Source organism: Saimiri boliviensis, chromosome 3, assembly GCF_048565385.1.
Source record: "Saimiri boliviensis isolate mSaiBol1 chromosome 3, mSaiBol1.pri, whole genome shotgun sequence".
In the NCBI taxonomy this organism is placed as follows: Eukaryota; Metazoa; Chordata; class Mammalia; order Primates; family Cebidae; genus Saimiri; species Saimiri boliviensis.
In genome coordinates, this window is record NC_133451.1 from 73,061,062 (window position 1) to 73,333,453 (window position 272,392).

The 272,392-nt window shown below is 35.3% G+C and overlaps 1 protein-coding gene and 1 pseudogene across 1 annotated transcript; one reads left to right on the plus strand and one right to left on the minus strand.

The window, feature by feature from the left end:
• Window positions 1-50,549: 50,549 nt before the first annotated feature.
• On the minus strand, window positions 50,550-203,325 carry ANTXR2 (ANTXR cell adhesion molecule 2). The gene is made up of 17 exons (XM_010334724.2): window positions 202,295-203,325; window positions 201,492-201,563; window positions 199,357-199,428; window positions 185,665-185,746; window positions 185,092-185,199; window positions 184,876-184,944; window positions 183,973-184,053; window positions 166,222-166,282; window positions 163,704-163,802; window positions 161,875-161,944; window positions 146,782-146,860; window positions 139,811-139,906; window positions 119,276-119,320; window positions 118,346-118,438; window positions 112,408-112,575; window positions 111,684-111,764; window positions 50,550-52,450 (listed from the first exon to the last, which is right to left on the minus strand). The coding sequence occupies exons 1-17, from the start codon at window positions 202,444-202,446 to the stop codon at window positions 52,412-52,414; spliced, it is 1,467 nt and encodes a 488-aa protein (XP_010333026.1). The 5' UTR covers window positions 202,447-203,325; the 3' UTR covers window positions 50,550-52,411.
• A 3,306-nt stretch (window positions 203,326-206,631) lies between these two features.
• LOC101037228 (importin subunit alpha-1 pseudogene) lies at window positions 206,632-210,455 on the plus strand (annotated as a pseudogene).
• The last annotated feature ends 61,937 nt before the right edge of the window (window positions 210,456-272,392 follow it).

A 272,392-nucleotide genomic window follows, 5' to 3' on the forward strand; every position in this document is an offset into this window, starting at 1 on the left:
ATCTAAAGAATTCAACACATGATGTATCCAAGTCTGGAAAGATTTCAACCTGACCCTCCCATTTATGTCATTGGGATGCACGCATGAAGAACCAAAGACAATGCTTGGCTGCCCTTTACACAAAGGGAAGTCTCCCTGCTATGGCAAATAGACACTGACACATTCATTTCTGATTTCAAAATACTTTCCAATCATCTCTGAGCATTTCTCAAAAAGCTTCAGAATCTGGTGGCCTAAAACATAGCAAACAAGATGAATTTGGAGTTCACAAACATTGTTTTTAACTTCCTCTGCTCGGTACATTTTTCTGAGCCTTTCACATTGGCATACACATTTCCAGATTTTTTTGAACAAACAAATTTTAAAACCTCAAAACTATGTTGACATACTACTTTTAAAGATTAGGTGAAGTATGTGATTGCAAATATAATTATTGACAAACTTTCATTATTGAGATTTTCAGATTTGTCGCATTCAAATAGTATCATACCTGAAAGTTAAACCTGAAAATTTTTAGAGTTTGAAATAAGTTTTCCAAAAACTCTCCATTATCTAGAATTCACTTATTAACTAAATTTGGAGCATGCTGACTTTTTTTGTGTTTTTGAATTAGATAGTAGTGAAAACTGTGAAATTTATAACAGAAATTAGATGCTATCATAAACATAAAACTTATTTTTAAATTAGTGTATTCTTGACCCACTGAAAGAGAGCTATCATTATTTAAATGATATTCATTTGAATGAATTACGATGATGAGAACAATTATTATAGCTAGTACTTACAAAGGACTTTCTATGTCATAAGCACTTTGCTAAGTATTTTACATATATTATTCTATTTAATTCTTAAACAATTGTATGAAGTAGATTCTGATATCATCTCCATTTTGTAGGTGCAATGACTCAAGCACAGAGATTAAAAATTTTCACAGTAATACCCAGCTTGTCAATTATAAAGCAGCAATGAAATTCATTTAAATAACCAAAAGAGAGGTTAAAAATTGTTTCATATATCTTTGAGATATGCATTAGTAATCGTGTCTTTCAATGTAGAGGAATAAGATAAAATTAAATAACTAAAACATATTTTTCTTTTGTATTATGGATATATCAACAGTTCTAAAGTGTCTTTTTTTAAAAAGTGAGATTTTTAAAATATGAGTCACAATGTGCAGAGTGACACTGAACCACTGCAAGAACCCTTAAAATATGGAATTTGATTATTAAAACACAATAGGAATTTATGTATTTTCTGCAGGACTCTATGCCCTATTGTATCAAGAGCATCTGTTCTTAGGCTTTAGTAAACATGTGTGTCATCATATTACCAAACGCTAAAAAATATACAAAACTTTAAACCTTGTTTACAAAAGTCTTTTGCCTTGCAATGTGGTCACACCACTCAAACTTGCATTTTTTTTTCCCCCTTTCTCCTTGTACTACCATTGTGTTTGGTAAAAGTAACCTCAGGATCCTTAAGGTTATTTAGTATAAAAAGGCTTTCTGGACCCTCTGTAGAATGCTTGGGGATTTTTTCAGTCATCCCTTCCCAGCTGTTCCCTCTCCACATGGCTGTGTTCCGAGAAGATGATGCAAGGCTGTGAAATGGGGCTATGCTTGGGATCCAGCTGACAGGAAAGCATGCCGGGGAGGTCACAGCAACTTCCACATAAACAGAGCTGTGATTTGCCTGTCTCTAAGTTAACAGGATAAGATATTCTCCAGAGAAGAGGGCACACAGACACACAGCACCCAGAATGTTCTGTTCCAGATGTTCTTCCTGTCATTTATGGCACATGAGGAGCTGCCTTTGATGTTTCCCTTCTTTCTTGTTGGTGTGATTCCATGAGCTTCATTATAAACTATTTTACCAAGTGATGAATCGTATTGTATTATAATCAGAGCAGGCCCTGAGCACAATTACAAACCAAGCCAGATTCATCTACTAAAGCCTCTTCCCTTTTGACACCTTCAATCATCAACTTTTTCTTTTCTATTGGATTTTGAATATCCTTAAGTGGCACTCACCTGATAATTAAAGTATCAGGCCTTATGCCATGCTTCAGCCTGATGTTCCTCATGACAGTGTTCTAAATCTTATCCCAACCAAAATTCATTAGTGTATTGCCCCTTCCTCCGTGTTCTATCATCACAAAATTTGTGGTATTTAATTGGTAGGTAGTTTTCAATAAGAACTGATGAGCTAATTAAATTCAAATGTTAGGAAGGCCATCTAGAAATAATTGGTTATGCCAATAAGCAAAACTAAGAGAGAGACTTCAAAGCCATACTTGACAATGGAGGAGATCATATTTGCAACTACGTCAAGTTTCTGGTATTCCTTGGCTAATGCCTTCTTCACAGTGCGGTTACGTAATTACATATTTTCACTCCTGTTAGAGAAACCTAAAAACATTTTTTGAAATTCTTAATAAGTTATTTTCTCTATTATACAGCAATTTTATCTGTAGCTTAGAATTTGTGATGGAAAGAAATTCCCAGAGCATCGTATTGTAATCTAGGTCTTAGTCTTTCTAGTCTATTCAGTTTGCTCAGTTAAACCTCAGCTATAAGCTTATCTCCAACTTTTTCTTTACCAAAATAAAAAACTAAGTTAGGGTAGGTAAGGGGGAAGGGATCACTTAGCAGAGAAATAAATCCTATTCCCTTCAAAATTTTTGGATATTTTTAAAGTATGATTTTAATTAATAATCTGACTGGCTCTAAGGTAGTGTTCTACATTAGCCAGAGATGATGAATTATTCTTATGGAAAAAAAAATTGTTAGGCTCAGTATCTTAGCCCAGGGGAAAATGATAGAACCTAGAGTCAGAAAAAAATGTATATTTACTTCTCAGCTCTGCCACTTTTAGCTATATGGACTTGATCCTGTTAGTTACCTCTATAGGTCTCAGTTTTCCTGCTGGTAAAATAGGCAAAATAAAATCTACTTATCAGGATTGCTACAAAATTAAATCAAATTCTATGATATGTCATATATAATGATCTTTTTTTATTAGCATATACTTAAAAAATACAGAAAAGAGAAAATAAACAATAAACAACAAGACTGAAACAAATATATGACCTTAAATGTTCTCTGGGGAATGGCATGTTTTACAGTGTGCATCCCCTTTAGGGCTGTATGATTCACCAACCCAAATGCCCATCAATGATAGACTGGACAAAGAAAATGCGGCATATATACACCATGGAATACTATGCAGCTATAAAAAACGATGAGTTTGTGTCCTTTGTAGGGATTTGGATGAATCTAGAAACCATCATTCTCAGCAAACTGACACAAGAACAGAAAACCAAACATCACAAGTTCTCACTCATAGGCAGGTGTTAAATAATGAGAACACGTGGACTCAGGCAGAGGAGCATCACACACTGGGGTTAGTTGGGGGTCCAGGGGAGGGACAGTGGGGAGTGGGGAGGGATCATGTGGAGAGAAATGCTGGCTATAGATGAAGGGGAATGGAGTCAGCAAACCACCTAGTTATATATGCACCTATGCAACAACCCTGCATGATCTGCACATGTACCCCAGAACCTAAAGTAAAATTAAAAAAAAAAGGAAACTAAAGATAAAAATAAAAAGACCATCACTCTGATGTAACATACAAAAACTTCTGTGATCCAGTCTCTAGCCTCCTTCCAGCCTCTTCTTCCAAAGCTTTATTCTTCCACTCTAAAGTTGTGTCATTCACACCAAACTGCCTTGATTTGCTGAATTCCCTGGCCAAATCACATCTCATTACTTTTGCATAAGCCATTTCTTCCGCCTAGAAACTATTTTTCCATCTTAATCTCCTGAAGACGAAGCTAAGACTTAACTTATGTGTGAAGCTTTATCTTCCTTCCCAACTTACACATGCACACACACACTCCCTAAATACATATACACTGGCTCAATCTTTCATTTGTGCCCATGCTATACCACAAAGATTCTAAAAATGAGGTTAAGCCTGTATGGATTCCATGCATGACCTGCAGGAAATCTAAATCCTCTTGAAATTGTATGTAACATTTTCTTGGTAAATGCCAGTGCACATTTTTTTTTCCTGGAAATAGGGATGGCAGAGTTGATCATATTCTCAGTAGGGTCTCTGATCCAAGACAATGTAAAGGACACTGTCACACCTTTACAGTGGAAATCATTACTGCATGGCAATAATGTTTGCAGAGATCAAGTGTTATTAATTTCTGTTTTCTAAGCTTCTAACATTTACTAAATACTGAAAAGATATTTGATAGATGATTAATTGCATTTGCAAGAGAACATTCTCAGGGTACTGCAAATTATAGTCACAATGTAATATACAACATTAAAGCTTGGATGATGCAGTTTACAATTTGCTAATAATTAGTGCTTTTTCTACAAACAAAATTAATTATAGCATAATAAAATCCAATAGCATTTGTTCTTAATTCTCCTCTGATCTGCATTCTGTTGTTTATTCTCATTTGTTCTGATAAGGTCCCTTGTCTCTAATGTTGCTTTCTAAAGGGTAAGAAATAAATCAATGGTACTTAGCTTTTCTAACCATCTGGTCTGGCAAACATCCCAAAATTAATGTTTAAATCTGGGTGCAGTTCATATGTTTTTGTCTTGTCTTAGGGAATATCTCTGGAGGTAGGGAATGAAGAGTAGAACTTCCTCTCTAATTTCACTGAGCAATTTGGCCCTTTTATACATATCCCTCTGTAAATATTGTAGATTTCCATTACATCTTATGTGGTTTAGTTACTCAGCAAAGGTCACGGTCAGTTCAAAAACTTCCACTTAGGACACTTTCTTTTATGTTTTTGAGCAGAAGTTAGCAAACTTTTTATCATAAAAGGCCAGATAGTAAATATTTTAGGCTTTGTAGGCCACAAAGTTACTGTTGCAATTATTCAACACTGCTGTTGAAGTGTAAAAGCAGCCATAGAATATATGTAAACAAATAGGAGTGGCTGTGTGCTGTTAAAAATTATTTATAAAAACAGGCAATAGGCTGGAGTTTGCTGATCCCTCTTTAGAGTAAAGCTTTTTGCAAAACCATTAATGGATTCCTTGATAATTTTCAAGTTTCCACTGTGTAAGTTTACTAGTTATGTAATATAGAGGGAGTTGTGTAATGCTTTCGAGGCTCAGTTTCCTCATTTGTAAATCAACAACAAAAACACAATCCTGAAGGATTATTTGGAAGACTGGATAATTTGAAATAATTTTGAAGGATAATTTGAAAGATTATTTGGAAGATTAATATGTTTTAGCATGCATGGAATCCTTACTCAGTGCTTAATAAATAATGATGATAACATTCCATTAGAACCTCTCTACTTGAATCTGCTTGACCATGCTCATCAAAAACTAGCAGCTCATATATACGAGGGCTTACCATAAGAAGAATTAAGGACTTTATAAAGACTATTTCATTTAATCCTCACAACAATATTATGAGGTAGGCACTACTATATTTCAATTTTCCAGAGAAGAAAATTGAGATATAGATATATCGTAAAATTATTCCAAATTCACACACCTAGTAATTCACAGAGCCAAGATTTAAGGTTTTCATGGTGGAATTATTAATTAGGCATAATTAATTAATTAATAGTCACTTGGGGGAAAGATAGCAAAATGGACAAGTATAGTAAGCTATTCCCATTTTACTATAGGAGGTATATTTCTTTTTAATGACCAAAAGTTCTTTGATACTTCTCCCAAGAATATGGTGGTCTATAATCCCCTCCCCTTGAATCTAGGAGGGCTTACAACTGGTTTGACCAATGAAATATGATGGAAATGAGGCTGTATGACTTCTGAGCCTAGGTCAGAAAAGGCTTTGAAACCTCTTCCTGGTTCTCTTGGGGCATTCACTCTGGGGAAGCATGCTGCCATGGAAAAAGTCCACCTGTAAAGGCAACCATCCTGAGGTCCCAGCAGCAGCCAGCAGCCAGCAGCTAGCATGTGGTTGAACTATCTTTTATGTCTATCCTAATTTTGTCTTCGGGTGACTGCAGCCCCAGTCCTCATCTGACTGCAGTTGGATGAGAGACTCCAAGCAACTGTCTAGCTAAGCCCTTTCAAAATTCCTGACCAGGAATTCATGAGCAAAGTATAGCAATCATGCAGAGAGACAGTTTTAACCTCCTCCCTCTCCCTGATACTCACCTTCAGCTGTCATGACTCTTACTTCTCTAGAATATCTTTTCATCTCCATTTTCATGCTATTTCCAGCTAGTATTATCTCCTCTCTTGAACAAATACAAAAGCCTTCTCATTTTATCCATACCTCTAATCTCTCCCCAGTATCATTTAATTTGAAAATTAATTCTTCTAAAGCATGTGTGATACTAAGATTCATTTTATTGAAAGAGTGTATTAGTTTTCATGCTGCTAATAAAGACATTTATAAAGGAGAGAGGTTTAATGGACTCACAGTTCCACATGGCTGGGGAGACCTCTCAATCACAGTGGAAGGCAGTGGAGAATCAAAGGCGCATCTTACATCGTGGCAGGCAAGAAAGCTTATGCAGGGGAACTCCAATTTAAAAAACCATCAGACCTCACGAGACTTATTCACTATCACGAGAACAGTATGGGGGAAAACTGCCCCCATGATTCAATTATCTCCACCTGGCCCCACCCTTGACAAATGAGGATTGTTACAATTCAAGGTAAGATTCAGGTGGGGACACAGCCAAACCATATCAAAGAGAATCAATGCTGCCTTGTGTAATTAAGAATATTACTCTAACCCAGAGTTCTTTGGTTAGATCATAAAAGGCTATGTTCCTTCCTCCTGGTTTTCTAGCGATGCTCACTTTGGGAAGACTGTTACCATGTAAGAAGTCCCTGGGCTCCCTGATTTAATTAAAAATTCCATTCTTGAACCCAGATTTCCAGAACCCTCATATTGTGACCCTAGACTGCTTTTTTCATCTTACCCTGCAGTGTTCCCTCCATGCATTGTCAGGTCCTATATTTACCTTCTGTGGCAGTGAAATTGATGAAGACGGGAATGACATATGGATGCTGCTTGGTGATTGAGCATATCTGAATAATAAGAAAGAAAATATACAAAAAGGATTCTGGGATTTCATAGTTGAGTAAGATGCGATACTTCTCATGGAAATTTTAACATCAGATGAGAGAATTCATTTGAACAAAAACATGTATCTATCTAATATAAAACCACTATTATCATGAAAAGCACTCTTGTGTACAACTCAGTTCTCTTGTACCTCTCTCATGTTATCATATTAGGCTCCAAAACCTTAACCTGATTACATTCAACTCTGATTACATCTACACTCAGCTGGACATGGCTGGAAAAAAGCACCCAACTTAAGTATATTTGCCCCACTGCCAAATGGGTCCCTAAGAGTGCTCAGAATTATTGATGTTTCTCTATACCCCAATCTGCCAGTTTGTTATGCCTCAGAAAGGTGACCTTTCCTGTGAAGAAGCAAGAACATAAATAATTTTGGTAGCATGTTCAGTTATGCCTTTGTTGGAATGTCTTAACAAATGAATTTTAAAACCCTATTTTAACAACTTGGTATAACCAAGTAAATAACAACAAAAACAAAAATATCTCTCTCAAAAAGTGCATTTGCCTATTTATATGTCTTCAAAAATAAAGAGAAAATACATAATATTTAGGAATATGATATAAAAATCATTTTTACAAGTTACAGCTGCCTGATAACTCATAAGTAATGAAGCTATATAAGGCCATCTCTAATGAGTAAAAACATTTGTGATTTTACACTTCCCACATTATTTACTCTGTTTATAAGAATTGCTTAAGATGTTTTAACATTTAAGAACAATTTTAATGGTACTTTATTTAAGTATCAAAATTAAATAGATATATCTGTACGGCTTGGAAATGCTAAGCTTTTATTTAACACAAAGATCCTTTGGAATCTTTTTTAAATTCGTAGCTGAAAAACAATTTGTGTAACTCAGAGCATGCATCATAAATTGTGTTTTGTTTTCTAATAGTCATAAATAACTCTGCCTTAAATCTTTCCACATTACAGAAATTTTTTGTGGGTGTAATATAATTGATCCCTGAATTTAAATATATATACTCATAAATGTATTCAACATTTAGGCCATTTTAGGGACAGAAATCAACAGTAGAAGCATCATAATTTCAAAAATAGATTTCTCCAACTTGCAAAATTCCAAAAAACACTAGGAAGTTTCAAATTTTAAGCTCACAGCATTAATATTAATTATGTACACAATTTAATCAATCTCACTTTCCATATCAATATGTTTACCTCCTTTAAAACTTTTTAATAAGGTTTTTCTAATGAAAAGAGAGAACTTATATTTGTTCAACAATCTACTAGGAAACAGTACTTAGTTAATTCTTATAGTAATTCCTTGGTATCAGTATTGTTATCTCACTTTATAGTTGTTGAACTAAGTTTTAGAAAAGTTAAGACACAATTACTCATTTTTTGGTAAGAATCATAATACAAGAAAAAGATAAAGAAAAGTGAACTGCTGGAATGTAAAAGAAGCCAAGGCAGCATTACAGCATTTAGATGGGGGCAGAAGAGAACAAAAGGGCTGGAGAGACCAGAGAAGAAGCCAGTTACTGGGACCTGGGTACAAACTTGGGCATGTGATTCTGACTTCATCAATCATGGTATCACATCCTATGGCCATGGTATATATATATGTGTGATTTTTTTATGCAAGGGCTTACAGAAACTTTTCCATTCCCATAAGGTCACTGAAATGGGAATGATATGAACTCAAGGAGGCTATTTATGATCATATCATTCACAGCATGAAGAAACATTACCTGGAGTGGGAGTAATGAGACCAACAGAGATAAGAGACCCAGAGAAATCTTGCTTACATTGCTTAAATCCTGTCAGTCTTGTACTAGAGTCCTGTTAATACAAAATAATAATAATCCCTTTATTAATTATGTTTGTGTCAACTTCAACAAAAAGAAACTTGACTAAGAGACAATATAATAATTAATATGTGATTAAGAAAGAACTCTCCACCACGGGGAATGTGGAAAGATATGAGTCCCTTTTAATGATGCGATGCCACATCTTTTAAATAAGCCACACTTTATGTTCAACAAAAAGAGAATAAGGAGGATTCACAAGAGAACACAATGTATTTTTGATTGCTGGAGATACTTTGTCATTAATGACTGACTGAACAATTGGGGACACATCCATGGATATTGGCCAGTTTGTGTGATAACATTTTCCCTGTATGTAGTGAGTGGCAAGTGTATTTATAAAACTGGCCATCGCAGCTGCTAAATTTCTGAGTCTAGATGTGTGCCTCTCAAAGAAGTCTTTGAGGGGTTATGATGAAGTAAAACAAAATTAATATCATTGTGCTGAGCTCTCAAAGGCAGAACTATTGAATTAAAGTTATAGAAAGGGAGGCTTAAACTCAACAATAAGAATGCCTCTCTTGCATTCTGCATCACTAGAAGTTTCCAATAAGATTTTTCAGGAAAATTTAGAGAGTATTCTTGAACTGAGCAGGAGGATAACACAGAGATGATTCAAATGTGGTTTGATGAACTTTTACAATGGTTCCAACTCTAAACTTCAATTATTCTAGCCTCCAAGACCTACACATAACTGTGCAAAGTGCAAATTATTCAATAGTAATCTAGAATTCTGAATACTTAGCATTTCCCCACTGTTTGATATTTTTATAAAGCACTCTTAGCAGTATGAATAACTAGAATACTTCAAAGCAATATGTTTTATTGCTTTATTTTTAAAGAAACCATGTCAGACATTTAAAATGAATGGTTGCTATCAGGAAAATGGATCTCGAGACACAAGAAATAAATCACAATGACTTCCTTATTTGGGATAAGTCTCCTTGTACTAGAAAGAAAAAGTAAGAGTATAGGAAAATGTCTTCCCGAAAATTACATTTTTCCAAAGGTTATTTTAAATTTTAATAATTTAATCAACCATCTGACTCTGATTTCAAGTCAAATGTCACAGGGATTCATTTTATTATAAACAACAACAAAAAAACTTTGTATTCATGTAAACACTGGTGAGACAGAATAACACTACTAATTACGCTGAGTAGAAAACAGGAGCCAAGTAAGGGAGAAAGACTCTTTATGTCACTCATCAATTTAAAAGTGTTTTTCACCCCAGGACCATCCTGAAGCCAAAACTGGGGAAAACATTTACAACTCTCACAAACAAAAATATCTATTTCATTTCTTGCGTGCTGTGTGTGTCTCTGATATTTGGTTTCTGCCTAAGTTTCTAAAGAAAGGCCTTATTTAGAGCAAAATACATTTTTGGTGGGCAGGTCTGGGTTATCAATGACCTAAATTGAGAGAATAGAGGTGCTGTATGGACAAGGAGAGAAAAGAGAGCATACAGCTGTCCTATGCAGTTGCTCTGTTCACAGTGAGGATTGAGCCATTCTAATCCCCTTGGATTTTTTATCTACCAAAACAGCTTGGGCCCATCAGCAAATTGCAGTGGCATATGGTCCAGGTTTACGAGTAATCTGGCACATGATTAAGGCAAGAGGGATGTCATCTTTCAGCAAATACTGAAAATATTGTAGAAGAATTTGGTAGGGTTTTAGAATTCAAACTGATAAAATTATAATTATTAAATACTTCCTTAAATCAACAATTTCTATTTTAAAATGAAAACTTGGTTAGAAGTTACCATGGGGGAAAAATAATGTCCAAGATATTAAGAAATAGGAGTTTTGTTTCTCAAATTTAGAATCAATAGCTTGTAAGCTACTGATTCAGGATCTTATGTGGCTACACACCATGTTTGTCTTTCAGGGTGGACCAAGTTTACATTTCTCTGCAATCAGATTGCCATTGTGCTAACAACTGTTCTAAGGTCCCAGTGAAATAATTTGGACATTTCAAAAAGAGATAAGATGTGAAGACAAGTACAATAATAGCTAGTGCCTAATTTAACCTCATCTATGTTTCTCAAACTAAAGTAAGTACCCAGCTACAGAAGTGGTTTTCATTCCTGGATGCACATTAGAATCATCTGAGAAGATTATAAAAGTATTAATGCTACCCACAGAGATTCAGATTAATTTGTCTTCAGTGAGGACTAGGCATTAGCATTTTTAAAAGGAACCCTAGTATTTCCACTGTTCACCTAGAGTTACAACTCACTGAATTGGGGTAACACTCCAGTGTGCCAGGTGGTACACAAAACGACTGGATAAAAACTGAACACATCTTTCTGGAAAATCCATCTTTCTCAAAAATTTGAAGAAAAAAATATTTTGTTACTTTTTGTTTCACTTAGATTATTATACATGTAAGACATAAAATATACTTTATGTCTTATACATGTAAGTTTAAGATAGATGTAAAATATACATATAGTAAAATATGAGAAATGGGAATAAGAAGAAATGATGAATAGGTAAGAATAAAAAGGTGAGTAAATTCTAAGTCTCACTGACGTTAGGAAAGAAGGATATTAAAAGTAGAAATGAGATAGCTAGAGGTGTATGGTTTTCAAGCAAAACCATGTCCCAGTACTCTAAGAGGAATAAGTGCATTCATTCATTCATCTTTTTCTTCCTTCATTAGACATTTTAAAAAACTAAAATAATACCTAGGGATATTACACTTTCATTGAGACTAATTTTGTGTTTTAAATTTCTCCCATATGTTTATTCATACATAGAAATCTAGTAACTACATACTGAAATATTTACCTACTCATCAATTTAGGCATATGTATGTGTATTCATTTATTTGAGCTTATCTTCTAATCATTGGGAAAACATTTTTTTTTTAAAGGACGTGTAATGCTAGACTGCATTTATGTCTAAATAAGCATAGCAGTTGCAGGTATGATCACAGAGGCCTGGCTTGGATTCTATTTTTTTTCACTGATTATTTAATATTTATGACTATGAGGACCCTGAATAAACAATCCAAGTGGCAGAAAGAAAAATAGGTAAAATTTTCCTTCTGGTTTTGCTTAATATCACAGTGGTCTTTAGAACAACAACACAGCACCAACACTTTTTCAAGTTTTCAGGTTGATCTGGGCATTATACGCTTACTTTATCAAGCTCTTCCTTATTTGATTAAAGCTGACTAGAACCAAACAAAGCCACCACCACATAATTCAATATAGATATGACAGGATTAAATTTCCCTGAACCTGTACTCTCAGCATCTATCATGTGACAGACAAGCCAAGTTTAACTTTATTGTCTTCTAGTCTTTTGTCTTTGCAAGTAATGTCAGTACTCCCTTCAGAAGGATTCCCGAAATGACTTCTGCCAACAACCTTCCTCACTTTTCTCCCACTTTCTCTTCAGGGTTAATTAATTTAAAAGTATTTACTAATCCATCTTAACTGCAGCTTTCAGGGGAGGAAAAAATAGGAGTTTGATTTCACTCTCATCGAAGTAATTTTTGCAAAAACTCTTGCTGGGTAAAATCAACCAGTGACTATTTGGACAGCTGCAAAATCACCATAGCAACATTGTCACCTCATCATGTCAAGACCTGTGCACTGCCTGGGCTTTTAGGAGAGCTACTGTATTCAGTGCTACAAACTGATGCAGATGAGTAGATGTGAGACGTTCATGACTATGCTCAGTTAGGAAAAATGTCTCATGTCTTAATTTAAAATATTCATGTGGAATATTTATATTATTTGGAAATCCTCATAACCATAAATCCTATGCATTGGAGCAATGCTTTGAGTAAGCTAAAAAGTTCACTGACGGATGGGAGGAAAAATTAGAGAACTAGTGGCATCAAGGCAATTTCCCACAGTGAACGAATCCAAGTTTCTTGCTCCATTTGGCAAAATCGAAGTGGATTTTGACGATTTGCATGGAAAGTTATTTAGGTGGGCAAGAGCTGTTTGGAAGTCTGGATTTTTAAAGTGAGAAAGCAAAAAGATCACAGCAGGAGGAAATTGCAGGCTGGGAGAGAATTCGTGGTAAAAGGTTTGGGAGTGATTTTCCTGACTTCCCCATGAGTCATGCACATTCTAACGGTATTAGAGCAAGTCTTGGAGAAGTGAGCTACTTGTCCCCAACAAAGATGTTTCCAGGGCTAATAGAGAACTTAGAGTCAAACCACGTAGTCAAGAAAGGCAAGAGGAGACTAAGACAGGATCCCACAGCAAGACCATGGAAAGAATAAAATATCAGATGGAGGTAAGATAAATGGGTTTGCTGACAGAGATCACATCCATAGCTAACAAAACTTTGAAATCTTAAAGTCTTATCCACTATTTGAATACAGATTCCTGTACTTCTAGCTATCTCATTGCTACTGTTAACATCCTGCTTTCCTAACTTCAGTGAGACTTAGAAATTTACTCACCTTTCTATTCTTACCCATTCATCAGTTTCTTCTTGCTCCCATTTCTTATGTGGACAATAATCCAGCACTGAATCGTCCGTTTGACTATTCTTCAAATCGTATGCCTCCTCCTGCTGCATCTGCCTACCATAATCTCAATCTGGCCAATACCACAATCACTGCCACCTAAAATGGAAGAGGTGGGAATAAAATGTAGAACTGTGCAGATCTGTGTCACTGAAAATTCCAGTAAATTTTGTCCTAGAAGCTGGCTTAGGCTTGAGACTGAGCTTTGGTGTCCTTCCCATCAAATGGAAAGAGCCAGGCTCACAAAAATCCTGATTCACTTGTTAATATCTGGTAGAGAGATGAAGAGTGGCCCCACTCTGTTGTTTTTCATGTAGAGAGATAAGAAGCACAATTAGGCCGGACGCGGTGGCTCACATGTGTAATCCCAGCACTTGGGGAGGCCAAGGTGGGCAGATCATGAGGTCAGGAGATTGAGACCATCCTGGCTAACATGGTGAAACCCTGTCTCTACTAAAAATACAAAAAATTAGCTGGGCATTGTGGCACATGACTGTAGTCCCAGCTACTAGGGTGGCTGAGGCAGAAGAATTGCTTGAACCTGGGAGCCAAAGGTTGCAGTGAGCCGAGATCACGCTATTGCACTCCAGCCTGGGCAACAAGAGCAAAATTCTGTCTCAAAAAAACAAACAAACAAACAAACAAAAAACCGATAATGTTGCTACAGGTTTATCCTTTGGCCAATCTTCCTGAATAATATAATAATGCTAATGGTGTCAATTGCTACTAAGTATGCAATAATTCCTAAATATGCATATCTAGCCAAGGTTTTTCTCCTCATCTCTAGACCTTTAAATAAAACTACCTGTGAGAATTTCCACTTGAATGCCTAAGAAGACACTGTAAATGGAATGCATCTCAAACTGAACCCATTAGTTTTCCTCCCGATCTTTTTCTCTTTCCACACTATGCTATCTAGGTGGATGGCAGCACCCATATGCATCATTGAAATCGGGGACCTAAATGTCATCTTTGACCTATACCTTCCTTTACTCTCCTACCTTTTATCAAATTTTTCATCAATCTCAATTAATTCTACTGTTAAAATATTTCTTAAATTACTGACACTTACAGAATGTCCACTCTGATTACCTTCAGAAATTTATTAGTTCTTACTTTGTTTACCATGAAAAACTTTTAACTGCTCTTCTTATCTGTACTTGTAATCTCCTTTAACCTGCTTGCCACACTGCTACCACTTTGATTTTTCTAAACCCTACAATGGCTTCATTCACAGTGACTTCAGGTAAGGTTCTTCATAATAATTATCTGTCTGCCCAGTTTTTGCACTTGTTATATACCAGTTATACTCAACTAAAAAGTACTGGTTGAGCCAAGCCTCTCACACTTTTGCACGTGCTTCTTCCTCTCCCTAGAAGGACTCTTCTACCCACTCTATTTTTCAAATTAGTCTCATGTGGCCTCAATATTGGCTCCCTCTGAGAGTCTTCCAGATGGGTTTAGGTGGCCCTTCTTACAAACCATCTCTTTTTTCTTCCGAAACAGCTTGTCATCCCATACTGCAATTGCAAAATTACTCTCCATCTCCACTTCTAGACTATGCTGTGAGACCTCTTTGCATCCTTGGTGCCTAGCATGAGGTTTTACACAGAGTAGGCACTTGGTGAAGGTTTGTTAAAAATAATTAAATGGACAATTATTAACCAACTAGAAATAATGTCTAATATAACAGGTAAAATACAAATGAATAATATATTTTTTAAAAATAACATTTCTTTTTCATAGAAAGGTTTGAATTCATTTGAGAGATTTAAAAATCCTGCAGAAGGGCTAAAATTACTTGGCTAAACTCTGCTCCATGGTTCAGGGCTTCACCATGTAACACCTGTAGCTTAATTTTTTTGTCGTTATTTATTATTTGATCATTAAGTCATACCCTGCTGTTTGTTATGGCCATATTAAGGATGTGTTTATGCAGTAACTCAAGTGTTCAGAAACACATACCATCGATTATAAAGTTCTTTTTCTTGTACGACCACCTGCCTGCTTGTTGTGACATTTTTTCTCTCCTAACCTTTGTGTTTCTGAAATACTTTTAAACTAGATACTATTATGCAGAATCTCAATACTACATTTTTTCTGTTCTTTTTTACTGAAAGGATAGGCAATAGTTTCTATCTTTCTTAGCCCATTTGTGAAAGATAATATTTTACATTTTGTTTAAAAGAAAAACAGTAAAAGAGAAATTTGATAGGGATCTATGATTGAGGTGAAGAACAAAAACTTCCTGCTTTAGCCATGTCATCCCAATGGAAAGTATAAAATGGCCAGTTACTAAGAAAAAGCCTAAATAAACCTCAAAGAGGAGATTTGATATAACATTGAACAAATGCATGTCTGGTGATTATACTCTTCCAACAATGAGGAAACCTACTCAAATATTGCACATTCATATTCAGAATAAGAGAAGCTCTCATTTATTATTATAGATTGCACATATTGTTATGGATTGAAAAAATTTATGTATCAAAGTCCTAAACCAAATGTAATGGCATTTGGAGGGGGACCCTTTGGGAGGTAATTAGATTTAGATGAGGCCATGAGGGTGGGGACCTGTGATGGGATTAGTGTCCTTATAAGAAGAGAAAGCTAGACCAGAGCTCGCTCTCTCTCACCATATGAGGATACAATCAGCATCTAAAAGGCAGTCATCCTAAAGCCAGGAAGAGAGGCCTCACCGGAAACTAATCATGCTAGTTCCCTAATCTCAGACGTCCAGCCTCAAACTACAAGAAATAAAATTTTGTGGTTGAAGCCACCAAGTCTAGAATACTTTGTTATGCCAACCTAAGCTGACTAATACATTTATACAAAACTAACTCAATTTACCACTACAAAAAGTTTAACACAGGAGGAAAATAAAAGAATTATTTAAAAGAATTATTTGTCTTTTTACTCGGTTTCTGCTAATAAGTGGCAGAAAGCTTTTTTTTTTCTGCCAACAGACTAAGAGTCTCCAAAATTCTATTCAACAAGAATTCTTCTGATAATCCATAATCTTCACTCCATCCATCTGCTTCTCAAAAGTACACAATGGTATAATTTTGGAGAAAACATTATATACTATAAAGTCAAATTTAAGACAGTGTGAAATGAGATAAAATATTTTAAAGGTATATCCAAAGACATCTTAAAAATCTCACAACAAAGATTGCTTGCAAGAAATTTTGAAATAAATTATAATCATATAAGCAGCTTTTAAAACTTCAGTGAGAACAGGAAAAAACATCTTCCCAAGTGTGATCCCAAATGTAACTCAAACAATGGGTCTTATGCCCCAAATTCATTAAGTTATCCTGTTAGTCTTTGCAGAGTCAATTAGTCTTTGCAGAGTCAAATGTCAACTATTTCATCATGGAGATGTGGTTTATGTCAGTCAACACAGCATCCACTAAAGAGGTGAAAGTCAGCACTTATATCTGATGTCTGGTACCATCTGGTGAATTCCCAGGAATGTGAGAACATTTCATCTCCACTAAAAGAGGCTAGCCTGCAGTAACCATTCATACAAGCTCAAAAAAGAAAGCATATCTATGCCCAAGCAAGGACAATGCCAGAATGCAAATAGCTTACTCCTCCCAAAGCAAGCTATTCTTGTGCCTGAGAAGAGTTCCAAGCTCATTATCAATTTAAAAGATTCAAACAATTTAGCTTGATATAAAAGTGAATTGTTACCCAATTAACTGACATAGGGGGTTGCTTTTTCTGTCAAACAAGCCCTCAGTGCTGTTGATATAAATGACATTGTAACTAGATCATGGCTAGGAAAACACAGGTATGTTGAGAGATGGTTCATCTGACCAATTAGAAAGTGAATGGAAGGGGAAAAAATGAAGACACCAAAAGAACTAGAAAGTCTCCCAACTTGATCTATAGCTTCAATGCGATCCCAATCAAAATTCTAGCAAGTTGTTTGCAGATATCAACAAACTGATTCCAAAGTTTATATGAAGAGGTAAAAGATTCAGAATAGTCAATCAATATTGAAGGAGAAAAACAAAGTTGAAGGACTGACACTACCAGACTTTATTAATTAATGTAAAGCTACAGTAATCAATAGTGTGATATTGATGAATGAATAGACAAATAGATCAAAGATATAAAATACAGAGACTAGAAACTGACTCACATAAATACAATTAACTGATCTTTGACAAAGGAGCAAAGTTAATATAATAAAGTAAAGATAGTGTTTTGAACAAACAGTGCTGGCACAACTAGATACCCACATACAAAAAGTGAATATAAACATAGACTTTATATCCTTCACAAAAAATTAACTCAAACTGGACATAGACTTAAATGTAAAATACAAAATTATAAAATTCTTAGAAGATAACAGGAGAAAACCTAGACAACTTTGAACATGACAATGACTTTATAGATGAAACAGCATGGCTACATCTATGAAAGAAATAATTGATAAGCTGAACTTTATTAACTTTTTAAAAATCTACTTTGTGAAAGACAATGTAAAAGAATGAGAATATAAGCCATGGAAAGAAAATATTTGTAAAAGACACAGCTAACAAAAAACTGTTGTCTGAAATATACAAAGAAATCTTAAAACTCAACAATAAGAAAACAATTTGATTCAAAATGGGCCTGTGGTCTTAGAAGACACCTCATCAAAGAAGAGAGCAAATAACATATGTAAAGGTGATCCACATTATGTGTTACCAGAGAATTGCAAAAGAGAACAGCAGTGAGACACCACTATATACTTATTCGAGTGGACAGAATCCAGAACACCACCACCAAACGCTGGTGAGGATGTGGAGCAACAAGGACTCTCATTTATTGTTGGTGGGAAGGCAAAATGGTTCAGCCACTTTGGAAGATAGTTTGGCCGCTTCTTACAAGACTAAACATACTCTTACCAAATACTCCAGCTACTGTGCTCCTTTGTATTTACCTAAAACAGTTGAAAATTTATGTCCACGCAGAAACCTGCACAAGGATGCCTATAGCAGCTTTATTCATAATGGCCAAAACTTAGAAGCAACCAAGATATCCTTCAGAAGGTGAACGGAAAAACAAACTTCGGTATATTCAGACAACAGAATATTGTTGAGTGATAAAATGAAATGAGTTATCAAGCCATGAAAAGCCATGGAGAAAAATGCACATTACTAATGAAAAAAGTCAGTCTGAAGGTTACATATTATATAATTCTGATGTTATATATTCCAATATACAATATTATATATTATATAATTCCAACTATATGACATTCTGAAAAAGACAAAACTGTGGAAACACTAGCAATATCAGTGGTTTCCAGGGGTTAGGGGAGTAAATAGGCAGAGCATAGTGGATTTTCCGGCAGGGCCAAAATACTCCGTGATACTATAGTGATGGATACATATCACAATACATTTGTTAAGACCCACAGAATGTACAACACCAAGAGTGAACCCTGGTGTAAATTATAGACCTCGTGTGTCAATGTAGGTTCATCACTTGTAACATATGTACCACTCTAGTGAGGCTGTTGACAGAGGGGAAGGCCATGCTTGTTTTGGGACAGGAAATATATGAGAAATCTCTTTACTTTTCTCTTCATTTTGTAGTGAACTTAAAATGCCCTAAAAATATAAATTCTTTTAAAAATATTTTTTAAGAGAGTCCAAATCGATGATGTTTTTACAGAGAGAGTTTCATATGAATTCGTGACCAGACAAAAACTCCCAAACTGACTATTAACTTTCCATGATTCATGGCAAAATAAGTTGGAAGCACCACTAGGCTGGAAGCTAAAATTTTTCCCATAACATTGCAAGAACAACACAACTGATTACTTGATTTTTAACCATATTTTTGTATTGATTTATGCTTTTTCGAGTTAAGGGGTAGAAAGGTAAGTTGCTCAAAATAGGTGAATTATTCTTAGAAAAATATCCCAAAGATAATGATAAAACAAGCCACGTTTAGTGTTTGAAGCCCCAACGTAACAATGACAGTAAGAAATATTGTCTCTAATGAATCATGTTATGATGATGCTGAACTCACAAGCTTCTCTCGTGATTTCTGAACCCTCAACTTAGCATGTAGTAGATATTTACTGAATAAATGAATGAATGAATCTATGGAGGTGTTTGAGTAGACTTTGGTCGTGAGTAACAACATAAGGATTCTTACTGTCAACATTTCAACCTTAGGAGGTTTGATTTTAGGTAAAGATAGCAGGTAATAATCTTACCAATGCTAGACCAGATGGCAATTCTGAGCACATTTTCGCCTTACTCACCTCTGAAGAACAGTGGACCTAAGGTCAAAGGAAACTCTGAGAAATGACCAATTTTCAAAAAGTAATTAGAGATTTTTCACTCTCCTTTATACATTCACTGGCACCTGTGACTAACAAGTTGCTCCAAAGCAAAATTCAGCATAAGGCAGGTCCATCTTGAACCCTATCCAAAGGGGTTTAATTACTGAATCACCAAAAAAAAAAATCTTGTTATAAAATGGATTTACCCAAAAGGCAGCCAGATGGCCTAGTTCCAATGTATTAGTAAGGATAAAAAGAACAAGAAACATGTTGTCCACTCCCCCGCCCCCACCTCACCCAAGATGTTAGTTGTGTTGCTTACAGTCAAAACCCAGGTAACAGGGAGAAGTTGATGCCTGGGAAAGGAGATAAAGCCAGCTTTATGACATTCCTTCAGCAACTGAACAGAATCCCTGAGGTCTCAACTGGTATTAGGGGAAGAAAATTTCCTCTAGACCAAGATCATTGTTTCCAAAAATGTGGGTGCAACTTGCCTCCATAAGCAACTGTATCTTAGGAACAGAAATTTTAATTGACTGAAACCCACTGTGTGAAACTTAGAATGGAAATTGGGTTCTCCACCTCCGCAGCACCTTTATTTTGGGCTATGAAGCTTTGGAAGGACAGCAGGGAATACAAACTGGCTATGGGTTGTCTCCTGTATTATTCATCTATGTACCCAAAAAAAAAAAAGGCAGAAGAAGAAAAAAAGAAAATTAAAAACCTTCTTGGTTCCAAGGGAGTCACACAAAAGGTAAGAGCACTGCTGGAGAGGAGACTTGTACTTGTTGGCTTGTGAAGTAAAGTCAACTTTTGTATATTTTGTAATAAAAGCAAAAGCAGTTGTGATCTGTCATCTCCAGGAAGTTTGTCACCATGAGATTTTTGTAAGATATCTTTACAGTGTTATTCAATTCTATGTACAGATCTCTTTGACGGCAGGGAATGTGTCTTCTTCATTCCCCAAACCAGCGTAGTGTCTGTCACTTAGTAGGTTCTCAATAAATATTTATGAAATGAATATCAGATGAATGAATGAAATGGTGAAACCACAGTTCTATATATTTCAAAATCTCAAAGTATGTAGGCACAGTATATTAGAGTATAGAAAGGAAAAAATATCTTGCAGGAAAATACTAAGAAATAAACAGGCTTATTGTCTTGATTTTTAAAAATAAGAAAAAGGAGGCCCCAAAAGTTACAATTGACTAGAAAAGGAGTAATGCAATCTCAAGATTTTGAAATATATATACAAAGTATGTGTGAATTCCACACTGTTTCAATGATATCTGCACTACCTGGCTCTCTCTTGACTTCCAACTCACTTCTGGGTTCTCTTCTTGTACATTTATTTTCTCAAAGTATTTTTGTAAAACCTAATTAGGTAAATCATATTCTGGAATGGATTCCAAAAATACATTTAAAAACTCCTTCCCTGCAGCAATTTCTTAAGACTAATGGTATTGTAGTCAATGAGCCACCTTATTCGAACTGTCTAGGTCAAATTGAAGAAGAACCAAATTTAGAGGATTTCAAAATGAATTTAGTGGTGATGCAGCGATGTTATAAATTAGCCAGGCAATTAGATGTAAAACGCTTAGTTTAGATAGCCATCACCATATGTCAAGCAGACAGTGATGACTGGGCAATGTGCATAGGAGAAAGCAGAGGTAGTGGTTGGCCCAATTCCTCATTGCTTAGACTCCATATGCCCAGCACCAGCCTCACAAGAAGAGGAACAGTGGCCTCTTTGTAGTGTCACTTGATGCGTCTTCACCCCAAACCATTTTTCCAAATAACTTCCTCAGATGCCTGAAATTTTATTTCAACACAAACAGCCCTGGAAGAAATTCTATGCAGATTGTCTTTTAGATAGAAAGACTCATAGCTGTGGTGGTAGATAAGGGTTCGAATATAGGCATCATTACCACTTTCTAGCTGCGCAGTTCAGGGCAAGTTAACCAACATTTTCAACTTTAGTGCTTTGGATGTTTTTAAATCTGTAAAATAGAGATTTAAAGTGCTACCTCTCAAAGTCATTGCAAGGCTTACACTAAATACCAGATATAAAGCCTTACAAAGTTGGTGCTTAATGAAAAGAAAGAAAACAGCAGGATCAGGGAGATGACAATTAGCATAACTTGATAGTTAAGCCTCCCATCTCTATTAGATTATCAAATTCAAACCTTGACTGCTGTGTAATTTTGAACAAGCAACTTACCTTTTCTGTGCCTTTGTTTCTTCATCTGTAATTAAGGAATAATAATTGTATATATACCATGATTTATTATATAAGTTCAGTGATATCATGGCAGTATCATGTTAGTATTTGGGCTCAGTAAACTGAGCTCTTAACAGCAGAAATGCAGCAGGTATGAGCATTTCAGGAGACAAAGTGAAGGGGAAGCATGCCCAAAACACACAGAGATAAAAAGGAGCCTTAAAAAGAAATGAAAATGGATATCAAGAAGATAGTGCTTATTGTAATATTGATACAGGTCTGTGTAGGCTTCATCTTTCTTTATTTCCCTGCATCCCCCTAAAAAAGCTACAAACTGTTTAATCTGCTGTCTTGGATTTATTCATTGTAATTTGTTTCATTTGCTTTTGAATTTATAACTAGTACTCAGCCACTGACCTGTATTTACAATTAACAAGTCAAAGCATAAAAAAAAATTGCATCTCCACCCTTCCCAGAGAGACTATAAAGCGGAACCGCCCTTCCCTTAATAATGAGGCTAAACAGATGAGGCTTGCCCTGTGGTCTAAAGTTTAGCATTCTCAGGCTGCAACAGAAAACAACAGAAATGAGCTCCAGAATTAAAGATTCTTCACCCTTCTAGCAGATTTCAAACTTTAGGCCTAATGAAGGCAATGTGTTCTACCAATGGGGGGAGTCATGCCTCATCACAAATTTCAGTCTTAAGGTCAGAATTTTCTGAGTTATTGGGTAATTGTTTGGACTGAAAAAGTACGACATATCCAGTCATTGAGCTAGGTCTATGCTCCTGGTAGAGTGAAATACTATTGCCATTTGAGTTCAATACTCTGTGTCTGGGCCCAACATGGGGCCCCAAGTGAGTCAGATTAAATTACAGACTTCAATTTTGATCCCTTTATATTTCAGTCGGACCATAAGGCACAATTACTCCTTTTGTTTTTCGCATTTCTCCCTTTATGCTCCTCATCATATTTCACTAGTAAATGTATTTTTTATTTGTATATCTTAAAAATAGTAAAATGTACAGAGCTTACATGTAGAGTTTTAAGAATTCTAACAAATGGCATATCTGTATAACCAACACTAAATCAATAGATTTCCTTTACCCCTGAAAGATCTCTTTCCAATCAATACTTCCTAACCCTCATCACTCTCTAAAATTTTTTTTTCAGTTTTTATCCTTATAGATTAGTTTTGATTATACTTGAGCATCTTATAAATACAAGGATACCATCTGTATCTTTTATGCCTATTTTCATCTGTTCAGCATATTTTTGTTATTCATCTATGATGTTGAATGTATCAGGATTTTTATTACTATTTTTCCATCAAGTGAATATAATACAACTTGGTGTATACGCTTCAGTTGATGGCGATTTGATTGCTTCCTGTTATTGGCCACTGTGAATAAAGCTACTGTGGGCATGTGTGCACAAGTTTTTAGTGGACTCTTGTTTTCAATGTTGGGTAAAAACCTAGGAGTGAAATTGATGGACTATAGAATAAGTATATGTTTAACTTTATTAGGATCGACCGAACTGTTTTTCAAAGCTATTTAGATACCTCATATAAGCCAGTCATTTTTATTTTAACAATTCTAGTGGGTGCATGGTGGTACCTCCTTTTTGGTTTTAAATCATATTTCTCTGATGACTAATGAGTTGACTATCTTCTCATGTGCTTATGGACCATTCCTATATATGGTTTGTGAAGTATTCATTTACTTGTTTTTGTGGATTGTATTGCATTATATTGTATCATAATTGTAATGCACATTGTACTGTATTGTATTAGATTGGTGCAAAATTAATTGCTGTTTTTGTCATTACTTTCAATGGCAAAAAAACAAAATTAATTTGTACTAACTTAATGTATTATATTATATTTAATTAACAATTAATGCATTATATTAAACATGTTTGTCCTTTCTAAAATCTCTGTGCCCACCCTCAGGCCATGACGATATTCCCCTGTGGTTACTTCTATAAGCTTTATAGTTTTAGATTTTACAGTTAGGTCTATGATTATCTCCAATTCATTTATTGTGTATGCTGTGAGGCGGGAGTCAAAGTTGCTCCAACACGCTTCGTCAAAAATATTGACTTCCCTTGTAAGTATATTTTTCAATTCCATGCTTCCTCAATTGTGAGCTCCTCTGTGCTAAAGTGTATGATTGATTTATCCTTATAATCTTAGAGTAGAGCACAGTGTCTCTCTTGCATGGGAGCTTCATAAGTGGACACTGAATGAATATATTTTCTATGAGCTGAAAGAAAGCTAGGTTAACACTTGAGATTTTTCTATTTTTATACATATTTTTATCTTTTACCTCTAAATAAAATCCAAATTCCTTATCAGGTGCTGCATGATACATCCCACTCTTTTTTCTAACCTTATCTTTTCATATACCCCTCCTATAAAATTCATATATTGAAATCTTCAGCCCCAGTGTGACTATATATGGAGTGAGGGTTTTTAGGAGATAATTAAGGCTAAATGAGGTTCATAAGGGTGGGGCCCTGATCCCATAAAATTGGTTCCTTTATATAAAGCAGAAGAGAGGGAGATCTCCCTTTTCTTTCTCCACAGACACATATCAACAAAAGGCCACATGAGGACACAGTGAGAAATTGGAAGTCTGCAACCCAGAAGACAGCCCTCAACAGAACCTAACCATGATCTCAGACATCCAGCCTCCAGAAGAGTGAAAAGATGTAATTCTTATTTGTAAGCAACCTGGTTTATGGTATTTGATTACAGCAGCCCAAGCTAAGACAGCTCCCTATCCTATTTGCCATGCTGCAGCTACATGAGCCTCCCTTTTGTTCTTCAAGCTCATCAAATCCCTCCTAGCCTTAGAACTCGCTGTTTCCTCTGCCCAGAATTCTCTTCCAGTTCTTTTCATCCTGTAAGTCTTGTCCTTTAGATCTAAATTCACATGTGTCATCCCCTGAGAACTGTCCTCTGAGAACTTATCTCAAAGAGTTTTTCCAGTTACTCTCTACCTTACCTTCTAGTTTATAATCTTCACACCACTTTTCCACATTTGTAACCATTTGCTTTTCTATATGTGTGATATGGTTAGGCTTAGTGTACCTACCCAAATCTCATGTTAAATTGTAATACCCAGGGAGATGACAGTTTAGGGAGAGACCTGGTGGGAAGTGACTGGATTGTGGGGGTGGTTTCCCACATGCTGTTCTCGTGATAGTGAGTGAATTCTCATTAGATCTAATGGTAGATTTTACAAATGGTAGTATTTCCTGTGCTGACTCATTCTCTCTCCTGCCACCCTCTGAAGAGGAGCCTTCTGCCATGATTATAAGTTTCCTGAGGTTTCCCTAGCCATGGGGAACTGTGAGTCAATTAAACCTCTTTTCTTTATAAATTACCCTGTCTCAGGTGTTTCTTAGCAGTGTGAGAATGGACTAATACAATGTGTATTTATTTATTTAATATTTGTCACCACCCCCCAAGTAGATTCACACAATCAGCCCCTTCAGATCAGAGATCCATACATTTACCATTTTGAAAAAATAACATAAAAAGCTAGGGAAACACACAGGTAAAGAAGGATGGAAGAAGAATCAGAATCTGACAGGTGAGTTTTAAAAGATGCCCTGGAAGATGAAAAGCTTGAAATGTCTCTTTAAGGAGGTAAAGCTGTTAAATGATAGATGGATTTCAGAGCAAAGAGGGAGAAGACATGCCAGGAAGAGACATATCAACAGAGACATACCATACCATACTAACCTAACAAGAGGTTAGTACATCTGACATGTCAATTTCTAAATCTGGAGACTAATGGGTATTTATTTTCAGGTACTGGTGCTAACTGGTGGAATGTAAGGTTAACAGATATTTACTATATGGTTTCTGTTTGTATACTATAAGGAAGAGAAACAGACAGGCAAAAAGGTATTTAGGCCAGTAAGTGCCACACAATTTTAACAGAGGCTCTCAGGAGTTCTGCACTTTGAAATCAGGGAAGTATTCATGAATGTGGGCCAAATAAACTGTACTTTGAAGAGGAAGTAAGATCTGGATAAATGTGGGTGCTTCAAGGTAAACTGGTAGAGAGAAGAAGGACAGTGAGGCAAGGTTCATGAAGCCATGGACAGTCCAGCTGGATGGAGACAAAGTGCATAGATGGTAGAACTCAGAGAAATCTGGAAAATATAGGTGTGCAGCATAGTGGCTAGAAGGACACAATTCTGACCTTTATGTCAGACAAGTACCCAGGAATCTCAATGCAGTATGGCACGTTCCCTGATGAAGCAGGTGTTTTGGAAGCACATAGGTGGGATTATCTGGCCAAGACTTGGGGGCCACTGAAGGCTACATTTGGGAGGAATTTTGAGGTATGATAGCAAAAGATAAGTAGAAATTAGCCAGGGAAAAGGTGGAACATATTCAAGCAAGGCCAAAAACCCGTGCAGAGATGCAAAAAGAGAGAGGTGTTGCATTGAAGCACAGTAGTTTAGTTCGTTTGGAGCTTTCGGTTTAAGGCTAAAAGTTCTGAGAGATGCTTCTGAGGAGGAAAGAACTAGTTCATGAGAGCCACTACAATCCACTTTCAGTTGTTTAGACTCAGAAAATACTTAAAGGTGTGTATGAAGGATGAGTCTAAATCTGTTTCATTTAGTTTCACTCCCTGACTCTGCCTTACTGCAAAGTGGATTGGAGAGGAAGAAGAAAACCAGGAGGTCAGACAGAAGACTACTATAGCATATTTGGGTGAGAGATGATAGTGGTTTGAAAGCAGGGAGGCACTGTGGGATTGAAAGAAGTGAAATCAATGAAGATATGTTTAAAGAGTAGACTGACACAATTTAGTTATTGATTGAATTTAGAGTTTGAAGAGAAGTTTCCCTGGTTTTCTGGCTTGAGCAAAGTTTTCGAGGTTCAGTTTTGGATATGTTGAAGAGGGGGTAACTGTGAGTCACCCAAATGATTGGTTCAGGGGCAATTGGATGAACTATCCTGGAGTGAGAAGAGAGACCACACTGGAGGTAAAGATTTAAAACTCTTTAGCACCTGGGAGATAGTGTAAGAAGATTCAGGAAGAGTGTGCTTCAAGTTCTTGAATAAACTTTTTCTTCACTCTCTAATTGGATTAGTTTTTTAAAGATGGATTAATTCAAGTGTTTGATATTCTGGCAATTGCCATGCCATTGCTTGAGGCAGTGCTGTAACTTTTTGTCTTCTAACTGCCACCTATAGAAAAAAACCCTAAAATCTTCTACATTAAAATTTCAAAATGTCTGTTGCAACTTCAATCCTTCCACTTAACTGTTTAATTTCTCTCTGAATGTGCCCAGAGACCTGCTGATATTTCCATATTGAAGGACCTTGATCTTAGCTTTGTGAAATAACCAGGCTTACAACTGAGGAGAAAAATTGTCAAAGAACTGCTCTCTGAAATAACCTTTTCAAATATTTTGTGTGATTTAAATTATTTTTGTGTGTGCGAGAAGAGTTAGTTGATAATGCTTCAACATAGATTAGGATTCCACAAACAGCCATGCTGAAAACTTGTATTCACTACAAAGTAGTATCTGAACAAGAAAAAATGGGAGGAAGCATTCCAAAATAATAGCATTAAGGCCTCTAAGACTATGAGGGACTTATTTCTTCTTTACATTTTTTGTACTTTTATGACTTGTATTATTTTACAACATAAATAAGGAAATATTGATATAGTGGTTTTACTATCATATTGCATTACATTTGTACAAAATAATATTAGCATTGGCATTGTTTTTAGTACTTTGAATTGTATTATCCAATATTCCTTTAAATGTCTTTATTACTGAAGGATTCATTTTAATTTTATTGTAAGCAAAATGTAGTCCAGATACAGATGGTTTAAAGATGACTTAATAAGCAGGGAACAAATCTTTCCGCAATCTGCTTCTATATTCATCATGAGATTGTAGCATTAAAAATGGCCTTTATCAAACAGATAAAGCTAAGAGAATTCATGGCTTTACAAGCTTCCAGTTAGTGGCAGAAATGAGACTAAAACTTTAGTTTTTTGGGTAAAGGGCTGGAAAAATCATTTTTTATATTTTAATAGATCAGTTTAATTGACCATCCTATTTTCAGACTCAGTATAACTAGCAAGTCAATATTATCAACAGTAATAAAAACTCCCAGCAATTTGAAATAAATCAGTCTGATAAACTGTACACAATTAAATTCTTATTTAAATGATTTTCTAAAATTATCAAAAATCATAGAAAAAAGTATGGGAACATGATCTGAACGGGTAACACATGCTCTTCACTGGTAAGACTAAATGTAAATTCTGAGAACTCTTTTCTTTGTTCCTTCCCAATCAAATGTAATCATGTTTGCCCTTAATACAGAATTAAAATTGGCTGGCCATAGAGGCTCATGCATATAATCCTAGGAATTTGGGAGGCTAAGGTTGGCGGATCACCTAAGGTCAGGAGTTCAAGAAAAGCCTGACCCACACCGCAAAACCCTATCTCTCCTAAAGATACAAAAAGTAGCCAGGCATGGTGGTGCACCACTGTAGTCCCAGCTACTTGGGAGGCTGAGGCTTGAGAATCTCTCTTTTTTTTTTTTTTTTTTTTGAGACGGAGTTTCGCTCTTGTTACCCAGGCTGGAGTGCAATGGCACAATCTCAGCTCACTGCAACCTCCGCCTCCTGGGTTCAAGCAATTCTCCTGCCTCAGCCTGCTGAGTAGCTGGTACTACAGGTGCATGCCACCATGCTCAACTAATTTTTTTTTTTTGTATGTTTAGTAGAGACAGGGTTTCACCGTGTTGACCAAGATGGTCTCAATCTCTTGACTTCGTGATCCACCCGCCTCGACCTCCCAAAGTGCTGAGATTACAGGTGTGAGCCACCACGCCGGGCCGAGAATCTCTTGAACCAGGAAGGCAGAGGTTGCAGTGAGCCAAGATCATGCCACTGCACTCCAGCCTGGGTGACAGAGTGAGACTTGTGTCTCAAAAAACCAACCAACAAACAAAAAAATTAAAACTAAAACTATGGGACTATGGGTCCCCTACTTTGTACTTCATGGGAGTTTAAGAAAATGATCAAAAAGATAGAAAGAAATATCCTTTGGACTAGCCAATACTGTCGAGAGAATAGTGATCAAAATCTTATTTTTTAAAATAGTCAAAGTCTTGTTAAATTTTTTTGTACATAAACCAAATTAAATATTCCCTAAGAGTTACCTAATAACTGTTATAGAAGGGCAAATGAAAAATCAGATTGGAAAAGGGCATAAAAGCATTTAAGTAATTTTTTAGTAAAAATGGTTTATGTTTCTGTTTATGCTCTAAAACAGTGGGAAGAAATGGTATAACTGTAGTATGTGATACCAAAAACAATCTCATTTATTTCATTTTATTCTTAGTAGCCTAATTTTTTGTTTTGTTTTAATCTGTAATGTAATGTAGTATCAAATAACATAATTTCCTGTACATTAGTCATAGTCTTCCATTTTTTCTGCATCAAATGTTTGTGGTGAGATACATAATCTACCCAACTCATTAATATCTTCACCTTGGAACACTTCAGAGACAGATGTGTTGGCTGGTTTCCTGCTAACTTTAGTACTTCCTTACAGAGAAAATTATTCATTTAAAAATGAGTTGCAAATAGTCTATCACAATGAAAAACAAAAAAGTCATTTTATCTCAATCACCTCTCTAACTGTGAATCAATATATGGGAAAATAAATTTTTCATGTGCGAATGCATCTAATGTACTTAATAATTCTATCTCCAGCTTTAGAATTTGTGGCTTATACAGTATTTCTCTCATGAAATATGTAATTCTTTGCATTTTCATTTTTCATTTTAAAAGTCTAATAAGGAGTAAATGATAGGTTAGAGCTGGAAAACCTGTTAAGAAGGCTGAGTATAGAAACCTCTAATGGGAAAGGGAAACAAGCGCTCTGTTAAGATGTCCTTTCTGACAGGAGCATGAGATGGAACACTCTTGAATTGCTACTTCCTCTTGAAAACGTGATTAATGTTGTTAGTAGAAAGACATGATCACAACATATAGTGCAGCAACTCAGTCTACTATACTAGATTTATGAAGCCTGGGTCAATATAAATTGTTGTAGGAGACTCACAACCTTGTAATTCACTAGGGAACAATGATCGAAATGAAAACATGGCCTTGATGTTGTCTTTGCTCACTATTTTCATTGGCAGATGTATAATTGAGTAAAAAACTATCTTGGCATTTAATGAGCAGGTAAAGTATGAGAAATAGCCCTCCTTGAATGTGGTCTTTAATCTTCTGTGATGGCTCAGGCATTAGAAACAAAGGTGAGTTTTACAGGGGCAGAGTTGACTAGTTATTCCGTTAACAGACTCCTCAGCCAGTTCTCCTGGATCAGTTAAGTTATTTATTTTCATGTTTTTATATTTTGAGTAAGAAGAATTTGTAATATGTCAGAAAAACATTTTGCATATGAAAACCACATCTTTAAAAATACATAATTCAACAATCCAACATAATACAAAAAGTTATTTGACTTTGAAGTTTATTTTAAAGCCAATGAAAACAATCATCTACTTTATTATTCTCATATAATTTACATCTACTTAGGTGATTTAAAGGACCTTCCAGGCCATTAGGTTAAAATAACGAAATAACTCATAAGCATGGCATCAAGTGCTGATTATCAGCTCATTGTCATCTAAAGGGCTTGTTCCTTTTATTGCATCTATTTCTTAGGTTATCCTATTTTTAAAAGCTTTTATGCTTTAGCAAAATTGTTCTCATCAACAAAAGCATTGTCTGAATTACATGAATCTTCTTTGAATAGGGTGTTCATTCTTTTTAGTTGCTCTATGGAATCAACACCAGAAGATCGGGCACTCATTAGGTTTTTTTGGAGGCACATACTAAATCCTGAATAGAATGAATAACATTTAGTTTCAGCTGCAAGTATGGAGGAGAAAGAAGTAAGTTAGTTCAGACTCATAATATAACACTTCCAAATAAAAAACAAACTGGAAATTTAGCAGATGATTGTGGTCATATCAACTTAGATTGATTTACAACATTTCACATGATTTTTAATTTTTATTTACCATATTCACTTCTGAAAGTTGGTTTAATTTTCTTTTGTTTTGTTTTTTTTTGTTTATTTGTTTCTGGTTTGTTTGTTTTTTGTTTTTTTGAGACAGAGTCCCTCTCTGTTGCCCAGGCTGGAGTGCAGTGGTGCAATCTTGGCTCACTGTAACCTTCACTTCCCAGGTTCAAGCAATTCTCCTGCCACAGCATCCTGAGTAGCTGGGATTATGGGTGGCTGCCACCAGGCCAGGGTAATTTTTGTATTTTTAGTAGAGATAGGGTTTCACCACGTTGGTCAGGTTGGTCTGGAATTCCTGACCTCAAGTGATCCACCCGCCTTGGCCTCCCAAAGTGCTGGGATTACGGGCTTGAGCCACCATGCCCGAACTGAAAGTTGGTTTAATTTTCTAATAACTGTGTTTGTACAATCTAAAAGTAAATAATGCAAAACAAATATATGCATTGTCTTATCTGTTAGATGAAAAAGCTAGATATTTGGAAACAAATGACTGGATGAATTTATTTTTCACTTGCCATTTGAAATGAGTAGCAAGAGTATATAAACATGCTATAATTTAAGTAGGATCAAAAGGATCCCTGTTTAACTGTATTTCCAAAACAAGTATGTCTTAAATTCAAACTGTGAATAATGTTTTCAGAGGAAAGTATCAAAAATACTGATTAAAGTAAGAAAGTAGTTCATTGAGCTACTAACCACTCATTATAAATTAGCATATGAGATTAGCTAAATAGTAATCTGATAGTAATATTAGTTAATAGAGTATAAACTGTATATCAGTCATGTGCCTAAAAGCTATATGTATATAAACTTAAATGATCTTCCCAATACACCTCTGAGGTAGACACCCAGAGAATAATTATTATTATCCCCAGTTTATAGATGAGGAAACTGAAAGATAGTATTAAGCAATTTGCCCAAAGTGGCACAATTAGGAACTAGTAAAGCTGGGATTTTAAATCCAGGGAACATAAATCCAGAGTCCGTGCTCTCAATCACTATGGCACAAATAGGGCACTACAGTGTGGATTGTGATACAAAGTAGAGGGGATTCCTCCCTTCCCACATATACAAATGTAAATAGTAAACATAGTGTCTCACTGACTTGCCTAGGATCAGTGACATATTGAGGTGGATTAAACATATATTTGTGCATATACTAATATGTGTATACATATATATGTGGACATGTATATGTATACACACATATATATATACCCACACAGACACACAGGTATATACGTATATGTATATATACATATATGTACCCACATATGTGTAATGCAATTTTATATAAATATATGTGAATATGACTGAGATACTGGCGAAAATATGAGCTAAAAGAGTAAGTGGGCATGTGTGTACCTATGCAACAATCCTGCAAGATCTGCACATGTATCCTAGAACTTAAAGTACAATTAAAATAAAAAGAAGTGTCCTAAAATCTAAGGCATTAAATACCTTATCAAGTTCACAGAGCTCAAGTTCTAAGTTCATCTTCCACAAAATTGCATTTAATTTGGTACAAACATTTGAGTAAATTGATGACTATTTATTAAGGGACTGAATTAATTATTATTTATTGAGTGCTCACAATGTGCCAGAAATGGCTGGCAGAGCATAAGGGACACTGTCCTTGCCCTTGAAGAATTCACCAGATAAAAAGAAAAGACAGATGCACTCAGCCTTAGTCTTTAGGAGGTTATTGGTGTTTATGTTACACAGACAGGAGGCTTTTGTGTGTGCATCTGTGTGTGTGCGTGTGTGTGTGTGTGTGTGTGTGTGGTCAGCCAAATAATGTGCGACTTACTTGACTATTTCACTTGGTCATCAGTTCATAGGATTTGGTCTCAGAAAGTTGAAATGAAAGCCATGCATCAGGCCTCTTCCCCCACCACACAAAAAGAAATCAAAATGTCCATGTCCTACTCATGACAGGACATCTATCTGCTCTCAGGTCTTATTCTAGCATTGCATGCTTTCCCTCTCTACTAGCTTTTCTCCTCTTTAGTATATAAATAATAATTTAAGTCATTTTGTTTTGAAAGGAAATAATAACAAAGCATAATAAGTATTTTTTATCCTACAAAGTTCCATTGCTGACCTTCTTAGCCAAACTTCCATTTAACTTCTTAGTCGACTGCAATCCAGCTTCTATCAATCTAGCTTCAGTTCACCGAAACTATTTCTGTTAGGTCCCTAGAGACCACTCTATTACTAAATCACATGGACATTTTTCAGCATTTACCCTACTTGACCTTCTGCAGGATTTCACAAGGTTGATCAGTTCCTTTGAATTATATTAATAAGTATTTCAAATAAATACAAATATACAAGTATTTTAGAAGACACTCTTTAGCTACTATTCAGATAAGTGTTGACATTTCATCAAGTTTGCTTGAACTTTAGCTTATTAAAAATACATAAGAAATACCTAAAAAAGATCCCCATTATTTCATCATTTGTTTCCTCTCCAGAAGTAATGTATAACCTGACATCAACATTATTGATGGCTTTTTCAAGATATTCTAATCTTTTGGCTTGTATACGTAATTTTCTCTTGTTCCTTCTCATTGTGACATATAATTTTGAAAATATTTCATTAATATCCTATTAAGATAGATATCTCCCCAGGTCCTGTCTTTGGTGCTCTTTGTCTACCCTCCAAATTTTCTTCCAGTGGATTTCATTCATTCTTATGACTTCAAGCAACAACTCTCTTGAGGTATAAAACTACGCATATAAGAACCTACTGAAAATTGCCACTTATATATTTCACAGGCAAACTAGTGGGACCAGAACTAAGCACCTTTTTTTCTTATGTTAGTCAGAGCAAAGTTTACTGCTGTAGTAGACAGGCTCACATTTCTCCTATATTTGTGCAGTAGTTCCAAAATATGCCCACAAATTCTTTGATCCTCTCCTTCAAAAGATGGAGCCTAATTTTCTCTCCTTGAGTATAAGCTAGAGTTAGTGACGCCCCTCTAACAAATATGATATGGTGAAAGTGATGATGCATAACTTCCAAGCCTAAGGTAGTAAAAAGCATTCTCTTTCCCTTTCTCTCTCTTGCTTTGGGGACATAAACCTCCTATGTCATAAAGACACTCAAAGAACTCTATCAAGAGACTCTTGTATCAAGAGACTCTTGTGTCAAGAAACTAAGGCCTTCTGCCAATAGCCATGTGAGCGAATCATCCCAAAAGAGATTTTATAGCCCCTGTAAAAGCTTCACACGACTGCAACCTTATGAGATATCCTGAGCCAGTGCCACCCAACCAAGTCACTTCCAAATATCTGACTCTATAGATGCTACGAGGCAATAAGTATTTATTGTAGTAAGCCAATAACTTTTCAGGTAATTTGTTATCATATGGAGTAATTTTACTATAACAATAGAACATTAACAAATAAGTTAGAACAAATTAGCTGCTATAATAGATAAGCCCACAATTTTTAGTCATTGAACACAATAGAAGTTGAAGTGTAACACTTTCTGTTTCCTACCAACAACTTCATACTACGGAAATGAAAACATGAATTTTCTAGATATTGATTTTCTCAGACATACTCTTTAATTTTCCACATTAATGAATGGCATTTCCAGTCCTTTGCAAGATAAATTTGCCAAAGTCAGAAATCTATGAAATGTCTTGGTTTTCTGACTCTCTTAATCTTATGCAGGTAATCAATCACCAAATACTGTTGATTCTAACTTTACAATATATATTTTTCCAATCCATTTTACTTTCTATCTCTGCTGTCATTTTAGGATAAGATCACTGCAATAATTGACTTTCCTAAAAATTTTGCCTCCTTCAACATATTGTCCATACTGCATGTTATAATCTTTCTTACATTAATATCCAGTTATATCTCTTTCATGTGAGACATAAATAAATACAAAACAATGCAATCTTATTAGCCAATTATCTAATAAATATGTTCTATATACCTTAGAACGGGGGAAAATGTTAGCCATGACATTGGAATTTTTGACTGACTTTCTAAGCTAATCTCATGACATTTTCCTTACTTCAAATTTCAGATTTCAGCTACTCCGAACCTCCATTTCTTCCTAAATGAACAATGTTCTCTTTTCCTCATTAATATTACATATGCCTCTTCATATGCTCTTTCTTTCATCTTTATTCTTTACCCATAAAGCCTCATTTCAAGCACTATCTTTCTCAAGAAGTCTTTTCTCAGCACCTAGCTGGTACATGTTACTTGTTCATTCTCATGTAACATCCTGTGCAAACCTCTCACTTCCGTACCTCTACCATGAGACTCTTTGGGAATTTGAATCTTCATGATCTATGCCTGGGAACACTATAGGTTTCCCCTAAATTATAGTTTTACTGACTAAGTGTAAGAATGAAGTGAGTTTATGGACCTTTATACCTGTGCTGTCTAATACAGTAGACACTAGTCACAGGATGTGGCTATTTAAATTAGAATAAATTTAATTAAAATTAAATAAAATTGAAAATTTAGTTTATCAGCCCCTGTGGCTGTATCTCAAGGGCTCAGTAGATATTAATAGAGGAATAGAATACACTGATTAAATTCAGCCTTCCAACTAGCTTACAAATGCAAACAAAACCTTGGGAAAAGAGTAATTTCTTATGTGATTAGCTAAAGGTAACTTTGTATGAATGGGGAGGTTGGACCCTTCCAATGTAATGCTTGATCTCATTTTATTTGATTAGGCAAATTATAGAACAATGACATGAAATATATTACCATACCAATGTAAACTCCAAAATGTGAATCTCATTATAGCTGTGGCCTTGAGGCCTTTTAATGTTGAATCAAACTAACAAGTTCAAGTATTTCAAAAAAATATTCTCTCTCTCTCTCTCTCTCTCTCTCTCTCTCTCTCTCTCTCTGTCTCTCTGTCTCTCTCTGTCACACACACACACACACACACACACACACACACACACACACATTAATTAACTCTTTTGCAAAGGAAAGCTTAACCCCTTGTGCTATAATTCAGGGAAAAAAAATAGACATACTACATCAATTTGTGAAAATGATAAAAATAATCAAATGACTTGAATGTTGCAGTAATTTCAAACACACTTAATTGTGTGATTTGGATGCAGATAACAAGTGGCCAGGTTGACAGCTAAATTCTAGACCACAAAAAAATTATACATTTCAGCAAATATTTCATCACACTTTTGGTTGTACAACATTTGTGTTCCAATCGTATAATTCAGGAATTTCATCTCCTTATAAATCTAGGTGGAAGTCAAAGCCTATGTATTTGCTGTCAACAGCAGTGTCTGTTTCAGACTGGTCTACTTAGAGAATTTTTAGTTATAGGTCTGCCTTCAAATATTTCCAACATATATGTTTGCTTCCTCACTTGCTATTTTATACCCCACGCTCTGATCTTTCCTCCATATATTTGCCTTGCATATCCTTTCATATGATTTTGCTAGGCATAGTCACCCAAGTCAGAAAAGCAGGCTCAGAAAGTGATGTCTTATGGACTACTCATGCAATTCATTTGTATCAAATGCCACGAAGAACTTGACTGACACACCTGCCATGGTAAAGTCTTTGAATTTCATAACCTATGGACAAACTGGAGCTACTAAAGGGCTACACGTCAGAAACAAACAAAAATGTTTGAAATACAAAATGCTACAATCCCTTTGGAAGACAGTGTGGCAGTTGTTAAAAAGTTAAAATGCACCTATCATTGTCCCATTCCTAAGTATCGACCCAAGCAAGATGCATATGTTCATACAACATAAACATACAAAGGCTTGTATATAAATGTTCACAGTAGTTCTATTCATAATTGCTAAAAACGGAAAACAACACAAATGTCCATCAACAGGTGAACAGATAAACAAACTGTGGCATATCCCTACCGTGGAATACTACTTGGTAATAAATAGATACCAACTATTTACATATGCTGCAACTTGGATGAGTAAAAGAAACTAGTCTCAAAAGTTTCCATACTATTAATATATAATTCCATGTATTTTTCATTTCCACAAAGGTAAAGGTATAATAATGGAGAGCCTGTCAGGTTTGGAGAGGGGTTTGTGGCTAAAAGGGCATGGTTTGAAGAGGTCTTTTGGGGGATGGAACTAATTCTGTATTCTGATTGTGGTAGTGGTTACACAAATCTATAAATGTATTATGGTTCATAGACATTCACAGATGCATACATACATGCTCACCAAAAATGTCAAAATTATTCTATAATACATATTAAAACAATATTTAAAAGTAAAAATAGTACAAAATTGAAAAAAAATTATTCAATGAAATTTAATCTTCTAAGCAATATATCATTAAAATTTTTTAGTAGACTGTTTACTTAACATTAGAAATATCATTTTTGAGTTTCTCTTACCCTTTTGAGATAATTGTATATTCATACATAAATAATAGAGGGAGTCGGTATATCCTATATCAGGCATCTAGTGGTAACATCCTCTAAAACCATAGTTTTTTAATAGTACAATATCACAACTAGGATATTGGCACTAGGACAGTCACAATAGAGAGAAAATATTATTGTTTCAAGGATCTGTTCTTTTGACATTTTATAGCTTCACCTGTCTTCCTTTCTTTACCTGGCCCCTTACCCTTAGCAACTACTTTTTCATTTCTATCATTTTCTTGTGCAGTATATAACATTTTGGGATTGACATTTTTCACTCAATATAATTCACTGGAGATTCATCCAAGTTACTGTGTATACCAATAGTTCATTCCTTTATTATTACTGAGATGTATTCCAAGTATGACTATACTATAGATTGCTTAATAATTTACCAACTGAAGAATATCTAGGATGTTTTCAAATTTTGGCAACTACAAATCAAGCTGCTATGAACATTTATTAGGATTTATCTGGGATAAATGCTCAGTTGTGTAGTTTGGGGGTCTTATAGTAATTACATGTTTTCTTTCATAAGACTGCCAAAATGTTTCCCAGAGTAGCTTTAGCATTTTACATTTACACCACACAATGTATGAGTAATCTAGTTTTTCTATATCCTCATCAGCATTTGATGTTATTACTATTTTTTAGTTTAGCCATTCTGATGGGCGTGTAATAACATCTCATAGTAATTCTAATTTGCATTTCCATAATGAATAATGAGGTTGCATGTCTTTTTATTTGTTATTTGCCCTCTACCCTCTTTACTAAAATGACTATTTTTTTGCCCATTTTATAATTGGATAGTTTCTTTGTTGAGGGGATTTTGTTGCTGTTGTTTTACTGTTAAGTTTTGAGAGTTCTTCATATATTCTAGATAATAATTCTTTGTTATATGTGGATTTTGGAAATATTTTCTGCCAGTGTGTAGCTTGTCTTTTCATCTTCTTAACAGGGTTTTTCACAAAGCAAAATGGTCAGCTGTTCTGTCACCATTTATTGAAAATAATAGCCTTTCTATATTTCATTCCTTTTGTACCTTTGTCAAAAATCAGCCAGGCATGGTTTTAGGTCTACTTCTGAGTTCTTTACTCTGTTTTATTTATTTGTGTATCTGTCTTTCTTTTAATACCACATTATCTTGATTACTGAAGCTAATCAGGCTTAATATTGGAAAGACTTTACCCTTCTTTTTAAGAATTGTTTTAGTTATTCTAGGGCTTGTGTTTTTGCATATAATTTTAGATAAGCTTTTGTATATATACAAAAAAGCCTTTCTGGAATTTTGTAGGAATAGTATTAAGCCCATAGATTAGTGTGTGGAGAATTGATAACCTTACTATATTGAATCTTTCAATTCAGTAACATGTCTCTCCATTTTTTAGAACTTCTTTCATTAGTATTATGTAAATTTTAATGCATGTGTTCTGTGCATATTTTGTTAATTTTATACCTAAGTATATCATTTTACTGAAGTAATTGTAAATTTTTTTTTTGTTCTTTTTTTTTTAATTGCATTTTAGGTTTGGGGGTACATGTGATGAACATGCAAGATTGTTGCATAGGTACACACATGGCAGTGTGCTTTGCTGCCTTCTGTCCCCTCACCTGTATCTGTCATTTCTCCCCATGCTATCTCTTCCCACCTCCCCACCCCCCCGCCCCTCCCCCATTTCCCCCCAATGGACCCCAGTGTGTAGTGCTCCCCTCCCTGTGTCCATGTGTTCTCATTGTTCAACACCCGCCTATGAGCGAGAATATACGGTGTTTGATTTTCTGCTCTTGTGTCAGTTTGCTGAGAATGATGGTTTCCAGGTTCATCCATGTCCCTACAAAGGACGTGAACTCATCGTTTTTGATGGCTGCATAATATTCCATGGTGTATATGTACCACATTTTCCCTATCTTAAATAGTGTTTCAAATTCCTGTTTCCACATTTTTATTGTTAATATATACAAATGCAATTGATATTTGTATTGTAATCTACAAATCTACTTATCCTGTGAATTTACTTATCAGCTTTAGGAAGATTTTTGTAGATTCTTTAAGATTTTCTAAATTGACAATTGTGTGTTCTGTAAGTATGGACAGTTTTATTTCTGCCTTTCCAATGTGTTTGCCTTTTATTTCTTTTTCCTGCTAAGTATGGTGAATAATAAGAATTCCTGACTGTAGACATTCTTTCCTTGTCTCTGGTTTTAAGTAGAGATTCAGTCTCTCACCATTAAGTATGATATTAGCTATAGCTTTTTGTGATTCTCTTTTAAGAAGTTCAGAAAGTTACCCTTTATTCCCAATTTGCTGAGAGTTTTCATCAGTAATAAATATTGGATTTGGCTAAATACTTGATTTGCATCAATTGACATGAGCATATAATTTTCCTTCTTTAGCTAATTGATATGGTAGATTTTTAAAAATGTTTATTGTCCCTTGCATATCTGAAACTACCAGTACTTTGTATAGTATATAGTTACTTTTATACATTGCTGGGTTCAACATGTGTTATTTTGCTAAAAATGTATTACCTAAGTTTATGAGAGATAATGGTATAGTTTACTTTTTCAGTTTTTTTAAATACATTTTTGGTCTGGTTGTGTAGCCTCATAAAATGAATTGGAAAGTACTTCTTTTTTCATGGAATAGATTGTGAAAACTGGTGTCAATTCTTTATTAAACATTTAATAGAATTCACCAGTGATATGGTGTAGAATAGGATTCTGAAGGTTTGGGTAATTAAAATTAAATATCTTTAATGGTTATTGATTATTCAGATTGTCTATTTTATCTTAGTTGAGTTTTGGTAGTTTCTGGTTTTTGAAGAATTGGTCCATTGCTTGTCATTAAGAAATTTATAAGGAAAGCAGTTTATTATGTCCTCAGATTATCCTTTCAATGGCTGAAGAATCTCCAGTGACATCATCTATCGTTTCCAACATTGTTGATTATCGTCTTTTAAAAAAATCTTTGCCAGTCTTGCCAGAGGTTTACCAATTTTGTTGATTCTTTTGAAGAATCAGCTTTTTGCTTCATTGATTTTTTTTTCTGTTTTCAATCCATTGCTTTGTTACTATTTTGACTACTTTCTCTCTTCTACTTGTTTTCAGTTTATTTTACTTTTTTTTCCCGTTTCCAGAAGTAAGAATTTATTGATTTGAGGCCATTCCTTTTATCTAATGTAAGCATTTAGTGTTACATATTTCCCTCTCTGCATATCAAAATATGTGGGTAACGCAGCCTCTTAGGAAATGAACTGCTTCAATGAATGTTCCAGGGGCATGTGAAAAAAAAATGCATATTCTGTTGCTTTGGTAGTTAGTGCTATATATATATATATGTCGATTAAATACCATTAGTTGATTGTGTTGTTCAGTTCTATATTCTTATGACTTTTGTATCTAGTAGTTCTATCAATTGGGAGGATATATGTGTTTGAGTGTTTAGCTATAATTGTGGATTATTTATTTATCCTCTATCAGCTCTGTCACTTTTTGCTTCATGTATTTTGAGGCTCTACATTTTTGTTGTTTTGTTTGTGGCATGCGTATGTTTAGGATGTTATGTCTTTTTGCAAGATTGATTCTTTTATCATTATACAATATCTCTTTTTCTCTATAGTAATATTTTTTGTCCTGAAGACAATTTTATCTGATTATTAGTATAGTCACTCTTTTTTTTTAAAAAAAATCATATTTGCATAGTATATCTTTTTCATCTTTTATTTGAAATCTATGTTATTCTATTTGAAGTGAGTTTCTTGTGGATAGCATATTGTTACAGAATCTTTTTTTAATCCATTCTACCAATCTCTGTTGTTTGTGTTTCAAGGTGCACACTAAGTGACAAGATACACCTACTTGTGCTTTTACTCATCAAGATAGGTTCTGTCTAAAGGGAGATGCTATTGTCTGTGCCTGTGGACATTGCCTGTTGGAGGTCCCTGCATCACTGCCTGAAATATGTGGAACAATAAAGAAACCCAGGATTCACCTTTGTATTGTTCCTCAAGTCTGACGGCCTTAAGCAGTCTTGATACATTTCAGAGACTTCTTTTGTCGTTGTTGTTGGGTTATGTCCAAGATTTTCTCACTGTAAGAGGGAGTACCTAGTAAGAGTGGGACTACTTTCTCCTGAAGAAACTAGAAGTCTGAATAATCATTTTCCAACTCATCAATATATTTATTAAGAACCTATTATTTGTCAGGCATTCTTCCAGGTGTGTTGCTAAGTAAGTAGGACTGAAGAAAAGGGAGGAAGGACAGAAAGAAGAAAGGAAGAAAGGAAGGAAGGAAGGAAGAAAGGAAGAAAGGAAGGGAGGGAGGGACAGAGGGAAGGAGGGAAGGAAGGGAAACATGTACTCCTCATTTTCCCAGTTTCAGCAAACATTTCACTGCCTTCTCTAATGACTCCAGCTAGGCTAGCCCTTTCCCGTTATGTTTTCATTGCACTTCTAATTTCCCCTTTACAGAACTCATGACACTTGCATCTTATCAGTGTCTGTCTCATCTGCAGACAAGATTGCTGAGAACAGTTATCTTTCTTTTTTTGAGACGGAGTTTCGTTCTCGTTACCCAGGCTGGAGTGCAATGGCGCGATTTTGGCTCACCGCAACCTCCGCCTCCTGGGTTCAGGCAATTCTCCTGCCTCAGCCTCCTGAGTAGCTGGGATTACAGGCACGCGCCACCACGCCCAGCTAGTTTTTTGTATTTTTAGTAGAGACGGGGTTTCACTATGTTGACCAGGATGGTCTCGAACTTTCGACCTTGTGATCCACCCGCCTCGGCCTCCCAAAGTGCTGGGATTACAGGCTTGAGCTACCGCGCCCGGCTAGAGAACAGTTATCTTTCTTGCTGCAGTATCCCATTGTCTACTGCAGAGACTGGCACAAAATTTGCCAATATTCATTAATTAAGCTGATAAATGCTCAAATTCAAGGAGTTTCCTTTCTCTCTGCTTTGTTCTCACTGTTGGTCTTCGTTCCTGGTTGTAATTGCTGCATGACTGCTGACCTTCTTGGTCAGTTTTTGGCTCCTTTCTATCAGCAATAAAACCAGACTCCCTGACCTATGTTCTTTTGCTTATTTGGAAGAGTTTTTCCCTTCTGGCTGTTGAGCACAACTAACTTCCAGATTTCCACCCCAGACACATCACTGGTGCCATTCTCCAGGGGATATCAGAAAATTAGAGAGTTGTGGAGGGTTGTAAAGTTGAAGTGCCTGGTTTCATCCAAAGCAACATTCTTCTTTACCTGCTTTGTGTGGGTCAATTGGTAAAATGAGGAGCACATGTTGATGTTAAAATAGAATTAGTATCTGCAACAGTTGATTATCGCAAGATAAAACAGTAAAATATATATCTATCTGTTCAGTTTTCCATTGTGAAATAATCACTTTGCCATATAATCCTTGGAAATTAAAACTAAGACTCTGAGTTAATTATCCTTTCACTGTCTTGGGTCTTCTTTCCTTTCTTGTCCAACATTAACTGCTTCTGAATTATGTTAAAGCAATGATCTCTATCAAAAGGTCCTTCAGCTAGCCCTGAAAACAAATTTCTTAGGAAAGCCCCCTTTCTGATAGGAATCATGTCAACCTTCTTAACCTCATCATTTTTTATGGTATTTATTTTGTTTTGTTTTGTTTATCCTTAGGGGATATTAAATTTTTATGTGGTTTAACTTCTCTGTGCATAGACCAAAGTAATGTTTTGCAACAAACAGAATGATTTAAAAGCATTTTGATTTCTTGGGAAGGCTGTTAATGTACACTGAAAATTGTGTGGCAGCAAAATGAGATACTCAGCTCACAGAGTTTATCTAGAAGCGCCTGTATAACACAGGCCTCATTTAGCATTAAATCTTATTTTATGTGATCAGGGTTTATTTTTAAATGGGCCACTCAGGATTCATGCTGTAAGACTTTTTTACTGAGTATCATGAAAAGGTTTTTCCACCCTCCACCTATACCCTTATAATGCAATTTATCAAAATATTTGCCAAGATTTTCGCCAAATTAACACTGTATACATCATGTGCATCTGGTATACATATGTTAAATAAAACAAAATATATGTGAAAACATTTTGGAAAATTATGTTATTAATATTAATAATGTATGTTATTAATGATTTGCCTGGTTTTCTCTAAACATGTTAGGAACTCATTATTTACAGATGTCAAATTACTTCACATGAATAATCAGGGATAGCCTTAGGATCAGAAACTGCATGCAAGTTCATATTGTAGGTCATTCATAGCATTTTCAAATGTAATTGTACTTAGGAGTGTCTGTGGGTGCATGTGTAGCTATATAAGGTATGAAAATATGAGAGATGTAGAAACTACTCTTAATGTATGTATACAATAATTTTTTTCTAAGAACTCAAGGTGCATGACACATAATGTTATATTTTAGAGAAAATGTAACAGGGAATCTGATCCCTTTTACTTCTTTCATTTTAGAATTTCTCAATTTTATTGATGTCTTCTTTGAGACTACTGCTTGAAAAATATTTAAAATGGGTGTTAGTTTTATCGATTTTGTTTTGTTTTGTTTTTTGAGACAGAGTCTGGCTCTGTCACCCAGGCTAGAGTGCAGTGGTATCATCTGGACTTACTGCAACCTCCACCTCCCGGGTTCAAGTGATTCTCCCACCTCAGCCTCCTGAGTAGCTTGGATTACAGATACCCACCACCACACCCAGCTAACTTTTGTAGTTTTAGTAGAGATGGGGTTTCACCATGTTGGCCAGGTTGGTCTCGAACTCCTGACCTCAGGTGATACACCTGACTCAGGTTTCCAAAGTGCTGGAATTACAGGTATGAGACATTACACCAGGCCTAGTTTTATTGACTTTAAAATCAGTCTCCTTTCTTTAATTTTTTGTTTTTAATTATGGGAGAAAAAAACCCAGCAGGTGGAGAAAACTTTCTAACACCTGATGTTAGCATTAGAATATCAACTTATTTTTGTTCTTTGTTCCTGGTGATATTTCAATACCTTCTAAGTAGATTTTCAGTATGACAGCAGAAAATATTACAGGGACTGACTCTAGGTTAACTTCTAGGCATGTGCAGACAGGCCAAGTAAATGCTCCAGAGGCAACAATAACCTGTCATTTGTTTCTCAGTTTTGGATGAAGGTTTTCATCTGGCAAAAATCTTCCAAGAATTTATTATCTGGAATTTTTCCTTTTCTGAGAAAAATCTCAAGTAAAATATAAAGCAGTAGAAAGGAGACTAATGGAGTTAATAAATAAATAAATAAATAAATAGCACCAGTGTAACAAGAGCTAAAAAATTTGGGCAGGTAAAGTTCTAAAGTAGAAAACTGAACTTATCTTGTGTATCTTCTCATGGTGTTAGATGCAGGTAAATATTCAATAAAAAGAAAATGATTATAAGCTTTACTGTAGGCTAAACAATGGACCCTCAAGATGTTCACACCCAAATTCCCAAAACCTGTGATTGCTACCTTCTATGGCAAAAGGGACTCAGCAGGCATGATTATGTTAAGGTTTTTGACACAAAAAGTTTACCTAGGATAATCTGAGTGGGTCCAATGTGATCACAGTGGTCCTTATAAGAGGGAGGCAGAAAAGCAGCCACAACAGGAGATATAATGACTGAAGCAGAGGACGGAGTGATAGGCTTTGAGGATGAAGGAAGGGGCCACAGCCTAAGGAATTCTGGCAGCTACTAGAAGCTACTTCAGCCAAGGGAACAAGTCATTCTCTCTGAGCCTCTAGGAAGAGCTATTCCTGCTGAAATCTTATCTAATTGAAACAAATTTTGGACCTCTGATCTCCAGAACTGTAAGAGAATACATTTGTGTTGTGTTAAGTCACTGTTTGTGGTAATTTGTTACAGCAGCAAGAGGAAACTAATACAAGCCTTATTTTCTAAATTTAATTGATATTTAAAGTGTTTTGAAAAAGTTAGAAATGATAAACATATGCAGTAATGACCCTGAATTGAGATTTATCAGACTGATTTTTGAAGGGAAATATTTTTAAGGCAAATAAAACAGATATCTTCTGCTTTATTTATGATCTTAAAGGAATAATTTGAGGAGTAAGCTATTTTTACTCTACTAGCTCAATAAAAGTTATAACTTAAAATAAATTTTAGGTTGGCCTTTCTCTATTATTTTGAATTAGAATTATAAAAATCACTGATTTAACTGTATAAATTCACCACCTCAGAGCTTTTTGGGTGTTGACAGGAATACAGAGATGCTGAGCAACCAATAATGTCACTGTAATTTTCTTTTCTTTTTTAGTGTTCTGTAATTGTAACCTTATCACACCTCTCAAAATGAGAAAAAGCACACAAATATTCCATGTCATAGTTTAGTCTATGATATCCTTTAAAACAATTATTTAAAATCATTTCAAACTTTCTGAAGTACTTAGCTTACTATGAAGACTCCAAAGACATTAAGTTAAAACTACTAAAATTTTTCCCCATTTTTTAAAACATTAGGAATTTGTTGAAGAATTTTTACACTTGAACATATTGTTTAAAATATGATCTTTTTTTCCATGTGACAGCCTCACACAAAGTATTTACGGAAGATGCAGGTCTGTCATTGCTCTGTTTAATTAACAGAGACTTTCAGAATTAGAGGATATTAAAAAAAGAACTAAAAAGAACACTTTATTGTGAAAATAATAATGGTTTCATTTCACATCAGAATTTCAACTAGTAACAATTCTATTTACAGGTGTCATCTGCTAGAACTAGTCAATCTTGTTTTATATTGTGAGTTTTTCTTTCCCCAATTACTTATACAAATCAGATGGTGGAGTACATAAGTATGCTAAGAAGTTTAGATTTGCTTCTAATTTGGCACATGAAGCAACAATTTCCTTTCCCATCGTTTATGATTTTGGAAGCTTTCTGTTCCTTTGTTTGGCATCTAAATTGTTTTAAAATCACCTTGCCTTTTAGTTCATGAAGGCAATGCATATTTTTTTCATAGTCTACACCCTAGAACAACAATATCCAACATTTCTGGCACCAGGGACCAGTTTCGTGGAAGACAATTTTTCCACAGACTGGGGCATGGGGGATGGGGATGGTTTCAGGATAATTCAAGTGCATTACATTTATTGTGTGCTTTATTTCTATTATTATTACATTGTAATATATAATGAAATAATTATACAACTCACTATAATGTAGAATCAGTGGGATCCTGAGCTTGTTTTCCTGCAACTAGATGATTCCATCTGGGGGGGGGTGGGAGACAACAACAGATCATCAGGCATTAGATTCTTATAAGAAATGCGCAACCTAGATCCCTTGCACACATAGTTCCAATAGTGTTTATGCTCCTTGAGAATCTAATGCTGCTGCTGCTATCAATGGGGACAGCGCTCAGGTGGTAATGGAGTGATGTGGAGTGGCTGTAAATACACATGAAGTTTCACTTGCTTGCTACTCATCTCCTGCTGTGTGGCCTGGTTCCTAACAGGCCATGGGCCAGTATCAGTCCATGGCCTGGGGGATGGGGCCCCTGCTCTAGAAGATTAGTTCTTGCCTTCTTGCCAATTATTTCTAGTCAAATTGAAACCTATTCAAATGTATATTTTAATAATTTTTACAATTTATTTTGGATCACCCACTGACATTTTCAATGTTGTAAATATAATTCATCTAAGATACAAATAACTTCATGCGATTAGGAAACCTTATTTAGGGTCCACTTTTTAAAACTGAATTCTTAGTTCACAGTATCCTTCTACATTAAGACAATGCAAGCTTTTTGAAAGGCTAGCAATTCTAACATACTGTGGGTTCTAAGCTGTGTTCAAATTACTCAATAAAGTATTTCCCACTGAATACTTGCTATGGGCAGTAAAGGCATAGCTACTGTCAATTAAGATTTTTTTCCAATTTTGACTAACAAAAAAGGAGTTTAGTTAATTTTTCTTTCTGCAGTATACAAAGTATCCCAATTATTAAAAATGATAGCATAAATATCTTGTAACAATTCTGTCCTTCTTTATATATGCCTTTGAGGCACTTCCTAAACCTAAGAAGCAAGGTGAAATGCAATAGATAAATTTCCCAATGTTTTACTCATCTTTTTAGAGATTTAATCAGCTATAAACTATAAGTTGACTCTTTGACAAATTTTAGTTAAAAGAAATTAACTAAGAAATTATTATGGCTAATTATCAACCTTGACAAATTTTAGTTAGAAGAAATGAACTAAGAAAGTATTATGGCTAATTATCAACATATACTAAAGTTCAAGGTGTTTTTTTTTTTTTTTTGTAACTGACAGTTTACAGAGCTAATATTACCACATACTACATATATAGAAGTCAGTCATACTGATAGAAATATGAGATACATAAATACTAAAACCTCCAACCTAACCATATTAATAGAAACGTAGTCAGAGACCTGGTGCCTGGTGCTCATGCCTGTAATCCTGGCAAATGGGAGGCTGAGGCAGGAGGATCACTTGAGGCCAGGGGTTTGAGATCAGCCTGGACAATATAGTGAAACCCCATTTCTACTGAAAATACAAAAGTCAGCTGGGCATGGTGGTGTATGCCTATAATCCCAGCTACTCATGAGGCTGAGGCATGAGAATCACTTGAACCCAGGAGGCAGAGGTTATAGTAAGCCGATTGCATGCCATTGAACTCCAGCCTGGGTGACGACGTGAGACTCTGTTTCAGAAAAAAAAAAAAAAAAAAAAAAACCTAGTCAGAGCTGAAAGGAACTTTTGATATCTTCATTCCATCTTCAGTCTATGTTTGGGAAGTTGATCTGTTCAAAATTAGCAAGCTAGCTGATGGCTGGGTCTATGGTCTAGAACCTCTCTGTCACCTGATTCCTAAGCTAAAGCTCTTTGTATGAAACACAGTGAGTCAATTCTCTCTCTCTCTCTCTCTTTCTCTCACACACGCACACACACACACAATTTACCTTAATATAGTTAATGTAGAGCCATCTAAACAAGCACATTTTTATATAAATTTACATGTTGTACTGTGTACTTACTTATCAGCCTTTTCTTTTGGCAAGAAAACACAAAAATAAAATACATTTTAAAAACCAGCACAGGACTTGCTACATTACGGATTTAAAAAAAAAAAAAAAAAAAGTCTTTCTTTTATCCAATCAACTGAATTAGATTCTAGTAAGTGTAGAAATATACTAGTGTTCTCAGAAATATGACAGAAATTCACTAAGGACAAGATTAATCTAACTCTGCAACTAGAATATGCATCTACACTGACTTCATTTCCTACAAATAGACAACATTCTCCAGCCTCACCTGCCTGTTTCTTTCCTTAACTACGTAACAGATGTACCTGAGTTATTCTGTTTTTAGATTAAAACAATGCATTTATTTCTCTCCTGTGTACATATACTCACCAAAATTTCCCAGTAGTAATGAAACTCTCAAAAAGTTTCTAAAGTAATGTGATGCTGTAGAAAACGCTAGTTAAAGCTAACCAAATAAAATATATGCATGGAGGAAGAAGTTATAATTCTTTACACTTGTAAATGTGACCTACTTATATTCTGCCTTCTTAAATTTCAAAAATAATATACATAAGCTGGTCTATCAAAATGTTTTAAACACTTAATTATCCACAATATATAATTTGTTTCAATTTTAAAATAAACAAATATATCTGCCTCTGAGCAGTAAACTATGGTTAGTGATATTTAGATAATAAAGTTAAGTTCACAGAGACACCCAAATCTTATACCTAGTAAGGATTTATTATAGCAAATATTGAATAATTTATTATTTAAATGGTTAAAGTTCAAGGGAAATATAAGCAAACTACTTATTTTTCTAACAATTTGAAATACAGAGGGGGTTAAATCTTCTATATTTTTGTCAAAATAGTAATTAACCATAGATGACAGATGCTGCTCCTTAGTCAATGGAGGGTCTCAAATTTTACTCTGCATCTCATTGGGAAGGAAATATAAATTTTTAAAATAGAATTAACTTGGGGAAAGGCATCAATGCTGCAACTCTTAGCACCAAATGTTTTTTCTTGGAGCACCAAATGCTCTAAGGAAAACATTCCAAGTATCAAAGTTTTCAGATAGATAAATATTTATGGATCAAATCCATAAAGAACAGACATTGTTATGAAATATATATAGATGCCTTCAAAACTTTCTTTCTAGGCAGAGTAGACACATAAGTTAGGAGTCATTTCCCACTTAATTGTTTTTGCAACCTTATGCAACACGAATGGATTATGTGCAAGACTTACTCATTTTTACACAGAAAGTAGATCTTGACTGACATCATGTCCAGAAAATCAAACAGAAGCTATTTCTCTATATAAAATACAAAATGTCATTAACTTTATAGAAATGGCTTTAATCTTTTTTTGGTTAAAAATTATAGGGATTTTTGATCTGGTCTTTTGGTAAGAAAATAACACTCTTTAAAATGAATTCTTTTCAACTGCTAGTTAGTTGACAAGAATTGGAGAAAAGCATAAAGCAGATCTGGTTCTTATCTTTATGGGCAATGAAATTCCATCAGTCTTTGAACTTTATGAATGGTATTTTTTTAGTATACATATAGACCATTGCCACTTCCTCTTCACTGAGAACTCTTGGTAGTAGCTATATAATAATCTATAGAAATCTTTCCATTTAAAGGCAGAGGTTAATTTACATTGTTAATACAGCAAAATCCAAGTATACTACATAATTCTAGATAAATTTAAAGTAGTTATGAAAGAAACATAGCTTTAGCTTCTGTAATATTCTCAATGCTATTAAAATAGCAATAATGGGCGTGCACTCATCAGAAATGAAGTGCACATTTAAGGAGGAGCATTAGGTCTTGTTCCAGATGCAAATGCAGAACAAAGGGATGTAAGAACTCACTGCAGAAAGGGTTGGGTATACTATATCAGGCTTCCAAGTTACACTTGCATACGCAGATACTGCCAATAGTATCATCTGTGAACATGAGGGACATTTTGGAACTGAATAGAATTCCATTCCTGAAACCAAGCAGAACAACTGCATATTCAACCCAAGAAGGCTTTATGTGGGCTTAAAGAAATGGTAGCACAGGCACAGGTAAAATTTTTATTTTGAATGTGTGAACACATGACTTTGGATCCAGCCAGCCAGTGACATAAATAAACTTGAGCAAAAGTTTCAAGCTAGATGATACATATGTATAGATAATTATATATTTGTTTGTGTGCGTAAGGCTTCTTGGAAGAGTGCCACAAACCTGGACACCAACCAACAGAATCACTCTCATCCTTTGAAATTTCCATTAAGAGCACAATGTGGGTAATTATACCAGGATGCTCCAATCACTCCTTCCATCTTGTGCACTCACATGCCCGCCAAACATGAAATGTTCGCCTTCTCCCTTCCAATGTGATGGTTGTTGAACTTATTTTTAGTGTCATTTGATAAGCCTTTGTGCTCGCAGAGAGACATCCCACTGACCCAGCCACTGGTCATTGTCTATACCAGTTCACATCAAAGCAGGCACGCTTTGTCAGGTTTCCAGTCGAATATCCATTTCGCATCTGAAGTACAGTATCAAAAGTGACTAGATCATTTGAGCTTTTTTCTTTGGCTGCTGCCTTCCTCCCCCACAGTGTTTCTGCTCACGCTAACATAATTTGGCATCATCAACGTGACACGATGGTGGTTTTTCTAAAAAATTATAATACATACATCGTCAATGTTTTGTGATGGTGACCCTCCTGAAGATTTAATTTGTAAATTGAAGAAAGGAGGTCTTTTTCCTCTACCGAATCATAACCAAGGTAGAGTGCCCCTCAAAATCCAAGTAATGCACATACAGTAATAGGTCATTCAATGTCAAAAGGCATAAAAAAGATGAGCAAAATCTTCACAGGCTGCTGCTTGCTGTTGCTTTTAATTATATTAATTAAACTTTGAAATTTTCATGCAAAGAGAGTTGCTGGCTTGTGACGCTGAAGAGCCCTTGGAGACTTGAAGAAAGAAAAAACCCTGAGCGGAAGCTTTGTGGTTACTGCTTCCTTTAAATTAAAAGCAAAACAAACTTCTAGGTATGTTTATGGATATTAATGCTTTATGCACTACTACATCCTAAACATAGGAAAAGGGGGAATCTACCAGTCACAGGGACAAGTTCACAAAGCATGAGTCCCTTGTACTCCACTCAAGATCTTTGGCTAGAGGCTGTCTTTCTGTGGAATAACGCTCTATTAATTTTCTTGTCTCAAGTGCATAATGAAAGAAAGGTGTCTTCGAAAACTAAAGGGCAAAATCTTGCTTGCTACCAATACCTTGAGGCATCTTGTCTACATTTTGTCATGCGTGTGCACTTTTCAGTGTTAGAATGACAAGATTTTCCAGTCAGAAACTTCCCGTAAGGCACACTGTGATAGGGGACTTGGAAGGATTCTGTGATCTGACATAGCTATAAGGCAATGTACTTCTTTATTTGCTTAGCCTGGTGGGAAATTTCATACTCTGCCTATGGATAAAGATCTTGGCACATAAAAACACAAGTGCCATGTTTCCATGTAAAAAACTCCTGTCTCCCATCATGGCTAGTTGTTTTGCAGTCCCTATTTTGATATCATCTTCATGTTGTTGCTCTTGCAGCTTTTCCTTCTTCTATACATTCAAACAAACTTTCTTTTACAAACCATAGTGTGCAGGTCAATGTTCCTCTTTATCTTCAATGTCATAAATCATGAGTTACCACTGAGTTTCATCATCTCCCATGTAGATGGCAGAACAAGTGTTTGAAAATGTTTGGGGCAAGCAAAGCAGAAGGCAGAGAAAACATTTCCTGACTGAGAGGAATTAAGCTGCTCTTCCAAAAGCTTCTGAAATGCACTTGATTTTTTTCATTTGGTTGAAAATCAGCAATGTGAAAATGTGCCATCTTCGTACCTTCTTGGTCTTCCTACTTCCCTTTTACTGAGATGGAACTCGGGAGAAGTTTATGCACCGGCCCTGAGGAAAAAAATAAACCCATATTGATATATTGAAGCAATTATTTAAAAAGCATGAGAACATCTAGTCTTCCTACCATGATACGATAAACAATTACCCAAGGAAAGTACAATGTTAACATGATAAATGAAAGTCATAATATTTTTTCCTTGGGTTAAGGCATGATGGTTCATTCAGATCTTTTCCACAGTAAGTTCACTTATAAGATAGTGTGGTAGAATTAATATGGAAAAACAATTATGGAAATATAATTTTTGTTACTGTTATTTAAAATACAGCACTACTATCATAACCATAAAAATATTAAAGCCACAACCCAATATGCTTCTTTGTGTAATGAATTAAAATGAAAATTTTCTTTTACATAATCTGGTGCTCCTAAAATGCATACATGATGATCACAATTAGTAAGTAGTAGGAGACTGAGGATGAGGAATCCCAAGAAAGGGATCGTCATCTCTTTGTAATTCCATTTTATAAAGGATTTTTGCAAAATCATGTCCATTTTTATTAACCATTTCTCTCCACTGCACTCCACCATGATGTGTTCATTTCAAATGGTGACTATTCGCGCTTACACATTTCCAAAGAGGATTTACCATTCTAATTTCTTAACACTTCTATGAAGGCTGTGCAGACACACTGTTCCATGTGTAATTGTAAATAATCCAAGAAATATTTGAAAAAACAAAGTATCCAATTAGAAATAAGATGCATTCCTTTCCTCTCTTTGGTACCATACTACTGATCCACTGTACTACCTAAATCATCTCCAGATTCTTCAACCAGCCAAAAGCTAGCATAGTGCTTTCTAAGATAGGATCAAGATTATCACCCTATTGAGATTTCTATATTTCTTATAATAAGTACTCTCAAAATGTTTTAGATTTTATAACTAAAGCATAATAAAAATCAAAAGTAACAAAACATAATGTTGAAGAATGGCTGGAATATAAAAGCAGAATTTTTGTCCATTTTACTCTCAAAAATGACTGTTCAATAAATTTTAAATTTTACCAATAAATGAAGAAACAGAAAAGCATAAAAACAAAACAGAGCTAGGAGTTTCCATTAGTTTTCGCTAAAAGGCAAACATTCATCAAATTATCTGTTTTTAAAATATTTTTGGAGACAACATTATTACTACAATTTCCAATTTTTATTACTTACTTGTGTTAATGTCTACAAATCGTATCAGTGCAAAAGAAAGTAAGAAAAAGAAGACAGATGATCAAACTAAAATGAGGTTAAAATTCCTTACTGATACAAGTCATAGGTCATGTATTCGGACTGTATTTTTGTGTTACCTAGAACTTTCAAACAAGATTTTTAGAGTGCATACTAAGTGAAGAGGTGCTCTTCTCTAGATTAGCTAAGGAAGCTAAGTATGTTCCCACAACACAATAAAACAATAAAAATGTTGTTTTCACAACATGTCATGTTTCAAAATGGTTAAAAATACTTTTTTAAGAGGGACAGATAGGAAGGTGACATCATACACAAATAATTGAGCAGAATAAAAGTAGTGCTCCTAAAGCACAATAGTATAGGTATTCAATGAGAAATAGATTGGAACTATGCAACTTCAACAGTGATGAACATTTAAAATATTATCTCTGTCAATATTCCAGAATCAAACAAATACATGAGGAATGATATTATGACAGCAAAGATATAAATTAATGACATCTTTTTCTTGTGTATTTGTAGATCAAAAAGTAAAACTTTTCTCTCTTCTGTAAAATTTTAAAAATAATTGATTATGAATCTCTATTTTCATTTGTGCTTTATCACTTATTAATGATATAGATACAAGGACTCTTCTGTGATCACTTCTGTTCTGTACACCCTATGTAGTGTGTAATGACTAGTAATGATTAGATTATTAATTTACTTTAAGCAATTGGATAGTTTAACAAGTGAGATTCATAGTCTACCCAAATTCTCAAATTTACTCCAATACCTCAATTATTCCATACCTAAATTATTTATTTCATTTGATGTGGTTTAATTAAAGATATGGAAACTTGAGTGAAGAAAACTCTGCTGATTTTGACTCTGAGGTCCTTATTACAATTCTTCCAAAGCTTGGTATTAAGTATTAACTATTAGCTGCCAAATGTCTCTAGATTTAAGCACCAAAAAAAACAACAACAACAACAACAAAAAAAAAAAACACCTTATTAAATGCGATGTATGTATACCTATATGTTTTAAAAAACACTCATTAACAAAAATAAGCAAATGTTCTTCTCCTCTCCTGATCATGGACTCAGTGGTTTTTACTTTTATCAACAGCTGATAATATCTGGGTATAATTTTATTGTTTAAAAATTTTAAAGTAGGTGATTTCGGGAAACCTGTTGAAGAGTTACTGTTGGTGGGACACAGTGGATCAGACCTGTAATCCCAGCACTTTGGGAGGCCGAGGTGAGTGGATCACAAGGTCAAGAGATCGAGACCATCCTTGCCAACATGGTGAAACCCCGTCTCTACTAAAAATACAAAAATTAGCTGGGTGTGGCAGCATGTGCCCGTAATCTCAGGTACTCGAAAGGCTGAGGTAGGAGAATCGCATGAACCCAGGAGACAGAGGTTGCAGTGAGCCAAGATCACACTACTGCACTCCAGCCTGGAGACAGAGCTAGACTTCGTTACCAAAAAAAAACAAAAACAAACAAAACAAAACAAACAAACAAACACACACACACACACACACACACACACACACACACACACACACACACACACACACACAAAGTTACTGTTAAGCATTTCCCAGTTTTCCCAGTCATGGGGCTCCTTTTCCCAAAGATCCCTACTGCACCTCCACTATAGCTGTACTACATAGTGCCATGATTGTGTGCTCAAATATCTAAAAGGAAAGATAACAGTCTTTAAATCTGAGCACTCTAATGACAGAGTATGTCTTCCAGCCTCTGCCACTTCTTAACTGTGTGACCATGGGCAACTTAATGACTGTATACCTCAGTTCCTTTATTCAGCAAAATGAAGATTAAAAAATGGACCTATTCTTAAGGCTTTTGTAAGGATTAAATTTGTTAGTATATATATGAAGTACTGAAAATAGTGCCTGACATATAGCAAACTCTCAATAAAGAACAGATACTGTTATTAGCCAGATCTCAAAATGAGAAGATAGAATAAGTATAGATCTGAGGAAGAGAAAGAGGATTAGCAAGGAGAAAAACAGTGGAAAAGGAGAGAAGAAAATATGGAGAAAACAGATGAGAGTAGCAAAATAGAAGAAAAGGTATGAAAGAAGAATCAAGAAAAATGGAAAGTTCTGGGTAGAGGAAAATGTTTTATTCAGTATTCCATCAGGCATCTTACTTCCAGGCAATTATTTCATATTGGCTGCTGCCATCCACTTAACAGAAAATTCTAAAATCAAGGCAACACATCCGGTTGTAAGTGACCATGATTAGATAGCAACATCCTTCAACTACACCCAATACTAGCTTACAAAACACATATTAGTAATTATGTTTAAGGTCATGGATGTTTGGGCTGCCATTTATGTTACAGCAAGAAGTCTATGCCCGAACACTGCAGAGCAATATTTATTTGTAAGGAATGGAATACGACAAGGCTTACAGGTCTGTCATACCCTCATGCTTAAAATGCCTACACAATAAAAGTATGTTACCAAAGTAGCAAGTAATGCAATATAAAATAACTTGAACATATCATTCATTTAAAAACTGTACAGAATGAAAAGTAGTATTAGTTAATCATGTTTCTTTTTCTGAGACTATTTCACTTTTATAACAAATAATACAAGTACTAAAAATGACAAAAGTAGTTTAATAAGAAACTATTAAATGTAGGCAAAATATATAGAAGAATATGTATAGACCCGTATTTGTAAGTTTAATACTTTATTCTCTGTATAGAGGCTAATATTAGTATCAGGTGACAAGATTATATAGTCTCTAAAATAAACCATTCTAAAATTTTAATATGCCAAAATAGAGGAACATAAGATTTCCATGAGCAAGAGTTAAAATGAATGAATGTGTAATATTATGCCTCTATTTCACAAAGTAATTCAATAAACTGGAACTAAGGCAGCATAAGTGTTTGGTGAATAACATGTAATATGTAATCATAATTATGAAGAAAATCTTAATTTTCTCTATTTTTCTGAATAAATAATATTTCTAAATAATTTTCTTGATTTAAAATCATGCCCTAATTATACATGTAACTCATGAGTAAAATCTAAACATACTGTTGTTGCAATGCTTTTGGTAGCACCCACACTACTTACTTAATTAGGCAATCAATACAACCAACTTGAATTTGATATCATGCCTTATAAATCACTGAAGCATAAACTTTAACAATAACAACATTTAGTCAATATAAAATGGAATTAAATTAGTGCCTGCATTAGTTTAAAAATGAACTATAAATATATTACCTTATTTTGGTTTGGGACTATAATACTCTTTGTATTCAATAAAAACATTGCTAAATTTATTAATTTTGCATGACATAAAAATTGAGCAGTAGAATTTATGAAATATAAAAATTAAGATTAGTCAGAATAAAGATAACTTTATCACTGACTTTATGCTATAGCAAAATACATTTAAAGTACATTAATTTAGAAATCATAATTTTTCAGATACTGATTGACTATGTTGTAGTTGACCTTTCTCCATATATTAAGGAATTAGGCAAATTAATCTAAGTAAGATTATTCTGGGTATGTTTACCAACTTAAACATTATATTTAGTTTAGCATATTTTATATATTAATCACTGAATCATTAAATTATGATCTTGTTAAGGGAACATTAGCCCAATAAAAATTATGGCTTTAAAGGAATAAAACTGTCTCCCTTCTAAAAAATACTGTTTTATGCAAACTTATAGTGAAAGCATTGCCTAATTAGTGAATTTCTGTGGCAAGAAAAGAACTTTTGTGCATTGCTAGTGAAAGTAAAATTGTCAAAAACTATATGGTAAGCAAAGTATATAAAAATGGTCTTTAAAAGCTTACATATTCTTTGACTCAGTAATTTCACTTTAGGAATCTAACCTAATAAAATAGCTAGACAGAGATTTTTAAATATTTACTATAGGATTTTTATAAAAGTCAAAAATATACTCAATTTGTATTTACTTCTGACCAACAATCAGAGGCTAGTTGAATAAATTCGGATTCATCGATTTTACTCTATTACATAGCAATTAAAAATAAAGAAACTTTCTGAAGACGAAAGACAATGGTAACTAAAAACAAACAACGAATTTTACATAGATGTGATTGTAATTATACAATATATGCCCCCAAAGTAAAAGACTTTAACAGACAATACACAGACATGCTGCAGGTTAATGGGATATCACATGACTTCTTGCATTCTATTTTTTGCCTTTTCTGCATATTCATATATTTGCTAATTTAAAAAGTAACATTAGTTTTCAAAGAGTGAATTCATTCAGCAAACATGCAATCATTTTTAAACATCGTTATTTATGTTTTTAAAAGTCATCCCAAGAGCTTATTAACTACTCACTTTCTGGAATCACCACTAACTTCCAACTATGCCAAAACTTTTCAGTACTGAATGGGCCCACAAGTTAGCTCTTTTACTCATCTTTGGGTTGTATTTTACAGTTAATATCCTGGTGTACCCACTGTAATGCAGTTCAACTCAAGAGCACATTTATATGGTAGAAGATTTATTAATAAATCTTATAATCTATGATCAGCATTTTCCTCTTATCATACGAAATTCTAAGAGTTTCAGTAAAATGCCTGTGCAAGCATTTGGCAAGGTCACAACTGGCTATCTAATTTTTAAAAATGTGTTTGTGTGTATGTGTATAAGTATATGTCAGTACACCCATAAAACCTGCCTTATGCCCTATGGCATGCTGGAGTTCATTACATTTAAATAAATATAAGGGGGGGCTTTATAATTTTCATATTACAGCAAACTTTTAATCACATTTCCAATATCTAGGGCATGTAATTTCTCTGTGCAATTAACAATATAGAATATTTATACCTCAGGTATTTATCTGTAACAATGTTAGAATCCTTTCTGTCGCAGTCAATTGGCAAAACAGCTCTCAGTTGACTCTAAGTGGAATGATAGCCATTTATTTCTCTAGGTCAATTGTTTATTCATGGTGTAAGCCATGAAGTCCTGTGGCATTGGCAAGGTACCTCATAGGTCACTGTGGCTGGTGAAGTACATGAGAAGGGAACAAGTAGGAACAACTGCAGGCCTCTCAAACCTAATGCTCCACTTTCAACTATCTTTTAAAATTGCAATTTGGTATAAGATTTTTGTCTGTGCTAAAAATATAGTTTGATAACTACTAATCCAGATCGTGTCTGTATCAAGTCAGATCACTAGTAAACTCTCTGTATATATAGATTTGATTTCTTCACTTTTCTTTAGATCTTCTCATAGATCTAAATAAACAATACAACAGTCTCTCTTTTTTTTCCCTTGGTTTTATAAAGAGCCCTACAAATTTTGGTCATATGAAGAGAATTATGCATTCTGGAAAACTGCTATTGAGGACACTAATATTAAAGGACCAAGTCTCCTTGATGTTCAAGGCTAGGAAAAAGTTAGTCAATTCTGGTAAGCTCATGTTTTCCTTTTATTACATAATGGCAATCATATAACTTAACCTCTTTCTCTTTATGCGTTGGCTTTTAGGAAGCTCAGATTTAAAAGATTTCCTAAAAGCAACTGCTAACCTTAGTATAGATTTTCTGTTATAACTATATCTTGACTTTGGCCCATCATTATTTACCTATTTTTATTCTTCTGAGGTTTGACTGTATTTTTTTTTTCTCAATACTTCTTTAAAAGTAGACTAGGTATAAGCAAACATAAACTAATACAGGTTTCTTTCTTTATTCTTAACTTTTTCAGTCATGGAGAATATTCAGACTCCTCTTAATCTCTACAAGCCTCCAACAAAGAATTGCTTAAAACTGTGCTTTATGCAATAAGACCATACGCTTCCTATATTGTTTTTTCTTATTCTCTTAGGGGCTGAACGAGGTGCTCTGTAGACAGACAATGTCAAATTATTATTAATTTGAATGTAAACTGAACTAAGTTGAAAAAATTAATATGAACTTGCAGTTTATACATGCAAGTATGGTGAAACCATACTATTCTTCATATAATCCCAAAGTTCTTCTGAAAATAAATCTGTCTGAAGACTGAAAACTTCATTTTTTTTTGCCTGCTAGGCAAAAGTAAGCACAATATAATTCTTTACAAATTGGAATGTATTAACAGTTTCGATTCATCACTTAGAGCACAGCTCTGTGTGGAAGCGTTATTTTATTACAAACTTTTCTTTGGTATAAGAATAATCAGAATGTATCAAGGATACAACACAAACAAAAAATCTGGTCATAACAAAGGCTAAACTCACAATCAGAATCTTTAACTTCACTCAAGTAATTTTCAGGCAATAAATTACTGTATCTTAGAGTGAGAAGTTTATTGACATTTTCCCAGAAATCGTTGGGGGCAAAAGCTTCTCATGAGCCTCACAAAAAGTAAGAAGGGAAAGGAGATACCTGAAGAAAAATGTCTGATATTACATTACTACTCCACAGTTAAATAGACCAAGAGGTGAAAATATGACAACAGTAGGAATTGACATATTTGCCATTGCCTAGGTATACAGACCCCAACTCCTCGGTGATATTTAAAACTGACTTCACTGTCTCATTTTCACTGTGGCCAGTAATAGCAGCATTAACCAGAGCAAGTGCCATGTCTCCCATCTCTTGAGCATTAAAATTCCACTGGCATTAACACCTGTGAGCTCCTTTACTAGCTATCTGCACAGGATGTATTTCACTGCTATAACTGTTACAGTATTATGCTCACCTCATAAATATCCATTGACAAGCTGAAGCAAACAACTGCACTTTAGTTTAGACTTTTCAAACACAGATAGCTGATTTATTTATAAATCACTTCTTAAAAAAGTTTACTAAACCTTCATGTTCTGTACAACAGTAAAAAGTGTTTCGAATTTAAAATTGTATACAAAGCACCCATACACATAGACATAGAGACAAATCAAGAGTTCCAAGAAATCACTCATATAAGGAGAGACTTGAGAACACAATAGGCATTTTGAGTGGAGATTTTCTGTAGCAAATGGAGATTCAGGACTGAAGAAAGGCATATAGTATCACATCTCTCTCTGTCTCTCCGTATATATGTATATAAAGAATCTATGCTATCCTTTGCTCTAAATAAAACTGCAAAATTTTAAGCTGAAATATAAATTCCACATACTGTTTTCTAATGGAAGCTCAACCTATAAATGTCCAATTTTACAGTAAAGACCACGCACCATATGGATATTCAGGAGATGTCATGAAGAGAAGTTCTGAGTTTGGCTGAAAAATTTACCTTTAAATGTTTTTTCTTCAGTCTCTCTAATCTGCCATAGGACCTGCAAAATTTTAGTGACTCTCTACACATGGTTAATGTTTATTTTGCAAATACCTAGGTTTTTAAATATCAGTTGAAATTCAGGCATATAGTTGGCAGTTAATGATACACCTAAACCATATCTCATAATAGTAAGATGAAACTGATGCTTCCAAATTATTAATTTCAAGTAAGATGCATATCTGGATGTAGATACAGATATCTACAAAAATCGTTTTGGAAATACCTTCTTTTGTGTCTCCTAATAAGTCAAAATGGCAAGTAGGTGCCCCAAAGTTATTAACAGATAGCTATAGACAATAGATACAATCAGGACAGAATTTTGTATACCTTTTTAGTTGCTTAACATTTATTTTGTGAGGCATATCATAGATCATGCAGAAATTATTTTCTGCTTTCTAATCTCAATTAGAATACAGATTATTTCATAGATCTTAAATCAATAGTAGAAGATTGTTCATAATATAACCTTAAAGCAACAGAAAAACAGAAAGTAATCTAGGCATATTATAGCATTACTGGTATTAACAAAAGACTGAAAATGATCCAAATGTCCACCAGTAAGAAACAAGTTGAATAAACTAAGATACAGATAGAAAATGTAATACTATAAATAATGTACATCTGTTAGAAAGAATGAGGAAAATTTCTATCCGCCATTGTGGAATGATGAACAGGATTTATGAAGGGGGTTAAAATGAAGGGGCATACAGTATACACACTATAGCAACTTCTATATTGCAAAGAAGGAAAATACACTGGCATCAATATATGCCAGCGTATTTTAATTTAATTCTCTTAATTTTTAAAGAGAAAGAAAAAAATAATTTATTTGAAAATAGAATTGGTTAGTATTAGGTGGGCGGCACAGAGTAGAGTGAATAAGAATGTAAATGAGATAACTTTCAATGTATCTTGTTATATGCTATTAAATGCAAACATGTAAACGTTTGACTGAAAAAACAGTTACGGGCCGGGCGCAGTGGCTCAAGCCTGTAATCCCAGCACTTTGGGAGGCCGAGGCGGGTGGATCACGAGGTCGAGAGATCGAGACCATCCTGGTCAACATGGTGAAACCCCATCTCTACTAAAAACACAAAAAAGTAGCTGGGCATGTTGGCGCGTGCCTGTAATCCCAGCTACTCAGGAGGCTGAGGCAGGAGAATTGCATGAACCCAGGAGGCGGAGGTTGCGGTGAGCTGAGATCGCGCCATTGCACTCCAGCCTGGGTAACAAGAGCGAAACTCCGTCTCAAAAAACAAACAAACAAACAAACAAACAAACAAAAAAAACAGTTACATAATAAAAACGAATTTCCCAGAATTAAAATAACTTTCACTAAGTGCAAGGAAGAAGCCTGCCAAACGTGTAGGACATGGCAGGAAAACTGGTGTGGACAGGTCCTAACACAGTATCTGAGGCTTTCTTTGAGAGCAAAGAAGTAGTTAACTGAAGGCTGGGAGAAAGGCAGGAGGGTAGAGAAATATTTTCCTTCTTCAAAGGCACATGGAGCTTTCTCCAAGGGAATAGAAGCAGCTCATGGAAGGTTTGGGACATGGCAAGATGAAAGAGAAAGAAAAGCCCTGCAGAACCCAGATCCTTCCCCAACCACAGGGTAACCATCTGCTGAAACCTGGAAGCAGAACTAAGAAATATTCCCCCAAATCTCATGGGACCTCTCAGATTGCAGATGAACTATAATGGAAAGAGAGACAGAGAGAGAGAGAGAGAAAGAGAGATACTGAAGGGAAATCCTTAATCCTATCCTCAAAATCATGAAAGCTAGTAGTGAACTAAAAACAAGTAAGAGTAAAACTTAACTACAGATTAGCAACATGGCAAAGAAAGTGATACATACTTTTTAAAGGGTAAATGATATCTAGGTCAGCCTCTTGTTAAAATTCTCAGGATCTAGCATAAAATCACAAATTATGGTAAACACAAAGAAGCATAAAAATATGACTTATAAATCAGTGAAAACACAGATAATACAGGCAACTCTACACATGGATTATTGTAGTTAATAGACATGGATTTGAAATAGCTATGATAAAAATGTTAAAGATCTTGCAAAAAAGGTAGATAACATGCATAAAGGTATTGGGACTATCAGAAGAAATGGAAACTATAAATAAGAAGCTATAATAAGATACAAAAACTAAAGAGAAAACATACAATATCAGAAATAAAGAATATTTGATCGGTTTTAAAGTAGAATGGACACAGCAGAAGAAACACTCACTGAATTTAAAGGTAGGAAAACAGAAATTGTTTAAATTTAAAAATAGAGAAAAAATAACCAAGGAGAATTCGAGCCATATGGGACAATATTCAATTGCCTATCATGTAAGTAATAAGTATCCCATAAGGAGAGGACGTAAAATAGAGCTAAAAAAATTACTTGAAAAATAAATGCTCAGAACTTCCTAGAATTGATGGAAGGCAGAAACTTACAGATCAAAGAAACTCAGTTAACTCTGAGAAGGATAAATACATAGAGGCCCAGGGAACACAAAGTTCTGAAAACCAAGAATATCATAAAAGCATATCTCTTTCCCCTTACCCTTCCCTGCAATAAGGTATAATGAGGGAATGGGGATAAGCATGGCAGTTGACTTTTTATCAGAAACAATGGAGGACATGAGACTATGGAACTCTCTAAAATAGTAAATGGGGAAAAACATCAATTAAGATGTCTACATTCAGAGACAATATTCTTCAAAAATGTGGGCAAAATAAAGACGTTTTCAGACAGCCTTTAACAAGTGCGAAACGTTCTTGAGACTGAAGGAAAAAAGACACTATGTGGATGGAAGCTGAGATCTGCAGGAAGAAATAGAGAAATGGAATAGTAAATACATGACTAAATATACAAGTAATATAAACAAAAAATGAAATTTTATGACACTACTAAAGGAATAAATAATAGCATATTGAAATCATAACATATGTAGAAGTAGAATACGTTGACAACAAGAACATAAGGAGCAGAAAGAAAAAATGGAAATTACACCACTGCAATGTTTGCATATTGTTCTTGAACTACTTTAATATTATTTGATAGTATATTGAAAGTTAAAGCATATTGTTATTTCTAGAGCAACCACTGAAAAACAAGATAGATAAAAAGATAACAGAGGAGATAGAACATAGAACAAAAAAAAATTAATGTTAACCTAAAAAAGGAAAAAAAACAGGAGGAACAGAAGAAAAAAGAATGGATGTGGCAAATAGAAATCAAATACAGTAAACTTAAGAACTGGAACAGATAAACTGGATATAGGAATACATATAGAAAATACATATTTTAGGTGACAACACAGTATTTTGTCTGTATAGTAGCATTAGAATATGAACTAAAGATAAACAGAGAACCAAAGAAATGTTTCACTTAATTAATCAGTCTTAACTTTACTGATATTATTTTATTTATTCATAGTTACATAATGTGATGGTTAATAGTGTCAACTTGATTAGATTGAAGGATGCAAAGTATTTGTTCCTGGGTGTGTCTTGGAATGTGTTGCCAAAGAAGATTAACATTTGAGTCAATGGACCTGGAAAGACAGACCCATCCTCAATCTGGGTGGACAACATCTAATCAGCTGCCAGCATGGCCACAGTAAAAGCAGGGAGAAGGACACAGAAAGACTAGACTGGCTTAGTCTTCTGGCCTACATCTTTCTCCCATGCTGGATGCTTCCTGCCTTCAAACATCAGAGGATAGCTTTTGGACTCTTGGACCTTCGATCACAGACTGAAGGCTGCACTGTCAGCTTCCCACTTTTGTGGTTTTGGGACTTGGACTGGTATCCTTGCTCCTCAGTTTGCAGATGGCCTATTGCGGGACTTCACCTTGTGATCATGTGAGTTAATACTCCTTAATAAACTCCCCTTTATATATACATCTATCCTATTAGTTCTGTCCCTCTAGAGAACCCTAATACATATAACTTATATAAATGATAGGGAAGATAAGTAATTATATTAAAATTTTTAAGACTAAGATTTTTCATGTTGGAGAAAACAGGTGTACATATAAATGCAAAAGTATTCAGTAAAATCCTTTAATGCTAAGTTGGAACTGTAAATATACTATTAGCTCACTGTTCCCCCCCCCCCCCCCACCAAACTACTGTATTTCCCAGCTCTGCCTGCTGAAAAGGCCTAAAGCAATGACAGTAAAAATTAGCACCCGTAGTACTCAAGATGTTTTCTCTAAATACCACTAACTAGTAAAAACAAATCTAGGACTCCTTGGAATTGAATCATTGATTCCAGTTTGGGGATAGAAAATGTAAAAGATGAGTCTGGGACATTTTATGCCAAATGAAAGAAATTAATCTAAGACTAATGGCTTCATGTCACAAATATACAGCATTCAATATGAGGGATCAGACTTTTACTACCTGCCTCCTCTGATCCATCTTGGTATCATTAAACATGTAACAACTCATGTGATGCAGCATAAAGTACACGGCATCACCTATGAATAATCTATGCAAAAATTAAAAGATGAATCTGAATCAGAGTAAAAGGGTACAGAATATTAGTAAATATGTGTGTTGGGGATGAGTGCTGGTGAAGTTGTGATTTTATAAAAAGTATATAGGAGGTAGAGAAACCAGCAAGCACAAAGGCTGTGGGGAAATCATCTTTGCCATATCTGTGGAAAAGCCAAACAGGTAACACGGCAGGAACAAAGCTAGCAATGGACAAAGTGGAAGATGAGGTCAAAGAGGAGACCTTACCACCAAAGCCTGGTAGCGGTCACTTAGAAAACTTCTTTTTCTAAACCAGAGTTCCTAATTATACAAAATTAACATCTGGATCCCTTCTCATCTCTTTTACTGCAGATGGAGTTAAGATAAATGAATTACATTTCAAATTCTTAAGAGTCACATGTACAAAGCACAAAACAAGCAAAAAACATCCAATGGACAATATCAGACTAAAAAATCCAAACTACAAACTTTACGTCAAATAATAGCTAACTGCAAAAAAAAAAAAAAAATCTGTATTTGAATCATGAATTTGGAAAAATATCCAAATGAAAGGCATATTTCATCACTATCAGGTGGAAAATAGAATAAATTAGTTTTCTCAGAGTGCAAGAATGCTAGCATGAAACTAGCAATTTTTTGCTAGAGCATTTCTAGACTGAAAATTTTTACCCTCACTGGTTAACTCCACATAGCAAAAAGTTTACATGCAATTCATATATTTCTTCTTGGAAAATTAGAGATTAAGATAATTCATTTGCATTACCAAGTTGCTTTTGGCACATTTAAAGAGAAAACCTTAATGTTTATGTATCAACACTGAAAAATATTTCTTAAGAGATTTTCCTAATGTATATGGCTCTAGTGATGCAATGATTTATTTTTAGCTAAGATAGGTTTCTAAGAATTAAACCCTCACTTTCAGAACTCTGAAACAATGTGTATTGTCTTAGTAAAAAATTAATAGCTCAAAGATTAATAACTAAAAGCCTCCACTGGATTTATGTAGATTTTCATTAGTTGTCTCTACTTAAAAATGTCCATAGCTCTTTGAGTCATTTGCCAAACAGCTAAATTCCCATACAGTTTGAGATTAACTGATTTAGCATAAATATTAAAAACTTCACTTTAAGTTTCTAAATTGATGCTTTAGGGATAAGACTTTGTAGAAATGCATAGTTTTTTAAAGCTTTATTTTGAAGGGCAATTATGGATTATTTTCTGAAAGCTTACAAATGAAAATTTTTATGAAAAATCTGCCTAAATCTTTGGGCATGGGCAAGGACTTCATGACTAAAACACCAAAAGCAATGGCAACAGAAGCCAAAATAGACAAATGGGTTCTAATTAAACTTAAGAGCTTCTGTGCAGCAAAAGTACTATCAATAGAGTGAACCAGCAACCAACATAATAGGAAATTATTTCTGCAATCTACCCATCTGACAAAGGGCTAATATCCCAAATCTATAAAACTTTAAAAAATTCACAAAAGAAAAACAACCCTATCAAAAGTGGGCAAGGAATATGAACAGACACTTTTCAAAAGAAGACATTTATGCAGCCAATAAATATATGAAAAAATGCTCATCATCACTGGTCATTAGCAAAACGCAAATCAAAACCACACTGAGATACCATCTCATGCCAGTTAGAATGACGATCATTAAAAAATCAGGAGACAACAGATGCTGGAGAGGATGTGGAGAAAAAGGAACACTTTTACACTGTTGGTGGGAGTGCAAATTAATTCAACCATTGTAGAAGACAGTGTAGTGATTTCTCAAGGATCTAGAAATAGAAATACCATTTGACCCAGCAATCCCATTACTGGGTATATACCCAAAGGATTATAAATCATTCTATTATAAAGACACATGCACAAGTATGTTTATTGTGGCACTGTTCACAATAGCAAAGACTTGCAACCAACCCAAATGCCCATCAATGATAGACTGGGTAAAGAAAATGTGGCACATATACACCATGGAATACTATGCAGCCATAAAAAAGGATGAGTTCATGTCTTTTGCAGGACATGGATGAAGCGGGAAACCATCATTCTCAGCAAACTGACACAAGAACAGAAAACCAAACACCACATGTTCTCACTCATAAGTGGGTGTTGAGCAATAAGAATGCATGGACACAGGGAGGGGGACATCACACACAGGGGCCTGGGGGATGGGGCGGGTAGGAGAGGAATATAAGGGGGTGGGGGAATTGGGGAGGGATAGCATTAGGAGAAATACCTAATGTAGATGATGGGGCAATGGCTACAGCAAACCACCACCATGGCACGTGTATACCCATGTAACAGACCTGCACAATTTGCACATGTACCCCAGAACTTAAAGTATAATAAAGAAACAAACAAATAAATAAATAAACTTAGTTACTGTGATACTTGTTTTTGCTTTTGTTTTTATATCACCACAGCAAATGTTTGGTGAACATGTTCCAGATATTCAGTTCTAATGAAATAGGTGTGTATATATTCAATGTTTGGACAATCGATTTCTGTCTTAGGTATTTTTATTATATTTGAGAAAAACGATTTTAAACAATCACTGAGGTGATTTATTACATTAATAATAAGATGCATCCTGATTTCCCCAATCATTATTTAATTTTGAATATTTATTACTGATGTATGATATAAATGATGTATATGTTTTAATAACACATAAATAATGTGGATTAAAACTCTGCACATTATACTTCCTCATTCTAAACTGTTAGAACAGCAGACAAATGACTATATTTCTTGCTAAACTTATACCATGGAGAAAAAAACTTCTAGCAGACTTGAAATTGCATATGCTAAAATTAGGCTGATAACAACATAAAATCCCTGCTCTTATGTGAAGATGCAAGTCTAAGCAAGCCTTTCATTCATAGCCACAGAGATTTATATTGTAAACATAAATGCCACCATGACCCAAATGTCATTTCACTGATCAGTGAATATATAATGGCATTTAATGGTGATTCCCTGCTCACAGTTTATAAAGAAACTAAACGCACATCAATTTTGTCTTTAATGAATGCAGGCATTCCTAGTCGAAATAACTTATATCAACTAACATGAGTAAGTCTTAAAATAATTATGGAAATATTAAACCATCTCTAGAGATATAATTAATCCCATTCAAATGAAAAACATAAACTTTCAAAGTTTAAACATTTAACACATACAATTATACAGATACATAGTGTTTCAAAATACTAATTGACTAAAAACTAATATGTATTGTTACCCTTATGTACAAAGAATAGTTTGCTTCTTGATCCAGAGAACTAAAAAAATGCTGAAGACATATACACTTAAAAATCAAATAGCAAAAAGTGATTGTCTTTAATTATTTATCCCTATTTGATCATATTATAACGTTTCTATGTAATAACTCAACAAAAATCCAAGAACATGAAACTGAAATTTAGGTCTGCCTACAAGTAGGGCTCCAGATCTCATGTATAATAGGTGATAGATGGTAGGCAGGTAGGTTTGTAGGTAGATACATAGATAACACAGACATATAGAGACAGAGATACAAATATAAGGTTAGATGAGAAAAATGATATTCTAAGCCATAACGGTTTTCTAAAACAAAAAGAATTAACCTGTTACCTTATATAAAAATAATATAATTAGACTTTAAATAATAGCAAATTGGTTCAGTGTTAATAACACTTCTAATTTTTTTAATAAATAATCTAATTTGTTTAACATCCATCTCCTTTCTTAGACTGTAAGCTCTATGTTTCTTTTTCACTATCATTTTACAAATGCTTAAAACAGTACTTATCCTATAGGATGAGTGCTTAAAAATATTAGCTGAATGAATGATAACTACTGGGCTTGAAATATTAAATTTAATCTAGGTGGTCAATGGTTATCTGAAGCATATAACTGACATTGCATTTGTATGAATATTGAGTTTCAATGCAATAACACAATGACTAGGAAGCCATAAAACAAAATACAATGGTTGACTTATCTGAAAATACAAACACAAAGCTATAAAACTATATTTCAGTTTTTGCTAACTGACTTGTAACGAAACAATAGTGGTAAACATTCCACAGGCAACAGTCTTCCTGGTTTATTTAGTCACATGAATATTCAAGTAGGCCTAGATGTCCTGCTTCCTGTATGTGTGGCCCAGTAATTAATAAGGAAGTGGCTGAACTGCAGGATGGAAATGTTCTAAACCGGGAAACAAGTAGGCCTTGGAGAGGAGCTGACCTTGGTGTCAGTTCCAGAGAGAAAGCAGATGGTAGGAAGCGAGGTCTACTTCATGCTGAAATTACCGAGACAGAAAAGATGGGGATGAAAATATATATTCCAACACCTCTGTGAGTATTAGATCTAAATACAAAACACACTTTGATAAGCAAAAGTGGTCATTATGACAGTACACATACCATGAAGTGGTGAAAGTGTTTAAATCAGTGCACGGTTAACTGATTTCATAGGTATTTCCTTTATGTTTCTGTTATTTCCTGTCAAATAAATAAATATTCGAAGAAGCATGGTTTTTCTTCACACAAGTGGCAGAGCACATGTGCTCTCTCTGTGTTGATACAATTCCAGACATTAAGTTACGCATCAAGGAGAAATCATTTATTGATTATTAACATTATTAAATTTGGAAAAGAAAATAAAGCACAATTCATGAAGATTTCCCAACACACACACACACACACACACACACACACACACACACATATTGTATTAATTGTAGATTTGGGGAGTACATGTGTAGGTTCGTTACATGGGTGCACTGCATAATGCTGGGATTTGAGCTTCTAGTGAAGTCATCACCAAATAGTGAGCATAGTACCAAATGGGTAGTCTTTTCAACCTTTTCCCTCCTCTCTCCCTCTCTTCTTTTGGAGTCCTCAGTGTCTATTATTTCCATCTTTATGTCCATGCCAAAACACATATTTTTTAAATGCTCTCAAAATTGATAGCATCTGCGAACAAGTATAAAAGTTTAAGTACTGGCTACTTCATCAACAAGTAAAGATTTGGAATTTTTAAAAGGTTAAAAACATTCTTTAAAATAATGAAAGAGGCCAAGTGCGGTGACTCGAGCCTGTAATTCCAGAACTTTGGGAGGCCTAGGCAGTAGGACTGCTTGAAACTGGAAGTTTGAGGCTGCAGTGAGCTATGATCACACCAGTCCACTACAGCCTGAGTGACAGAGAGAGACCGTGTCTAAAATAAATAAGTAAATGGAAATGAAACATAACTTGAAAAACCAATTTCAATTACTATAGCACTTTTAAAATTAATGAAAAAGTTCTTAATCTCTATTGCATTGCCAGATTTGTTCTTCTTTTGGCAAAAGAGTAGAAAAATTACTAATTCCATGGCAGGTCTAGAACACAGAGATTCTTTAGCATTAGGAACATAAAAGTATAGAAACTACAAAAATTCTAGTGTTCACAATGCTTACTTCCTTTAAAATTTAACCTCTGCTATAGTTTTTAAGTGATACAACTAAAATCTATTTCAAAAATCTTTTCACTTGAAAATATATCTTTGGTGATTGAAACAAACAAAAAAAGTCCTAGTTGTCATGTATCAGTACAATGCCATAATAAAAATTGTGCTGAACTGTGATACTCTCACCTAACATCCTATCATTACAGATAGAAGAGCTATATGAGATGACAATGTAACATTTTGTTTGAATGGCATCCCTGAGAAAAATTCAACTGCAGCAGCACATTTTTTAGATTTAAACGTGAAAGATCGGTCATTCTAAATATGTATCATTGTATTTTTTCATCAAAGTCAACACCAATCTTCTGAACTTAGAGAAGGCTATATGAATAAAATATTCTTGTGCTGGCAAATCCAAAACCTGGATAACTGTATCAGCATTTTTATTTAGTTTCTTCTGACAACATCAATGCACCCTGCAAAAAGCAAGCCAGCTGTTCATTCTGTTTGGTGCTATTAAAATTCTGTTTTACAGACTGAAATTACAGTCACTCTTTCTTGCTTTTTTTTCTTTTTTTGAATGATGATGGTATTAAAGCCTTTGATAATTTAAAAAAAAACATTTTTATGTGTATTTCTTGTGTACTTCTATTTTTAAATATATAATTTAACATATGTTTAAAAGAGTATATGGAAATAAAAAGCAAATTTGAATTCCAGGCACAAATATTGGTTTAAATGCTAACACCATGTAAATATATTACTTTATAGTAACCTTAAATCAGGAAGGTTATTGAGACTCAAAATTAACAAAAACATAATCTCTTTGTTATAATAATACTAATTTTCAGGACCTACATTTTCCACAGTTGGTTTGTAATTGTTCAGGTTCTACAAAATTTATTTCCAGTTTTAAAAAGATTATATCAAGAGAGTCATTCTCTTTGTATGACTGGGGTCACTTCTTATTGAGTGACATTAAAAATAACACCTTTACAAATCAGCCTGTGAATAAATCAATTAGCAGTAACCACCGAGTATTACCAGTGTAGCAACGTTCATCTATCTACTTAATTGCATTATCACAGAGGTGCGGTCTATGAACAAGGTAAGTTTTAAGCAACCAAAATCTGACAAAGAAAATTTTTAACATCATTCAGCTGTTCTTCAGACATGAAAAAATTTTAAAGCATTTTTTTTTGGTTGTGTTTCACATTTATGAGAAAAGGACAAACTATACCTGACAAAGTGGACTTGGAACATATCTACCATCAATCAGTGTATCCTTAAACAATGACTTCAATGTCCCATGCTCTTTACCTTGGGAGATTGTACATCAAAATTGATATTCAAAATAATGGTTATGACAAACTTTCTGGATTATTAAGTTTCTGCTGAATTAAGTGATGAGTTTATGTTCAATAAATCAATAAATAATTTAAAATAAACATTTGTATCCAATATCTTTAAGAATTAAAATGGCATATTTGATTCATATGTTCTTGTGTAGGTTTATGAGGAAATTTAGTTAACCAGGATATTCAATTTACCAAAATATAGCAATACCAACTATTTCTATAAAAAGTTTGTTATACCATATTATCGATGAGATAGGAAATGTGCCTAACTTGATGTCAGAAGGTTCTAGCTCTAATCTTACCATTTCATAAGTCACACTTGGTCAAAGTTTCCACCTAGAAGGTTGTGTTAGCTTACATGGGTAGGATGAGGAGGAAAATGATTGCTATATCAAAGCAAATAAAGAAACCTGATTTTAAGCTTAGAAAGAAAAATGAAAACTTATAAAGATTTATAAAGACTTGCATATTAAAGTATTATTAAAAAATCTACTTCATCAAATGTGGAAATAGCTGAACATATCACATCTGTAGGTATTTCTGAATAAACTAAGAAGTCTAACTACATTGCTTATATAGGAAATCTGCTATGAAGTTACTACAACTTATTATCTAAGTCTTTTATCTTTGTATACCTATGCCAAGCAAAATACCTAAGCTGGAAATGCACAGTAACTGTACAGGTATCTGCAGTTCCATGTTGATTACAGCCTTATTCACAGGAGCCAAGAAACAATGTAAATATCCATCAGTGGATAAATGGATAAAGAAATTGTGAGAGAGATATATATATGTTGGAACAACATTATTCAGCCTGAAAAAAAGAAGGAAGTACTGCCATTTACAACAGATGAATCTGAAGGACATTGTGGTAAGTGAACAAAAACAGACATAGAAAAACATACTGTACTATTTATTTCACTTACATACAAATCTAAACAACAAAAAGAGTAACAAAAATACTGCATTATATAATGGAAATTAACAAAGAGAGTAGATTTTAGGAGTTCTTACCGCACATACATACATACACAGGCACTCACGTGTGCATGGTAACTATGGAGGATGATGGATATGTTGATATGTTTTGCTATATTAATAATTTCATTATGTACAGTTGTCCCTCAGTATCCACAAGGGACTGGTTCCAAGACCGACCTGGCAAATATCAAAATCTGCAGATGCTCAAGTCTCTCATATAAAAATTGCATAGTATTTGCATATAACCTACATACTTACTCCTATATACTTTAAATAATTTCTACATTACTTGTAGTATCTAATACAATGTAAATGCTATGCAAATAGTTTATTCTACATTTTAGAAATTTGTATTATTTTTATTGTTATAGTGTTATTTTTCCCAAATATTTTCAATTCATGGTTGATAGAATCTGAGAATGTAGAACCCACAGATAAGGACTGTCTGTATGTGTATATTAAAACCTTAAATATATGCAATAAAATACAATTTTTAAAAATGTATATTATCTGTTTACAGATAGAGAACAGTAGAAGTTGAAAATAACTGCTATTATCATACTTTGCACCCATTAGGGTGGCTATTATCAAAAAGAACAAGAAAAAAAATAACAAGTGTTGTCAAAAACGTGGAAAGTTTGAAATCCTCGTGCATTGCTGGTGGAAATGTAAAATGGTATAGCCATTGTGTAACACAGAATGGTAGCTCCTCAAAAAATTAAACATAGAATTACTACATGATCCAGTAATCCCACTTCTGGATATGTACCTAAAATAACTGGAAGTGGAAACTCACACAAATATTTGTACACCCATATTCACAGAAGCATTATTCACAACTGTCAAAAAGTGGAAACAATTCAAATGTCTATCCATGGAATAATAGACAAAATGTGGCATATACCTACAATGAAGTATATTATTCAGTCTGAAAAAGAAATGAAATTTAGATACATGTTACAACATGAATGAAACATAAGCCACTATGGCAGGTGAAAAAAGCCAGACACAAAAGGACAAATATTGTATGATCTCACTTACGTGTTGCCTAAAATATTCAAATTCATAGAGACAGAATAAAATAGTGATTACTAGGAATTAGGGAAAGGAGAGAATTGGGAATTATTGTTTAATGGATAAGAAGTTTCAGTCTGGGATAATGAAAAAGAGAGACGGGCCGGGCACAGTGGCTCATGCCTGTAATCTCAGCACTTTGGGAGGCCAAGGCAGTTGGATCACGAGGTCAAGAGATTGAGACCATCCTGGTCAACATGGTGAAACCCCGTCTCTACTAAAAATACAAAAAATTAGCTGGGCATGGTGGCATGCACCTGTAGTCCCAGCTACTCAGGAGGCTGAGGCAGGAGAATTGCCTGAACCCAGGAGGCGGAGGTTGTGGTGAGCCGAGATGGCACCATTGCACTCCATCCAGCCTGGGTAACAAGAGCGAAACTCCATCTCAAAAAAAAGAAATGGAGGCCGGGCGCGGTGGCTCAAGCCTGTAATCCCAGCACTTTGGGAGGCTGAGGCGGGTGGATCACGAGGTCAAGAGATCGAGACCATCCTGGTCAACATGGCGAAACCCCGTCTCTACTAAAAATACAAAAAGAAATTAGCTGGGCGTGGTGGTGCATGCCTGTAATCCCAGCTACTCAGGAGGCTGAGGCAGGAGGATTGCCTGAACCCAGGAGGCGGAGGTTGTGGTGAGCCGAGATCGCGCCATTGCACTCCAGCCTGGGTAACAAGAGCGAAACTCCGTCTCAAAAAAAAAAAAAAAAAAAAAAAAAAAAAAAGAAACGAAAAGGAAAAAGAAAAAGAGAGATGGATAGTGGTGACAGATGTACAACAATTTGAATGTACTTAATGCTACTGAATAGTATATTTAAAAATTATTAAACTGTAGGGTCTTATGTTTTACATATTTTACCACAATAAAAATATTGTCATTATTTATAGTATTTTTAAATCAACTAAAACTTATCATAATTCATAAAATGGAGTGTTAAGGTACATTCCAGTTATACACAAATTTTTTAAAAACTACGCCAGTAATAAAAATGATATAAAAGATTTGTGTTTAAATTTAAAAAATTGACTAAATTCTTTTAAAATTTATGATAATCTTTTTTATAATTACGAATACATGGCTATCTATAAATATGTATATTATGGTTATTTTATTTATCATGCAGTCAATTCATTTTAAAGTAACAAAACTAATTATGGCATGTACAGAGAAATAATTGCTCTACATATATATATATATATATACATATTTAGCAATATATCTCCTAATCCCAAGAGAATGCTTAATGGGGTCCAACAAAATCTTAACTCTACGTAATAATCAGAGAATAAGAATAAGTAATTCAGACTACATTCATGCTAATAATTGAGAGTGGGAGGCAAAACAACTGCTATTTTCTCACCAGCCCTCTTCTTTCAGTCGTTTCAGTTGGCCCTAGTAGGGGTCTTCCTCCCTATTGCCTACAATCTGGTGGAACTAGAAGACCACTACTGGGCTCACAGACTTGGCCAACAAAAAATAAAAATAAACAAGTAAAGATTCTGAGTGTTGTCAGTGAAAGAAGAGAAAGAATAAAGTTGTGATTAGCTGTTCTTACTGTTGCTGCAAGGACAAGATTCTCAGTTGAGCTAGGTCCCTAGGCATTTTACATTATGGCATCTTTCCCTGTATAGCTAACAAAACAATACCACTGTGATTCTGAAGACATTTCCAAACTGATATATATGTAAATATATAAAAAACAGTAAAGCAGGGAAACCAGTTCCACACAGTTTTTAAAGTATAATTTGAACTATAACTATCTAAGTTCTACATGTGTATGTTTTCTGACAATAGCAATAATAATAATGACTATCATAATACACCATAGTCCTTTTTATACCCCATATGCTTCTCTAAACGCTTTATAAGCTCTTGAACCATTTAATCATTACAATGATCCTGTGATAAGTACTATTATACTGAATTTATAGATGAGGAAACTGATGCTTAGAGTGGGCAAGACATTTACTCAAATTTTCCTAGCAAGTAAATGGCAGGTCCAGGATTTGCACCCAGAAGAATCAACTTTCAACACCCATAATCATAAACACTATAGAACTAAAACTTCTATATCTAGGATAATTGTATAGATCTTTTAAAATTACATTAGAGATAATAAAATATTATCAAATGCAAACAGGAAAAAAAGCCTAACTTTATTAAACTTACATCCAGTGGCAATAAAGAAATTAAATACATTATCATTTAAATATTAAATGTATTATGAAGATGAATATAAAATATATTAGGAGAACTTATAAAAGAGTGGCCTTAACTATTTGAGACTATAGAAAGTGAACTCTGATTCCCAAAACCTACAGTGCAACACAAGCTAGTACACAAGGAGAGCTGTGGATTAACTACATTAAGCTCTAAAACTATATATTTTTCATTTTGGATGGAATTCTTCAAGAATATATTCACATTTCCATCTTCCTAAAATGAGTTGCATGCACATGCTTCCATACTCCAGATAGTTTTATAATTACGAACACTGATTATCAGGATGTAGTCCATCAGGGGAATAAGAAGCTGTTTCTTCTTGCACTAAATGATCCCATATTGCCGTGTTCTCTGAGTCACATGTCTGTCCTCTCATTCTCTCCTTCTTTTCCTTGTAACTATTACCTCTCAGTAATATGTAGTACCTAGCTTTAGCAGCTCCTTTGCCCCAATTCTATTTCACTGCTTCTAATTTGGAAGCAGTATGAAAACCAAATAATCAAACATACTAAAAGTAGGTATAAGATAAAAATAGATACAGTGTAAACAAGCTAAAACTTTTCAACATCTATTTTTACTGATCAGAGAATTATTTTTCTATTTACTTCCACTTATAACTCCAGAGTGTATTATAGATATGAGAGCTGTTGATCTATTTTGCAATGCAATTTAAAATAATATAATCCCAGAAGATTCTACAGAATAACTCAGTATCCTGATAATATGTTGAATATAGCCACAATTTTCCTAAATAGAATTGTACTATTAAGTCTACATTTCAGCACATGTATCAAAGCAAAGGGCAATTCAAGTGGTCTACCAAATCTAATCAACTAAACCAAACTTCACATTATGTATATTTGTCATATAAGTGCACATGTAGTCAAATTCTATACATAATTTTGCTCAACTTGAAAATCTTGCAAATGTGCTTTGATGTACTTCCTTACTTAAATGTTTGGTTTTAACTTCTTTTGCATACCACTGCCTAAAAATAAGTAGGTATTATATTTTATTTTTTTGAGAGACAGCAAACAAATAGAGTCAGCTTTATAAGGGTGTAAGTCAGGGACACCAGCTGCAAATACTTTGTGCTTACCAATGTGTCTTTCCTAAATTCCACTTGTGCCAACAGTGAGTAAAATGTTCTAGGATTTCCTCTCTTCTCTCTCTCTCTCTCTCTCTCTCTCTCTCTCTCTCTCTCTCTCTCTCTCTCTTCTCCCTAAACACCGCACCCCGCCCCCAGCCAACTTCCAGATAAATGCCAGTCATTTGGCCAGGGCTAACTCACAGAAGGTGCAGCAGGCACAGATGGCACTAATGCATAAATGTAATCTAGCAAAAGAATGCCAACGCCAACCCCGAAAAGGTTCCAAATAACGCAGTGCACTTACAGGAAGTCTGTGATTGGCAAGGTTAAAGCTGCAACTGTGAGAGCTCACTGTCTGTTCCCAGATCAACAATAGAAATTCTCAAGCAAATGAGCATATTTAATTTATTTGCCACAAATGCATTAATTTAGATGGTATTTAGATAAATGATAAATCCTTAGAAATAATACTAAATGTGGATAATTTAATTTGTGCAACTGTCAGAACACACTAAATTATTCATGTATATCTGAATAGCTACAAACTCTGTCCAACAATTCATTTCCTTATTTTTTTTCTATATAGCACTTGCTACCTGATGTCATTATTTGCCAGTTCATGCACCAAAATATGCCTCCTACAGATACTCTCATTCATATCATTCTTAAAATTACTTCAAATTCCATGGGTATTCTGAATTTTTTTTTATCTGTCTCTTGAGCTAGAGGTAAACCCAACAAAAAGAGAGACTTGATACATCTTCTTCACTGATTCCTCCCAGTGACTGGTAATAAATTGTCAATTAAATGAATATTAAAGAAAATGAAGGGATGAATACAGGCACTCATACATAATATATGCTTACATGTTAAATAACACTACTCTAATATACATTTGAATTTATTATATACTGCTATGTTATCCTGAGGACACCAAGTCATGTTACCATACTTTAATTGGAATGCCCACCACATGTACACTATATAGGTAAACAAACTAAGGCCTTAAATATGCATGTTTTGTTAAATTTTAAATACAAGCAAAATATTAATAAAATTGATTCATGTTCATAATCTTGCCTGCATCTATCCCATAGTAAAGTTTGTTTCTTGAAGAGTGGCAGCAAGAAGAGAAAAGAGTTAAAAATTTAGCATGTGATTCAGTCTACAGAGAACAGGAAGATTAGTGAAGGAGGCATTGCAGGAGAGTGGCAACCACACTGCAGAAATGATTCCCTTGCATAATTAATTAAGTGGCTCATCACTCCTTAGTGGCATAAAGGAGTGATACAATTTTCTTGGAAAAAGATATTCCTTCCAATTCTCCATCATAAACCTATTTATTTTCTCCTTAACAATACTCTCACTTAAATAAAGTAATCATTGCTGCATTAGTTATAATGACACCCTCCCACTATGAAAAACTACTAAATATCCTAACACAGGGGACTGTTAAGTGACTATAGTAAATCTGCTTGGTAAGATGCTAGGTGACTGCTGTCATGAAAACTACATAATATAAAAACCAATAATGACATAATTTAAAAGTAGGACAGAAATCAGTATTTACATTGTATGGGTTCAACTATGTTTTTAAAAATGGGTTCAGAAAAAAGATCAGGTACCAATTATTTTTTTCTCTGTTTTTCGAAAACTTTTGCAATTTTTATTTAATACATATTATTTGTTTTGTAATTTTTCTAAAAAACACCTTAGTTATTTGCATGTTTTACTCCATCTCATTCCACACAAAAAAATCTGAAGTTACCTTTTATCCATTGTAATCTCACCATCTAATCATATTGTTGGAAGAAAGACATTGTTGGAAGAGATTGTTTCTATTGTGAGATATTATAAATAGCCATTCATAATTCTGAACTTTTTCCTCAGATATAAGCTGTGGTATATAAAAATGTATATGTACAAAGCAATAAAATAGAGTTCCTGTGACAAGAGTATCAGTAAATGATCATCAATGCTGTTAAATAGGATGACAGAAATTGTCAAGAACGTAGCTTGTCTTTTAAAACCAAATCTGGCCCTGTGCAGTGGCTCATGCCTGTAATCTCAGGACTTTGTGGAGCCAATGTGGGCAAATCACTTGAGGCTAGGAGTTCAAGACCAGCCTGCCCAGCACGGTGAAACCATGAGTCTACTAAAAGTAAAAAAATTAGCTGGGCATGGTGGCACATGCCTGTAATACCAGCTACTTGGGAGGCTGAGGCATGGGAATTGTTTGAACCCAGAGGCAAAGGTTGCAATGAGCTAAGATCACGCTACTGTACTCTAGCCTGGGCAACTGAGCAAGACTGTCTGAAAAGAAAATTTAAAAAAACATAAACTATCATTTAAGACTCATTTGACTTTGAAGCAATACATCTTTTTCACCTATTTTCCTCATTTATAAAATGTTTAAAGTAATAGCAGCTTACCAGAGAGTTACTAGAATTTTGAGAATGTGCATGAAGCATAATGCCTGATATATGATAAACACTAAATAAATACCATTCATTACTATTTCTGTCTAACCGATAGGAACTGGCAAATAGTTTAATACATGGACTTGTTTTAAATAAAACTTTAAAATATATGTTAGGACATAAAACTCCTCCAAGTAGTCAACTTTCAAAAAAAACAAAAATCTGTCTACTCAGCAGTTCTTTCATGAAGGATACACACTAGGCATTGGAAAAAGATCTTGTCAGCTTTCAGGAACTGACTTTGGGCCTTTTGTTAAGAAAACAACTGAGTAGTGCTGGCCTTCGCTAGGAAATTTTAGATAGGTTTGTAACATGCCCTTATATTAAAGTACATGCCCTCTAACAAGGTGGATCATTTAAAAATCACGTTACTGCCCCCCCATTCATTCATTAATTCATTCATTTATTTGAGACAGACTTGCTCTGTAGCCCAGGCTGGAGTGCCATGGCTCCATCTCAGCTACTGCAAACTCCACCTCCCAGGTTCAAGTGATTCTTCTGTCTCAGCCTCCTGAGTAGCTGGGATTACAGGTGACTGTCACCAGCCTGGCTGATTTTTGTGTTTTTAGTAGAGACAGGGTTTCACCATGTTGGTCAGGCTGGTCTCCAACTCCTGACCTCGTGATCTGCCTGCCTCGGCCTCCGAAAGTGCTGGGATTACAAGCATGAGCCGCCATGCCTGGCCCAATTTTTTTAAAAAGCACTACCATTGGCCAATTAGAAAAAGCACCCTTTCCTCCAGGTTGGATTTCAGCAGTCCCCCACCTCCACTTTCTCCATTACTCCCTCAGTTTCCACTTTAAGGCAGGTCATATTTTGCTCAACTATAAACAGCATTCTTCAAATTACATAAAGCCTGAGGGGGTATATTATGGATCACAAATATGAAAATAAATTAGTGACAAAGAATTGGGGGAAGACTGTCTAGAGAAAAATACTGAACATCAAAAGAGAAGTTCAAAGGCTGGCTGAACTGGATAAAAAGGGGCCATAAAACTAGAAAAAATACCAGAGGGAATAGTAACTAGGGTGAAGCCTGAGTCAAAACATTAATAAGAGGAAGCAAAGTGCAAGATAGTACACTGACATTTATTAACATAATTGCATGGCTAAGGCATGTGGGATAGTGAGAAGAAAGTCTCATTCATTTTGGCTACAGATATTGTAATGTGAAGAAATTTTAAAACACTTTTATATTTAAATCAAAGGACTTGGAAATCTAAGATGAATTAGCCATGTTTAGCTGTGCCCATTTGTGTGCCCATTTGTGTGTATGTTGGCTACTTGTGCTTGGAAGGAACACTGATATTTCACATCAATTGCACATTTCTATTGTGGTCCAGCTGTTGAACAGCTATATTAAAGAGTGACACTTGGACTAATGTACTCTCAGGAGATGACTTCGCTCCCAGTAGATTCTGTCTTCTGAAACAATAAATGCCTGTTCCAAAAAATAAAGAGCTCCTTGAACTATGATCCCATTCCAAAGTTGTAAGGAAATGGAATTAATTAGGATTTAGCATGTGTACGACCTCTAGCCAGGGGTCATATATTCTAATTGTGAGATATTATTCATAGTTCTCAATGCAGAGAGTAACTACACATCATTTTTACTATCACTACAATAACACTTTTTAAAAGGGTTCAAATATTTTAAACATCATTATTAAACAAGTACTACAAATAATATAATTAGTTGCAGGGCCATTCTTATTTGCAGAATATTTAATTGATCCTGATTCAGATAAATTTTAAATGACATAATGCTATTCAACCGTCTTATTTTCAGACCTTCTGTCATCAGAGCTTAGCTACTCTCTTTCAAAACCATTACTATTCTCTTTCACGACCTAGCATTAAAACTGGTTGCACTGCTTTAGAACTCTTCTTAGATACTTTCTACACAAGATGTTTTCTCCTTCATCTCACAACCAAAACCTAAATGAACAATCAAAATATTCTAATTCTATGAAAGTTTTTCTAATTCTAGAAAATTTTCTAATTCTATAAAAGGTTTTTTTTTTAAAAAAAAAAGAACACATTTTTCTAATTCTATAAAAGTTTTCTTTTCTTTTAAGATAATTCATGTTCTCATAAAAACTCAGGTATAATTGCTGATGGGAGGAATTAGTGAAATATTTCAACAGTATTCAAGTTGATCTCAGGGACTGGGAAATGATGCAAAGGAAATAAAAAATCCTTTATTAAACCTAAAAGATAGGGAAGAAGAAAAGACTAACACATGAAATAATTAGAAAGCAATTGACTTAAAAATTATTGCACAATATTTAATTCACTGAAATTCTAATTATTAATTGCACTATGAGTTATAATCACCTTTTTGTGCTTATAATCATTCCTACCTGGTACTATACAATGGTAAAACCTACACTTATATTTTCTATTTTTTCTATCATTTGCATAATGCTAGGCAGAAAGTCATCAAACAATGGATAATTGATTAGACATTCAATCAAAATAAATAAATGAATTAGCCTTAATTTATAGTTTAAAAACACTCATAAACTTAAATTAAGCTTTTAATTCACTTATAAATAGGAATCAATCACTGTATTCTCAGCAGTAGCATTAAGAAAACCAGGTGCCCATTTCACATTCTTAACGAGGCAACTGTTAGTAACAGAAAAAACCCTTAAAAGATTCCTATTTGGCTCAACTAAGTCCCTTGAAAATCAATTACATATAATCATCTAAAACAGCACAAAATTGAGCAGAAGAAAATTTTTTTGAAAGAATGCTTGCAATATCCATAAATATTTAAGGGCTAGTTCAGCTAGTTTCTGATTAACTGCATTTAGACCTATGTTCATTGAAAGTTTCACTGTAACATACTCACAGAAAATGTTTTGCCTGCCAAGTGACTTTTTCTGCCACTTGCTTGGGCCACTTTTTCCCAACCCTAATTTGCAACTTGTATCTACCCTGAGAGAGGTACTGACTATCAGGGTATAGTGCCATACTCAAACAGACTTGTTCCATTATCTAAACTAGAAATAAATAAATCAGAAAATGTTGTCACTAACAAGGTAACATCTTGAATGCTTATGTATATATTAAGCATCAATTATGTACCCAGGACTGTGCTAGTGTTTTTTAAATCCTCTAAGAGTATAAATAATACATTGCTTTTAAGCAGAAACAATAAATGATATTTTGATGTCTTGTTACTGCTTTATCTAGTTTTTAATCATAAATGACTGCCCTATCTACTCCTCAATTCTAAGAATTTGATATTTCAGCTCTTTGCAAAAGTTACGAGTTTGACGATAAACATAATTATTGACCATTTAGATAAAGATGGTCAAAAGGAAAGGAGAACACTGAACAAAACGGCAAGTTCTCTTGCTAAGTCTGAAGGTGGAGTGTCATTCATTTCTGAGTTTGAATCAAGCTAATTAAAACCTGCCAGAGGCTTTACAAAGCCTAATGTCATTGGTAGTGCTGCTCATACAAATTACAAAATATTTTACTCTAGAGGATATCTTTGTGAAGCACAGAACAGTGACAGAAAGGCAGAAAAGTGGAGAGAGCTCTAGAATTCAAGCCCATTAAATGTACTCTCAATGCTTCTGCATTTTCATGCCAAGCTCTCTATAACTAATTCAGCCCCTACAGAAAAATTTAAATAATGCTGAAAAAGTAGCACATTACCTTAAGTATTGCTACTTTGTTATCCATGGTGAGTAATATATTATATTATATATAGGAATAATTACTATGTTATACTCATTAAAAACCATTAAATTACAAGACCATTTTAAACTGCTGCAGTAGGAGAAAAATGTTCCGATTTTCACAGTAATATTCTGGCACAACACCAAAAACATGATGTACTGCACTGCTGGGGGGGAATGTGAACACGAGTTCTTGTACTTAAGTGCATATTTCTAATTTGTGTGACAAATAAAAGGTATTTTTTTTCAGCCTTTACAATTAAAAAAAAATATTGCCTATACTATGCCTGGCACAATATAAAGGTAAGCCATTGGCCTAAGCTGTAGCACATATGGTTGGTACACATACATTTGTGAGTTTGGTACTACATGCTTTGTGTTGGCAATTTTAATTTCAATAAACCATTAATCTTTTAAATACATTAAGCATGTCCACCACTGCTGGCAGACTCTTCGGCCCTTTTGAATCTCCATTCTAGCCTAATGTTTTCTCCCTACAGTTTGAGCTTTCATCATACAAAGTGACTCCTGCGAACAAGAAGATAAAGAAATTTAATTAAAATTACAGAGTTGTTTTGTAATTGCCTAATGACACCACAGTTTTCTACTCAAAGTTTTCTAAAATCAAGCATAAATGTATTTGAAACAGAAAAGTTCATATTTTTAAAAATATTACCCAAATTATTTAACTTATGAATCTGGGGTTGATTTTAAACAGCTTTATTGGAGATAGACTCTTCTGTACCAGAGCTATTTAAATAATGAGTATGATGTTCCTTTTCCTTTCTGCCACATTTCTTGTACAGAAAATTGTTCACTGAAGGCAATGGTGAGAAAGCAAATATGCAGCAATTTCTTCCACAATAGAAGAACACTAGGCAGGTTAAGCAGTATGTACAAAAGTCTAATATGGAAATCTCTTTTTTTAGAAAGATGTCCCAAGTTTCAATATATAACAATAATTAACCTAACTCTGGAATAAACTTATCCTTTAAAATTCCCCTTTCAATTTCAGCTTTCAGATACTCATTTCAACCATCATTCATCTTACATCATTTTATTAGAAGAAATTCACTGATTGTTTATGTATTGTTATTAATAGCTGAACTAGTTCTTATGCATTTGCTCCATGCCACAGGCACTCTTTTAAGTGATTCACAGGTATTAACTTATCTAAACCTCACAAAAAATAAAGCAGAGCTTTTATACAACATAAAATCAAGCTTAGAAAGAAATTTTATGTTTTCTAACTTGAGAGATCCAATACAAGTTAAAACCAAAATACCCAGTTTTTGTTAGATATCTTGGTATCACAGCCAGTTAGAATTCTTTTACAGTATTAATTTGACATTTTTCTCTAGAAGAGTTAGTAATCCTACCTCTGTATGATGAGAATAGATGAAGGAGCCCCACCGAGTCAAAAAGCTCTAACTTAAACCAACTAGAATCTAAATCAAATGTATTTTAGCCATCACAGTAGCTATCGCAATCGTTCCTCCACATAAATATATGCCCCGGATATGCTCACTGCATAATAATCCTAATTTTTTTTTTTTAAAAAAGCTGAAAGCAGAGAGATTTTTTTCAAAGTAGAAGATATAAAATGGCAAAATGTAAGATGAAGGTGAAAATGATAACTAGAGACACAAATTTTGAAATAATAATTGTAAGCATGGTAAAACTAATAATAACAAATATTTATTAAAAATCTAGCAACTTTGGCTGGGCGTGGTGGCTCAAGCCTGTAATCCCAGCACTTTGGGAGGCCGAGGTGGGTGGATCACGAGGTCAAGAGATCGAGACCATCCTGGTCAACCAGATGAAACCCCGTCTCTACTAAAAATACAAAAAATTAGCTGGGCATGGTGGCACGTGCCTGTAATCCCAGCTACTCAGGAGGCTGAGGCAGGAGAATTGCTTGAACCCAGGAGGCAGAGGTTGCGGTGAGCCGAGATCGTGCCATTGCACTCCAGCCTGGGTAACAAGAGCGAAACTGTCTCAAAAAAAAAAAAAAAAAAAAATCTAGCAACTTTTAGTCACTGAACTTTATGCTTTATTATCTCATTTAATCTTCAAACAACCATGCAAGGTAAGTGTTATTATATAACAGTCAACATTTTAAATATTTAAAAAAAGAAAAGGAAGTTTAGAAAGTTTGAACATTTGCTTCAAGGCATGAGGTTAGTAAAAAGTACAATCAGGAATTGGAATCTAAGCATGGCAAGATAGTAACACGGGTTACTAAGTTAGGTTATCTGCCTCTTCAAACAAACTCTAAGAGGAAGATTTGTGTGTGAGAGGTTTAATGGGGTAAGTTTTCAGACACAACCCATTTCTGTGAAGGCAGCAGGATTTGGCAAAAGAAGAATTTGTAATGTGTCACATTTGTAACAGAGGTCTCAGCCAATCCCAGGTGAGCTTTGAAGCTGGAATGGCCTTTCAAGGTATTCTTAATTAAGGCAGGAGGCCAACCATTGCAATCTCACATCAATCAGTCGTTTAATATGAGCAGCCCCAGGCAGGAGTTATAATCTTGGGTGGAAGGGCATTTCCTGAAGAGGGACTCAACTGCAAAGTGTCAGTAGCCAACCCTTCCAGCAGGTGAGGGAATGAATGTCTCCATCCGAGTATCTGGTAGCACATCATAGTACCCACTACAGTTATATTGTATCAAATTGAGAAAACCAAAACACTTTCAACAAAATACATTTATAAGAAAAAAAAGAATAGGTGATGAATCAACAAATTCTTCATTTTTTTTTTTAATTGGAGACATGTATTGGTTTAGGATGGTTTCTGTTACCTAAAGATAGAGAAATATACATACTATATAGTTTATATCCTATGAGCTAGGGGTACAAATACTAAAACCTTAGGGTCTAGACATCATACAAAACAAAAGGAAACCATGCTCTATCTTTTCTTACTTAAGATTTAAATGTCCATGTAGATAATAATCCAAATTGCTCTCAGTCTCTTCTGTGTATAAGCTACCTGCTTCTTTTGGCCAGAAGCAAATAGTAACCTAGCTGTATGAAATGACTCAAAGTCCTCACTTCCCAGTCAGATAAAGCTATTTTACCATTGAGAGAAGCTACTCCCAGTTCTTCAGTTCTTCCCATTAGAATAGTTCTTCCTTCAAATTTCAGGCTAAATGAACCATTTATCCTTTTTAAAACTAGCTCATGTCAACAGGAAAGAAAGTTTTCATAAGCAAAATATGAAATTGAAAGAAAAAAGTAATTACGCTGCTCTGTATTGCTAACTCCTCTCATAACTGAATCTGTTCTTGCATGTTAGTTCACGAGGTAAATCTGATTATTTGGGTAGAAAGGTCCTATTCACAACAAAGATTGGTTTGGCATGAACATCATTCATGTTTTAAGTGCTACAAGGGTGAAACAGCAAGATAAATTCATAATGTTAAAAACATTAAAAAGTTTTTCATTTTAGCCTCGCAGAACATTTTCTGACCTATAGCTTCCAATCACCCTTTACTGTGGGTAATGTCAAAAACACTTACTGCATAAGCAGAGACCTGTGTTTCCTTTGCCACAGACAATAAATCTTTAGTGTCTTCTCCTGATACACATCACTCCACTTGCTCTCAAGAGGCACTATACATCTCTCTTGCCTAGGTCCCCCTTACCTAAGAAGGTCACTTTTGAGTGATAATACAACTTACTGCAAAAATGTACAGACATGCACAATAATTAGTATCTACTTTTAAGTCCTTTGTCAGTAAATATTGTAAAACTCTAGAAAAGACTTCTCAAACATGATGTATTCATAAACTTAATTTCACAAATATAGATTTGAATAAGCCCATGTAAAAACACACTTTGGCCCTCCCTTTTCATTACTGTTATAAAATTATACTTTATCCAGAAGTTCTGTATTTGAGAAAATAATTTTAGCTTTATAGAAATCTCCTTTTCACTGAGTAATATAGTAAATTGCTAGTTGACTGTACTCATTTCTAGCTTTCAAAACCAAAACTTTTTCTCAATTAATGATAGAAATAGTGGCAAAAATATGCAAGTTAGAATTATTTTTTTAAACTCACTCACCTGTCTTAACCAGGATTCCATGAGTACATTAGGACCAAGTGCTCAAAGGCATCTGCTATATTTTAAAAACTAACTTCCCACCGAAGGTTTGTGCTAGTTATGTGGCATCCTTCAGAGGACTTGGAAAATAGTCCCTCAAATTATCTTCTCTCTTCTGTGGTTCAGATAAGACTTGGTTGAAGAACGTTTAAAAAAAAAAAGCCTCAGATAGGTTACAGAACACAATCTAAACCAATAAGCAGGTAAATGAAAAAGGTGACATTTGAATCTGAACTTCTGAAAGTAAGGCTGAAGTTGCATAACAAATACAACACATGTGTTACTCCAAATTTCAGGCATCACTTATTTTGTTTTCTTAAAGTGTCAAATTAAGACACACAGAAATTCAGAAGCACATTTTAGATTAACTCTCCTAAGTAAAATAAACCATAACAGATGCCTATGAATAGAGTTTTAAGCAAAACAAAGATTATACAAATCTAAAAAAGACTCAACCTTCAATCTCTGAAACAAAGAATTTCTAAACCCATTCAATAAATATACTCCACTATAATGACTTAAATTCATGATTAAAATCATGATGGAGGTTTCTTCCATTTCCACTTTAGTAACTTAGTGAATTCCCTGCCTGTCTGTCTCCTGTCTCTTTCAAACTAAATGCAAAGGAAAGGGAAGGAGAAAGGAAAGGAGGAGGAGGAGGAGGAGGAGGAGAAACAGAAACAGAGAAACAAAGAAAAGACTCTGTAGGTAACCTAGATCTTTGACTTAAAGCAAAGTTTTTAATGTAGACTTTATAATACACTCTGTATATGATTTATACACATTGGATTTCATCATCATCATTTATTCGAGTCAGCACTATTATTCCTTTGTCTGATTTCTCCTTTAGCTCTCCAATATTTTTTAACAAGATAAAGAGACTCTAAATCCAGTGGCCATGCTTTATGTTCAGAAAATATTGCCTCTTAATAAATGTCTGGCTATTATTATAAAACTAAGAAGAAGAATCCTTATGAGTGGCAGAACAAAAATCCATCAATTTAGATATAAAATGTATTTGAACATAATAAAGGAAAGATAGAGGACACAAGTACCCACAAACACAGAGACAACATGGGTTTGGCATGTTATGACATGACACATGTCTGGGATGACTAAATATCTGTTAAATACAGTGTTACAGGTAATAATTATTGTAATGCAAGACATTGTACACTAAACAAGGGTGGCTAGGATAAAGTGTCAAATGCAGGTCATTAATGATGACAAGGACTGGATTCAGCTGCAGCAGTTGTCACTGACCCAGGTGGGTGACTATACTGTCATAATCCTTATCACTATGGAGGTCTTCCTGGAAAAGTACAGGCTAACAGGGCAGGTTAAAAAAGTATAAATGTAAGTATTGCTTACAGAAATGTATTCACAAAATCTCAGTGTCTTCAATGCCCCAATAATTTATTTCTTGATAGATTATCTTTTTAAGTTTCTAACTCCAATGTAAGTGAAGCTTTGATGTCAGGAAGCTCTGAAAATCAATGTCACAAGTTACCAGCTGTTTAACCTTTTTTAACCTCCAATGTACATAATGGAAAGCCTACTTCATATTAAGATTAAATAAGAAAAGGAATGTAAAATAGCTGCATATAGAAGATATGGAATAAATTTTAGTTTTCTCCTAAGCCAAGTTCTGCCCTGAACAAGTTGATCAAATTTAGACTAAAATTATTTCTGTTAGTAAATTCATTTCATTCTTGCAAACGTTTGCTGCAAATACATCTGCTTACAAAGACTATCATTTATTAATTATCATCCAATATTTTAAAAATAAAGTATATAACTGATGATTAAATTTGAAATTTTATGATTAAGAAGGGACAAGAACAGCTATCATATCAGTGTTGTCTTTGGATAATAAAGTCTATAAAACTAATAGACGACTTCCATTTCTAAAAGATTTTGACTCAATATTTATTATTTTGTTCAATATCTGTTCACTTCTTTTAAACTAAATAGTCATCCTAAAACCACTGAATCATCAATCCTGAAAACGTTGAATACAGCTCAAAACTCCTTTATCATCTCTACTCATACTCTTCCTGCAGTCTACTTAAGAATTTAAGTTACTATTTGTGCTATTCTTGACAAATGTCATTATTTAACACCCATTTTTTCAGATACAATGGCCCTTAAGACCCTGTAGATTTTCATCTCTTAGTTATTACCCTTGTCGATTTACAAAACCCTCCAACATTTTAGGAAGAAAAAAGGCCACATCTCCAGTGGCTACAAAAGTACATCTCTTGGAAGAAGGAAGCTATGAAAATAGCTGTTGCAAGTTAACAGCTTCAAAATATTCCAAACCAAAGCTACTATTTCTTCTTTCCCCTCTCCACTCCCATTGTGGATTATTCCAATACTTCAATTCTTACACATTCCATGCTATCAAAATGGCAAAGAATTGGAAAATAACGACATTATGCCAAGAAAAGGTCAAGATGCTATTTCAAAGTTTAAACAAAATTAAAGTAGATCCATAAGAGAGAAAATATCCACTATTAAAGTAGACAAGACTGATCCCCAGTTTCTTAAACACTACAGTTCCAATGATCAAAAGAGCCTCTTCAGTCTGCATGTCCAAGCCTGACTTTCTTGCCAAATTCAGTATTTCTAAATTTCTACTGAGTATTTCTAACATTTTCTTTCAAGCTCAATTCCATGGCACCAGCTTCAGGTTCTCTCTCCTTTCCCTCTATTCTGTCACACACCTAGCTCCACATAGTAATCAAGTCCTGTTAGCAGCCTCCTTTCAACTCAGATTGTCCCATTCTTTTGGAGTCCTCTGTCTCATGGGGGCCCTAACAGGGTGGTTCCTGCATTAGCCCAGTAGCCTTCTGCTCTTACCTTCAATCCTTTCAAGAGTACACTGCCTGTCACCAAGATAATACTTAAAGGAAAACAAAATAAACAAAAAACGCAACCTGTTTTCATGAAGTCTTAATACAAAATTAGAAAACAAAATTCAATAAAATATTTTTGCCTGATGGGACACAGGTTTTTAATTTTAAAGGTGAGAATCAGTGCAAACAGTATTTGTTGGACATAAATTGCTAAGTGCTAGTCTAATATACTAGATTCTCCAGAACTGAACAGGACTTTGCTGGGCCTGGTTGGCTCATGCCCATAATCTCAGCACTTTGGGAGGCCGAGGGAGGCAGATTACTTGCAGTCAGGAATTTGAGACCAGCCTGACTAACATGGTGAAACCTTGTCTCTACTAAAAATACAAAAATTATCCAAGTGTGGTGGCAGGTGCCTGTAATTCCAGCTACTCAGGAGGCTGAAGCAGGAGAATCACTTGAATCTGGGAGGCAGAGGTTGCAGTGAGCTGAGATAGCACCACTGCATTCCAGCCTGGGCGACATAGAGAGACTCCACCTCAAAAAACAACAAAAACTGAACAGGACTTAGATTTATTCCCTATTATTTCGCCACATATAGCTCAAAAGTTGCTAAAGAAAATAATTGAATCACTCTCCCAGAACCAATTAAAATGTTCCTACTTTCTGTACCTCTACAAACCTTCAGGATTAACTCAAGTCCTTCTTCTATAAGCCATCACCTTACCTCTGAATAATTCTTCCTTAATAATTCAAATAGCAATTGATATCTAGATAATTTATTTAGAAATTAATTAGGCAATACTTTTGTGTAATCTCTTCTGTTACTGCCTTGAATTGATGTTTAAATATTTCATATATTGTATATGTGAATTCTTACCCTTTTGGGTAGATTACAAACTTTTTGGTAACTATGTATTAAATATTTTGGGGTTTCAAAGACTGCCTGAAAATAATGAGTGCTAAAGAAGAAATGGCTAATTTTATTTTATTTTATGCCTCTCATGCCCTAATTCCAGCAAATTTTTTTAAACCACCAAAATTATTTGATGTGGAATTATAATTGTGGAGTTTTCAAACAGATATATATATATATATATTAGGTATTTTACATATAAACCATTAGCTGTATAATACATATCATAAATTATCTGTAATACATTAATATATGTATTACTAAGAATGTAAAGAAAAATTATTATTTTATTTCTTCTAAACACAGCACTTGTCACTAGTGGTACTATCATAGATCTCATAGAGTGGTAGCGAATTGAATTAGAAATTAGAATCCATCTTAACTATACAACTGGCTTCATCTTCTGTTTTTATTTGTTAATTCCATTTTGCTTGTTCTGCTTTGGATTATAATTTTTGATGTTTTACTTTATCCCCTGCTCCATCTAGACCACAATAAATTCCTAGCAGGTAGAGATTATCTAGTACTCACTAGACGTTTTAAAGAAAAATTATTTCTCTTAAGAGTCTGTTGATAACTTGTAGCAATTTTCCTTTGTCTAATCTTACCAGAAAATACTTTCACCAAAAATTTAGAAAAGTCAGAAATGTGTTTAAATGCTCATGTTTTCCAATATTCCAACATACTATTAATTAATCCAAATTTTTACTTATTTCTAAAATTTCAGAAACAAACCATGTTTATAAACTATTAGAAAACTGCTATAAACAGCATAAAAAGCCTTAAAAAATGTAGTTTATGTGGATATTTTACTTATGCCTTCAGTTATAAAAACTGTCTTATCATGACTCTTAATAATAGTTATATTACTATTTTATACAACAGGGAGTGCAAAGAATGATGGCCTGAAAATAAAGGAGACCTACTATTTCTTATAATATGATAAAACATTTTTTTTCTCAGCAAAGTATCATATAATATGATGATGCCACAACATGAAAGTCTTTCAAGATGCCTCATTAAAATAACAAGTTCTATGATAGCTGTATCATGGGGAACCGTTGTCCTCTCCATGTGAAACAAGGAACATTAAGGACTGAGGTGTCTACCACAAGACCTAATGTTAAAGGTAGGCAGACTGAAGAGGAGGCCAACCTTCAGGTGCTCAACTCTCAGTTCCCAGAACTCACACACTAAGGATTTCTCTTAAAAATAAAAAATGGCTGAGCCCATCTGCCTCAATGTTCACTAATGTACCTGAGGAGATATTAATACTTTAGAAACGATTTCAGGGTTGAAGTTTTGTAAGATGACTTTGGGCACACTATTTTCAAATAGATCAAAGGATAAATTTGAAAAGTGAAATCAGTTGCTCCATAGATCAAAATAAGAGCTCAAACTCTCAGAGAGAATGATCTGAGAAATAAACAGTAAATTCAAAATAAATTTAAGAGAAGTCTAAAATGATGAAATATTTTGAAAAGTAGATTTTAAGAGGGAATTATAAACAATAAATTATGACTGCTCCAACAGTATCCTAAACCAAAAATGATGGCTTTTCCATAGTAAATCTGAGAGCTTTGATATTTGAAAAATGTAATTTGGGATTCTGTCATAATCTTAGCCTCCAGATAGAACTTCTTTTGCTTTGGTTTTACAGGTTAGGAACAACAGTCTATTTTAATATTTTAATATTAAGACTAACATATTGATTTATTTTCTACCACTAATTATATTTTCATTTTTGTAAGTATATAACCTTATAATTATTCTTAAGTATTGGCCTCTGCATAGTATCTGTAGGTGCTTAAAAATCAATCCACAAATAATTTTCTGACTCCACTATTTACAACAATATGACTGATTGAAATACTTATATTTATCTTTTGTATATTTTATATTTAAATATTCACTAGTTATTCCTATGTTATATAAATAGTCCGCTAGTACTTCCCATTTATATGTTGGCCTTTTCAATTTAATTTTATTGTTAAATTTTTCTTAATTCAACATCTGGGCCTATAATTTATTAACATAACTAAAACACTAAATTCTAAACTGCTCTGCATTTTCTGTAAAACTGATCGATAAACTTTGAAACTTAAGGCAGAATTTACATAAGCTAAATTTTTCAATAATCTATTTAAAGTCAGAGTTAATATCACTTATTACCTATCTACCTGCATGAATCTAGCAACTTGATATCTCTCTATACATATACATATAGTTGTTGTTGTTGTTGTTGTTTGTTTTTGAGACAAGGTCTTGCTCTGTTGCCCAAGCTGAAGTGCAGGGTCACTGCAACCTCAATCTCTTGGTCTCAAGTGGTCCTCCCACCTTGGCCTCCTAAAGTGCTGGGATTACAGGTGTGAGCCACCATGATTTACTTGACATTTTAAAGCTTCAGTTTCATTATATTTAAAATGGCAATAAAAATTATTTTGCTGTGAGTTATTTTGAGAATTAGAGTGACATGATAGATGTTTGCAATATTTGAAATACTAAGGGCCTAAAAATGTGTAATTAAAAACTGGGCCAAGTGACAGGCATCTGTAGTGTAGCTACTCAGGAGTCTAAGGTGGGAGAGTCACTTGAGCCCAGGAATTCAAGGCTGCACTGAGCCAAGATTGTGCCACTGGACTCCAGCCTGGACTAGAGCAAGACCCTAGTTTAAAAAAAAAAAAGAAAAGAAAAGAAAAAAGAAATTTGGGATTGAAACAACATTAATTCAGGACTTTGTTCTATTTATTTAAAAATATCAGAAATATACTTTCATCTAATTAATAAAGAATATGTCATATAAAATAAAATCATGATCCATACTGAGAGGTTTTTAAATGCATTCAGAGGCCAGAGGCTGGAGGTCAGAGGCTAGACAAGTATTATTTGTCACCTGGTTAGCTATAGGTAAAAAGGCCACTTAATAAAATGAGTGTATTTAGTTGATTTAAGTAAAAGTGATTGATTTTCATTTAACATTTGTCTATAATTGTTAGGTCAACTTGGAAAATCAATTTCAATGTGACCCAATGGGAGAACAGTTCCATGTGTCCATATATATTTAATGACAGGAACACATTAGTACTCCTTTGCTTATAACAATATTAAATAAAATGATAGCTTGTATTTAAATTATTTGAGTCGTGACACAAGCCAGCAAAATGCAGCATATCAAAATGACAATGGAGATAATCTAATATCACACATTGATCTCTTTTTATTTTGGAAGAGGAAAATCAGTGAGAAATAGAGAAATTTTATAAAGACAAGAAACTGACATGAAATTCAAATACATATCCAGATTTCTTAAGATCTGTATTCCCCTTACTCTGTTTCACAAGCAGTTATTTTCAAATTATTTTAAAGTGTAACAGTAGCAAGATATCCATTATGGATCTAGAATCATAGTATTTTTATATTCACTTGAACATATTTTTGAGTACTGTGCAGAATATATGCCATTTTTTAGTCTCACAGTAACTTTTAAAATGTTTATATATTTATTTATTATTGCTGGTCTCATGAAATGCCTATTTATTTAAAAAGTATGAATTAATTTAAACATATTTGAAATAATAAGCTAGAATTTCCACCCATATGAATTATTCTGTTCAAATATTGTTAAGGCCTACTCTCTGAGGGGAATGTACAGGGTTTTGGGGATACCTTTATGAGCACAGAAAACATCCCATATTCATAGAGCTGTGTTGGTTGAAATCAGAATTTAAAAAAAAAAAACCTGCTAGAACTCAATGGTATCTTTGTGACCATTTATTTCTCTATGACCAAAAGAGAAAACTGAACACCAGAGAAATTAGAAAATTTGCACCAGGTTGAAACTGATAAATGACAGTATCAAGATCACAAGTCTCCTGACTCCCAATGCAGTGTTTCTTCCAATATGCCACCAAAGGCTATAGGAATGGTTCTAATTTTTCCTCCCTCCTACAACTCATTTTCCCAAACCCTAGTCTCTTGCATAATTCACTTTCTCAGCTCCCAATCTCTTGCTACAGCCCAAAAAGCAACTTGCAATTCCTGCAATATATAAGCTAGTTCATCCCTCTTGTGCTTGTGAACATGCTTGTTCCTCCTGGGGAGAACTGAAGTAGAAATGGCATTTGCAGTATAGGAAGGGACTGAATTATACAACTTCTAAGGTCCCTTGTGATGCAAAAATTCCTTATTCTGTATAAACTTGCTGTGGAATTTATTGCCACTTCTAAATATTAAATATTAAATATTAAATATTCATAGATGTACACTCTATATATGTGTATTATAGAGTAATGTGTATGCATTCTGAATCCATGCCAAATTGCTTATCAGTAAAAACACAGATACAAAGTTGATAACCCAGGCACCAGAAGAATCAGGTTCCAAACTGAAATTTTAACAGTGCTTCCCTATCTGTGTAATGGCCCTAAGTCAGTCAGTTACTGCCTGAATAGGTAGAAGAACAAAGTGTTGCACTGTAAAATGACAGCACGGAATAATGAGCACTCACTGGATTTTAAAACCTCACTCTGAATCTAGATTCTGTTACTTTCAGCAATGTACCCTGGGAAATTCACCAAACATCTCAAGATCTCATATTCTTCATCTGTAAAATGAGAATAATATGACACTGAACTCAGCATTGATAGGACAAAGATGTAATAACAGAATTCAACATACATAAGACATAGTGTGTGCTCAGTGACTGTTAGCTGAATTGGAGTTCTGACTCTTCCCCATAAAGTGTACTCCACTTTCCTGAAATTATGAGTTCCCTCAACAACTACAGTACCTTCCCACCTCCCACTAGACACATAAACATCTTCACACACACACATTCTCTCTCATACAAGCATTGGAAGTATTGGAAACCCAAGCTTCTATTCCCAAGAAGCAAGGAAAAAGACCCCTGGCAAATCAAGAAAAATAGCTGAAGCCATGAATCCCTGTTTTTAGCTAATGAACCTAAATTGTTGTTCTAAAAAATAGAGTGGATTTATATTAGGAAAAAAGTGTTCTTTCACCAAAGAATTCACTTGACCACTTAGCAATCCACCAAATCCACCAATTTGACCTGTTATACCACATATAATATGAGCTGTTGTGTCATAATTTTTATGTGATTCCTTTTGTAGCCCATAATGAAAGGTTATCTACAAAGGCAGAGCTAAGCTAATATAGGGCTAAGCTACTCAGAAAAAAATACATATTATTTCCATTCCTTTTACAAATTTGAGAACTCTCCAAGACTCTAAATCTAACTTCCTTTGGATCTTATTACCCAATTCAAAGTTGTTATTATCCACAGCCTATAAATTAAAATCTAAATCCTTAACAGCTGCAGATTTTTGCATCTCCAATAATTAATTAATAGGTGCAAAAACAAATGGGTTGATAAATGAAACAAATGAACTTTATTTCATTTTTATGTTTTCCTGCTTACACTTAAAGATAATCATTAAAAGAAGAAAACACTATTGCAAAAGGTAAAGTATAATATGTCTTAAAGCCAAATTTGTGATTTTAAATTTGTAAAAAACTTACTAATATCCAAGCCACTGATTATAATTTACTACTGAAATTTATGTCACTGTCATTCAGAAGTAAGATATATGTGTAAAAACTAAAAAATTCAGTGTGCTGTATATTTTCATTACAGAGCTTTTCTTTTTATTTTGTCCAAATAAATGGAGAACATGAGATATAATCCGGAAATCATATTTTTGAAGTACTGAGCCTCATCTGTTTTTTAAAGATTTCCTCTTGAGTGATTACAAGCCATTTTTTATAGCCACAATTCTCATAAACAATATGGTTAGTTGCAATTTCACATTAAAAAATATCACAGAATAATTATATACACTTAATGGTAAAAAGGTATCAAGTAGACAAACATTAGTGGAACAGCAACAGGGGAGGAAGGGGAAGAAAAAAAAATTTAAGAAAAGACTTCTTAGTCATTTCAAGTTTCAATCTGTTTACTTCCAAGTGATTAGGGCTGCAATAGTGAAATATGTAACTTTAAAAACATAATTTATAGTTTTTTTTTAAATAACACTTCATTTTCCTATTGCCTGCAAATTACTCACTGAAATACTGTCTCTTCCCTATTCTTTATCTTTTTTCTTTTTCTTCTCTTTCTCCTTTTCTAGCTCTTGATTCTCTCTCCTTCTATATCACCTCATAATCTGATGTTTCCTCTTCAGTGAAGTATTTTGTATGCTGGTAAACATAAAAGTAATATTATTCAGATTTACTGCTGTTGCTATACCTAGGGATTTTATTTGAATTTATTGATACTTGTCTATCATTCCTAACTGCCCTACAGTAACTGTCAAATGGTGAAGTTCTGAATATCAACCCAAGGAAATATTTGAAATATGTAAATGAAAATATTTTATAACACACACACATCCCCCTCCTTCCTAAACTTCTTATTTCATAAAAGAGTATCTGATGCCAGAGCATGAAAAGTGTATTAAGGGCTTAACAACAGTATTAATAACTCAGATTTAAAACTCTTGGCAATTAATTAAGATTAATGACAGAAATCATCCCCTTTTCTCCAGTGTAACACTTCCTCACAAATTTTCAATCTGCTGTTCATTGGCCCCTCCATGCTCATTTCAGGCTGTGAAAAAGGAAGGTCCTGAAACTTTGATCCTGTTATTTGCTGCTTTTTGTATCTGAGATTAAGGATGTAGACATTGGCAAATTTACAACCAACAGCTCAGACAGCTGTCTTACTTTAAGCGGTTAATGGAAAAGGAACTAATCTAGTTAAGAGCATAAGACTAGTTCATAAATCTGGATTCAGAGGACAGTTAAAACCATCCCACCTCTTCTGGAGAGTAGTAACTGAATTAAATTCTCTTCTCACTGTTGAGAAGAGCCAGCATTCCTGTAAACTTAACTAATGAGGCACCCAGAGCTAACATAAGCCACCTATAGGCCAGTACCATAGATGATTAGGCAAGAGATTAATTAACATTAAATATATATGATTTGGCTAGGACAAATACAGCTCTCACAAGAATTCCAACCACTAAAAACTTTTCTTGAATGGAATATGAAATAAAGATCAAATCTGTTTTTAAAATATGACAACAACGCTACTGAAAGCAAAAAAAAAAATCTGAAAAAGACAATAAAAATTACAAGCCTTCATTTGTTCAAAATTTAAAGGAAAATGATTGTGTTATGTTTTTATAATACAGAAAATGCTCAATAGATTTAATTATAATTTAAAAATTAATCATCCAAAATGATGAATTTTAGCTCCATATAAATAATATTTTTTATGTATCAGCATCCTCAGCTGTATCTTTGTAGAAAATAATTCAAACTTGTAAAATTTCAGAATTGTTCTGTCTTAATTTTCTCAGTAGCTTAATTTATAAGTAGTCTTGTGAATCACTAGGGTCTAATGCATATATTCATTAACTTTTAATTATAATAAAACTAAGAGAAACAATAATATACAAAATTCTACTCCTCGAATCAATATCTCATGCATGTTACAGGGTAATTATGTTATCTGATGGCATAGGACACTGTACCCAGAATTAGAAAATTAAAATCTTGACCCTGCTCACTGAGCTGTGGGAACCACAGTGGTGTGTTCTTGTCTAGTGGACCTCAGTTTAGACACTTCTGGTGAGGAATAGAGCAAATGACCGAAAGAAAAATTACATAACTAAAATTTGAAAGATATACATGAGGAAAATGGTTGTCGCGTTAAACACAGATAATGTAGTGACAATAGGGCATCCAAGCAGAAAATTCATATAAGCTCTCAGAGACATGCAGGCAGAATTCAAGAGGGAAGGTAGAATTGTCTAAGAATGATGTCTAATGATCTAATGATGAGGACAAAGCAGTGGAAGTGTCAATCAATGTTAGGAAGTCAGACAAGGGAAAGAAATGAAAGAATTAGAGAAAGATAATGGGAGAGTAATCCCACTTTACTCTAGAACTTTTATCTGTATGCTATATATGTAAACATGCTATTTGAATGTTTCATGAAATGTTTTATAGACTTAATCTTTTAGGAAACTAAGATTTGAGACGTGCAAATGCACGTGCGTGTGTGTGTGTGTATGTCTCACCAATCTGCACTAGGTTCAGCCTTAAAGCTATTTAAATAAAATACATTGAATTCATAAGTAACTATTAAGAAATAATTCCTGTTGGGAAATGACTCTAGAAAAAAAAAACAGAGCTTGATTTAAAAAAAAAAAACTATTAGAAACCTCTAATATGATTCAAAACAAAAGTAGGCTTAGTACTGGATATGATTATGAAAGTTTATATATGCATTATTTTCAGTACACTAACCTGCTTACTAAGAAGCATTATGGGAACCTAAAGTATCTTTCTGCTACATTTTCCAAGTAAAAAGAGCTCTTTAAGGAGAAAGAGATGATGTATATCAGAGAATAAAATTGTTGTGGAATGGCAATGAGTCTGCAGAAACTATCCCAACTTTATAAATTGTTTAAAAGCATAAGGAAAAAACATTCTTGTAATTACTTGAAATTAAGAGAGAGTTAATTTTAAACCCTAAATCAGAAAAAATAAAATGGTAAACAAATGTCCACTGGTATTCTTTCATTTTTTTCTCATTTTCTGTTTATTTTTATCTTCTTTTTTTTTATTTGCAAAGTTTGAAAAATAAATTATTTCTATTTTATACTTCAAAATTTTATCAGTTTCAAAATCCTCAAATGTTAGAGGTTGGAATTTGATTCTGAGTACAATTAGTGGAAAATATAAATAAAGATGATATGGAAAATTTTTAAAGAAATTACTTAGAGATTATAAATAATTATTACTACTGCATACTACTATATATTAGTTACTATGTTATACAAATCCTAGTGTTTTATTTATAAATAAAAATAAAATGAAAGATATTTAGCAAAGTTAAAAAGGTACTTATAAGTACATTTTTAGGAAAAAAGGGGCAATAAAAGCTTCCTACTCAAGTCAATTTTCTTAACTGAGTTATGAAGCTGTCCTTAAACTAAACTTATAAATGGGGGTCTGGTAGACATAAAGGCACCATTATACTGCATTCTATTTAAGTAATACACTGTCTACAAACAAAATGCCTTTTATCTTCCGTTGGACTGGGTCTTCTGGCTCTAAATTTAAAAATAACATATGCAGAATAATGTAGATTTTTGTAATTTATTAGAAATTATAGTAATTTATTTAAATATGTATAAGGCTCTGTAATAAAAAGTATGTAAAAGCTATATATAAAGTAATCAAAAAACAGGAAAAAAAGGTTATAATTGTTTGTGTTGACATTTCTGCTCCCCACTGGATGATTTAATTGACATCAATTAAATCACATCACAACCATATGTTGAGCCTAAAAAATAATGCGTTTAGTCCTGGACCACTAAGACATTTCAAAAGTATTATTATTATTACCATTTTTCAAGATAGGATCTTGTTCTGTCACTCAGGCTGGAGTGCAAAGGTGTAATCATGGCTGACTGCAGGCTTGACATCCCTGGCTCAAGCAATCCTCCCACCTCAGCCTTCCAAGTAGCTGGCACTACAGGCATGTGCCACCACACCAGGCTAACATTTCGTCTGAATTTTTTGTAGAAACAAGGTCTCCCTATGTTTCCCAGGATGATCTCAAACTCCTGGACTCAAGGGATTCTCTAATCACTGCCTCCCAAAGTGTTGGGATTGGAGGTGTGAGCCCCACACTCAGTCAAAAGTATTCTTTCAGGATGCCAAAGCTCACTGACAATGATGAAAAGAAGTTTTATTTCTAAAATCGATGTATTGAGAAGAGGTATTTACACTAATCATTTTTTGTTTTTTATCATAAGGTTGCTGATCATTTTAATCAAGATGAATATCTACATAAACTTATATATTAATACATAAAATGTATATGATTCTGCTAAATAGCAAATAATGCCCATATGGGGAGGGGAGACAACTAAGTACCCAAGTTCTATTTATAAGTTCCTTGAAAAAAAAATAAACTTTTTGGTAATTTAAATGATTACACTTTGCAAATTCTGCATTTTGATTCAGGCAACCAGACTGAGTCAACACCTTTGCCAATTTATATAACTAAGAGATTATTTTATTTAAACTAAGAAAGGTTATCAAAAAGCATTCTATTTTATGAATTTGTTATTTTCCACTGAAACAGTTTATGATATACACAGTGAGCAAATATGTTTCATAAGAATATATACATATATACATAGTATATAAACATGCTATGTGCACATTCATATATAAAATGTTTCATAAGAATATATACATATATACATAGTATATAAACATGCTATGTGCACATTCATATATATGTGCACGTAGTACATATATATTCATATATATATGAATGTGCACATAGTATGTTTATATATATATATATATATATATATATATATATACACACACACACATACACACACACTCCTAAATCAGTCAGTGGGATAATAGGAATAATGGCACGTTCATGTGATGGATTATTCTAACAAAAATTTATCTTTCAAATATGTATAAACTGAAGATAATTACTTACATTAATTTAAGTGGAATATGATGTTATTTTAAAGATGCCCTGAAAGGTAAAGGTCAAAGATAATAAAAATGAAAGATACTAGTGATAATACAAAGAATGGAAAAGTCTAATGGTACTATTTTCCAGCTTTGCTGCATTGGAATTGCCCTAAAAGAAAAAAAAAAAAAAAAAAAAAAAACTATAACAGATTTTACAGAAATAAAAGGTAAACAATTGGTTTACAGTTTTAAAACATTTTTATGTTTCATACTCTTTCACCTTAATATATAAAAGGAAATGTCTGAAAATACATGGGCATTTTATGTATAATAGGACTGACTCGATTAGACTACAACAGAGGGGGTTTTTTTCTTTAACAGACCCTAAAATTCGTGACAAAGTTCAGCTATATGGAACAAAATATTTTGATGGAAACTAAAAACTAAATTTCAGAATGTAGTCCCTTTTAAAAATAATGATTTTTTGGAGTAATAATATTGAGTAGCCAGGCTATCAATATAAATACGTGTTAATAATTTTTTAAAAGAATGCAGTCATTAGCAGCATAATTCTAGGCACTGAAGACATTTGAAGCATCAGATCAACTGGGCGAAGGTTTCAATCTGCTCTTAAAGACCCACTGACGGTTATACTTCACAAATGTGATGCGAACACAATGGAGTGTGATGCAGAATCTCTACTATACAGATGTTTATTCTATTTGAAGATGACATCATTTAAGAGTGCTGAGCACTGGGTGATTTATAAACATAATGGAATACAGAGCCATCTTGAGAAGGTCGGAATCACTTAAGAAGCCACCACTAAAAAAGGCAAGGCCAGTCTGAGCCTGAAAGTTCAGAAGCGGGACTGAAAGGCACGAACATAAATCTAAAACTAGAGATGTAAACAAGAGGTAGAGCCCAAAGCCTTTGCCTTTGAGGTTTATCAGTCTTCGCTGCTCCCTTTTAAATGAACTTGTGCAACCTATCTTCTCTGATATTTTTGTGGGTTTTGCTGTAGCCTTAAAAAATTGGAGGATTGAATTAGTGTTCTGTCAGAATGAACATTCTTGAAAAAGCAGCCGCTGTCAATCATTTCAAAAAATGAAATTACATCTCATCTGCACAACTGACAAAAGTCCCCTCAATATACTGAAAAATATTTATGTTGCTTATTTCACCAAGGACACAAAAACTTTGCCACATACTCTATCTGTGCTTAGGCCATTGCTCCCTGGCTACTTCCCCCTCCAAAGGATACTTCTGGGTCTGCAGCTCTCCTTTTTCTCAAGAAAGGGAGCCTGAATTTTATCAATGATAATATTTTACGTTATTACAGAATCTTTACTATCTTACCATTCCCAGGATTTCTTTCTTATCAGGGTAATATTTTAACCAATTCTATTATGTCACATTTACATGTGCACAATTAGGACTTCTTGCAGTATTTCCACTGAAAAGTCAACAAATTCTTGATTTTTTTGTTTCTGGATGAATGTAGGTAATAGATAAGGAGAACTGCCCCCCCAAAAATGTTTGCTTACTTCTGACTTAAAACATTTTATTTTTTATATGCAACTATAGGAATGAAGTGTTTATGAATACGAATCAATTCAAGTCAATATAATTGGGTTCAAATTCAAATATAATTGGGTTCAAATTCAAATATAATTCAAATTCACCTCGGTGTTATAAAAAACCTTACAAGTTTAAAAACAAATGGTGGATGTACTTGAGTGTTACTAGCATTCTTCAACTGCTGTGTATACACTTTTATGTCTGCTTACTGGTGAAGAAGGGACTGCCGTCTGAAGGTTAACATAACCTCGATTACAGCCAAGATGCTCCTTGGAGATTTAATTGGTTTGTGGAACTACTCCAAAACTAGTGCTGCGCTTTCTTCTTTCTTTGCCTTTCTGCTCCTCTAACTCTCTCTTTTCAAATCAAAAAGGAGAACGCATGGTAATGCATCATTTATAAATTACCTTGTTACTGCGAAAAACAAAACACTGCTTTGAAAGCCAAACAAAGTCCTGCTGCGGACTCCGGCATGTTTGATGGAGGCCCTTCAAAAGAGTCCACGGCTTAATGGAGGTTGTTTACGTGGAGACTTCGATCTGTACCTGCTGTCCCCTGTCACTCCCTGGAAACTTGGCGGCAGATGTTGCAGCGTTAAGTTGTCTCTGAAGTGGCTTTCTGTCCTCGTCTCCCCACCGCAACGGAGTCAAACTACATTAGATCTCTTATTTGTGCCTAAGGCAACTTTGGGAGCGCAGCTGTGTCCACCCCCACTCCTACCTTTGGTGTTTCAGGCCTCCAGGCAGAGAGCGCGAGACCAAAACGGTTCTGCTGCTCTCAACTACCTCCGCTGACAATCCGGCGGCTCGCTGCGGGCTGGGGAAGCCGCCGCCGCCGCCGCAAACAGATGTCGGCGACAACCTGCTAGCTCACACCTGGACGCGCGGCCCTCACCTCCCGCGCCGCGCTGAAACATTCATGACCCGGAGGACTTCCCGCCGCAATCACAGCCCGGGCCCGGCGTGCGGCCCGCGGACCCCGCCACCTCGGCGGGAGCCGGCGCGCGGAAGGGAGGGCGGGAGAGGGCCCGAGCGGGGGACTGCTCGCCGGCTTTGATACTTTATGCCTGAACTTCAATTCCTTGATCAAGGACTTCAATTCAGCAGTGTATTCTTCCGCAAACGAGCCCGCTGCGGCCTCGGAGCCATTAAAGGGGCGCATTTGGCTTGAAATTCACCGTGACCGGACTTAGAGAGAAAATGTGTGTGGCTCTGGGTTGAGTTCTAGGAACGCTGATTTGTTTATACAACTGAACTTGAGTCTCAAGAGGCAGAATCTGCAGTAAACAATTATAAATAAATGACAAGATTGTTTTCCTAGGTAGAAAATATGCTGTTGACTAGGCAGAGGTTGCATTATTTAGAACCATTAGGCACCACCTGAAAACAACTGTGTTTTATCGTCTCACAGGTGGCATAAAGTTTGTTTTGCCTTTTTCTTAGTCACTATTACTTCCTTTAAAAATCTGGTATGAGAAAGCATTCTCATTTACTTCTTGACAATACACATAGAACTCCATCCACCTATAACTAAAACAATCGTTTAAACTCTTCCTGATTTCTACAGTGTACAAATTGCTTTATAATCACACACATGCAACTTGTATACCTGTACAAATACTTCATAAGAAACATAATCAAAAGTAAATACGCATATATACACACACAAACCATTATGAGTACAGAAAACACAGGAAAATAAAATTATTTGCTCAGAAGGCTGAGGCAGGAGAATTCCCTGAACCCAGGAGGCGGAGGTTGCGCCATTGCACTCCAGCCTGGGTAACAAGAACGAATCTCCGTCTCAAAAAAAAAAAAAAAAAAAAAATTAAAAAAAATTATTTGCAAAATATGTTCACCAATTTATATATTGATAAACTTTCTTTTAAAAAGAATTGACCTTATCGCACCATTGCACTCCAGCCTGGGTAACAAGAGCGAAACTTCGTCTCAAAAAAAAAAAAAATTGACCTTAACAGACAATAACATTTGTTCCAGTGAACTTTTTGCTATATATAGACAATTCTTTTAGAGGGAATCGATGTATCTAATCTAAGCTGATACAATGCTATTTACAAATTTCCTAATATTCCTAATATCAGATAATTTGTTGAGAAGATAGATTTGTTGATATAAAAGTGATACACATTTTCAAAGGGCAATGGACATCTCTTAAAGATATAAAATCTTTCATAAATTAGTCTAAGTTCAATGTTTTTCATTTAATCAGATTTTGATTATTAGGGGTGTAAGTTTGCAAATAATAGGATTTCACCCTTGCTTAGAGCCCAATTGTAGGTGTGACTATTTAAAGCTAACAAAATAACTCCAGGACTAATTTTTCTCATTCAATAAATGATTATGCCAGGACTTAAAAACACAAACACACACACACACTACTCTGAGGTCAATTAATTTTCTCCTTTCTTCAAGCAAATATAAATATAGATAGATAGACAGTTATTTAAAAAACAGCCAGAGAAGTAAGGGATACTACCACTTGGGACTCTTAGTTCCCTAAATTTTAATTGTTTTTATTCCATGTAATTCCATGAGATAAACCATGTCTATATAAACTAAATTGTTAAAAACCATAAGGTTCAGTGACTTTAATTTTTTTACCAAATAACCACAGTAAGTAGAAGGTAACAGTGAGCTGCGAATGTCTTCTCATGCATAAATAAAGCATTACCAAAGCAGATCATCCTATTTTAATATCATGCATCAAAATTATCTGTGCCAAATATACTCTAAATTCCTGATACTTCCTGCCTCTGGGTCATTATTTTCTGAATAGGTAAATTACTGTAAGTTCCCCAAATTAAAGATACTCTAAAGCCAAAAAGAACTGCAATTTAAGAAATATTATGTGCTCTTTCTATAAAATGGAAATAAAATTTGTATATTAGAGTCTCGATACAGTTTACGTCACTGCCCCATGCAAATATGATTTTATTTAAACAATTATCTTTTGGATAATATTTTCATGTTTACATTATTTTAGAGACTTTTTAAAAATCCACTGAAATATTTACTATAATTAAGTGTCCTCTGATTGCTGCAGATTCTTTTTGGCACAAATATCACAGAGTCACACAGTTGCCTTTGTCAATAAAGGTATATACTGTGCTTGTGAGTATAATAATAGGGCAACTAAAGGCTTCATTTGTTCAAAAGAAACCAACTGAAAATTAGAATATAAAAATGTTATAAAATAGTATAAGAAATTGTCAAAACAGAGTGAAAGCATAGTGGAAATAAATGTATTTAAGAAGAATCAAAGAAAAAAGAAGGAAGAAAGGAAGGAAAAGAGGGAAGGAAAAAGGGAGGTGGGGAGGAAGGGAGGTATGATAGCACTTTAGAGACAGTGAAACCAAAATAGTGTGATTTCCTAAAACATACTGTAAACTTATAAAAAACTAGGGGGACTTTCAATTAGTCTATTAATATACAGAAAGCTATTTCACTAATGTAGTGGAATAATTCTTCCTGTGTATTTTTATGATTTAATCTTTGGAAAAAATGTAGGTTAAGGTTTATATATCTGTGGGACAGGAAATTTATATTGGAATTAATTCTACAAAATAAAGAAGACCTGGTTGATGATGTACAGTTGACATAAATTTGGATTTTTTTTTTTTTTTTTTGAGACAGGGTCTCTATTTGTTGCCCAGGCTGGAATGCAGTGGTGGAATCTCAGCTCACTGCAACCTTCACCTCCCGGGTTCAAGCAATTCTGCCATCTCAGTCTCCTGAGTAGCTGCAACTACAGGTGTGCCCCACCAAGCCTGGCTAATTTTTTGTATTTTTTGATAGAGTCAGGGTTTCACCATGTTGGCCAGTTTGGTCTCCAACTCCTGGCCTCAAGTGAGCCACCACACCCAGCCACATTGAGATATTCTTAATAATCTTTGTGAAACATTGAAAATGAAAAGCTGGGAGAAAAATGTAGGGGGCAAAGATTTCTCATGTTGTCTAAAGGGAAAAGGTCATCTTCTGATAACTATAGACTTGACCTAAAACCTCAGTCTAAAACAAAATAATAAAAATTATTATAAAGAAGCACTAGCAAGAAACATAAAGACAAAACAGCAAATCATGCCAAGCTTACCTGGTTTTCTTGAGCAAAGCATGTGTGGTTGGTTTGGTTGGACAGGTGAATAGATAAATATAGATTATATCTTAAATTCAACAAGGAATTTAACAAAATTTATTAAATATCCTTGGGAATAATGTAGTAAACTTAGTTTGTACTGTTGGATAGGTTCCTAGCTTTTAACACAGTTATGTCACTTAACTGTGAAGTGTCCATCCATGAGGAAATGCTCTCATAGAATGCCACACTGAGGTTTTAACATTGGCTTGAAATAAAAACTTGCAGGTAAGAAAACTTCAGAAGCACTAAAGCAAAAAAGAATAGGTATGCCTATCAAAGATTAACTCAGACTGCATCAGGCACATATAGAATCATAATATGTATCTGATGAAAAAAACAATTAATTGAATCAACAACTGATGTTTACTAATCCTGAAGTCCTGCACTTAAATAAAAACAAATTTTTAAAAAGGCATAAATAGCATAGGTGTAGAGTGGGAAAAGTGGGGTTTTAGTTAACCTCACATAATAAAAGTCAGCTATATTTTATCTATACCTCTCAGGTTCAGGATCTTTCAGAACTGAAAGTTTTATCCTACATTTGTCACCAAAATTCACTTGGAAGCAATAAGTTTTATAAACTAATATACAATAGAAAATATCTAAATAATACTATTAGGAGATGATGCTTTACCTAATATTTGATACACAGACTATATTATATTCCTAAAATCAGAAAAATACTGAATTTTGAAACAATCTGACCTTGAGAGTTAGAATAAAGGCTTTGGACTTATCTTAGACAAAAGTGTGACCAAATCGATTAAAAGAAACAAAAGAAAAAGAAAAAAAAATCTTGGTCAAAATAATGGAAAGGAAAACATTATTTTTCAAACATGGAAAAATAAATACCATTGGGGAAATATTTGAACTATTATAGCATTATAATTTAAGAATGTTAAGTTTATTTGGGATCTAACAGTACCTGATATATGTTAGGCACTAGGTAAATATTTGTTGAATGAATGATTATAATGCATCATTTAAAAAACTAAACATATCTATTTATCTATACTCAAATATTTCTTATTTTCTATTCCCAATGAGTCTTTCTGGTTTTAACTTCCAAAGCCCAGATCATCTGGCAAACCATAAATCACTGCCTACATGGCTTTGCTCATGATGCCACAACTATGGAAATGTTCAATCTACCTATCTCCTACCCATATTCAAAGACCTATATTTTTGTTTTTTATGGTTTTTTTTTGTTTTTTATTTTATTTTATTTTATTTTTATTGCATTTTAGGTTTGGGGGTACATGTGAAGAACATGCAAGATTGTTGCATAGGTACACACATGGCAGTGTGGTTTGCTGCCTTCCGTCCCCTCACCTGTATCTGTCATTTCTCCCCATGCTATCTCTTCCCACCTCCCCACCCCCCCGTGCCTCCCCCATTTCCCCCCAACGGACCCCAGTGTGTAGTGCTCCCCTCCCTGTGTCCATGTGTTCTCATTGTTCAACACCCACCTATGAGTGAGAATATGCGGTGTTTGATTTTCTGCTCTTGTGTCAGTTTGCTGAGAATGATGGTTTCCAGGTTCATTCATGTCCCCACAAAGGACGTGAACTCATCATTTTTGATGGCTGCGTAATATTCCATGGTGTATATGTACCACATTTTCCCTATCCAGTCTATCATCGTTGGGCATTTGGGTTGGTTCCAGGAAAGACCTATATTTTTGAAGACGCTTTCCCTAATTTCTTCTGAGGGAAAGCTAACCTTTATTCCTCTGTGTACTCAAGAGTACCCAGAACACATTCCAGAACATATCTTATTTTTGTACATGTCCCAAACAAAGTTTAGGTTTCTTAAAGGCAGAGGCTACTATTTGTTTCTACCCTTCAATATCACAGGACACCACTGCTTGTACATATTTACAATCCAAAAATCACTGAATTGAACAAAATGAATAGGAATAATGAAAAAAACAAAAACTAAATTGCAATCATGACAGTCAAAAGAAAATACGAAGTATTATCAAGAGAGCTGAGACCACTGTCTGTTTTTGTTGGTTAGTACATATTCAATGTTAGCTCAATACCCAGCACTTAATAAAGTGAAAATTACTGAACGAATAAACTGGTGTCTAACCTGGGGAAGAAAAACTAAGACGATGCATGAAAACAATTTTAAAACACATGAAGTGAAAGTCTAGCATGTAGAAGAGGAAGAAGAGTTATTATATGTTGTTCCAGAACAGAACTCCAGATCACAGATTAATTTTAAAAGATACAAATTTCATTACGTGAAAACTTTTTAGAACTACAGTGATCTGATAATGCAAGAGGCTGCTTTATGAACCAACTAGTTCTCTCTACTTATGGTCCAAGCAAACAGTAAATGATGATCTGTTGGAAAAATTCCAGGAATAAGTTTTCTCAGATTTGGATTTAAAAAAAAATCCTCTGAAGTTGAAGCTTATGAACTTTATTCCCTTGTTAAAACAGAGGAATGATCACATTGACACATAGTGAAACAATTCTATTGAGGTAGGAGCCAGTACTGGATTCTGGAGGCAAGGCTTGGACACCAGACCTAATTAGTGGTTAACTAAAACAGAGAGAGGGCGAAAACACTTTCCCATAAGACACACTGACCAGGGTGCCATGTCAGTTTGCCATTGCCATGGCAATGCCCAACAGTTACCACCACTTTCCACGACAACGGCTCAATGATCTGGAAGCTGTCACACCTTTGCTAGAAATGTCCGCACCATCCACCCCTTAACTTTCATATAATTAAAAGTGGATATCAATATGACTACAAAACTGCCTCTGAGCTGCTCCTCTGGGCACTCTGCCTATAGCGTAGCCCTACTGGGCAAGGAGCAACACCTCTGCTGTTGCTAACCCCTCTGACTCACCGTTGAATTCCTTTCTGGATGAAGCCAGGAACTTTCCCGGGCTAAGCTCCAATTTAGGAGCTCCCCTGCTCTGTGTCAAATTCTTTCCTGGAAGAAGTTAAGAACTCTCCCAGGCTGAGCTTCAGTTTTGGAGCTCACCTGCCCTGCATCACTACTATTATGAACTGTACTGTCTCCGAACCAAACATATCCATTGCTACACATGAAAAAGTTTTAAACAATTTTTCTTACATCAATACCATGGAAAATAGTACTAATATATTACAGAAATTATAAAACTAGAGTAATTGTAGCCAAATTTCCAAAACCAAACTACAGCTTCAGATGGGCCTCCCTGAATGGGAAAAATACATACATATATATATATACTTATCTATGTATGTGTTTATCACTATCACAGATTTTTATAACTTTAAAGACACTTTTACATATAGTCAAGAAATACAAATACATCAAATGTTGAACGCAGAGAACATATTTATACCTATAAAACAGATTCCGGGGCCTTTTCCCTAGGCCTCCTTGCTACTAAATGGTAGAGAAAGACTTCAGCTACTAAATCCCAGTCTGTTGGAACATTGTATCTTCAAAGCCAAGGGCTGATGCAATGAGTGTGCTTATTGAAGTATGTGTACAAATTTTAATGAATTTTAATGAATTACTTGAAAAAAGAATGGTGTAAAAATGGGTTTGAATATGCACTCTCACAATAGGTAATTTATAGAAAACTGCATGTAATAGAAATCTACACTTGACAATATTTCCTTCCTCAAGTGCAATAGGGCTTTAAAATCATTTTTTATTACTATTTCCCTGCCTTCATTATACGACCCAAGCAGTTAGCTCTTTCTCATTACATTCCCATATACAAACCTCATCTCCTTCCTGAGGTCGCATCAAAGAAACCCGGTCATACTGCCGCCTCAACAAAGCCCAGAGAGCATCAAGACGACCCTAAGGGAAAACGAGATATGTGAATTCCCAGAGAATGTACTCAATCTCTATTTACTGAATAAATGAACACATAAAATGAAGAAAATAAAATCTTCTCTATCCTCATTTCTTTCATAAAATAAATTAATAAGTAACAGAAACTTGGAGGTTCTCACTGCCAAGAAAGCGTTCAGCTGTTAAGAGTGTACAACAGTTTGCTGCATCCACCATCCCGTCATCTATATTAGGTATTTCTCCTAATGCTATCCCTCCCCTATCCCTCTACCTGCTGCTATCCCTCCCCTACCCACCTATACTCCGACAGGCCCCGGTGTGTGAAATCCCCCTCCCTGTGTCCATGTGTTCTCATTGTTCACACCCAAATACCTATGTAACAAACCTGCATGTTCTGCACATGTACCCCAAAGAAGTATAATAAAAAAAAAATTAAAAAAGAGTTAGATAGTAAATCTTATAGGCTTTGCCAGCCATGTGGTCTTGGCTGCAACTATTCAATTGCTGTGGTTAAAAAAAAAAATTGTACGATGAATACCTGCAATTTGATTTACCTTAGCCCTCTTTCAAGTAGTTGAGGGGACGCAGGACTAAAAAAGATACGTCTCTATAAGATCTGAGTTAAATTACACAAAATTTGGACACTTACCTTGATTGGCGTGTACCATTTTGTCTGAGGAGGCTGGTATGTGGGTTTGGGTCGAGGTGGTCTAGGCCTGATGGGTTCTTCGGTTTCTTCAGGAATCTTCACCACAGCATTTTTGGCTTTCTCTAGCCTTGCACCTTCCTCAGTAGATCCTTTATCACCCCAACGAACCTGTAAAACAAAGGGAAAGTACTGTTACCTGTAAAACAAAGGGAAAATATTGTTATCTGACACAAAGTGCCCTAGAGGAACAGGCTGTTATTGAGCCTTTGATCCTTTGGTTCACATCGCAGAGTGTAAAAGGAAGTAAGCAGGTATCCTAATTCCTAATTTCTCCCCTTCAGAAATAGGTTTTTGAATAGGAGAGGCTGAATAGGTTTCTGACCACTCCTTACTGTATTTAATATTAAGATCCTTAAAAAAAAAATAGACTCTTTGTAAAAATCTGGTGCCAACTAAATTTGAAGCAACCATTTTTCCATAGTTTTAAATAAAGAGTCCATTTGTGGTTTACATATGAAATGCATGGCAGTGTGTAATTCTGTTCTCTAATTTGGTTTGTTCCTCTGCTAGCTAAACACATACCCATATGTAGTGATGACACTGGGAGAAATAGATGAAAATGATGATAGTTAGCATTTACTGAGTGATTACTATGTGTCAGTTCACATTTAATCCATACAAAAATGCAGTGAGATAGAGACTATATTTTCTTCTTTCCAGATGAGGCACAAGGAGGTTAAGTGGTGTGCTCAAAGTCAAACAGCTAGTAAGTGACAGGGCAGGGACCTGAACATGTGTAATCTGAAATGGGTAAATAAGTTCCAAATTGGTTTGAATTTTGCAAATGTATTTTATACAAAAGAGTTTCTTCTTCCAAACTTTTCATCACGTTTGATTAAGGCAAAAAGTATGATTTGAACATTTAGTTTTTAAAAGTAAAATAATTATAATAAGAGTTTTATTTACTTTTATAGTTTTATTATGTAATGTACTGTTCAGCCTTTAGTCCCCAACTCATCTGAGTATGATTGTTCGGCATATGATTTTTTTCATTAAGGAGGTCAAACCTGCAAAGACTGCTTTGAAAAGAATAATTCAGGAACACTAGAGAATTCCACAAATTATAGTAAATTTCCTCCTCTGAAAACTCTTGACATTGAAAAACTGCAAGATCAGGTGACTTTTATTTTTCAATAGATAGAAATTAAGAGCAAAATTTGAATCAAACTGGGCATGTAAATAGGATGCAGCCTCTGGAGAACAGCTTGTCCAAAGAGGAGTAATGGGAAGTCCTACAAAAACCAAGGACATCACCAAAGACGGGCAAGATCAGAGGAGTTAAGCTCTAAAAAGCTATACTAAGACCTACCCAGGGCCCACGATGGCACACCAGAGTTAAGTGATTTCTTAAAAGAAGAAGAAGAACAACAAAAAAACTCTAAGACTTCCTAAAGCATTTTAATGATTATATTAGTGGGTAGGTTTTGAACTAAATGTTCAAATAGGGATAGAGATGATTATTATTCATAGAAAGAACTATTCAGGCTTTTTGATAAGGCTTACTTAGATGTTTTCACCTATTTTTTTTAACTACAATTTTAGAACGGGCTTTCAATTTCAAGTGGGCCCTGTTGAGTCATTAAAATGTATCCATATCTTTCAGTATAATCAGTAATACTAGAATGTTTTTTATGAGGTTGTTAAAATTGTTTTAAACACCATTAAACCTTTAGAGCTAGATAGTTGGCTTTCTTTCCAGAGAAATGACCTTCTCTTTCCCACCACAGTGTTGTCACCTAGATAAACTAACACTTACGAAATCTTTAGATATAGCTAGATTGAATTGAAAACTCTAAAACAGGGACACATATCCTTGCAATTGTAAAGGCTCAATTTTAAGAAACAAAAAAAAAGTACACAGTTAAGTAAGCACACAAATGTCATAACTTAGAGAAGTCATTGAGGGCAGAAATAGAAGTAGATACAATTTAGATCCAATCAGAAATGATAGGCTTTAGCATAGACAGCTCCCTGGCCTATTTCACGTTGATATTGCAGAGCTAATGATAATCATATTCTTCTTTCAAGTTTCAACTGGCATTATTCTCAGATTTTAAAATATATATATAAAGCTAGTTAAACTAGAGTGCTGACCCAATGTGGCATTTCTAGGGACTAAACTGTCAAATGACTATACTTGAGAAATGTAGCTAAGATCTAAAGAAGATTCATTAAATTCCTTAGTTTTAGTTCATGAGAGAGCTATTTAATCATCATCATCATCATCACCACCACAAACACCACCACAAACAATTCTCACTTACTCAAAGTCTGAAACTAGAAATTATTAGAGTTTTCAAATTCTTAAAAGCAATTAAATATACATATATCTATTAAATGTATATATATGTATGTATAAATTTTAATGTTTTAGTTTGACTGCATTGAGACAGTTAAAAAGAACAAAACAATAACAAGAATGACTACTAGAGGAAGCCTTAGCAGAATTAACATATCAGGCTTTATTATGGAAAAAAAAATAAGTGCAATCTTGATACCTAAATTTTTCCAACTCCATTTGGCTTTCATTATAAGCAATAAAATTCCATAATACCCAGAGAGTATTTGGATGACTAGGACGTTTTATCATTAAGGAGCAATTTCAAAATTGAGAAAAGAAACAAAAACAGTTTCACATTGAATTGGCAGAAACACATATTTGAAGTCACTAGGTATTGTGTATCAACTGTGCTAACAGTTGTTATTAACATCATCTCAGTTCCAGCTTTCTACAAATTCCCATTACCATAGTGTTTAAATATTTAATTTAAAGAAGAAGGAAGAAAAAATATTATAGGTAAAAATTCCTATACTGACTTAAAATAACTTTAGCTATAAAAATCTGTTCTGTAATTCACATGTGTTCATAACTTCTGTAATTCCTTTCACTTTTCCTAGTTTAAGGACTTAAAAAAAAAAAAAAAAAGAAGTACCTTTCAGGTTTGAATAAGCATGCTTTTAAAACAAATTTTGTTTGTACGGTGGAACCTGCCTGTAGCCCCAGCAGCATGAGAGAATCCTTTGGGCTCAGGGGTTCAAGACCAGCCAGGACAGCATAATGAGAATTCCCCATCCTCCACCCCAGATTTCTTAACAATAAATAAATGAAACATTATGTTTTCTATTTTACCTCTCCACACTTAAATAAATTCATGTTTGCAAACATTTAATGATACTTAATTCTCAGTTCAATTTTTATTGTGTATTTTTATATACAGGTTGAAGATAGTTCAAAAATCTAAAATTCAAAATGCTCTAAAACCTAAAACCCCTGGAGTGTCAACATAACACTCTAAGAGGAAAGCTCCACACCTGACCTCATCTGATGGGTCACAGTCACCACTTTGCTTCATGCACAAAATTATTTTAAAATACTGTATATTTTTAAAACCATTTATGTTTGTATATTTTGTTTGTAATATATAAACATAAGATTTATTTGTGCTTGTATATTATGTTTGTGCATTTATTGTAAATTTTAAATTCATTTATATTTGACATATACCTTATATACATATTCTTCTTATGTGTATAAGGTGTCTATGAAACAAAAATAAATTTCATGTTAAAACTTGGGTCCCCTCCCCAAGATACCACATTATGTGTATGCAAATGTTCTGAAATCTGAAAAAAATCCAAAATTTAAAACACTATCAGTTCCAATCATTTCAGGTAAGAGATACTCAACCTATATCATGTTTCCCCTTTGTAACATCCAAATTTGCTTTTCCATTTTTTTTCTTCATTCTCATTCTCATTTCTATCTTGTTGATGGAATACTTCATACAAGGTAGCCAAAATTATACGAAACTTAAATGGACCCAGATTTATTACAAGTTGGCTGAGGTTTTTGTCACCAATTTTCTTCAACTGAAAAGGATGGGTGGGCAACATAATTTCACATATTAAGAGTTAATCACTCTTGAAACTTGAATTATAGGTTAGTTAGGGATGCGTGTGTGCTCTTGGCTCTGGTAAGTATAAACCAATTACATTCTTTTTAACTCAGGACCCATTCAAGGGCTTACACATACATTTCCTTTCCTTTAGAAAGATCTCAATCTTTGCAACACTGGATTATTGAACTCACAAAAATCTGACATTATTTCTAATTTTTTTAAGCAAGACTATTATTTATTCAATTAAGGCTCACAAATTAATATCCTTACTTTATTATCATGCAGTATTTTAGATAAGTGGATTTCCAAATATTAAGTTTATTATTCTGAATATGAAGAAGTACATATTCACTGTCAAATAAATTTAAAATAGGGAAATATACAGCACAGATGGAAAATTCCCCATCCAGAGAAACCTACTTACATTTTTAATATATCCTATCAAGCCTTTTTACCCCCTTATATAGATCTTTTTACACACACATTCTGGAATGCAGTGAAATCAACTTAAAATAAGTTGTTACAGATCATATTTGGATATTTGATTGTAACAGTTTTATTTTAAAATGCATGATATATATATATATATATATATATATATATATATATATATATGAACATCCTATGTACTTTCTTCCCACCCTCCCAAGTCTAAAATGACACAACAAAGGTAAGAAAGAAAAATAACCTTCCTTCTGTGCCAAATAACACGAACTTGCCTAGCCATATTTTCTTATATTGTTTTGAATTCTCAGTTTCTAGTACACAAAAACCTATGCAATAACTTTTCCAAAGACCAACTTAACAGCATCTAGCAACTGCCTTTAACCATGGCAGATAACTGGCAATGAGGTATCTGCCTCAGAGGATATTTCAACAATAAAGAAGCAGCTCTCAGAGAAAATGTCCATGTGGTCCAGAAAAGTAAGAATCACTGTCAGATAATCTATAGAAACACTTTGATAATGACAATCAAGTTCAGTATGTCTGGGCTTTTTTTGAAGAAGAGTAAAATTTATTCTGAAAACGGGAAACTCCTTGGGAATCTGAGTTTCACTGTAATGTATAAAAGGAGAAAACTGCAATAATTGTGGGGTTGTTTCATTAGCTTATCAGTTTTTGCTGGCAGTAATGGGACAAAGTAGATATGACAATAAGAAACGTGCAACAATGGTAAAATGCATAAAAATACATTCTAATCAGAAAGGAAAATTATAACTAGTAAGGAGGGAATGCCAGGATTTAATAATGAAATCAATATGTTCATGAAAAAATTCCTTGAATTGCTCCTTGGGATAAGATGCAGGCCTGTGTATACTGTTGTTAAAGGCTCAGTGCTAGCAATAATTGCTTATACCTAAATAATATGTCACTTTGAAAAAATAGTTTATGGTGATAAGAAGACTTTGATTTTTAAGATATAATGTTAAAGTTCAATTCTAATCAACACTTTGGGCTAGTCTGAAAGTTCAATGCATTCTATAAATGATATAGAACATCAATTACAGTAGTTCATAAGTGGCAACTAACGTCAAGTATTAAATTTGCTTTCTCTATATTTGTGATAAGGTCAGATCCATGCTATTGAATATTTTAACATTTTGTTCTCAAATAGTAGATAACTATTGGATCATTACAAAGAAGAACACTGTTGCAACTTGAAGTGGCTGGCTTCTTCACAGCTGATGTTCTATGCAGTAATTTTTTCCAAAATAAGAAAAACCCTAGCTTTATTTTTGTCCCTTAGAATTCAGAGGTCTTATCAATGCAATCCTTTGACTAATGAAACCAGTTCTTTTTGGCCAGTTTTGGAGTGGCTAGGATGATTCCACAGAAAAAAAATGTATCCAGAAAAGACCCAGTGTTAGCCACAAATGGATAATATTATAAAAGTGAATTGTGAAAAGTTTCCATGGCTTAATAGTCCTAGAAATACATACTCCAGATTAGCAGCTTCTATTTTTTTTTAAGATACTAACCTCCATTCTTTTAATTCCTCCAACCCCTCGACCACCATAATAGGAAGCATCCACAGTTGGCCACTTCTTAGTAGGCAAAGGTTCTTCTTCCTCCTGTGAAAATATGTTTTTAAAATGGTTTTAATTAATTTTTTAAAATACTGTCTGGTCAGAACCAACTCATATTTAAATATTTTTCTGAATTATGCCATTACTATGGAAAAACTATTTATTGAACATATGGATGCATTTACACTTACATGCATAAATTTCAAGTGGAGTTCTGCAGGATATGAGAACTCCTTCCTCTCCTCAAATTTTAGAAATATCTTTTACATCATCCCTATGTAACTAGAAGTTGCTCTTTAACTATGGAAATCATTTGGTGTTTCAAATCTATTCATCATACTTAGATAAAATATTAAAATTAGGACAGCATTTTAACAATCATTAGAGCATCAATGTATATGTAAGTTTGGACTCCATGAAATTTGAATTGAAAAGACAGGCAGTTGAGAAGCTTTGAAAATATACAACACCAGCACATTTCTTATTCCATGTTCCTAATATGATTCTGGCTAAAAAAATAATATAAAAGCACCAAGCATTTTGAAGAAAGCAATAGGATCTTTCAATGGTCAGCTTAAATCTTCTTTTCGCACATAACATAAGTGACATCAGAACTACCGATAGAGTACTATAAAAAATATATGAAATCTTTATGTACTATTGATTCCAATGGCCAGTTTATATCTAGCAATGTATGAAGGTCTCATTCCTCTAGCACATGAAATAAATCATAAGGAGATGAAAAATAACCATTGATTTTTATAAATTAAAACATCAGTACGTAGATATCATAGTTATCTAATAGATAAAAATTGATCAAATTTTGGGATGGTATCTGCATATGGAAAAAAACCCAGCAATATCACTTTTTTAGGCACTCACCTCTTTTGGTGCAGGGGGTGGTGGTGGTGGAGGATCCTTGATAACCTGTCAAAAAAATCAAATACAAAAATTTCAATGGCACAGGAAGGAAATAATAAGGATATATAAAAATAATTAGATTTATAAAATACCATGGTACCTTCAAAGAAGTCCCCCCAGTGAATCTTGTGACTCAATATTCATGCCCCTCTCTTTGAATCTTGGTTTGCCTATGGCTAGCTTTTGGCCAATAGAAAGAGGTAGAAGTAGTACTATGTGACATCTGAGGCTAGGTCAAAAGAACTTAAGCTTCCCCTGACATCCATGGTACACTCACTGTGGGGAACCACTGCTGTCAGGTCAGAAATCCACCATAAGACCATCAAGCTATGAGGAAACCCAAACTAATATAGTTTGGGTGGTAGGAGGGAGACACTAGCTGATTCCCAGTTATTTTAGCCATTCAACAGGAGATATGGGACATATGAGAGAAAAGTCCATCTTGGACACCCAGGCACTCTAAACTTCCAGATGACTCCAGCCAAACTGACACCTGACTATAACCACAATGAGACTCCAACTGAGAGTCTCCTAACTGAGCCTGTGAGAATACAAACTGTTGCTTGAAGTTACTTACAACAAATTAACTTCTTAGCCAATATTCCTTTCCTGTGATGTGTTACTCATGAAATCTTTTACACTTAATTGTTTTTGTTTGTTTGTTTGTTTCTGTTTTTTTTTTTTTTTTTTTTTTTTTTTTCCAGACAGAGTTTCACTCTTGTTGCCCAGACTGAAGTGCAATGGTGTGACCTCGGCTCATTGTAACCTCTGCCTCCTGGGTTAAAGTGGTTCTCCTGTCTCAGCGTCTGGAGTAGCTGGGGTTACAGGTGCACACCACCACGCTGGGCTAATTATTTTTGTATTTGTAGTAGAGACAGGATTTCACCATGTTGACCAGGCTGGTCTCGAATTCCTGACCTCAGGTGATCCACCAGCCTTGACCTCCAAATACAGTTAATTCTTCATGTGAATAGAATGTAGCCTAAGGCTTACTTTGAAATGATCTTTACTGGTATTGGGCTATCTGGACATTCACACCATCGTGAGGAAAATCTTTGACCAAGGGTAAATGGCTTCGACTACTTCAGGTACACATCAAAGTCTCTATACTAAGAAGAAAAACTGAAAATGTTCCAGCTTGACATCATCTAATGTCAAATGTTTCAACTACATTATTAAATTTTCAAAGGTTTAAAACAATAGCAACTTTGAAAATGAGGGTCCACTTTTACCTTATCAAAGAATTATTTTTAACTTGTAGTATATTGCTATGATCATAGAGATATATTTGAAGACTGCTTGTCTTTTAAAGGTATGCACAAATATTTTGGTGAAATCATATGATTTCGATGTTTTCACCAAAATAATTAGGACATTGGGAATTGGATAGGGGTACAGATGAAGTAAGATTGACAATGATGCTCCACCATTGCACACACACCAGTGGCTCCTTGCTGCCCTGTTGGTATTCACTTGTCTGCACCCCATAGCATTACCCCACTGGTGTGTATTCTCTGGTGGCCCCCTACTTCAAGGCATTCTCCTGTAGCGCCCCTGCCCCCCACCACTAGAGCCCTTTTGACAACAGCCCCCATTAAATTGTTTTGCCAGCACACTGGGAACACCTCAGTTCTTTCAGTACAGAAAGTGCTTGACCTTGAGAGGTCAAAGAAAAAAGCCATATGTCCAGTCCCAATCCCTCAGGCACTGGCATGAAGTTCAGGAGTGCTAAGCTGAGCCTTGGCCCCCTGAAAGCATCCTGAAATGAAGTCAAGCAACTAAACACAGCTTATACTACTTTCAAACCCTCAAGAACATCAAACAATATAAAAGCAAATAGCTTCATCCAAAGGACAGTAACTTCAAAGATTAAAGGAAAATCAGTGGACACAGATGAGAAAGAATGCCACAAAATTTCTGTCAACTCTAAAAGCCAGAGTGTCTTCTTACCTCCACAAACTACATCAATAACTCCCCAGAACTGGTTCTTAATCAGATTGAAATGGCTGAAATGATAGACACAGAATCAGAAACTGTATGGCAAGGAAGCCCCATGAGATACATAAGAAGATTGAAACCTAATCCAAGGAAACTAGTAAAATGATCCAAGAGCTAGAAGATGACATAGCCATTTTAAGAAAAAAAAAAGCGGAACATCTGGAAATTAAACATTGTTACAGAAATTTCATAATGCAATTGGAAGCATTAATGACAAAACAGACCAAGCTGAGAAAAGAATCTCAAAACTAAAAGACTGTTCCTTTGAATCAATGCAGGGAGAAAAAAAAAATAAGAATTGTTTTAAATGAAAAGGAAAAAAAAAAAGGTCCAAGAAATATAGGATTATGTAAGGAGTTCAAACCTATGACTCACTGGCATTTCTGAAAAAAGATAGAGAGCAAACAACTTGGAAAACATATTTGAGGATATTATCCACAAAAATTTTCCCAACCTCAATACACAGGTAGACATGCACATTCAGGAGATTCAGAGAATCTCTAAGATATACCAGAAAAGACACCTAGTCATCAGATTCTCTAAAGTCAATGCAAAGGAAAGAAATTTTAAAGGCAGTTACAGAGAAGGAGCAGGTTAAGTACAAAGGGAATCCCATCAGGCCAACAGTGAACATTTCAGCAAAAACTTTCCAAGTCAAAAGACTTTGGGGGCCTATATTCAGCAACTTTAAAGAAAAGAAACTTCAATCAAGAATTTCATATCCAACCAAACAAAGCTTCATTAAGTAAAGGAGAAATAAAATCATTTTCAGACAAGCAAATGCTAAGGGAATTCATTACCACCAGATATGCTTATCAGAGGTCCTAAAGGGACTCTAAACATGAAAATGGAAGACTTGCTACTACTAAAACACACTTAATACACATTCCACTGGTACTATAAAGCAACTATACAATCAAGTCTATATAACAACTAGCTAACAACATGGCAGGATCAAATCCTCACATATCAATATTGACCTTGAACATAAATGGGCTAAGTGTCTAACTTAAAAGGTACAGAGTGGCAAGTTGGTTAAAGAAATAAAACCCAATGATAACGCTATATTCAAGAAAATCATCTCACTTAAATGATATATATAGGCTGAAAGTAAAGGGATAGAGAAAGATCAATCAAGAAAACAGAAAACAAAAAATTAGAAGGGTTGTGATTCTTATTTCAGACAATACAGATTTTAGATCAGCAATTATCAAAAGAGACAAAGAAGGATATTACATAATGATAAAGGTTTCCACTTAACAAGATTTAACTCTCCTAAATACATACACACCCAACATTGGAGATCCTAGATTCATAAAAAAGTTCTTAGAGACCTATGAAGGAGCTTAGATAACCATGCAATAATAGTAGGAGACTTCAACACTCCACTGACAGTATTAGATCATTGAAGCAGAAAACTAACAAAGATATTTGAAACCTAAACTCAATACTTAACCAAATGGGCCTAACAGACATCAGCAGAATATCCAACAACAGAATATGCATTCTTCTAATCTGCAAATGGCACATACTCTAAGATCAACCGCATGCTCATCCATAAAGCAGTTCTCAACAAACTTAAAAACAAAATCATACTAATCACACTCTCAGACGACAGAACAATAAATAAAGAAATCAATACTAAGAAGATCTCTCAAAATCATACAATTACATGGAAATTAAACAAACTTGCTCCTAAACGACTTTCAGGAAAAAAATGAAATTAAGGTAGAGATTTTAAAATTCTTTGAAACCAATGAAAACAAAGAGTCAACATTCCCGAATCTCTGGGACACAGCTAAAGCAGTTTTCAGATAAAAGTTTAGAGTGCTAAATGCCTACATCAAGAAGTTAAAAAGATCTCAAATTAACAACCTAATCTCCCACCTAGAGGAACTAGGGAAACAGGAGTAAACCAACCCCAAAGCTAGCAGAAGAAAAGAAAACCAAAATCAGAGCAGAACTGAGGGAAACTGAGATATGAAATCTGTACAAAAGATCAGTAGAATCAAAATTTTGTTCTTTCAAAAGATAAACAAGATTGATAAACCACTAACTAGATTACTAAAAAGAGAAGATCCAAATAAGCATAATCAGAAATGATAAGGGGGACATTACAGATCCCACAGAAATACAAAAACTCTAAAATACTTTTATAAATACCTTTATGTGCACAAACTAGAAAAGCTAGAAAAAATGAGTAAAGGCCGGGCTCAGTGGCTCAAGCCTGTAATCCAAGCACTTTGGGAGGCCAAGGTGGGAGGATCATGAGGTCAAGAGATCGAGACCATCCTGACCAACATGGTGAAACCCCGTCTCTACTAAAAGTACAAAAAATTAGCTGGGCATGGTGGTGCACGCCTGTAGTCCCAGTTACTCAGGAGGCTGAGGCAGGAGAATTGCTTGAACCTGGGAGGCAAAGGTTGCAGTGAGCCGAGATTGTGCCACTGCACTCCAGCCTAGCGCCTGGTGACAGAGTGAGACTCAGTCTCAAAAATAAGAAAAAATGAGTAAATTACTAAAAATATACACTTCTCAAGATTGAACAACAAAGAAATATTTATCCTGAACAGACCAATAACAAGTTCCAAAGCTGAATCAGTAATAAACATATCTATCAACCAGAAAATGCCCTAGATGAGATAGATTCATGACTGAATCCTATCAGACATATAGAGAATACCTGGTACCAATCCTACTGAAACTATTCCAAAAAACTGAGAAGGGACACCTCCATAACTCATTCTATAAGGCCAGCGTCATTCTGATACCAAAAGCTGTCAGAGATACAGTGAAAAAAGAAAACTTCATGCCAATATTCCTGATGAACATAGACACAAAAAATCCTCAACAAAATACTAGCAAACCAAATCTAGCAGTGTATCAAAATGTTAATCCACCATGATCCAATAGGCTTTATCTCTGGGATGCAAGGTTGGTTCAACATATGTAAATCAATAAATATAATTCATCACGTGAACAGAACTAAAAACAAAAACCACATGATCATCTCAATAGACTCAGAAAAGACTTTCAGTAAGATTCCACATCCCTTCATGTTAAAACTCTCCACAAACTAGGCATCAAAAAAATATACTTCAAAATAGTAAGAACCATCTATGATAAACCCACAGCCAACATTATATTGAACAGGCAAAAGATGGAAGCATTTCTCTCAAGAACTAGAACAAGACAAGGATGCCCACTCTCACCACTTCTATTCAGTGTAGTCCTGGAAGTCCTAGCCAGAACAATAAGGTAACAGAAAGAAACAAAAGGCTACAGTACATCAAATCAGCATGGTACTGGTACAAAAATAGACATACAGACTAATGGAACAGGTTAGATAACCCAGAAATAAAGCCACACACTTATGACCATCTGATCTTCAACAAAGTTGACAATAGCAACCAATGGGGAAAGGACTCCCTATTCATTAACTGATTCTGGCATGACTGGTTAGCTGTATGTGGAAGATCAAAACTAGACCCCTTCTTTTCACCATATATAAAAAAATCAGCTCAAAATGAATTAAATACTTACATATAAAACCTAAAACTCTAAGATAAACCTGGAAAATACTATTCTGGACATAGGCTTTTGCAAAGATTTCATGATGAGGTTTCCAAAAGCAATGGCAACAAAAGAAAAAATAGACAAGTAGGACCTAATTAAACTAAAGAGCTTCTGCACAGCAAAAGAAACTATCAACAGAGTAAACAGATAATCTACAGAATGCAAGAAAGTATTAGTGAACTATGCATCCAATCAAGGACTAATATGCAGAATCTATAAGGAACTTAAATCAAAAAACAACCTCATTAAAATGTGGGCAAAGGACATGAACAGGCACTTCTCAGAAGACATGCACGTGGCCAACAAGCTCATAAAATAATGCTTGATTTTGCTAATTATTAGAGAAATGCAAATCAAACCCACAATAAGGTACCATCTCACACCAGTCAGAATGGCTGTAATTAAAAAGCAAAAAATAACAGGAGTTAGCAAGGCTGCAGAGAAACAGGAATGTTTATACACTGCTGCTGAGAATATAAATTAGTTCAGCCACTGTGGAAAGCAGTTTGGAGATTTCACAGAGAACTTAAAGCAGAACTACATTTAATCCAGCAATCCCATTACTGAGTATATTCCCAAAGGAATATAAATCATTCTACCAAAGACATATGCACTTATATGTTCATCACAGCACTATTCACAATAGCAGAGACGTGGAATCAACCTAGATGCCCATCAGTGATGGATGGCTTAAAAAAAAATTTATACAGATACACCAGTGCATACTAAATGGCTATTTAAAAAAATAAAATCATGTCATTGGCAGCAACATGGATGCAGCTGGAAGCCATTATCCTCAGAGAATTAGCACAGAAGCAGAAAACCAAATACTACATGTTTTTTCATATAAGTGGAAGCTACACAGTGAGTACACATGGACAGAAAGATGGAAACAATAGACATCAGGGCCTACTTGAAGTGAGAGCCCAGTAGAAGGGTGAGGATCGAAAAACTACCCATCAGGTACTAAGCTCACTACCTGGGTGATAAAATCATTTGTACACCCAACACCAGTGACACGTAATTTACCCATGTAACAAACCTGTACACATACCCCTGAACCTAAAATAAAAATTGAAAGAAAAAAATGACAATAAGTTGAGAATCATTGAAGCTGAGTAATGAAGACAGTGGGAAGTTCGTAGGAAGTTCATACCTTGTTTTTCTAAATTTTGTTTAATTTTTAATTTTTGTGAGTACATATAGTAGTTTCTCTCTTTGTAAATGTTTGACATTTTCCATAGTGAAAGGGTTTTTATATTTTGATGTTATTAATAATGTTTAGAGAACTGACTCACAATTTTCTGCATGCAAAATGTTTTCATCATCTAAATTTTAGTTTAGATCCAAACCTCAGGAAAAAAATACACAGACAATAATGACAATAATATAGATCATAACTAGACAGTAATTAAATTTGACTGAATCTCCTTTTAAACATTACAAGAAATGCCATTATTTCTACTTAACCCTTTTATTTAATTCAATTTTATTTTTTCAATAACCATAAAATTCCACTAGATTTTAGTAATCTTGAAAGATACAACTTTATGACTTTTTATAGTTAGCACAGAAATAAATGCCAATAGAGAATTAAGATTTAAAATAATACCATAATAAAACAAAATAAAGTTCATCAAACTACAGGTATATTTCCTCTATGAAAAAAGAAAGTATGTCATATCACTATGAACTTGCATATCCAAAACAATTAATGAAAACCAGATCTGTTAGCATTTTATAGTCAACAAAGTCAAAGCTAACCTAATAATCTTCATTTAAATGCTAACACTCTTTCCTGTCTTCCCTGTTTCTTTCAAGTGCATAACTTTTTTCGGTTGCAGCCTCAAAATTTTGGCATAATCCATCATCTCTTTTCTCACTTCTAATGACTTCACCGAATCATTTCCACACCCTATACGTTTGAAATATCCCCTACCTTCCTCTCTCCCTGATAAAGTCTCCCAATTTTCCCAAAGAATATATGATTCTCTTGATATGCACAGATGCTGTGTTCTCTCCCAGAATTCATCCCAGCTGATAATTTCATCTACTAAAAAATGGTAAGTTTATTAATTTTATGTAGAAAAAAATAGCAAGTTTCATGAGAACATGTGTTATGTCTGCTTTGCTCCTCACTGCCTTTCTAGTACTTGATAGAATGTCTAGCACAAATTAGACTTTCAAGGAAGTAAGGAAAAAGAGAAGGAAGGAAGAGAGGAAACAGAAAGGTTTGAGAATGGCAGAGAAAAGGAAGGAAGAAGGGACAAAGAAAGAGAGGGAAGAAGGAAGAAAGAGAAATTAGGAAGACAGGAAAAGAAGGGAAGGAAGTAGGGGAGAGAAAAGAAGAGAGGAAGAAACAGAGTCAAAAAGGAGGAAGGGAAGGAAAGAGATGGAGTGGAGAGGGAAAGACAAGGAAAGAAGGGATTCTTTTCATTCCATTCTGCTGTCACTCCTAAAAGCATAATCTCAAGATTCTTTGGACCTTAAATGTATCTAGTACAACATTTTTCAACTCCTCCAATGCATATACGATCAAAACTTCAATACTCTGAAAAGTGCCTACCAAGTAGTAGTCTAACTATGTTTGAATTACTGCAATAAAGAGAAATCCACTACTTTACAAAGCAATTCAGTCCACTGGCAAGGAACCCACAACATTTGAAAGTTTTTCCCCCAAGGGAAGCCAAAGCACTTCTCACTCTGTAGTTTCTCTCACTCTGTAGTTTCCAGTCTTCATCCTAGAGTCTGGCAATATACTACACACACACACACACACACACACATACACACACACACACATACACATACACATACACACGCTTGTTCTCTCTCTCTCTCTCTCTCTCTCTCTCTCTCTCTCTCTCTCTTACTTTCAGAAGAGAGCAGTTCCTATTTTTGAATGCTAGGGTAATTACCATGTATCTGTTGAGTCTACCAACCCAGAACCTAAATATATCAAACTTTTCTAATGAGATGGTTCCAAGTTTATCTGGTCATCTTGGTCAGGTTTTTTTATCTGTTTTTTTTTTTTTTTTTTTTTTTTGGTTTCTAGGGGGGCGTGTGTGTGTGTTTTGCACATATTGATTTGATCAATATTTCAAAGTGTGGTTTCCAGAGCTGATAACATTTTAAATATACCTGAACCATTATAAATAAATGAATGGTGCTCAAGACAAAGGAGATGCATTCCCGACCTTTTCTCACCACTCCATTATAAGAATTTTAATTAATAGTATATTCACAAAATTTATTGAGTTATAATTACCATAGCCTTTTTTTGCAACAATGACTAAATGCTCTACTTGTAGTGAAATTAGACATGTAACTTGTTTCTCTATCTCCAACTGATTCCCTATTTTAACTTATGTAGACCGGTCAATATTCTTCTAACAGAACCTTATTCAATCATTTCCCTGGTAAAAATGAATCAATAGTCCCAATGCTCACAATTTGAATCAATAGATTACTAAATTTTATTGGAAAGACCTTACAAGTCATGCTTCCACTCTTAGCCTTGTGAATTTCCATAAAGTGCTCTCTGGAGTTCTCTCACTAGAAAAAGATCAAGTACCATCCTCACATGCCAGTAAGTCTGAAAATAATATATCTGAACTCATTTCCATTTCATTGTAAGGACTTCATATTTACTCTTCTTATTACATGTATATCTTGCACTGGTGTATAAATTTCTGAGGACATAAATACTATCCCCAACCCTGTTCTGTATTACATCCTCTTGAGAATTAGTGAACATCCTTCTCCATACTCTTTTTTTTTTTTTTGAGACGGAGTTTCGCTCTTGTTACCCAGGCTGGAGTGCAATGGCGCGATCTCGGCTCACTGCAACCTCCACCTCCTGGGTTCAGGCAATTCTCCTGCCTCAGCCTCCTGAGTAGCTGGGATTACAGGCACATGCCACCACGCCCAGCTAATTTTTTGTATTTTTAGTAGAGACAGGGTTTCACCATGTTGACCATGATGGTCTCGATCTCTTGGCCTTGTGATCCACCCGCCTCCGCCTCCCAAAGTGCTGGGATTACAGGTGTGAGCCACCGTGCCTGGCCCATACTCTTCTTTTTTTAATGTCATATTCATTATCCTGTATAGCATCTCGTTTAACATTGATATGGGAAAACTTAATTTCAATTTAAAATCCTCATATGACCACTGTTGTCAAACTCACATAGTATAATGGGAAGCATCTTTGCATTCCATCTCTTCACTGGAGATCATTTATCTAATATAAGCTACAGGCTAAATACCAAAACCCCCTTTGCAGCACATATACATGAGCCAGTTTTTCTACTCTCACTGTTAAAATGCCTCAGCATGGTGTTAGTCCCTCCACAGTTAAGCCCTAACATCTAACTACAAACATCCCTCTACATGCACCTCCTCTCCAGCCAGCCTGATGATCCTGGTCCTTCTCCCCAAATACAGTGATCATTTTCATGTTAGGTCCCAACCAGCTTTCACAGAGTAGTCCACCAACTTTCTGTTGTTTCATCTAGAAGACGTCAAACTTTTAAAAGTATATGTTGCTGCACAGTTGAACCATTTATGCATCATTGATTTGGATTTATATGCTGATTTTGTAAATTTTAAATTATCCCTGAAAATTACAAATTCCTTAATGGCAATAATCATCTCTCCTTATTTATAAATGCCATCATGTCTAACAAAGTACTCTGCACACAGCAGATACTAGAGGTACTGAAAATATTTTGAAAGTGAAACTGATAGAACTTAGAATGCTCACAAAAAAATTATTGTTGATTTCCAAATGTATAAGTAAAATATTGAGGAAAAAACATACACAAATAATAAATAGAGATTTACATGAAACTAAAATATTACTAGTTCCTAAGAAAATGATGCACTAAATATTTTCCTCAACCAATAAAGTCAGATAACTCAATTACAGAAGGAAAGATAGAAGTATACTAAGTTTCTTCATCTGGGAAATAAATTGGATTACCTGTAGGTCCTTTTCAAAATGACAATTCTAATAAAATGATTAAAAAATACATATTACAATGTTTCTACTAGGTCATTAGCTCCTAGGCATTTCCATGGTTAAGTATGGCCATATGACTATATGCAATTGGTGAATACAATTCCAGAAAAGAACATTAGAGTTTGTTTTTTTAATAGTATGCCATTATTCTTTTGTGTGAACAATTCATGACTTATTATCAATTTAAAGTGAAATAAAGTCCTGACAAATGTATTTTCTACATTGTTAATAATGAAAACAAAGCCCTTAAAGTTCTACCTAAATCAAATTTTGATCTGCTAAATTAAGAGACACAACCACTGTCATGACAAATAACAGCACCTTCAGAAGCTGAACCAGAGCTAAGGGTCATTTACGTGTTATTATCACTATTAACAAGAACCACCCTTTATTGACCAGATACTACATACTCTGTCTCTACAGTTCTCTTATTTTCATAATATCTCTGTGCAAGCACTATGTTCATCCTCATTTTAAATATAAGGAGCAGAAAGCTTTATCTTCAAAACTTGTCCTAATACATAAAAAGAAAAAACACAGAATTGGGGCTGAAACCCCAGAGTAGTCCACCTATCTCCAAACTCTGAGTTCAACTTCTGCCATATGACATCTTTTTTTTTGCAAAGGGGAAGAGTGCAAAAGGAAAAGCCTACAATCTGTTGAGTAGTTGTTACTTATTGCATAGATGGATGGATGGATGGATAGATGGATGGATGGATAGATACATAGATGATAGATAATTACACAGAGAGTTAGATTTAAAAATGTTGACAACTATATAAGATAGAGTTTATCACCATTTTATACAGATACCATTTAGCTAATATGCCCAATGTAACCCACCTCAAAATTTGGGGCCAAGACACCAAATGGTTTTCTTGTGATGTTTCAAGATGCTCCCTCCCTCCACTCTGCCACACGACCTCATAAGTAACAAAGAAGGGTGAAAATAATCTGAAGCCATTTGGCTCAAAAGCCAAAAATGGCAAAAATCTGTGTTCAACTGACATTCCTACTTTTCAGTAAAACTAGTTCAGGAGAAAAGAAAGATTTACTGTTAGTAAAAATACATTAAAAATAACAGTCATGAGAATCCCATTCTTATATCAAATAATGCAAGAATACACATTCATTACAGAAGAGAATGTATTCATATGCACCATATTTTATGAGAATTTGCAGATTTTAAAAGGCATAATATTGCCTAGTTGCCAGAATTTTTTCCACTTAGCATCCTTCAGCTCTGCATTGAAGATTCTGGAAAACACTTTCACCACTTTATGAACCATATGCAGAGTTTGATTCTTCTCCAATTTTTTTTTCATTTGTTATTATCATCATCAGGGAGGATTACATCTCATCTACTTAGCTGCTAGAATGAAGATTTCAGTTTGGAAGAGAGCCGATTTCTTTAAAAAAAAAAAAAAAGTAAGCTGCTTCAGGCAACAGTCCTTTTGATCTGCTCATTAACACTTTTCAAATGTTCGAGTGATATGGGCATTCTTTGCGCTAAAAAATGTCAGCACTGGAGCCTGCAGCCAGCTTGATGCAATCATATGTTCCAATATTCAGAAAAGAGTGAAAAGAACTGTCAACATTGAATTGCCTTGGATTAAAAAAAAAAAGATATTGTACAATGACTGCAGACCAAGTAGTATTTCAGAACTGATTTTTCCAGCGACAAAAAAAAAAAAAAAAAAAAAAAAAAAAAAAAAAAGCCCAATTTATCAGTAATGTCATCTAGGTGCCTAAGGACCCACACACAATAGAGAAACCTTCTTAGTATTTACAAGAGTTTGTTTAAAATATATGTGGGTCTTCCTTTCATTCTCCCTTTTCTTTTTGATAAGATCAGAGAGGAAGTAAAATGCCTTTCTTTTGACATAGATAAACACAAAGTTCCCTTACATTACTAGTTGTGAAGTCCTTCTTTTCTGAATCCCACGAAGTTAGACGCCTTCAACATCCTGACCAAAATATTCAAGTTATTTCATCCTCCGCTTTTTTTTCTCCTTGACAAACTCATCAATGATCAAAGAATTCTACTTTAAACAAATAAGTGAAATCTGGACAATAAATATAATTTAGAATGCCAAATGGGGACTACGAAGGACAGTGTGTGAATGCATTCTGCCAGGAGTTAAGTAAAGGTGCTTCTGTGAAAACAAATAAACAGACCAGGATGAGTTTGATACCATTTTGTAAAAGATGCTCTGCTGGAAAACATCACCATGAAAGCAGTAAGACCTAACACCATACTGTATTTCAAGAAGGCAATCAAACATAAATCATCTTATTTAATGGTACAAGAAAAGCATATTAAAATTTAAATTACTTTTGTTTTATTGTGCATTCCAAAAAAGAAATCAGGCTGCTCTCAAGGTAACTCCATAGGTACCAGGAGCCCTCCTCAACAATAAAAAATAAGTGCAATGTAGAAGCATTATTACTATTTAGAAAAGAACAGCACAGCTGTTGCTGGCTAAGAAAACGATTCTATAGAGCTCCAGCTACACATACCCTCATTGCAAAAGATCAACTTATGTATAAGCAAATTGGGCTTTAAAAATATAAGTTTTTGTTTGATTGTTTTTTTTTTTTTTTTGAGACGGAGTTTCGCTCGTTACACAGGCTGGAGTGCAATGGCGCGATCTCAGCTCACTGCAACCTCCGCCTCCTGGGTTCAGGCAATTCTCCTGCCTCAGCCTCCTGAGCAGCTGGGATTACAGGAACGTGCCACCATGCCCAGCTAATTTTTTGAATTTTTAGTAGAGACGGGGTTTCACCATGTTGACCAGGATGGTCTTGATCTCTTGACCTCGTGATCCACCCGCCTCGGCCTCCCAAAGTGCTGGGATTACAGGCGTGAGAAAAATATAACTTTTCAAATGGTCTTTTAAATTAAGGCTTATGAGATCTTTATATAACATCTTAAATGCACTAAAGAAAAATGAATTAGCAATTTTCCCTTGAGGCTGGAGAACATTTGCCAAAGACACTAAAGCAAGCAAACATTTGTCATTTTCAGCATATTCAGGTATTTATTTGCAGCTGTATAACACAATCTAATTGACAACACTCCAGAAATCCTTTGTTTGCCACCTATCTGTAATTCATCTGGAGAGTCTGGTTACCCCAAACTATGCAAATATAGGACTGTCATTTCTCCTATCCTGATTAGTAAAACAAATTTGTTCTTAACTCAAAATATCCTCTAATCTAAATAATGATGAAAACATCTATATTTTCTGATGTCACAAACAATTCAAAACAGGATAAGTTTTGCTTTACTGCCTCTGCCTTTTTAACCTAAAGAGAAAGACAGGATGCTTATAATGGCTTTGTTAAAGAAAGGCAGTTACAGAGGATGAATGTAAGGAAGGCTACTCAATGAACAGGATACAGACTCTTAAACAGATGTTAAGAAACAACTTTACACAAAAATGAGAACTTTTCCCTTCATGGAACAGTTTGAAAACTCAACACAATCTATAATTCACTAATGACAGTGCCTACATATTCAAATTTATACGAGGACTCCTTTATTATAAGGCTTTCTAGAGAAAGGTCTCCAAATATTATTGGTTTAGATTTATACTTTTGTATGGAAAGCCCAGACACACGTAGAACACTATCTGCATCATTTAAATTACATCACAACTCTCTGTCATTCTTGAAAACACTCTTTAATATGAACTCAAAGATTTAAAATTAAAAAAAAATAGTCTCATATTAAAAGCATCTTGGCTGACCAGATCTTCTATGGCAGGAGTTTTTTCCCTTAATCTTTTTTATTATATGCCCCTTGATATGGTTTGGCTCTGTGTCTCCACTCAAATCTCATCTTGAATTGTAATCCTCATAATCCCCACGTGTTTAGGGAGGGAACAGGTGGAAAGTGATTGGATCATGGGGGCGGTTTCCCTATGCTGTTCGCATGATTGTGAGTGAGTTCTCACAAGATCTGATTGTTTTATAAGGCAGTTTTCTCTGCTCTTACTAGGTATCTCTTTCCTTCTTCCTGAAGATCTTTGCTTCCTCTTCACATTCCACCATGATTATGCTTCCTGAGGCCTCCCCAGCTATGCAGAACTGTAAGTCAATTAAACCTTTCTTTATAAATTACCCAGGCTCAAGAAGTTCTTTATAGGAGTGTAATAAATAACTAATATACCCCTCCTTAGCAGTATGGTGAATCTTTGGACCACTTCCCATAATAATTATTCTAAATTAAAATGTATAGTATTTAAAAGACCCCAATCATATTAAAATGTAATTTTCAAATCTGTTTTAAAAAATATGAGTCATGGAAATATATATGTTCCTTTATTAACTCATTAAATAATAAGCTCTTGTAATAGGTGTAGAAACTATCATAATTTTAAAGTAGCAATGCCTATAAAACACATTTCAAAAATACCTGAACAGTAGCCAGGTGGTGCATGCCTATATTCCCTGCTACTTGGCAGGCTGAGGCTGAGGCAGGAGGCTCGCGTAAGCCCAGGAGTTCTAGGCTGCAGTGGGCTATGATCATGCCACTGCACTCCAGCCTGAGTGATAGAGAACCGGACTTTAAAAAACATCTGAGCAACTATAAATGAAATATAGGATACATGAGATTGCTACTGGTGGACAGCTTTCACAACCGCTAATATTTTTGTGGACAGGGTAAAAAATTAATCAATGACCGAAATGATAAATTTCAGTTAGAAGTAAAAACAAAGACGTATTTTTTTCCATACAAGTTCACAATTCTCAGATTAGACATACCTGTGGGGTATATGTAGCAGCAACTAGACAAAAGTTAAACAACTTCTACTTCAGAGTTTTAATATAATTAAGAAATTCTTACCTATTTGTATCTTAGTTCCTATGAAATAGGACTACAAAGGCCATATTTCTTATTGTATATATATTATAAAAAACACATTTTAAATGCAGTCATTGAAAATCATAATAAAAATGAATATCATAAATTTCCTCAAGCACAATACTTCTCCATAGTTGACGGAAGTTTTTACCATAGCTAGAAAAAGGTACTCTATTTTGAATTTGACTTCCAAGTATATCAATATAAATTTTCTCAATTTTAAGAATTGGGAAAGGTCAAGAAGATGCATTCAATAATAGGCATTCACTGTGCAATATGCCTGGTTTACAATAATGGGTAAATACACACAGTACCTGCCTTTGTGATTAGCCTGTAAGGGGAGAGAAATTATCTAATCATAATTTTACTAAAGTATCAGAAAAAAAGGTACCATTTGCTCACTTGACAGGGTAATTTTATAAGAATTTTGACTAAAATTTTAATATAAAACACCCTAGAAGGGATGTTTCTGACTGATATGTTTGTTTTTCCTGATACAAAACTGGTACATCTAACCAGGTATATGTCATAGTTTCACAGATAACAATAATTAGTCAAATGCTTAAATTCTTTGTTTTCCTTCATAGAATGAAGGTCAATTTCTAGCTTTCAAGGGATTCAATAGTTCAATATTTGAATATGAATGAAACTGTACTAGCTCTCCTAGCAAATAATATCACCCTTGAGAAAGCTATCCATGGATGTCTGTTGCCAAATAGTTCTAATAACATATGTGCTTTGGACACTGCTGAAAATTGTAAACCTGTCTCTTCCAAAAATCTCTTGTTGCTCTAAGACAGTAAGCAAATTGTACTCAGTATATGAAGCATTATGCATACTAACTGCGGTTATAAAACAGAGGGATTATTCTAATTTCAAAGGATGCATATTGGATTTAATAGCCTTGATACCATTGCAAGTATTTTTAAAAATGTTTTAAATTTTTTGTAACAAATTTTTTCTTTTTTGTAACAAATTTGTCTGAAACCATAAAAATTCCCCAATGCTGAGGAATATCAGAAACACTCGGAAGATATACCGAATATCTTCTTGCTGGTATAACAAATAATCATACGCTTAGTGTCTAAAGACCACACAAACTTTTTTTATACTTCTGGAAGTCTGGAGTCCAAAATGATTCTTACAGGGTTAAAAAGCAAGCATTGGCAAAGCTTGTTCCTCCTGCAGGCTCTAGGGACGGAGCTGTTTCTTGCCTCTTCCCAGTCCTAGTGGCTGTCAGCATTCCTTGGCTTGTGGATGCACTACTCCAATTTCTGCCTCTACAGTTACAGTGCCTTCTTCCCCTCTATAGCCTAATCTCCCTCTGTCTCCCTTTTATAAGTCTTGGAATGCATTTACAATCCATCTAGATCATCCTGGATAATGTCAAGATTTTTTATTTAATCACATCTGCAAAGTAACTTTTGCTATATCAGCTAACATTACAAGGTTCCAGGGATTAAGACCTGGATGTCTTTAGAGATCTTTATTCACTTTACTGCAGGAGGCTTTTCCAACTGTATGACTTCTGAAGCTGCTCAGTCTACCCAACCCCCTTCCTCTCCAGGAGAATTACCACCATTGGAAACCTGATACCCACTGTTCCGAAATACTTCTGTTATTTGAGACAGAAAAAAGAAAAAAGAAATCTGAGAATCTTGTCTAAAATATAAGTAACAGTGTCAACATTGACTCATTGATTACATGTCTATGAAATTTTAAACTCTGGACAATGAATGATTTAATAATATTATAAAATATGACAATACTTCACATTTTGGCATTTTATAAAACATGAAATGACTGAATGCAGAATATGTGACAGATATTGAGACTTCAGGGAGTTTTTTTTTCCATGTTCTCCGTCTTGATAAGAGCTCCTGAGCATACAATGCTCACAGAGGTGGATAACTGACGCATCATAAATGTGCCTGAGAATAGACATTTTTAGCTGTTTAGTCATGTTTCAGTTGAAGATTAGATTTAAATATTTGCCACTAGTTCTTAAAACACTTTCAAGCAAAAAGAAATTTGCAAAACACCGTGCTGAAATAAATGAATTTCATTTTCTGTTAAAAACTTACATTACTAGCAATGATAGTCTAAGTCAAATTGATCCCCAATAATTTAATGCTACTAAGAGTTATTTAAATCATCACATTCTAATTTCAGCATTGCACAAATAAACTAAAAGAAACAAAACAAAACAAACACCCTGCAGTGGTACTACAATACCCTCTGGAAACTCAAGATTCTTTTCCACAAGGTTATTGTCACACTTCCTTCTTCTTTTCACCCTTTATTTTTCTCTAGTTCACTTAATTTCAGTTTAAGATTCCAGCTATTAATACTTTGTTAGAAGTGTTTCATTCTGGCCATATCTAAGGTGCACTATCTGTCACTGCCTTTCAATTTCAATAGTTGATGGAACTCAGTTGAATGCAGTCTTAAATAATTTTTGCCAGGACTAGACCTTAGCACTACTGTGAAGCTAGCAAAGCTTCTTTCAGGTAATTAGACTGATCAAATCTCTCCAGTAGCTTATCATCCCTGGGAAGAGATCAGACTTTCTATTGCAAGATATAGGAGGCCCTCTCCAATGGGTTTGTCCCAAAACCCAAACCATCATTCACCCAGCACAGTAGGTCTCAGCCTAGCACTTCTAAAAATATGTCAGAATAACTCATGATTCCACATGCACTTCATCTGCAATGTTCTTCATGAACTGTCAACATTTTATTTATGACTCAGAACTAAATTTGGGATCATCAACTCAGTCAGGTTTCTTTGAAATGCTCCCTTTAGTCTCTGCAAAACCTTCCTCCTTTATGTTTCTACTGTTCTTTACACATGTCGCTACTGGAACTTCCATTACTTTCCATTTACACTTATTTGCAAACATTTCTATGTTCCATATTAAAACGTGAATTTCCATATCATATTATAAGCATTTTTGTATCTCCAGTTCCTAGCACAGTACTGACATCTACTAGATAATCAATCAATATTAACCAAAGGCTGGATTCAGAATTTCACCTCTTGTTTCTTCGTGCTTTAAAATCTACTTTACAAATGTTTGCCATCATTCAGTTATACCTAGGTATAATTATAAGTTCATTCTTATATGAACTTATAAAGGCTAATTGCTTTTTAATCTGTATTTCTAAGGGTTAAATAAAGGTAGTTTCCTCTATTAAATAAGTTCAGGAAATTAATAAGCATTCAGGATATTTCTGAGGGTAGGAAGCCTTTCTGACATCCTGATACTCCACCATTAAAGAGGCCCATTTATGCCTTATAGAAAGTAACTCCATGATTTGAGATCTGTAGATTCCAAGGTTTTAGAGTCCCAAGGAGCTAGTCTCTGATCTAGTCACCTGATGATTGGATCCTCTTCTTAATATACAAAATGATGGTCAAAACCCATATTTAAGCACATTTTATTTTGCATGTGTCTTTTTAAAAATCATACAATTTGACACTTCTGAGCCTTCTGGTCAATACTAAGTGAAATTGCAAAGTGATTTAAAAAAAAAAAAAAAGAAAGAAAAGAATATGCACCACCACGAAGTCTAAATTAAAAAACCAAGGAGCACAACTTGCATTAAGACATCTTTTTTCTTTTTAGTTTGATACTCAAGTATGCTAGTCACCCTAAAATAGCTGTAACTAGATAATCAAGATTACAACAGGAAACTGAGCATAAATTGCTATGGCAGGAAACTGATTAGTTCAGCAAAGAAACAGGATGCTTCTTGTCTCTACTGTTATCTGAGTTAATTCTATGCCTCCTCCATGGGCCAACTGCTCTGAGATAAAGGATTGTAAAGTTGCCTCATGAAAGCAAACTGAACTACAACTAATAATAAATGCAGGGATAAAACAAAACACATCTGAAATTTGCAAAGTAGATGAAATCAGTTAGCAAACACGAGGGCAGGGCGGAAAAGGTAGTCCTGCAGTATTATATAAAACATTACCACGAGCTACAGAAGATTAAGTTCTATATAATGTGCTTATAATAAAATGAATATTCTCAAAATTAGTAATAGGCATGCTTTGAAAGAGGGCTTCCTTAAGATATCTTTTACTATGAAACCTGAACAATCTAAATTGGATTGCTTGAAATGTGTAGAATGATGCCCCCTACCAAACTGTTCATAATTACCTGGTACTGTGAATATGTTATCATAACGGCAAAAGGGATTTTGCAGAAGTGATTAAGGTTCAGGACCCTGAGATGGGAGATTATCCTAGATTATCTAGGTGCACCTAACTTAATCACGTAGTTCCTTAAAACTGGAGGACCGTTCCCAGCTAGGTTCAGAGTTAGTGGGAGATGTGCAGAAAAATGGTCAAAAAGGTGCAACATATCAGGTTTGCAGATGGGGAAAGGAGTCCATGAGGCAAAGAATATGAGTGGCCTATAGAAGCTGGAAAAGACAAATGAATGGCTTCTTCCCTAGAGCATTAATAAAGAAACACATCCCTACCAATACCTTTTAGTACAGGTAAACCCAGTGAGTCTCACATCAAAGCTGTGATTAGATAGTTGGTAGATTTATGTTGCTTTTAGTCATCACATATGTGGCAATTTGTTACAGTAGCAATAGATGACTGATACCCACCCATATTCTTTCACAGGCTTTATAGAAACACAAAAAGTGACACAAACTGAAACTCCCCATCATTACTCCAAAAGTAGCTGTTTAACAAATACCCTGACAATTGTGTATGACTAACTTCTGAACAAGTATTTTTCAGAAGCAAACAGAGAAGGTCCTGAAATGGTAGATCCTTCAAAGAGAAAATCAATAACATAATGAGCACTTAAAAAAAAGAAACTGACCAGCTAATTTTTTGTATCTTTAGTAGAGACAGGGTTTCGCCATGTTGGCCAGGCTGGTCCTGAACTCCCGACCTTGTGATCCACCCACCTCAGCCTCACAAAGTGGCTGGGATTCAGGCATGAGCCACCACACCCAACTTCTAATTTTTTTTTTAAGTAGTGTTGCAAATCCTTCTTACTCACCACTTTGCAGCAAAGGGGCCAAAACCACCACATCAAACCGATGCCCAGGAGTAGCAGTAACACCAAAATAACAATGATGGCTGCAATGCCATTAGACTAAAGCAGGCAAAAGAAAAAAACAAAGCAGTCAGCATAGGCTTATGGTCAAATTCCAAATGTATATATGTTTTTAAGGAAATACTAGGAAATAATGAAGAAAGCATAAAGCCAAACTAGATTTTAACTATATTACTTTAATTTCTTGAAATTCTGCAAATTTATCTTCCATTTAATATATATTATGTTTTAGGTTATGTTGTTGTGACAGGCAATAATAAACACAAACTCTTCCAAAATGCTGCAGACTCTTTACCCATATATATGAAAGGAATGTAGAAAAAATTACTAATCAGGATTAGACTGGTCCCTATCTTTCATGTAACGATTATTTTGGTTCAAAGCATAATTACCCATAGGCAGAATTAAGGCAAAATCCTCCAGACTTTTTGATAGTGAAACATTGTTTATTTTATATAGTTATATAATAAGATGAATATTTTTTAAAATTATGAGGTAGATGACAAACCAATAATGGTTCTTGTTGGCAAATGATATACACACATCAACGCAAGAATGCAATCTCATGTGTTAATGAATCAGACGTTCTCTCACTGCAGCTAAAGTATGACCTGCAAAAAACCATACTGGTGTTCTTTCCCTTCCTAAGTACTGAGCTCTTCCAGCCTTAAGGCACCTACTCTGGGCTCTGTTCCTAAACCCTTTCACACAAAAACCACCTATTCATTTTACAGGGCTCATATTAAGTCACTTTCATGGAAATCTTCCTTGGACCCTTTGACTGTAAATTGCCCCTCTGATTAAACAACTCATGGTTCTCTATACTTTAATCTTTAGTAGTTATCACAGTGCAATTAATTATGAGTTTTGTGATTATGTGTTTAATTTCTATTTTCTGCCATATGTATTGTGAGCTCTAGGAAGTCAGGGGCTACATCTAGCCTCCTTAGCACTGTATACTCCATATCTGGCACTGAAAAACTTCTTACTGAGAGAATGAACTCTAAAGAAATAAGGCAGCAAAAGACATGGATACAAAGAAGAATGTTTTCTGAACTTTTACTGTAGAGATAGTTTCCAAGGGAACAAGAGGTCTCTCCCAAATGCCTAATCTCTAGAATCATCAGTAATAATGTTTTATTTTGTGTTTTTTTTTTTAAGAGAGAGAATTCAGGAAAGAAAAGAAAAAGAAGAGAGAAAGAGAAATAAGATTAATACTTCATAGAAATTTCCAGGCAAATACCTAAATAATCTGTTCTCACAAAAAACATCAAAAGTGCCTTTTTCTTTACAGAATTCTAAATATTCATGAACAAATCATGCTATCCTCCACAGGCTTAAATACATTAAGCTCTAAAATCTAGGCAAACAAGAATGTAACAGGAAAAGGATGTCACAGAAATACATGGAAAACTGTGGTACCCTATGGGAAAAATATTGTCAAATGTATAAATCTTGATCTCACCTTCAAAAATATGGTCTTAAGAAAGACAGCCCTTATCTGTGACTGTCCATGTACAGAAGGAAGACAACATTTCTCACCAGACCTTTCCCACATGAGGATGCAGCCACAGCACTCGTAGAAATGGCACACCATTTGGCTGTGCTATACAACTTTCAAAAGGGTTCTATGAACATTTGGTTTTCCCTTTTCTTAGAATTCACACCCGTGTTCAGAAATAAGGACATGTAACTAGAGGCCATGAAACTGCTAAAAATTTAGTGGTTAGTTTGTTCCTTCTATGTATGTTCCAAGAAAAGGAAAATCAGAAAATTGCACTGACAGAACATAACATAGATGGGCTAGTCCTGATAGATACTTAAAATTCTTGATTTTTCCCTTAAAAAAATGCCTCTATTAGTAGCAATGATAAAATACCATGAAACTCCAGATACAAATACACATTTATTATGACAATATTATCATCTCAACTGATTCCAAAGACTTGTCTCAAAAAAATAAAAATAAATTATACACTTTCTAAAGACCTACAGATCTAACCTTTATTACATTTAATTCAAGAATGATGGGAATAGGATCAAAGGAAACAAAAAACGCAACCTGGTCTTGCCATCTATCAATCTATCTATCTATCTATCTATCTATCTATCTATCTATCTATGAATGACACAGGTCCTGAATACACCAATCACAGACATCAGTTCAGTTAACTGGATGCAAATTCAGTCTTTCCCATTGTGTTTGTTTTGATAGCCAGAGCCACTATCAGATAAGCAAGAAAGATGTTAGTCATGAAGGAAAAACAGTTTCATTTTACACAAAACTTTATAAACATCTTGGTGAAAGGTGGAACACACAGAATTCAGGTCTGTAATCAGATACCGTGTTGCAAATTATGGACTTAAGAGTCAGATAAAGAAGAGTATGAAACTAGATTTGATTACACATAGATCTATACCATGAGTAGAAACTAGAAGTTTCTCAGTTTCATATAGGCAGGCCTCTGTTTACACAGACTTCAGGTCAAAAAGTTCTAATAAATATTTAATACTCAAATGTCATTGTTCTTGAACTAGGCAAAATAAATAAATACACATGACCGGTTGCTAAAACTGGTTGTTATTCATCCAAAAAAATATTTGATGAGCACTCAATGCCTACTAGTCACTAAAAACAGGTACCAACATTATAATGTTGGATAAGTCTTCAGGAAGCTCACAGGTTAGAGAGACAAGTCTTAAACAAATAATTCCAAGTGTGAAGAGTGTGGAAGGAACATACAATAAGAACGGTAAACGTGGGAAATAATCTACTCTGTGGTTCTGAGAGGACCTCCTGGAATAAGTTCCAAAAGGCTGAGGTGGTGAGTGGAAGAGGGGTAGGCATAAATAGTGGCTTCCTGCGAGAATAAGAGAAAGACAATTGTGGGTGGAACATAGCCTTTGAGGGGACTGAGTGACATCTTTAAGAGACTGAAGAAAGAAAATCAAACACAAATTTCTGAAAAGCTGTAATTTATTGGACTAATGGCCATTTGTTAGATGACATTTCAATATGCCCTTTTTGGTATCAATTCTTCCCAGTAATAGTTTTGAACAAGCAGCATTTCCAGATGTCTATGAAGACATGGGTTTGAAAGCTGAGGAGTCCAGTCTGAGACCCAACACTCAGGTGTCAGTCAAGGTTATGAAGCCAAAATTCTTCTAAGGGTTAACTGGGGACATAGCAGAACTTAGAGCTTGATGTCAGGGTAGAAAGAACATATTTTCTAGTCAGTCTAGACACAAAACCTTCTTGAACTTTATCTGCATCTAATTTCTTTTTCTTCACTAAAAGCAAGTTATACAACAAAAAACTTTAGTCTGCCAAATATAACTAAACTTCTAGCTAAGAGAATCATAGAAGTATAAAAACAAATCAGGGTTACCACTGCCCTTGCAACATAACTATGGGAAAGAGGAATCACTCATGAAAGTTTCAAATGAGCATTAATTGTTATTGTTGCCGTCATTCTAGAAAATAGTGACTTCACAGCAGCCAGATTAGATGAAACAGACATAGAAAAAGGAAAATCGGTCTCCACGATTTTGTTTCATGAATTTAGAGTTAGAGAAAGAAAATATCATCATGGAACAGATGATTATTTAATTTACTGGATTCGTTTGGAATATTTGATGTCAGGAATTAGGAAACTATGGCACAAGGGTCAAATCCAGCCAATCTATTTCATAAGACCCCACAGTTTTTTTACAGTATTATACAAACCTGAAAAAAATCAAAAGAAGAATATTCCAATGTCAGTGTACATAGTTTTGTTGAACACCGCCATTTGTTTACATAATGCATAAAGCTGCTTTTGCACTACAATGATAGAGTTGAGTAGTTGTGACAGAGACCATATGGCCCCCAAAGCCTGAAGTATGTGTTTACTATCTGTCCTATAGGAAAAATTCACAAACCCTTGTCCTATATAAATCAATGTAGAATCTGGTTTAAAATGGCAGACTGTGGAAATGTTCAGCTGGGGGGTGGGAGGAGACAGATGTGGGTTCAATTCTCAATTCTAACATTTATTAGAGTGCAAAACTGGGCAAGTAACAACATTCCAGAGCCTCCAGGCTCCAGGTATCCCTCTTTCAGGAGCAGTAAGGACTGAAATGGCCTGTTACACTCATCCAGCCATGCACTTCTTAGAGGGCTGGGTCCGCATAATACAAGAAGTACCTTCTAATGTGCTTGGATAATTGTGCACTGAAATTAGACGTAGCTTCCTGTTCCTCAGCTTTCTTATCTGTAAAATTAATATAATCAAACAACTTCCTCTTGGATTTCAAGTGTTAAATGAAGCCATAAAGGACTTAGCACATACACAGCAGTGTTGAGCACAGTATCTGGCACTTAATCCATGCTCAGCAAACAGGTTCTTAGTATTGTTATCGCAAAAGAGAAGAAGATCAATGATTTCAGGAGAAAAAAAAGGGACATCTTTCCATTATTATTATTATTATTATTTTATTTATTTATTTTTTTTTTGAGACAGAGTTTCGCTCTTGTTACTCAGGCTGGAGTGCAATGGCGCGATCTCGGCTCACCACAACCTCCACCTCCTGGGTTCAGACAATTCTCCTGCCTCAGCCTCCTGAGTAGTTGGGATTATAGGCATGTGCCACCATGCCCAGCTAATTTTTTGTATTTTTAGTAGAGACGTGGTTTCACCATATTGACCAGGATGGTCTCGATCTCTTGACCTCGTGATCTACCTGCCTCGGACTTCCAAAGTGCTGGGATTACAGGCATGAGCCACCGTGCCCGGCTCCGTTATATTTTTAAAAGCAGAGATCCATTTTAAAGATCTTTTGAAGAGAAATGAATATAAAGGATTGCCTAAATACACATCCTCCTCAGACTCTAATCTTAAGTCTCTTAAATCTAAAACTTAGTTTCCCCATTTCAAACTAGATATATGGTTCCTTTCAATCATTCATTTGGGAAATAATTTTGGAGCACCTGCTCTTTGTAAGGACCAGTCGTGGGATAAGGGCAATGAGTAAGCACATCCCTGACACTGACGTATCAAGCTGTTAAGAAAGGCCCAGAGGCCTGTTTTCATACAGTTGAAAAACACTGTATGAATAAAATCATGTCAACTTCCAAGGACTTCCTGTTTCTCTCAGAAGAAAAGCTCAGGTCCTTACAATGACTACACACTCTACACAAGATCTGCCCTACTCCTGCCATTCTTTCCCCTTTATCCCAAGGCTTCCACTCTCCCTGACTGCCTCCACTCCAGCACACTGTCTGGCTTGCTCTTCTTTAAACTTGCCAGAGACTATCACCTGAGGCTTTGCTCTAGCTGTCCCTCTGTGTGGAGCACATTTCCCTCAGAAGGTCTGCAGGGCTCCCTCCCTTACCTTCAAGTCTTTACTCAAAGCCTTCCTTCTTAGTGAGAATCACCTTGACCCCTTCTTAACTGTTACAGCTTGCTCCTTTCCCCTCATCACTGGCACACCAATGATGCATTTTCTGAAATCTTTCCACTCTTAAGCCACCTTGAGTCATATTACCCTCTGAGAAGGAATAAGACCTAGAAAGTCTTCTTTAAAGCACACAACCTGTACATCCCAGATGAGTCATAGGGTAGCCTCAGGATCCCTGTATGTGAAAATCATGCATTGTTACAGGATAGGAACAAAGACCTGTTTTCCTGCTTGCATGGAAGAAAAGAGGAAAAAGATAGCTTGTAGGTGTTGAATAGGAAGAAAGATGAGGAAAGGATGTCACTTCAGTGAGCTAAACACGCAGAAACTACAAACCACAAATATTTGTAATTTCAACCACATCCTCAGGGACCAGAAAACCAGCAAACTGCAACATCCACAAAACCTACAAATTGCAACATATGCTAGAAATAGGAGGGAAAAAAAATCCTCCCCAAAAAGCACAAACACAAAAACAAAAACCCCAGCTATTTTCAAAATGGAAGTAGGTGTTGGCAACGACTTACTCAAGGAGTTAATAAGTGACCCAAGGGTCCTTTTCTCTGCAACATTGTCTTAAAATGTGAAGCAAAACTACCTCTATACAGGTAACACTGAATTGTTTTGTTTTATTTTGTTTTGTTTTGTTTTGTGTTGGAAAGGTGTCTCCTGAATTAATAGATCAAAATATAAAACCATGAAACTGTGAGATGTGAGAAGATGTTTAGGTTTAGTCTTTGGTCTTTTGGAGGGCAGGAATTCTTTTTTTGCTTCGATTTATATAGTTTTTACAAAATATGCTAAGAAATAATAGCCACGTGGTCAGTCCTGTTTAGTACTTCCTGCTTCCATGTTCAATAATATAATATTGAAACTTTCTATAAATCCACAAAATTAAATAAAAGAAAGAGAATGTCTACTGAATGGAGTTTATCTGTATTTATGTGTATAATCCCAACTAAAATATACATTCAATGTGGTTACAAACTAAGATAGTTTCAAGCTATCAAAGTCGACTTTCTTATTCAGAAAGCAGCAACATTTTAAATGAACAAAATAATTAAGTCCCACATTTAGATGCAATAATTTGATTTCAAACCATGATACATGCCTTACATACTGAAATCTAAACTTCCTAATAGAAAACATAATTTCTATATTTAATGTTTTAAGAAAAAAAGTGCATCATTTGTAAATTATTCTCTTACCTTATTTTGATTTTAAATATGCCTTTCGAATTCTATAAATATCACAATCAAATGCATACTACCTTAAAGTTCTTGTAAAAGGGAGCTCAACATAAAAAAAGCAATGCCACCCCAAATCAATTCTATACAAAATTTTTCCTTGTAATAGTCTCCAGTGTTATTGTTTGCAACTCCTTTATTGTAGTATGCAACATCACCAAGGATCGATAGATTATTTCTGGATAGGATTACTTTTAAAAGGTAACCTTCATGCAAACTTTTACTTACACATTCTGTGGCTGTGACAAGCAATGAGCTTGAGATGACAGATTTTCCTCCATTAAAGCTCACTGAAACATCAAGAGTTCTGAAAAAGAAATGAAGAAACAATAATTACATATAAATTTAAAACCAGAGGAGTAGAAGATTTTGATTTCCTTATGTAATTAATTCAAAACCAGCCAGAAAACATACTTAAATAGTAAGGGTCTCAAACTCCTGACCTGAAGTGATCCACCCACCTCAGCCTCCCAAAGTGCTGGGATTACAGGGGAGAGCTACTGCACCCGGCCTGGTCAACGTGGTGAAACCCCGCCTCTAGTAAAAATACAAAAATTAGCCAGGCATGGTGGCGGGTGCCTGTAATCTCAGTTACTCTGGAGGCCCACGCAGAAGAGTTGCTGGAACTCAGGAGACAGAGGTGGCTGTAAGCCGAGATCACGCCATGACACTCCAACCGGGGCCACAACAGTTGACTCAGTCTCAAAAAAAAAAAAAAAAAAAAAAAAGTAATGGTCACAGCTTTCGGTAAATTACGCCAGCTTTCTTCTTCCTTATTTCTAGTCCTTACTAGTCAGAGGCAAACTTGTTAAATGATCTAATTGTTCCTTTACAAAGCAGTAACCGAAATAGCGACATTAAGAAATTTCTCAATCCAGAAAAATGCCGAGGTTTCAGGTTCGCAAAAACCTACAAAGGGCAGAGCACTGTGGCTCACGCCGGTAATCCCAGCACTTTGGGAGGCCAAGGTGGGCAGATCATGAGGTCAAGAGAATGAGATCATCCTGGCCAACATGATGAAACCAGTCTCTACTCAAAAATACAAAGATTAGCTGGGCATGGGGGCGTGCTCCGGTAGTCCCAGCTACTCGGGAGGCTGAGGCAGGAGAATTGCTTGAACCCAGGAGGCAGAGGTTGCAGTGAGCCAAGATCGCGCCACTGCACTTCAGCCTGGTGCCTGGCGACAAAGCAACGCTCTGTCTGAGAAAAAAAAAAAAAAAAGAAAGAAAGAAGAGAAAAAAAGAAAAGCTTTAGATCTCATAGATCCTATCTGGCCTATTTTCCTGCCTCTAGATATTACTATTAAGAATATAAACCCGGAAGCAATAAACCAGTCAAAAATAAAATATAAAGAAAGTGAATATGAAAGACAGCAACAAAGTGAAGAAAAAAGAGAGAAAGATTTATTTGCAGGTATTTGTTGTAGATGGTCCAAAGATATTAAAATATTCCAACAAACGTACAAAGAAGAGACAATAACTTTTGTCCCCGGCTAAGAAATATTAGATTAAAATATAGTTCTTATTTCGAAAATATGATTTCAAATTATAAAACAAGTAATAATCATTAAAATTTCATTGATTTAGATTGATTATTTGGGATTAGCCTAGAGTTAGAAACACTTTATGAAAAAAAAAAAAAAAGCTAAAATTAGATATCAAAGGGAAAAAAATAGCAAGGGGGTTTTTATGGAAAGAGCTCCTTTCCAAAGCTGTTTACAAAGTGTATTATCATATAATTGGTTTGGAAACCAATCAAAGCCATCCATTCATAGGCCAGGCATGGTGGTTCATGCCTATAATCCCAGACTTTGGAAGGCTGAGGTGGGAGGATTGCATGAACCCAGGAGTTTCAGACCAGCCTCGATAACACCATGAGATGACCATCTCTACAAAAAATCAAAATAAAAATAATTAGCCTGGCATGGTGACATGTGCCTATAGGCCCAGCTACTCGGGAAGCTGTGGCAGAAGGATGGCTTGAGCCTGGGAGGCCCAGGCTGCAGTTATCCCTGACTGAGCCACTGCACTCCAGCATCAGCAATACAGTGAGACACTGTCTCAAAAAAAAAAAAAAAAGCAAAAACAAAAAGCAAAACAAAACTATCAGAAACAATCTCAAGCTGTTGACAGAAAGGGGAGATGAGAAATACTGGCAATTTATGGGTATTATCTATTTTAACCCTTCAAAATAGCCCTTGAAGTAAATAGTAGTTCCACAGTTTTATAAATGGGGGCCAGGAGGTCCAGAAATGTTAATTACCCTGCCCAAAGTAATAAAGCTAGAATTCTAACTTTGAACTCTTTTCCTCATACCACAGAGGCTTGATAAAAGGCTTAAATCAAAGTCCGTAATGTGTTTCTTTCCTCAAAGTGCTATTTGGTTTGGAATCATACAATAAAGTTACTGGGAAGGATACTCCCGGCAAAGTTCAAGCTAAATTCAATCAAAATACAGAAATGCCCTTATTAAAATATTTCTTTGTAAGTATTTACTTAAAAGCATGTTGTTTAAAAAGATGGTTTAGCTAAATCCATAAAAGAATGAGAATTTTGGATGTTTACATAAAATTAACTGTACTTCTGAACTATTCCAACACAGAAGGCCAAATGGTGTATTAAGAAATAAAACTTAGACCTAATTGCTCATTCTGAATAAATGAGTGCCTTGTTTTGTTTTTTTAATGACTAAGCATAATCAAATAAAAAAAATCAACTCCCCTAGTACCTAATTCCTCTACTTTAAAGCATGTAACCAAAATCATCTGACATGTTGGCATGGTTTTATGTTTTGGAAAGATTATTTTGATTTATAGTAATAGGTGATTCTTGCAGGCAATCTTACTGATTCAAATTTAAGGGATCAGTAGACATTGTCTGAAGTTGTTTATAATCTGGCAGTTAAAATTCACCGGAAACAAAGAAGTTCTCTAATTAATGAAGAAAACATTCAAACTTTTAATGCTTAACAAAATGAAATGAGAACAGAAGATATATTTTAAAACAAAGTTTACTATTTCCTAAAGTAGAAATGCAGGCTGATGTGATCTTGGAGCTGACCAAAATCACTGCATTCTCTGAAAATCTCAGTCTAGTATAATGTGAATGGTGTCAAAAAAAAAAAAAACAAACAAACAAACTGAGTTACATCTTCACAGATATAGATTCCAATTGACGATATATGATATATGGAATTGAAAGAAAAAAATCTTTCTCTTTTTGAGGGAAGTAGTAGCAGAGTGATAAAAATATATCCATAAACACCGCTCATAATTACAGGCATTTGTTTTCTTACTAAGAGCCAGACACATGAATTCATCTTTTCATTTAATTCACACAGCAACCTACTGAGGTCAGCACTAGCATCATCTCCATTTTCCATATGAAGAAACAAGCTTAAAAAGGTAACTTGCCCAAATACTGGACTTCGCTGACTCTGTAGTCAAAATGCTTTCACTTCTACAGCATCCTACTTTAATCGTCCACATGTATTTTAGGGTCTTATATTTAAATTTCTCTCATTAGCGTGAGTTTCATTTCAATCTTCCAGTCTTTTACAACATGCACATGCCTCTCACGGTTAACTAGAATGGCATTTACTATATGCTAAAACAATATATTTATTTGTAAATATATATATTTACAAACATATATGTGTGTATTTATAGAAGGATGTATTTTTTCTGTGGAAACTTTCCGAAGCATTGCAAATATGAGAAACACAGTTACATCTGCTTTTAAACTTTGCTTCTTCTTTAGAAAATCATTTTTGAAAGTATTGGTATGGTGTTGGCGCCATTGTTAATCTGGTGCCTTTGCCCAAAGCTATACTATTCCTTTTCTATTCCCAAAGGAGAAAGCCACCCAAACCAAATTCTGTGAGCTTTCTTTGCCCCAAGACTCCATTATACATATTTAATGTCTTTCGTCAAACTTTATGTCATTTCTGTTAGCATCTATAGATTGTTATTCCTTTTCCTATATAACTTCTACTTCTGGTTAGTATGTTTCTGACAGTGTAAGTTATACTCCGAGAGTATGACTTTTAATGCCTTTTGCTTTCTTATTGGCAAAAACGTATTAAAACATTGTCTTTACTTAATTGCAAATATATATGGGAGGCAAGAGGAGAGTTTATTTTTATTTATCCCAAGGATCAAATAAAATTGAAAAAGGGGATTTTGGCAAATCTGGAGTCCTGAGTTTGAACCCTCACCACTCCATTTTTAATCTTCTATTTCTCAATCTGTAAAATGGGGAGAATTGTACCTATTTCAAAGTTGTTTTGAGGAAGAGCTTGGTAAAATAATATATATAAAATGTACAACACAAGCCTGGGACACAACAGGTACTCCACAAATTACTGTTAACACCTGGTTATTTGTCTAATGGATTATTTAAAATATCAAGGTACTTTTTAATGAACCTTTTAGATACAAGCTAAAAAGCAATATATATAACAGCAATAAAATCATTATGTAATTTTTTTGTTTAATGAATTTCTATTCTACTTACTGCCATATAAAAATATTATAAGCTAAATTGTTCAAAAAATGTCTACTATATAATGTCATGCAGTTTCATGTAAAAAAAAAGTTCAATGCTATATCCTTCCTGTTATAAGCATAACCTTGATTAAATCCAACATTATAGCTATGCTGAGCTGTGTGCTAAACCTCAGGCCTAAAATCATGCTCCAAATTGGTTTAGGAATATTTGCCAATAAAATCACTCAATTAGTCACTCACTTTATTACTAGTTAATTAAACAAGTATTTATTAATTGATGATAATAGCAATGATAATTGGGCTGTACTTGATAATAGGGTTTCAGTAACAAATAATACAAATTACAATGTAAGCCCCATAAACAATTACAAAAGAATGTGATATCAATAAAACAGGTCTAAGCACAGGAGTTCTAGAGGGCCATATGGGAGACACAACATTCTTGGCCTTGGTATGGGGGCATGAGCAAACTTTTCCTGTAGGAAGTCAACTACAGGATGAGGCTTAAAGACCGGTCAGAAATCAGGAAATGAGATTAGAAAGGAGTCCATGCAGTTGGAGCACTCTGACAGGATGGAAGGCAAGAAAGGAACAGGGACAGAACAGTTCAAGAAACTAAAAGTGATTCCGTACTCCAGCAACAAAAGAGGGTGCGAGTAAGAATGAAATGGCTCCAGGCTGAAAAGGGGAGCAGAGGAAAGATCATCCAGTCCCTGGATGCCATCTTCAGACATCTGGAATTCATCTTAAGAGTTTTAAGCTTGGTAGAAATATAGTTAGAAATGTGTTTTACAAATATCACTCTTGTTGCAGTGTAAGGCAGTGGTCTGAAGAATAAATTTTAAAAGTAGAAAGACCAGTTAAGAAAGTCTCAGTGTATTTGAAATAAGTACCAAAGTAGAATTGAACTAAAATAGTGGCAATGAGGTTAGCGTGAAAACAAAAAGTGAGACATATTAGGAGTTAGAATAAAAAGGACATGGACATTTATTGGATGTAGGAGGTGAGGAAGAAGAAAAAAAGATGACCTCAAAGTTTCTGTCTTACACAAGTAGGTGGGCAGTCTTGCATAGGAAGACAAAAAGAGTAAGTTTGAACAGAAGGATTTGAGTTTAATTTGGGACCTCCAAGTTTAAGGTGCCTACAGAAATTCCAAGTGACTTTGTAGCCATTTGGACAGCAGACTTAAAGCTAAGAAAAAGATCTTGCTTGGAACTTTGGAGCTCATAACGAAGACAAAGGGAGCCACAGAAAAGGTGAGTTTTTAAGTCAAGTATCCTCCAACCATGATAAAAACTGAGGATGTGTCAGGCACTGTGGCTCACGCCTGTAATTCCAGCACTTTGGGAAGCCAAGGTGGGTGGATGGCTTGAACCTAGTAGTTTGAGACCAACCTGGGGAATTTGATGAAACCCTGTCTCCACAAAAAGTACAAAAAATTAGCAGGGCATGGTGATACATGCCCATGGTCTCAGATACTTGGATGCTGAGGTAGGAGGATCACCTGAGCCAGGAAGGTCCAAAATGCAGTGAGTCAGATCAGGCCACTGCACTCTAGCCTGGGTGACAGTGAGACCTCTTAAAAAAACAAAAAACAAACAAACAAACAAAACCTGAAAGTGAAGAGACTGTAAAAAGAAAAGCAGTTTAAAGTGATATCTGAGAAGAAAGAGGAGAAACAGGGTAAGAATATGAAGTCCCAAAAGACAAGGGAAAACCTTCCGAGACAAGAGCAGCTTGCTGCAGATAATACAGGATGGTAAAGGAAGATAATGCTTAGAAATAGCAACACTTTCAACTTAATTTTCTATAAATTGGTTCTACATTGTTTAATATTTCTTACAAATATCTTAATCTATGCTTGGCTCCATCCTTAGAATATGTTTTTTTCAAAATAGAAACATAGAAGAAAGCTTAACAACTCAATGTAACAAAAAGATTGTTTGAAGTACACTTTCATGTCAACTAACAATTAATAGTAATAAAATTAAATTCCAATATACTAAAGTCATTCCACTGAAAAATTATTAAGTAGTACTATGATACATAATTAAGTAAATAAAACTCAGTAAGTCCTAATAGTCACATACTTGTATTTAATGTCTAAAGACACATGACTTGTTCTAAAACAGGAGAATGGCTCAGTGCCATATGTCAAAGCTACTCTGATCTGAGAAATGCTATACTCCATGAATTATGATTGACATTTCAATCCACAGTAACCGATTTGCAAAGTATTCATTTTCTTCTGACTTTATGCAGATCCAATAAAAGATTGTCATTTTATGATCCATTATAAAGGATGAAAAAAATTAAATGAAATTGTGAAAGACATTTGCTGGAAATAATAAATAATTTACCTCCAATTTGTACATACTGAAAATTAAACTGGCAACTACTCAAAAAGTTATTAAAATTATGGTGACTTAAGATATTTTGAAATCAAGTGCTACTATTTAATGCTCGGCAGTGCTTTTTAAAAGATAGCTTTATGTATGATAAAGATTTTAAGTTGGAAGATAAGAATCCATATTCATGAATAGTTTAAAGGTACCACTTCTAATGAATTTATATGTAAATTAATGTTTTGACTAAGGCTACTTTCTTAAAAGAGGCAAAAAGATTTTTTAATTAAGTGACTTATTTTAGTATATCTCAATATGTGTATAGAGCTAAAACAAAAATTGCAGTTAGCAAGATTTCTAGATTTCAGAAGAAAAAAACTATATTCAGAGATTTACTGGACATCACAGGAAAAGCTGTATTACAAGCATTCTGAGGATTGCACTAAAAACAACCACTTTCTATTCGCTGTGTATATTTTAATAACATTCTAAAGACACTTAAAAAACAATCAATCAATTTAGTGCCTAAATCAATCAAATTTAGTGCCTTTCATCCAAAAATTTCAAGTGTCTTAGTATAAGGCTTGGCTCTGTGTACCCACCCAACCCTCATCTTGAATTGTAATTTCCATGTGTCAAGGGAGGAATCTGATAGAAGGTGAATGGATTATGGGGGTGGTTCCCCCATGCTGTTCTCATGATGGTGAGAGAGTCTCACGAGATCCGATGGTTTTAAAAGTAGCAATTTTCAGCAAAGTCTCAGGATACAAAATCAATGTGCAAAAATCACAAGCATTCCAATACACCAATAACAGACTTAAAGAGAGCCAAATCAAGAACGAACTGTCATTCACAATTGCTACAAAGAGAATAAAATACCTAGGAATACAACTAACAAGGAATGTAAAGGACCTCTTCAAGGAGAGCTACAAGCCACTGCTCAACGAAATAAGAGAGGACACAAACAGATAGAGAAACATTCCATGTTCATGGTTAGGAAGAATCAATATCATGAAAATGGCCATACTGCCCAAAGTAATTTACAGATTCAACACTATCCCCATTAAGCTACCAATGACCTTCTTCACAGAACTGGAAAAAAAAAAACTCTAGAACTTCATATGGAACCAAAAGAGAGCCTGCATAGCCAAGTCAATTCTAAGCAAAAGAACAAATCAGGAGGCATCACACTACCGGACTTCAAACTACACTACAAGGTTACAGTAATCAAAACAGCATGGTAAAGATACCAATACAGACATATAGACCAATGGAACAGAACAGAGGTCTCGGAGGCAACACAAAGTATCTACAACCATCCAATCTTTGACAAATCTGACAAGAACAAGCAATAGGGAAAGGATTCCCTGTTTAATAAATGTTGTTGGGAAAACTGGCTAGCCATGTGCAGAAAGCAGAAACTGAATTCCTTCTTGACATCTGACACTAAAATTAACTCCAGATGGATTAAAGACCTAAACACAAGAACTAATATCATAAAAACCCTAGAAGAAAATCTAGGCAAAACCATTCAGGGCATAGGCGTAGGCAAGGACTTCATGACCAAAACACCAAAAGCATTGGCAACAAAAGCCAAAATAGACAAATGGGACCTAATCAAACTCCACAGCTTCTGCATGGCAAAAGAAACAGTCATTAGAGTGAATCGGCAACCAACATAATGGAAAAAAATTTTTGCAGTCTACCCATCTGACAGAGGGCTGATATCCAGAATTTACAAAGAACTAAAACAGATGTACAAGAAAAAAACAAACAAGCCCATCCAAAAGTGGGTGAAGGATATGAACAGACTCTTTACAAAAGAAGACATACATGAGGCCAACAAACATGAAAAAAATGCTCATCATCATTGGTCATTAGAGAAATGCAAATCAAAACTACATTGAGATACCATCTCACGCCAGTTAAAATGGCAATCATTAAAAAATCTGGAGACAACAGATGCTGGAGAGGATGTGGAGAAATAGGAACACTTTTACACTGTTGGTGGGAGTGTAAATTAGTTCAACCATTGTGAAAGGCAGTGTGGTGTGGTGACTCCTCAAGGACCTAGAAATAGAAATTCCATTTGACCCAGCGATCTCATTACTAGGTATATATCAAAAGGATTATAAATCGTTCTACTATAAGGACACGTGCACACGAATGTTCATTGTAGCATTGTTTACAATAGCAAAGACCTGGAACCAACCAAAATGCCCATCGATGATAGACTGGACAGGGAAAATGTGGCACATATACACCATGGAATATTATGCAGCCATCAAAAACGATGAGTTCGTGTCCTTTTTAGGGACATGGATGAACCTGGAAACCATCATTCTCAGCAAACTGACACAAGAGCAGAAAATCAAACACCACATGTTCTCACTCATAGGTGGGCTTTGAACAATGAGAACACATGGACACAGGGAGGGGAGCACTACACACTGGGGTCTGTTGGAAGAAAATAGGGGAGGGACAGTGGGGGGTGGGGAGTTGGGGAGAGATAGCATGGGGAGAAATGCCAGATATAGGTGAAGGGGAGGAAGGCAGCAAATCACACTGCCATGTGTGTACCTATGCAACAATCTTGCATGTTCTTCACATGTACCCCAAAACCTAAAATGCAATTTAAAAAAAGTAGCAATTTTTTTCTGTGCTTGCACTTCTCTCTCCTGCCACCATGTGAAGAAGTTCCTTGCTTCTCCTTAGCCTTCTGCCATGACTGTAAGTTTTCTGAGGTTTCCCCAGTCATATAAAACTGTGAGTCAATAATCGTTTATAAATTACCCAGTCTCAGCAGTTCTTTATTGCAGTGTGAGAATGGACTAATACATTTAGTAATAATAAAAAGCTCTGATCATATAAAATTTAGAAGCAGATATATAAGAGAATTTAAGTATATATTTCAGGAATATCCTCTACATCATCATATAGATGTCCATCTTTAAATACTTTCCATATAAAAACTAAATTATTCTAAATTTTAGAAAGTTCTTCCTTACGTTGATCGGAAATGTCCTTCCCCTTAACTCTCACCCTTTTCTCCTTTATTTGTAGCAATAAAGAATACGTCAAATCTGTCATGTGACAGATCTTCCAGTGTCTTGAGAGTTAATGCATCACATCTGAAAAGTATCTTTTTCTAGTATTTTAAATTGTATCCTATTTAACATTTCCATACTTGGTGACATCTTATTAGCCACTCCTCCATGTGTTCATATATTAAAAGACATTGCCAGAACTGTATATAATACTTAGGATGAAGAGGCAATGCAGATCAGTGAACTTATCACATTGATAGATATAATCTGAAAACAGTGCACTACGTGAAGGAAACGAGAAATGTTCCACCAAGGAAGTGTGGGGTAGAGAAACAGAGAGACAGATAGAGTCCTTAGCTTTAACCGATCTCATCATGGGTTATATTGTTTATATTCAGTATAAACACATAACTGTTTATATTCAAAAGATATTCATCTCATCATGGGTTATATTGTTTATATTCAAAATAAACACATACTGTTTACAGTCAAAATAAAGACATAACTAATGTCTTGATATCCATGATTTTTCAAAAAAAATGAAATCTCATTTCTCAGAAGAAACAAAAGGAATAATGTGGTTGTGTCACCTGCTACTAACATAAAAGAATCAGGGATTGTATACACATGAACACACATACAGATATAAATATGTTTTTAGAAAGAACAGAAACCGCAGTAAAAGCAAAATTTATCTAACCAAGAAGGAGAAATCAAATAGATACAATTTTATTCCAGGCAAAATAGATTAGGCTTAATATTTTTTTAAATGTTGAAGAAAATAAAAAGATTCTATTATGAAGCCAGGCTCTAACCTCAACTCTGCCACACTGTTCATCTCAATGATCCTTCAGTTTTCCTTGAAATTTTCCACATATAGTGATGTCCCACCACTTCTTACTCAAAACACTCTGTCAAGTGTCTTCCCACACTGCCTTTTAAGAGTACTAATAGTATCAGTTTCATCTGATTTAGATATTTATTTCATATTTGCCAGAAGATTCTGGCCAATGTTTTTGAAAGCACATTTAACTATACCATATGCCTCCTTAAATCATCTCTATCAAACTGCAGGATAAGGCTCTGGTTCATTCTGTTCTGTTTTTCTTTCTTCACAATGTGTTTATGTATATTTATCCAATTTGTTCTGGTCTTCTTGCCAAATTACAGGTTTGAGATCTCAACTATTGCAGAACAGCTGTGCTATTGTTGATGTCTCACAAAACAAGGGTCAGAGAATAAGCCCATCTTGCAAATACTTGTAATACTTGCACATTAAACTGTGAGGCTAGTGCCCTGGATTAGGGAACATTTAAGGAATGTCAGACAATTCATCCTATTCAAACTTAAGACAATTTGGCACAAAGGAACTACTTTTAGAAATAAATTCCTAAATAATCTGCAGATTTTTGTTGATAAAACAGTTTGTTTAATCATACACCATTTTAAAAGTAAACTGTATTCAATGAAAGAAATAGAAAACAATAACCTCACTGCTATGACCATTCTTTCTGTTTAAATACTAAGAGTATGTTCATCTTAGCTGAAATATCTATATCAAATAAAGAAATTTAATAAATATAGATCTCTATTTATCAAACAGATATATCAAAAAAAGTTATTCAAAGACCCATCTGAACAATGGTACACCTGGATAGGATTTGCTCAGATAACTTTAACTTTTGTTTCTCCATAACATCAAGTTCCACATGATGAACTATGTCCTAGCTACTAGGCTACATTCTTAGTCCCCCATCTCCCACATGCTCTTTTAAACAAAAATCCACAAGCCCAAAGCTTTTAAAAGAATAATCCTCAAACAAAGTGCAATTCATGAAATAACATAAAGATAAGAAAAGAACTGATAGAGCAGGCTAATGAGATGAGGCACATGCCCATGGATCCAGCTCTGAGACTGTGCATCTGGCTTTGAGGCTGTCTGTCTAGGGTTACTTCACCAGCATCTTGTTAATTATTTAAGTGAGAGAACAAGGGGAACTATCACCACATCTGTCACCCTCACACAGGAAAAACCTTCATTCATTGTTGGGCCAGATGTGTTTATTTGAAACATAGACTAACTAGCTACTTAATGGGTTTGAATCCTTAGCCAAAAGCTAATTAGGCAAACATATTAAGCATCAGTCACCTTACAAGGCTAAACTGTTCCAATTGTGTAGATTTCAATCCAATCTCATAAGAGAGCTCATCACCTACAAAAGTATCTGAAGAAAATTCAAGGCAAAGGAAAGGTCCAAATTACTTGCAACATACTAAGTAAAATAAATAATGATGTCCCCAAATACTCAGTACATTAACAAATAAAATCTAAAGCTTTGTTTCAATAGTATCATATACTTGATCTAGGAAAGGAAGGCAAAAATAATTCTTTTAGACAGATCTCTGTCCCAAAACGTTCTCAGTTTGCTTGTAGGTGAAATATTAATGTCAAAATCTAAATGAATGATGATTTCTCATGTCAGATATTTATTATGCTATGTGTGATTTAAAAATGTATCTCCTGGGTATTTAACCTATCTACAAATAATTAAAGTGTATCACTAGCCTCGATGGTATTCTCTTCAAAAGAAGACTGTGCCCAAAGGCAAATTCTACAGAAAACAAAATCAGTGCCTGGGATAAAACAGGCATAATGCATTTTACAACTACTTCAGAGAAGAAAATAAGTTACCTTCCTTAACTAGTCTCTATTATTAAAAAGCCAATATTTTTCTTTGCTACTTTAAATAGTATGGCCCCCCAAAATAAAATTCTGACCATTTTCCTACATCCTGGTACAGGCACCTGATCTTAGCAATCAAATTGCCTCTTTCAGATCTTTATGTTAACTGGTAAACAAAAATATTTGAGAAAAATTCATTCATCCTTTTATCCACCAAATATGTAGTAAATCTACTATGAGTCAGACCTTTGTTAAGCACTAGTAATACAATTAGAAACAAGACAAAACTTATCCTAGTAGGAAATAGAAATGCAATAACAGACAAACAATTGGCTCTGGAGTAAAAATAAAATGTGAAAAAGGTATAGAGGTCATAGACCCAAAAGAGGAAGACTGCGTGATTAAATAGGGTGATCAAAAAAAGGGTTTACTGCGAAGGTGACATTTGAACTAGACTTAAAGGAAGAGTTTAAGTGCTCTGCTGACATACAGTGTTGGTAAATCATAAGTTAGGATTTTTTTTTTTTATTTAGACTAAGTTCCCATACAGTTCTAGACCAGGGAAAAAGCAACCCAAGCAGAGGCAACAAGAAGTATAAAAGTGCAGGAGCAGGAGTGTGCAGGTGTGGTCAAGAACAGCAAAGAGACCAGTGTGACCATAACTGAGTAGAAAGAGAAAATAGAAGATGAAGTATGAGAGGGAGTGAGAGGCCAGACTCTATAGAACCTGATTAGGTATAGTATTACACTGATTAGACTTTCACTTGGAGTGGGGCGAAGACCTCATCACGGAGAATCTTAAGTGAAGAGATGAATAAACTGATTGATTTTCACAAGATCACTCTTGTGAAGAATGGAAACAGAAAGACAAGTTGAGAGATTAATAATCCAAGTAAGAGATGACAGTAGCTTGGTCTAGAATGGTAGCAGTAGAGATAGAAAGCAGAAGTCGGATTTTGGATAAATTTTGAAATTGGAGCTGAGAAGATTTGTTGATAGACTAGGTCTAAGAGACAGAAAGAAATCAATAATGACTCAAAAGTTTTTAAACTGAACAACAAAAATGATGGAGCTGCCAGTGACTAAAATGTAAAACACAGTTTGGGAGGCAGATTGGGGAAATAATCAGGAGGAGCAACCTGAAATTACAGATTCCATCAAACAAAACTAAACTTCAAGTCAATAGATGTATCATGACTAATTCAGACATGATTACTCAGAAAGTCACTGAGTCCTATGGTACGCTTGGGGTTAAGATGGCTCCACAAGAAACTGACTTGCCGAAAATATCAATACCAATTTAATTTAGCCATAGGCATGTTGTCAATAGCATAGATTATTATGTAACACAGAAAATGAAAGATACTCTTAGTTTTGTAAGCTATCTTGTGCAGCATCTTTTAGTCTATTTAAAATAGAAAAGCTGATACTGTTCCAATTTACTTACATGACCAAAAGTGATGTGCAACAGATATTTTGAATATTTAAGTATCCACAAAAGATGAATGTTCAAGTCAGCTTAAAAGTGCTAGAATGATTTTCTTAGTTTCCATAGAAGAAAATATAATCTTTAGTCTCTAACTACTAATCCAGATTTTGGATTGTGGCCTTGTATATGTAATTTTTCCCTGCTTTCATTATAAGATCTATATAAAGAGAGCCTAGAAAACTGTATCCCATTAACTATCTTAAACAGGCTCTACTGTTGGGCTAGAGAATATCTGAACTATTTGTAATCATTTGCTTCAACATAGAACTGAAAAAAAATCACAAATGGGAATACTAAATTACCAGTAGAATTATTTGGAGATAAACAATTCAAATAAGACTCCTTCATCCAAACTAAATATATTTTTTAATAGATATTGTGATTTTTTTGGCCACATGAAAGGAGATAAGAATATAGACCTAACAGAAATGGGAGACAAATTAAAGAGCAAGTTAATACAAATGTACAAGTATTTCCTAGTCCAAGGTGTGCCTTTTTAAAGCCATATTCTTAATGCTCTTTAATCATAATATTTATTAAATACTATAGTAATTATTGAAAATCTCACTTTTGAACTGTGTGTGTGCACATGCATGTTTGTGTGTGCATGTGTGTATGCTTAAAATGATGTTTATGGCTCTGATTATTTACAGTTTCTAATAATAGTTCTCAAACTCATCCAGATAAATATTTATAGAGCACTTTTTTTTTTTTTTTTTTGATACGGAGTTTCGCTCTTGTTACCCAGGCTGGAGTGCAATGGCACGATCTCGGCTCACCGCAACCTCCGCCTCCTGGGTTCAGGCAATTCTCCTGCCTCAGCCTCCTGAGTAGCTGGGATTACAGGCACGCGCCACCATGCCCAGTTAATTTTTTGTATTTTTAGTAGAGACGGGGTTTCACCATGTTGACCAGGTTGGTCTCGTTCTCGAGACCTTGTGATCCACTCGCCTCGGCCTCCCAAAGTGCTGAGATTACAGGCTTGAGCCACAGCGCCCGACTTTATAGAGCCTTTTAATCGGTATTTAAGAAACTAGATAAAACACCTTTTAGCATTTTCAACCCACTAAGAGTATAGCTGAAGTACTAACTTACTTGCCTAATACTAAGTGGCTTGCCCAGGGCTTACTGTTTAATGCTCACTCTATATATCGAAAAAAGATAGAATAAAACCACCAATGTATTTGTCACCATTTTCTAATAATTATTCACTAAAAATGTTGTAAAATTGTTTTAAATTAAGTACTTACTCTCCAGCTTTATTCAGGATAGGTGCAGGACAAAGCATAGAATTAAGCTGTACACTTACTGGTTTTACACCTAGAAAATAAAATGCCACTGAATTAATAAAGGATTTTATGCATCTCATACAGTTTCATTCATCATTATGAACAGCATGCTTCAATCATAGTTCAAATGTGGAATACTGGGAATATTAACATAAGAAAAAACTAAAGAAAGAGAAAAAAAGGGAATGAAAAATAGAAAGAGATTATATGCTCCATTGACATATAGTGTTGGTAAATCATAAGTTAGGATTATTTTGATGTAGACTAAGTTCATATACCATTCTAAATTCTATAAAATATATTTTCTTTTAAATGTTTTAAATATCTCAGATTTTTATAAATAAATGCTCTACATTCTTTAAAAAGCACACTTTAGAAAAGATGAAGGAAGATGAAAGTTAGATGTCCAAAGGAAAATGAACTTATTTCACGAGTTTAATAAAACATTTGTGTTTACAGTAAATAAATGCATTTTATGAAGTTGCATACTTAAGTTGCCCTTGCAACTTTAATAATATATAAGAAAAATAATTTAGAAATATTCAGAAAAGTTACTTAGTCAAATTGATCATTCTAGAATGTAAAAGAGAAAAATACCAATTTCATTTATTTGAGAGTTTAATAAACTTAATCTTATGAAGCTAAACATGAAATCCATTTATTTTATAATGAATTCAAATATGTAATCAGAAAAGGCTAGGCAAAGCTAATGCTTAGATACAAATGACTGCTGAATAAAAATAAAATTATCCCATCCTACTCAATTGTGGAACCTACTATGAAGAGATTTTGCAAATTGCCTTACTAAAATTGCAATCTTAATAGAAAAGAGAGGAATGAATTATGACATTTACTGTGTTGAGATCCCCACCACTTTAATTCAATTAACACATATTGAATAGGTACTTTGTATATGGCCAAAACTGTGCTAATTGGAGTGTTTACACTCAGATAAACAGCAAAATAGCAGATGAATTTAAAAAATAACTGTACCAGAGTTTACAAAGTTATAGAGTCTTTCTTACGATACAAATTTTGAAGGGCAATATAATCATCAGTAAACAAAAACGTTTATATAGATACTCAAGATGCTCAGAAAACTAAGATCTACTTAAGAAGAAGTTTTTTCAGAATGAAAATAAAAATGTACTCTTTGGTTTTTGAGAAGTCAAGCTCAGGGAAAATTAAAACTCAATTCCATAAATATGAAAATTATCAACCAACACTATGCTGGGTGAGAATTTGAGATGAAATAATCTATTAGGCAATAAAAGACAAAGACTATCTTCAATAAACTAATAAATTGTTGGGAAATTAGATAAAGAAAACAAGTGACAAAAAATAAAGCAATAAGGAGAAAAGCTGGAGATGATTAGATTTTAAGGCAAGTGTGACAAGAAATGAGCCTAGGGAAAGAAGCAATTAAATCATGTGTTTGTTGCAGTAGGTACAAAGTACAGTCAGGACAAGTGAGTTCAAATATCAGCTCTGTCCCTTATTAGTTGTTTCACCATATGCAAGTAATTTTATTCTTTCAGTCACAAACCAACATCTGTTCAAGGAGGGTAGTTAAGACAGGGTCCAGCATTTATTAAGTTCTAAACAAATATTGCTATTATTAAATAACTTAAATAATTATCACTACTATTTGTATTATTCAGAATTCATTTCTTTCTTCTTTGATTAAAAAATATATCACAGTTGGTTATAGTTGGAGAAAAAAAAGAAAACATTTGTTTCTGATATGCTGTGCAGAGATTAAGGCAACACGGAGATTACTGGGGACCTACTCTTTGTGTATGTTTCATTTACAGTGTAGGTGCAGAGGACACTGCCATTCCGACTCCCCAACATGAATCCTCTTCCACTTAAGACAATCTGAAATTCTTCTAGAAGTAAAAGAAAAAATAAACATTTTAATCACTGCTTTACCAAAAAAAGACAAGCTGAAATAAAAGTATTAAGGTACATAGAATAACTCTTCATACTATTCATTTAACTAATAGCAATGAAAACATAGCTCTATATTTCCAACTGTGCTGGCTTTCTTAGACCCTCTAGATAAATGTAGTGAAGGTACCATTCACTGCCACATGGGGATGCATTATTTTATTTTCTAAAGAAAGTGTTTCTCAGTAGTGACCAAGGTATTAGAATGGAAGCATTAACAGTCATTCCCAGACAGATACTACACAAACCTCCTCAATTTCTATCCTTAGGAAAATATCAGAAAAAAAAACTTTGTTTTTCCCTACTCTCAGGTATTAAGGTTTGGGAATGTAAACTAATTAATTATGTATTAGAATAAAACTAATTAATTATGTATGTTCTTTAGTTTTTAGGAAAGTATGTAGTACTTTCTTTAATCTATGCCTGTCCCATACAGAATTCTTCTTTAACTACTTCTTCAGTTTACTAATCCTGATTCATTTTCTATTGCAAACCTACAAATAATCAAAATATCATGTATTTTGGATTACTAATAATTGACGGCCAGTCACAAAAGTTGATTTAACCTACTGTACCATTATTTATAGTAGAAGCAAGCACTAAAAAACGTTAGAGAGTGAGAGAATAGGGTGGAAGGAAAGTTAACTGATCAAATATCTTGACAGACAATGAATGTTTACTGCTAACCTGCAAGATAGTATATTAACTATTTTAAAAGTGATTAACTGTTGTTTAAAAGGTCAATTGAAGCACAAATAAAATTATAAATAGTTTATTTAAGCAGATGATTCTTGAACTAGACAGATCCAAATCACAATTGGTTTGGTAGCTCTACCAAGAGAATACAAGGGGGAGTCTTCTACAGTATCAACATGGAAGTAAAGCACAGAAAATACTTGAGAGGTTACAGTCATACAGTTGCCTTATTTGGTCTATCCCAGTAGAATGTCCCTGGTTATATGTTTGTTGGTTGTTTTTGACTTGTTGCATTTAAAGTCTATTTTTCTTAATAATAAGCATTTATAAGAAATAGTTCAAATATTGTTTCAATTATATTTGCAAATCAAGTAAGGTTAAGGTTACTTAGGAGGCCAAAGTGTTTTTGCCTGCTTGGGACTTCTTCAGGCCTGTTCTCCATTTTAATGTGACATTACTAATCCTCCAAAACTTCTCATACCTAACATAATACAACAAGTTTAATATACTTATTAACAATGCCAATAACTACTGCCAACCCACTTTTCATTTGGTGTGTTACAAAAAGAATTTTACTTGCAAGTTAAAATAAAGTGCAGGTAAAACTTACAATGTGATTCAGTAAGAGTATGGACATTAAAGTCAGACAAACAAGGATCAAACAAGATAATTACTAGTAGCAAGTACTGAACGTGTGTCTGTCTCAGCTTCCTCATCTGTAAATCAGGGATGTATAAAACTTTCAAATAGTGTTGCTATAAGGATTAGGTAAAATTATAAATGCAAAGAACCAGTATATACTCAGCACAAAATAGAAGTTTAATAAATAATAGCTACTATTTTAATATTATTTTTCCATTGATTTTTCTTTGTTATCTCTAGAAATGTATTAATCTCTGCTTTTAGGAACGATAATCCTATTCTGGGATGATCAGATGCACTACTTCCCTTAGACATCTCCACACTTATTCATTAGGGAATCTAGAAGATGCAGAGTGTGCCACCATACACAACAGGCTGGGAGGCTTTGAGGTAAATTACACAACATATTTTCTCCCCCACCAGATTCAATATTTTTCCTTTTTAAAGTAAAGTCAGATTAAAATGAACTATAGGTCAGACTTGAAAAAGAAATAGGCCAGAAAGAATCACACTCTGTCTGGGCAAGGATGGCTGGGAGGTGTGAAAACCTGAGTATGTGCTTAGCACCAGCTGATGAAGCCACCTGCTTCCTTCCGCCATCCGTCTGTAAGTCACTTCCTTATGTGCCCTGAGTTGGCAGATTCTGTACTTTGGTCAGGTAATCAAAGCACGGAGCTCAAAGTCTACATATACCTGATTGTTTGCATAATGAGACAAAAGAAACAATTTCATATTTTATTTTATTTGCCATAGAAAAAGGTCTCAAATGTGAACTAAATATATAGAAGATTCTAAAAGCCTGTCACACAATATGCTCATTATTTAAAATAACATTCCAATCTTAAAAATTTGAATTTAAAATAGAAATATTTCAAGGAATTATTTAAAAATTCTTACACAAAAAGATGCCAAAAAAGTTAATTTTGCTATTCTTTTTCCAACATGAGTTTCATATCATATATTTTAGCTAGAAAAAAAATACAATTTCTTATATGGTATTTTTAAATTCTAAACACTTACCCCCCACACAGACACTTGAGGGCCACAATTCTAGAATTTCAGTACATGACTGAGCTAGTATCTAAAAAGAAAAGGAAAAAAAAGATTATCAAGGTATAGATCTAAATTACAATGTGAAGTAAATTATAAGATTACTAATAACCTTGAGGTTTTCTCCATACTTCAATAGATGGCAGAGAAAATCTATTAACTCTAGCGTGTACAGCTACCAAGTTCTTAGGAAACTTCTGCCCTGTATTTTAGGGTATATTTTTAGATTATGTACCTTAGGATCCTAATTTGATTAAAGTAAATTCAGAGAGGCATAGGGAAAGTGAGTGTTGTCTCAAAGTCTGGTAGCCTTGGGTATGAACAGATAACTAAAATTTCCTGCTGCCATAAAATCTATGTTGACCTTCCCAATCAAGTGAAAACAAGATAACAAATCAGACCTTCTGTTTAGTACTGCTGTTATGTTTTCTATTAACAAGTTCAATATAATATCAATAAAAAAGCACTTCTGACTGGATGTGGTGGCTCCATATAACAGCAATAAAAAAGCACTTCTGACTGGGCGCAGTGGCTCATGCCTATAATCTCAGCACTTTGGTAAGCTGAGACAGAGGGATCACTTGCGGTCAGGACTTTGATATCAGCCTGGTCAACATGATGAAACCCATCTCTACTAAAAATACAAATAATGAGCCAGGCATGGTGGCTCGCGCCTGTAATCCCAGCTACTCGTTAGGGTGAGGTAGGAGAATCGCTTGAATCCGGGAAGCGGAAGGTTGCAGTGAGCTGAGATGGCACCACTTCACTCCAGCCTGAGCGACACAGCAAGCTTCCATCTCACAAATAAATAAAAAATAATAGATAAGTAAAAATAAAATCTAAAAAGCACTTCTCTTTATTGGACAATGGCATTTCTATTCCATTTCTCAGGCTTAATTCCCTCTTATACATAAAAAATTAAAACTGCAGAACTACTCCTTATATAAGCCAGTATTATTCTCAAAAACAGACTCTACTCAGGCATTCCCATTCAAGGCACAAGGCTATAACTGACAAACAATGATGAAATAAGCTTTTCCTAATGGACAACAATCCTATCTTTATTTTTAGAACTGCTCTGCACTACATTATCAAAGTCAGACAAATTCCAGATGATCTCTGGAATTCCTTTCTTGACATTCCTTTCTTGACGGAAGTTGAAGACAGATGCTGTATAGCAGTTTCTAGCATCCATCTCCTGTTCATAACTAGAACAGTAAGGAAGGATTGTAGCAGGAAATAGACATGCTTTTTGTGCTTTCTTTAATAACAGCAAAAATAGAAGTTCTCAGCCCCTAAAATCAACAGTGGCAAATCATGGAACTCTGTTGCTGAATATACATCTCTGAAAAGAGGGAATCATTTGTACTTTTTAAGATGATTTTCCAAGAAATTCAACTTTCCACGCAGTGATTTGAGATTTTGTGATTAGAAAACAAATCTGGTAAGATTTCATATCTGAGAAACTACAGATGAGTTCTATTCAAATCCAGAAAGAACCAAAGAGATTCCATAGGCACTCAAAGACCTTTCTGTACCCAAATACCTCCTCTTGGTCTGCTACTTTATCTATAATAACCAACATTCATTCCTATGGATTCAAGAATTAAGAACCTTGTTAAAGGTTAATGTGTCCCCTTAGAAGGATAGTAACTTTAATCAGTAACATCTTTAAAAATTTGGACATAATTCAGATAACAAGACTCTGAAGGAAATATAATAGAAAATTTTTGCAAAGGAATATGGAGCTAAAAATGTTCCAACTAACAAAAATGGGCATTATAGCTATAGCCTGGGCTAATCTGAGATAACAGAGACAATAGTGAACCATCATCAAAATGAAAGGTCAAAGGAAAACACGAAACTCCCAAATCTGTTTTGTCTGCTATCAGTTCTGAAAGACTTTATCTTAAATCATCTCTTATTAAGGAGACTAACTGCATCATTCAATTTACAATTGCTTTATTAGATATTTAGCCATAGCTTTATCAGCATTACTGAAAAAATATTTCAAGTACCCAAGAAAATTATGAGATATTTAAAGATTACATCCACTGGCAATAGAAACCATTATTCTACAATTCCTGAGAATAAAGTAAATCAACAAATTACAAAAGGATTTTCTAAAGATCATATTCAAAAAATATGCAACCAGAATGACCTCAGTGAATTGGTTACATTATATTTTTCTCACTTATACCAGTACTGACCATAACTCAATCAAATTTCACAATATTTAAGATCATTGTGCATATGTTGACTTGATCTTTTAATTTGATCCAATGCATCAAAACATTTCTAAATAAATGAGAGTTCCAATAGCAAGATCAAATGAGCAATTGTCCTAAGGAGATCTCCTTAAAGCTGAAGAATAAACACCTTCAATGACTGTTGACAATCTACATCTTTGAAGCCAGGCCCTGTATATGCCCTATGAGGTATTTTAAAGAAGAAGTTCAGGGTGATTCAGCAATTTATGTTATATTAAAGTCTGATATTAATGAAATCAAGTTAAATTAAGCAGAGTTTAAGGCTAGCTAATGTTGGATATGTCCTGCAGTAAACAGTATAACACGTATTTGTTAATAATACATTTATATTAGTTTAATATTCATAATTAATTATTTTAATAATAAGTTTTTCTAAAAATAATATAATTGAATGGAAAAATGACTCAGGTAACACATTCATTGAAAAGCATGCAGTCAGAGCACAAGTCATAACATTGGTATCACTAACATCATCTAATTGAATTTCCATGGTATGCGCTCCTCTCTAAAGTTTGTTTTATTAAAAAAAAAATCTCTTGGGACTTTAAATTATATTATTTGAGTGTATAACTCACCTCTTCTACTAGAAAAAAACTTTTTGAGGAAAGAAATGAGATTGCATTATACTATACAGCACATTCAGGGCTTCATACATTGTTCTATGCCTGGAGTACAACCAGTAAATGCTTAAAGCATAAATATTGAATGCATAAATTAATGAGGATATTAAAAATGTTTTCTTAACAAACCAAGTCATATCAGGACACAGATGAGTCAGGTTAAAGTTAATTTATGTGAAAAAGCATCTAGTTCTCCCATAAATAATGAATGTTGGAAAACCAGAAATCTACAATTTGAAACAAACTTCACCAAAACCATTTCCAAATGAAAAATAGAAGGAGAAGAGTAAGAAAAGAGTTTATACATTTTTAGAAAATAAAATTTGTTCTAAATTTGTCTTTTTATCTATAGTTTATCATGTTTCAATAGTAAGAAAATAATTATATTTTAATTAAAAAAATATTATATTTTAATATAATAGATTAATTTTGCAACAACTAGAGATAAAAATAATTTGATATTTGAATACAATAGTTTACACCATAAATTTTTTGAACAGTTTTACAAAAACAAAATAGTTAATAGTCTATTCTCACCAAGTAATATACAAGTTGAAATGTTCATGATATCAAAATGGATGAACAGATACTTCTCAAAAGAATACATACAAGTGGCCAACAAGCATATGAAAAATGCACAACATTGCTAATCATTAGAGAAATGCAAATTAAAACCACAATGAGATACCATCTCACACGAATCAGAATGTCTAATATTAAAAAGTCAAAAAACAACAAATGCTGGTGAGGTTGTGGAAAGAAGGGAATGTTTATACACTGCTAGTGGTAATATTAGTTTAGCCATTGTGGAAAGCAGTTTGGAGAGTTCTTCAAGACCACAGAACTGTCATTTGACCCACCAATCTCATTACTGGATACATATCCAAAAGAAAATAAATTATTCTGCCAAAAAGACACATGCACTAGCATGTTCATCGCAGTACTGTTCACAATAGCAAAGCCATGGAATCAGCCTAGGTGCCCAGCAACAGTGGACTGGATGAAGAAAATGCAGCATGTAGAAACCATGAAACAAAACACAGCCATAAAAAAGAATAAAATCATGTCCTTTGAAGCAACATGGATGCAGCTGGAGACCATTATCCTAAGTGAATTAATGCAAGAAAATAAAACCAAAGACTGCATGTTTTCACTTATAAGTGAGAGCTAAATATTGGGTATTCATGGACATAAAGATGGGAACAGCAGACATTGGGGACTACTAGATGGTGGAGGAAGGAAGGGAGATGAAGATTAAGAAACTAGCCGTTGGGTACTATGTTCAGTATCTGGGTGATAAGATCAGTTGAACTCAAAACCTTATTGTCATGCAATACACCTAGGTAACAAACCCGCACAACTTGCACATGTACCTCCCAAATCTAAAATAAAAATCGAAAGGAAAGAAAAAACAGAATAAAGCAAAATTAATCTATTATATTAAAACTGTCATCTCCAAACAACTGACAAAGAGGACAAACATTCTAAACACTCTGGTTAATTTTTGCCAAATTAAATAATATTACTGATTGACTGAACATTCAATCAGGTGTCCCATCCACAATAACTGATGAATTATTTTTAATATTTTGCACCTCCATCATTTGTACAATAGAGAAAATTGTGAGTAATTTTCCTCTAATATGTGCTGTCACCTGTCTTTATTATGTCTCAATAGTAAAAGAAAATAGTTTCTACTAAATATCAGTCTTAGTTGACATTAGAGATAGCTAACAGTATCATAGACAAATAGATCAAATTTAAAGATAAGCCAGATGTTATTAATAAAACTAGAGTAGTTTAAGTCATGTACCACTAAATGCAAAATTTCATCATTTGAGATCTTGGGGGCTATATATCCATGCATACACACACACACACACACACACACACACACACACACACACACTGGCAAAGAACTTGACATCACCAAGAAAAAATATACTATTGAAGCATCTGTTCACCCAAAAAGTAATGTTAGTATTAAGGAGTACTTATAAATAAAAAAAAATACCTTATTACCTAATCCCTAGTTTTAAGTCCTCAAACATGAACATAGATGACAGAAAGTCAAATTTTCTAAATTAATTAAGTCTAAATATCAGTAGCCCAAAATTCAAAAGAAATTCTAACATAACAGTTAACCACTCATTGGGCACTTATGTTCCAGCAACTATGCAAAGTGCTTTATATGAATTTTTTCAGTTAATCCCTCATAAGTCTAATAAATAAATATTTTTATACTTGTTTTATAGATGAGGAAACTGGGGCTTAGAGAGATTTTTTTAACTGCCCTAGAATAATTAGCTCTTAACTACCAAGCCAGATGTTCTCAGGTTTGATTGAGTCCAAAGCCCATTCTTCTAGCCAGTGCCTTCAATTATCCTCCAAGTGTGTGTGATGGATAAGCTAACTATTGCAAAATTTAATTCTTAACAAACTAGTGAAATGTATCTGCCTGTTTTGCCTGGACTCCTGTAATGCTACCAAAAACATTCTAAAATCTGGCTTGTTCCTTATCCTCAAAAGTGTACCACTAAGCTTTCACTTTTATTTGTTGGGATTTTTTTTCCTTTTTTCTCAATTTATTTAGAATTTTTATTTAAAGTTCTGGAGTACATGTGCAGGATGTGCAGGTTTGTTACATAGGTCAACATGTGCCATGGTGATTTGCTGAACCTAACAACCTGTCACCTAGGTATTAAGCTCACCATGCATTAGCTCTTTTTCCTAATAAACCCCACGCCCACCCCCAATAGGCCCCAGTGTGTCTTGTTCCCCACCCTGTGTCCATGCGACCTCATTGTTCAGCTCTCGCTTACAAATTAGAACATGCGGTGTTTGGTTTTCTGTTGCTGTGTTAGTCTGCTGAGGATAATAGCTTCCAGCTCATTCCTTTTTATGGCTGCAGCATATTCTATGGTGTATATGTACCACATTTTTCTTTATCCAGTTTATCATTGGTGGGCAATTGGGTTGATTCCACACCTTTGGCATTGTGAATAGTGCTGCAATAAACATACACATGCATGTATCTTTGTAACAGAATGCATGTTTGTTTTAAAATTCCTAATACCATTGACTTTTAATAAATTAAAATGTTTAATCATCTATGAATTAGTAACTTCTAAGATATCTAAATATTTAGGGCCCTCTCTCTTATTATTGTTTCTTTCTTGTCTTACTGTATTGCTATCTCGAATTTGTTTTGCACCAATAAAAACACTTGTAGTTTCTACCTCTCAGCATCATTCAGAACCTAAAAGACAAAAGAAGACATACTAGAATAACAAACTAACACAAGCCCTAACTCTAGGGACACAACAAACACTTAGAAAACTACAAAACCCTGCTTATAAAAATTAAATTTGTTATATGACCTTAGAACACATTTTCCTCATTAATTATGTGACTGACATCTAGCTTTCATACCTCTAAAACTTTAGAACTCACCTGAGTTGGGAACAGAAAAGACATTCAGAAATGTGAGGCAGAAGTTTGGGGGTGGTTTTTTTTTTTCTTTCTCTATACTTTTTTTCTGGACATGGGTAAATTTTTGATACAGAATGTTAGCTTTTGATCCTCTCCCCCTCACTGTCTCACCTGGGTTGCTAGACACACAGTTACTTCTTTTCCACAATGTTCACTATATAGGTTTCCTTTATCTCCCAAATATCCCGTTTCAATGTACCTACTCTTATTTCATAAACACATTCATACTTAACACTGAATGTGTATATGTAAATTGATAATATTATAAACTCAAAATGATTTTAAGCTATTACAAATAAATGTAAATGGAAATTCTGGCAGTGTAACAATTTTAAAGCAAGAAATGCAAGCAGCATGAAAGAAAATCTTCTAAAATGGGATCCCAACATTAGAAAAACAGGTCTACCTACAAGGCAAATTTCTCTGCTGTTCCTTTTCTTCATTTCTTTCCCTCTTATATTTGTGAATCACAGAGTCTCTAAAACCTTTTTAACCTATGGTTGTACTCACAGGGCACAGGATAGGCAGAAGACAAAGGTGTGAACTTCCAGGAGGAACCCGTCTAGGCAAAATAGCTATTGGTATACACACTATTTGTAAGACTTGTGCTTATAGTCTGGTGAAAATACACAACAGAAGAGCATTAACAAGCACTGGGGAAGGGAGTGGAGGATGAAAAATTACTTAATGGGTACAATGTACATTATTCCATACTAAAAGCTCTGACTTCATCCTGAAGCAAAACATTCATGTAACAAAATTACACTTGTACCATAAATTTATACAAATAAAAAATTTTTAAAAACATATTGAGTTCTAAATCCTGATATTTGATATGAAAGTCTGCATTCCAGTCTAGAACCAGAATTGGCAAGGTTTGCTGGGGGTTGAGAACCAATGCTAAGTCAGACCGACAAATATTTTAAGAATCACATTGGTCAGAAAGAAGTTTCTTATCTTGCTTGTCTATGTGGTTACAATCAAGTTTTTATAATTACTGGATAATAACTGATGGTAAAGATAAACTGCTGGTATTGTCAAGGAAACATCCATAGCAAAAATAAACAGAAAGCATCGGAGGGCATGAGTTTTGTGAGAACCTTGACTTAATTTCTTCTTTCTTAGAAGTTTCATGATACATGTGGAACTATATTTTGAGATCTTGTAAGTACCTGAATATGTTTACATAATAGACACATGCTATAATAACGAACATAGGACACGTAAGAAGTAATAAAAACAATGTCATGGCCTGAAAAATGTATACAGTGGATATAGCTATGGCCTTTTCTTCTGGTATTTAGAATAATATGGGATTTGTGGAGAGTTCTAGTTGGTATAGATCCAAGATAATAATTTATCATGCAATAAAATAAAATGTGGTGATAAAATCAAAATATTATTTAGGACCTATTTTGTCTTTGAAGTTTATATTGACTTTGAGAGAAACATCTAGGAACAAGACCTTAGGACTTCAAGATCAAGCATCTAGCTTGACAAAAACAAAACCACTTCCTACAATTAATATAAGCCTAGATATATTTTTAAATCCATATATTTTTTCTAATTTCTAAGTAGCCACAGGAAGGATACTATTTCTGGAAAATAGAATGTAGCCCATTCCAGAAGAATGAAATAAAAACTTTTAAAATGAATAATGCCACATATTCAAAGTTCAATATAAAAAGTATATAGTACAATATCTTCTGAATAGCAGCTGCACAACAAATGTTTATTCTATTTAATTAAAAAGTAAACACAATACTTTTAAATAAGAAGCATGGGCATTTTGACTGTAAGATAAAAATGGAGTGGGTAGCACTAAGAGTTATGCATGTAAAAAGATATGGAGCTTACTGAGAAGCAATTTAAATTAATCAAATCACATTTTCAGTTAAGCATAATGAAAAAAATTTATTTGGATAAATTCAAATTTTGGTAATTAATAGTACCTCTAAGGCATATTTGACCAGATCCAAAACAAAATGAAAACAAAAACAATATGAAGAGAAACAAACTTAGTATCTGTGCTTTTTTTTTTAAGTCTTGTTTTAGATAGAATATATAAAAAGAGAAAAAGAGTATTAAAATCCATTGAATGAGGCCAGGCGCGGTGACTCAAGCCGGTAATCCCAGTATTTTGGGAGGCCAAGGAGGGTGGATCACGAGGTCAAGAGATCGAGACCATCCTGGTCAACATGGTGAAACCCCGTCTCTACTAAAAATACAAAAAATTAGCTGGGCATGGTGGCGCGTGCCTGTAATCCCAGCTACTCAGGACGCTGAGGCAGGAAAATTGCCTGAACCCAGGAGGTGGAGGTTGCTGTGAGCTGAGATGGCGCCATTGCACTCCAGCCTGGGTAACAAGAGCGAAACGCCGTCTCAAAAAAAAAAAAAAAAAAACCCATTGAATGGTTTCTTCTGTAATAAATTTTTTTAAGATTAACTCTAAATAATAAGGCTTTTTCGTCCCCAAAATAGATGATTTGTTTATATACACATTCACATATGCTCCCTAAGCGTCTCCAAAATTTTTACAAATCTATTAAAAATTCTAAATATTCATCCCAGCAACAATTATTTAACACCAATTTTGGATCTATAACATCATTGACAACCAATCACCACAGATAATTTACAAGTGCCCTAGGTGTGTCCTTAGCAGATAGAAACTGCCAATTCCATGACCCACAGCATGCCAGAAAATACTGGTAAGGGTAATAAAGTCTTAAAAAAGCAAGTTTATTTCTTTTTTACCTGACTCAGTGAGCAGCTTTCAACACTATAGGATTCATCCCCAATACAAAAGATTTCAAGCTTATAATCAAGGAAAAATAAATGAAAAGTATTCATTTTAAAGGTACCAACAAAATGAAGCTTTTGTAATTTGACATTCAATTGCATAAAATAAGCAGCAAAAACAACTGGAAAGGTGTTTCTCATCCTCTTGTCTTGTTTCCTTTTTACTTTTCAGTATTCAGATGTGTGATTTTTATTTTTTCTATAGCTTCCAAACATCCCAAATATATTTTTCTCTAAGAGGTAATACTACAATTAAGAAAAATTGTTGTTTTATAATCACATGTTTTGGTTGAGATCTTTCCTTCAAAATGCTTACAGCTTCAAAATATCAGTTGCTCAATACAGCATGCACCACTCTGACCAATTTCTAAATTTAGGTTATCTTCTGCCTTGCAAGTAAGCAAGTAATAAAGGCACACATGACAAATTTCTAAACAAACTTTTACCCTAAGAGATCTGTGGAAGAAGGTAAACCATAATCATCATCTTTTACTTTTCTGAGCTCCAAATAAAACAGATGCATAGTTTTGATTACATTGTTAATGAACACACTCCCAGATAATAAATCTTTTTTTTAAAAAAAAATTAGTTTATTCCACATCTCACAATTGCAATATTTAAAATGAATCATATTAGCAGTCTTGCTCTTTCATTATAACATAGAAAAAATGCCAAAAACGGATTGTGATTGGAAACAAGTTTATCTGCCTCACTTTTTGTTGTTGTTGTCGTCTTTGGTCACTATAAACTCAAAATAATCATTTAATGCTATCTTAGGAAATAAATAAGCTTCCTATAAAAATGCTTTGAATTTATGAGATAAAATAATAATAAATGGACTAAGAATGTAAAGAAATTGTTTCTCGACATAATTTTCACTGTGATGCACACATTATTTTATATTATCCCTATTTGCCCACTTTCTTGTTTATTCCATTTGAATTTTCAGAATACCAGGATGGCAAAAAAATGTTTCCCTATGCAACAATCATAGAAGAAATGTTTTATAAATTCTTCTAGTAATTTTTCAAACACACATCCTAAAAATCGTAAGCTCAGAAAACTCTGGGGACCATATCTATGTTGGTTACACAAAACATAGAAGAGTGCCTTGAACACAACCAGTACCAAACAAATGCTTCTGAATAAAGTGAGAATTATTATACTTGGTAAAAATGAAGTATAAGTGAGAAATTGTACATTTTCCCTCATTATAATATACACCAAGTAGTACATTTGGTCACAATTATTAACCATTTTCTCCACCTTTTCAATTTCGTTCCACTCAATTGAATCTGCTTTTAAGAGCAGGTAAGGCTCTACAGGACATCTCCTTTTTTATAGTCCAACAGATTGAAGTTAAGAAATTAAAAGCTGGCATTTAATTTTATCTATGTAGCCAAATGTCATCCGTTCAGTTTAGTTTTCTCACAAAATATCACAAAGCTATACTTATTTATTCAAAGTGGATTTGCTTTTCTTAAACTACAATCCCAATCAGATTTTTTTTAAAAGAAAATAATAATATTATTAAGAAATATTTTCATGCAAATGCAAATATAGCATTGGACAGTCAAGGCCAAAATAAGATCAGTTAATAAAACAAATAATTTAAAGGAAACTTTCTATGTTTATTTTCAAGTGGGATTTAGGAAGAATGGGGTGTCTATTTAGAATATATGTCAAAATATTTTAAATGTATTTGAATTATACTGAGCTGTCATCGCTACTGATTTTTTTGTTCCTACCCTGGACTCTTTTTCCCCCTTACACTTCTATGAATAGTACCCCTTTCTATTTAGGAAATTGTTTTCCTCTCCATATGTTCCTAGTGAGGCTGTCAATCATAGTACTTTCTTCTTCCTCTCTCCCTTGCCCCCAACAGAATTGGTACAGGAAGGAGCTCATGATTCAACTGAATCAATTAGAGTCCTCTTCTGGGACCCTATATGCTGATGCAGAAACGACAGCCCTCATTTTCCAATTTGCTTGCTGAGGACCATGTAAGACTGCAATCTTCTGCAATTACAGTTCACCACCACTCATCTAAACAAGGAATGGGGCAAATAGAAACACAGGCAAAACTCACTAAGAGAGAAGACCTTAAAAACATGATTGATTCTCTGGATTCAGCTGTACCTGAGGTAATTTCCCTCTCTGGACCACCTAGTTAAAGGCCAGTGACATTCTTTTTTTCTTTTCCTTAAATTAGTATTAACTGATTTCTCGTCATGTAAAATCAAAAGAGTGTTAATACAGTGAAACACAAATATGAGGATTAAATCAAATTTACATGAAATGAGAGGCTAATTTTCTAATGTTGAAATATATCATAACTACATTAGAAAAATATAAAAACATTTTCAAGAACTTGTACAGATTTTTATTCATTTTGTTTATTTATCCAATGCATATAGAATCAGAGGTTAATTTTTAATGTTCCAATATGCCATAACTATATTATTAAAATATAATATTTTTTAAACTTGCATAGGTTTTACTTATTTATAATTCAGAAATATGAATTAAGCAATGACTACTTACCCAACACTATATCAAGCATAGGTAAAAAAACAGAGGTTGAGGGATACAGTTTCAACCTTCATACCATTAATATGAAAGTTATTATAATGAAATATCTCATTTACATTCAGTACTAATGATCCTTGGACAAAGAGAAGCCTAGAATAATCTGATTTACAGTTATTCTCACATTATAGCCAGTCCTTTTTAACAGGAGTCCTGGAAATTGGTTTCTAGTTTTGAGTAAGGTGTACTGGTTTTGTTTTGTTTTTCCTATGAATGTATCTTTACAGTTTCTCAGACTTTAGGTTTTTCATCAAACCGTGATTCACAAATAGAAGTTTTCACAACTAAGCAGTCAACATTCATACCAGAGTGTGCTAAAATCACTTAAGCTAAGGTATTATCAGAATGTTTATTAGGTACCCTCTTCTATGAAACTGATTTGCCTGAAGAGAAAATGTGTTTGCAATGTTTTCTCATTCCATTAAAATATAGTGTTAGACACTTTTCTTCTTATTTTTTTCTTCTTAGACACTTTTCAAACAAAATAACAACAGACAACATTATTGAGAGAAAAAGATTTCACTCCAAAAGTGAAATGAAGCTTATATCTCCAGCACTATGAATGAAGTTACCTTTCGAAATTTTTTTTTTCCCTTTAGAAACCGTCTAATACAGTTTTATTTAAATGTCTTAAATGTATGGGTGATCATTTCCTTCCTATTTATGCTTCTATACTTTCCCATTAGGAACTTAGAAACTCTGGCATTAACTGCCATCACCTAGGATGTAGTGTCTTAATTCTTTCAGACCAGAGTTATTTATAAAACCAGCTTCACAACTGATTTATCTCTTTCTGCTTAATACTTTCTGTGGTAGTCTTACCAAAAAAAAATGTGGGAATAATTTCAAATAGTGCAACATCCCATAGTCCCATTTTTACAAAAGGAGAGGAAAGGCACAGAACATTTTGATTTTTACTCTTTCCCTATTTTCACCTAATCTGTGGTTTCCTTTTATTTTTAATGTTTTTGTCCCCAGTGCTGCATTGTGAAACATGGAACCAGAACCCGCAGGGTACTCACATCTTAGTCTGGCCTTTACTAATTCAAATAAAATTTCATTTCCAAATATAAGTCATGCAATCACCTTCCCAAGAACATAAAAATAATTTAACACTCCAAGGTTTTAAAGATAATCTGAAGTAAAAAGTGAAAAACAGAATATATATATATGTACTTGTGTCTGTGGACAATGGGAGGGGAGAAAGAAAAAGAGGAGGGATAATGACTCAGTCCCAAGGTTTTCTAGCCTTTCCATTCCACCTGGTATCTAACTCCATAAAGGACATGCCCCTAGACTAGGCTTTTCCTGTCAAACTCAAATCAACTTCTCCCTCTGCCCTATGCCTTCTTCCATTATGTACAATAACCCTTTTGCCCCCTCTGCAAAAACAGCTTTCACTCTATTCTTAGCCGTTCATTTTAGTCAGAGCCAGAATACACAAGTTACTTTTGACTTCTCTCTCTGTCTCTTGAACCCTATAGCCAGTGAGTTCTCAAGTTCTACTACTATTTTAATGATTCCCAAATTTAACATTTTACTTCTAGTTTCACTGCCCATCCTAATAGTTAACAATAACTAACATTTGACAGCAAATATTTGCTATATCCCTCGGAGCCAGAGCTCAGCTCAACAAGAGTCCAAAGATTTTATACCTGGAGGTTTAGCCCCGTCCTGTTCTTGACATGATTCTTGCCAGAATAAAGAGGTTATTAGGTGCTTCCCTCATGATCCTTGACCTAGTTTCATTGTGAAAGACAGAATCCCAGTGCCAAGAATAATCCCTAAAGAACTATGATGGTCCACTGTTTCTTTCCAAACTACTGAATTTCTTCTCTGAATTTCTAATTAGTACTATAAATCCCACCACACAAATTGTGGCTCTCATGAAATGTAAGGTCCAGAAATGCTGCATAGCTTTTGTCATGGTAATACTGAATTTTCTTTCCAAGTTGTTAGCTAGGTCCTGATCCTACAGCTTGAGGATTCAGCACCAGAGCATGTGCAAATACTTGACTTTGTATGCTACACTATCTAAAATCCTTGTTGTTATGACCCACCTGCTGAATTTGATCCTCTTCCATGTCAGTGCCATGTCTTTTTATACCTAAGACCTTGTTCAAGAAGACTGGGGGTCATCTCTCTCAGTGGCCTGCCCTACAGAAGGATTGGTAGCCCCATCATTAGCCCCTGGTTAGCTTCCTGCCATGCCTAGTTTTCTAGCAATGTTTTAAAGCCAAGCTCTTCTCACTTAGGTCATTTTCAATTGTTATCCCACTTAATTTAAGAAAACAAAACAATGAAATGAAAATCATTATCCCCATCCGACTAAGCATTTTAAAACTCAGAGAGATTACATTACAGGACATACCCCAGGTCACTTGGCAAGAGAGACAGAGTTGGAATTCACACCTAGGTTTTACTATTCCCAACCTCATTCTGTCTCCACTATGTCAGGCTTCCTTTTACCATGTCTCACAAGGACAATGGCAAAAGATTTATAACACATCATCATCTTCCAAATCATCTTATACATTATTATAAGAGTACACTTCCTAAACCTGCATAGCCATCACATAAATCCCATGCTCTAAATTAATCTCCCATAATTTCCTACTTATTTATGAAATAAGAGACAATTCTCAAAACAAATATGTGAAAGTCTCCATAATCGGGATCCAGATGACCCGTCAACATTTATCCCCCATACCCTCCATGATCCTAGCAAACCACACTCTAGCCTAGGCCTCAGCCACTCAGCTTGGATTGTTCTTGAAGCTCTGTGTTCTTTGTTTCTGATTAAAGCTATCCCACTAGTCAGAGTCCAGTTCAAATTTCACATTAAAAAGCCTCTCATAACTTCACATTACTCAACCTATCCTGTCTTTATGCCACCTTACACTAGAGTCACATTGGCATTTAACACCAAGTACATTATAAGATTATCTTTTATCCCATAGGGTGACTCACTGAAATTTTTCTTCTCTAAATACCCACAACACTTGTAAATCTTTCAGGAGACTACCATACTCCAAATATCAAATAATCATTAATTTAAAGCCCCTTTAGAGAGAATATGTCTTATTTAAGTTTATATCCCTTCTTCTAATCTTAAAATGCCTTAAGAAGAGTAAGAGCTCAGTAAGTGAACTAATGAAAGAACGAGTTAATTGAGGAGAAAAAGAAGAAATGTTTTCTCCAGTATCTACTTGAGATAATGCATTATAAACCTTCTTATGCAACTAGCTAAGATTGGAAATTACATCAATATTCCCCAAAAATGTTGCATGCCATGATTGCTTAATAGAAATCTAAAGATGTTAAAACAATGTATTTTCCCCAAAATTAAAAAGGAATGTTTAAATGATTTTCTGAATCAAATACATTTTAGAGAAGACATTAAAATTTTATCATGCACGATGTTTGTAACAAAGGGCCTTTTCAGTCCCTTGAATCTGAAGTTGTAAAAGACAGAACTACTACAGTGTTTCTTCTTGTTTTTAACTACAATGAAGAAAGGCTCCAAAATAAAACTTTCTTAATCTTGCTGATTAAGAAATTAATTCTAGACAATCATGTCTTAAAAATACATGATAACTTAAAATTAAGGGGACCAGACCGTCTTGGTCACTGGATTTTAGAGAGAAGAGAAAAACTAAAAACCATGTTGTCAATTTTTTTCAAAGACTGACTTCAAAAAAATTAATGCACTGACAATGAGGCCAGATGTATTTCAAAAAACAACTAGCAGGAAAAAGAAATTATAAATTTAGCAAATATTCTGCCTTCATAGTGCCATATAACTGAAAGACTTAAATTTTTTTTATTTCTTCCATTGATTTAGCTTTATGTAAATGAATTCCATAGTATAATTTCACCCACTAGTTTGATAAATTATAAAGAACAGAGGATAGTCTCTTCTATCTCCCCTAACCCTGTGATAGAGACACTATATTTGTTTTAAAGATCAAATATATATTTTTAAATCAAATGGTATTATGTAATTACAAAGTCCAATTCAAATTTAAGGCAAAATTAGAGATTTTATACACCATGAGGGATGGAGCAATCTTTGCCCTTGAAGAGACATGAAATTTTACATTGTCTTTAATTTCTACAAAGTAGGCAAAAATCTCAATCTATCATCCCATTGATGAAAATGTCAACCACTAATGAAACTAGGTATAGTTGTAATGGTTCCTTCTTCCTACTTGCCAACTCTGCCAGATACTACAAGGCTTCCCCAGAAGGTGACTTTCCTGCAAATAATTTACTCATCTCTTTGTGACAATCTAGCTGAGATTTAACTGCATAGACATGAAAGCTATACCATGGTCTCCCTCGAAACAACATTCAAGAGATTTTGTCAGCAAATGTGGCTAAAATGATGCAAATTTTCCTAATTCCAGGCTAAATCTTTCAACATAACTTAAGCTAAAGTTCATCAAGAACTTTAGGAAAGAAAGACCATACTTAGAAATTACATTCTAAAGGGTCCCTAATAAAAATAGAAAAATTAAATTTATCAAACATGATAAAACAATGATAATAATGTCTTCTGGAACTCAGCTACTAATTCCTTGAAGGAGAAATCTGTAGTTATTACCCATAAAAATAAAGTTTTGGAAACCTAATCCATCATCTGGGTAATTCTGAGTTAAACCTTTTACATATAAGAAAAAAAAATCCAAAGAGAATAGCCCAGAGAGGCTCCTTCCCAGCATAATTATAAAAATCATTAGAAATCCCAAAGGAAAACAAAATTTTATTTAAAATATGACCCACTGATTTGTTTATTTAGAGGGTCAAATTATTCTCCTTTTTACATTGTCAGTACCATATCCTATATTTCAAAACTTAAATCACAGTTTTACCAGCTGCATTTATTCTGAATTCAGCTATAAAATTATTTACTATTTTTTATACTGCAATTTTTCCCTGAAACCTAAACCAGTAATATATGCAAACTACAAAAATAATTGATTCTCTGTTCCATTCTGCACTTAAGATTTGGTTTGTCCACTAGAGGTACTGATATGTGATGGAACCGCATTATGTTTTCTCTGAAAAGTTTCATTAATTTTTTTAAAAGCTTACATTCTACTAAAAACAAATTCAGTAAATCTCACTTTGTGTTTCTAAAAAACACGATCTTTAAAGAGAAATTTAAAATCTCGGAACCAAATGTTAGAAGAAACTGAGATTTTTTTTCCCCCTAAAGTTTTTTCAAAAATGCTTTGGCTTAGAGAAAATATATTATTCACTTCCATTTTAGGATGGTGTTTACCAAATATCATAAATACTTAATAGCAACTGTTCCTAGTGCTTCTAGCAAAAGGCAGTAAAATGAAACATAAACCTCAGCTGTGAAAGCCCAGGAGTTTTGCTTTGCATTTCATCACTCTCCTTCCCCATACCTGTTTAGGATAGCCCAGATTCTAATGAACACGAGAGACAGCACAACAGAATTCCAAACAGAAATATTATGTGCTCTAGTGAAACTATTAATCATTTAAATGGAAAGAACAACAAATGCAGTCAAATAGCCACTAGTTCGAGTTGCCTGACTGATACAGTTAACAGATACTATATTTGGAGAAGGTAGTAATCACACATTTCAATCCAAATTTTTATTTTAAATGTCTCCTATAAAACTTTCAGGGTGTCAAGAAAGTTAACTCCATAATCAGGGTGAAAGTGTCTGAGACTTAGAATCTTAAACTTGAAACCAAAAATCCAGTCTCAAAGAACCCAACATGCGAGATTTAATACCAAATGTCAGTTAAAATCCAGATCTTTAGAATTACAGTTTGCAATACCAAACAAACCCCTTTCTTAATCTCTTTCCTCTAGATAATGACTCCCTGCACTGAATATTAATATTACTTCTTATAGTTTAAAAAATACACAAAATTATGAGCTCTTCCTACCCCCAGAGAAATACTCACAGAATTAATTATTCCTTTAAGAGCTTGAAATCCACCTTTGACAGGGAAAACTTGCTCCTTGGAATCAGCAATTCTTTCAAGCTTTAGAAAGAAGAAGAAGACTTAATTAAGGAGTGGCTGACACATACAACAATTTATAAACTTCATTGCATTTCAGTTATGTTCATCTGAAAAATTAATCCATAGGATTAATTTACCATTGTGGTCTGTGTTCAAGGTCAGGAATTGAAGATGAGGACATTAGTGTTACTCTAAATGTATTATCACAAAATGAACTGAGATCAGTCATAGTACCATTAAGTTGGCCCCAAGAGCAATTTCAAAACAGTGCAGAGCTCTAATAGCCATCAACAGCATAAGACTCAGGAGTCTAAGCCATGCTCAAGCAAAATTTTAAATATAAAATAACTTTGTAAGTGAAACATTTTCTAAGATATAAACCCTCAAACCTCATGAAAAAAGATGGTTTGTAAGAAAATTTTTCAAATTTCCATTAGATGTACTTCTGAAATTCCTGCATACCTGAGAGTCAAATTTTAAATAAAATAGAAATTCTAACATTGTAATATATATGATACTATATATTACATATAAGATAATAATATTTTGTCAGTTAAGTGAAACAGAAATATGTGTATCACTTCAAGCCAAATGTTTATCTTATATTATTTTACCAAACCAAACAATTGTTTAAGGGATTTAAAGTTTCATTTTCAGTAACAAAACCTATCAAAATTCTTGCATTATTAAGATAGAGCTCAAAACCTATAGCCATTTCTACAGAAAATCTTTAACAATCGACTAGTGTCACAACGTCATCAGTGAAAAGAATTTGTTAAACTATCCTTAAGACAATTAAGTGATTTTTTTCAGATTAAAGTTTTCAGATCTCTTGTAACTCACCTGAGCTTGTTCAAAATCAAGGACACCAACACAGTAAACACTAGCCCCAAGTGACCTGGATATCTTTGCCTATGGAAAAAGAGGAGGGAGAGAGAGAGAGAAAGAAAGAAAGAGGGGAGAGGGAGAAAGTGAATTATTCAAATATCAAGCTATACATTCCGAGACACACAGCAATATACTGTGGGGTGTAGAGAACAGTCTCAGTTCAATACTCACCTCTTTCTCTGCATATGATGGCACCAGACCGTCCAACTTGCCATCTGTCAGAGCAATTATGATACTGGAGGTTTTCAAGCCTCCTGCTTTCTGAATTTGTTCATTCGCCTGAAAATGAAGAATAATTATCCAACTCACAATTTAATTTTAACTTTTAACCAGCATGTTCCATCAAGCTGAATTTGTAAGTCTGACAAAATCAAAATATTACTGGCTAGCTTTTAAAACAGGGTAATTTGTGTTAACTATTTTATTTGAAATATGCATATATTCACATTACAGAGTAGTTACTATTGGGTTTAAATTATTTAGATTTTTAGCTGTGGCTGCTTAATCTTAATATAACCACAGGGAAATGGAAAATTCCTTAAAAGGCAAAATGCCATCCTAACTTTTCTCATCATCACAGTAAATAATTTTTTCTACTTGTCTCATTTCTAGAACAACTAAAAGCACTTAAAAATTTTTTAAGATAAATATGTAAAGAGGTTACTGAGCTTTGCTAGAGGGTTATATTTCATTACAGAATAAGAAAGCACTCTCTCCCATGCTTAGAAATGTAAAATAACTTACTAGCTTTAGTCCTTCATGGATATATGTCTCTCCCACCGGACTAACATGTTTTAAGTCCTCCAAGCCTTTACTGATTTTGCCTCTGAAAATAATATTAAACAAAAGAAAAAATGAGCAAAGATAACAATAAAAACTACTTAAAAAACATGCCAGCATTGTAACTAATATTTCTTCAGTAGGAAGTAGAGGAAAGAACACGGCTTTGAAGGCAGATAAATTATTATACTTTTTGTCATTTTAGCAAGTATTCAATAACTTCTGTGTTTTAACTAGCAAAAATAGACATAGATTTACTAGCAGTGTCTTGAAAAATCTAAGTATACTCTAGGCCTTCTGAGCTGAGAACAGGTATCTTCAATCACTCTTGTTTTTCTAAAAGGAGCAAAACGTATCTTCCCTCATCCACAAAAATACAAGGATTCAGAAGCTCAGCTTCAATGACAAAGCATTTCTGAAACACTCACTCCATCTCCCTAGAAGTGAGAAATTTTCCTTGTTATCTGAGAATTGCTAAAGCACATTTTTTAGCCCTTAAGGAAATTAACATTTTATCTTACTGTCTCCCAGAGTCATAAGTTTCAAGATTTATTCACTTTTGTGATATCTTCTCACCCATCCAGACACCCGCACATTCCCTTAAACATGGTAGGCACTTAATACATATTTCATGAATGAATGAAAAAATAAGAGGAGGATAGATGGATGAATTAATGGATAGATAGATGAATTAGAAACTAATAAATTCTTGGAAGAGACACTCTGAATGAAAACAAATAAAAACTATAGAATAATTTCTTTCATTATGACTAACTCACTATTCCAACCGAGTTTGTCTAAATGGGGTATGACTACAATATTATTAAGAGCTGTTTTATGTGTATGAGTTAAGGGAAGACTCAAATTTTCGGGTTTTAAAAATATAGATTTGAAACCTCAAAAATAAATGAAACCACAGTAATCTTAAAAGATAAGTAAAATAATGTTACAAAATTATCTAAATTAAATTCGAAACTTGTTTTATAATAAATTCAAAAGCTCAGAAGAGATATTCTTACGATATTGTTTTCAGACTTTTTCAACAGAAGCAAAAAAAAATGCCTTTTTAAACTGATGAGAATGGATATTATACTTGATCTTAGCCAAAAAGCTGAGAAGTGACAAGAAATGCCTTTTTAAATGTAAAATTCTTGAAATGATAAAATGAATTATAAAACTTTAAATAACACATCAAGAGTACTCACACCTGCTAATGATGATAGTGAAGGAGATTAATTATAAGAAGTATTATCTTAAAGAAACTTACTGGGGTCATACACATTTTATATGTATATGTATATGTATATGTATATGTATATGTATATGTGTGTATATATCAAATGCTGTTATAAAATATGTCAAAAATAATTTTGAAACATTTTGTCAGGCTGCAATATTGTGTTTCAATATTTCAAGTAAAATCAATTTACTTGAAATAAACAATCCATTCATCAGAGCCTTGTATATGTTTTAAAAGTAACTTCTTGATTATATTTTTATATCATAATAGAAATTATTTTCAGACAAGTTTTCCATCTCACGAAGTCTTGAGAAAACAGAAGACAATGTTCAAGGTATGACCCTTATTTTTCTCTTTCCTGTTCACTCATCTCTACTAACTCTTGCTAATTGTCTTTTTACATACTTGGCTTAAAATCTACCTACTCTGAACCTTTCTTTAACTTCATTACACTCACTTTTTCCGAGGCACCCCAAGCTTTCTAGTCATACACATATTCATGTTTTACCATGATAAAAAAATGTTGTCTCTTAAAAACATGCAACTTTCTAATAATTTAACTGGTTAAATTTAATTTGAATCTTCACTTTTCAACTACACTGAAAGTTTACATTAGGCTATTACCATGTCTTTTATTTATGATGTATTTCCCTGCTCTGTACTTATTATGTCATTTTGCAAAATAAGTCTTCAATAACATTTTTCAATATACCATAAAAAATTATAATTCCAAGGATGAAGCATAAGTTATGTAATTCATAAGCTTGTTGTATCTAAAATATTTATGTTTGATATCTACAGAAACAACTTGAAACTGATTCTGCCTGAATGCAGATAAAAATCAAATATTTGGTGCTTTTCAGAAATGGGTGGCAATGTGTCCTCAAGCATTAATGTTTGCTGCCAAAAGGGAAATAAAAAAGACAAGTGAAATGCAAGTTTACACAAACAGATTTTGCATAAAACAGCCTTCATTCAGTTCAGATCAGTTCACCATTGCTGCTGAGACTCATCCATTTATTTTTTCATTCATTCATGAAATGTTGTGCAGAAAACACCAGCACAAGACTTTAAGCTAAAGGAACTTGCCAAACATGAATTCAGGGTGTTTTTATACAGGCAGGTCTCTGCTAGTTTATTACATTAGAAGAGAGAGAGCAGCACTTTGTGGTTTTTCTCTCCATATCTATACCTGCCACCGTAAGATTTCAAGCTGCACTTAATCCCATCATTACTTTTGCAGCTACATGATCCTAAGAGGAAAGTGCTCCTTTTCTATAGCCAAGAAAGACACATGTGAGTCTTGGCTTTGTACTCTCTCCAGGGTAACTACCTGAAGTCTGTCAGCCTCTTATCAATCAACAAGGTGTTACTTTAGGGGAAATGAAGGCCAAAACAAGACAAGGCAGACAGATCTCAGACCCTCAAAGAATCCCAAGCAACAAAAATAAATATTAAGTTTTTCAATTAGTAGGCACTTAATGGGGAAAAAGCAAAATGATGTAGTAGGTTAAAAACAGAAATCATTCATCCACACTGTAATGTTAAAAAACAAAAAACAAACAAACAAAAAACCTCTAAATGAAATTAAGAGAGAACATGCTTAAAATTTTAAAAAGAAGGCCGGGCGTGGTGGCTCAAGCCTGTAATCCCAGCACTTTGGGAGGCCGAGGCGGGTGGATCACGAGGTCAAGAGATCGAGACCATCCTGGTCAACATGGTGAAACCCCGTCTCTACTAAAAATACTAAAAATTAGCTGGGCATGTGGTGTGTGCCTGTAATCCCAGCTACTCAGGAGGCTGAGGCAGGAGAATTGCCTGAACCCAGGAGGCGGAGGTTGCGGTGAGCCGAGATCGTGCCATTGCACTCCAGCCTGGGCAACAAGAGCGAAACTCCGTCTCAAAAAAAAAAAAAAAAAAAAAAAAAAAAAAAAAAAAAATTTAAAAAGAAGAAGAAAGAAAGGTTGTGTTATAAAGATAAGCTCAACTCCTCGAATTCAACATCATAGAAGATCAGTTTCACTGAGTTTGCCTTTAAAATTATATCTTCAACTACATGGAAAAGTAATATTGAAACTACTTTGTCTATGTTGTGAAGCTGTTGTCAAGGATGCTGCTGTCATGACATGCATCATTCCCTATAATGCCTCACAGCAGAAGTTTCTTTGTCACCCCTAAGTGGTTGCTATGCACTTCCTCTTTTCTGCACTCGACGGCTACACAAACTTATTTCTTCCCCTGAATACCAGGGAAGCCCACAGTAAATTTCTTACTCATTTAGAAAATTCTGTTAAGTTCCTGTGGTTATCATAGTGTTTCATTCTTTTCCAAAATCTTAGCATGTTTCTTTTTATATTTTATTAATTTTCTGCAACACTAATTTTCATGCAGCCTCAAATACTTTTTTGAAAGAGACAGGATTTGAACAAACAAAATGGTATATTAAAGGCCTGTGTTTTCTTTTCTTTAATTGAGAGTCAGGGGGCCAAACTCTATTATCAACTAGAGGGGAAAGAAGACAGAGAGAGAGGAGTCACACACACACACACACACACACACCCCCCCCACATATATATACATGTACATATATACATGTATATATTTGTGGGGAGGGTGTGTGTGTGTGTGACTCCTCTCTCTACATATATACATATATATACATGTATATATATGTGGTGTGTGTGTGACTCCTCTGTCTACATGTATATATATACACACATATATATGTATATACATATATACACATGCATATATATACACATATATGTATATATACACAAATGTATATACATATATGTATGTATCTATGTATATATATGGATACATATGTATATACACATATGTATTATTTATTTATTTTGGAGATGGGATCTCACTCTGTGTCACTCAAGCTGGAATGCACTGGCATGATCATAGCTCACTGCAACTTCAAACTCCTGGGCTCAAGCAATTCTCCAACCTCAGCCTCTTAAGTAGCTGAGACTACAAGCATATACCATTATACCAAGCTACTTTTAAATTTTTCTATAGAGAGGTGGTCTAACTGTGTTGCCCAGGCTGGTCTTAAACACCTGGCCTCAGGCAATCCTCTCATCTTGGATTTCCAAAGTGCTGGAATTACAGACTTGAGCCACTATGCATGGACTTGGCTAATTTTTCAAATGTATGAAATTAGTACTTTCAGCTCTGTTTGTATCTCTCAATTTCTCTGCTGAGAAGCGCAGGGAAGGGAAGGAGAAGGGAGCGGCAGGGGTGTGAGGAAGGGAAGGAAAAATAGCCACCACAACTGCCATGTGTTGTGCCATATAAGTGGCTTTTCTCCAAAACACTCTGGATATTTTAAAGGTATGCATGGCATTATAACTAAAACAAAGATAGGCTGAAATCATGGTGTCATAAAATAGTTTTCAGAGAATCTTGAATTGCACAGCTAACAATGAAGGCTTAATTTTACTTTCAGTATCTCGTACTTTTTCTTTATATGATGTGTCTGTATAGTACTTGAACTTTCCAATGCACATCATCTTAACTTTCCAGATTTCAAAGCTCTTCTGGATTTCAGTCAATCGTTGGATTTCAGTCTACATCCAACTGGTTGAGCAACTGTTATACATGAACACCATGATTCTACACAGTGGTGTGAGAATTCTTCGTACTCAGTCAGCGGGATCACTCACATAAAGCTCTATAGATGCAACGCAGTTCTTCACCCTGGCTGTACACTGGAATCATTTGAAGGGCTTTTCAAAAGCTCTTCTGTACTCTTATTTTAAGAGATTCTAATTCACAGGTTTGTGATGGGTCAGGGTTATCACTGTCTTTTGAGAACTCCCCAACATATTCTAATGTGCTACCAGGATTAAGAACCTCTGATTTAACCTAATTGTAAAACTTTCTTGTGTTGTTGGAATGGGTTTTGCATTACCTATTTTGCCAGTCATTGCTTCTGTATAAGAGTTTTGGGTAAATAGGATAATCTCTTAAACTATGAATACAGTTTCTGGGATGGTATGGATGAAGATGTGCATGGGCTTATAGACAGAGAGAATAGAGATTAGTTCCAAGCTCAACTTTGTTTCTTCATTCATAAAATAAGAATATAAATGTCTTCCCCATGGGGTTACTGAAAGGATTCGTTATAGTATATTGTTATAAATGTCTTATTTTATTATTAGTTATGGTTGTTAATCTCTTACTGTGCCTGATTTCTAAATTAAGTTTTATCATAGCTATGGATGCATAGAAAAAAACATAGCATGCATAGGGTTTGGTACTACCTGTTGTTTCAGGCATCAGTGGGCTTCTTGGAACAGATCTTCCTCAGATAAGGGAACACTACTATACCACAATATTAGTGGTATAAGCAAAATTGATTATTTCTCATGACACTGTGCATTGAATGAGCAGTTCTTATGCTTCACATACCACGAATTGAACCACTGGAATGGCTAGAAGTGGAATGCCTTCATATGCTTAGCATGTTGGTGCTAGTGCTGATACTGGCTATTGCCTAGAAGCTCAGCTAGGACTGTTACCCAGAGTATTGATTCTCCTCCACGAGAATCAATGGCTTCTCCATTGGCTTCTCCACATGGCTAGGTTGGGCTTCTTCCTAGCATGGTCGTCTCACAGTAGTCAAAGTTTTCATATTGCAGGTGGTTTCCAAGAAAATGATAGAGGAAACTACCATGCCTTAATAAATCTTAGGCCTAGAACTGAAACTGGTAGTTTCCTGTTCATGTCTGCTGCATTCTATCGATTGAGGTCAGTAAATCATAGGCCTAGACACAGATTTTAAAAAGTAAAAAGAGTGTGTGTGTGTGTGTGTGTGTGTGTGTGTGTGTGTGTGTATTAAAAGGATGAAATTCTAGCACGTAATTTGTTCTTGCCAAGTTCCTCAATTAAAAATTGTTTAAAGGCTTCAAATGAGTGAAAGATTATTTTCTAAAGATAAACATTGTTAACACAATCTATAATCTTAGGAACTAACAGATTTTAGCTATATCTTACTATAGTTTATGTAAAACTATGCTTACTGTTTATTTAACATGTCATGCTAATGCCAACACATGCCAAGGTTTCTGTGTCATCCAGAGTCCAGACCAGTGAATTCAAGGTAGCAGTCATGAAATCCATCCAGAAATATCTGCTCACAAAGTATGTTGTATAATCCGAATTTTGTCAAAAATGTTTTCCAATTTGGTCTACACCTGCCAAAGTGTGGTACTCAATTCATACCTGAAGTTCATGCCTGCTGCATTTTGCACATTTTTACTCCATTTTCCCACTCACTGCCTTACTAAATCATGAAAAATTGACCCCTGCATTTTACCACTTCCATGTGCTAGGTCTGTCTCCCAGACAGGAGTAACAATGTTACTAATTTTCTAGAACATCCTCATAAAACAGATGTGGGACTTCAGTGAAAGTGACTGCTAACATGTCCATCACTAGATTCTGAGCAGCTGCCCTGCCTGAACCCCTCAGAGTTAGCACAACGTGTGGCCAAAACAGACTTTTCTAAACAGGAGTAAATACTTCCCTCATGGAAGATTTTTTAGCTGACCCAACTATTGTCTCATCTTGTCACCACCTGACTGGTTTTTAAAAAGAGAATAAACTTAAGGAATGACAGTGATTTTGAGTTATGATGAATTCTGACCAATGTGAAAACTGGAGAAGGGGAACCTGGAGAGTGAGTACAGTGTGGTGGTGAAGTGCTCACACTCAGCATCAGGCCTGGGTGTGAACCCTGGACCTAGCTGTTTAGCTGTGCAACATTGAGCATAATCTTTTGATTTCTTTAAACATCTGTTTGAATCCTGGCACATCATAATGAAAATAAGGATGGCGTACACTGATAACTGCCAAACCCCACGTTAGCCTTAGCCTCCTTCCTATCCAATCATCAAAATAACAACAAGAAAAAATGAAAAAAAAATTATAAATAAGAAATATTAAAAGGTAGCTAGTTGCAGGTAGGTGATAGAAGCAAAGAAATAAAAGTGAATTGATAAAGTTATAAATACCCATTGTGTTCTTTCTATGTGTCAGAACTTTAATTTGTCCTTGTCATGCATTATACACATTTACTTGTCTCAAGATTACTGTATGGTGGGAATAATTCACATTTATTAACTGGCCCAGGAATTGGGCAGCAAGAGATTAAGTAATTTGTCAGAGGCCATACAGCTAGTATGTAGTTCTTATGCTTATTCGACCCAAGGTCCAGTCCTGGTCTTTTCATTAACAAAAAGCCTTCAGGACTCTCCATAGTAGTAACTGAATGTACTCTACTCCTGAATGCTTCTTGTTTCCAACCTCTGAATCCCATTTGATTCCAAGATAGTAACATTAATTTCAGCATTCTTTTTTTTTTATAAATAATACATTCTTGCTAAAATAAAATCAAACCACACACAGACACACACACACACACACACACACACACACACACACACACACACGTTAAAATTGTGAAGGATTTTCCCACCTTCAATCTCATGCCTAAGACAGTGTCATTGTTAACAATTTGTTGTATGTTCTTTAGACTTCTTTTCATGCATTTTCAATCACATACGCTCCACCACCATATAAACAATTAGAAATTTTGTTTGCTTTTTTTTATAAGAATAAAATCATACTAGAGTGTCTCTAACTTGCTTTTACACTTAATATATCTCATTTATATTTTCATGTAAATATGTATAGATTTTCCTATTTCTTAATAACTGCATAGTGTTCCATCCTATGTATATAATTTAATTACAGGATCATCAAGTGATACGCATTTAGATTGAACATAGTTTTTCACTATTATGTACAATGCTGCAGTAGCCAATTTTGTGTACAGATTTACCTTTGCATGTTAATGCTAGTATTTCAGTAGGACATACTCCCAAAAAGTAGAATTGATGATAGGAACCGTCTAGACTTTTATAGATAACTATCAAGTTTCCTCCAAAATGAATGTACCAATTAATAAGTTACTAACTGTATATAAAGAAAAATGTTTCCACGAGTAAATTTTTAATTCAGCTTTTAAGAAATTAGAAAAAAAATTCAAATATAGAAATGTGTATATTGTCCAAAAGTAATTAAGTGACTTTTCTATAATTTCCTACAAGTTTGCCTACAGAAAATTTTTTTCCCCAAGTAACTGATTATTGTGCTCAGGTCAAACAATTATAAGACATTTTCAATTTGGGGGAAAATGTAGTAAAAGGGAGTTGTAAATATTTATAACTGATTTGTAAGAACAGTAATAAGAAAAATAGCAAATATAAAAATAAGCAAATTTATTGTGTGGTATAGTCACAAAAAGATAATCTATGATGGCAGCTAATAACTAAGGTTCTGGCGTCATATCAGCTCAATCATTCATTCAACAAATATTTATTGAGCATCTACTAGGTGTCAGGCTCTGTTCTAGGTGTTGGCATACATAGGGGAGCAAGACAAATGAGAACCCCTGCTTTCATGTTTACATTAGAGTTCTAGGTGTTGGCATACATGGGGGAACAAGATAAATGAGTATCCCCTGCTTTCATGTTTACATTAGAGTCATCAAGATAAAAATAAATTAACTAACAGAACAATTTCAAACTGTGATAACCAAATACTGTATTGTAAGAGATTACTGGGGAGGAGAGATGTGGTTCCTTAGACCTGGTGGCCAGGCAAGGTGTCTCAGAAAAGGTAACATATGAGATGAAACCTAAATGATGAGAACAGGCCAGCTAGGGGCAGATCTGCTGCAGAGAAAGAGCAAAGGTCCTAATGTGGAAACAAGCTCTGTCTGTTCAGGGAATGGAAAGAATGCCACTAGAGCTAGATTGTGTCGCACGATGTTGTAGGAGAGGACTGGGTGGGACGACTGGATAGGGTTTTTAGGTACTTTGGGAAGCACTAGCTTTCCATTCTAAGTGATTAGACTGCTTTAAGCATGAGAGTGGCAAGACCTGCTTTTATCTAAAAGATTATTCCAGCCCATATACTGCTTGGGACTTGTTAGCTGTGTGTGCTTGAAAAAGCCGCTTTATCATTGTCAGTTTTGATTTCTTCATTTGTAAAGTTGAGGTAATAATAGTATCTATTACATGAAGTTCATATGAGGATTAAATGAAGCAATACATGGAAAATTATTCTGCCTGGTGCATAATTGTTCAATAAATGTTTTCAACTAAATCTCTGTAACATTAGTAGCATAATATTTAACAGAATTGAGCTTAATTCACTATCCCCAATTATGCAAAATAACAACCAAAAATATTTTTTAATTAGTCTTGATTCCAAATTCTGTACTACTGAAAGACTGAGTATTTTCATACTGAATCAACACCTGGCATTTTCCTCTTACCTAACCCTGTAATACATCCCTGGGGTATTTATGTGTATGTATATACCTCTACTCAAGCACACACTGGATTACTTATCTTTGTGTCACCCAGATTTCACAGTACTTAATGCACTGATTATAAGATAAGCAAATCTTTAGGTAGGTGGTTGGGTAGATGGATGAATGGACTAACAGGCATATAGATAATAAAAATCATGAGCACAAGAGAAAAGAAGGGAGTGTTTTAAATTAAAGGTTTGTTGTTGTTTCTTGAGATGGAGTTCCACTCTTGTTGCCTAGGCTAAAGTGCAATGGCTCAATCTTGGCTCATCGCAACTTCTGACTCCCAGGTTCAAGCAATTCTCCTGCGTCAGTCTCCCAAATAGCTGGGATTACAGACATGTGCCATCATCCCCAGCTAATTTTTTTGTACTTTTAGTAGAGACAGCATTTCTCCATGTTGGTCAGGCTGGTCTCAAACTCCCGAGCTCAGGTGATCCGCCTGCCTTAGCCTTCCAAAGTGCTGGGATTACAGGTGTGAGCCACCATGCCCAGCTCGAATTAAAGTATTTAAAAGAATAAAGTTTTTAAGTAACAAGTATATAAAATGCATCACATCATTTCTTGGCATATTTATTACTTTATTCACGCATTTACATAGTACCAGATATACCATGCTAAAAGCATAACAGAAGACACAGTCCCACTGTAAGCATTTACCACCTTCCAATCTTGCCTCATTTCTACTGAAAATCTTTAGCAACACTCTGAGAAACATGAACAAGCTAATTCTCATATTTACCTATATTCTAAAGAATTATGAGGGCTAGAAACAAAATTGTGAATCCTGCAGTGCTTAACCTTTGGTTTTCTTTGCTTAACCTTTGCTTTCCTCACACACTCTAATCTGTTTTTGAGTGTGATATATGACATCAAGATATTAATAGTTTATATGCAGAATTCCAATTTCTGGGCTTTTTTGAAACAAAGATTCACAATAGTTGTGGAATCACTTGTTTACTGATCTGCATATTATATGCAAATTGTTTCTTCACACTTAAAAGTGTGTAATAGAAGAAAAGTGACTCTATATCCAAATATAGAGGACCATAGAAACTTCAAATAAAATTAGTAAAAGAGCAATCTAGAAGAAGAAAATAATGTCCTTTATTGGAGATTGTTCTATGCTATACAAAGTACCTTTCTACACATTGTTTTATTTTGATTTTCACAATAACACTAAGAAAACAAGGCAGATTTTATGTCCTGCACTTTATGAACATAAAAACTGACACACTGGTAAACAATTTGCCCCAAGTTTCCAAATTAGTAATTGAAAAACTGGAACTCTAACCTAGGCATTCTCAGTGTTCTTTTCTGCCACCCCAAACTAACTAAAAATGCCACAGTGAAATTTACTAAAACTTAAAGTTTTTATATTTAGGAAGAAACAGTGAAGCCAGTTACGTATAAAAAAAGTTGCAAGTAGCATTATTAAAATTCCTCTTGGAATATTATAAATCCTTTTAAGCAGGACAACATTCTGTTTACATAAGCACGATTCTTCTCTGATCATTAAAACGCTGTATATTGCCTGGCTCCAGATGATAATAATAGTGATAAAGCTTTTGTCTCTTGAAAACTTATGTAACAGACTCTGTTCTAAATACTTCACATTCATCAACTTTCATTCATGTAACAATTTTATGGGGTGGGTATTACTATGATCATCATCATTGCCATCATTATATAGATGAGAAACAAAGCAGCAGCAAGAGGTTAAGCAACTTGTCCTTGATCTTTGGCTAGTAATTGGACAGCCAGGATTTAAACACTGGTAGATTTGGTCTAGTGACTCTTAGCTGCATCACTATGCTACCTCTTGAAAGAAAGGCCTCTTCTGTAACCCATTTCAGTGTCTCCCCTATTAGATTCAACCAATGATGACAGAAGAATCTCGAATGTAGGTTAAAGATTTTAAACCCTTTCCATGATGTCTAAGCAACACCAATCTGTTCACCCAGTGACCTACACTTCAAAATGCTGAGGAACCATATGCAAAGTGTCTAGCAAAGAACCTGGCACAATGTTTGTAGCTATCAACGACTGAGAGCTTCTACATGCCTGGCATGATGTTAAGTGTGTTTCTATATATATGAATGCCATAAATGTTAAAATGGTTCTTTTTTTTTTTTTCTTTTGTTTTTTTGGAGAAGCTAAATTCAAAGCTGTCTCTTTGGAAATTAAGCTGGGCAATGGAGAAAATTCATTTTCATAAAGGCAAGAACTGTGAAATCACTGGGCATAGAAAGCTGCCGTACATGGGTTGTGGACTACCATGGCTCTGGCTCCTGGTGAGATTCACATCCACACAAGAAAGTAAGGAGGGCCATTATCCTCAGCACGCTAACACAGGCACAGAAAACCAAACACCACATGTTCTCGTAAGTGGAAGCTAAACAATAAGAACACATGAACACAGAGAGGGGAACAACATATACTGGGGCCTATCAGGGGAGCCAGAGAGAGAGCCTTGGGATAAACAGCTAATGCACGTGGGCTGAATACCTAGATGATGGGTTGATAGGTCCAGCAAACCACCACGGCACATGTTTGCCTATGTAACAAGCCTGCATGTCCTGCATATGTATCCCAGAACTTAAAATTAAAATAAAATAAAATTTTTTTAAAAAAGAAAGGAAGGAACGAGGAGAAGTATCAATGAGAAGACAAGATCCTAGGCTGCCCTCAGCATCTACAGAGAGATTTCCTCTTTAGGAAAAGCAAAACTAAAAGCACAAAGATTAAAATCTTGTGGGGATAATTTTCTAAATCAGTTAAGCGAATTATAAACAAGTTCCCTCCCTGAGTTCCTTTAAATATTGTGATTTTTTGACCTTTTCAAGGGAAAACTTAATTTACAAAAAAAATGTTTTTACAGTTAACTTTTCAGAAATTCACATATCATGCAAAACAAAACACACCAGTTTCCCTTGCTAAAACTACAGTTTGGAGAAATTTTATTTCAAAATCACAGGAAACCACTCATTCATACAACAAGAATTTATTGAGAAAGAACTAGCTTACATATTTTGTGTTAGCTAAAGTAGACACAAAAATGAAGAATAAAAGCTCCCTTCTCACTATGGATCCCATTCTTTAAAATACATTAATGAGGTGGCATAGTGGCTCACACCTGTAATCCCAGCACATTGGTCAGGAGTTTGAGATCAGTCTGGCCAATATGGTGAAACCCTCTCGCTATTAAAAAAAATACAAAAATTGGCCAGGTGTGGTGGCATGTGCCTGTATTCCCAGCTACTAGGGAGGCTGAGGCATGAGAATCACTTGAACCTGGGAGGTGGGGGCTGCAGTAAGTCAAGACAGTGCCACTGCACTCCAGCCTGGGCAACAGAGTGAGACTCTGTTTCAAAAAAATAGAAATAAAATAAAACATATCAATGACTATTTCTAACTTGTCACTGACACTGTTTAAATGACATAGAAATGGTCATATAAAATACAGTGACATTGGTTTGGAAAAAAGACACCTTTTAAAAGCACTAAGGAGATTAGATAGATAGATAGATATAAAAATATATTGATATATCCTAAATTCCTTTATAAAGGTGAATATTCAGCATCAGTGGACCTCAGAGAAAGACTAGAAATCCAGGACATCTGCTGAATCTAAGAAATTATCTAAAAGGATACATGTCATTCTCCCCTTCAACGTTCTTCAAATTCCTGGTTGATTCATGCATTGTATGTAAACAAGAAAAATGTGGAACTACTTACAGTAACAGAGAGGCGAGAAAGAAAGGAAGTAGTGAATATACAACTAAGACAGGGATCCAGACTCCACTACGCAGCCCACAGCCAGTATAAACGATATTGATTTTCAGATTGTCTGCTCTTTTATAATACTCATACCTCCTTTCCCTTCTATTAGAGAACTGAATTGTCTGTGCATCTGCTCAATTCCACTGAGAGGCCTGAATCACCACTTGGAAATATCAATCATGCCTTTAAAATTCATCTCTACTAAAAGCCTGCAGTGAAATGATAATGTACTAACCTGTCTCCAGTTAATGGCAAAATAATACTTGCTTGAGAAGAAAACACAATGAAAGATAATCTCATTTCAGGGCTGCAAAATAAGAAAAGAGGCAGTTAAAACATTTTTAAAAGAAATATTGATATAATACAGATGTATAGCTAGGGAGTTTCATTTAAAATTGGTCTCACTGAATGGTCCAGGCTTCTTTTAAATGACATTCCCTAAGTAAATAGATGAACTCTGCTTAGTATTGTTGCATAAGTCATTTTGGATTTAGTAAATGCTTCTAAGCACTCAAATATTGCTCCGTGACCCATAAGGACTTGCATTTAGAAAGAGACTAACTGGAAAGATAAATTCTAAGCTGACGTAAAATTCTTTTGTAGAAAACTCCTCTTCCCTTGGTGTTCTACATCATTTCCTTTAAATGAGGCCAGGCCCTTCAAAGTGATTATGGTTACCAATACTTAGGGCTAGAGAGTAGCCAGTTTGACTTAATGACAATTACTATATTAGTCTATATAAAAGTCATCCTGAAGTAAGACTACTTATTAAGAGTCAAGAGGAATGTGAAAGAAACTGATAAATCACTTTCTGCTTAGGCATTTTTTTTATTTTCTAAGTCTCAATCATCCCCTTTCCCACTGGCAACAAGTGCCCCAGTCAGCTGTATCTTTCAAGTTTTCAGCATTTCTCTCACAGAATGGTTCTTGTTTCTCAGACACCCTCTGAAACTAAGATCCAAAACTGAACACATGAAACTAGAATCTATAAACTTAAAATCAGAATCCTCTCAAAGGCTTCTACATATTTTTAAAGTCTGTCTCTTCATTAGTCACCCCTTATTCACTTCCTACAATATATTGAATAACTGAGCAACTAGGCTTGAGCCAGACAACTCTGTATTATAGAATTCCAACTTAAAAAATCAATGAGTAAAATAAAAGCCTCCTTCTTTAAAATGTTGCAGTGATGTTATTCATTGCTTTTGATCAAAGTCTACATGACAGTCTTTGCACATTGAAGGATTAAATTAGAAAATTTATAAACAACTGTTTGTTCTGCCTTTGACATTTAAGGATATAAGATCTTGTTTGTTTTTCTTTCCTAGACAGTTTTACCTCAGACCCTGTCCAGAAATGAGTGTTAAACTTGGCTTCTTAAGCAAGGGACTGATGATTGAACATGGACAGGCATACATTTTTATAGGGATAACTTTACTGCTGCCAATAACTGAAAGCAAGGATTGCCTAGGCCTCTACAGATTGTTTGAAGTTACTTGCAACATGACTTTCAAAATGTTTTGATCATCCAAGCCTGTTTTACAGAAAACATTTGGGCTAACAAGACTGAAAGAAGCAATATTTAATGATACAGTTCCTATTCATGTCCTTTCCATTATCTTGATAAACTTGTGTTTGCTCATTGAATTTTTTTTCTTTTAAAAAAAAGAAGAAGAAGAAGAAAGCTTCAAAAGCCTAGTGTCCTGGGGTTATTTTTAAATAGGAGATGCCACTAATTCCTAGTTACCTCTAAATAAGAGAGTAAGCTGGATTTCATACCAGTAATGCTTTTTATAGGAGAGGAAACCAGTCTTTCCTGGTGATGCTTATTGCATATATAGAACAGTTAAATTTTAAACCAACCACACACCCACACATTGTGTAAACACAAGTCGTTGCTTTAAACACACACACAAGTGCCTTTTCTGGTAGTAGGTTATTAACACATGTTCATTTGAAGTTTTCCAACACTTTTTGTTTGTTTTAATGAGGCCCTCTATAATGCTAAGAAATGTGTGGAAAGGAAAAATTCATTATGGATACTATTCAAATAAAATTTTTTAATGTGATAAATTACGAGAAAGTATAACTGAAATTCAAAACAGATGAAAATTCGGAAAGAAAATGACATTTGGAATAGTATTTGAAGATGCTTCCCCAGAGTCTGAGCCAGGTTTCTGGGATCCAGATGAAATAAGCCCTCAAGGACTGAAGGGCTGTCCTAATAAAAGCGCGTGTGCAATTACGACCTTGAGGCACTTAAAAGCAACATTTCAGGAAAGGTTTTTCCTATAAAAGGCTTTAGAAAAGGGAAATTCTACACTTTGCTCTACTTCTCCACTGCCTAGAAAAGTAAAGTAAGAAAGATACCTCACAAATCTCTCCGCAAGTTGCTGGACGAAATTATAAATTTCAATCCAGTTATTTGCCACACTCCCAGACCTGAAAGATGAAATTGAACTGATCAGAGAAACAAAACACGGAACTGAAAAGATAACCATTCTAAACTGGTTCCTTCTTCAATGTCACGAAGATGGGGGGCATCGGGCCTCTTTTTCAAGCTAAGTAAGGGTATCTGTAGCTGAAACTTTGGTGCTACCCAAAGTTACGGAAGTCAGCCCATTTTCTAGGGGGACTACCTGCCTGCTAATTGTTTAGAGTGGAACCCAGCTCTTCAGAATAAACACAAAAGCCTTATTTGGAAGGAAATGCAAACCACATTGGCTATGTTAACCCTAGGTTTTTCCTGGCTCCAGTGAAAGCCCTATGATTAGAATAAAACCAGGCTAACTTTGGCCTGCGTTCGAGCCAGGGTGAAGAAGGTGGGTAAAGACTCAGGGGCGGACTGAGTCGGGTTTGGGTTCCTGGGACCAAGAATGCTACCCCCCAGGAGGCCACGCCCCCTCCAAGAGGCCCCAAAACTGGCAAACTGAATGTCCCAACTCCCTAAAGAGCCAAGTAGCTCGGGGCTCCAATCACGACCCCGCACCCCGCTGATCTCAGCCCACACAGATCCGAACTTGCTTGTCCTCTGGAAGAAGACAGTAACAGGGCACCCCTCGGCGGGTTTCCAGCACCACTCCCCGGGGCGCGCACACGCAACTCAAGCCTCAGCCCCAGCTGATCCAGTGCCGCCCTCACCAGGAGACCCTGGCCCTCCCTCGCACACTCACTTGTCCAGGACGAAGTAGAGATCAAAGGCTCTTCTGCAGGAGGGCTGCTCCTGGGCGCGCAGCAGCACCCCGGGACCGCTGAGCGCCAACAGCCACAGCCCGGGGAACAGCCAGCTACCCGGGCTGCGGGCCGGGGACCGCCCCGCCACCATCCTGCGGCCGGGGGCCTGCGACTCTCTCCCTCTCGCAGTCCCCGCAGCTCCGGAGGGCCGCGAAGGTGGCGGGAGTCACCCGGTGCGCACTCTGGGGTGGGGCGCGGAGAACAGCTGAGGCGCTGGCGCCTGCGGCGGCGGGACCCACCAGCTGACAGAGGGAGGGAGAGAGGGAGGTCCTGAGAGGACAAAGGGAGTCTCCGCCACCGCCGCAGCTGCCGCCGGAACTCTGGACGAATCCCAGTGGAAGCGCGATCCAGTCCTCCCCCTCCCGATTCCGGAGAGTTCCTGCAGACAATGCGGGCCCACGGCGACGGCTAGCCAGAGGAGCTCCTCTCCGGCCTGGGGCCGAGCCTGCGGCGCCCGCCTGGGACCCGGACCTGGAGTCCGCTCACTCCGCCCGGAGGGCTGAGTCCCCCGGCGGCCGCACGCTTCGGAACAGGAGTCCCAGGGACGCGACGGCGGCGAAACCCACGAGGAGTGGAGACCCCTCTCCTCCGGCGGCCCAACTCTCCGCACTCCGAAACTTTCTTCCCGGTGCTGGACTCTGGCTCGGCGCTGACGGGCCGTCCCCTTTGGGGGAGGAGGCTAGCGGGCCCCGGGACTCCCGGCTGGAGAGAAGCCACGCCGAGGCCAGGAGCGCGCCCGGGCCAGGTCTAGGCTGCGCGTGTCAGTGAGCGCCCGGGAACGAGGGCGGGGTCCCAGCCCCGAGCCACACACGCACACTTGTGGATTCCTGCCGAGTTGAAGATGACTAAGGCGTGCCAGATCTGGGAAAGGGAAGAAGGAGTTTAGAAAAACAAAAGTTCTCTAGAAACGAAACATACCCATATATCCTGCCGGCCTGGCCTGTTTTAGCAGCTTGCTAAAACAGCCGGTATGCGAGGTTTTACAAACGAGCAAGACTAAGGATTCCGTGGGAGGTGCCGGCGTCCTCACGCCTCACTCCACCCCACCCCCTACTACCACAAACACTCTTTGTGAACTTCCTCTTTTTTCTAAAGAAACCTGCTTAGTCGTTTTTTTTTTTAATAAAAAAAAATAAAAAATTAAAAAATAAAAAAAAAAAACAAGGAAAGGCCAGAGTGGGGAGTGGGAGGGGATAGCAGGCCTCTTTGGGAGTGGAAAGTTGTACCTCAAAATATGTCAGCCCACTGTCATTCCCTGCAAACTCCAATTATGGAGAATTTCAGCTTGGGGCAAGCTAGGCCTCCCTTGCAAAACTTGTGCAAGCACTGAAGTTCGTGCATAAATCCTCTATCTGCTAGTTCTGCTCTCCCTCCTTCCTCTCTGCTTCCCCCACCTCCATCTGTAACTTCCGCCCTTAGTCAAAACTAGCTTTTAGAACCTAGTTCTAAACACAGGTGGGTTAAGTTTCCACATCAAAGTGAACAGGGGACATATGCAACATGCATGTTTAGTAAACGAACATGATCTACCTTCTTTTCATTTTTAACAAAATCAATGTTTTATGTAGTGCTTACATATACATCTCTTCTGTTTGTTGCCATATTTAATTTTTCATTCATTACATTTTTGATACACAACCAGATGTGTCAGCTCTTTGAAGAAAAATATCAGTTACTTTAACAAAGATTTATTGAGTGGCTACTATATGCTACACACTGTTCCAGAAGTTTAGTTTAATGCATAGAGCAAAATAATAAGCCCTTGCTTTCATGAAGCTTACAGTCTGGCTGGAGAATGAAAACAGACAATAAGAAATAAATACATAAACAAGGGAAAATGTCCATATTGGGAAGGTGGCTTGTTGAAATTAAAAATTTTGTGACAATAAAGAATGACAGACTAGGTGACTAACAAAAAGGACCCAGTCATTCCAAGAGCTGTAAGATTAAACATACGCAGTTACTGCAAAGGTCTGTAGACATTAGCTTAGCATATTCAATAAAGAAAAAAAAAAGCAGTGTGGCTGGAGCTTTGTAGGTATGATGATGTAAGAGAAATAGGGAAGGGCCAGATTATGTGATGCCTCATTTACTAAGATAAGGAATTCACATATTTTATATTGAGTGTGATAGGAGGCCATTAGAAGGGTTTAAGCCCAGGAGTGGAGTGGCAGATAAATTGAAATAATCTATTTTTTTCAAAGATCATTCTGGCTGCAATGAGACAACGAATTTGGAGTTAGCAAAGTGACAGTAGGGAGAGCGGTAAGGAGACTATTGCAGTATCAACATGTTGACAAACAATCTTGAGGTTCATAAATTTGGAAGGGAGAATTTTATTTCTTATAAAGGGTTACAGCTGCAGGCTGGACATCTTGACATGCTGCGAAGTGTAGCCTCTGGCAGAGACCAAAAGCAGGCACTTTGAGGGAGGAGAGGGTGGAACAGGAATTTATGCTGAATGAGTTGGCCAAGTCTACATATTCAACAGGTCATAGGAGCAACTATGAATATTCCTGAAGCAAGGGCTGCATGAACTATGCATATTTCTGAAGCAGGTGGGTTAAGTTTCCATATCAAAGTGAACGTGGGACATATGCAACATGCATGTTTAGTAAGCAAACATGAATAGTAAACAAACATGCATGTTGCACATGTCTCATGTTCACTTTGAGGTAGAGACTTAACAATTAAATGTATTATCATTAGGACCTATATGTCAAAAGGTGAAACAGAAGGCATGAAGAAACTCAGTGCCACAGCCTCTGTAAACTGGCCAGAACCAGTCTATGGTCAGTGGTCTCTTATCAGGAGAAAGTTACTAAAATCAGTCTTTTGTCCAGTCAAAGTCATAGTTATGGCTTACAGAACAGCCATAGGGATGGAAGATTACTTAATTTGTGTCTTGCAGTCAGTAAGATGCAGTTGCCAACTGGCCACTTGGGTATGGAAATTCCACCACTGTCAGTGGCATCCATCTGCCACTTTTTACCTGATGTAGTGAGGAAGATATTGAGGGGCAAGGGGCTAACTTGATGGAAGATAACTTTCACTTTTGTAAGAAGGAAACATAAAGCCTTCATAATTTTCAAATAATTAAGCACTAGAAGAAAGGCCTTAATTAGCCCTGAGACTAATTAAGAAACTCCTAAGAAAGTCCTTAAGCACCTTAATTCTGACCGCCTTGGCTTCATCTTTTCTTGAGGTTCTGAAATTCTGATTATTTCTGCAGCCATCCAGTCTCCAGGGATATGTTGCCACTTCTCATTTCACATTTCGGTCCAACTATGAATACATTAATCTCCTTGACTTCCCATAACAGAACTGAAACAGGCTGACATTTTTCAGCAAATTTGTATCAACAGCTTGTTCAAGTTTCAAGGTTTTTTATTCAATGCTCGTTGAAATTGGTCTCCATTTTCAACTTAATTCTTAAGACAGAATCAAAGATATTATACGCCACATCAGCATATTATTGAATAAAATCTAGATTTTTTTAAAAAGGCCAAAAAACAATGATAATTGGTTTCATGTTAGGAGACAGAAGGCAAAGAAATATGAGACATGATGCTAACCATGTACTCTATCCTCCTGAGGAAGTATTTTAAACTCATATTTATTGGTTTCCTTTATCTCCAGCTTCTTGACTAATTGCCTGCTCATCTTCTGGGACTTCCCAAACTGATCTAAGAATCCACCTTGTGCTAACCCCAAACTAAAGAAAAGTACCTTGAATTTAAAACTCATTCTTCCTCAAAATTCCCAGGTCCTCTGAGAGTACTCCAACTCAGTTCTTTTCTGAGTACAAAGCTAGCAGAGATTATTGACCAGTTCTTTTCTGAGTACAAAGCTAGCAGAGATTATTGTACCACTCTTTTATTTGTTTTCTTGGGCAAAGAATTCATCCCAGCTTCTTTCATCTCACTAACTTGCTCATGTAAGATCTATAGCAAAGCAAAAAATGGCCTCATCGAGCACAGAGCAATAATTACCCAAATCACTTTCATTTAATAAAAATTAATTAGAAGATCATTAATTACTAGAGCAACCAACTGTCCTAATTTGCTCAGACTGAGGGGTGTCTTCAGTCCCACGGACATGGGACTTTCCATGCCGAAACTAGGGCAGTCCCTGGGATAGTTCCTGGCAAGCAAAACTGTTGGTCATTCTTTTCCTAAGGAATAATGAGGGAAGATGAAAGCAAAAGCAAACATGAAAATCTCTCCAAGCTGTGAAAAAGGAGTGGTAGCAACAGCAGTACTTTCCCTTCTCCTCCATGAGTGAGAGCACTCGGAATTGTATCAGCTGGAGATTAGCCAGGTAAGGTTTCAAACTGACTTCTGTACTATGACAGTCATGCTGGGGTCCTGTTTAGCTTTCAATCTGACATCAAGAATTGGAGGAATAATGCAGATTTTTTAAGAGAGAGAAAAACAGAGACTCTATACTGCATTATTTAGGTAAATAAATCTAAAATATGTATCTTTTTTCAAAGTATTTGTATTTCCACTGAATTATTTGGCTTTACAATTCATGAATGCCCCCACTCTTTGAAAATTATTCTTTGTATTAAATCGAACTTCTAACTCAGTGTTAGAATGCATCACCTTATTAGTATAAATGCTAATGAATCCCAAAACATTTTAAAATAATTTTAATGCAGTTAGAATAACTTGAGATTGACACCTGATGATTTAAAGTCTTCATAGACCCCCTATCATTGCCCTTTTTTTTTTTTTTTTTTTTTTTTACCTGCAGTGCTCCTATGGACTATGTGTTAAATTATATTTACTTACTTACTTACTGGTCTTTTACTATATTTAACAGATGTTTACTGGTACCTACCATGTGTCTGGTAATGTCTTAACCACAAATGTTAGACTTTCTATTCTTAAGCAGTTTGCATTTTCAATCTCCTATCACTAATTTATTTCTACCACCCCATACCCCAATAAATAAACAAAAAGGCAAAAAAGCAACAATAAAAGTATTCTTTATGCGTAAAAAATTATATAATCTATATTATTTGCAAGTAGACATCTTTATGGCATACACGACTACAGACGTGACTCTCCTGGAAGTCGAGTAGCACACTGAAAATGATTCATATTCATGTCACATGGGAAGTGATTCATTGTATGATATCTACAGTGATTCAGAGGAAGAAAATAAATCTTCACTACCTATAAGTGATAAAGCTTATTTCAACTTTTATCAGGCATAGTCATTAAAGAACTAGATTTCATCAATGTCGGAACTAGTTCCTGAAAATGAATAAAATGCTTTTGAAGGTGCAATTGCCTCTAACTTAATATCTCTATGTGTGACAATACGGTGCGCTAACTAATGTTAGAGAATGATTACTAACATCTGCATTTGGGACCAAATTTGTCTCAAATTGAGTTTCTCAGAAACATACTCTAGATTCGGAGTTTTGCATGTGGGAGGTATATTGAGGTATGCAGCAAAGCCTCAACGAAGAGATGAGGGAAGCAGGAATTGTCAGAGGGAAAGTTGAACCATGATGGAATTCCAAAGCAGGCTTTAGCCAAACCCTAAAAGTAACTCTGGAGCTGGGATAGCCTTTCATAGTTGTCCTGAATTGAATGAGACAAGGAAGCTAGGGTTTTGTTTCCCCTCATGGATCACTCATTAAATGTGGGCTTCCCCTTTACACAGGGGAAAGGTATACCTTAAGCAATGGCAACTTCTTTTGGCTTGGGGCAGTTATGAGGAGGTACTCACTTGTGAGCTGTCAACAACAAAACCCTGGCTGTGGCGAAATTAGTGTTTCAGTCCTGAAGGAGGAATCTAGGTGATGCAACTACAGCACCTACAACCACAGCACCCAGAACAACCACTATAAGTCAGGACACCTGGCAGCTAGTCTGGTGAAAGTCCCATCTCAGGTGCAATGTCAGACCTTCACAAAGCAGCTCAGGCTTGGATTGGCATCCTAGAATGATAAAGTCATGTAATTGCCTCGCTTCTCTCTGCCCTCTGTCTTAGCCCTGGGCAGGTCAGTTTCTCAATTCTAGATGGAATTCTTCTAATAGTATTCTAGTCTTCCTATACCTTCTCCATACTTCAATATAATTGATCACCTGAAGTATAAAACCAATGATATTAATCACCTACCTGGTTACTGCAATGGAATATGGTTTCCTAACAATGGAAGGCCCTCCGCAATAGCATTACAACTTAGCTTTTTTCATATACTTGATGGTCCAGAGAAAACACGAGAGTCACTATTTCCCTCCCATGCACAAGTATACCTTTTGGATTTACCTCTTTTTATACTCCCGTTTCCCTGACACTGTTCTAGGGGTCAAATGCTATCTCCTCTTTTTCTTGCCTTCCACTCTTTTACTAAACAATTCAGGTCAAAGCCATTAGGTGGGCCAAGCACTGGGTGCTAGGATGAAGCAGAGCTACAGTAAAGTAGTCTAGGCAATGTGCCCAAAGACAAACAGGATGAGAAGAGTGTCCCCACAATACAGGAAAGGACAGTCTAGCATGGAGCGTTGGAAACTAAGAAGGGTGAGGAAAAGAGTCCACCTGGGAAGGTGGTGGCCCAGCCTGAGAAGTAGAGAAATCAGCCAGGTAAGCAGATGACCTGGGGATGGGAAGGAGCTGAGGTTTCTGAGCCTAATTAAGATCAGGAGGACAAGACAGTCTTTTAGCTGAGTCGAAGTGGATGCTTTGAGCACAGCCACCCCACAGCCACAGATCCTTGAATCGCCACCTGTGGAAGCCCCGGCCCGCTTTGCAGCTTTCTCCCTTTGTCCCATGATACACCAGCTACCTGACTTGCCTGATTCAAGAACCGGGAAAAGACAGTACAGAAATGAGGGGTCACAGAATATAAGTCAATGTGGAGCTGAGGAAAGGTAAGAAGCATAACCGGATGCTGAAGAGGAGAAATGCAAGCTTGTTTCCTGATGCTGCTGCTTCTCCGCTGGAGGAAAACCACAAACACCAGGGCACTGTAAATTGGTCTGTTGATGACATTGTCAAGGTATAAATATCAACAATGTGAAAATCAGCTCCAAGCTACTCAAGCTGCGAGGAAACTACTTTCTAGAGAAAAACAGCCCCCACATAGACAACATAATCCAGGCTGGTTTAATTCCAAAATTTTTGTCCTTCTTTGACAGAACTGCTTGGGCACTCACTAACTTTGTTTCTGGGACATCAGAACAAACCAAGGCTGTGGTACATGGAGGTGCCATCCCAGCATTCATTTCTCTGTTGGCGTCTCCCCATGCCCACATCAGTGAACAAGCTGTATGGGCTTAGGAAACTTGCAGGTGATTGTTCAGTTTTCTGAGACTTGGTTATTAAATACGGTGCAGTTGACCCACTGTTGGCTCTTCTTGCAGTTCCCAATATGTCATCATTAGCATGTGGTTACTTATGTAATCTTATCTGGACACTCAATCCTCTACAGCTATAAGAATCCTGCACCCCCATTAGATGCTGTTGAGCAGATCCTTCCTACCTCGGTTTGGCTCCTGCATCATGATGATCCAGAAGTACTAGCAGATACCTACTGGGCTATTTCTTACCTTATTGATGGTCCAAATGAAAGAATTGACACAGTCATGAAAGCAGAAGTTGTGCCCCAACTTGTGAAGCTTCTAGGAGCTTCTCAATTGCCAACTGTGACTCCTGCACTAAGAGCCATAGGGAATGTTGTCTCTGGTACAGATGAACAGACTCAGGTTGTGATTGATGCAGGAGCACTCGCTGTCTTTCCCAACCTGCTTACCAACTCCAACACTAACATTCAGAAGAAAACTATGTAGACAATGTCAAACATCACAGCTGGCTGTCAGGACCAGATACAGCAAGTTGTGAATCATGGATTAGTCCCATTCCTCATCAGTGTTCTCTCTAAGGCAGATTTTAAGACATAAAAGGAAGCTATATGGGCTGTGACCAACTATATCAGTGGTGGAATAGTTGAACAGATTGTGTACCTCATTTATTGTAGCCTAATAGAACCATTGACGAACCTCTTAACTGCAAAAGATGCCAAGATTATTCTGGTTTCCCTGGGTGCCATTTCAAATATCTTTCAGGCTTCTGAGAAACTAGGTGAAAGTGAGAAACTTAGAATGATTGAAGAATGTGGAGAGTTAGACAAAATTGAAGTTCTACAAAACCATGAAAATGAGCCTGCGTAAGCTTTGTTAAGCTTAATTTAGAAGTATTTCTCTTTAGAGAAAGAGGAAGATCAAAATGTTGTGCCAGAAACTACCTCTGAAAGCTATACTTTTCAAGTTCAGGATGGGACTCCTGGAACCTTTAACTTTTGGATCATGTAGCTGAGGTATAAATTTGTTGTGTACTGTGTTTGGTATTCTGTCTTACTGTTTCTCTACTAAGAACTCTTTTAAAATGTGGTTTGTTATTGTAGCACTTTTTACACTGAAACTATACTTGAGCAGTTCCAACTATACATACTGTGTGAAGCTTGTCCTCTGAATGGGTTTCTTATTTCTTTGTGTAATTTCATTTCTTGCAGTGTCCTCTAAATAAACATTAAAGTCCACCCTTTACTTAAAAAAAAAATCAGGAGGACTTCTGCAAGGGGGAAAGTTCATTGTGAAGTATTTGGAGCCCAAACATGGACCTCTATGCAAGGGGTCATCCCCATGCAGGGTGTCAGAGAATAAACATGGAGAAAGAGAGTCAATACTGGAAGGCAGTAAGCTGTCTCAGAATGTCAGAGCATGAGAGGAGTGAGTAGGGCTGTCGCAGCACAGTACAGGGTATAAGAACCCAAGCATTTGAAGAGGAATTCTGGTCATGCAGACAACCCAGCTGAGGTATGTAAACCCAAGCAGGGTAAGGAGGGCTTCAGAACAGGGAAAAGCTTGTCAAAGGAGTGACTGACTGACTGACTGACTGACACCCAGCATAGTGTGTCATAGCCCAGGTGGGTTGCCTAGATAGCAAACAAGTACAGCGTGTCAGAGCCTGAGAGAGAGGGGAAAAGGCTTCCACATGGAGGGAAAGAGGAAAAGGTGCGTAAGCCTGAGGCTGCAGGTGGAGATTCAAGCAAGATGAGGAGGATGTCCACCCAGGTAGGAAGAGGCAGCTCGGAACCTGAGTGAAAGTGCAGGATGGCGCTCATGTCAGAATTTAAGCAGAATGAGAGGATCTGTGTTGGAGAGTGCAAAAGTGATGATGAGAAATTGGCTCGCAAACAACAGAAATTTATTTCTCATAGTTCTGAAAGCTAGGAAGTTCAAGATCAAGATTCGGCATCTGGTGAGGACCTTCTTCCTGGTTCACAGGTAGCCATCCTTTCACTGTGTCCTCAGATGGCAGGAAGGGCAAGGCAGCTCTCTGGGACCTCTTTTAAAAGGACGCTAATCTAATTCACCAGGGCTTCACCTGTATGACCTCTCAAAGTCTCCAGCCCAGATACTACCGCATTGGGGATTAGGTTTCAACATGTGAATTTGGGGGGATATAAATTTTCAGATGCATAGCAAGGGATTAAATCAAAACAGTATAGATAATGAGAGTGCCATCAGAGAAGAAACCTGTAAATAATGAAATAGAAAAATCTAGAATAAATCCTGTAGTGCTAGCTTGCAACTGGAGATCCTAGTGTGGATTCATGTATATAATCACAGATATAAATGTGAGCATATGTGCAGATGCAGTGGTCCTCCCCTCTTATCTGCAGGAAATATGTGAAATCATGGATAGTACCAAACCCTGTATATACTGGTTTTTCCTGTACATACATACCTATGATAAAGTTTAATTTATAAATCAGGCATAGTAAGAGATTAAGAACAACTAATAATAAAATAGAACAATTATAGCAATTTACAGTAATACGAATAAAACAAGGGTTCCCTGAACACAAGGACTGTGATACCTATACCAGGACAGTAGATCTGGTAATGGAGACAGCTAGTAAGTGACCATCAGATGGGTAGTATACACAGGGTGGATATGCTAGACAAAAAGATGAGTCACCTCCTGAGAGGGATAGGGCAGAGCAGTGTGCGACTTCGTCAGGCTACTCAAAACAGTGTGCAATTTAAAACATACAAATTGTTATTTCTGGAATTTTCTATTTAATTATTTTCAGACTGCAGTTGACTGTGGGTAAGTGAAACCTCAAAAAGCAAAACCAAACATAAGGGGAGACTTATATTTGTAAAGATATATATGTAAAACGCAGTATACGCAGTATATACGTATGTGTGTATACATGTATATGCAAATATGTAGCTCTGTCCACTTAGATAGCCTGAGAACACCAATAGCAATGGGCATACCTGATGTTCATTCCTTGTTTTTAAATGTCACTCTCCAATGCAGCAAACTAGGAATTCTTAAAGATATGTCTAAATCCAAAGTGAGTCAGGAATAGATGAACTTAGAATACCTTGTCCCAGAAAGTAAGAAGTATTCAAAGAATGATGGGTCATGACCAAAAGATGTAGAAGTCAGATAGAAGCTCCAATTAGAAAAATTTAGGATTACATGAGCACCAAAATGAAACAATTCAATTAGAAAATGAACAAAAGATGTAAACATACATTTCACCAAAGAGGATATACAGACGGCAAATAAACACATAAAAGTCATTCAACTTTGTTAGCCATTAAGAAAAAGCAAATTAAAGCCACAATGAGATATTATTACATGCCTATGAGAATGGCCAAAATAAAAAATGGTAATAACAGTAAATGCTGATGAGAATGTAGAGAAACAGAATATCTCATACATTGCTAGTCAGGATGCAAAATGGTACAGTTGTTCTAGAAAATAGTTTGGCAGTTCCTTTAAAAACTAAAAATGGACTCACCATATGACCCAGCAATTGCATTAGTAGACATTATAGAGAAATTAAACTTAGGTTCATACTAAAACCTCTATATAAATGGTCATAGCAGCTTTATTTATAATATGCTCAAACCAAACATAACCTAATGTCCTTCAGGGAGTGTCTTCGTTCATTTGTGCTGCTATAACAAAATCTGACTGGATAATTGATTAACATATATGTGTGTGTGTGTGTCTGTGTGTGTGTGAATAACAAAATCTGACTGGTTAATTAACATATATATATGTTAATCAGAGCTGTGAGGAATATATATATATTCAGAATTTAAGCAGAATGAGAGAATCTGTGTTGGAGAGTGATATATACATATATTCCTCACAGCTCTGAAAACTAGGAAGTCCAAGATCAAAGTACCAACAGATTTAGAGTCTGGTGAGAGTTCTCTGCTTCAAAGATGACCCCGCTTGCTGCATACTCACTTGGCAGAAGGCAGGACAAAAAGGGCTGAACTTGCTCCTCAAACCTTATTATAAGGGAGCTTGATCCCATCCCTGAGGAAAGAGCCCTCATGACCTAATCATCTCCCAAAGGCCCTACCTCTTAATACTATCACCTTAAAGTTTAAATTCCAACATATGAATTTGGGAGAAACGCATGCATTCAAACCCTAGCAGTGCGTAAGTGATTAAAGTGTGCTGCATCCATGCCATAAACTATTCCTCAACAATAAAATGAAAAAATTATTGACACATGCAACAACTTGGGATCCATCTCAAGGGAAGTATGCTGCATAAAAAGCCAATCTCACAAAGTTACATACATTATTATTGCATTCATATGGTGTTCTTGAAATAATATCATAGAAATTGAAATTAAATTAGTGGTTGCTAAGGGTTTGGATTTTGGGGCAGAGGATGTAGGGGTAGTTATAAAGGGGTAATTCAAGGGAGCCAAGTTTAATGGAACAGTTTTGTGTCTTAATTGCATTCATGGTTATATGAAGTTACACAAGTCATAACAATGTAGATAACTATACACACATGTAAAATTGGGGAAAACTGAGCAAGCTTTGTGGGTTGTACTGATGTCACTTCCCAGTTTGGATCTTGCAGTATATTTATGTAAGATGTTACCATTGAGGAAAACTGGATGAAGGATACACAGGGCCTCTCTATATTGTTTTTTGTAATTTTCTTTGAATCTCTCTCTTTTTTTTTAAATTGTACTTTGGGCTCTGGGGTACATGTGCACATCCTGCATCCTGCAAGATTGTTACATAGGTACATAGATGCCATGGTACTGTGCTGTCTCCATCCCCCCAACCCATCACCTACATCAGGCATTTCTCCCGGTGTTATCCCTCCCCATCCTCCCCACTCCCCACTGTCCCTCCTCTCCCCTCCCCTCCAACCCCCACCTATCCCTGTGAGTGTTGTTCCCTTCCCTACACCCAAGTGTTCTCTTTGTTCATCACGTGCCTATGAGTGAAAACATGCAGTGTTTGGGTTTCTGTTCTTGTGTCAGTTTGCTGAGAATGATGGTTTCCAGATTCATCCATGTCTCTCTAAAAGACACAAACTCGTAATTTTTTATGGCTGCATAGTATTCCATGGTGTAGATGTGTCACATTTTCTTCATCCAGTCTATCATTGATGGACATTTGAATTGGTTCCAGGTCTTTGCTATCATAAACAGCAACAGCACCACAATGAACATACATGTGTATGTGTCTTTACAATAGAATGACTTATAATCTTTTGGGTATATATCCAGTAATGGGATTTCTGGGTTGAATGGAATTTCTATTTCTAGATCCTTGAGAAATCACCACACTATCTTTCATAATGGTTGAACTCATTTACACTCCCACCAACAGTGTAAAAGTGTTCCCTTTTTTCCACATCCTCTCCAGCATCTGTTGTCTCAAGATTTTTTAATGATTGCCATTTTAATGGGTGTGACTTGGTATCTCAATGTGGTTTTAATTTGCATTTCTCTAATGACCAATGATGATGAGCATTTTTTTTACATGTTTGTTGGCCACATATATGTCTTCTTTTGAAAAGTGTCTGTTGATATCCTTTGCCCACTTTTGAATGGGTTTGTTTGTTTTTTTTCTTGTAAATCTGCTTTAGTTCTTTGTAGATTCTGGATATTAGCCCTTTGTCAGATGGGTAGATTGCAAAAAATTTTTTCTGTTCTGTTGGTTGCTGGTTCACTCTAATGATTGTTTCTTTTGCTGTGCTGAAGCTCTTAATTTTAATTAGATCCCATTTATCTATTTTGGCTTTTGTTGCCATTGCTTTTGGTGTTTTAGTCATGAAGTCCTCGCCTGTGCCTGTATCCTGAATGGTGTTGCCTAGGTTGACTTCTAGGGTTTTTATGGTGTTAGGCCTTATGTTTAAGTCTTTAATCCATCTGGAGTTAATTTTTGTATAAGATATAAGGAACCGGTTCAGTTTCAGCTTCCTACTGAAAACAGCTTCCTGTTGGCTAGCCAGTTTTCCCAACATCATTTATTAAACAAGGAATCCTTTCCCCATTGCTTGCTTTTGTCCAGTTTGTCAAAGATCAGATGGTTGTAGATGTGTGGCATTGCTTCTGAGGCCTCTATTCAGTTTCATTGGTCTATATCTCTGTTTTAATACCAGTACCATGTTGTTTTGAATACTGTAGGCTTGTGGTATAGTTTGAAGTCAGGTAGCATGATGCCTCCAGCTTTGTTCTTTTTGCTTAGGATTGTCTTGGCTTGGCAGGCTCTCTTTTGGTTCCATATGAAGTTTAAAGTAGTTTTTCCAGTTCTGTGAAGAAGGTCAGTGGTAGCTTGATTGGGATAGCACTGAATCTATAAATTACTTTGGGCAGTATGGCCATTTTCACAATATTGATTCTTCCTAACCATGAGCATGGAATGTTTTTCCACCTATTTGTGTCCTTTCTTATTTTCTTGATCAGTGGTTTGTAGTTCTCCTTGAAGAGATCTTTTACATCCTTTGTTAGTTGTATTCCTAGGTATTTTATTCTCTTTGTAGCAATTGTAAATGGGAGGTCACTCATGATTTGGCTCTCTGTTTGTCTGTTGTTGGTGTATAGGAATGCTTGTGATTTCTGCACATTGATTTTGTATCCTAAGACTTTGCCAAAGTTGCTTATCAGCTTCAGGAGGTTTTGGGCTGAGACAACGGGTCTTCCAAATATATGATCATGTCATCTACAAACAGAGACAATTTGACTTCTTCTTTTCCTAACTGAATGCCATTTATTTCTTTTTCTTGCCTAATTGCTCTGGCTATAACTTCCAATACTATATTGAATAGGAGTGGTGAGAGAGGACATCCTTGTCTACTGCCAGTTTTTAAAGTGAATGCTTCTAGTTTTTGCCAGTTCAGTATGATATTGGCTGTGTTAATTCTAAATTAAAAGCTTTTAAAAAATGAATGGTGATAGAAACAGATTATAATCTATTTAGTAAAATAGAAAATCATGAATCTGTACTGATATAAATAAATATATAAATAAATTCAAAGTTCATATAGAACAGAATGTTACATAATTTATCTCCCTAAAATATTTATGCATGACAAAGAGAAAAAAAATAAGTTTACGTTGGATAAGCTTCTTAGACATTACCTTAATCATGTTATCAAAATTGACATCACTAATAATGATACAAAACTAAGTTATGTCCTATTTAGTTGGATATAATAAGAATACAAGATCACTTTAGCAATATTCCTGCTATAGATGTATGAAAAAACATCATGTATACCCAAACTGAATGCCATTCTACAAAATAACTGACCTTTATTCTTCAATGTATCAAGAAAAGACTGAACAACTGTTTCATATTAAAGAAGACCAAGGCAATATGGCAATTACAATATGTCCAATATGTGATTTTGGACTGAATAATTTTGCTCTAAAGGACTTTTTTGGGACAACTGGGAAAATGTCGTGGTTACATGAAAGAATTCCTTATTTGAGGAAATAACACTGAAATACTTGGACGTGATGAGCCATTATGTCAACAACTCACTCTCAAAAACGGTTCAGGAAAAACATTTCTTTGTACTTTACTTGCAATTTTTCTGTAAATTTAGGATTGTTTCAAAATTTATATAGGAAGAGGAGACTAAGGAGTCATGACAACAAAATGTAGTATGGTTATTTTGAATATGATTGTGGAACACAAAAATGCTATTTTAGGGGAAGGTTGGTGAAATTACAATAAAGTGATTTTGTTAATAGTATTACCTAGTGCCAATACCATTAGGGTAGCATTGTACCAGTGTTAATTTCTTAGTTATAACAATGTGCTATGTTTATGTAAGATATTAATGGCAAAAAGAACTCTCTAGTATATTTACAACCTTTAACAACTCATACAGGAACTCTGAAGTATATTTACAACCCTTTTAAATCTAAAATTATCCTTAAATTAATTTTTTTAATTTAATACTGTTTAGGCTTCAAGTTCAACTTAATGTAGTCAAAAGATTATTCACCCTCTAGACCAGGCATCCCCAAACTTTTTACACAGGGGGCCAGTTCACTGTCACTCAGATCATTGGAGGGCCGCCACATACTGTGCTCCTCTCACTGACCACCAATGAAAGAGGTGCCCCTTCCTGAAGTGCGGCGGGGGGCTGGATAAATGGCCTCAGGGGACCGCATGCCGCCAGCGGGCTGTAGTTTGGGGATGCCTGCTCTAGACTTATTTCATATATCCTCTCTTCCCTATAACTTTTTCAACTCACCATTACTGCTGGTCAGTTTATTATCCCCATTCCATACCCCCAATTTCAGCCATTCAAGTTTCTGTTTCATTTACATTATTGTATTTTCAGATACTTATATCAATCTGTTATTAATTTCTTAAGGACAAGAACTGTGATTTACTAGAAACATATAATAGAGGCTTTACTAAACATTTGCTGAGCCTTGTTACTGCAGAAGGCTGGAATACTTTTTTGAGTATTTAAATTCTGTCTGAAGATTCTAGAAAGGTCAAAATTCTTTATAAAATCTTACCTAATTGCCTCAGTTCACATTGATCTTTTATTTGTATCTCAATGTATCTTGTAGCTGTTCTTCTCATAGGTCCTTGAGGCATCTTGACACCACTTGGTTCCTAACCCAATTTTTAAATTCTAGTCATTTTGCTGCTTATCAGTATCCCAGCAGGGGATAGGACAAGTAACAAAAAAAGTAGAAAAGAACTGGTGACTTAAATGGTGGGCGCTGTGGATGAATTCACTAATATTGATACAACTCCCCTCCAGGATGACTTTCTGCATGTTAGAGAAAGTTTTAAAATGGACATTTCCTAGACTCCCCTAGAGGTAGATGTCATCATGGTTTAGAATACACTTGAATATACTCATGCCAGATTTTGAATCAGAACCCAGTTACATGAGGGTAGAGGCAGGGTATGGAGTGTCTTTTTTGCTGCTTCAGAGGCAGTGCATGGCAGAGCAAGCACCTCCTTTGCCCAGGGTTGGAGTGTGGTTTGGAGAGTTGTTCCTAAAATTCAGTCCTCACTCTCCTTCTTCAGAAATCCAAATGACTCAGTGAGTTATTTATTATTCTTAATACATTCCTTTCATTTAAATTAGCTAGAATAGATTCTGTTTTGAAAGACATTGGCAAGTCCTAAGCTTCTATAATCTCTAGGAACCTTAAATTACTCATTTTAGTAGCAGTTATAATTACAATAAAAAGTTATAAATGGAAGGAAAGAGATAAGTAACTGTATTTTTAAATTATCTGTGGCATTCACTTGATATTATTCTTCTCCTTTGTGAACTTGGATACCCTGGGGTGGAGGAAGGGAAGCAAAATTATATTTAACAGGAAAAGAAGGAGGAGAAGCAGGCAGAGATTCAGTAAACTTCTTTGAGAATTTTGCAAGACAAGTAAAAATCTTTTCAGCCACCTAAACACAGAACATAGAATTAGGGATTTTAAATTAAATAAAAAATCAAAGAATGAGATTGATTGTAGATAGCAAGAGGCAGCTCAGAAGAGAGATAAAACAAATTATAGCTAAGAATAATTAAACTTGCAGAGGATATAAGTAATCTTTCAATATCCCACTCCAGATTAAACAAATAAATTGCATATTTATATCTACGTCTAATAGGTCACAATACAGAATAACTTAGAGGAATTTAAATTATAATATAAATATTCATTTTATATGTTGTGCTGATATAAAACTTGGAAAATAAAAATAGACAAATTCAAATAACAATTTATAGTTTTTTAAAGGTGCTTCTATACACATTGTCTTTTGGATAAACATGTTTTTTGTTTTCAACCTACTATATTTTGATGCGGAGTGCATTAAAAATTTACATTATTCAAAAGAAGCAATAAATGTTTGAGGTGATGGATATCTCAATTACCTTGGTTTGATGATTGTATATTGTATGCATGAACCAAAATATTACCTGTACCCCATAAATATATACAAGTATTTATATCAATTTTAAAAATTATCAGTATTCAATACTAATTCCTCTTATCCATCATCTTTCTTAAAAGAAACAAACAAATAAAAAGACTGGGTTAGCCTTGGAATGGTACCTAAATGAAGATAGTCTCAGCCAATGCATTCAACTAAGGGAATTCAACTCAATTCAATTCAATTTGGTTATCCTTTTTCCCTTGCCTGAAATCTACCATGGGAGAAGTGCAGTTATCTTAGTCCATTCTAGGTTACTATAAAGGAATACCTGAGGCTGGTTAATTTACAAAGAAAAGAAGTTCATTTGGCTCATGGGTATGCAGGCTGTCCAAGAAACACAGCACCAGCATCTGCCTAGCTTCTGGCGAGGGCTTTTATGCTGCATCAAAACATAGACGAGAAGGTCAAAGAAGAAGTGAGCACAAGCAAAGAGCATCCAAACCCAAGGGGTGTCCTGACTTTACAACAACCCACCCTTGCAGAAGCAAATCTATTCCCTTGAGAACCAATTCAGTCTTATAAGAGCAAGAACTGAGTACCTGGAGAACAGCACTAAGCATTCATAAGGGAATCTACCCCCAAGACCCAAACTCTTTTCATTAAGCCCTACCTCCTAACACCACTGGGGAATCAGATTCCATATGTGATTAGGTGAGGACAAACAATCCATATCCAAACCATGGCAACACCCTGTAACTGTGTCTTCATCACTATCAAAAAGAAAAAAAAAAAAACTCCTTTATTCTAAGCACTAATTTAAAGACTTCATAGGCAACATAACAGAGATAAAACTTTTTTTGCTTATTTCTAACTTGTTTATATAACATTTTTAACAGTCACAGTTTGTCTGCTCCAAGATATTTAAGCTTTAGATATTTAACTCCTTTTTTAAAATAAAAAAGTTTGAAATATAATTTTGCTCTTTGGAGTGACTACCATAAGTACTACAATTAAAAAGATTTTTTATATTTTGGAGGCCTTGTGTTTCTCATGGAAACCACTTGATTAGTGCATATCCAACTTTATTTTAACAGCACATATGGCACATAGATTATCTATCCCAGTTTTCTTGGGAAGTTCTTTGCAAGGAGCAGTAGGAAAGTTGTCAATCCCCAAATGGCCAATGGGTTTCATATGTAGCAATTTTGGCTAGCAAAAATACCAACGTAAGTTCAACAATACTGGACCACAAGTGCCTGAGGATATTTTTTAAAGATTAGTAAATCATAAGTTTGCTTTTGAACCTGATCTTTATACAGAGTTAACACTTATTCATCAAACAAAAGGGTCTTTAATTTGAAGAAACTCATTTATACAAATTTAAAAGATTTATTAATCATTTAATGCCTGCTCTCTGCAAAGCACTGATCTGTGTTTTTTGGAATATACAAAGTCTAGCAAGTGAGCTACCCTAGTTGGATCTTCTAGTTATTGAGCTAAGCTACATTTAAAAATAACCATAATACCAAGATTGAAATGACATGATGGAGTGCAATAGGAATTCTGAAGAGGGAGAAATCACTTATGGTTGGAGAAATCAGGGTTTATGAAGAATGAGAAATTTAATCTGCATATTGAAGGATGGGTTTTTAAGATTATTACAGGTGAAGGGAAGAAAACACCCTAGAAAGAAAAAGCATTACCAACTTCTATCTAATGATGGGTGGTGAAAAGATGGCATCATTATTTGGGATGGGTAGAAGAGCAAGCATATATTTTTTTAAAGGTGCAGCACTTTGATTACCTTCTCACCTCTCACATAATATTACCTGTATCATAGTCTTAGAATTGTTTTAATCATGTATTTTGTTGTGCTTTTTTCCTGTATATCCCCATCATACACTTAACAAGCAGCGTGACAACATATTACCTTAAAGTTGATGTAAAGACACCTCTTATGTAAACCATACTTGAAAAAACACCAGTCTTCCTATACCCACTCCCACCCAACCCCATCTCAGAAAACAGAAGCATAGAGCAGTGAATGTACAGAGTATCTAATGAGCACAAAAAGAACCTGAGTTTCAGTGGAGCCCTGAGTATATGAAGGGTGAAGCAGAAAATGAAGCTGACAGAACTGGGTAAGGCCCAATCTGTAGGAAACTGTAGGTCAAGCCTGCCTACCATCTGTTTTTGAAAGAAAAAAAAAAGCCATGCTTATTTGTTCATATATAGTCTATGGCTACTTTTGTGCTACAGTAACAGAGCTGGACGGTTGGGGCAGAGACCATGTGGCCCACAAGTCTAAAATATTTTCTATGTGGCCTTTAATTTTTAAAGTTTACCAAAGCCTACCTTAGATATAAACCTTTTAGTGTGTAAACATTTTTATGTAAACAAAATAGAGACAATAATAAATTTAAATGGCAGGGGGGTTTGAGCAGAGCTGTTCTTTTAAAAGGATGATCAGGTTGCTGTGGCAAAACAAATTAGAGAGGAAAGGCGAGAAGGAGCTGAGAGCATTTAAAATTATTTTTAAACGTGTAAAATTTAATATCATTGTATTGCTTTTTCTTTTATTGTCAGTGAAATATGAAAGCCTGGAAGGATCCAGAATTGTAAATTGAAAAGCAAAATCAGAAGAATGACATCAAAGGTGGATAAGCAAGGGGATTTCCATGCCTCAGGGAAGTGTGCGTATTCTTAAGGTCAGCTGCGCCTGGAAAAGCAGTGGAGACTGGGCAGTGGTTGTCCATGAAACTGTGGATGGGAAAGCTGAGTCAGAAGAGCACGGGGGAAATCTTTTTGTTGGAACAGTGGCCCACAAGGTCATGACAGTAAATAATGAGCCTGCCACTTCTAAACCAAAGTTTTCAATTCAATCCATAGGGTTTGCCCACAAGAAAGAAAGAAATTTGATTTTAGTAACAGATACCAATATGAACTAGATAAATACAAAAGAAAATATATTACTACGCTAAAAGGGTCCCATGGAAACTACAGAGGGGATCATAAAGGACTTGTAGATGAGACTGGAGTCTAATGCAAAACCCCACACCTGACACTGGGAGGACATTTCCTAGAGATGATATGCTGGGAAAATTTCTCAACAAGTGTCTTCCACAAGAAGGAAGGCCCTTTGTTTATGAAGAGAATGAGTGGGAGAACAAGATTTACTTCCCAAAAATTCTACTTACAAGCAAGTTTTTTGGGACGTCTCAGTTCCAGAGAGTACAATATCTGTATTGTTTATGCTAATCATATTCCCTTCTCCTCTCTGTCCAAAAGATTTTGGTCTTATATTAACCACAATTAGACTAAGAAAAGGCTGAAAATGACTATAATAATGATTAAAATACTATAGTCAACTTTTTGATCAATAATCTAATGAAACAATATGAGAAATAAAATGCAGTGCATGGTCCAAGAAACCAATTGCTGTTTTTGAAATTCTGACCTTGACAAATTTGCATTTTAAAGGTGTTCATTAATGATTTCTCTTTTGTGGTACAAATATTAAATAAAAATCCAAGGAGCCCAGTAGACAAGAATCAATATGTAAAGTCTATTGCAGATAAATGCAATGCACCTAAAGGTGGTTAGTTTAAAACTCATTGAATTTCTGATTTTTGAATTAATGCCTTTTTTGCTCATACATGATATAGTACGAGAAGAATCATGTGGCAGTCAAAACAATTAACTAACCAACTTGATATCTTCACCGTTCATCATTTCCTTGACACTTCTATCAAAAGGGTTTTCCACCCTGAATTGACAGTCAAAACAGAGGGACTTCACATAGAATTTTAAACTGCATTCATGTTAGATGGTATCACAACACAATACCAAACTCATGAGATCAAACAAATAATTTATCTTTTCCCTGATGCAGACTTAAGACGTATATCATCCCTTTTAACTGGTAATTTTTCTTACGGGAGTAACTTGTAGCCAATAAAGTTCATTGACATTCTTTATACATAACTCTATGCTGGGATTTAAACCGAAAGCTAGTTCCATAGGGAAACAGGCAAAAATTGTTTCTAAGTGTTCTTGTTAATAAGAAATTCAACAGTGTAGATCAAAAAAAAAGTATATGTCTAAAATAAATTTCTGAAGAAATATAATAAAATATTTGCAATCACCCCTTTGATAAAAGCTGGGAGCTATTCATCCACAGTTTATGAGGTGAGTGGACCCTGTAATTGTGTCTAATATTTAATATTCTTGATCCTAATGATTTGGGAAAAAGCTTTGGGTTTTTGGTATTTTTTCTCTCCCTTTCTGTCTCCCTCCTTTTCTAATTTTGTTGACTTGATACCAGACTTACATACATGCATCTCTAAAACATTTGTCTGTGGTCGCATATATGCAGATGAATCACCTCCCATGGAACAATAGACACTGGCGCCTACTTGATAGTGATAGTGGGGATTGAAAAACTGCCTATCAGGTACTGTGCTCACTACCTGGGCGATCAAATCATTTGTACACCAAACCCCAGCCTCACACGATCTACCCATGAAACAAACCTGCACACATACCCACTGAACATAAAATAAAAGATGAAAGAAGAAAAAAAAATCGCCTCTCATTCATTAGCCTAAGGATGTGCCTCAGAAAAAAATTTTTTGCATCCTCTTCAGATTAAACATTTCTTTAGACATTGCTCAACTTGAAGCTCTGTGCTTAGTTTCTATAGAAATGAGGTCATCTGATTCTCAAAATTGCTTTCTGAAAAAGGCATGATCTCTTCTGACTAAGAGAACTGAGTCCCAGAGAATCAAATGACTTGTACAAGAGTTAGCAAGAACACTGCAAAGCAGGAATTTCAACACAGTCTCTTGCTGGATGCTGCACATAGGGGGTTTCTTTTCCCCTAGGTCTTCCTTGGCCCTTGCTTTACAGGGTCTTCCCAGGCTGGCTGTCACATTACACTGTCAAAGGCACAGCTTCTGTCAGGAAGCCCTCTTTACATAGCTCTCTGCTTCTAGGATCTAGTCCTTTCTGCCCTATTCCCACCCCATTTTTTATAAATTATCTTTCCATTAAATTATCCAGTTTGAATATTTTCCAACTATTTCTTCAGGGAATATGATTGAAATGGCCCACCCCTGAACAACAATATTCAACACTCTGCTCACTCTCAATCTTACATCACATTTCTACCGTGCTCCTTCTCACTTCCTCTCTCTCCCGCTTCCACTAAAATATCCATTCTTTGTTTCTTGCTCATAAAGATAAATCTGATGAAAAATACATTCACACTAATATATTCATGATGTAAACATTCAAGGTATTACCTTTCCTTCTATACCTTTCTAAACTGACCAACAGTATCTGCATATATGCTGTCATCACAAATAATATCTAATGGCAGAATTCCAGGCACCTGTTTTAGGTGTCTTAGGATCAGATATTTTTGCTACATAGATTCAAAGGTGTGTAGGTAAGATAAGGGATTGTTGTCTATGGCTGAATTTCAAAGCTGCTTTTATAGCACCTAACTCACTCTACTCCTAGGTGATAGAAAAGCATCTAGTAGACACAAATTGAGAAGTAATATGTCAACATTAAGCAAGAAAAAAAGGGCATGCTTTGGATGGAAAGCTTCAGGAGGACAGAACTTTCTATGTAGAATTTTTATGTATGGTCTCCAAATCTAAGCACATGGGAAATTTGCTAAATTATAAAATGAAATAAGATAATAGAGTCAAATGTTTTTCAATAAACATTATTTATTATTTCACATAATTATATTCTTCATATGTAATATAAATGATGTCATATGTACATTTCAATTAAATAAAATCGACTTAAAAATATAACCACATAAAAATTTTCTGTGGATTTTTTTTTTTTTACTAGACACATTGGAGGACTGAAGACTGGATTGTCTGTACATTATCGAATAATAACCCAAATAAAAATATGCTTCCAGACATGTACAGATGGCTGTTTTATAATCACTGAAACTTAAGAAATGATGAAATATGTTTGGCCTTTAGGTTTCCTGGATGAAGTCTATTACAGGATGATTTAGCATCTGAGGATCCAGAGGATGTATAACAAGTGTTATCACCAAAACAATGTTGGATAAAATCTTCAGCCGAGCAGAAGTAAGAAAGCAGCCCGGGGCCTTGGGAACCTTCTGTCTGGCCTGTGGCACCGTTATCTGCCACAGTATCTAGTCTGTGCAGAAACCTTATTTTAATTTCACTTGGGATCCATATGTTTCTGCTGACCTTTCCTTGCAAAGATGACTTTTTTCCCACATTTTGCTATTTTCTGCTTTCTAAGCATGTGGATAATTTTTTTTTAATTCTTTTGGTTTTGTTGAAGTGACATTTCACTAGCTAAGACAAACAAAGCTTCTACCATAAGGGTAGTGATTAAAACAGTTTGGTAGCATCTTCAATGTACACACAATATCATAAAGAATGTCACAGACTGTGTATTCTATATTCTGACACTAGCGCCTATGCTCCCAATGCCATATTTGTTTAATCCAATAGATTAATCATCTTTAGCTTCCTTCTTATTAAAATGAAGTCAAGTTCATTTTAGTCAATTATTGGGTGTTTTTTAATGTACTTGTGAAAATATTAGAAAACCATATGGACACATTACTCATTTTTAATCCTTGCAGAAACTGAGTTTTCAGAATTTCATTTAAAATAAGGAATGCTTTTCAAGAAGGCATGCTTGGAATCTGATTTGATATAAGAGAAGGCTTTAACTTCACCAACTATATTGAAAAATATAGCTGAAGAATAAGTGTCAGCAGATGGTCTGCATGAAGTCAAAGAGCACACTTCTGTCAGTGCAGTTTCAGCACCACCCAGAGATAAAGGTGCCTTAACCAGCTGACATGGGCATTCTGGTTGGTTGGCAAATGCAGCCTCAGAGCGTGCTGAGGGACATCATGCACCATAATTTAATGACATTGGCCATTAAGATCATCCCATAACTGTGCTCTGATTGCATTTCTACTAACCAATTTTAATTTCCCTGGAAACTTTTTGACAAGAGAGAGAATGTGAAAACCAGGTGACATCAGCATTTCAGTTTATTTGGCAGCTACACTTCTCACTGAAAATTAATAAAAATTTCTCACACTGAGTAATAAAAATAGTTATTCATAACTAAATTATTGTCTCTGTCTTGCTTCTTTAGCTATGCTAATATTTAGGCAATATCTATAGTTTTGTTTCCTTTTTGCCACCCTTCTCCATTTTTTTCTTCTTCTTCTTTATTTTTTTCTCTTTTACTTAGCCCAGGTTAAAGGGCTTCCTCATTTCTTACCTTCTAATAAAACCAACTGTAAACAGTTATCTTACTTATTCTACAGGGCAATTGTGAAAATCAAGTGAAAGAATATAAGTGAAGTATTTTTATTAAATATAATAGCCATATAATTCTACAATTAAAACTAGCCAAGGTTTTGAACATTGCAGATAATTAATCCTTTGGATTTATCTATATGGCTCCTTGTTCCACAGAGGAGTTAAGGCAAATCAACAAAAGATTATTTCCTAAATGTATCTCTAGTCTTTCCTGCTAGAATTGGCATTGCTTCCCTTAGTCTGTTTAAGGCAAATAAAAAATATGAAGGACAAATGTAACTGCTCTTAGAAGCTTTACCATGCTTATCTATCCTCTTCCATGTATATTGTGTGTGTGTGTGTTTGTGTGTGTGAGCTCAAAGTCAAATACTCATTCCTCTCCTTACTCTGAGTTATTTTTCTTCTCATCTTTCACAAAGCATTCTCATAATAGTATCAATTAAACTTAATTTGGTACTATAAGTGTTTAAATACATTATTTCACTTAATATAAACCTGGAAAATAGATCATTTTTTGAGTGCTTTCTGTGTGCTTGATCTTATTTTTCCGTTTACCAAGGTGAGAAAATTTAAGCAATATGACCAAAGTTACAAAACTCATAGGTGAAGAAGCAGAACACTGAATCTAAATACGTTTGATTCCATGATACTATACTGATTTCTTTTATTTTTAAATTTTTATAATGCCACACATGTTTACCATTTTTCTACTCCACTCCTAATCTTTGATAAGAGGAAGAAAATGGGTAAATGTATTTTCAAGTATTTTAGAAGCATCTTCAGTCATCTCTTCATTTCAAATAACATGTAATGCCAAATAACATGTTTATTGTGACATTTCTTGATGTTTCACTAAAGATTACATGCTTTGAAAGATGGAAATTTAACTCATTGGTAACATTTTTCCTCCCTCATCTTTCCAGAGCATCTATATTACAACAATATCTCAAAGTCTTTTTTTATAGACTTTATTTTCCCAGAGAACAATCCTGCAATCTCCTGCCTTAAGAATATAAATTTGCCCCTCAGTGCTCTGGATGTTAAACACAGAAAAGGGTTCTGAGGGTCTCATACTTCAGAATGTAATCTGTCATATTTTCCCCATTTGTATTACTGGAATTGAAATTCCTCATAACACTGTCAACCTATCCTCCTGATTTCAGCCACACCCTGCTCCTCACCTTCAGAAACACCTAGTACTTTCCATTCATGAGCATTTCCAGAGCTCAGCAATATTTTGTTGTTGTTTTGTTTTGTTTTGTTTTGTTTTGTTTGAGACGGAGTCTCACTCTGTCTCCAGACTGGAGTGCAGTGGCGCGATCTCAGCTAACTGCAACCTCCACCTCCCTGGTTCAAGCGATTCTCCGGCCTCAGCCTCCTGAGTAGCTGGAACTACAGATCTCAGCAAGTTTTAATTAGCTTATTGATAGTCTGTGTTTCAGCTTTCCTAGATCTATAAATCAATTACCATTCATCCATCTTCTTGACGGCTTCCAAAATTATCAGTTATTCCCAAAATGTACTGGAACGTTAAGTAAGTAACTGAGAAGTGAGGACGTATACTTTGAATTAGCAAGCCAGATCAAACAATGAAAACACACTTGCCCACAGTGTTAGTGTGTTGGCCCTCTCCAAAGCTATTTAGGGAATGAGAATGTTGGTTGAGAGTGGAAATTACAAAGTATCCCATTTCCACTTGTCTATAATTAAATAACCTTATTCAAAAATCATTTGTAGGAACTATGCTCCCGTCACTCTTATTTCACATGGACTCTTAGCTCATCTTCCTGCAAGCAATTCCCCTCCCTAAATCATATATTCTTCTTGTCAGCATATTCCCAGTGCCTGGCATGCTGCCTGACCTATAATTGGTGCTCAGCAACTGTTTGTGAAATGAATGAGCACTAAGACCTGTCCCTCAGTCAGAGTTTTAGCTCAGTTTAGAAAGAAGGTTTTGGGGGTTATTATCATTGTTGTTTTCAAATGAAGCTATGTTGCATCGATATTAGCAGTACAATTACAGAGAACAGGAGTGAAAACTTTGTAAGAAACTCCTTTGTACTTCTTTATTCTCAAGTATCACAAAATAGGAATCTTTCTTAAGATATTATACCTGATTTTTATTTTAGATAGTGTCTCAGTCCATTTGGGTTGATATAACAGAATGATATAGGCTAAGTAGCTTATAAACAACACAAATATGCTTCTTATCATTATGAAGCCTAAGAAGCCCAAGATCAAGACACCAGCAGATTCAGTGTCTGGTGAGGGCCTACTTCTTGGTTCATACATGGCTATTATCTCACTGTGTCCTCACACAGTAGGAGGAGTGAGGGCGCTTTCTGGGGTCTTTTTTATAATTGCACTAATCCAGTCTAATCACCCCCCAAAATCCTGCCTTTCAAATGCCATCACCTTGGGGGCTGGGATTTTAACAGGAAAAATAGATGTAATGTATATGTGTTTCATATTTGAATCTTATCCTCAACTCAGATATTCAAGAATTTAATATTATTTATTTCACTCTAACTAGTGAATTTCTACTTAGCCTATAGTATTCTGTTATAGTAGCCCAAATGGACTGAGACACTATTTAAAGTAAAAATCAGGTATAATATCTTAAGAAAGTTCCATTTTGTGTTACTTGAGAACAAGGAAGTACAGAGGAGTTTCTCACAAGGTTTTCACTCCTGTTCTCTGTAATTGTACTGCTAATATTGATGCAACATAGCTCCATTTGAAAACAACAATGACAATAACCCCCAAAACTTTCTTGCTAAACTGAGCTAAACCTCTAACTGAGGAACAGGTCTTAGTGCTCATTCATTTCACAAACATTTACTGAGCACCAATTATTTTATCCCTGGAGTGATAAAAACAATTTCAGTTAATCCTGTGACTCCCCATTCCCTTTTCTAATATTTATCTACAATTATAGAGGCTTCCTCCATGACCAGCTGTGCCTATATGTGGAACCATTGGAGAAAGAATAAGTAGAATCTGGTCTTCAGTGTCATCTGTTCATATGCCACATGCCAACCAGCTTTATTCTGCAAGGAGGGAGGGAGAAGGGGATTCATTTAGGAGACAGGATGCCAGGAATGAACAAAAAACTGCAGAGAAAAACTTGACTAATATCTCAAAAAAATTATCTCACCTTTTTAAAAATTAGAATTGTTTCTCCACATCTTCTCCAGCATCTGTTGTCTCCAGATTTTTTTAATGATCACCATTCTAACTGGTGTGAGATGGTATCTCAATGTAGTTTTGATTTGCATTTCTCTAATGACCAGTGATGATGAGCATTTCTTCATATGTTTGTTGGCCTCCTGTATGTCTTCTCTTGTAAAATGTCTGTTCATATCCTTCGCCAACTTTTGAATGGGCTTGTTTGATTTTTTTCTTGTAGATCTGTTTTAGTTCTTTGTGAATTCTGGATATCAGCCCCTTGTCAGATGAGTAGACTGCAAATATTGTTTCCCATTCTGTTGGTTGCCGATTCACTCTAATGACTGTTTCTTTTGCCATGCAGAAGCTGTGGAGTTTGATTAGGTCCCATTTGTCTATTTTGGCTTTTGTTGCCAATGCTTTTGGCGTTTTGGTCATGAAGTCCTTGCCTACGCCTATGTCCTGAATGGTTTTGCCTAGATTTTCTTCTAGGGTTTTTATGGTGTTAGGTCTGATGTTTAAGTCTTTAATCCATCTGGAGTTAATTTTAGTGTAAGGTGTCAGGAAGGGGTCCAGTTTCTGCTTTCTGCACATGGCTAGCCAGTTTTCCCAACACCATTTATTAAACAGGGAATCTTTTCCCCATTGTTTGTTTTTGTCAGGTTTGTCAGAGATTGGATGGTTGTAGATATGTTGTGTTTCCTCTGAGGCCTCTGTTCTGTTCCATTGGTCTATATCTCTGTTTTTGTACCAGTACCATGCTGTTTTGATTACTGTAGCCTTGTAGTATAGTTTGAAGTCTGGTAGTGTGATGCCTCCTGCTTTGTTCTTTTTGCTTAGAATTGATTTGGCTATGTGGGCTCTCTTTTGGTTCCATATGAAGTTTAAGGTGTTTTTTTCCAGTTCTGTGAAGGAGGTCATTGGTAGCTTGATTGGAATAGCATTGAATTTGTAAATTACTTTGGCCAGTACACTGTTGGTGGGAGCATAAATTAGTTCAACCATTTTGGAAGACAGTGTGGCGATTCCTCAATGACCTAAAAATAGAAATCCCATTTGACCCAGCAATCCCATTACTGGGTATATATCCAAAGGATTACGAATCATTTTACTATAAGGACACATGCACACAAATGTTCATTACAGCACTGTTTACAATAGCAAAGACCTGGAACCAACCCAAATGCCCATCAATGATAGACTGGATAGGGAAAATATGGTACATATACACCATGGAATATTACGCAGCCATCAAAAACGATGGGTTCATGTCCTTTGTAGGGACATGGATGAACCTGGAAACCATCATTCTCAGCAAACTGACACAAGAGCAGAAAATCAAACAACACATGTTCTCACTCATAGGCGGGTGTTGAACAATGAGAACACATGGACACGGGGAGGGGAGCACTACACATTGGAGTCCATTGGGGGGAAATGGGTGAGGGATGGGGGGCGTGGGGAGGTGGGGAGAGATAGCATGGGGAGAAATGACAGATATAGCTGAGGGGAAGGAAGGCAGCAAATCACACTGCCATGTGTGTACCTATGCAACAATCTTGCATGTTCTTCACATGTACCAAAACTCAAAATGCAATAAAAATAAATAAATAAATAAAAACAAAAATAAAATAAAATAAATAAAATTTAGAATTGTATATTCCAGTTTTTATTTTATCACATCCTCACCCAAACTTCCTCCTTGTTTTTATTTGTCTTTCCACAAGCTCTCTGCCCCGCATTTCTACTTTCCCCAGGGACTGATTTCGCCTGGCCTAAACTGTTTCTTTCTGTCTCACAGTTGTCCTGCTGCCAATAGGGTGGGTTGGCCAGGCTGGGCCAAGCTATCCGGATAATGTCATTCCTGGCAGGAAGAGAAAATTGCAACAGTAACACACATTGCTCCTTCTTCACATTCCGGACACTCCCAGGAATCATGCAAGGCCCACTTTTACGAATTTGGCTCTCTGGTTCATTCACCTCGCAGCCAAGACCCATAAACTAAATCGGATTTCCAGCAACAGCAGTGGTCACATTAATATCAAAACTGGTTTTGTGCATTCTACAATATACAAATTTGCTTTTTTATTTGCTTTGACAACTACTTCTGCAAGTAGTGTTTCTGAAAACTACCTCCAACCACTATTTTTACTAAGAATTTAACTTTTTACGAATCATAGCAATAATAACAACTGACATACGGTAAGTACATTTCTAGGCTTACGCTAAATATTTTACATACCCTATCTCTAAATTCTCATTACAATATTATCTCCATTTTACCAATAAAGAAATAAGATTATAGAGAATAGTTTAACTACTTGCCTAAGGTCACACCACTTGCAAATATGGAGTTGAAAATTAACCCAGAATTATGCCACACCCTGAACTTATATGTATATAATAAAAAAGTAACTGTGGAATGTGCCTTTTTTTTTTATCCTTACACTAGGAAAAGAAAGCCTGAGGTAGCTGAACCACTACTAAGCCAGGAATTAGAAACGACATTTAGTGAACACTCAACTGCTAACTGACTATGAAAATTTAGTAGACACATTGCTTAGTCTCTCATAATTTTAAAAAAAAAACATTCTGCAGAATAACAGGGCTGGACTGAACAAGTTTGCAGGTTCCTTCTAGCTTGAAAATTCTATTACTTCAATTATGTGGCTGAAATTACCAATATCCCTTTTCCAAACGAACAGGCCCAGAGAGAGTTCTTAAAGAAGAAAAACATACCAGGAAATTAAAAATAATTAAGAATATCATTAGAGAGTAAGTCCCAAGTTCTACATATCTAAGCTAAGTAATTCTACTGTCTCAACTATTGATATCTATGAATTCAGTTGAAATGACCCAATAATAGAATTTTTATATAATCAGGGAAATGTATCTTCAATACCCCTTCATCTCCTTTATATTACTGTCTTATTTGTTCTCATATTGAACAGAATTTACACCAAAAGCTTTCCCTGACTTCCTCTGGAAAAAGATAAATGTATCCCTTAAGCACCCTCGTACTCTGTGCATTTCCTGATACAGACTTTTAATGATTTATTGTGATAAGAATTGACTCTTTTTCCAATAATATTATAAACTCCATCTGAGAATCTGTCTCTTTCTCTCACCAACACTTACAGCAGTTCCTGGCACATGGTAATTGTTCAATAAATGTTGACTAAGGTTTTTTGTAATGTAATTTCTTCATTTTACCGATGAGAAACTGGGGTGCCTGGACATGAATGCTAAACTCCCAGTAGAGAGCTCTCTCCAACACACACCACTGCTTCTCAAACTTTATGCATTATATATTTTCAGAGTAACTTTAAGTAGCAATAGGCATGATGGTAATCATAAGATGCAAATATGATAAGACACACAGGGAGTTAAAAAATCTTGTTCTAAATATGAGCAGAAAAGATTGTGAATTTCTGGCTGTGAGATACAGATACGATCAAAGAAGTTGCTGACAACTACTTAGAGTTTAAATTAGATCGCAACCATAACCACTTAAGATAACATAGATGTTTACCTCAGGCCATGGCAACGAGATGAGAAAATACTCAGAATTATTGGACTTGGACAGAAAGGGAAAGTTTGAAATTTTAACATCTAGTTAATAGATGGAAAGCTATAATCTGTAATCACAGACACACACACTACACCACACCACGCATATGCAATGGTTTTAAAAATATTCACAGGTATACATGTGCATTATACAAAAATATTCTGCCTAAACTCTATAAAGTTCTAAAAGATTAGACGAGTCATAAGTATAGGTCTACTATGAACCAAACACTATACACATGATTTCACTCCTAAATCTGACTCTGACTCATTGAATCATTTTCAGTACCTAAGTTCCCAGAGTCCTCCACAGTCAAAGTGTAAGAAGCCAGTGTCCATTTGCTGACGTGAAGCCATCATCAGCCCACCTCCAGAACTGAAGGGAGAAGAAGCCTGGAGTGGAGGATAAGGAAGATAAGATAGATATTAAGTTGGTGCAAAAGAAATCCCAGGTTTTGCCATTTTGAAACAGGTCATCAAACAGAGCCCAATTCCACAGCAGCTACCTGAGGCCCATAAGAAAATACTATGGCAACAAAAGCCAATGTTCTAAGGATGACAGAGTAAAGGAGGAAAAAAAGGTTCTGAGTATCACTTGAAAAGATTCTTGTGATTCAGTATGGTTTACTATAATAGAAGAATTCACTGAAGAGAAGTGATTTATAATCTAAAATCAAACTATGTAAATCTCACTGAAAAGTTTAAAATAAGCACCTTACACAGACAGCTCACTTACAATCTAGCATTCATATATACTTATAACTAACAACATTCAACTGGTAATTACCAATACTTTGTAACTTGTATCTTAATTAAAGTCAGGGTTTGGGAGATAAATCAAGAAAAATTTATTGCCTGTTTCTTTTTAGAATCCTTCCTTTCTTCTTATTTGCAAATCATCAAAAAGTTGTCTCTTTCAAAAGCTTTTGGAAGGATAAATGAACATACCTTTCCCCATGTAAACAACTCAATTATTTGATTATAAAAATGTATCCTGGCAAGGCACAGCGGCTCACGCCTGCAATCCCAGCACTTTGGGGGGCCAAAGTGGGAGGATCACAAGGTCAGGAGATGGAGACAATCCTGAACAACATGGCAAAATCCCATCTCTATTAAAAATACAAAAATTAGTTGGGTGTGGTGGCATGCACCTTTAGTTCCAGCTACTTAGGAGACTGATGTAGGAGAATTGAACCCTAGAGGCAGAGGTTGCGGTGAGCTGAGATAGCTCCACTGCACTCCAGCCTGGCCACAGAACGAAACTCTGTCTCAAAAAAAAATTTTTTTTTAAGTATCCCACACTACCCTGAACTGCACAAATACCAAGGTCACTGGGATATGTAATGAAACGTCAGCATCAAAGGCAAAGGGTTTGTATTAAGAGATAAAAATATGCTTTCCACATTGGAGATTTCTTATAATAATTAGAATATTATCAAATAGTTTATCTGCTGTAATTTAGATGTTAAAAATCAACTTACAATAATAAAAATAGGTCAATTGTGCATTTGTACACAAAACAATGCTTGAAAAATAGAAAAGATTGATAATTTTTTGTTTTGTTTTGTTTTAAGAGGCAGAGTCTCGCTATACCGTCCAAGCTGGTTTCCAGCTCCTGGCCTCAAGCAATCCTCTCTGCTCAGCCTCCGGAGTAGCTGAGATTACAGACATGTGCCACCATACCCAGCTATAGATGCTAGATTTTTTAATTGCATTTTAAAAGTATAAAATATATATAAAATACATATCACTTTAAAATATGCTTTAGTTTCAGCAAGGTAAAAAAAATCAAAACTTGAGAGATCCTTTAGATTACTTTATAAAAAGGAAACTAGCAGAATTATTATATGACTAAAAGTGAGAGAACTCCTCAATCAATGCTTATGTAGAATATATTTTAACTTTAATAACTAAAAAAAATGACGTAAGTTGGGGTTATCACTTCTTTAAGACCATGCTATCCACCTTACCTAATTTGACTTTCTGTCCTTATTAATATTAATCTCAAACTCTGAGTGGATTCTCTCTACCTCTCTTGTCTGTCTTCTTCACAGCTGGACTAGCTGTATTTTTTGTTGCTGTTTTTGCAGTTTTAGAAAATATGTACCAAATGAAAAGTACTTCTTCCTTCTCATTGCCATTTTATGAAATTTTCAGGTTATAAGATTTTCCTCTAAACTTCTGTTGAAGAAAAAGGAATCCTTAAAAAACAAGTGATCACTCCTTCACCAGAAGTAGAGATGGGAAGAAATAATAACCCAAGGGAGAAAAAGTGATAAAAAACAACTGCTTATAGTGGTGTTTGGAGAAAATTATGTAAATATTTATGCAAAGACAGCTTTGCAGAACACATCGAGCTGCATTAGAACTGCTCGTGCCAGTGTGCGCAGGCAGCCTCACAGTTGGATCAACAGCCTGAAAAGCAGATGTGCCAATTTCCTGTATTTGATTATGATGATTCCTAATTATGCCAAAGCTGTGGCAATGTCCTTCCCTAGAATGACTCTTAATTTTGTTTTGCTAAACCACACACACAACCTGTTTTGGATGTGTAATTCATTGTCACGTTAAGTCTATGAAATACTCATTTGTTTGCTTAATAGTTCTGAGGACAATAATTCACATGGATGCTGGTTTTTTTTTTCTATATTTTCAAACACACAGAGAAAAAAAGAAAGAAACTATGCATAGTGATATAGCCATGCTGTTTAAAATCAATGAGGCATAGACTTTCCCACCACTGTCTACAAATTAAGGGAATACCGTTTTATGGTTGTTTTTCAAAGGCCAGTTTTCTCATTTTACTGGTTTACATTTACAATGTCATTATCAACGACAAAAAGAAAATCTCAGTATCATTTCTGATTAGGCATGGACAGTAAGTTATAGAAAACTGGTAAGAACTATATCAGATGTCAAAATTAACAAATAGCTTGACCATTTAGGTACTGAGAACTTAATAGTATGAAAGATGAAGGGGAAAAAAGCAAAATGTGATTAATAAAACCTTCAAGAACAGTGTATACTTACAGCAACATTTGCTAACCAGGACTTTAATAGAAATATTATTTTGCAACTCTGATTCCACAATATACATATTTGTTTTATAATTTAAAATCTGCTTTTCACTTATAATCCCTTTTTACTCTGCACAATCCTTTACATTCAATAGCATTGCTATTTTCATTTAGAAATATAGAAATGAGTTCAAAGAGGTTAAATTACATGTTCAAAGCAAACAGTAGAACAAGGACTTAAACTTTGACCTATACGTAGATCAACAATTATTCATTAAATACCTATTTATTAATTAGGCTTGGTCCATATGAATGATAGTGACAGAGGCAAAGCTTAAGTTTGGACCCCTCCTATTATAAACTTTTAATAAACTGCAACTATGTGTCTCTCCCTCCCAGGACTCTAATGGCTTCCAGCTGCTCCCTGTATGAGGAAGGATCTTAGACCCTTCTACCTTGGGGAGTGACCCATGCTCTAGATCTTTCTCTCCAATTTTTTCTCAAATTCTATTTACTTTTCCTGTTCATAAGCCTAATCCAAATTTCCTCATCATGAAGAAGTTTTGAGAACTTGATTGTGATTTGCGCTTCAATGTAAGCTTGATGAAGAAAGATCCTTTGTTTTCTTCAATCTTACATTTTCCAACATAGCTTCTAATGTGGACCTGGAGATACTGTAGTCTTAGTATATTTTTGTTAAATAAATATATTTGGAGTCCATCCTTAAACTCAAAAAGCTGGCTACCTGCCTGTCTTAATTTGCTTATTTTTAAACAAAGTACATTTAGAATAAAAAATGCAATATACAAAATTAAGAATTTAATGTAGGAGTGGTACCCAGAGAACATTGACAAAAAAAGGACCATACGCTTGGCCATAAATTGACAATGCGTACAAAGTGTGTTCTTAGACCACAATGAAAATAAACTAAAAAAACCTCTAATATTAATTTAAAATGACTGGAAAAATGTTTATGTGTTTGAAAATTAATAAACTTCTAAATAGTCAAAGGGTTAATGAAGAAAATAAATCTTGAATTTAGAAATTATTTTAAATGCATAATAGTGAAAGTATTGCTTGTTAAAATTGTGGGCTACAGCTACAGTTGAGTTTATGATCTTAAATGAATATGTTTTTAAAAACCGTAGTTGAAATTCAGTGAGACACACATTCATTTCAGTGGAAGAAAAGGACTAGCCCAAAGAAAATAGAAGAAAAAAAAAAGAAAATGAAACAGATTTAATGAAATCGCCAACAAACATACCATAATGAAGGCATAGTACATTGAAAGGGGATGTGAGGAAAGGAAAGACATAACAGTAGTCGCAGGTTTGGCTAACAGGAAAATCAGAAAATTGAGTATCAATGTTTCATCTTTAAATGAGCTATAATACTGATAAAATAAAGATTCTTATCTTTGCATTTTTAATCTTAAAATCTGGTACTCTTGCTTCTGGTCTAATCTCCTCCAGTATCACTCTCCATCTCATTACTTTCAGTGTGATAATTTGAAATTCCTCAGTCATGCACATTCCATTAGCATGGTTTCTGAAGCCCTTCATGGTATAGTCTTTTATTATTATTATTATACTTTAAGTTCTAGGGTACATGTGCAGATCACGCAGTATTGATACACAGGTATGCATATGCCATGGCAGTTTGCTGCATCCAACCCCCTGCCACCTACATTAGATATTTTTCCTAATGTTATTCCTCCCCAATCCCCCAACCCCCTACTCTCCTCCCCTAGTCCCCTTACTCCCCAGTAGGCCATAGTGTGTGATGTTCCCCTCTCTGTGTTTATGTGTTCTCATTGTTCAACACCCACTTATGAGTGAGAACATGTGGTGTTTGGTTTTCGGTTCTTGTGTCAGTTTGCTGAAAATGATGGTTTCCAGCTTCAACCATGTCCCTGCAAAGGACGTGAACTCATCCTTTTTTAAGACTGCATAGTATTCCATGGTATATATGTGCTACATTTTCTTTATACAGTCTATCATTGATGGGGATTTGGGTTGGTTCCAAGTCTTTGTTATTGTAAAGAGTGCCACAATGAACATAGATGTGCATGTGTCTTTATGATAGAACTATTTATAATCCTTTGGATATATACCCAGTGATGGAATTGCTGAGTTGAATGAAATTTCTATTTCTAGATCCTGGAGGAATCACCACTACACTGTCTTCCACAACAGTTGAACTAATTTATACTCCCACTAACAGTGTAAAAGCATTCCTATTTCTTCACATCCCCTCCAGCATCTGTTGTCTCCAAATTTTTTAATGATCGCCATTCTAACTGATGTGAGATGGTATCTCAATGCGGTTTTGATTTGCATTTCTCTAATGACCAGTGATAATAAGCATTTTTTCATATGTTTGTTGGCTGCATAAGTGTCTTCTTTTGAAAAGTGTCTGTTCATATCCTTTGCACACTTTTGGATGGGGTTGCTTGCTTTTTTATTGTAAGTTTGTTTAAGTTCTTTGTAGATTCTTAAGCCTTTGTCAAATGGGTAGATTGCAAATTTTTTTTCCCATTCTGTTGGTTGCTGATTCACTCTAATGATTGTTTCTTTTGCTGTGCAGAAGCTCTAAGTTTAATTAGATCCAGTTTTTCAATTTTGGCTTTTGTTGCCATTGTTTTTGGTGTTTTAATTATGAAGTCCTTGCCTATGCTTATGTCCTGAATGGTATTGCCTAGGTTTTCTTCTGGGGTTGTTATGGTGTTAGGTCTTATGTTTAAATCTTTAATCCATCTAGAGTTAATTTTTGTATAAGGTGTAAGGGAGGGGTCCAATTTCAGCTGTCTACACATGGCTAGCCAGTTTTCCCAACACTATTTGTTAAATAGGAAATCCTTTCCCCATTGCTTGTTTTTGTCAGGTTTGTCAAAGATCAGATGGTTGTTGATGTGTGGCATTGCATCCAAGGCCTCTGATCTGTTCCATTGGTCTATATCTCTGTTTTTGGTACCAGCACCATGCTGTTTTGATTACTGTAGCCTTGTAGTATAGTTTGAAGTCAGGTAGCATGATGCTTCCAGCTTTGTTCTCTTTGCTTAGGATTGTCTTGGCTATGTGGGCTCTTTTTTGGTTCCATTTGAAATTTAAGGGTTTTTTTTTTTTGTTTTTTTTTTTTTCAGTTCTATGAAGAAGGTCAATGGTAGCTTGATGGGGATAGCATTGAGTCTATAAATTACCTTGGGCAATATTACCATTTTCATGATATTGATTCTTTGTAACCATGAGCATGGAATGTTTTTCCATCTGTTTGTATCTGCTCTTATTTCCTTCGGCAGTGGTTTGCAGTTCTCCTTGAAGGGGTTCTTCATGTCCCTGTTCATTGTATTCCTAAGTATCTTATTCTCTTTGCAGTAATTGTGAATAGGAGTTTGCTCACGATTTGGCTATCTGTTACTGGTGTATAAGAATGCTTGTGATTTTTGCACATTGATTTTGTATCCTGAGACTTTGCTGAAATTGCTTATCATCTTAAGGAGATCTTGGGCTGAGATGATGGGGTCTTGTAAATATACAATCTTGTCATCTTCAAATAGAGACAATTTGACTTCCTCTTTCCTAATTGAATACCCTTTATTTATTTTTCTTGCCTGACTGCTCTGGCCAGAACTTCCAATACTATGTTGAATAAGAGTGGTGAGAGAGAGAGCACCCTTGTCTAGTGCCAGTTTTCAAAGGGAATGCTTCCAGTTTTTGCCCCTTCAGTATGATATTGGCTGTAGGGTTGTCACAAATAGCTTTTATTATTTTGAGATTTGTTCCTTTGATACCTAGTTTATTGAGAATTTTCAGCATAAAGGACTGTTGAGTTTTGTCAAAGGCCTTTTCTGCATCTATTGAGATAATCATTTTGTCTTTGGTTCTGTTTATGTGATGGATTATGTTTACAGATTTGCATATGTTGAACCAGACTTATATCCCCAGAATGAAGCTGACTTGATCGTGATGGATAAGCTTTTTGATGTGCTGTTGTATCTGGTTGACCAGTATTTTATTGAAGATTTTTGCATCAATGTTTATCATGGATATCAGCCTGAAATTTTCTTTTTAAGTTGTGTCTCTGTCAGGTTTCAGTATCAGGATGATGTTGGTCTCATAAAATGAGTTAGAGAGGATTCCCTCTTTTTGTATTGTTTGGAATAGTTTCAGAAGGAATGATACCAGCTCTTCTTGGTATATCTGGTAGAATTTGTCTGTGAACTCATCTGGTTCTGGACTTTTTTGGTTGGTAGGCTATTAATTGCTGCCTCAACTTCAGACCTTGTTATTGGTCTATTCAGGGATTCAACTTTTTTCTGGTTTAATCGTGGGAAGGTGTAAGTGTCCAGGAATTTATCCATTTCTTCTATATTTGCTGGTTTGTGTGCATAGAGGTGTTTGTAGTAATGTCTGATGGTAGTTTGTATTTCTTTAGAATTGGTGGTGATATCCCCTTTATCATTTTTTATTGCATCTATTCGATTCTTCTCTCTTTTCTTTTTTATTAGTCTGGCTAGTGCTCTATCTATTTTGTTGATGTTTTCAAAAAACCAGCTCCTGGATTCATTGATTTTTTGAAGGTTTTTTTTGTGTTTCTATCTCCTTCAGTTCTGCTCTGATCTTGCTTATTTCTTGTCTTCTGCTAGCTTTTGAATTTTTTTGATCTTGCTCCTCTAGTTCTTTTAATTGTGATGATAGGTTGTCAATTTTAGATCTTTCCTTCTTCTCATGTGATCATTTCATGCTACAAATTTCCCTCTAGACACTGCTTTAAATGTGTCCCAGAGATTCTGGTACATTGTGTCTTCGTTTTCATTGGTTTCAAAGAACATCTTTATTTCTGCCTTCATTTCATTATTTATCCTGCAGTCATTCAGGAGCAGGTTGTTCAGTTTCCATGTAGTTGTGTGGTTCTGAGTGAGTTTCTTAAACCTGAGTTCTAATTTGATTGCACTGTGGTCTGAGACTGGTTGTTATGATTTCTGTTCTTTTGCATTTGCTGAGGAGTGATTGGCTTCTAATTATGTGGTCAATTTTAGAGTAAGTACAATGTGGTGCTGAGAAAAATGTGTATTCTGTGGATTTTGAGTGGAGAGTTCTGTAGATGTCTATTAGGTCTGCTTGGTCCAGATCTTAGTTCAAGTCATGGATATTCTTGTTATTTTTCTGTCTCATTCATCGGTCTAATATGGAAAGTGGAGTGTTAAAGTCTCCCACTATTATTGTGTGGGAGTCAAGTCTCTTTGTAGGTCATTAAGAACTTGCTTTATGTATTTGGATGCTCCTGTATTGGGTGCATATATATTTAGGATAGTTAGCTCTTCTTGTTGTATTGATCCTTTTACCATGATGTAGTGCTCTTCTTTGTCTCTTTTGATCTTTGTTGGTTTAAAGTTTGTTTTATCAGAGACTAGGATTGCAACCCCTGCTTTTTTTCTCTCTCTCTGTTTTCTTGGTAAATCTTCCTCGATCCCTATATTTTGAGTCTTCACACATGAGATGGGTCTCCTGAATACAGCACACTAACGGTATATTCTTTATCTATCATTTATCTAGCATCATTTTCCACTATCCTCTATCCTGCACTTCATATCTCAGAAATAACTATTTGTAGATTCTCAAACACATTCATGCTTAATTCTACTTACAATTTCATGTGACATTAATGGGAAATAAATGATATTCCCATTTAGCCAACTTGTATTAATAGCTATCCTTCAAGAATATATTAAGTATTCTCAGTGTGGTCTTTTCTGATGTCCCACCTACACCTAAATACACTTTCCTTTGTGTTCCCATATACTGCTTGTTCACACTTCAACTATAACATGTATCCTACCATCTTATGATTATTTAAACTTTTATTTTCTCAAGTATTTGTGAGCAGCCTCAAATTTTAAAGCTCCATCTCTAGGGCTTTAATAATTGTGAACACAAATAATTGAAAAAAATATGGAGGGCTCCATTTGAAGACTAACACCGATATAAAATATAACAATCTGGTTTTTTAACAAAACAAACATACAATCAGTATTACTAATAGACATAGCTTTTTAATATAATTTCAGTATCAAGTTAGGAAATATCATTAGGCCAAGGCTGGTAAGAAATGGAGAAAAAAATCTATTGACAACCTTCTTACAAAAGATGGACCACTATCCCTATGTGATCCCTCATAGAATGCCTAATTTTTTTTTAATGCTACCTTGCAAGCTTCAGTAGGCAGGATGTTTTTTAATTAGAGGCCATTAAATTATAATCCATCTGCCAGCACTATTTAAAAAAATTAATTTAGCCCTTTTTTTCATTATGTGATCTTATGTCCAACATCCACTACTGATCAGGGCACTTAAATAAACTTTACAGTAGCAACCAGGTTGTCCTGCTAGGTTCTGAGGCTACAACTCCCCAGGGACACAGGGAATTACTCTCAAATTACTTAAAGTCTAGTGTGAAGGCATGCCATGATCAGAACCACATTAAGTAATAGACCATGTATCTCCAGGACCTATGCATCTTGGGTTCCAAGGGGATTAGTCTTGGTTTCAGTTAGTCTCTTCTATTTCCCCATAAGTATATAACAATCTATTAGAAAATGTGTTTCTTTATGTGTATTCGTGTATGTGTGTATACATATATATGTATACACACACACACACACACACACACACACACACACAGTCATCCATCTCCTATCTGTTATCTGTCTATCCTTCCCCAAATGTTTCAAAAACAGATGTTAAGATAAATTGTGAGAATAAATACAAAGTATTTTCAATAAAAAGTGCTGGAGCAACTGAATATTCACATGCAAAAAAAGAAAAATGAATCTTGACATAGATCTTAAACCTCTCACAAAAATTTACTCATAATAGAGTATAGACCTAATTGTAAAACACAAAACTATAAAATTTATTGAAGATGACATAGGAGAAAATCTAGATGATCTTTGGTTTGGTGATAACATTTTAGATACAACATCAAAGGCATAATCCATAAAAGAAAGAATTGAAAAGCTGGACTTCAGTAAAATAAAAAATAAATAAAAAAAAAAAACTTCTGCTCTGTGAAAGACACTATCAAGAATATAAAAAGAAAAGCCACAAACCGGGATTTGCAAAAGGCAAATCTGATAAAGGACTGTTATCCAAAATATATAAAGAACTCTTAAAACTCAACAATAAGAGATCACCTAATTAAAAAATAAACAGAAGACTTTAACAGACACCTCACCAAAGAAGATATATAGATGGCAAATAAACATATGAACAAACATCAACTCCACATCATGTCATCAGAAAAATGCAAATAAAAACAACAGTGAGATAACCATTACACATCTATTAGAATGACCAAAATCCAGAACACTGATACCACCAAATGCTGGCAAGGACATGGAGACACAGAAACTCTACTTCATTGCTGGGGAGAATGTAAAATGTTGTAACCACTGTGGAAGACAGTTTGGCAGCTTCTTACAAAACTAACATACTCTTACCATACAACCCAGCAATCATACTTCTTGGTATTTTCCAAAGGAGCTGAAAATGTATGCTTACCCAAAAACCTGTAAAAGATGGTTGCAGCATCTTTATGTATAATTGTCAAAACTTGGAAGCAACCAAGATGTCCTTCAAGAGGAAAACTGCTGTATAAATTGTGGTACACTAAGCAAATGGAATTCTATTGAGCACTCAAAAAGAATTGAACTGTCAAGCCATGAAAAGACATGGAGGAAACTTAAATGCATATAACTAAGTGAAAGAAGCCAATCTAAAAAGGCTTATTCCTGTATGATCCAAGGGACATTTTGGAAAAGGAAAAACTATGGAGACAGTAAAAAGATCAGTGGTTTCCAGGGATTAGGAGGGATGAATAGGCAGAGCACAGAGGACCTGTAGGGTAATGAGAATACTCTGTATGATACTATAATGGTAGACACGTGTCATTACAAATTCGTCCAAACCCATACAGCTTAGAACAAAAAGTAGGAACCCAAATGTAAACTAGGAAATAATGATGTGCCAATGTGGGTTCATGAAATGTAACAAATATACTACTCTGGTGAGGGATATTGACAGCAGGAAAGGCTCTGAATATGGGGAGGCTGCTGTACGTGAAACTCTCTGAACCTTCCTTTCAATTTTGCTATAAGCCAAAAACTGCTCTAAAAACAGTCTTTAAATTAATTAAATTAATTTAATGTAATACAAAAGAATACAATTTTAAACTAAATCTAACTTCACATGCCTATAATCCCAGCCCTTTGAAAGGCCAATTCTGAAATATTGCTTAAGGCCAGGAGTTTGAGATCACTCTGGGCAACTTGACAAAAATCCATCTCTACCAAAAGGGAAAAAAATAATAACTAGGTGTGGTCAGGCGCCTGTAGTCCCAACTACTCAGGAGGCTGAGGTGGGAGGATCCCTTGAGCCCAGAAGTTTGAGGTTCCATGAGCTATGATTGGGGCACCACACTTCAGCCTGGACCACAGACGAAGACACTGTCTTTAAAAAAAAATTAAATGGCCGGGCACAGTGGCTCAAGCCTGTAATCCCAACACTTTGGGAGGACGAGACGGGTGGATCACGAGGTCAAGAGATCGAGACCATCCTGGTCAACATGGTGAAACCCCATCTCTACTAAAAATACAAAAAATTAGCTGGGTGTGGTGGCGCGTGCTTGTAATCCCAGCTACTCAGGAGGCTGAGGCAGGAGAATTGCCTGAACCCAGGAGGCGGAGGTTGCGGTGAGCCGGGATCGCGCCATTGCACTCCAGTCTGGGTAAGGAGAGCGAAACTCGGTCTCAAAAAAAAAAAAAAAAAAAAATTTAAATGAAAGTAAATAAATAAATCTAACTACTGCCAGCTGTGTTAAATTCTATGGAAACAAAGAATCCAAAAAAAAAAAAAGTTTAAAACTCTACAACAATCATAATACATTTTTAAATAATTTATAAATAAAATGAGAGGTATTTTAGATTACTTTATTGGAAAAATTTGTCCCCAAGTCTTTCAGACTTAGATACAAATAAAGACAAATAACCTGTTATAAGTCCAAGGATGTGAAGTACTCAGAAATGCTTATTTTCAAAGTCTGTATTAAATAGGTTCACTTTTCTCTATTTTCACGGCCACTCCATTCTGGTCCAAGCCAATGTTATCTCTCCCTTGTAAAATTAAATGGTTTTCTATCTGGTTTCTCCTTTTCCACTCTTGGCAGTCCTTAATGCACATTTTACATGGTAGCTAAATTGATTTATAAAACCACAAACCTGATAATGATACTTCTCTGTTTACAGGGAAGCTCTTCAGTGGCTTCCTACCGCACTTAGGATGAAATCCAGATCCTTAACATGATGGCTCCTGTCCACATCCCCAGCCATCTTGGGTTATTCTCCCCTCATGTTTTATGCTCCAGACATATCAGCTTTCTTTCCACTCTGTCCTTCCTTGAGGTCCTTAAACATCCTACCAATTCTTCCTGGAGTGTTCTTTCACACCCCCATAAATAACCTGGCTAATTCTTAAACAACAATTCTTCTGAGTAGTCTTCCATAGCCTCTTCCTCCACAAATCTAGGTGACATCTGCTGCAGTTTGGGTTCTCTGGGAACCAGATTCTGAGATGGAATTTGGAGTAGGAATGTTTTTTTGAGGGGCAACGCCTGTACAGGAGGCTGAGAAAGCAAGATTGAGCAAGAGGTAGCTTCAGACTATGATGCTGAAGACAAATTCTTTGCCAGACAAGCCAAGAGGCCTGGAACAAAGATTGTCTATTGCAAGGGTCTTACATTGGACAGCAATGGCTAACCTCTTACACTACTGCCTTTTTCAGCCACTTACTAGAGCCACCTCTTCAAAGCAGAAGCTAATCCTTATGAAGCTAAAAGTTAAAGATTACCAGCTAGCCACCTGCCTGGGGTCTTGGAAGGAAGTTATTTCTGTTTTTTATTTTATAATTTTTTAGAAAATAGAGATGGACTCTTTCTATGTTGACCAGGCTGTTCTTGAACTCCTGACTTCAAGTGATTCTCCCATCTTGACATCCCAAAGTGTTGGGATTACAAATGTGAGCCAACACAACTGGCCAGCAAGTTATTTCTCTATTTGAACATTTTTTGAAGTAAAGCATGCATATAAAATATACCATCTTCATCATTTTTAAGTGTACAGTTCAGCAGTGCTCTAAAAACAGTCTTTAGAATATATGTATATTCTTTCCTTTTTCCTTCATCCCCCTTCCCGCTACACTTCCTACCTTCTGTTAACCACAGTCTACTTTTTGTCTTAGTGAGATCCACTTTTTTAGCTACCACATATAAGTGAGAACATGTGATATTTGTCTTTCTGTGCCTGGCTTATTTCATTGAACAAAATGACATCCAGTTCTGTTCATGTAGCTGCAAGTGACAGGATTTCATTTTGTTATGACTAAATATTATTCCATTGTGTATATATGCCACATTTTCTTTATCTATTCATTCACTGATAAGCACTTAGATTGATTGTATATCTGAGCTACTGGGAATAGTGTTACAGTAAACATGGCAGTGCAGATACATGTTCGACATATTAAGTTCCTTTTCTTTGGATATATATCAAATGGTAAAATTGCTGAATCATATGAGAGCCCTATTTGTAGTTTTTTGGAGGAACCACCATACTGTTCTCCATAGTAGTTGTGCTAATTTACATTTTCAACAACAGTGTATGAGGGTTCACCCTCCTCTATATCCCCTGCAACATCTGTTACTGCCTGTCTTTGATACAAGCCATTTTAAATCAAATGAGATAATACCATTGTGGCTTTGATTTGCACTTTTCTGATGATTTGTGATGTTGACCATTTTTCATATATCTGTTGGCCAATTATATATATATATATTTTTTAAGAAATGTCTATTCAGATATTTTGACCTTTGTTTAATTGGATTGTTTTTTATTACTGTTTGAACTCCTTATAAATTCTGCTTATTCGTTCTTTGTGACAAGGATAGTTTGCAAATATTTTCTTCCATTTAGTAGGTTGTATTTCCACTTTGTTCATTGTTTCCTTAGCTGTGAAGAAGCTTTTTAGTCTGATCCCATTTGTTTTTGTTTTTTTTTTGTTTGTTTGTTTGTTGTTTTCGTTGTTTTGGTAGCTTGTGCTTTGAGATCTTAACCAAAAATTATTTGCCCAAACCAGCGTTCCAGAGGATTTTCCATTGTTTTCTTTGAGCAATGTCATAGTTTCAACTCTTAGATTTAAGTCTTTTGTCCATTTTGATTTGACTTTTTTGTGGTGAGGGAGATAGGGTGTAGTTTCATTCCTCTGCATATAGTTATCTAGTTTTTCTAGCACCACTGATTGAAATGACTATCCCTTCCCCATTGTATATTCTTGGCACCTTTGTTGCAAATGAGTTGGCTGGAATACTTGAATTGATATCTTGTTTCTCTGTTATGCTCCATTGGTCTATGTATCTGTTTATGTGACAATACCGTGCAGTTTTGGTTACTACAGATTTGAAGTAAATTTGGATGTCAGGTAGTGTCATATTTCCAACTCCATTCTCTTTGTGCAAGGTTGCTTTGGCTATTCAGTCTTGCAGTTCCTTATAAATTTTAGAACTTTTAGTGGCCAAGTTTGGATCCCAACAAATGTGTCTGTAACTTTGGCAAGGCAGAAGGTCTGCACGTACTCCTTGGAAGGGGGCAGTATCCAGAAAGCCAGGCTGCAGCATTATTCCGCACTTCCACAACACTTCACAAGATAAGGCCCACTGGCTTGGAATTCCAGGCAGCCACCGGCAACAGGGTGGAGCCCACCTAAGATCTAACAGAACCACTGAGGGGAGGGACAGGCACCATCTCTGCTATTTGGTCAACTCAGCTGTTCTAGCCTATGGTCTTTGGAAAGTCCAAATGATCCAGATGAGGAAAGGTGCCCACATCAGTGCAGCAAAGCAACTTCGACAGATTTTGGTCAGACTGCTTCTTTAAGCAGGCCCAATCCATCTTTCCTCACTGGACAGGGCCTTCCAGCCAGGCCCTCCAGCAATGCCCACCCACACATATTACAGATAGAGCTCTCATCTCCCCCTGGGATGAAGTTCCCTGGAGAGGGGATAAGGACTACTACCTGAGTTGGTTGGATGACTCAGCCATTCCAGCCTACACGCTTTGGAAAGTCCAAGTCGACAGGAGCAGAAGCAGTTCTCCAGCTTGACGCAGCTATTGTGTCAAGGTGTGATCAGACTGCTTCTTTAAGTGGGACTCCAATCCACTACTCCTCCTGGCAGTTTCTCCCAGCTGGGTCTTCCCAGCCAGGACCTCTGGCCACCACGACCTGTGTTCTTGGAGGCCAAAAAAGCTCTAATTTCTCCCTAGGACAGAATATCTGAGAAGCAAGGCAGGTCACCAACTTGGCTGTTCAGGCTTCTCGGCCCATTCAGCCTGTGGGCCCTGGAGAGCCCAAATTGATTGCAGGCTGAAGGTTATCCTCAACACAGCACAGCTACTCTACCAAAAAGAAGCTAGACTATTTATTTACCTGAGTCCCTGATCCCATTCCTCCTCAATAGATGAGACCTCCCAACCAGGGTCTCCAGCCACCTATAGGAGCATTGGGCCAGAAATAGATCAGTAACCCCCTAGGACTGAGCTTTCATAGGAAGGAGCAGGCTGCCATCTTTGTTGTTTCATAGTCTACACTGGTGATACCTCCAGGTATGGGAAAAACTGAGGCAACTAGGGTCTAGAGTGGATTCCCATAAAACCACAGCAGCCCTATGGAAGAGTGGCCTGACTAGATAAAGAGAAAAACAAACAAACAGAAAACAGCAACAACAAAACCCAACAAAAACCCCATCCAAAGCTCAGTAACCTCAAAGATCAAAGGTAGATAAGCCCACAAAGATGAGAGAGAATCAATGTAAAAATGTTGGAACATGAAAAACCACAGTTTCCCTTTTCCTCCAAATGACCACAACGCTTCTTCAGCAAGTGCTCAGAACTGGGTAAGGTTGAGACGGCCATATTGACAGAAGTAGGCTTCAGAAGGCAGGTAATAACAAACTTCAATGAGCTAAAGAAGCATGTTGAACCCAATGCAAGAAAGCTAAGAAGCTGAAAGCCTAAATGGCCAGGTTAGAGATGAACATAACCAACCTGTTAGAGCTGAAAAACACACTACAACAAGTTCACAATAAAAATCACAGATATTAATAGCAGAATAAAACAATCAGGAGAAAGAATTTCAGGTCTTGAAGACTATCTATCTGAAATAAGACAGGCAGACAAGAATGCCTGTCTTCAGGCATAGAGAAAAGAGAATGAAAAGGAATGAACAAAACTTCTGAGAAATATGGGATGATGTAAAGAGACCAAATCTAAAACTGATTGGGGTACCTGAAAGAAATGGGAAGAATGGAACCAAGTTTGAAAACATACTTAAGGATATTATCCAGCAGAGCTTTTCCAACCTAGCAAGAGGGCCAACATTCAAATTCAGGAAATCCAGAGAAGCCCCATAAGATCATCTATGAGAAGATCAAGATGAGAAGACCAGACACATAATCATCAGATTCTCCAAGGTCGATGAAAGAAAAAATGTTACAGGCAGCCAGAGAGAAAGGCCAGGTCACCTGCAAAGGGAAGCCCATCAGATCAACACCGGAAACCCTACAAGCTAGAAGAGATTGAAGGCCAATATTCAACATTCTTAAAGAAAAGAAGTTTCAAAATAATTTTATGTCCAATCAAAGTAAGCTTCACAAGCAGAGAAATGCGATCCTTTTCAGACAAGCAAATACCAAAGGAATTCATTACCACCAGACCTGACTTGCCAGAGCTCCTAAAGGAAGCACTAAATATGGAAAGGAAAAACCGTTACCAACCACTACAAAAACATGCTGAAATATTCAGACCAGTGACATTATAAAGCAACCACATACACAAGTTTTTTCAGATATAAGATTATGTTATAGAAACAAGGCTAATTTGACTTTTTCTTTGCAATTTGGATGCCCTTTATTTCTTTCTTTTGCCTAATTGCTCTTGCCAGGACTTCCAGTACTTTGTTGAGTAAAATTGTTGTAAGTAGGCATCCTTAGCTTGTTCTAGATTTTGGTAGAAAACCTTCAACCCTTCACCATTTAGTACAATGTTATCTGTGGGTTTGTCATATATGGCCTGTATTATTGTGAAGTATGTTCCTTCTATACCCATTCTGATGAGGTTTTTTTGTCATGAAGATATGTTGAATTTTATCAAATGCTTTTTTGGCATTTATTGAAATAATCACATGGCTTTTATTATCGATTCTCTTATTGTGATGTATCATGTTTATTGAGTTGCATATGTTGACCCATTCTTGCATCCGAGGAATGAATCTCACTTGATCATGGCAAATAACATTTTTAATACATTGTTGAATTCAGTTTGCTAGTATTTGTGTGTATGAGAGTGTGTGTTTTGTTTGTTTCTATTATTTTATTTGTGATCTAAAATATCTCTTTAAAACAGCTTGCTATATCTGTAAGATGTTTTTCATAAGTCTTATGATAACCACAATGCCAAAATCTGTAATAGAGACATTAAAATCAAAAGCAGTGAATTAAAACACCTTACCAGATAAAACCACTTCAACAAAAAGGAATATAGTAAGAAAGAAAGAGTCTGAAAACAACCAGACAAAAGGCAACAAAGTGGCAGTAATAAGTTTTTACTCATCAACAATAACATGGAATGTATGGTCTGAAATCTCCATGTAAAATGCAAAGACTGTCTGAATATAAAAAAATCAAGACCCAATTATATGCTGCCTTCAAGAAACACACTTTACCTACAAAAACTCATATAGATTGAAAGTGAGGGGGTAGAAAAATATATTCCATGAAACTGAAAACCAAAAAAGACCAAGAATACTAAGTTTATATCAGAGACTACAAATCTAAGAATGTAAAAAGAAACAAGAAAGGTCACTATATGGTGATAAATGGGTCAATTCAGCAAGAGAACATAACAATTTTAAGTATATATTCACCCAACACCAGAGCTTCCATGTATACAAAGCAAGCATTAGAAGATCTAAAGGGAAAGATAGACTCCATTACAATAGTAGTAAGGGACTTTTATACCACACTCTCAGTTATGGGAAGATCATGCAGACAGAAAATCAACAAAGAACCAGTGGAGCTAGACTGCACAATAGGTCTAATAGACCCAACTGATATTCACATAACATTTTACCCAATTGCTGGAAATAAAAACATTATTTTCACTAGTACATGGAACATTATTTGCAATAGACTATATCTTAAGCTACAAGACAAGTCTGAACAAATTCAAAAGAATAGAAATCATATCAAGTATCTTTTCAACCACAATGGAATAAAACTAGAAATCAATAACAAGAGGAATCTTGGAAAATAAACAAATACATGAATATTAAACAACATGCTCCTCAATGATCAATGGATCAATGAAGAAATTAAGAATGAAACAAATGAAAATATAACATACCAGAATCTATGGGGTACAGCAAAAGCAGTTACTAAGAAGGACGTTTATAACAATAAACACCTGTATTGTAAAAGGAGCAATAAATAGCTTAACAACACATCTCAAGAAACTAGAAAAACAAAAACAGACTAAACCCCAAATTAGTAGAAAGAAATAATGAGTCAGAGTAGAAATAAATAAAATTGAGACAAAAAATGCCGAATATCAACAAAACAAAATGTTGTTTCTTTGAAAAGATTAACAAAATCAACAAATTTTTAGTTACATCAAGAAAAAAAGAGAAGATCCAAGTAAATATATAAAAACAAACAAAAAAAGAGGGATAACAACTGAGACCTCAGATATACAAAGAATAATTCAAGACTAGTGTGAGCAACTATATGCCAACAAATTGGAAAAGCTAGAAGAAATGGATAAATTCCTGAACACATAAAACCTATCAAGATTGAAATATAAAGCAATAGAAAACTTCAATAAACCAACAATGATTAATAAAATCAAAGCCATAAGTCTCCCACCTAAGAAAAGCTGTGGACCTGATGGCTTACTGCTGAATTCTACCAAACATTTGAAGAATCACTCTTAATCAACTCTCAAAAAAATAAAAGAGGAGAGAATACTTTCATAAATTCATTCTATGTAGCTAGGATTACCCTTATAACAAAACCAGACAATGACCCAACAGGCTAGTATCACTGATAACCATAGATGCAAAACTTCTCAGTCTTTTCTTGAAGAAAGATCTGAATAGCTCATCTCTGTGTCCAGTACAATGTCCCTGCCTCTCTTCTCCTCAAAGTACTTGTTACTTTTCCTTCATTTCTTTAGTTTGAAACTTTTGTGAATATATGTGTTCAATTGCTGGCTTCTCCACCAGATGGTAAACTTCATGAGAGCAGAGGTTGTGCTTTTTTCGTTTTCTGCTATATTCCCAGCACCTAGCCCCATGGCTGGCACATTGGAAGAACGTGAATATTTGATGAACAAATGAATAAATGTTGCTGACACGTGAGAATAATTTGCCTTGAAGGTATATTTCACTGGGATCCCAATTGGTCAACAGATGCAAACCACTGCACATGACTCAAGCCTCTACACAAGATTCAGATAATTCTGCTTTTCCTCGCCAGGTGCATTGCTTTTTCAACTAACAGGACTTAGTCTAGCCTGTGAAGTTTGGTCTCAGACCCTTGTGGTTTGACTCATTTTGTTTCTATATCCAGCTTAAAATAAAATAGTGCCTTCAGCTTCTAATCATTCTCAGTCTTTGGCAATCTAATTTTCTTTCATCTTTTGTACTAGGTAAACTCATGAAGAGCTAATTTGAGTGAAGTCATGGTGATGTCACAACCACGTCTACTATAAGCTACTGTTTCCTGCCCCCCCCCAAAAATCTAAATGTTCTCTCTCTAGACTTTGAAGCTTGTATGCTTCTGACATTACTTTTCCCCCCAAAACTACTTTCATGCTGTGTTATACTGGGTCTTATTGCCCATTCTCCAGCTAAGCAGTCCTCCTGACTCTTAGTTTGCAGTTCTCATTCAGGTATTTCCGCTGTCAATTCATGGGGCAGAAGGGAGGGGAGAACAGCTATTAAGGCTATCAAATATTACAAAATTGAAGATCCCGCTGCTGAAATTTTACCAGCTGCTCTGCATACTGTCTCCTTATCTAAGCTTGACCATGTGGTTCTCAATAACAATTTAGAGAGGAGGGTTTCAGATCATCTAGGCTGTAATTATTAAATGGTGAGAAAAATTTGGAGACTCCAACAATGATCCATTTGGTGTCTTTACAGAGGACTAGCCTCACCCCAAATGATCATTAGGAGTTTCTTTGCAATCTGCTCAGTAATGTGATTGAGGAAAGGGATCTCTGGGCCTGGATTCAAAGCCCAGCTCTGTCATATATTAGCTGCATAACGCTGGACAAGTTGCTTAACTTTCCATGCCAACATCTTCATAAATAAGGAGGTAAAATAAAAACATCTACATATAAAGTGTTTGTAAGGATTAATAAAGTAATGTATACAAGTTGCCTAACAAAGTTTCGGGCACAGAAACAGAAGAAACACATAAAAATCTTATCGATTATTGTTATTTTCTGTATCATCACTCTTTTCTTTTATTCAGTTGACAATTTCTCTCACCTTCCTTCTTTCTCCTTTCTGGTCACTCTTTCTCATTCTTTCTCAGAGCTTTTCTATGAATGAAGGGAAAAAATAGTCTTATCTACTCCTGCCTTCACTAAGAAATTAGTCATTTATTGATAATGGGAGGCAATATTGCAAAGTGGTTGGTCTGGTAGACTCTGGAGCCTGATGTCGTGTGTAATATTGCCTCTGCCACATCCTTGCTGTGTATTCTTTGGTAAGATACTTAGCGTCTCAGTTTTCTTATCTGGAAAATGCAGATAATATTTGTGTCTGCTTCACAGAGTTATTTTGTAGATAAAATGATTTATATGAAGTACCTAGTGCGTAAGATTTCTAAATATTAACTTTATTTCTTATAGCTTATTTTTTTATTTTAAAATAAAGAATTGCTGAAAATAAAAAATAAATAAAAACAAAACAAAACAAACACCCTGGCATGAACAAGGGAGGTGTCTGGGGGCAGATAGCCTCTCCCTGTTATAGATCCAAGGTACTGTGTCTACTGAAGACCTCACTTAAACAACATTCCCAATAGCCATCTCTCTTTCAACTAACTTTTCTCTTCTCTCTTGGGAGATTTCCCCTGGGTTGCCTGTTAGTGAGTCACTTCCTACTGCCAGTCTTGTTCACACGTTAAACATCCTGACAGTTAGTGACTCACCTCTATATCCTTCTTTGTTATTTATTTATTTTTGCTTCTCCACTTCCTGTCCCTAACCCCACCTCACACCAGCCACCTAATTCTCCTGGAGAAATCAAACACAGAAGAGAAAAGACATTTGGGCCAAGAACATTGGATATTCATGGAAACTCAATGCCTTAAATACCTTTGGATGAGGCTTCAACTCAAATGTTGGTAAAATGTCTCCTCCCTCATTTCTCTTAATGTTAGAACCTACAATCTCACAATTCTAACCTCTTCTTTTCTTCACAGCCTCCAATTAAAACCTTGGGTACAAACACTTTTGTTTAGTGAAATGTTTTTTTACATTAAGCGGACTTTGGAAGATAAAATTCTAGACAGAAGAGGTAGTGTGATGAGAAGGGGAGGATGACCAGCAAGGGATACCAGTAAAAAGAATGGGGATGATGACAGTATAGGTAAATAGAGAGGATGAGCAATAAAGAAATTTGAAGAGACTAATAAAAAAAAACAGAAAATAAAAATTGAAGAAAGTATACTATAATTAGTCTAGTGATTAAGAGTACTGGTTGTAGAGTTAGAGTATCTGTTCACACTACAGCTTTAACACTCACTAGCCATGTAACCCAGAGCAAAGTAGTTAATGTTTCAGTACCTCAGTTTTATCTTTAAAATTGGAACAATAGTAGTACACACTTCTTAGGGTTGTTGTAATTAATGAGGTAATGCTTGGAAAGCATTATGAACAATGTCTGGAACATAATAATTGCTCAATAAAGGTAGCAGTGGTTATCATTAGTAGGAATATTTATTCTTATATCCAAAGTCATCATAGTAATGATTGCTTCCTTAAATTATCAGTATTTATAGCTACAACAACTTGAGTGTCTACAAATCCAAATAATTAGGAAAACTTTTACTAGAGATGCCCAGTATATTTGTCAGTGATATTGAATGTTGCTATCTCACTAAGAATGTGCTAAAGAAAATTCAGCAAAACAAATTATTTACAATTTGCACAAATGTGCTACAAACATGCAGAAGAAAAATTTCACTGCATCTTTGTACTGTATTTAGTGTATCTATTTTAGAATATCGAGACACTCTCCTAGAGCCATGACCTCCCATTTAAAAATACTAGGGTCAGCGGGGAGGGAAGACTCAAAAGCCTATGCGTTAAATGTGTTTCCATACATTTCACAGGGAGCTGACCCCAAATCCCGGCATGTGTGTATAATTGCCTCAGATACCTGAAAGTAAACAAAGCGGATAACTAGTCCTGCCTATTGAACCAACATAAAAGCTCTGATCAAAAAGATCTTCTTATCAGATGTTCATATATTCAAAAGTTTACTGCATCCCATAATGTGTTGACATGTTTACTGTGATTTGCTAAGAGGCAGGAGAGACTTTTTTCCACTTAACAGGAGGCTTCTTCAATCAGGCTCCTGAAGGGTTTTAGCAGTTCAAGCAGGTGAGTGACAAATGTGATTATAATCAACAGGAAATAATAGAAGCTAGATCTTCTGCATATTCTCCTACCCACCCCTCCCCTGTAAAATATCTCACGTTAAACTGCCAACATGATGAACTTCAGAAAGTATTCATAGCCCAGTGGCACTCACATATTCAAGCTGCTATTAACAACCACTCAGACACCTAATACTGCCTTGTTTTTGTGTGACTTGAAGACTGATGAACCTGAGTTCTTTCCTTTTCACTGTTATCTGATACTATCATTGTATAATAGTTGGGGCAGAAAGGGAAAATTCGCCTCAAGGAAATAGAAGACAATGTTTATGAAATTATAGAAAAAGAAATGAAATACAGTTTACAGATCCAGTTTTTGCCAATAACCATGCCTTTGCCAATTAAAACATAAAACAATGGTGTTTTACATGTAATACTTTCCACTAACTTTTCACACATACAACCTCTTATAACCTTCTCAATGATCTTAAGAAGACTTAACCTCTAAGATTAATCTCTGTGAAATATCCTAGGGCTAAATTTCCTGACCAATGAACAAAAAGTCTAAGATCTAGAAGAAAGAATGTCTATAGAAAAATAGTCTTTTCAAGCCTAGTAACTGCATTACCTTTTTTATTGCTTTTTTCTTTTTCTTATCTCCCTAGAAGTATGAAGCTCTCAGGCAACAAAAGTACGATTTGCTAAAATGTGTTTTTTATTGTTTTTCTATAAATGATTTCACTTATTTCTCAAGTTTGCTTTAATTGATAAAGCTAACCTGGCCAATTCAAGGTGGCTCAGTCACTTTCAGATGTATCTCAATCTCTTTTGGTTTTGAACTCTATTTCACATTTTTCCCCTTTCCCCTCTCCTTAAGGATAATCTAAATTCTGAGAGATGAATTTTTGTCTCCAGGAACAGAACTGGGATGTCTATAAAGCATGCCGTCATTCTCTACTCACACTGGCCGAAGTTCATTTAGCCTTTGGGTACCATTCTGTCTGTTGATGCTTGTCTTGGCTTGGACAGTGTATCCTGTCATCCACCAGCCTACATTTAGCCCTTGCTACTAGGTACAGCTCTGAGAGGCTGTCTTTGGACCTATTATTAGACACCTCCTTCAGTAATGGTCGACTGTCACTCAGGCATGATGTTGGACTTGGGACTTCTTTTACTTTGCAGTTTGGGAGCTGCACCCTCTGAAGCTCTAGCTGCTGTGGATCCCCACACACTTAGCCAGGCTTCCTTTTGCCCTCCCTATGAGGTTTAGACTACACAGAATGGAAGTAAGCAGGACCCTTTCTGGCACCCATTAAAGCACTGATAGGGTCTTCTCAAATTTTTATTTTCCCACCAGCTGAACAGATTTTCATCTCCCTTAAGTGACCAAAAAAAGACCCAGATCCCACATCATCCTGCATTTTTGTCAACTCTATAACGTACAGGATAAATTACATATCTTGCATCCTCTTTATGTTCAAAACGTACCTCCTGAAATTTTAAGGAAAAATATATTGTCTCTCAAGAAGCCTCATGTAAATCAAAAGCACCAGCTTTTGAACTACTTACGTTTTTTAATGCAGAGCAATAATAGTCCATTTAGTCTACTCTTAGAGTGAGTAATATGTAATGATTAGGCACTTAGTTTCAAGGGTCAGAATGCCCAAGTTCAAATCTCAGTGTAAAATGTTTGCTACCTATCCAACGTTACATAAATCAACCTGTCTGGTTTTTTCCTCTGGAAAAATGAGCCTAATAAAGGTTCCTGTCTCAAAGGGATGTTGTGATTAAATAAGCTAAGCACGTAGTACGGTGTCTGGAATATACACAATGTTTAGGATTGTACATGGCATATAGTAAGCAGTTTGTTTATTATTAAAATTAGCAAAATTATTATTACTTAGGAGCTGAAAAGTCAAGAATTTGACTTAGATCTTGCCGAGGCGGGTGGATCACAAGGTTGAGAGATCGAGACCAACCTGGTCAACATGGTGAAACCCCGTCTCTACTAAAAATACAAAAAATTAGCTGGGCATGGTGGTGCGTGCCTATAATCCCAGCTACTCAGGAGGCTGAGGCAGGAGAATTGCCTGAACCCAGGAGGCGGAGGTTGCGGTGAGCCGAGATCACGCCATTGCACTCCAGCCTGGGTAACAAGAGCGAAACTCCGTCTCAAAAAAAAAAAAAAAAAAAAGATCTTGCCGGGTTCTCTTGTGCTTCTCATCTTAAGGCAATAGTTTACAACCTAATAGGGAAATATTTAAAGATATCATTTTGCTATAAAGAATAAAATCTAGCAGCTTGCAAACTACTGTGTACAAACCACTTAGACTGTATTGAACATGAACAACTAGCTATGATGGCTAAGATGGACCCAGTAAGAGACAAAAGTTTATGCTTTTTTCAAATGTATCTAGATTTATCTAAATTTAGATTCAATGAATCTTAAATAATTACACTTTATTGATGAGTACTCTGTGCCTCCCCGTAGATTCCCAACATTCCTCCTCTAGCATCCCCACATAAAACTAAATGTAATTTCTCTACTTCGATGTCTCATAACTCTGTTTCTATCTCTTATGTGTACTTTTACTAAATATTGCATTATTGTGATTTTTGTACTTGTCACTCTCCCAGTTTGGATTGTTTGAATCAATTCCTTTTTCTTTACTGACAGTGTCTGCTGTAATGCTTCGAACTAAGAAGGTTACAAATAAATGCTATGAAGTTAAGTTGTAATGTAAAAAGACTATAAGAAACACTGAGCAAGATAAATGCAATGAATCATAGTAGTTAATAGTAAGGACTTTATGTAAAGATGTAACAGGTTTCAATCCTAGCTCTGTTATGCTGTGACCTTGTAAAAAAGTCCTCACAGTCTTTTCATCTTAAGCTGGATGCATTTAAAACCATAAGAGAGGATAGTTGTATGAATTAAGATTATGTACCAAGTACTTAGCACAGCATTTGGCGTCTGGTAACCATCAATTAATAGTAGCTATTAAGCGTGAGAAGGTGGTACCAAAAACTTTGTATGTACCTCAAAGTTTTGGCTAAATGAGTATTCTGATTAAAACTATTTAATTAGAAGGTTAGAGCCTGTGGTAGGCTGAAAAATGTCCCACTAATATAGCCACATTCTAATCCTCAGAACCTGTGACTATTACCTTCTATGCCAATAGGGACTTTGTAAATGTGGTTAAGCTAAGGATCCTGAGATAGGAAATATCCTGGATTATCTTGGTAGGCTTAAGGTAATCACGAGGATTCTTCCTCAAAAGAAGGAGTTTAGAGATTAAAGAGACAGTAGGAAATGCAAAGACAGAAACAACATACTGTAGTGATCATGAGCCAAGACATGCAAGTGGTCATTAGAATATCAAAAAGACAAAAGGTGGATTCTATCCTCCAAGCCTCCATAGGGAACAAGCCATAAGATTAGTTTTGTACTTCTAACTTTCAGAACTGTATGATAATTAACACAGGTTGTTTCAAAGAACTAAATATATGGTAATTTGCCGTAACAGCAGCTAGAAAATGGTTATCTTGTTTCATTATCTCAACCAGAGATCCTGAAATAAAAATCAAGGTACTACTACTTTGAAAAGTAACTTGATAATTTAACATAAAGTTAAACATACATTTACTATGTGACCAAGCAATTCCACTTATAAGTACATTCCCAAAAGAAATGAGGACACAGAGTCTTATACACAGTTATTCACAGCAGCTTTATTCATAATAACTCCAAACTGATAAGAACATAAATGTCCATCTGAAGGTGAATAGATGAGCAAATAACAGTACATTCATTCAATGGAGTACTATAATATTGCAATAAAAAGAAACTACTGATACAATAACATGGATAAATGTAAAATATTTTGCTAGCTGAAGGCAGAAACAAAAGCATATATACTATATCATCCCACTTTTATATGTTCTAGACAAGGTGAAATTAATCTATAGGAATAGAAATCAGATCAGTGATTGCCTCTGGGTATGGGGACATTGGCTGTAAAGGAACAGAAGATAGGGTGAAGGAAACATTTTACATTTCGATTGTGATGGTGGATACATGGATGTGTAAATGTAATAAAACTCATTAAATTGTCCTGGAAAAAAACCAATGGCTGTATTCAAGACCTTAGAAATGAAGACGTTGGTCTAAACTAGAGCCTTAAATCCATATGGATTTTAAATGTTTCATTGTAATTTTCACAAAGTAGTCTGGGAAATTGCATGAACAAATACGTATCTAATAAATTACAAGTGGTAAAATTGAAAAAAAAAAAAAAAACAACTTGTGCTATTAAAAATATTCAAAGCGAGAGAGATCCAAGATGGCCAACTAGCAACAGCTCAGGGTTGCAGCTCCCAGTGAAGGCACAAGGAGTGAGTGGATGCCAGACTTCCAGACGACTTTTTGTTGCCTATGGACCAAAAGACTCCCAGCGGAGGAGCCCCACAGGTCGCCAGCATGACTCTTTTGGCCTGCGCAGCTGTTTTGCCAGCATCCCAGTGTGGTGGTTCTCAGTGCAGAGTATGTGGGACTGCATTTGGAGTATGTAGTTGGCATTTGGAGCTCCGGGAAGGCAGAGTCACCCATTCAGCTGATTGAAAAGGGGACTGAAGCCCGGAGCCAGACCAGGAGATTCCCGGGCAGAAAAGCACCATGAATCTCAGCGCTGCTGTTTCAGTCGGTGGGTCACCACAAGGGAAATTGCATAGATCCCAGTACCTTTTCAGCAGGTGACTGGGGCACCTAGGAGAGAATCCACCATTCAAATAGGAAAAGACAAAAAGGGGGCTCCAAGGTGGGGAGCCAGGTGATTGGGCTTGGCTGGTCCCACCCCCAACAAAAAAAACAGCAATTGGAAATGTTGGCAGTTGAGAGTTTCACAGCAAGCACAGCTGAACCAGGGAGAGTCCAGCTCTGAGGGGTAGGAGCCTCTGCCAAAGGAAAACAAAGAAACAGAAATAACATCACCAGCAACAAACTGGCTGTCCACTCAGAGACCCAATCGGAAAGTCAGCAATTACAAAGATGACAGGTGGATAAATCCACAAAGATGGTAAGACACCAGCTCAAAAATGCTGAAAACATCCAAAATCAGAATGCCTCTCCTCCTTCAGGAGATCGCAGCTCCTCATCAGCAAGGGAACAAGGCCTGATGGAGAATGAGTGTGATGAATTGTCAGAATCAGGCTTCAGAAGGTGGATAATAAGAAACTTTTGTGAGCTAAAAGAACATATTCTAACCAAATGCAAAGAAACTAAGAACCTTGAAAAAAGGTTTGACAAAATGCTAACGAGAATAGACAATTTAGAAAGGAATATAAGTGAATTAATGAAGCTGAAAAACACAATATTTACTTCACGAAGTATGCACAAGTTTTAACAGTCAAATTGGTCAAGCAGAAGAAAGGATATCAGAGGTCGAAGACCAACTCAATCAAATAAAATGAGAAGACAAGATTAGAGAAAAAAAGGGTAAAAAGGAATGAGCAAAGTCTCCAAGAAATATGGGACTATGTGAAAAGACCTAATCTATGTTTGATAGGTGTACCTGAATGTGACGAAGAGAATGAATCCAAGCTGGAAAATATTCTTCGGGATATTATTCTGGAAAATGTTCCCAACCTAGCAAGGCAGGACAATATTCAACTCCAGGTAATACAGAGAAAACCACAAAGGTATTCCTCAAGAAGAGCAACCACAAGGCACATAATAGTCAGATTCACCAGGGTTGAAATGAAGGAGAAAATGCTAAGGGCAGCCAGAGAGAAAGGCTGGGTTACCCACAAAGGGAAGCCCATTAGACTCACAGCAGATCTCTCAGCAGAAACCATACAAGCCAGAAGAGAGTGGGGGCCAATATTCAACATCCTTAAAGAAAAGAACTTTCAAACCAGAATTTCATATCCAGCCAAACTAAGCTTCATATGTGAAGGAAAAGTAAAATCTTTTGTGAACAAGCAAGTACTCAGAGATTTCATCACCACCAAGCCTGCTTTATAAGAGCTTCTGCAAGAAGCACTACACATAGAAAGGAACAACCAGTATCAGCCTTTCCAAAAATATACCAAAAGGTAAAGAGCATCAACATCATGAAGAATCTACATCAACTAATGGGCAAAACAACCAGCTAGCATTAAATGGCAGCATTAAACTCACTTATATTAATATTAATTTTAAATTTAAATTGACTAAATGCCCCAATCAAAAGACACAGACAGGCAAATTGGATAAAAAGCCAAAACTCATTGGTATGCTGTATCCAGACTCATCTCACATGCAAGGATACACAAAGACTCAAAACAAAGGGATGGAGGAAGATTTACCAACCAACCAGAGAGCAAAAAATAAATAAATAAATAAAAAGCAGGAGTTGCAATTCTCGCCTCTGATAAAATAGACTTTAAAGCAACAAAGATCAAAAGAGGCAAAGAACATTACATAATGGTAAAAGGATCAGTGCAACAAGAAGAGCTAACGATCCTAAATATATACACACCCAATACGGGAGCACCCAGATACATAAGGCAAGTTCTTAACGACTTATAAAGAGACTTAGACTCCCACACAATAATACTGGGAGACTTTAACATCACATTGTCAATATTAGACAGATCAATGAGACAGAAAATTAACAAGGACATCCAGGGCTTGAACTCAGACCCAGAACAAGTAAACTTAATAAACATTTATAGAACTCTCCACCCCAAATTCACAAAACATACATTCTTATCAGTACCACATCACACCTACTCTAAAAGTTACTACATAAATGGAAGTCAGTCACTCCTCAGTAATTGCATAGCATTTCACAGGTTTAAATGAAATATTGGCTGGCTGCTTGTTTGTTATTTCCCCCCCTTATTCCTTCCTGTCTCCATTGTTAGGCACAATTATTGGCATAAAAGAGGTTTTCAATACCTATTTTTAGACTGCATTCTAGCCTGGACAATAAAGCAAGACTCCCGTTCTCTCTCCTTCTTTCTCTTTCTCTTTCTTTCTCTCTTTCATTATTTTTTCTTTCTTTCTTTCTCTCTTTCTTTTTCCTTTCTTTTTCTTTTTTCTGTCTTTTTTCAGAAAAAAATACATATTCAAAGCATAAAAGAGTTGGTTTTTTTTTGTTGTTGTTTTTTGAGGCAGCGTTTTGTTCTGTCACTCAGGCTGGAGTGCAGTGGCCTGATCTCTGCTTACTGTAACCTCCACCTTCTGGGGTTCAAGTGATTCTCATGCCTCAGCCTCCTGAGTAGTAGCTGGGATTACAGGTGTGCGCCACCATGCCCAACTAAGTTTTGTATTTTCAGTAGAGATGGGGTTTCACCATGTTGGCCAGGCTGGTCTTGAACTTCTGGCCTCAAACTGTCCACCTGCCTTGGACTCCAAAATGCTGAGATTACAGGTGTGAGCCACTGCACCTGGCAAGAGGTGTGACTTTTTTAAAAAATCACAACTTTTGGGGGGACATGTCTCTTTGAAGAAGACACGTGTTTTAGATTGAACTACATGAAATTATCCCCTGTGTAGGTTAAAAATATCAAATAGTGATTTTGTATTATTTTATTTAATGAGAAGTCAATTTTTCAAATAGCTCATTTTTTAGTCAAATACTAAAACATAACTAAAATATTGACATTTTTCTTACAAAGTAAAAAATTATATCCTTGAGTGAATACCCTCTTACAATGTACACTTTAGAAATTAGAATAGAATAACTGTTATTGTTTTATTCTGTCGATTGCATTTCAAACATAGTATATATTTTTAAAGTTTTTTTTTTCATACAAAATGCTGTCAGTTTAAAACACCCTGCATATATTTACATTCCAAATCAGTGTCACTTTCATCATATGTTACCATAGAAGAATGTTTCTTCTGTAGTGAATTTTAAAAAAGAGCAAAAACAGGGTATTCTTAAGCAGGCAGACTTTGACAAGCTGCTCTGCAAAGCTTAAGCGCATGTTTTTGATTAATTCAGGTATCTATAATTATCTAAAAAGCAATCTAGAAAAAACCAGCTTCAATCCAATTCAGGTCATTCCATGTTTCTAGTCTCTGGTTAAAATAGTGGTCTTGGTATGTTTGGAAACTGCTGTCTTATGAGTGACGTGGGGCAAGAGGGATAAGATGAGAACCTATTGTAAACATAAACTAAGAAAGTCAAGAAATATAACTGTGCTGCTATCTACTTCTATTTGGTGGTGGCAGCTATAACTGACCTGGAGTGAAAGAATACTGGGGGAAACCTGTAACACTTACGTCTCCTTTCTTGCTTTTTCTTTCTATTGAGTAAAAACGGAGGAAATTAGGTAAGTTATTTTAGTCCTTTGGAAGTATACCTACTGAAAGCATAGTCCTAGGAATCTTTTTTTCTTTGATGGGAAGGTGCTTAAATAAGTTTGGATTCAGAAACAAACAAACAAACAAAATTCTATAAAAGAAGAATATAAAGTAATTTATCTTAATAAGATGGTAGATTTGGGTCCTCGGAGAAGTTTCTAACAAATTCTGCTTTTCATTATAGAATAATACCTAAACTGCTGAAAATAAAGCAAAGAAAGGTGGTACTACCACCAGAATATATATTTTTCCCCTGGATATTTAGGAAGTATCCAAAACACATTATCTTTCATTATTAAACTTAGAAAATAATATGTATAAAGATATTAATACTTTGCTTTAAATTTTTGTTCTGAAAAGTTCTCCCTTTGGATGCTGTAGAAAGTGTTTCATAAAATTTTTAGTGTTTTCTTCCAGGGCAATCAATTCCTTTCTCTTGTCAAACCACTTGTGATCTACTTTTTTTCCAAAATCTAATTGTCCTTCCTTTCTCAGTAAGTCCAAACTTCCAAATCCTCTAAAATTGCAAATTAACAAAGGATATGATTCTTAAGTGTATTTTTATATTTTTGCTGCTATAGCCAAGTCCACATATAATTCAGTGACTGAAAATAACTCTGTTTGGGGGTAAGGAGATATATTTTAAATACCTCCCTATGAGATGAAAATAAAACCCTCTTGTTTGTTTCTCCTTAAGCAATTATACTTTTAACCTTCTGTTTGTCAGATGGTGGAACTGAATATCCACTTAACATGAGCGTGGTACCTAGGTAGGATAGCATGAGTCACAACAGGAAGAAAATAGGAATGTTTATTTCTCTATGATTTTTTAAAATATGATTTTTATTTTCTCCTCATTTGCCTGACTCTGAGGCACTGAATACTGATTATAAAAGACACATTGGTGCACCCAACTTCAGTCCGTTTTATCCATCTGGGTAGAGAAAGTTTGACAGGCGTGCGTGGGTGTGGATGTGTGTTGTGAGAATGTATAAGCAGGAATACAGGCTTGAGAGAGCGAGAAAGTGAGAGTGAGAAAATGGACTGTGAAAATTTAAGCCTACCCCAAATTCTGATTAACAAGTCTGTTATTTAATCTTCATTTATCTTCACTAATATTGTAGTCAGGGCACAGGGGCGTGATTTTTGTCAAGGAAGTGTTCTCTGATTAGAAATGCAGTCAATAGACCTGAGGGCTCTTATTTGAAATGCTTCCCAGGACCTTATCTTTGGATATCTGTCAGTAAATACAGAGACAAATAAGAAGGTCTCAAGTGTAATAACTAAAGCAAAATGTAGGAGATAACCCTGGTAATGGAAACAGACACACATTCAGGCCTGCAAGCTTCCTATTCAGTGCATCGCCTGTAGGCTCTGATACCTACCTTCAACCAGACCTACTTTCATTAACTTTGCCTTATTCTTTTTCTCTGGCACTCCCATTATTGGGTCTATTTTGGTTTTGGCCCTTACCTTTTATCTTCCACTTATTTTATTTTCTCTGATTTTTCATCCTTTTCTTCTTAAATTCCAATCATTTATGTCAGCTACTACAACTTCTATTTTCTCTTTTTACATATTTTAGGATTTTTCTTTCACTATAAACATGCATTTCATAAAATCTTCTAATTATCAGATAATTTAATTTTTTTGAGTGAAGTGGATTATACCAGATCCTCCTTCGACTTACTTCTCACTTAGGAGAAGTACCCGGAGTTAATAAGCCTGTAGGTTGTTCGCAGTGAGGAAAATGGCATGTGTTAACCAATGACCCAGAGAAGTGAGAGCAGTGACTAGTATTTGTAGATTTCTACAAAATCCTTCTCATCAATATTATTTAATTCTCACAATTAATCAGGTTAGAAAGAAAGAATCAAGACTTAGAAAAGTTAACCTCTTCCACAAAATCATACAGTTAGTAAATAGAACAGGCATGAGCCCAGGCCCTCTGACTGTAAATATTATTATCTTTTAAACACATAATACTGAGCAGAGAACCAATCTTAAAAGTAAAAGCCTACTGTATACACAGGTTGAGCTGAAGGTGTTTCCTGTGAAATAGAAGCTTTAATTTAATGTGTTTATTATTGGCTGGCCTGTGCCTGCTTTTGAAAATAAAATTCTATTGAAACAAACAGCCACACCTAATTGTTAATGTACTGCCTCTGGCTGCTTCCACATTGTAATGGCATAATTGAAGAGTTGCAACAGAGACAATATGGTACAAAAAACCCTAAAGTTTTTATTGTTTGGACCTTTTCAAAAAGTATTTGCTGACTTCCCACATTAGATACTTTTTTACTATGGTTCATTCATAAAAAAACAGGTAGAGGAGGAAGAGTAGATTGTAACCAGCAAAGTATTATTTCTTTAGAAGTGAACTGTGTCTATACGTAGCTGCCAAATTAACTATTTTAAGATTTTTTTTTTAAATAAATCAAGTGCAGTCACATTATAGTTGACTGATTCTACCCTGGGGTACTATTAATCAGTTATTGAAAATCAATAGTACTGAAACAATTAGGTAGTGGTCCAGTCATTTTAAAAACATGAACTCACATTGTAAAGAAATTCCTGAGGTTTCAGGTGATTTTAAGCAGAGATTTTTCTGATATTAACTAATCTCCCCTAGATGAGAATTAATTGATTTGCTTAAAATAGAAAAAATATTGAGAAATGTTTCTGTGTTTTGCACAGATTAAATCTGTTGGATGTTCACTGCTTTATATGATGTGACAGATGTTTGGGAAACTCATGTAATAATTATACATCTCCATTTTTAACTTCTCAGTTCATGAAGCTATTGGTCCTGAGGAGGTGCTTTTTACCTCTGTCTCTGGTGAAACACCAAAGCATAGTAAATGAGAATTTATTAATATTCAGTTTAAAACGCTAGCGATAAATCCAATAAATTATTTTTTCTTGAATAACAACTTAAATGCATACTATAAGAGTATAGTAAATTCTTTTTGGAAATTCTACTTTTATCAGCTACTATCTTGCTTAAGAAATGCGTTTCATAAATCTATGCTGAATTTTTCAAATGAAACTTCTTTTGATGTATTCTTTCTTTTGCCCCTTTTATAAGAATTACATGATTTTTACATACAAAACAATTATTTTCTCTCAAACTTCACCCTTCCATTTGGAGTTTAAATCTTTTTAGTCTCTACTTAACATGGCAGCATGGCCATTCTTCCTGGTTGTTTCAGATGTCTGACCCCTACTGCTTTCCTTTTCATCATGTTCCTGACTGTAGTGATCAGAACTGTCAATAACAGACACATCTGCAGCTTGATTTTCTCTAAGAGGACACTGTGTTCTGTTTTGTTTCCTTTCCCTTTCTTATGATTGTCAGAATTCTATCAGCCTTTAATGGACTCATCCCTGTCCTCAGAGAAGAGTTCACAATGATCCCCGAACTGTCACAGATAGCTCCAAGCCCATTACTCTGCAGATATAGTTTGGATTATTGTTTTTCTACATGTATAGGCTCATTATTTTATCTTTGTCCCTTCTGAGGCTCATATATCAATTTTCTGTTCATGAACGTAGCTTGATGAAGTCTTTCTGCAGTTTATTTCCATCAGGGTGGCATTTTCGTTAACCAGAAGAGCTTAGGGTCATTGGCAAACTTGGGAATTTCAATGTGAACATTTCCTTTCCACAGTTTATGAAGATCTTAATAAGACCAGCCTCTGAACCCATCCCTGATACTAAACTATTGAATAGATCACTAAAATCAAAAAATGTATGGGGAAGAATTAAACCTTACATTTATCATTTCAGTGTATAACAACACAGTTTTGAATTAATGTGATTTAGAAAATGGATGAACTAAATCAACTGTTGTAGAAGGTGAAACAATATTTAAAAAGACTTTTACTTATTCACAGTGAGACCCTGTAAAAAATTGCCACCTTTCTTAACAAAAGACAAAAAAAGGACGATCTTCACAGTAGTTAATTTGAGATTCCTCTTGCAGATTCCCTTATTCTTAAACTACTACCAGGATAGAACTTATAAGTGCTATTGTCCCTTAAAACTAAAAACCAATTGTGAACATCAAATTTTTTTATGAGCACAAGAGAGAGCAAACTGGAACGTTTTAATAAGATTTTATTTAATGCCAAGGATAACAAAATTAAAAGGACCTAGAGAATCTGGCCTATAAATTATGACATTTTTTTTTCCCAGAGCTTACATTGCTCATCTCATCAAATTCTGACTGTCCTCCAAGAAAGAGGTTCTCTTTAGCATCCACCCTTAAATAACCTAAGTTTTTACATTCAGTTTCCTCCCTGGGGACTGCCCTCCAAGTCAGTACAATATAAAGGAAATGTTACTGGATCAGTGGAGAGAGAGATAGCTAGATAGACACATACATACATAGATAGATACGTAAATAAAGTCATAGATGTAAATTAAAATAAAAATACAAAGATACAGATATATCTGACAGTTCTGGAATTTGAAAGCTTTGCAAATGATTGTTTAGTCATATCAGGCCAACAGTTAAGGCACATATTGATGGGATGCATGTGGTAAATGTTTTTTCTTCTTTCGCGTATTTTCTGAATCATACTTGGAGCGGATGCTTCGTAAGCCCTGTACCACATCCTGTCAGTTCACCTTGGGTTGCATCTACAGCTGTGGTGGAGAGACAGATCCTATGCAAGCTGTAAGCATCTTTACCTGTCTCAAGCTTCTGCTCTTGCCACATCACCTTTCTTCATCATGCTGGCACAGGAGGCATTCCAGAAGATGGACGAAGTTAACCCTCCACCAACTGAGGACAGTCAGTAGACAAAGGACCCTTTTCCCTGTCCTCCCGGTCTCTTGGTCCTTTGGAGTTGTTTCCGAGTGCATTCTACAGGGCTCCTCAGAGGATCCTCAGTAGGACTGAGCTCCAGTTGTATGTAGCAACACAATAATATACTGCTTATATCAACTTTTCATCATCTCCTGCCTCATTCTCCTCATTTTTAGCCGTGATTCCCCCCCACTGCTACCAAATAAACTGACATAATTCAAAGTTATGTCTCAGGCTCTGCTTAAGTAAATCCAAACTAATACAGTATCTGTGTATCAGACTTAACACGCTTCTCATCGAACAATACATTTTACCACCTGAAAAAATGACAACTTATTATAATAGCATTTAGCAATGATAACCATGGGTATTATGAATGCCATTAACAAATAAAAGAAAAACAATGCTCACCCATTAAGGAAGACGTTGTAAGGAACTGAAATCATAGAATGATGAAAAGTACATCACAGTTCTACCAAAATTGTAAAAATATGTGGTTAAAAAAAATGCAAATCTAACTCTAGATGTCAAATTGTGGAAGAGGAACTACATTCACGACAAGAAGTTACGTAACATCACAATAGTCATCATTTGTGAGTAACTGCATTCAACAAAAAGCCTTGTAAATTTTAAGCTATGTTCTTATGGTTTAAAGGTACAACAATGTTGGGGTGGGAGTAATAAATAGCACCCTCTTTCACAGCCTCATTTTGGACTAATTAAGATGAATCAAGCAGACAGAAATTTAAATATTGCCTTTATTGCTTTGAATGGCCCACAGGTCAGAGCCTTTTCTCATATTTCCTCATTCAGTCACGGAGAAAAACTGGCCACCATGTGCATCCTTAATTAGAAGGTTTGCCCTGTAAAACTTATGCCAGGAGGGGCCAAATTTCTCTGTGCAGCTAGATTGCAAAAGAACTAAAGAAATGAGAGAACTAAAATACACCTGTCTAGCTCCTCCTTCCAAACTCGGCTTTCAAATAAGTCACTCTTTCTTCTGTAGCAGATGAGTAAGGAAGAGGGCCACGAATGCCACCATCAGAAGAGGCCATGAATGTCATACTAGTTAGGACTCTCCATGTAAAATGAGACTCAGGCTGGGGAAAAGAGTAAGCTGTCAGCCCCCAGCAGACTGGACAAACGTTGCTATGGATCTGTCACCAGATGAACTATCCCACAATCTCTTACAACTCTTGGCATTTTCTACTTCTAGTTTCTCTACCGAAAAGAAAGTATTTGTTTCTTAAAGTGGGTTTGGTCGGGCACAGTGGCATTCACCTGTGGTCCCAGCTACTCTGAAGACTAAGGCTGAAGAATTATTTGAGCTCAGGAGCTAGAGGCTATAGTACACTGTAATTGTGCCTGTGAATAGCCACTGAACTCCAGGCTGGGCAACACAGTGAGATCTTGTACAGGCCTCTATTAACTACCAAAGAATCATTTAAGAATGGGCTTTTCTGAATTCTTTCATTTGAGTTAGAGTTTTTCACATACTGAGAAGCCCAGAAAGGTTCAAGAATTCCCAGAGGCAACCTTCAACCAATGAAAGTGTCATTGGATAAAAACCTTGACTTTCTCTCCTTTGGAGGGAAAAATTTGAGTGCATTCTACATGATTCTGCAGAGGATCTCCAGTGGAACTGAGCCAGTTTAATAACACACCCAATAGCAAGAAAATAATCTTTGATTTTTAACCAGTAGCAATATTATCTCCTTTCAATAGTTTCTACTAAAAAATAATTTTGATGACCTCTTCCCCATCCCCTGTCCCCTGCCACACATACAAGGTTAACTATTTCTGATGATGGATGTATTAATTTGAATTTGGTAATCATTACACAATGTATACATATATCAAATTATCACTCTGTGCACCTTGACTATATATAATTGTTATTTGTGAATTATTCCTCAATGAAGCTGTAAACTTTTTTTAAATTCAGAAATTATCTTAGAATCTATGTTATGACTAGAAAATGCAAGTGTAACATTGAAAGTCACTCTCATGTATAGTGGGGGAATAAAGCTACAGAAGGCGTGGACAGTTCAGAGTCATTTACAACTTTCCTCATAGTTAATAGTCAATGTTGACAGATTCTTTAATGTCCAATGAGCTTTAATGTATCATTAAGAGTATCTTTTTTTTTTTTTTTTGAGACGGAGTTAAGCTCTTGTTACCCAGGCTGGAGTGCAATGGCACGATCTCGGCTCACCGCAACCTCCGCCTCCTGGGTTCAGGCAATTCTCCTGCCTCAGCCTCCTGAGTAGCTGAGATTACAGGCATGCGCCACCATGCCCAGCTAATTTTTTGTATATTTAGTAGAGACAGGGTTTCACCATGTTGTCCAGGATGGTCTCGATCTCTTGACCTCGTGATCCACCCGCCTCGGCCTCCCAGAGTGCTGGGATTACAGGCTTGAGCCACCGTGCCTGGCCAAGAGTATCCTTAATGTCCAATTTACTTATCTAATAAAAACATTAAACATGTAATAGTATTTCAAGCATTAAAATTAACATTCCTATAAATATCTACACTGTATTTACATAATAAATCAACATTTATCCAAATATAACATTGACTACAAACTTATTTATTTGTATTATTGTAAAATTCAATTTAAAACAAATCTAATATATAATAATCTCCTGATGCGCTAATGCTTTAAACTCCTTAAGAAATAGACAAAACACATGCTCAAAATTACAATAATTTAAATTTATTATTGCACTTATACAAAAAAACAAAATATTTAAAGAATTTTTCTGGA

What these genes read in the sequence shown, in the direction of transcription:
- ANTXR2 (XM_010334724.2), bottom strand. Translation starts at nt 202,446, where the DNA reads ATGGTGGCGGGGCGGTCCCCGGCCCGCAGCCCGGGTAGCTGGCTGTTC. An exon ending in TCCATGAAGGACTAAAGCTA is followed by an intron (nt 185,200 to 185,664) that starts GTAAGTTATTTT and finishes CTTCATTTTCAG; the next exon opens with GCGAATGAACAAATTCAGAA. An exon ending in CATCATATGCAGAGAAAGAG is followed by an intron (nt 184,945 to 185,091) that starts GTGAGTATTGAA and finishes CTTTTTCCATAG; the next exon opens with GCAAAGATATCCAGGTCACT.